The sequence below is a fragment of the Drosophila miranda genome, chromosome XR (genome assembly GCF_003369915.1).
Source record: "Drosophila miranda strain MSH22 chromosome XR, D.miranda_PacBio2.1, whole genome shotgun sequence".
In the NCBI taxonomy this organism is placed as follows: domain Eukaryota; kingdom Metazoa; phylum Arthropoda; class Insecta; order Diptera; family Drosophilidae; genus Drosophila; species Drosophila miranda.
In genome coordinates this window covers 8,177,655-8,432,514 of record NC_046674.1, presented here as the reverse complement: position 1 = coordinate 8,432,514, position 254,860 = coordinate 8,177,655, and the positions used below count along the sequence as shown (strand labels likewise).

The following is a 254,860-nucleotide window of genomic DNA, read 5'->3' as shown; positions in this document are numbered from 1 at the left end:
TCGTAATGAATTTAAATGACCCACTGCGGCGGCCCCCATCAAGTGGCACAAAGTGTTTTCCAAATGAGAGGACGAGGCGGAAGGACTGACAGCCGCTGACTAGTCGGCGATTCCCCAAAACAGCATCCAGGCCGTATTCAGCATTCAGACAGACAGCCCTGCCCCAAAAGGCAATGGCTTAGGTCCCCCGCGAGGAGGGGGTGGGGGTGGGGGACACATTGTGACAGCACCTGTCGCCGAAAAATTTTCAACAATTTAGCTAATGACTTCCCGCATGGAGGGGGATCCGAAGCGGAGCCAGGTCTCTGTGTGGATACCAAATTAATTATATGCCATGCAGAGAAATTAATCAACCAAAACCAGCCACACTTTTCCCCCCGCTGAGCTCAACTGAACTCTATTTAACCCCAAAAACAAGTCCAAACAACCGTCGACACCGCCCCCCTCGAAAACCGCTCAGGTGTGAGCCAGAGTCCTGCCCAGCTTGCGGCCATTTCATTAATCACACTCAACACTTAGCAGGAGTCTGGGCCAGGACTTGGACTTGTGCTCGAGCTCGGGCTCGGGCCTAGGTTTTTGGGCGTGCAAGTGGGAGTGGGGCAGAAGTTGAGCTCACTTGTGGCCAATGTCAAATGGTTTTGAGGTGCTTCAAGTCCAGTCCCGCCTCCCAATTATTTAACAATAAATAAAAGCAATCCCCTTTATGACATATTAGCTATACAAGACTATCTATCTATCAGTGCGGTTCGGCTAGAGATAGTCGGAGCAGCAGGGATACATGTATGTATTTGACATGAACTCTACACAGATGAACGGAGCGGCGGGGCCACCTAGCGGGGCATTTTGGTATCAATCAGTTTGAAACTTGGTTTTTATACAAGTGGCGCTCCATGATGTCATATTTGGACCTGCTCTAGCGGTGAGGAAACACATGCAGGCATACCAGACATGTAGCTGACGTGTATGAGAACCGTGGTTCAAACCGAAGAATCCCGAAAACTCACAGCTCACAGGCCAACTGTGGCCATCATCGATCGCTATCTGCAGGCTCCATATTCGAAGCTGAAGGGCATCTACAACCAGTGCCTATATTTTAGTTCGTTTGTACGTTTCGTGTTCGTTATAAGTTTGTTTAATACCACAAGTTCATGGTCCCTGGTCCGTGGTCCTTTATTCGTAATAATCGTAAGTCCCTCTGCTGTGGCACCTGCCTTCTCCACCTCTAGCGGCTGCTACAGCCCCTTGGCTAGGGATCCTGAACCGGAGCTGGAACTCCTAAGGTCACAGAGAGTGAGAGCGGACAATGAGAGCCACGTGTGGGACAGGGCTCAAAGACCATTCGATAAACCATTCGATAGACTATTTGTAACAATTTTGCATTAAATTTTAGCGGGAATTGTGTTCGTTTTTCAATGCCTTAAGAATAAATACCAAAAATGTTGCAAAAATATGATATATACATATGTAGATCTCATGTAATCTCCCCGCACAGCGTTCACCGACATTCTTCGAGTGAAAAGTGCCATCGAATTCCTGTAGAACTTTATCTGGGGCTAAAAATCGCATGCCCAAAAGTATGCAACGTAAAAATACTCACAAGTGAGACGAAAAAATGAGCATTTTAACTGCTTTGCGCTCTCTCTCGCTCTCTCCCGCTTTGAGGGTGAGTGCTTTAAACCCATAAAGGACCGTATCCTGTACCAGGCTCCTACGAGTATGTGGGGGGGGGTCACGCTCTAACCGTTTCGTCGGCGCACACAAAAAGTGCCGCTGACCGAAAACACCCCCACAAAGAGATCACTTTTTAGTCGCGCGTTAGTCAGGCAACAGGTGTATCGGACGACCCGTGCTGCGATAAGATCGGTAATTTGAGGCGTTACTGCGCCGCCCCCCCCCCCCTAAATAATAGGGAATCACCGGCCAAAATACACGTTGCGTTTATTTTTTTGTTTTTCCACATACAAGTGTATAAAAATGTGGGCCAATTTTTAGATGAAACAAAACAAAAACGTTTTACCTGAGCACAGTGTATGTGTATGTGTGTGTGTGTGTGTGTGTGTGACAGAGTGTATGATAAGATTAGACATTGTGGACGCCAGGTGATAAGAGAGAGAGGGGCCCCAATAGAGCAGCATTAAACCAAATAGTTAGTCATTTAATCCAGTAGCAGTGTAGTAATGCACTTGCAACAGGCAGATAACGGTTTGTCTCGCGGTGGCAAGAGTGACCAGAATGAGAGCTCTAATAACCATGTAGCAAATGACAATAATTACAATAAACCATTGACCGCAAATAAATGATGAAACAAGTCTGGAGAGTGTACTCCACAGGAGATATGCCTATATGAGCAGCTTCCGGCTTTGGTGGCATTTAAAAAAATGAAATTGGGCCTACTCTGGGTCTGCTTTAGATATTTGTTGTTTCAATTGTTGATTGTATTATGATACCACCTTGTTTGTGTGTGTGTGCGTGTGTGTGTCTCGTGCGTGTGTGTGCATGCAGTGGGCCGATCAATCAGCCCCAGTGACTGCCTGCCTGGCGATTCCGATTCCGACACCGAAACCAATGCGCGATCGTCAGCGTGAAGTAAAAAAAACAAAAAAAAATATTTCACTTTGGGGGCGAATCATCCACAAAACACAAACAATAGAGCCACAGAGTCCCTCGAATAACATGAAGGAAAATCGAAAATATATCGAAAACAAATACAGATTACGCTACAGGGGAGGGGGGTGTTCTCCATGGCTCTGTTATGGTCATTGTCACTCGCCATCGGCCTGGGTCGTTGCATTGTCCACCGACCAGTGGATACCCTTCACGTGTTAGGGGTATCCACAGCCAAGTGACGTCACAGCGAAGGCCATTGCATTGCGTTTCAGTTTTGATTTTGATTTGGTTTTCTGCTGCTGGTCATTAACTTTGCAGACATGCAACTGTTGCAGCTGCAACGTGCGGGCATATCCGGTGTGCCACCGGTGCTGGTCAACACACACACACACACACATGCATACACAGCAATAAATGCCATGCATTTCTAATAAATAGCAAAAGCCACACACCAGCCACTCAATGGGTGATGCCCGGTGGCCCGGTAGCCGATTTGTGAATGCTCTTTGCTTGAGCTCGAAATTATTTCATTGCCACAGTTTTGGGGCGTTTCGGTGGAGCAAAACCCCTTTAGAGCCCCTTTTTGAGCCCCTTTAGAGCCCCCATTGAGCCTCCTTTAATCCCTTTTTGGGCCCCTTTAGATCACCTTTTTGAACCCTTTTAGAGCCCCTTTTGAGCCCCTTTTGAGCCCTCCTTTGAGCCCCCTTTAGAGCCCTCTTTAGAGCCCCTTTTTGAGCCCCCCTTTAGAGCCCCTTTTGAGCCCCTTTTGAGCCCTCCTTTGAGCCCCCTTTAGAGCCCCCTTTTGAGCCCCTTTTGAGCCCCTTTTTGAGCCCTCTCTTGAGCCCCCTTTAGAGCCCCTTTTGAGCCCCTTCTGAGCCCCCTTTAGAGCCCCCTTTAGAGCCCCTTTTTGAGTCCCTTTTGTACCCCTTTTGAGCCCCCCTTTGAGCCTCTTTAGGGCCCCCTTTTGAGTGCTCTCTACGCCGGCCCTGGCTCCCCTAATGCCCATCGTTGTTGTTTTTGTTGTGTGACAGACACCGCGTCGTGAGAGCGCACCTTTTGTGTTACGGATAAAGAGAGGAAGTGACTCGGTGTGTGCGAGCGGGAGAGGTAGAGACAGCGGGTGGAGAGAGAGAGAAGCAGCGCTCATTGAAGCTCCGACTGCGACACCTCTGGCGGCTCCGCTGCTCTGCCCGTGACTTCACTCGCGTTCGGTAGCCGGCAGCAGCAACAACAACAACAGGCAGCCAGCAGGCAGCAGGCAGCAGAGAGAATACTCCGTAATTAGTCGAAACATAAATAAACTCCCCATAAAAACGGAACAAAGTAAAACCATGTAAGAGGCAGTCCCCCCAGTGCCCCCCTCCCCTCCGGGTGTGAACTAGAATCGGATTTGTTTTTGTTTTTTGTTGTGAATAATTGCCAAATGGTGCCATTTCAGTGGGCTTTCTGTGAATGCCATCAACGATTGATCTACGAACGAAGACGAAGACGAAGACCTGCGATGGCCTCCAACACCAAAACCAACACCAGCAGCAGCAGCCCCACCGACCTGGATAGTCAGGTCAATGTGGAGGATTTGCCCATAACCTTCAAGGTAATGTATGCCGATCCGATGGTTCATTAAAAGCCGCGAAATGGAACCCACACGAGACGCACACCACAGACACGCATGCGTCACGGTCGGCTGCGACGGCGACTGCGGCCTGGGGGCAGGGGGAAACTAACTTTTTGGCCTGGCTGTGGGCTGGGGGCTGGAGCTCTGCGCTGACATCCGGCGGCGGATGCAAATGAAGCCCGCAGACGACAGACGACAGACGACTAACGGCAACGCATGCGCAGCGGAAGCAAATGCCAGCCCGATGAGTAACCGCTCTAACCGCCCCCCCTCTGCTCACCTCTGCTCCCCTCTCATCCGCAGGTCAAGTACATTGGCTCGGAGGTGGCGCGCGGCCTGTGGGGCATCAAGTACACACGCCGGCCGGTCGACCATATGGTGGGCGTGGCCAAGAACCTGCCGCCCAACAAGGTGCTGCCCAACTGCGATCTGACGGTCTCCGTGACGGGCGTCCAGCTGGAGATCATATCGCCGAAGGCGAGCATCAACAACTGGTGCCACCCGATCGACACGATCTCCTACGGCGTACAGGATCTGGTGTACACGCGAGTGTTCGCCATGATCGTCGTCAAGGACGACGCCAGTCCGCATCCGTACGATGTGCACGCCTTCGTCTGCGACAGTCGGGCGATGGCCCGCCGGCTGACCTTCGCCCTGGCAGCGGCCTTCCAGGACTACTCGCGACGCGTCAAGGAGGCGGCCGGCGATGACCAGATCGATACCATAACGCCGGCACGCCAGAAGTTCGCCATCGATCTGCGCACCCCCGAGGAGATACAGGCCGGCGAAATGGACCAGGAAACGGAGGCGTAGTGGGTGGTGGGCCCCCCGTTGGACTCCATTGTGATGCCTTAGTTACTTATTGTCCAGTGTTCACTGTAATTGTAAATTGTACGAGTACGAGGGGGAGGAGGAGGAGGAGGACCGGCGTACCAGTCGTCCTCCCCGCACACGGCTCGAGTGTTTCCTCATACAGCTAATTGCCCAAAGCTTGCATAAGTGTTGATCCCAACTGTAAACGATTTTCTATAATAAATACACAGTAGATATATGTACGAGTATGTAATTGATATTTCCATATACATATATATGTGCCTAGGCCTAGGCCTCCGCCAGATTGACTCTTTATCAAGCAGATATATGCCCTACCTGCCCAGAGAGACAGCCTTCCATGCGTTTCAAGGCTCTGCACAATTTGAATACTCGAAGGGCTTGGGTAACACCCCGAAGGAAGCGCTTTCGACCCCATAAACCATATATATTCTTGATCAGCATCGATAGAAGAGTCGTTAGAGTCATGTCTCTCAGTCGGTCTGTCTCTTTTGAGGCCTAGATCTCAGAGACCATAAGAGCAGGAGCCACCAAAGTTTATATCGAGACTTCTGTGATATCACACTACTAAAATTGTACACCATTTAAGCCCTGCCCCCTACCGCCACTACAAGGGGCACAAATCTGTGGCATGCACATCCAGAAATACCCAAAATAATATTTTTTGCTGAATTTGGATCAGATAGGATGGGTTTTATGGCGAGACTGAACAAATGAAAATACTCATTCGCTCTCTCACTCTCTGGCTCGCCCTTTCTCACTCTAAATCGTGCAAATGGAGGGAGGGAGGGAGCTAGCAGCATAGCTGGTGATGGTGTGAGAAGAGAGACAGAGACGGAACACAAAACGGAATCGGGAGAGTGGAAAAAAGGTCATTAGGTGGAAAGATGATGAACGGAGATGGTCCATCCCCTTTTCCACTCTCTCTCTCTCTCTCTTCCTCTCTCTCATTTTGGGCAAAATTGAGAGATCCACACCCTCCATCCGTTAGCCAACAAATACATTCCTCCCAATTGCGAAAAAAAGACAAAAAGAGAGAGAGAGAGAAAGAGAGGCTATACGGCAGTCATTGGATCTGATCGGAACACCGGCTATAAGAATAGAGCCGCGGCCCTTGCCGCGTCAAGCGCGCAGAACGGGCACATTCTATGCACATTTCTACATCTATTCTTATTCACTTATTTCCAGGGAACGTAACGATTATAATTTTGATAAAAAAAAATTAAGAAATAAGATTTATTTGTTGAATTTTGTGTTTTAAATTTGTTTAAATTATTAAAATTATTTTAAATGATAAAAATTAAAAAATAATTTGTATATGTATATAAATTTTTATATAAAAATTAACACATACAAATTATTATTATTAAATTTTTATTATAAAAATTGAAAATACAAGTTATGATATAAATTTTATTATACAAATTGAATTCAAATATCTTTGAATAATTTGTATGTTATTATTTTTATATAAAAATAATTTTTTAATTTTTATCATTTAAATTAATTTTAATAATTTAAAAAAATTTAAATCAAAAAATTGTGAATAAAAGTTTATCCTGTTTTGAAATTTGCCGTAAAAAAATAACGTATGGCTATTTTCCCCACTCTTCTTGGTGGTTTTGTTGTGCCTTAATTTTTTTAAACTCATAATTTCCGGTCTTATTTGCGGTCCCTGCTTATTTTTTTTATTTATTAAATTAACAAATTATCTGTTAATAATTGGACTTAACTTTATTTTATTTGTATTTTATTTGGTACTTTATTCAGTATATTCTCATATGAATATTAATTGTTTTTTGTTTATTATAAATATTTATTAGTTTTTAATGCTTTTGAGGGAATTATTGTTGGTGAATAGATAAATGTTAGGCGTCTCGTTTGTTTGTTTTTTTTTTAGCGATCTCTGGGCGCTTTCCAATGGCTTCTAAAGCGAAAGAATAGAGCATCCCGAAGGATCCTGGCCTGAAATTTGTGTGGGACCTCAACAGAAGGAACTCATAATTGGGGGTGAGTGTATCCGATCTATGGGTTAAGTGTGGAGTGTGCCCAGGGGATCCCAAGTCTTCCAGGCTGGACAAGGAATCCTCTTTTTGGAGGCTGTTTGCCACCAAACAATGGAATAACTCCCACTATTTCTACCAATGTTTCCTCGAGAACGTCTGTTTCCACTCTGCCTTCTCCCTCGGGAAGGCGTGGCATGAGTTCCAGGCATCATTCAGGATCCTGGCCTACCGTGTTAGATCTTTGTATGGGAGAAAGCATTGAGGGATGCTGTGAAGGGCTTTGGTTGGTCTTTAAAGGCAACAAAGCTTTTTTCCCCCCAGGACACTGGACCCTCAAACCCCTGCAGGACCCTAACAACCAGATGGAAATTTTGAATTTTTTATAATTTTTATTTGTAGATTTTTGTTCGTGTTTTTGTAATGTGTGTGTGTGTGTTTCTTTGACTCGTTGGAACAACAATTCTATGCTTAAATTTCAACTCTCGTGTAAAACTAGGAAATCAAAGGAATTAAATTAATATAAGGCTTGCCTAAAAGTGCAAATGAGTGGGGAACTAGGACGTGAGAGGGGGGTTGGGAAGGGTGGGGGAAGGGAGGGGGGGTATTTGGCTAGAAGAGATGCCTAACTGGCATCGGCGCGGAAGAGGAATCTACGCTTGCGGGCATCCATTTTGCCAAGGGACTGGGACTCGGCTTGGGACTGGGACTGGGATTCCTTGGCCGTGTCCGTTTCCGTTTCCACCTTGCTCACAGTCACGGGCAGCGTTTGCACCTTGGTCATGGCCGGCTCGGCCATCGAGACGCGCTTGTAGATGGGCAGAATCATCTCCTGTTCGGGCTCCGAGGCGTGCTCCGGCTCCGAGGCCAGCTCCTGCTCCGAGGCCAGCTCCTGCTCCTGCTCCAAGGCCTGCTCCTGCTCCGAGGCCTCCTCCTGCTCGGGTTTCGGGCTCTGAATCAGGGCCAGTGGGGCAGCAGCACCGGGTGTCACGACCAGCTCCATGGGAGCCATCTGTTCTTGGTTCTTGGGCGTCTGATCGAGGCGCTCCTTGACGAGCTCCACAATATCATCGATGCTGATTGAGGGCATATAAGCGGCAGGGGCCATGCCCAGTGGCTCTTCCTCGACCGTCTGGGGGCCTGCCTCCTCAGGCGTGGCGGCGGCTGTTGCCTCCTCAGGGACTGCCTCGAGAGCCTGTGGCTGCACCTCCTCCTCCCCAAGGGGAACCACCTGCACGGGTATCTGATAGTCCATGGGCAGATGGTTGTACTGCATGATTTGTATGATCGGCGAGTCGGGCATGATCTTTGGCGGGGACTTCTGAAGCTCCGACAGCTCCTCCGGCAGCTGCTCCTCGATCGAGGCGTTCTTGTCCACGATTTCGGGCTCCGGCAGCTTGGCCTCTTCGATGGAGACATCTGGCGACTGCTTGGTGTCCAGCTCGTGGCCGAGAGTCTCGGCCATGTCCATGGCGGCTGTGGCCAGCTCAGTCTCGGGTTTCTCTTCGTTTTTCTTCAGGGTATTGAGGAAGTCCGTGATCAGCTGCTCGGCCTCGGCGGCCATCGCTGGATCGACGGGCTTGAAGCCGCCGAGCGACTCCTGGGTCTCCTTGTTGTCGAGCAGGATCTCCTCCACCAGGGGACTGTGCTCGTGCATCTCCGGCGTGGCCGCTATGCTCTCGGGAGCATCGGCTGGCCGCGCTGTCTCGAGGGCTTCAATGCTGCTGAGGATCTCCTCGTCGGTCTCGGTAATGGCGGGCTTGTTGCGGTTTCCCTCTTGGATCTCCTCAACCTTGGCTGGCATTTCCTTTTCCTCATCGGCGGCTGGAACTTCCTTGTCTTCCTCGATGGCTGGAACTTCCTTTTCTTCGTCGGCGGCTGGCTTTTCCTTCTCTTCCTCGGCCGCAGGCACTGCCTTCTCCTCATCGGCAGAGGGCACCTCCTTCTCTTCCTCGGCGGCTGGCTTTTCCTTCTCTTCCTCGGCGGCAGGCACTGCCTTCTCCTCTTCCTCGGCAGCTGGCACCTCCTTCTCTTCCTCGACAGCAGCTGGCTTGATCTCCTTCACCAGCGGCTTCTCCTCCGTATCCCGGTGTCCTTCTCCCTCCAAGCTCTCCACAATGACGGCGGGAATCTCCTCGATGGCCTCAATGGGCTTCATTTCCTCGAGTCCTGTTGCTATTTCCATCTTTATGGGTGCCGCCTCCTCTGGTGTGGCCTCTTCCGGCTCCGCTATGGCCACCGCTGGCTCCGAGGCCTGCACCTCCGGCTCCGGCTCCGGCACTTCTCCTGCGGCCTCCTCGAACATCGTCTGCAGCTGGACCGTGGGCTGGGGCTCGCTGAGCTGCAAGACTGGCGCCTCGGTGACAGCCGGCTCATTCTCCAGCAGCTCCTCCACGGGCCTTGGGGTCGTTGTGGGCTTGTTGAAGATCGCGGGACGCTTGCGAATGCCGGCAAAGAGCTCGTTGCGCACGGGGGCGGCTGCCAGAGGCTGGGGCTTGTGGGGCCGCATGGTGAAGCGCTGTGCCTCGGGGGCCACTGGCACTGGCGTCTTCCTCTGGGGCTGGGGCTGGGCCTGGGCCTGTGCCTGAGGCTGTGGCTTGCGGCGATTGGGCTTTGGCTTGGGCTTGGCCTGCACCTTGACTGGCCTCGAGGGCTGGGCGACAGCGGGCTTGGGTTCTGGCTCGACGAAGGACGTGGCCGGGGCGGACTGCTGCTCCTCCTCCTCCTCCGGCTCAGCGACCTGCTGCTGCTCCAGCTGCTGCTTCTCCTCCTCCTGGACGGGGGCGCCTCCAAAGTTGCCGTTCAACTCGTAGTAGCGGGCGCTGTCCTCGCACTCGATGGTCATGTCCTCGCGACGCATGCACGTGAATGATTCCTGCAAAGACAAACCAAAACAAACCGTAAATCTCCGCTGCCGAGGAACGAGGCATCTGCTGGGCGCCTACTTGACTGAAAATCGTATCCTCCGGGCAGATGAAGCTCCAGCGGAAGGTGTTCTCCCTGCCGTCCGCATAGGTCACCGGCAGACACACGTGGAAGATCTGGCAATCGTTCTCCACATCCGCATAGTAGCCGTAGGTCTTGTTGGCGCACGAAAAGTTGTCCGTGATGTCCGCCCGTATGGATGTGGCATTGCTGGGCAGGGTCAGAGTGCCCAGGGGCGTGGCCGCCGCGGACTCTGTTTCCGTTTCGTTGGGGATTTCCTGGACTTCAGCTGAGGTCGGGGGCGTGGCCGTTGCCGGTGTCTTATCCTCGCGTGCTGGGTTCTTTCTCTTCTGCAGGAGAGGCAGAGGGAGATGGAAAGAGAGGGAGAGAGAGAGAGACATAATGATTAGCCATTCCGCTAAGGGGCTACGTGCCTGGCATCGTGACGATCCAGCACGTGACGCTTGGGGCTTGGGGCTTGGGGCCTGGGGGCCCTGAGGGCCCTGGCTCGATCAAATTTCACTTGTGTTCTAGTTTTTTGTTCCATAAATGAAAATCCAAGCCCTAACCTTTTATGGGGCGGGGGTGGCGGCCAGCTGCAATCGAATTTACTTTCGAATGGAACGCCACGAATATTATCACATCATATCGTACCGATTTGTACGAAAACTTTCCCTGTCTATCGATAGCATAGGATATATATCTATATAGATATTTGAAGAGAGTTCCAGATCGTTCCAGGGCTTACTCATCGCCAGAATCTTTGAGGTGGTGTGGCTTTAGACCAGGTCTTGGGCTAAACGCTTGGCATACCAAATAAGCCAACGGCCAACGGGCAAACCGTTCGAAAGGCAGGCGTTGGTATGCAAATGGGCAGAGGCAGAAGCCAGAGGAAGAGGCAGAAGCCAGAGGCGAAGGCAGAGGCAGAGGCAGAAGCCAGAGGCAGAAGCTAGAGGCAGAAGCCAGAGGCAGAGGCAGAAGCCAGAGGCAAGGCCAGAGGCGGAGACAGAGGAAGAGCCAGAGGCAGAGCCACAGCCAGAGGCAGAAGCTAGAGGCAGAGGCGGAGACAGAGGCAGAGGAAGAGCCAGAGGCAGAGCCAGAGGCACAGCCAGAGGCAGAGCCAGAGGCCGAGCCAGAGGCAGAGCCACAGCCAGAGCCACAGTCAGAAGCAGAGCCAGAGGCAGAGCCAGAGGCAGAGCCAGAAGCCGAGCCAGAGCCAGAGGCAGAGCCACAGCCAGAGGCAGAGGCACAGGCGGGACTGCGTCGGTGTTCCCGTGTCCCATTAAAGTTCTGCGGCATATCCGCCGGGAGGCGGCACACACCGCAAACGGAAGTGGGTGTCTGGAGGTCTGAATGGTCTGGAGGTCTCGCCCCATCTGTGGGGAACACTCACCTGGTGGCCGGTCAGCGGTCCTGCGTTGCAAGTGGCCGTGAGGCAGAGTACCACACACACGGTCTTCCACACGATCTGCATGATGATTCTTCACTATCTCCAAATACGACACTTTTTGAAAGCACTTTTTATCCTCCAGAGGGTTTTTAGGTATTTTTTCTATATTTTTTTGCGTGTGTGTGGGGGGGTGGGGTGTGGGCGGTGTTTAATCCAAAATTGTTATCCAAGCGTAAGCGAAAAAAAAAACCAAAAAACAAAGAAAAAAAAAACCGAAAAGCTTGCACTCGCACTGCCTGCTGCTGCTGCTGCTGTTGCTGGAGCTCTTTGCACACCTGTGAGGCACCGTTGGTTGGAAAATACTAACTGCGACCGTCCAAGGCAAGCGACACCCAATTTATATATTCTTCGCTTTTGATTTATTAAGAATGCAAAAAGGCACAGCAGAGAAAACCCCAAAGAGGCGGCACGCACACACACAGCCAGAGGTACAGGTGCGTGGCCGGCACACACACACACACGCACACAATGGGCAAATGCTTATTGTCGAGTCGCCTCTTCTGCGCAGACGTGACAGTGCGCGGCTTTCGTGTGTGTGTGGCTGTGTCTCTGCTTGTGGAACGCATTCGCTGGACTGTGGAACCCAAGACACAGAGCGAAAGGTTTGATGGAAGATGGATCCACAGGCCATGGCTTTGGGCCCCAAAAGCTTTCCTAATCATAAGGAGACGAGCGTTCCTTGAGCTCTTTATAGAGATCCTTCCACCTCTGGACGGAAGTGGCCCAATGGACATGCCCTGCCCACCGAGGGGCGCTTCAAAGGCCTCCCAATAGCTGCCAGGAGAACATCTCCCTCCGCCTGTTGGCGGCCCACACTCATAATTAATCAAGAAATGCAATTATTATTGCTATTATTATTATTTCCGATGGCAATGGCCTCTGCAGCTTTCGCTTTTTGTTTGTGCGCTGTACGTGATTTTGATAGAACAGCCAAAAGGCAGAGCCCCCCAAGGCAGAGGGCCCCCAGGGACCCAATGACGGCACTAAACATGAAATTAGAAATTCATAATTGTCGCGTAATACCCACAGCACTACGTGCGGGGCGGCTCTGGGGGCGTTCGTTTGGGCCGCGAAATGGTAGCAAAACCCATTCTAAATTGCTAATGCGCCTTAATAGGCTTCGCTTGTTTTGGGCACTGGGCACTGAAGGGTTTTCGGTTGTGTGAAAGTCACACTGCCTGATGATATTTCGTTTGTTGCATAATCCTTCTCTGCCGCCGCTGCCGCCCAGGGCCAAGCCAATGAACCCCAGAACGAATCTGTGTGATGCTTCTGCCCGAACCCACTTGGTACACATAAAACTGCAATCTCACGTCGTCGATGGGCAATCTTTCGAGTGTAATCTGAGGGGCCCCGGTAATGATCGTCACCCAGCACGCCCAGAGGAGCTTCTCTAATCCCCACAGCAGACAGCAAAGACTTGCCTTTTCGAGGGGGCCTCAAATGGTCTGCGAAACAACTGATTTATCTTAAGGTATTGGCATTTATTTGTAGGGAATTGTTTAGCCTCAACGCATAAACATTAACATGCCTGGGCATATATTTTCTGCACTTGGCAACAAAGTAGGCTTAAATGCAGTTTTGCCCGCCACGGAGGAGGGAGGACAAGGCTCAGACCCAGACCCAGACCCAGACCCAGGCCGAATCGTGCAAAGATAAGCGCGTTGACAACAGGGCGACGTGTCGGGGCTCGACGCTGAAATTCTACGGCCACACAGCAGAATCATGACTGGAATTATGAAAAAAATCATATTATTAATAGACAGCCGACGGACTGTCTCTGAGCAGGAGCCCGGGTCCCGGTTGCCCCAGGCCCCAGGCCCCAGGCCTGGAATCGATGAAAAGAAATGCAGCAGGCAAAAAAAAAAACACATGTAAACTTTCTAAAATGCAAATTGCACTGCAATGGAAAATCATGAGCACTTTTCAAATTAAAAAAATAAAAAGACACGTGGGCGTTCACCTGCTTTTCTGATGCACACGCACACACACACACACACGGCGTATACGTGATGCAGCACATGCAACACACGGCCAGCACTTTCTAGCGGCTATTAAATTAATTAAGTTTTCGGTTAGGCACTCATCAAATGCCCAAAATGACAGTTCAATTGACAGCGGCACGTCGTCGCCTGTCACTTAGTGGAGCACCGAAGGCGAAGGGAGGCGGCCCCAAGCTAGGAAATTTTTTTCGCAAAAATTTACTCCGATGCGTGACGCTGACACTTCCTTTTTTGCCAAAAAAAACAATGATATTTTTTTTTGGATATTTTTCCATTCACGTTGTTTACCGTTATTCGACCCCCCTCCCCCCCCCAAGAGGCGGGGGCGACAAGAATTTCAATTGATTGGCGAGGGTTTGCGGTTCTGCATTTTGGCAACATATCGAGAACAGATCGTATCGGGATGATGCATGGCCAGGGGCCCACAACCCCCCCCCCCCCCGTGCCCCACGCCCCACGCCCCACGCCCACTTTAAGCCAAAGTCCGAATGGCGTTTAGAAAGTGCTGAAAACTAAACTACGAGCATTCTCTGTTTCTCCCCCGATGATCAATTATGTGGCACACGTTTGAAGCTCCCCCCCCCTAGAGGGGGGCCACAATCAGGGCTCCCACGCATTCGGCCAAGTCTGATTGAATTTTTATGGGCAATTTCATTGATTTTAATTTTGCTAATGATAAGAATTTCTTTGCACGAATCCCCATCAAGCGGGGGGAGGGGGGGTGGCCCTGTTGGGGCATGTAAATTCGATTCGCTTTTCTTAACACGCTGCATGCCCCTGCACGCTGCATGTCAATTGCCGGAGATTTTCCTACACTTCAAGAGTGGGGCTGGGGGGCTCGGGCGGGGGGGGCCTCCCTCCATTTAAACAAGGTCAATATCAAACGTGACAGAATGCCAGAGCGAAGGCCAGAGGTTGACTTTCTTTTCGACTCCCCAGCCGCGTGGCCACAATATTTACTATTTATTAGACATAAATCTAGAGCCCCCCCCCCTTGTCGGACGTTTGTCAAACACAAAATTTAATTGCTTCGAACAAACGTCAAGACTTTTTGCCAAAAAATCGTTTGGCATTCGAGGCGCGATCTGCGCATGCGCAAATTGTTCAGCGACACCCAAAAAAAATAAAGAAGAAAAATAACGTTAACAGACGCGTCTATTTTGGGCGCACGTTGGCCGCCGAGCAGGTGCCGGTTGGGCCCCAGAATTGGGCCAAAGAATTAGAATCGCATGCACGCAGGCGAACGGGTGAAATTTCTGTTGGAATTTCTGTCTCAGCGGCCAGAATTGACCGCATTGTGATTGCAGAGCCCCAAAATGGGGCAGGAAATGATCGATCGAGCCCAAGCACAAAAAAACCCTCCAGTGTACAATTATCGAATGTTGTTTTTCTTTAATATGCATCATAGTGTAACATACAAATATATAATAAAACGAGCGGGAACGTTGTACTCTCTATAGCTTATACCCGGCACTCAGACGGCTTGCGTTCTATGGAAATTATCAAATAATCGGTCCAACCGTTTGGAGGATTTTTTCTGATCTGGTTCTCTTCTTTTCCTTGAATCTGCCTCGTTTCGTGTGGTTTTATCGGGCTCTCCTCCGCCAGAGCGTGCACACTGCACGACGACAGGGCCTGTGTAGGCGCGTGGAAGGCCTTGCGTGGCCCTCCCTGCTTTCCTCTTCCCGCGTCTGTGGCTTTCTCGTAACTCCAAAATGTCGGATGCACCGGAGGCTTCAATTGGGCTCTCCTTTTTTGGTTTCCCTGAGCACCGGGCACAACATTTGCATAAATAACTTAAGATTAATGTTCTCCAAAGTAGAAAAAAAATTAAATATATATATATATATATTTTAAATTAAGTTTATGTTTAAGTTTAAGGCATTGCACTAGGGGACGTACTAGGGTTACAACTAAAATTGGTTTACTGGCATTTCCTTTTGTGCTAAAATTAATTTTGAGCTAGGACCTTACGGGGGATTATTTAATAATCAGCATCATAATAAGATATAAAATTTAAATAAATACACGCAATAAATTAGACAGCGCTGGGGTGACGGGGCTGTGGGTTCTGGGCTCCATTGGAGTGCAGGCGTTGGTGGGGGGGAAGATGGATCTACTGCCACTGGGGCTGGTTGCGATAGGCCAGATAGTGGGAGTCCTGGGGCTGCTGCTGCTGCTGATGGTGATGCTGCTGCCCACGGATCTGGTAGCTGTCCGTGGAGGAGTCGACGTCCTCGATCGAGGGATCCGTTTGCAGGGACCGCTTCCAGTAGCTGCCCTGCTCGCTCCAGTCGTCGCCGTGGTCCTCGTAGTGGTGCTGATGGTGGGCATGTTCAACGTATACAACCTAGTTAGAAAGTATGCAGAACACGGGTGGCGTGAAGTGAGAAACACCAGAGGAAGTACCAAAGAAGCCCAAGAGTGTGTGTGTGTGTGTGTGTGTGTGTGTGTCTGTATGTGTCTGGCGTGTCTGTGTTTGTCAGTATCGGAGATGGCGGGGATTCTTTCGGGGGCGTATCCCAAGTCGTATGGAAACTTGGGATGCTGGGGATGCCTCCCCCTGCTGGGGGGGGGGCACGCCCATACTTACACGATGTGGGGGGAACATTTTTATTTTTGGATCGAAAATAAACTCTATGGAGAAACTGTGGGACTGGGTCTTAAACTGTACTGGTATTAGTGGACTCTTTTAGTGCTAGAGCTGTACGTTCCGAGAACGTTGTTCGGGGGGGAGCTGTCCAACAATTTTTACCACCATATCTGAAACCAAAGAGGTCTGAATTTGTTAGCACAGGTTTTTGGTTTCGTTTCATTAGGTGTTTTTTTTTTTGTGTGTTTTTTCGATTGGAACTCTGGTGAAATTTTGCTGTGGAAATTCTGGAGCTGGAAACCAAAGCTGGTCGAGCTGGTTAGAGCGCTCGTGTTGGAGGTGTTGGAGGAAAACGCATTTTACAATCCTTATATACATCTTGTGTGTGTGTGTGTGGGGGTATAGATAGAGACAGTGGACAGAGGACAGGGGCGTAGGACCGGAAGTAGAGATTAGGAGAGTTAAGAGGAAGACGCGGCCGCCTCAAACCTTTGCCATACAAAACGCCCCTTAAGAACTGAAAGAGTGCAGAGAATCCGTTTAGAACAAGGAACAAATATTGGGTCTCATAACCGTCGTGTGTCCGTTGCAAGCGGGGGGTGGTTAAATTACGCCCCCTTATGAGGTCCCGCCTCACTCACCTTGGACGGCGGACTGCCACGCTTCACATCGATCCAGAAGCGTGCTATGTTGATCAGTAGGCCGATGAGAGCTATGGCAAAGAACTTGACCTGCAGATGGGCGCCCAGGATCTTCAGGAGCAACTCAATCTTGGCCTTCAGGAAGCTGCCGACCAGCACATACTTGGCCAGAGCCTTCTTCTTCTTCTTCTTCTTGCCACGGGTAACTATATGTTTTTTTGATAGGGGATAGGATCGAAAGAGGATGACTTGTTAGCTTCATTTTGTTGCTCGAATAGAATCAGCACTTACTTGGCTACAGAACGGAACGGAAAAACAACAATAAATATCGATATATTTGTCGCTTGGGAGGGTGGTGTTTGTTAGTATGAACTGCAGTGCGCGTCAAGTGCGTTAACGGTAACAATGAACGGCCAGCAAATCAAGGCAATAAATCGAAAATGAACGTAACACAAACTTAACTTAATACCAAACCAAACAAAAAATGGGTAAGATATTTGCAATAAATTTTTGAAAATATTTTACCCAATTTTGATTAAAATTTAATTAAATAATTTCGATTTTTTAAGAAAATGCAGTCATTTTGAACTTTTGAATTTTAAATTCAAATTCAAATGTGGACTGTGACAGTAGCTAAAGACTATGTCACACACGGCAAGAATACTGCCTTACCATTTTTCAACACACTGCTTTGCCAACTGAATTTCTCTGTACTGCTTGGCAGTGCTTGTAGCAGTCACCTCTAAGCTGCAAGCAAAAGTTTTCGTAGCTCATCGCGTAGGTGGCGCCACTAGTAATTTGAATTTGAATTTAAAATCAAAGTAAAACTAAATTAAATGGTTTAGAGCTCTACTCCTTCACCATCTCTTTTGATCCACCACCAGCATAGTATAACATAACTCTAAGATATAGAAGGCACTTAAGTTGTGCTTGGAAATCGGTGCGCAAAAGTCATTTAAAACCACACGCAGCAAACAACACACACCTCCGTTACTTCTACCATATCTAATTGGATTCCTGTGCTTGCGCTTGCCACCGCCGCCGAGGAGCTCGTCATTGGCTTCGGTCAGGTCATCGAGGAGGCCCAGTCCCAGGCTCAGATCGCTCTGCTCATGCTCCACCGCCGACCCGCTGTTCGAGTGCTGTCCCTTCCGCTTGCGTCGGCCCTTGACGCGTTTCTTCTGCTTCCGCTTGTGGGGCTTGGAAACGGAACCGCCGGCATCATCGTGGTCCACACTGCCACCACCGCCATGTCCATGGCCATGGTCATGATCGTGGCCAGAGTCAACTTCGTGGTGTTCTGGGGCGGCCTGCACCACCACCAATGTGGCTGGCTGTGTCTGTCCTTGGCTCTGTCCGTGCTGGCCCTTCCTCTTGCGCTTCTTTTTTGTTTTTTTGTCCTTTTTGCGCTTGCCACCGCCGCCGGGTTTCTTCACCGCCCCCGTGGCCGTCGCCTCGCCATCCACCAGCTCTATGAACTCCGCCCCAGTCGAGGCGCTGTCCTCGCTGAAGACCGTGTTCTTGACGTCGTCGCCCTGCAGCTCTGCTGGCTGTACGCTGATCACACCCGAAATGGGTCCATTTTCACTTTCTGGCTCCGTCTCGTCGTCCGCCTCGTCTTCCCCACCCTCGGGCTCCCGCTCCACAGTGTTGTTTGAGGCATCATCATCATCGTCTTCCTCGTCATCTGCATCGGCGTCGGCTTCGGCATCGGCGTCTGTTTCTGTGTCTTCGGCATCGTCTTCCTCCTGGTCAGCTTCCTCAGCGGTGTCGCTGGTGTCTGCTGCTGTCTCTGCATCCGCCTCATCGACGTCGTCGTCGTCGTCGTCGTCGTCTTCCCCACTCTGATCGTTTTCACTATCATCTGGCGTTGCTTTCGAGGTCTGCAAATACTCGTATTCGCGGCCAAGGAAGCTGTTTGAAGCGGGTGGGGCGGAACGGCATTGAAGAAAAACAGGAAGAATTGAAAAACTTGCGCGAAAAGCGGCGAAAACGTGCATTCAACTTGTTTTTCGCCGCTTTGCTTGGGCTACTTACCCATCCATGGACTCGGCCAGATATTTCTTCATATAATTCGTGCCGATTTCAATTTTCTTCAGTATCGTCGATGGCTTCTCTTTCAGGGGCAGCTCCGAGGCGCTGTAGCCGCGTCTCTCAATCGTTGCATTCATCTGGCGATCGGCCTCGACTGTAGCCAAAAAAAAAACACACATAGTGAAATGTTTTTCAATTTTAATTGCTTTTTCATGGTAAATGTTTTTGGATGGGAATTGCGTGGCGAAAATTCCCCCTGAGGATGTGGAATTATCGCCACCAATGATCGCCAAATTCTGGCCATGACTGGGTCCTGGAGGGGTTTTTCTTTGCTCCTCACCCACACCGAAATTCCTGGGAGGCTAGTGGAAATTTACCCCATTCTTTTTTGTTGGCTGGCATGTGTGGGAAAAAGTCTTTTGTCTTTTGAAATTTGAAGTCGCTGATAATTTCCATTAAAGGTTAAGCTTTTGGCTTTCCCAGAGATGGCCAGAGATGGGAATCAACCTACCCTTTAACTTCTGCCACTGGGCATAGAGCTCTCCATCCCAGGAATCCAATATCCTGGCCGACTGCTGGCGGGCACAGGTCCACGGCTCGGATCGTATGGGGCACAGGGCCAGGTCCAGATACGGCGAGACCTCTGCAAAAATTAGAGACAACATCAAGATTAGTGTAAACACGAGGGCATTCTGCGGAAAAGTGTAAATAGTGGATAAGAGGGGGGCAAATATTTGAATGGAAAAACTGGCAAACGACTCCACCAAACGAGAGACGAGCAGCGTTGGGATTTGTGGTCCAATTTGGCTTACTGGCTGGTTAACATGGTCTCCACCGACCAGTAAATATTTGAGTGAAAGTATGGGTGCAAGCCGGCACTGCCACTGCCACTGCCACAATCATCTCAACACCTTCTGTGGTGGCCTCCTGGTGGTGCTAACAAGTCCCCCGGACTTGGACTTGGACCTGGACATGGGCTTGTTGCTTGTGGCACGGGCCATGTTTCATTTAATGATTATCGACTGCCATGCCGTGCCGTGCCGTGCCGTACCGTACCCGTGGCATTTCTTTCTTTAGAGATCAATCAGAGTGGAGATGGAGTGAAAATGTGGCGACTGTACGCCTTAATGGCTTTTTAATTCAATTCGGAACCCATTTAATTGCGAATAATTGTATTTGTTTTATTGTTATCTCTTCGCCAGCAAATGGCATACAATTTCCATATTTCCGTCAAGTTTTTTGTGTGAAAATTGAGCAATTATTTTTGCACTGGTTAAATTCATTAGGACCTGGCTCTGGCCGGTGGCACGTATGTAATTGCTGCTGCCACATCGAAGCAGAGTCGTGATGGGTGAAAACAGGCATTAAGTTCGTGTTGTTTTTCCTGGTATTTGTCGTTTGTTTTCATTGCAACAATCTATGCGGCTTTACTTCACTTTCAATGGCAGACATGGCGCGTTCTTTGACCCAAGGCCTGGCTAATATTTTCCCCGAAATTCAATGCCAGGTGAAAGCCAGAGGATGCCGCTTGCTATTCGTGGTGACATCCTGTTAAAATCGACCCACGCTGCAAAACAAATGCCGCAAAAGGTTGCGGGGGCACGGGGGAAGCTCGAAGAAAGCTGCTGCATCGTGCTACTCCCTGGCGAGCATCTTCGATAGATGTCCAAAATGTGTCTTCTATGTCTCTGGCGGCTCTGGCGGCTCTGGCGGCTCTGGCTTCTCTGGCGTCTTGTGTTTCCACAACAAATGTGCCACATTATTTTGGCAGCTCCTTAGAAGACCATTCCATTTCCTTTGCCATTCGGTTAGTTGGTAATGGGCCGATGGGGCCGATGGGGGCGATGGGGGCGATGGGGGTGTGTCTTTTCACTTTGCCTGATGTCTTTGGCAGGGCGTCGCATGCAAAACCCAGACCCAGACCCAGACCCAGACCCAGGCCCCAGTCTTGGGCCCAGGCTGATGGCCAATATTAAATGAACTTTCACTGCAATTGAAATTTATGCGTGGTGGTCGCCCGGCTTTGGCCCGCCGTGGCTTTGGCCCGCCGTAGTTATAGGCATTGGCCGGCAATGCTTGGCCTGGGCTCGATGACGGGTGACGCATTCGCCGGCTCCGTTCGGCCAACTGTGTCCGGCATTTGCCTGCGAGCATCCCATAACAGTAGCCCATAAAATATTAGCATAATCATCGCCGGCCGATTCTGCCCATAGATGAAGTTGTAAAGCGTGATTTGTGGCTCGCTTGCAGATTAGCGGTTAACCTGGATATTTTTGGTTGCCAATTGGCCTGGCACGGGCCATGGATCCCGCGAGTGCTGAAGGGAGTACCAAAATATAGAAATATGGACCATTATTCCTTGAAGTACCGAAAATATGGCATTAAATAAACCCAAGGGTGAGAAAGGAACTTTTGGACAGGCCTTAGAGGAGTCCGAGAGGAGTCTCCATGGATAAAAACCATCTTGGGGCATGCCCTTTGTTTGGCTGCCTCTCGGATCTAATTGGGTGTCGATTACAAAAGAATTTTGATGGGCCATTAAAGAAATCCGTCTGAAGAGTATAAAATGCTTGAACCGTTAACCGGCTACACTCCCAGGCCACAACAGAAACCCCAACTTGTGGGCTCTTCGGCTGAGAGCTGGAAACGTTAATAAACTTTCACTGGTTTTTCGATCTGGCGCAGAATTTGAATTGAAGACACACCGCCGCCAGAGAGACACAAACAACCACCGCATGAGCCACCACACACACGCACGCACACATGCATAATGGGAGCCCCACTTTGGGTACGCAAATCGAAGGAGAGGGGGGAAACTGTAATCCACTCCTTAAGTGCACAACGCAGAAATCCACTGCATCTCGACAAATGTGGCAGCCTTTGTGACAGCTTCATGGAGCGGCTCTAGATCGAGCTCCAGTTTTACCATCTTTTGAGCCAAGGAAAAACGGAATCGGCCGCCAAACTAGGCAAGATGCCAAAGCCAATGACTATGGCAATGCGGCAATTAAAAAATGAAATTAGATTTCCATGAATTCCAGCGAAGCAGAAGGCAGGCCTAAGGCAGGCACTTTTCATTTTTGTTGCGCTTCGACCAAAAATGTCACCGATGCCGCGCTCCGTTTTAGGCATGGGATTCCTCCAGTGGCATTGTTTTACCTTTTGCTCAAGACCAGACCAAATCGGAACCACGCCAGACCCCACCAGACCCCACCAGGCCCCACCAGGCCCCCACCAGACCCCCACCAGGCCCCACCAGGCATTATTTAAATAGTGTCCGCGTTGTCCCAGGCGACGACTCTCTCACATACAAATATGACGGTTATAACCCAATTACCGAGCATTTTTCAAGTTTTTGTCTCTGGCTTTTTTGGTGTCGGCGCAATTTGTATTGTACAACTCCCCAAAATGGAGAGTCTCCTCCCTACCCCTACCCCTGCCCCTGCCATGCCTTTGGGGCTGGTGTGTGGTCACCGACTGAATCCGACGATATCACAACTAAGACATCAACTTGTTTGCTCTTGCCGGGAATGCCCGCTGTCTCTGTTTGTGTTGCTCTTGTCGAGGAAACGGCTATTGCTGGTTTCTGTTATTGTTGCCACTGCCACTGCCACCGAATGGCTACGCTCAGGGGAAGAGTTCGGAAGAGTTCTATGAATAATTCAAGCGATTGGCAATGGCACGCCCGATGGGCAGAGGCAGTGCCGCCAAGAACTCTCTTGTTCTGCGAATCGAGTCATAATTAATGGGCATTTCTTTAGGATTCTCAATGTACAGTTAATACAAAATATTTATATAACTAACTGGAATTTAAATGGTTTTCATATGGTATTTAGAAGATATATTTTAAATGGAGTTTTTCCATCAAATAAATTCGATATAAATTCCATTTAAATACTATTAAATTCCAGCTTTTTAAATAATTATTTTATATAGTTTATATCGAATTTATTTGTTGGAAAAACCCTGCAAAAATTAAAGATATATTTTTTTTTATTATGAAAAAACCCTTTACAAACTGAAGCTTTATTTTTAATGGGTTTTTGTATAAAATAAATTCGATATAAATTCCATTTAAATACTATTAAATTTCAGCTTACTATATTATTATTTTATATAATTTATATCGAATTTATATAATGGAAAAAGTCTTTTGAAATTGAAGCTATATTTTGTATATGACTAAAAAAGCCTTTAAAAATTAAAAAAATATTTTTAATGTGTTTTTCCATCAAATAAATTCGATGTAAATTCTATTTAAAATTCAATTGTTGTGAGTGAAAGTTGGGAAATGCCCAAAAAATGCATCAAAATGTAAAGAATACCTTGATCTAAGATTTACTAAATCTTTGCTAAAAATCTGTATTAAATCTGGCTGTATTTCGGATGTCTCAAAGCCGCAATTACCATCTTTCTGGCCAATGAATTCCAGTTGAAACAAAAAGTCATGCAACCTTTTATATTTGGCCCTCAAAAAACTCTCTTTAAATTGAAGTTGATTAAAACCCCACACCGCCCAAAAGGGACTTTCATTTATTATTAAATTAAGAATTCTTTGGGCGTACTGCGAGTGTATTTGATATTCGCTTAATCACAAGACGGAAAACCGTTAAATCATGTTTTTAGCCTGCTTGTTCTTTAATGACTCGACACTCTGCCCCACCGCACCGCACCTGCTGCCGCACCGCGCACACACACACACACACGCACCCACCGTTGAGGCCGTGGACGGACGCAACGCCCTTCGCTGGCCGCCTTAGTTCTGGTTTAGTTGGTTACGACCCATATTTCAGGGCCTAAAGAGGCACAACAGAGAGCTGCCCTAAACGATAACGAGGTGTATTTCTTTCTGGCAAATGGCCATGGCAAATGGTAATGCCTTCTTGCACTTGTTGCCACTTGCTAATTGTACGCCCTGCAGCCCATAAAAACAACAACAAACAGCAACGAGGGGGTGGGGGGGGGGGCAGGCGAGAAAAAGTGTCATCCGCTCCATAACGTAACAGAACCAAAAGAAGAACAGCACAGCAGAGCACGGCAGGGGCTCATTTGTGGCATGGCATGTGTGCCACAGCACACACAGCCACGTTCTGCTGCTGTTCTGCTGCATTGCCCATGAAAGTCACCTGAATCCCGCTGGGGATCAGACAACTCTAGAGCCGGGGCCTGTCAATTGAGCCCCCAAATCTCCTGCCACTTGGTGGCAACTTTCGTCTGCCGCTGCCGCTGCCTCTGCTGTGGCTGCTGCTGGATATTATATAATTGCTGCCCAGTCGCCACTCTCACATTTAAGTTAATGAGCCGAAATTTCACTGCAATAAAAGTATTTCATTTAAAGTTTATTTTTGGGGGGGAAAAAAACACAACAAAAAACCGAAAGAAAACCTCAAACACAGACAAAAGAAATTGGGGGACCGAGAGAGAGAGAGATGGTCAGCCTGCTGACTCATTTGATGCGATCTCTAAAGAGATTTCTTACCGTTTAACCGTCGGGGAACAGGTGCTGCAGCTGCTCTGATTGGCAGTGACACGGAGGCTGAGGCGGGGGCCGAGGCGGAGGCGGAGGCGGAGGACGGTGCCGGCAAGCTCCAGGCATGCGCTGTGGTCAGGAGGAGCAAACCGAACAGCAGGCTGCCCATGGCTGCCTGGACAGAAGGAGGCTGCCAGTCCATTGTGGTTGGATGGATGGATGGATGGATGGATGGATTGTTGGGTACGTCGCACACGTCGCACCGTTAGAAGAAATCAAAAATTCAGCAGAAACAAAAGTCAACTCTCGCTCTGGCGAGGGGCAAAAACACTGATTTATGGACACTTGTTATCGACACGCACAAGAACAAACGGCGCTTTGTTCCATTTTTGATATTTATTTATTCGAATCAAAAAAACAAAACTATAAAAAAAAACTAAAGAAAAACCGATCCAGGCCGAACCTTAACGAAACTTAGCCTGATGGGCTCTGCTACTGCGTTCTGCGATCTGCGATCTGCGATCTGCACACGACCAAGTTCAAGGTAAGATTAAGCCATGACGAGCATACGTAAGAAGTTTTATACCAAAACATCAGCGCCAGCTGGGGGCTTAAGAGAGCGCAATGTGAAAGCGCTCTGGCTCTGGCTCTGGGGGCCCCGGCCCCGCTCTTTGGAAAGTTTGCTGCCACTGAACCTGGCCAAGAGAGCCAACGGAGCCGATAGAGGCGATAGAGCCAAATGCTGGATCTTGCTATTGACTTGTTCGCTGTTCGCTGTTCGCGATGGTAGCTGCTTGCTGGACTTTGGCAAATGTGTGGCATGCACTGAACAAACGGATCAATTAAGCTGTCCGCTATGCGCCTGACGCCTGACGCCTGCCCACTAGCCACTGGATGTATACCAATGAACTCTGTAGCTCTGACCTGTGCAGGGCCATTCTATGGGTATTGTGTCACTCCATCAGCGAGAAGAAAGAGTTTTGCTGGATAGGGACTAGGCCTTTTGTTTACCCTCGGGCAGCACACGAATTGAACTCTTCGTTTCATTATTCAGACTGTCATTGGGAAAGTCGTTCGTGGCAAGAGAAAGATGCTAATCCTGTCATGTGAAACGGAGATGCTAATCCCTGTCCAGGTTCAAAAGGGGATTCGCCATTCAATGGTAAACAGCTCAGGTGTACCCCCCACCCACCTCAGGGCACTCCCACCTTTCCCTTTCCCCTAGTTTTCATCATATACTTAGCACCTGTTGCCGGCTATTGCATAGTCTGTTTGCTGATCGAATTAACATTTAGTTTTTGTGCCGAAACAGAGTTGCATCATTCACAAATTCTGGGGCCATCCCAGCACAGACCAACCCACAGGCCGTACCCAATTTTCACCTATTATTGTTATGAAAAAGGAAAGTTTTCTAGCTATTTACCCAACAGATGACAGTCCCTAATTGACTCTGACAATTCGCACAGTAATGCTAGATGTGTGTTGGCCTGTAGGCCTGTAGGCCTGGCCCTGTCTGGGCCTGATAACCCCCCCCCCCATCAAACAAAAAGAAAGTCTGCACAAAAATATGTGATATTACCGACAGATCGAAGTTGGAACGAGGTGTGACCGAATCCCATCGGAACCGATTTGGTCAACGCCCTCGATCGATGCACATTGATCGAATTTTGATGAGTATTACGAAATTAATAGGGGGTGGGGGGGGGGGGGTAATCGTGATAAACATTCCGTATAACAATTTCACTTTCGAACAGTCGGACAGTCGGACAGTAACGAGCAATTAAGGAGACATAGGGCTGTCGCATAGGAGATGTCGCCAGGGATGGCCTGTGACATCCCGTTATCCATTCCCATGTCCGATGGCATGTCCATGCAGGGGCTTCCATGTCCAATTATCATGTTAGGAAGAGAGTGAGAGCAGCCAGATCCACAGACAGCAGGTCTCCAATCCCCAACCCAACGCAACGCTGGAGCCGCAGTCTTGTAGGCCCAGTGTCTTGGCCGCCTGTCAGTTAGACGCAATTATCCACATTTTATATAGAAAAAAAAAGGCAAAAGATGCTGCTCCTGGCACTGCTGCTGTCGATGGTTCACTTGGCCCCATGATTTGTCGTTGGCCAAATGAAAGATCCATTGAAATGGAAAGAAAAAAAAACAAACAAAAAAACCTTTGAAGTATTTCAATAATCGCAATTGCAGTGCCGTGCAGCGGCTGCTGTTCGGCCTCTGCGTTAGAAAGCAGACAAACAGTGAAATTCAGTTTGAAATGGATTTGATTTTGATTTTGTATTTGTGTTTCCAGTCTTCTATTTCCATTAGAGTTTCCTCGCTTCATTTTGGCCTTGTCGTCTTTTACGTACTTCGAATGCGATTATTTTTTGGCTTTGGCACGGCGACTAATTAATTGAAACGCTCGCCAATGGTCGTCGCCGACAAAGAAGACATCACAGCCATCAGAGTGACATCGGGCACTCAGCAGCCACTCAGCTGCCCACACTTATGATGGCCGACGTCTGCTGTTGGCCTGCTCAAGCCTGTTCAGGTCCAAATCCCGTGTATCCACCCATAAATCAGTCAACGAGCAAGATTCCATAGCGCCATCAGGGAGGAGGCGTTTCGATTCGTCTCCAAGACAGACACGGAGACGGAGACAAAAGCTGTAAACGTCCATTACATGCTCGAGCGCCTGTCCGAACGCCTCTAATTGCCTTTGATAAATATTTATCGAGCACCTCATCATTGAGCAGGCTACTCAATTTTGTTCGTTCGCCATTAATTTGTTACACCTGTCGGATAAGTTTTGTTCATTAAATTGTTTAATTGTTTCTCTCGGCGGTTGGTTTGCATTTAAAGTCAAAAGACTGAGGAAACGAACTTGGCCTTCTCTGGCTTCTCTGCCACAGCTGGGGCATATGTCGGGCTGGATCTCGGGCTCTACCCTTTATCCCAGTATGTCTCCTGCTCCATCACCAACAACAAAGGCCAGCCTTTTCCCATTGTTCCTTCGCAGGATCCTCCCCAGCTACCGGGACCCCAGGCTGACATACAGACACGACAAGCCCAAAGCTTAGCCCTAGGCCAGGCCCAGACGTCCCAGGAACACCGCTGCGCAGGGACCACAACAAAAAACCACAATAGTTGGTGATTTGGTAAAAGTTATTGGAAAAAGAGTACTATACTATATCCTATATATGTACATACTATTATATGTACTATACCATAGAAACACTATACTCCTCCATTGCAATGCACACAGCAGCGTTTGGCCGTGATTACGCACACCCAGCCATCGGTATTTCTGTTAATATTGCGCGTGAAATCAGCGACCAGCAAAGGGGGGGGCAGGCGCACTCGGAGACGCTACGATACTCTCCTACAGTCACAATAAGCTGAGCAAAGACAATGCCTGGCATATGTCGTTGAAAGATACGATGGCCAATCTAATGAATCGCCTGCAGAAAAAGCTAAGCAACTTCAAGGTGCTTTTCACTCTTTACCCCTTCGACCAATCTGCGGAGCTCAACCTACTTTCCTACCTTCACAGATGGCTGGCTGTCCCAGGGGGGTCTGTGGATGCAAAGCCAATCAAGTACGGGGATTGCATATTTATTAGAGGACAAGTGGCGCCAAATTCAAATTCCCCGCTCGTGGGTGTTTTTTGAACTAAAATAGCTCGTGTGGCGCCATGCAGATGAGTTTTTTCGTTGCATTCAAATAAATAAAGCGCCATTGTGAAATTTTTGGGCAATAAATGGAACCCAAAGTAGTTTCAAGGCGACCAGCCTGTGTCAGATATCGATATTATGTTCGATGGCCACCTATTCAGATTCGTAGCATGTTTTTGGGTGTAAATGTAAAAAGCAAGCAGTAAAGTAGACTAGGCGCGATGTTCAAATGTGCAGACAATACGATATGGGATGGACTTTCTGTCCAGATACCTTTCGATAAACCCCAACATCCACTCTGAAAATGTAATAATGTTTTTGTACAAAGCCAATCATATAGAAAATTGATTCGTTTAGCAGATAAAGCGATCTTTCTCGTACCTTAAATCCAATGGATCTTCATAGATTTACATGAAACTTTTTCAAGTAAAACTGTCAGTCACATCCATAACCAGCTCAAGCTCCCACCCTGCCTCTTTGTCGTATTTAATAGCTTAACCTGTCCACACTCTCCGTTGAAACAATCTACTGTCCCACCGCTAAGCCGTCCATCAATCAACACCCATCTCGCGGGCCATAATCTCTCAATCAACTAAACGGATTGTCAAAGAGGGTAAGGCGATTACGATTACTCAATTTGTTGCCCTTATTTAGTCACTCAATCTTTCATCTTTCGCTCTACACAAACATTCGAATGAAACTGAAAACTCAAAGTAAAGCTGCTAATAAATGGATAAACCGCCAATAATTATTGAACAAAATTGGATATGTTTTGCCTCCACTTTGGGCCTCTCTTCTGGTGTGGCGCTTTTGTCTGGGGATCAGCCTTCGAGCTACCGTTCAGGCATGTCAAGTCATGGCTCGGCTCGGACTTCCATTTCAATGTTCGCGATAATGTTGATGATTAGACGGCAAAAAGGCGAAAAGGCAAAGCCAGCCGCAGCGCACACGCCCCAGGAAGCCAAAGAAATCTGCTCGGTGGCACACACGTCAAATGCCCAATTAATCAAAGACCCCAAACCGAAAAAAAAACCTGAAACGAATGTTTCTGAATAGACTTTCTTCTCTGACTCTGACTGTGCGGCTATGGCTCAGACGCAGACATCAATCACGTACTTCTGAGGCTCCGGGGGAAGCCTTTCTTTGGTAATTGTTTCGGCAAAAGATCGCCCACATTTGTATGTGTATTTATGCTATTTATTTAGGGCTACTTTGGGGGAAAATAATTTAATTACAATTTAGGCGTTTAACTAGTTTTAGGTGTACGTAAAGCTGCGTCCTCGTAAAGTCCGCTGACTAAAAGTGCGTGTGCGTTCTTAGCGGTGGTCGTCGCCGGATCCCAAGGGTCGGCAGCAGCTCTATCAGCGGATCAGATGTCTCGCCCGGTACTTGGTCGGCAGCAGGGCCATGGGATCGGAGTCCTTGGGCACCGCGTCGGCAGTCGCCACAGCCGGCTGCTGGCTCTCCCCGAACTGTCCCGTCGGGGCGTAGCCGCCATAGGGATCCGAGCGACTGGCCCAGCCCCCCTGCGTCTCATAGTTGTAGCCCTGGCCGGCGAGCTGGGCCTGGGTCTGGGCATTGCCGTGGATGTGCAGATGAATCTCCTTGCTGGGCGGATGGCCGTTGGGTCCACCGGGTCCGCTCAGACCAGTGGCTCCCCAGGACTCCTTGGCATGGGGATTCCAGCCGGGATAGTTGAACGTGGGCGCCGTGTGCTCGTACTGCCCAAAGAGGGTCGATTTCAGCGTTATGAACTTGCCCAAAATGGCCACGGCATTCATCAGCACCAAAACCTTCAGCAGGAACAGCGACTTCATTCCGATGGCCACCAGAAAGGCCACCATGGCCGACAGTACGCCGAACTTGAAGATGATCGGTATCAGGGCCATCTGCAGGCGACGGATCTTGCCAAAGGTACGACCCTCTGAAAGAGAAAATCGTAATTCATTAATTCTGGCGATGGCGATGGCGAGGAATGGCAAGCTCTAAGAAATCACTTGCCCCAAATGGGATTCCAGTCGGGGTTTATCTGCCATTATTACAATAATTTCATCAATAAACAGACCTGAACGCTCGGGCTATGCGAAAGTCCAATAAAAAACAATTCGCAAACAAAAAATACCTACAGCCCACAAAAAAATGTATGAGATATTTTCTCATCATTTTGGAGATGAGCGTACACCGTTTTTCTTATTTATTTAATACTCGTAAATAAGTTGATGCGGAAAGTGAAATTACAAAGGTCCCGAGACAGACACATCTCTCTCGATGCCTGGGTGTTAACACCTTTTAGCGCCTCTAGGCCGCATTGTTGTGGTCTGTCTCTGTGTGGAGCCCTCGCTCGAGTCAGGTTTCATTGAAAACGAAAGTGAGTCAAGCGGCCGGGGCGGGGAGAGCTGGGAAATGGGTCTTGATTAGAAGAGCCGCTAATCATTCAAGAGGCAGATGTAATCAGCTTTGAAATGGAAGTCAAAGTCGAGCACTGGACCACCACGGGGGGAGCTCCACTAATTGTTGTAAATGTTTTGGGGGCTTTTGTTGACTCACCCACAGCTGAGGTTTCGGTGCCGGCGCCGGCGGATGGCTTCTCTTCGTCGTCGTCGCCGAAGAGGCTTTCACCCAGATCGCTGCGCAGCCAGGTCCAGAGTGTGCGCACCATGCCCCAGACACTGAGATCGGTGGGGTCTGTGGCCGCCTGAACGGCGGTGGGGTTCTTGTTGCCACCGGTTGTGGCGGCAACAGCCGCTGCTGCCTGTTTGTCTGCCTCCTGCTCCTCCTCCTCCTCGTCATCATCATCATCCTCGTCGATGTCGGTTTCCTCTTCATCGGCTTCCTCCTCCTCGCCGACTGGTGGGGCAGCCTCCTCGGCGGCAGATGGCTCGGCTTTTTCTCCACTAGTCGAGGGTTTCTCGACCTTTTTTGTTATCTTGGCGCTAAAAGCGCTGCTCAGGCAGCAGAGGGCCAGCAACAGCACCAGCAGTGAGTGCCTCGCACTTGAACTCTTTGTGAGAAACTGAAAGTGGAGCCAGATAGACAGAGAGAGAGAGAGAGGACAGAGAAATTATATCAGTACGCTCGAGTGTGTGTCGCTCATTGTCTAGGAATGACAGCGAGACAGAAAAAGAGACGCTTAAAAGCCATTTCATCATTTCCAGTTCGGATTCAGGTTCGGTCGGAAATTGCGTAAACGAAAGACTTGGGAAACGAACCTGTCCTCTGGCCCTGTGAAACGCATTTTAGAATCCACTTTAGGCCAGACCCAAACTCGTAAAACCTTTTTTATGGCCCCGCACTCCCCTCCCCCACCCCCCCCAGGTCTGGGGTGCGAAAGCATTTCCCATTTTAAACTGTTGCACAATCAAACATTTTTGCGTTTTAGGAAATATTTCTTCTTTGGCCCCTGCCGCCGCTGGCGATGGCAATTTATATGTTAATTTAAAAGGTTGCCAAAAAATACCTATCTGTCGGATATTGTATATAAATGGGTTTCGATTTATATTTGACGCATTTGCCGGATATAACTAAAGTGAAATTTAAGCAGCCGCTAATTTGGGCCAACAGATCGGGAAAATACCCAAAAAAACCAAAAGGAAATTGGGGAAAAGGCATTTAAAGGGGAATATATAACCCCTTGAGGGAAGATCTTTCGATTTTCGAATTTGTAAAACATTTAAAATTCCCACACACTCAATTTTGGAACCTTTACTTTTGGCCAAATGGCTTCCCGTAAAGTGAAATCTAAATATGACCTGGCCCCAGCCCGAAATTTCTTTCCCAGAACGAACACAGAAAAAAAAAAACCGAAAGTCATTGGATTTGGGAGATTGTTTTGGGGAGCTTTCCATTTCCAATTCACCGGCAGAACAGAAAACCGCCGAAAAACATAATTGTAGTTACCAATTTGGGGAAGATATTTCCCCTTGGGGGCCCCAACAAAAGAGTAAACAATTTATGTGGATCTAACGGTTGGCTCCGTTCCCCCGATTCGCTGGAGATGTTTTAATTAACGCAAAGAATTTGCATGCCAAAAAAACCTGGCCAAAGGCTGAGAATTAAGCCCAAAGAATGCTAGACATAATTTGTGTATGGCATTCGCATTATCTAACAACAAAAAAACAGAACAAAAACTCTATTTTGGAGAGCATTGTGGCCCATCGCTTCGTTTTCCTGTTAGTAGGCCAAAACGCTTTTGTGCTCGAAAACTGTAAATGGAAATCTATTTTGGCATGGCCTTGATTCACACAAAAATTAATTGAAATTCGATGAATGCAACGCATGCAGCCCGGCGAGAAAACAAAGAAAGAAAGTCTCTCTCTCTCTCCAGTGATGCAACAGCCAGAGAAATGCATCCACAGATAGTGTCTGGCATTTGCATAGTTATCCATTCCGGATTGACAGACTGAACGCAGTTTTTCCAGCTTAGTTTCACTTCCAGTCCACATTAATTAGCATCTTCTGGGGCTGTTTCGTCATCGCAGCGAGGAGTGTTATCAAATCTGAGTCAGGGCTCAGGGGCCCAGTCTTGGGTGAAATTTCGTTCGACTTGAGCTTCGTTATATGTAAATATTAACCGAAAAAACAGGCTGCGGCTGCCACAAATATTTGCACTTGCTGATGGACCGAGATTTCACTGATCCCCCAAGGGAGGGCCTCCCCCCCCTCTCCACAATATGTGTATTCTCAGACTGCCATTTCCCATCGCCCATTTATCGTGTTATTTGCACTAATTTGCCAATAATTTGGTGCCGTTTGTTCTGTCTGAAAATACCCTAAATTATCCAAATTATACCTAAAAGCCATAAACATTATATGGTATTTTTTTTACCCCCCGCCTAATTGAGCCAATGAAACATTTATTACTTGTATTGAAGTGTGGGGGAGGGGGGCATAAATTCCCTGGGACTTTCTTTTCACGTGGGCTGTAACCAAACATTATTATTGGCCCACATATAATTAATAATTATGTGTATGCTAATAAAATCATAAAAACAAAGCCCAAAGCCCGCAGCCCCCCCGAGATAATTATGAATCTGAGGCACGACTTTCTTTGTTTATGACGGTTTTGCAGCCATTATGCAATTGAGTGGCACGTGGTTGAGTTGAGGCCCGGTTGACCATTATCTAATGTCCATAAACATATTAAATGTCGCAGTTCATGACACGGGCCATATGGCAGGGGGAGCGGGGGGGGGGGGGGGGGGGATGGGCCAAGATTTGAACCACAATTGAAAACCGGGCAGCGGAATGAAAACACGCCTCAAAAGAAAGTTTTTGGCCAACACAAAACAAGCAAAAGATTGTGGCCAAGAATTTGGCATTTGTCACACTAGCTTTTTGGCCTTCATTTGGGCCTTTTGTGGGGGTCTTTTGAGCCGAGATTGGGGTAAAGCGGACACCGAACGCGTGCCTGGCATGGCAATGGTCACCCTGCCCCCAGTATTGGGGGGATTCCCCCGACATATGACTTACCATTTTTTAATGATGGCTCAGACTCTGTGATCTATGGCTAATTGGGGCCTGCAGCTGGAGTATCCTTAATTATTTCAGATTCAATTGCACTGCGGCGCCGGGCAATGAACCACTTTCACGCCAATCTTCAGCAGACACGCAAACAGAAACAACAATAACAAAAAAACACACAAAAAAACACGGTAGAGTGGCCAATGGAGTCCAAGGAGTGTGCTCTGTATTTGGCCAAGATTAAGGCGCTCTGATTGAGTCCGTATCGAAATGAATGCCTGCTTGGGCGGTTTGGTGGCGACTGCAATGCTTGAGATGTACCCACTGACTGCCACTTGGCGCTGGCCCCGGCCAACAGGTAAAGTCCGTCGTCTTGCCTCTGCCTCTGCTGCTGCTGCCTCTGCTGCTGCTGCTGCGTCTGCGGCTCGCTCTCGGTGTTGGACGGGTCTCTGGCTCTGTTTTGGCCAGCGCTTCTTCGGGCTTGTTTGCTTTGGCCGCTCTCCCAGAGCCAGTTGGCGACAGCGATACAGAGACAGAGAGGCGCACGCTCTTCCAGTTACAATTTCGTTTTCAACACTTTCTTCACAATTTCCCCTAAACGGCAGCAGAAGATCAACCAACATCGACTCGAAACCAAAAAAACTGCAAAGTCAATGTCGCTCCATGTCCAAATCGCTCTGTCTCTGTCTCTCTCTCTCTGCCACTGTCTCCATCTCTTTTTGTGCATGTTGTGTGCTTTTATTACGAATTGTCGTGCAATGGAGCAGAGCATGAAAATGTTTTGACGAACGTGACAAAACGCACAACTGACGTCACAAATTACTGGCAGTACCAGTCGCAGACCCAGTCGCAGTCCCAATCCCAGTCCCAGTGCCCTGCAATGCTGCTCTCCTTCACTCTTCCTCTCTCGCTGCCGCTCTTCTGTTGGGGCTCTGCTGATCCGCTGCTCTGCTGCTCTGCTGCTCCCTGCATCTGCTTTTAAGCACTGCCTAAACGAGGCCTCCGTTGGCCAGTACTTTGGAACAGAAATCAGCTCTGTTTCAGCTCCTGTGCCTGTGAAGATAGCCCCTACAGACCCTTTTTAAAGATCGCCAGACTATCTGCAGATCCCACAGCAAACTTGCCTCTTGCCCCTTAGTTATTTTCAGCTGAAATAAATCATATTTCCGGCCATAAATGTCACCAAAAAGAGCATTTAGAGGTCTTTGAAGATAAATCTCCTTGGGCTTTCTCATTTCGTGGGGCCAAAGTGATGGCAAACATTTTTGCCGGCAACGTTTTACACGATCTCCGTCGCTCTCTGGCTGGCTGAGGCTTTCGTGATTGTCTTGACCCATTTCCACACTACGCAGGTTTCTCACTCTCTCTCTCTCCCATCTCTCCCATAGCCTCGCTTTTACGCATGCCGCACTCCCAAGGGGGCATTCATTCGATCCATTCACATTCACCGAAGATCATCTGTCTCTCGTCTCTCGTCTCGCGTCTGCAGTGATTTGCATGATAAGCAGAGGCATTCTTTAGGTCTATAGGAGGTTGGGCATTTAAGAACCTTAGGAACCTTTTCTGATCAGATGCTTAGGGTTTGATTTGTGGCTAATGGATTGTCACAGTTCCATGAGGAAGTTACAGTTAGGTTTTCAATAGTAATCTTGCTCCAGAAATGAAACGAACGTTCGTTCGAGTTTACGATCATGCCACTCTTTATTGCCATTACATCAAATGGTATTGCCACATGCCTCAGTTACATAAACAAACATAACTGCAACTGTCATAAGTCGCAAGTCGAGAGTTCAGAGTCAAGTTCGTTGCTCTGTCGATGTCCGATGCAGCCGAGTTTGCCCAAAAATCATTACATAATGGCACCCCACCCAACTGGAACCTGGCGATGGTGTGTGAAAACCGTTAAGTACCTCTCGACTGGGTTCAGGTTCACGTTCACGTTCAGGGTTCACCGGGAGGTTGTGTCTCGTCTCGTCTCGTCTCGGGTTCAGGTTCAGGTTTTTTCGGGGCTCAGTTCGCTCTGGTCTGGGCCCCGCTTTAATGGGCCCCCGCTCCATTCATTGGAACGCTCTATTCCTAACGGTTCTCACACCTTTTGACGGTTGATCTGTTTACCATTCTACCCAACATCGAATATTTGCATTTTGATGGAGGTCATTATCCGTATCGTTTCCGTTGGGATTCTGTAGAGAGTATTCCATTACCTGCCATTACTCTTCCGATATATACGATATCTTTTATTAACTGAACACAAAATAAACATTAATAGTACATCCCCCGCCCTACTTTCGGCCCCAATTCGCCTGATAGACGCTCGCGTAGTAGTTCTGCCAGTTGGGATTGCTCAGCGAGGCATAGGGATTGTTGTAGTTGTTGTTGTTGTACACCGGATACAGATACTGGCCGATCACATACGGCCAGATGCGTATCTTAGTGTTGGCATAGGGACTCGGCGTCGTGTACGTGCTGTAGTAGTAGGGATACGGCGTGGTCTGGTAGTAGTACTGGTTCAAGCTGGAGAACGTCGGACTGGCCGTGTAGTACGGATTGTACTGTGTGTAGTACTGGGCCGTCGTCAGCTGAAAGAGGGACACAGTTAGTTGGGGGCGTTAGATCTGTCTGGGAGCAGGTCACTCACCGCCAGCAGGGTGGCCATCGATAGCCAGAAGAGGCTGCAACTGTGGCTGGACTGGTGTGACATTTTGTGCGAAGCTGGAGCTGTGTTTCCCGACTAATCTATGTTGCGCTCGGACTTTTCCCCTTTATAGGCCCCCGCGGCGGGACAATTTTACGCACTGATGCCGGATGGCAATTTTCCCAATTAGCTTTGGAGCCCTGTTTTTGCGGCCACTCGTATTTCGTCATTGAACTTGACTCATCGCCGGGTAACGTTCGGTGCCAGCAACCACCTGATGCCGGGGTTGTTTACCCAGTCGATGGCGTCCGGTGGATTCCCGTGACGTGCAAAGATGGCAAACGCTTTGTTTCTCCGCCACAAATTAGTCAATTAATTATGAAGAGCATTTTGGGGTAGCAGCAGAATTTGATTTCGTTTTTATTTCGTTTGAACTTTGCTTATACGAAGGTTATTTGTAAATTATACAATTGGGGGGTGGGGGGGGGGGATCCGCAGTTGTTCCGGGGACTATCGGGAATGTAATTTCAAATAGCAAAAAAAAAGGGGGGGGGGGTTAGTGGGTGTGGGTGTGGGTGTGGGGGGGACCATCTCTATATACATTATATACACAACACGACTCGTTCTCCTTCTCCTTCGCCTCCTCTTCCTCTGTCTCTCTATTTCTAGACCTATCGCTAGCTCTATCGTTACGCAATTAGACTAAAATACAAAAAAAAAAAAAATTACAAAACGAAACTCAACAAAAATTGTCAACAAGTCGCTTAAATTAATATTCATATCATATCATTTTCATTATCATTTTCATTTCATGGAATTTTACACGCATTTTAATTTAATTAGTTTGTTGTTCTTTTGCAAAGACAATAAATATTTAGTTAAGTGCAAATCGATTTAGTAATCCTCATCGTCTTCATCTGGCGGATCCGTGGCGTAAGTCAGTTCATTCAGATAGAACCATTTCTGCCGAATAGATACAGATACAGATAGATTATAGACTTAGGAAGTTATGGGCAAGGTTTGCGGACTTACGGGTGACTCTGTGCAATTGAAATTGTAGTCCCAATCGCAGATTCTGTATTCCTGATTGAAGCTCGTCTCGTTGGCGCACAGGTGTGGAATCCGATTGCCCTCTTCGTCGCACATATGGAAGATCTATGGCACAGAAATGTTAGCATACTTTCAGGCGGCAAACGAAAAGACTCGCTCTCTCTCTCTCACCTGGCAATTGTACTCCATATCGGCATAGAAGCCCACCGAACGCCGCTTGCAATCGAATGAGAATGTTATATTATCTAAATTCGTCCATTCCTTCGTCTTGTGATTTTGAAATACTGGACTGGCTGGCTCTTGGCCCTGAACCGCAATGGCGGCCAGCAGGATGGGAGCTGCAACGAAATAAATCCAATATTGATTCCAATGCCAAAGATTCAAAGGCTCTTTTCTGTATTCGTTTGTTTCTTGTGTGGTTTTTCTGTTGTTTCTTTTGCTAATTGTCTGTGTCGCCCTTCCAATTCTTGCACTTGGCCAGCTGTGTGTTGGCCACGTTCCCTCTTTCTTCTCGCCTTCTACAGGCCATGGCCAATTCCATAAGTTATTTGGCTCACGCATGGCCCAGCACACAACGAAACGGGCCAAAAAGCAACCAACCTCAACGTCAATGGCTTAATCGACGCACTTAGCATTTAATTTGTGTCTCCGTCTCTGTCTGTCTCCCTCTCTGTCTGTCTCCGTCTTGGAGTCCCCTATTGGGGACAGGTACTCACCTAGTAAAACGCCGGAAAGCCATAAAATTCTATAACTGTAAACCATTTTTGTGGCGTTGAACATTTTGGCGTGAATTTTGTTTCTCTGGCTCCTCGTTGAGGTGTTTCGCCTCTGGCTGGCCTGCTGGCGGGCTGCTCGCTCTGTTTCGATATCACGATGCAAATCCAAATCACGCTCTCAACTCTCGACTCTCGCTCGCTGGCTCTTTTGGGCCGTTTGCTACGCGTCCATTTAGTTGGCTCTTCTGTTGTCAATTAGGAAGCGTAGGTCTATGGCTTCTGGCTTCGGGCTTCGGGCTACGGGCTTCTGGGCTATGGCTTATGGCAGGCACATGGCTGAAACAAGAAAACAAACAAAAATTTGGAATTAATTTTCAATGAATTTTTACAAAGGAAGCCAGCTCATGAATTTTATGTATTCCTAATGATCTGTTATAGCCTTTATTTTTGTTTTTACAAACAAGTCTCTCAGGTTTCAGACAAATCGATTGAAAATTGCCACAGATTTGGTTTTATTGCAGCAGAAAGTATTTCCAGGAAGCTCTACAACATTTCTATATTTAATATTTAGATCTGAAATGTGATATTTGTAGGGGATAATGGCTTATGGAGAGAGAGGGCAAGCCCCCTAAGCATTCGCTTCTGTACTGCGCCAACCCCCGGCTCACTTGCCTCCCAGAGCTGTTATGGAGACTCCTATCTGGTGGGTTTTATTGTAAAAAACACATTCAAAGGCCAACAGCCGATCTGTAGATACATATTCCGACAGTTTTAGATGAGAGAATTCCCAGAGCCTCAATGGAAATATAGGGAGGCAAAAAAGCCTGCCATAACTCTCTGAACAGCTGGCCATTGAATTGAATTAAAGTGGGCTTACAGTCTATTACCAAATCAAAGCCAGACATGGCAGACAGGCCGAAAAGCTTAGACGCAATTTACATGCCGAACCCACGCCACAAAAAAATTGATCCGAGATTGACTCATCAAGCCGGATGCATCGGCTTCTTCGGTAATTGATTGTTGGTTTCAATGAGAGAACCACTCGTGTACGGTCCACACCTTCTCTTGGGGGGATACAGCAGGATGTGACCCACTTTGGTGTCAATCAGAATTCTATGACTTCTGCTGACTAATCGTCGACAAATATTCAAAGATATTTCATAATACCATTTCGCATCAATCATTTACTGTCAAATAAACAATGAACGAGAGGGGGCGGTCGAGTGGGGGGCGGGGGGGGCGCCATTAAAACACAATCAGTCAATGGCGGATCCAATCAGTAAATGGATTCTATTTATGCAAAACAAAATTCAGCGTCTTGTGGTTTGTTTCTTTCTTTTTCGAATTGATTTATATTTTATTTGGGTATTTCGATGGTTTTTATTGTTGAAAGAAGTGAAAGAAGGCCGAGAAGGCCTTGCTGCCTCAATTAAATTGTCAACCCGGTCTGGAGGAGAATCGAAGCTGAGGCCTGGGAAGGCTGAAAGAGCTGAGCGATTGGCGATTCCCTTGATTAACTTTTATTGTACGAGCGTGTACCTCCATTTGGGGGATCTTTCACTCGGCGGGGCCTGGCGACTGACTGGTAAATCCTTGACATTTTACTGGAATTTATGGCCTCTGGATGCGTAGATGACGTCGATTGCCATCGCGCCGCACAAAGGCCATGCCACGAAAGATTGCAGACGAAATAATCGTAAATTGTTTTTGTCTTGTCTTGGCCTCCCGCGCAACTAATTTTCCTGGCACTGGCGCTGGCTCCAGACTCCAAGCTCCAGGCTTCTGGCTCCAGGAGGGGTGCCCCCCCCCCCCCTGCCACCACAAAAATGAATGATATGCAAATTTTTTGCCTCTCTTAAGCCGAGTCCGTGATGAAGTGAAGGCAGTCTTAAGGCGACGTAAAAGGTCATCAGTGCCCGGGCCAAGCAAAAAGTCATCTTCACGCAAAACTGGAAAACATTTCATGGAACGTATGGCAGGAGAGGAAGGAGACGGCGGGGAGGTGGTGGGGGGGAAGGGGGCATGAACAAAGAGGCGCCTCCAAGATGACACAGCAGCAACAGCTGTCCGTCTGCCCCCGCCTCTGGAGCCACGTATTACTCTGTCTTTCACCTTTTCGACGGACTGCCTGACCATGGCGCCTGTGACAAATGCCAAAAGAGAGACACCACCACCACGAGCCACCACCAGAGTGGTGGAGCATCTCCCCTGCTATTTTTGTTTTGTTTTAATATTTCCGTGTAGTTGTCTTGGGATTTTGGCTAATGGGAAAACACTCTTCAAGCGGCTTCACTTCATTAGAGACGCTCACAAGTCCTTAAGAGGCTTTTAGCCAAGAGGTAATTGATTTTAACGGATTTTAGACACGATTGTTGTTTGAGGCGCCATCAGTGGCGGATTTAATGGGGGGGTTTTTTTCTTCAATACAACTTTATGGAGTGGCTCGATAGGAGTTTTGACTAATTTATAATGCATTCGCTTTGGTTCTTGTCCATAGATCTTGAGTTCATAAAATTTACCCACGAAAGAGGGGAAAAACTACCTTCCAGGACACCCTGGGAGACCCCCGAACTCTGGAAATTCCCCCGAAATTCCAAGAGCATTCAAACTTCGTTCTTGGGGCCAGCCCCATGATGGCTGATGGGATATCCCCCCGTAATGTACATCGCATCGTCACTTTTGACATTTTCTGACAAGCGTGAGAAGCGATAGAGAGAGAGACGAGACCGAGACCCTCTGGAGACGGCATCGGGCTCGGGTATGGTCGTCTATCAATTTGCTCCGGCTGGTTGACTCTTGTTGTTGGGGTCCTCCTTCGTGCCACCAGCATACCGTTGCCATACCGTTGGCCCCGTTGCAAGTGCAGTCACACATTTGCATTCCGCGAGCATGTGCGACATTAATTTTTTAAACAATATTGAAAGTCCCATTTGACTTGATTGTTGCTTTTGTCGGTTGTCGGTTGTCGACTGCCGGCTGTCGTTTGTCGACTGGCGGCTGTTGTTTGGCGTTTCGTTGATTGGATTTGCGGCTAATTCGGAAGTTTGTTGGCGTTGGCTTGCGAAACATCGCACTAATTTGTTAATTTCTGACGCGTAACCGAAGGCGCAATGTTTTATGAGCGGTTTCTGGGGGCCCCCCTTCTAAATTTATGCAAATTTTCTCAAATTATTTTATTTCTTGATGAAACAAAAAACCCAGGGCATAATAGTGAGGTCGAAGTGGGAAATACTCTTCGATGACGAGGGGAATGCACCCAAAGAAAAACCCCTGAAATTTTAATTTAATTTTAATTTAATTAAAATGTATGCCAATCGATTTTCATCGAGAATGGAAATTGTTAAAAGATTTTTTATCAGATTTCAATATATTTCATATTAAAAATAAATATATTTCATTCTTAAAATAAATACATTTCCTACAAATCAAATTTTTTTTTTTATATAATTAAGATTGTATTTTTGATTATAAAATAATATCACTGATACAAATTATGTTGTTTGCTGTTACTGTTAGAGCACAGGAAAAATTACGATGAACACAAAGTTAATGCATTATAATTTTTTTAATTTTTTTTTTAATGAAATATTTTTTAATTTTTTTTTTTAATTACATATTTTTTAATTTTGTTTTTAATTAAATATTTTTCAAAAAGAGTTTTTAATACATTTATGTTTGAATAAAATTAAGCTCTATTTAATTGCACTTTGTTTATGTTTAAAAACAAAATATTTCCTTTAAATATGATTGTGTCTCTTTTTGCTCTGCCATTTTTCTCTGAGTGTAGGCATAGGATGCCTTCATTCAGAAACTTTGCCTCAAGAGATCTGTTTTTAGACCAGGAATGATAATTATAAGGTCTTCTAAACCAATCGGTTCCACAAATACATATTTCAGAAATGATCCCATATGATCGCAGTAAAGAACAATTTGGACCTTCAAAAGTTCGAAAATCCCTTCTTTCCGCCAGAGAAAAACCCGAAAATTTAATTAGAAATTTACTTTTGATGTTCCCTTCACCGCCGAAATGCAACAAGGTGAAAAATCAACCAAAAATAAAAAGGAAAAGCTGAGAAAATTATTTCACCATTGTGTGTGTGTGTGTGTGTGTGTGTGTGTGTGTGTGTGTGGCAGCGGAAGCAACGCTAATTGGCGGAACTGCCACACAACAACAACAGCAAACAGCAACAAAAACAATGGATAAAAAGAAAAGCAACAGAAATATGTTGAAACGGCGACGGCGATGGCGATGGAGATGACGATGACGACACCTGAAACGGCTTATTGCCACCGCGCCCCAAAGGGGATCCGGTGGGGATCGGACGGACTTACATAAGCCATAAGCAGCGGGCAAAAACATGGCCTAATCATCGCATCCGACTCCCAAGTAGCAATTGATTAGGCCGAACAACGCGTTGACACTTGGACAACAGGACAACATTTTGCACAGACACACATTTTTCAACGCCAACGACTTGGCAAAACAAAAGGCTAAAAACACACACACAAAATGGATTCCGTTTAATTGAGTAGCCAGCAGCCAGCAGCCAAACGGGAAAACTTGTTGCGCCGGGCAACGGGTACCAGATCGACCGGCATCCCGGGCCCCATGCCCCCGCTCCAAAGCGCCGTGCCATATGGGGGCTTCCGCCCGCTCCGACCGATTGTTGGCCTTGAAATTTTCGGTACGCAGAAATGCGCTGCTTAATGCGAAAAATCAATATCGCTAAAAACACACAAGCACAAACACAAACAGACGCCCCGCATCGGATACGAGTATGTATATTCCGGCTGCAAATCAACAAAAACTAAAAAGAAAATAAAAATAAAAAGTTAAAAGTTGAACCGAAAACCGGATCGCACTCGGACTCGGAGCCGCCACTAAACGAAGCGATCAAAATGCCGATTTATAAACGAAACAGCTACACCAAAGCGCCCCCAAAATACATATAACAAAAAACAACAACAACAAAACAGTCCAAGAAATTGAAAAATATATAAAATATTTAGTTGTTAAATGATTGTAAAAATAATGAATAAAAGGCCAACAAAAGGTTAGGCAAAGATACTTTTCCTTTAAGTACAGTATTAGTGTATCTTTTGGATACACTTTTCACACAAGCTTTGCCATAATCCCTATTCAAGTTATTTAATTAAGATCTCAACAGCTCGGGAAAATGTATTCGAAACGCCTGCAGCTAAATGAAATGTAAGCTCCTTAAACGAAGGCGATTTAGCGATCTATAAAGGGGGGGAAACACCGTCTGGGAAATAAATTGTCAAAGAAAGTTCATTTCGAAGATATGATAACTTGTTTGACACTCGGGAAAATATAAACCAATTACTTATGATGGCTTTAACGATTGCAACTTAATTTATGGTTTATATAACCATATTTTAACAGATCCCCAGTGACAAACTACCAATTAAAGAGAGGTTTAATTAATGAATCGTATCGGGCGAGGGGATGTGTGCATCGATGTTGTCGATGGTTGGATATCGGGCCTAAGTTTCTATCAAGGTCCTCCCCCAAAAACGAAACATCCTTGGCTACAGTTACCTTTCGATTAACTCTGATAATAGCCTTTATTGTTTTTGTACGTATAGGAAGCTAAGGCGGGGAGCACACAAAGCTAATAATTATTTAAAATTCCATTAAATGCGTGAAGAGATACCGCCGCGAAGCATTGATCGATCGATCGATCACACAATGCCAATTCAGTGATTTAAATGCCATCAGCAGTGGATGCCCAAGCCGATGCCCAAGCCGACCTCTGACAATAATGCTGACAACAGGCAACAAGCAACAACCAACAGCCGACAAGAAGACAATCACAAAAGACGGATCAGCTACCGATCCGAGCAGCTGGTCTGGCTAGCTCTGGGCTCTGACCTGCCAGACATCGGTGTCCATCCGTCATTAACATATCAGCAGTTGTGCTTCAGCAGAAATAACAATCGTTACAAGGGCAACAGACCGCAGCCAGAGCCACAGCCAGAGCCACAGCTCCAGCCATCATCTGCTGAAGATGATAATGATGATGATGATGAAGAAATTGTTCAGTTATCTGGACAGAGAGACACAGAGATACTCAGGGTGCACATACAGATGTATGTATTTTTAGATTCGCTAAGGTAACATCTCATTGAAGTTGCTATTGATTGATCGCCTTGCTGCCGAAACCGACACCGACACCGAACCCTATTCCTGTCCATCCTCTTAACAGCAGCCCACAAAAAGATCATGGCAACTCATGTGATTTGTAGTGCGATTTTTGGCCAGTGGCTGGCGATGACGAGTCGCCTTTGAAGTGGCCATTAGGCCTGCATCGCATAGATACAAAGATACAGCTAAAAAAAAAAACCAAACCAATCATCGCCACGGAAACCAGCATTGCCAAAAGGCAGCCATTTATTTATTTATACATTTATTTTGCAATCTTGTATTAAATTTTTAAACTTCAAACTTGTCCAACTTGTTGGCTCGTACGTATTGTGGTATCCATAGGAAAAAAGGTGTGATATTGAGCTCAACTTTTGGTTAAGGTTAGGCCGGCGCAGGTGATCGAGTGGCGGGGGCTCTCTTCAAGATTCCCAAGCTCTTGGAGGCATGAATGCTGTGATTCTTCTAGAAGAATCCCTTCAGTCTCCTGCTCAAAGCACTCAATGAACTCAAATCTTTCCATAACAGCCTCAAAGTCTATTCAAAGCACCATAAACTTCTGTGACGCACACAGCAAGAATTATTTAACATAAAATTGAATAATTTATCTGTTCGATTTGCTAATAAATGTATAATTTTGTTAGCTGCCAAAATCAAATCGCCCAAGCAGCCGATTTGTCGATGATTGGGTTTTGGCCAATTCTGGTTTGATTTCTCAATTGGCTGAGTAATTTGAACCGGTTGGCAGAGCAGAGCAGCGCAGCGGCTGGCTGGCGACCGGCCACGTGTCGTATACTTAATGTGCCGGTGCACACGTTGCAATGTGCTCGGACTCGGGCAAACGCTTTTCACACAATTAAACAGCAGCCAGCAGGCAGCAGGCAGCATTAACTAACCGACTGGTAATGTGGCAGCCATAAATTTTATGTAAATCGCGCTGGCTTTTATTTTTTTGTTTCGTTTCGTTTCGTTTCGTGTAGCTTAAGTTTTATTGCAGCTAAAGAAGAAAACGGTACAGACGAGACGCTAAACAATGCAAATAAATTACGGCTGCTGGCTGCTGGTTGCTGGCTGCTTGCTGCTGGCTGCGGGTGCGGATACTTTGTAAATACTGATGTGCAATTGAACGCAGAGATCCACACAGATAGGCAACACCACACAGATACTGCAAAGATTTTCCAAGAATGCGGCAAGCGGGTGGCTGCCACTCCGTAGCCGCTGCAACCGCCGCTGTTGCTGCATTTAACTTACACTTAAACAACCACAATCCTAAACAACAAGTTTTTTTCTTTCCTTCTTCTTCTTTTTTTTTTGTTTTGTCGAAGTCATCGATTCAGCATTCAGCATTCAGCTTTTGGCTTTGTCTGGCACGCCACTCGTCGCCGAGCAGAAAATGCAAGTGAGCTTTCAGTTTTTCTTCTTACCAACCACTGGAAGAGCCAACCAGCCAAATCAGGCCCAAAAAAAGTGGAAGGCCTAGAATATGGCATGATTATTGTTTGCCATAGAATTCCATTATCAATTAGTTTCGTTTTCTAACGAAACAAGTTTCTTTTACTGGGAAGGTCAAGACAACAAAATCTCTAAAAATATGGCATAATACTTGGAGCTTTATACCATCATTCAGCCTTCCCCTCTCCTTCTCTATATCGTTCTACCTCTCCTGAGGCCTCCTTTTTCCTCTGTATACAGTTCTGTGTACCCAATATCTCTCTGTTTTAAGCCTCTTCAACATTTTCGTTAGGTTCTCCGACGAATTAAATACACATTTGTTGACCATTTAAAAGATTTATGAAGTGAGCGTGCCTCTTTTGCATTTTATTTATTGATGAGCGATTATTTTGACACAGAAAACTATATATTCTCGCAAATAATTAATATTAATGACGGCGATAATGTTTGTGTTTCACTCCATTCATGAATAAAACAAAAATATTTCAAAATATCCGCTCAAGATTTATGCTGCACGATTAGATTTAATAAGAAATACTATCTATTCAGTCACCCAAAAGGGTGTTGCCTGTCCAGGGGCCAGAGAAAAGACCTTCGTGGGGGTTGGGGGTGTGGGGGTGTGAGGGGAGGGACAACTTGTTTTCTTGTTCTTTTGCATATTCATGCGGTGCTGTCCACTCGCTGGTGTGCTGAATGGCAAAGTTTAAACGGCCTTAAGGCCTCCTCCCCCCCCTCGTCTGGCTTACGATCGTGTGGCAGGGCTCGCTCTGCGACTGTGGCAGGCATTGAATTATGCTAATTTCGCCGATAGCGATACATAATTATGTAAGCCCCCCGAAATGGGAGCACACGCATTGTATAAGAGTTTCTGCAGCAGACTGCAGGCTGGAGCTGGAGGGCCTACCTACCTTTTTGGAGACTGCACTGGAGGAGGTGGTGGTGGAGGAGGAGGCTGCGGGGTAAATCCAAAAACCGAGACCAGAAATCCGCAAATCCGCAAATCTTTAAGGCACTGCAAAAAAGACTTTCTTGCCAAATCTTGAGGCGGCCGCTTAATTATTTTTTGGAAAACGCATTTGCATAAGATTTTTGTTGTATTATTTTGTGGGTTTTTTTTTTGCTGCTGCTGATTATTATTTTGGTTGTTGTTTTTTTTTTTTTGTCGTATTTATGTAATAGACTTTTTTCTACTTTTTAGTTGGAGGCGAGCACTGGAAAAAATATTTCTATTACGATGGCTGTGTTTCACCACCCCACAACAAGCAAAAGGCAACAATAAATTTTATATATGTACATCTATATTGTATATATAAATATTGCCTTGCTCTTTCTTCACACGCACACACACACACAAACACACAAACAAATAAACGCAGACAATCGCTGAGATACACGCGCACCGTCTGGAGTATCGGGTAACCGTCAGATGCAAAGATACAAAGCCAAAGACAAAGCAACAACCGTTCGCTGGGGCACACGTCGCACGAATAAAACGGCCAAAAGACGGCCCAGCCAGAGCCAGAGCCGGAGCCAGAGCCAAACACTTGACGGTGGGGCCGCAAAACAAAAACAAAAACAAAAAGTCCCAAAGATCCCAAAGAGCCAAAAGAAAACACAATATTCAAACACAACAAAGCCACAAAAACAGAGGCGAAATGAAAAGTGTTTCTTTGGCTGAATTTTTGTGTTTGTTTGAGTTTTGTGGTGTCTTTCAGCGGGCTTTTGGCCAATGCATTTTTGTGTGCCGTACGCTTGTGGCCTCGTTTGCTTACAGTACGGCTGTGACGGCGACTGCGACGGCGACTGCGGCGGCGACTGCGACTGGGGAACGGGACAACTGGTGAGACGATCGATCGGTCGTGAAAACGTTTGCAAAGTCAGCGCCCAACTGGTTCGCAGGCCGCCGCTCAAATTGGTTTTATACGCGGATCCCCAGCTGAGCGGAGCGGAGCGGACCAGACCAGGCCAGAGATTCAGAGATTCAGAGATTCATTGCATTCGCAATCGCAAAGAGCTAACCCAAAGAGCTCTGGTCCAAAAGAGCGGAGAGCCATTGAGGTAGGTTGAGCGCAGGCGCAGACTCCGTCTACGTCTTCGTCTCAATCCGCTGTTGTGTGCAGTGCTGCCAACCTGCCTGTGGCAGCGGCAGTGCTGCCTATTCGGTGGGGTTTTCTGTCGAACAAGTTTCGGCTATGGGATGTTCATTCAAAGTTTTTGGCCAGCCTTTAAGGTCTTCTTACTCATGGCGAGTTCATGGCTAATTGAAATGCGAATAGCGAATAGCGAATAGCGCTGAACTTGTTCTAACTTTGAATGCGTCAGAATTCAGTTACCAGTTCTGGAGAATCTGCTGCCCTAATACCCTTCCTAAAGGTAGGTCTGTCCGCTGCAGACGTTTGCCCAAAAAAAGATTGTGGGAATACTCCTCTCAAAGCGCCCACTAAAAGATCTCTTGAGGTGTTTCTGAAGTGTATTCTGGGCCCCGACTATGCCCACATCCGACGTCCTTCCTTTCTCGTTTTCAATTAACATAATTAAAAGTAAAGGCGAGCAAAAGCCAACCACAAAATGTATTAAATAAAATTAGCATAAGAACAACTTTTAGTTTTATTTAATCCTCTTTTTTTTTTGTTTTGTTTAGTTCATTGGCTGTAGGTTGCTTGGTATTTGCCGTTTATTTTTGGGAAACTTTAGTGTGGCTTTAATTTCTTAACTCCCCGTCAAGTTCATCAAACACGTCTGATTAGGAGATGGCCCGGCCGGGCCCGAGACTGGTTGCGCCTCTGCCTTTGGGCTGGTGTCTGGGGGGTTGGGCCTGGCCTGGGTCTGGGCCTGGTCTCTGACCGGCTATGATCTGGTCATTTGAATGCCAAAGGCATCGCCCGTTTGCTCTTTTCACATTTGCCGTTGGCTCTAAAAAGCAAATTTATGATGAGCGCGAACAACGAATTTATTACCAGCTACGGATCGACACCAAACCAAAACCAGCGAAACAGCGGCCCGGCCAATGCGAAACTCTTTTTGGTGGCTTAAATGTCAAACTAATTTAAACAAGAGGAGCCATTAAAACTGGATTAATTAAAGGCGCAACGGCAGCAGCGACGGCAGCGACTTTATGCATTGATGGATATCAAATGTTGTATCTCCAATCGGTTCTCACTTTAGAGGCCACTGAATGGAGGCTCTCAATAGCGGAACTGAGAGATTGATTAATGGACCGACTGATGGTTGGATATTGTAACTAATATCCACCCCTAATGATGGCTTTCGGGAGTGATAGCCAAGAAGCCTCTTAATGGAAATGTTACGATCCACTCTACGAGTATGCCAACACATAATTAAGGTTTTAATGGGCTGTAAACCCGATGAATGGAGCAGAAGTCTTCTGATTGAAAGACTCACAGGTAGACCTAGAGGAATCCACTCACTGATTGATTGGTTGTGGTCTGATCTGGCCAGCAGCTAAGCCACTATTCAAATGATTGCCTAGATGAGTGATTATCTTTGTGGCGCCCCGACATTTGTCATTCGCTTGGCGTCAGCCTTCTCGCCTTCCTGGCCGTGTAATTAGCACACTTTGCTTATATAATTACTTCAAATATTTTAATTAACAAGTGGCCGGCTATCGGGGCGTATGCGCAATGTCGCTGCTTACCCGCTGCACAAGCCACAAGCCGCAAGTTCCCATACAGAAATCTCAACTGAACCAAAAAAGGAAAGGAAAGGTGTTGACCTTGTCAGCCGCCGGTCCAACACGCATCGCGTTCCAGACCTCGTCTGGGCCCCCACCAATACTCCATGGAGAGCCCTTCACAAGAACCGGGTGTCCCGAGTGAAAAAGTGAAAGCTGCCTCCGGTTGCAAGAGTCATCCCTAAATCATTTCAAGTTCAAGGTTTTCTGGTCACTGGTATTTAAACATTTTTCATATCCCAAACGAATATATATATACATATATATATCTTATGTATACTATATATTTATACTCGTATTTGTGCTAATTTCTTGACATTTACCGCTTTCGTTTTGGGGGCTTTTGTTGTTGCCACACTTGATCACTGGAATTATGTCCATAATTACGCTGATGTTAATCGATTTTTAAGTCGTTTTTCCCCCTCCAAAAAAGAGAAAAAGAAGAAAAAAAAAAACATTTTTTTTGGAGCGGATTATACAACAAATATTTAACACCTTGCAGACAATGGAAGTCGGTTTTATTATGGTGTTGGGATTTGGATTACTTTGAATTGCTTTTCAAATCCACTCGGTAAATTAAATCGTGTAGATGCCCACCCCCTTCCCCCCACCCCCCCACTTGTCCGACCAATGTTGAAAGTCAATAAAATATCAAGTTTTAATTTATGTGCTTGTGTGTGTGTGTGTGTGGCTTGTTGCCAAGCCAAAGCCCCAAATGTTTGCATTCAAAAATACTTGGACTCGCACTAACGGCAGGTTTATTATTATCTAGAGCATGAAATTCGAATGACCGCCTGACTGGAGCTCGGCTCGGACTAGACAAGTGCTGGCCGGTGGCCAAGAGATTGTTACGATCATAATAACAGAATCTATCAGATCAAATCAGAGCCAAGGCGGCCTCTGATTGCACTGCCATCAGATTAGGGAGTGCTTTCGAGGGGATTAACTGGGATTGGGCAGCGTATCAAGGTGCCTGCCATTCGGGGGCCATTACTTTCGTGAGTGCTTTATCAAGGTAATGGGTGATCGGGGATCGATGGGATAAGCTCCCGCTTAGCGGATACACTCGTTACGGTAACTTCCTTCCAGCCATTGCAGCCACTAGCGTGGGTAATTCCTGCCATTCCCTTCCTTTCTCCAAAACCGACACCCACATAATTCTGGCCAGCACTTGCCCAATCCGAGACGTTTCCTTAACCAATTTGTCGGCGGCAGAGTATTGCAATTTGCCTAAAAGACAACAACAACAACAGCACTCGTGCTGCAGCAGCAGCAGCGGCGGCGGCGGCGGTGGCCAATGAAGTCAATTACTCAATTCCCCCCCCCCCCCTGCCCCAGAGGGGGGGCTGCAGTAGGAGAGGGCGATGGCAAACAATTGCTGCTTAAAGCCGAAGCTGAATTGCAACTACATCTGTGTCTGGTCTGTCTGTCTCTCTCTGTTTGTCCGCCCTCTTGGCTACTGCGCGCCACTTAAATTCCGATTCACACACACACACACACACACATGCACAAGGAAGCTCACGTGCAGGCAGGCTCCAGTGAGAGAGAGAGAGAGAGAGCGAGAGCGAGGCCCGACTGTCGTCAGCCGCTCGGTCGCGTTCGTTTCTTAAGTCGTTCGATTTTTGACTGGCACTAAACTGTTTCACTAAAGTGTTGATGTTTGTTGGTGCCTTGGCTGGTATACCCTTTACACAGGGTATAGGGCCTGGGACCAGGGGCTTGTGCCAGGGGATGCCTGTGTGGGCCAAGGAAAGAGTTGGGCAAAGGACATTTGACAGAGGGATAGCGATAGATAGAAGAGATAGATATCTGTTAGTCGCCTGCCTTCAACGATTATACCCCATACACTTCTCCTCAGAGAAACGATGCACCTTGAAGGGTATCTAAAGCCTCGGCTCACCCAAAACAGGCATTCCTTTCGGGTACTTGCTTTGGTTGTTGGGTTTTTCGTGGCTTTGGTGGCTTGTTTGTTGTCGTTTGGCGCTTGTCGATTTTTAAGCCAAGTTTGTTTTGGGTCTTGTATTTTTGTCGGTAGTTTTTTCTTCTTTTTTTGCTTTTTTTGCTTTTGGTTTCATTGAGTGTTGGTTTTGTTTTTCCTCTGCCATGTACGAGTACTAGTAGTTGGGTCAGGTTGCAGATTCGAAAGTGGGTCAATTTATTACTGCAATGAATTGGTATTGCTATTGGCGTCTGCTTGGCTTGCAGGGTTTGCTTTTTTTGTCTTCGTTTGCCCAAATTTAATTAACTGCAATCATTTGTTTTCGTGTTTGTGGGCGTGTCTCTCAATTAGCTGCAACAAATTTGAAAACATCTCAAAAAAAAGAAGATGAACAACAAGAAGGAGAAGATGATGGAGAAGAAGGTCATATCTGGAGGCCCCTTTGGACCAGGAATAGCCACCATTTCGAATGGGATGGGATGTGATGGTATGGTATGGGGGGGGGGGTTAAATGTTAAGCCATGTACTCGGACAGACTCCCAAATGATGAGCCACACATTGCATAAGCCGCACTGCCGTCAGCGCGCTGAAGGCAGCTGGAAAATGGAAAATGGCCAAAATGGTCGAGTGCAGGCCATAAATACGGCTCGGCCAAAGAGTGTTCAAGTGCCATGTACAAGCCATTAGGGAAGACATGAACGCTGCTGCCACTGCCACTGCGACTGCAATCTGTTTCTCTTTGTTAATGTCTTCGATTTCGACTTTGGCTCGAATTTTATGTGTGAGAAATCCACATAAATGGGAGACTGTCTGTCTCGGACGCATTTCCGAGCGTGTTTTATGTGCCGTCAGGTCGAATAAACCAAAGCCGCAGATCCAGCAGAAAAAGCACAAACAGAAACAGAAACAGAAGCCAGCGAATTGCCATTGTGGGAGTTGACTCGAGATCTCGCAGCTAACGAACATAACATTCATCTTGCCATTGACAGCGGCAGCAGTGGCATCGGTGGCAGCGGTGGCAGTGTCTCGAGCTGTCTTTCGTTCTAGGGATGTTGAATAGCCATACCATTGATATCTACTATATACAAGATGCCATGATAGCTATAGCTATTGATAGTTTTTATTCGCAAGCAATGGCAATGGTATGCATTGCAGAAAAAGAAAAGGCGGCAACTAAAATAGCACTGATTTCGAATATTCCAACAACTATAAAATACAGTAAACTGTTCCAAATTTTACTTCAGTTGTATTTACAGGTTAATTATTATGTTGTACAGCATTTGGCAGCAACAACAGCTGCTCAACAGCTGTCGCATCTTTCTTTTGGGTTATTAAACCACGAACCATGCAGCATACCACAAAGATTTGGCTTTTGTCGGACCACAGGATGCTTTTCCTTGCCTACCGTCAACAGAGGAATTTACCTCAGACTATGGGCACTCAATTTATGTTCTTGTAGGCCAGATCTTACTCTGCTGGTACTTGCCGATATTGTAAGATCGTAAGATTGATTGGGTACAGAAAGTTTTACCACAAATGGTGATATTGCGGCCCTCCACATGTTTCTTGTTCTTATTTTATGCATTCCGAATCATATTGTTGGGCACCTTAGCTCAGGTGTTGGTTTATGCAATTAAAGTTTTGATTATTTGGCTTTTTTCTTCAATAAAAGGCTTTCCACAATCCGTAAATACTTATATTTTGTGGCTTTCTTAAAACAATCGACTGAAGCCACCGAATATTAAGTCTATCCAGAACTTAAAATATCAAAAAGCTCAGAAAAGGCAGTAACGAAGCTTAGTGTTGGCACTTTATGGGGTCGAAAACGCTTCCTTCTAAGTGCTGCACACATCCACTTCCGCCAAAAAACTAATATACCCCTATACACTTTGGGTATCGTTTATAAAATACCGGACGACTTATAGAATATATTGTATAAATTACATAAATCATAAGCTCACATATATAATGACTGAGTATCGAGTATATATGTATCTATGCAGTGCCGCGGCTCACTACGTTCCCCCTTGTCTGTTTTAGTTTCTGTTTAAAAGGCTTTTCCATCGACACTTTTTGTTAGCGACTAACTTTATGGGATATATAAAACAATTTTCTATAAGATAGGTTTATTTTTAAATGATAGCTTTTACTGCATCCTTTTTTAAGAATATTTTAACAATAAATCGTCTAAAACTCCACAAACCAAACCGGTCAAAAATTATCGCTAGGGCTGCGCCACTGTGAAGAGGAAGACGGTTTTGTCGGCAGATGTCGCTGCTCTATATTCTTCAAATTCTACATGAATTTTACTTAAATTTTACTTCTTTGTGATACACTGCTTAATCAATTCAAGCAGTGCCTGAATCGAGTGTAGCAGCAGGCAGCCGTTGATCGGTGCCTAAGCAGTTTAAAGCCAGATTCAAGTTTTTTAAGTTCAAATTCAAAATTTAAACAAAAGATAAGTCTCACTCAACAACTACATTCCATACATTGACTCAGCTATTTTTCAGTTTTGAAACGAATCCCCCCTTAATTCCTCACATCTCGACTTTGTGCGCTGGGAGTTCGAGGAACAGGACAAAGACTCATCATCATCTGCAAAGTGAGTTCATAAATAAACTATTTGTTAAAGCGCATTACACAAATTTTGCAAGCTGTTCGATGCGATAATCACCAGTAATCCAATCCGCCTCGAGTGCGCCGCGCGGCAACAAAAGCAAATCAACAGAACCCCAAGTCCCCGTCCTCGACTCGACTCGATTCGACTCCATTCGAGCCTCACTTGCGGCAATCTTTTAGCGAAAATTGGAAAAGAACACTCATCAAATATCAGAAAAACGCCTTTTATTCATAAACAATTTTTATTTATACACTAATAAACATCGTGGCCGTAAACAAATCCAGAAGCTGGCGCTGTTGTGGAAACAATTTCTATATGAGAAATGGGAGAAAATCAGTGATTATTCAGTGATATGCATAGTGGTGGGGGGAGAATATTTTGCTTATCAGTCGGCTGCCACCGGCTCCTCCTCCTCCCGGCGTTCGCGTAAGTGTAACTGTAATCGGGATTCCGCTTTTGATGCATTTCTTCCTTGGTACACCTAACCTCTTATAGGCTATGTCTGATCGGGCTTTCAAATGCACAGACAAAGCCTAGTAGAGGCTAGATTTATAAGGCACATTCTCTTTAGAACAAACACACTTATACCGGCCACGCCCACTTATCGGACGTGACTACGTAACGCCGCCGCTTTGCTCTGCTTTCTTTTCCCCTCGATTTCCATACGGCCTCCTGCCCCCACGCCCACCGATCCCCCTATCCGACTATGTTCATAAGAAACAACAAAAACCGAAAAAAAAAGAGTAAGAGTAAGAGGGAAAAAAAAACGTAACTAGTCAGGAAGGCAGCTGCGCAAAAAGTTTGCGGCGCCGCTTTCTTTGCATTGCCCGGGTTCGGTCTCATTTTTGTTCGGTTTCATTTGCGTTTCGCGTTTTAAAATGTTTTAACTTGTTTCGCGTTGAGCGTTGAGCGTTGCGCGTTTCGTGTTTTGCGTACGGTTCAATGTTGGATTTTGCCTACAAATGCCACGTCTTTCACTCACAGACTTTCACTTTTTTTTTCTGGGGTCCAAAATCAAAAAAAAAAACAAAAAAACATTAATTGCAAGCAAGTCGCAAATTGATCAGCTAGCAAATTTGATGCGAGCCAGCGAGCGCCACCTCCAAACTAACTGACCGACTGTCCCTCTCTGGGGGCTCAGCGCCGCCAAGCAAAATGTGGAGATTAGCAGCGGCAGCGGGAGAGCATAAGCCTCACAGAGAGCGTGCCGGTTCCAGCAAGAACAACAACAACAACAACATGCATATTTATGCAAGGCTGCCGCTACCGATTGGGAGTACGTGTGAGTGTGTGTGTGTGTGGCTGTGTGGATTTTAGAGTTCAAGTTCAAGAATTAGAATTTGCTCTCACAAAAACAAAAAAAGCCAAACGCACACACACACACACCAGCGCACACAGCATGCCCAAGTGCACGTACACCGGGACCGGGGCCGGGGCCACATAGCTGATCTGCCGTCTGTCTAGTTTTGCTTTCTATTTTACTCTCAGAGAGCCCACAGACTAAAACTAGCGTTAGTTTCTCTTTGCCTTTGCGCTAGCCGTTGTTGCTGTTGCCGGGGAGAGGCAAAAGTAATCCATGTCAGTAGAACACTTTCGTTTTTTATTTCTGTTTTCTTTTTTTCTTGTTGCGCGTCGCGTGGCGCCTATTTAATTCAAAAAAATAAAGCAAAAAAAAAGCAAAAAAAAAAAAATAAATAATTTTTGTGCTCTGTTTTTTCCTGCACCATTTACGGCGGGGAAGCAGCCCCGTTGTGCCCGACTCTTTTCGGTGATTGTCAATTTTCGATTAGTTTAGTTTTGTGTGTTGGTTTTCCCCGACTTTCACTTGGCTTTAAAGAGGGGCGTTGCCTGCAATGTGTGCTTTTGAATTTCACAAGAATTTTGTTCACTCTTTTTTTTCGACTTTCGATCTGCTGCTGCTGCTGCCGCTGCTCCTGCCTCCTGATCCGATCCGTTCCGTTCCGATCTTGACACTTGCACAGTTTTGGTTTTAATAAACCCGAGTACGAAGTGATTTTATGCTTTTATACTCTCGAGCGGCGACGTTCGCCGGCAGAGCAGTCGTCGTCGGCTTCAATGGCCGCCCCATACGCAATGGCGGCGGAACACCAGCTGCATCTGTGTGTGTGTGTGTGTGCCAATATACGTGTGTGTGTGTGTGTGTGTGTGTGAGTGGATCGCTGTTTCATTTTATTATTTTGTTTGACTTTTTTCATACGAGTATTCCAGAAAAAGTAAAGCGAACGAAACGAAACGACAACAGAATGAACATTTTGCATCTTTCGATCGCCGCTTATATACATATTGGCCATGGCAGTGGCAGCGATAGCGCTGCCCACACACACACACACATCGTTCGGGTACGGGACTTGAATATGAGTTACTTTGAGCATCGTTCTGCGGTTCTCTTTGGCCTCTGTTCGGCTCTTTTTGGGACTGAATTCGTCTGGCTCTGTTCTTTGTTTTTGGCGACACACACACAGAGCTCTTCCTGCAGCCTGCGCTGCCGCCGCCCACTCCCCCTCCCCCTTCCCCGCTCCTACTCATATGCCAGACGTGTCTTTCTTCTCCCTCTGGCTTGGGTATCTTTTTTGCTGCTGGGTGTTGTCTGCCTTGTTCTGTTTTCGCTGCTGCCTCTCCTTCCTCCCCACTCCCTGCTGCGGAGAGCGCAAATTAAGTCCGAGTCATTAAACCGTTCAACTAAAAAATAACGTGGCATCCGAGAGGATCCTCAAAGGGTGTCCAAAGGGTGGTGGTGGGGGGGGCTGTTGTGGCTGTTGCGGTCAGTTAAACGTTTTGGCCAGGTCCAAAGTTATTGACCGACTTTACTGTAACCCGAGTGTACCACATGACATTCAATGCTCTGAGGAAATCGAGCACCAGGCCCAGTCCACAAGGATTCTGCCAAAAACATAACTGTTCACACTTGAGGGAAGATGTAATACCTGTAAAATATGAGTAGATTATGTCACAATCAATAAAGATCATTTCGAAAGTCCCCATTTCGAGATTGTTGATCAATAATCGAACAATTGATTGACTTTCGAGGATGCGCCAGGAACAAACCATGAATATCCTTCCAAGTCAATAATAATAGGGGCAAGAGTTCGGGTTTTTGGCTTAAACTTTAGTTTCTTTGATCATTATTTCCCTGCTGGAATGCAAGTATTTTTGTGCTCCCCAAAAAAGGAAAGAACTGATAAATTAAGCCGAACTCTCCACACACGCGCAGCCGTTAATTATACATCGTATCGTGTACTTGTTTTTGTTATTTATTTTTTATACATATATTTATATTCTGTCGAATGCAATGAACTCCCGCTCTGCCACGACGACTTTGCGCCTTGTTTATTTAAAAATAAAGTAATACAATTTACAAAAAAAACGACCAACAAAAATCGAATCAACAAACAAAAGGAATTCTTTGTTTATGGCACTGCCAACCTGTGCCAATGTGTGTGTGTGTGTGTGTGAGTGAGTGTGAGTGTGAGTGAGTGTTACCATCCTCGAGTGCCATCTCTGTTGCACACATGCCTTCTAAGATGTGATTTTTGGGCTTTGTCAGGGCTCTCCAATTGGGGCGCAAATTGCAAAAACCGCAAAAGCCAACAAATTGCAGCCCCCACAGACCCCCCCACAGAGCCCCCACAGCCCACAGTGAAGAGCCATTTTTGTTGATTTTGGGTTGTGTAGAGTTGTGTAGAGTTCATTGGCTTTATGTAGATTTTATTTTATCAGTTGAAATATTTTGCTAACAAATTGCAGTCAATGACATACACACACTGACACACAGATACTGCAGCAGAGCGGATGTGGATACACTGGATGTCTCCCCTCACCATCGCTCGCCTTCTCTTCTCCTTTCTTCTGTATGTGCGTGGGGCAGCCAAAGGAGGTGGGGACGACAGGCGATTGACTGAGACGGGGGAACAGGTCACGCAAGCGTACAACAGTTTATTCATCTCTCATCTCTCTCGCTCTCCCTATCTCTCTCTCGCTCTCTCTCTCGCTCACTCTCCTGTCTCGTCTCGCAGCACCCAAATGCGCAGCAGCCTCAGACGCTTCGGAGATCGACAATGTTCTCAAAACAGAATCGATAAAGTGGAGATAGAAGAGCGTCGAGTCCGCGCTGACCCGCCTCCTGCCCCCCATCCTGCCCCCCTCCTGGCACACACTTGTGCAAGCTTTATTTTTTTCGGGTTGTTTGTCAAGAAAAAAAAATGATGAGAGGGCGAGAAGAAGCAAGAGAAGACCACAAGTGGGGCTACAAGAAGACCACAGAAAAGCTTGGCGAGAGCAGGGTGGAAGAGAAGACTGCAGAAGAAGCTGCTGGCTGAAGGAGGAGGAGGAGGAGGAGGAGTAGGAGGAGGAAGAGGGGTGGCGCAGGCGAAACGACTGCAAAAATTGTTTAATTATAAAATGCTAAAAAAACACACACACACACACACACACACAGCAAAACACATTCAGCGCAAAAGCAAAAGCAAAGGCAGCGGTGAGGGAGAGAGTGAGCGAGTGAGAGACAGAGATAAAGTTTTTTGTTGAAGGACACACACGGTCTTTAAAAGTGAGTAATGCACTGGAGGTTGTTGACTCCCGATCGCTGCTCCCCTCTGGCTCAAGCTCTTTCTCTCTGGGTCTCTGTTCCTCTGCCGCTCTCTGTTGCCAGCGTCGCAGTCGTATACTTATTTTGCACTGTCCGCTTTGCTTGTTTGTGTGTGCACACACACACACACACACATGCATGTGTGATGTGCGTGTGTGTGTGAAGAATCTTTTGTTATGCGTTTTTATTTTTCGGCGTTGCTGTTGTTGCTGTTTGATTTTGCTCACGAGTGTAAATGTATCTGTATTTGTATCTCTCTCCTGCGAGCATGCCTGTGTGTGTTGTACAAAGTCAAAGTGATTAAACTTTATGCGCAATTTATTTTGCATTCAACAACAGCTAAACCGAAAAAAAAACCAACAAAAATATGATTTAGCGCTCATTTAACACACTGCCTGTCAAATATGCGGTTACAACAGGTAAAGCCGCGCTATCGATTAGTGTTAATCTGGATATGGAAAATAACCTCCCTCCCTCCCTCGCTGCCTCCTTGCTGGCCTCCAGCATGTGTTCCGGATCAATCATCGAATACGCGACGGCCACGCCATCCAGTGATTGACTTCTTGGCAACTGTACGAATGTCGCCTGACAACAGCAACGCTGCGACGTCCGGGATGCGGGTGCTGCAAATTGACTCAGAAGTTAATTTTGCTGTTTTATTTTTATGCGGGGTTTTTTTGTGTTGGTTTTGGGACGTGGGGAGCTGCAACATGCGGTTAAATGTTGACACCCAGCAGACGCCACAGTCAACCGCAAAAAAACGCGGCAGCGGGTCCTGCAAAAAACACTGAAACACGTAATGAGCTGGCAAAGTCATTAGGGTGGACATTTCTGAGCGGGGCCTTAAATATTTCATAAATAATTTCCATCAGTAAGGAACTGTTTCATGGGTTTCTATGGATTTTTCAATATTTAGTTGGAAAATTATATGTTAGCTTTTTACAAAATGTCCACCCCAATCGCGTGCAGCCAGCCAATCTCCAGATGCGCGCAATATGGTGCTCCTTCCTGGCCGACGCCATCGTCAGGGACACAGTTGCAGTCGCTGCAGTTGTTATTATTGCTTTTTCATGTGGCTTTCGCTGCTGCTGCTGCTGCGGTTTCTGCTGCTGCTGCTGCTGTTAATCGTCTTGACAGCGCAGTCACATTGTGCGTGCTGCTCCAAGGCCAGTGCAATATTTTACACAAGTGACATCGCTCTCCTCTCCGGGACTCTCCTTGGCACCTCTCTCTCTCTCTCTCTCTCCCTCTGTTCGCTACAGTCGCGGGCAGCATTTAGCTGGCACTGCATTTCATGGCTGTTTATTTATCCATTGTTCCCCTCCTACATTCCCAGTACTCTCACTCACACACACACACTCCTGTTCACACCCACTGTAAGAGGAGTCGGAAGCCATATCCATTATCGATCTGGATATGTGATTCATTTGTCAAAGCAAGAGATGGCATATTCGTCGGGCGGGGCTTGCTCCTCAGTGGAATCCAACGGATGAATCGATCATTGTCAAATATTATGCCTTTTATGAAAACACCAGCTGACCCGGCAAAACATTTGCCGAACTAATTCTGTTGCTCCGAACGTTTTCATGGAAGCATGAATTGAATGTGCGAATGCCGATGAGTAAGCCGTTCACTAGTTGCACTTTTCCTGATGCGCAACACATACTATCTGACCCTGGTTTGAACTTGAGCGCACGACAATGCGGATGGACACTCGGTATCCATAGCACGAATCAGCACTTTCGGATGAGCTTTGATTAAGTTTTCGCCTGCATACAAAGAAGACTTTGGTCCTAGACATGGACGGCGATACCAGTGGCAGGCCTTGGACTAGACAATGTACCATTCGATTACCGATTTAGACTACTTCTTAGATACAATATCCCAATGGTACACCATCGCGATACACCACACTTCAACGAAGTCCTATGCAGACTCCATATTGGACGAAGAAGTGATTGTATCGCCACTACTTTACCAATATCAATGGGATCATGGTTAAGCTTTTGTTTTAACAAACACGTGGACTCCGTCTACAACTCTATAAAGATCCCTTAATATATGGTTGGCAATACATATATTCGATAACCTTCTAAAATTGCTGCCCTAAATTCCATTTTTAAGTAGTGGACCCTAGATTCGAGTTTCTCTCAAAAAGCCCAACGAACTCTTTTACCATCTGCGGCTTAGTCATGTCAGGGTATTGGCCAAGGGACCGACCGCTTAGCTTAGTCATAGCCAACTTGTGAATCACTGGGCAAATGACTCGGGCCAAGGCTGCGGCGGTATCAGCTCATATTAATCAGAGGCTAGTACAATGTGCTCCACTTTATCGGCAAGAGGCCACAGCAACTGCGGCGAACTGCGACATTGAAAAATGAGCGAATGTCACAAGGATCATAGGGAAGATCCGAGTAGAGTCTAGAGCCCCGGAGTTTCATATCCATTTCGGTCGCAGTAGAAACCGAACCGAAACCGGTTGGGAAAAAAAGAACACTAAGCAGTACAAAAAACAACTATCCGACTAGAAAATACCCAGTAAAAAGATGGACTATACTTTATTTACTCTTTTAAGTTGGTATCTATTGAAATTTAAGATTTTTAAACTATTTTTTTAAAATGGGAATACATTTTTCGTAATTCTGGCTGTAAGATTTATCTTATCATCATAAAATATAGCAGGTTGACAGATAATGGCTATATACTAGAATTGTATCAAATTATAGAGCCATATCTTCAAAATTGCGGGTGTCATTAGAAGTTCTTGTGGCTGTTATCCTAATCTTATCTGAAGTTTTGGTAGAACGACCGATAGTGGCCATAGACAAGAATATAGCCAAATAAGATAGCCATCCCTTCAAAATTGTGGGTGCGTTACGGTACCGGGTGTGGAGTATAGAGTATACCCATCGAACATTAAGGAATACTTTTCTGGCTAATCCCTAGGTCCAGCTCAGCCATTTGGGTGCGGCAATTAAGTCACCACCACCAACGAGGAGGAAGGAGCTCCAGCCGGAGCCGGGAGTGGATTGGGGCAGGGGCGCGCGTTTCCAGTGAAGATCATTATTGTCTCGTCGCGGATGCTGGCAGCGCGACGGCGGCCCCAAAAATAAAACATAAAAAACACACAAAAAAAACAGCAACAGCAGCAACAACGGGGCAAACAAGTTAATGAACCTGCCCCGAGACGCGTCTGGTCGCAATCCTTGAGAGCCTGTCCAACTAGTTTCGCCTTTGGTCTGGGCCTGGGTCTGGCTCTGAGTCCGTGGCGCGCTGCTTCGCGGCAAACCAAAATCTGTGGCATGAATTCTCTGGAAATTATCAAAATTTCATTTCATTGCGAGGCGAGGCGATGCGATGCGATGCGATGCGAGGCGCAGCCAACCAAAATTAAGTTCAACAGCATTCCATGGGTCTGGGCCTGTCTGGGGCCGGACTGCGACTGGCCGCCGCTGATGCTTCCTTTGGGCCAGGCTTAGAAGAGCTGAGGGCCCTGTGGATGTTGTTTTTGCGCAGCTCCTGCTGTTCTTTCCCCCGAGTATCCTTGAGGCAGGGAGTCATTGCCCTCCTCCAGCGGGGTCGCATTACACAATTGCAGCTTACGGCCTGTCCTGCGCTCAAGTTACACAGAACTCCAGTGGCCTACTTCCACTTGAATGACCCGTCCCCGTCCCATCCCATCCCATCCCGCTCTGGTAACGGTGGAACAATGGCCTTTGTGCCCCTTGGGCAAGCAACCCCATCCTCATCGCCCCGCCTGAGATCCGATACGATCCCGAGTTCTGAGTCCGAAGTCCTGAATGCTGAATCCTGCTGAATCCTGAGTCAGCCAAAGACAAAGCAACCAACTCATTTTGTCGCATTCAAACAGAAATTAATATAAAACAAAAAGCCCAATCCAATTCCAATCCCATCCCATCACATCCCATCCAATGCTAAGAGAGAGAGAGAGTGTGAGTAGAGGGGGAGGGGTAAAGAGCGAGGGAATATACATAATTTTATTTTTATAACTGACCTCGAACTTTTGTGCAGTGTGATTGAACTACTGGGCCCCTGCCTGATGCGATATCTGTGGGCTCTGTTCTGCCCCGCCCCGCCCTGCCCTGCCCGCCGTTTCACCATTTGCATGCAGACTGCATACGGAGCCAGAGCCATAGCCATAGGCAGCCAGAGCCAGAGCCAAGAGCCTGGGTCTGTGGATGCAATCGAATCGAATCGCGCGGCGTCGTTGACAAACAATATGGAAATTTTACAGAGTGCGCAGAAATAAAAGGGGGAAGCGAAAGCGAATCTTAAATGCTAAAGCAGTGGCCGCTGAGAACGAGGGGGGCGGAGAGAGAGAGAGAGGGGGAAGCAATAGTTTTAGCGCGAAACGTTAAATGCATAATAAATGTGCGTTCTGGCGGTTGGCGGTTGGGAAATAAAATGCGTGCAGCGGCTGCAGTTGGCAGTCGGCAGCGCTGCCTTGCACTTTCAATGACCAGGCAGAGCGATAAGAGAACTAAACAGAGTGAGAGAGGGACAGAGAGAGAGAGAGAGAGCTTAAGCGCAGGAACAGAAGCAAAACTGTGGGAAAAGCAATGTCAAGGTGTAAATTTGTATGCCCAAACTAGCGCGGCAGTACCTCACCCCTCCCATAAATACACCCTGAGCATATCTATTTCTTATTTAGCGCTAGTTTTAGTCCAGCAACAAACCATATGTATTTGTTTGCCATATTTGTTACGATAGTAAAGAGAGAGCGAGGGCAAAGAAAGATAGGAAAAGAGAGAGCGCCGCACAAAGAGAGCGTGAGTGGGAGAGAGAGAGTGAGAGAGAGAGATCGAACCGCGTGCAGTGTACAGTTCTTTATCAAAAATTGCTTTGTTGCTGTTTGCTGCTGTGCAAATATTTGATATTCTTTTTTATTTAGCAAAAAGACGCAAAACAAAAGAATCACCAAATAAAAGACATGAGAAACGAAGAAGACAATAAATAGAAAGCAGAGGCGTTGGAGCCCCAGCAAGAATTGACTCGAGCCCCTTGCTTTGAAGAGCAACGTGCGCCACTGAACGACGAGCTCCACACACAAAAAATGTTTAGCTGACGTCATTTGTCCTTGAATTCGTATATTTGCCGCAAACTCAAAGCGAAAAAAATCCGCAAAATTCAATGCACCCGCCGCTGAAGCAGCGACTGCGGCAGCGCAGCCAGCCCCAAAAAACGTCAAAGCAGCGAACAACAACACAACAGTAGATAAGATGACAAAACCGAAAGCCACACACATAGAGAGAGCGAAACGTGAAATGGAAACAGAAGCCACACACATAATACGAAATTTGCATGGAAAGTGCAGTAATATATCAAAAATAAATACAGTCGAAAAGCCCCAAAAAAAGCTATAATATGACCGTGTACAATTATTGAATATAAATTAACTTATTTAATTTATACTTTTAAAAATAAATTCAAACTCTAACGGCTAGTACCGCCAAAAACGAAAAAACAGCTAACGCCAAAAATTACGCGTCAATGAGAAAACCAGGGCACCAAAACCAACATTTGTTCATAAATGAACATTAGTAGAGTAAACATTTTTTATATTATATAAAAATCCATTGTACATCACATATTATATTGATATATATATTTATTAATGTAAACTCGTTCAACTTACAGAGCTAGTTATTCGGTTCGATTGTTTTTATAGTTCGTTCTTCTGGTTCATTCGTTTCCTTATTATTGGTTCCATTATACACAATGCTCAGCACCAGGGTATACAAACTGCCATAAAGTACGTTTTTTGAATTTGTTCTCTCCAATCGTGCTTCTCCACATCATTTATTCCACTGGATTGCATTAATATCTTTTTCTCTCATTCACTTTCAAACAATTTTACTTTGGCGCGCAGCTGTAACTGTTATCCAGTCGACTTAAAAATGTGTAGTTACCGTGTAGTTACCATGTACCAAAATTGAAATTTGTATTGATCTTTTTTGATTAGACGTTGTTTTATAAACAATCGAATAAAAGTGGGTCCTGAAAATTCAATCTTGCAGAAAATTTAACCATCAATCGAATAAAATTATGTTTTCAGGGGGCAAAGAAATCTTTGAAATATTGGTGACTGCTTTTCTTGCCACCATGTCTAGCTGACACGCCTTGCTAATTTTATACTTTTCATAGTATTTTCTAGTAATTTCCAGTATATTTTAAGACGCGGTATGGACTCACCCTGTTGTGCAATGCATCAATGTAGAAGCCATGTGGAATTGCCTATTAGAGCCTTGTCCCAGGCCACATCGAATACTCATTCGTGATCAACATAGAATTCCTGATCGTTTGTTATCAAAATCTGAGTTTTTTCAAAAATGCCGGAAGTAAAGGCATGTCAAAAAGTGGATAACGGAGTTTTTTCACACTGGCGCTTCCAAATGTACACATTTCCCCTTTAGATGTCGCCTTTATTAATTACATAAAAATGTAGTTCATATGTAGCATATGTGTAGTTAACGTGTAGTTACCATGTCAGGAAATTGATTTTGTGGAATTTGCTGTTGACCGGTTTTGCTTAAACCTTATTTTATAAGCAATGCAATAAAGATGAAAATTTAAATTTAACCAGTCTTGTAGGAAACCGATTTAATAATCGGATAAAATTATGAGTTGAGAGCTGAGGGTTTTTTACCAGCTAGTAATATTAAACCGAATATAAAAAACGAGGAATATGATGAAACTTGAATACAAATAATTCATCAGTATATACGCGGTATATTTTAAAATTTGTGACGTATTTCGGTATATTTCTGATGGTCGGTTACACTGCCCAGCACTATTATTTATAAAAATTTAGCGTGCGTAAAATTTAAGTGTGAGAATTGAGAATTGCAGCTGCAACAAGAGCACGTGCCGACAGCAGAAAGCAGCTGCCCAACCCCGAAACAGAGCCTAGCAACCACAACAACCAGGAGGCCCAATCGGAACTCTATGTTTTTCATTTATTCATGCGAATTGGATTTGTTTAGCCAGCCAAAGTTGTCAATGTATTGGCAAAAGTAGAAGCAGCAGCGCAGCCCCAGTGCCAGGTGAGTTATAATAGAGCATTGTTCTGGGCTTTCAAGTTCTCTCTCTCTCCCCGTGTCTCTCCCCATGTTTTTTGCGTAAGTTCAGGTCTGTTGCAAACTGTGTCAACTAATTATGGAGCGCATGATTGCGGGCCGTTTATAATAATCTAAGGTCCGCTGCGGGCCGATTCAGCGCTGACAGCCGCCTGTCCACCGCTGCGTTATCAGCGTTTATCTGGTGGTTTGCCCTTTGCCCTGCGCGTTTTTCTTCTTTTTCTGTTTTTGTTTTTTGCAAGCCTGCACATTTGTACGAATGAATGTCTAGAAATCGAAATCGACAACAGGTTCCGTTCCTACCGATCGTACCGCCTGGCCTGCCAGCACCCAGCACTAGGTAGTGCTTTGGAGTCCAAGAGTATTGTAGCTGCTGAAATCTACACGTTTGTTTGTGCAGAGCTTATACGGGTTGTATCATTACTGTGATATGCTAATCTCAATGCCCACGCGTATCTGACTGAAGTTGACGGCCAGTTTCGTAATTCGTAATTAACAATCTCCCTCTCCTCTCTCTCTCTCACTCCCTGTGTGTGCCGTGGCCGCTCTTCCACGCCACACAGATACTCAGCGTCGACATAGACGTATTGTAAATCGATAAGCCAGCCGGGCCCCAAGAAACACCCACGCGGGCACACAGACGGACACAGAATGGGCCAAACACTGTCCGAGCCGGTAACTGCCAAGGAGTCGTCGTACTGCCAGAACTCTGTGTTCCGTGTCGGCTCAAGCTGCATGCAGGGATGGCGCATCAACATGGAGGACTCGCACACACACATTCTCTCGCTGCCGGATGATCCGGGCACGGCCTTCTTTGCCGTATACGATGGCCACGGCGGTGCCACGGTTGCCCAATATGCGGGCAAGCATCTGCACAAGTTCGTGTTGAAGCGACCCGAGTACAATGACGACATCGAGCGGGCGCTACAGCAGGTGAGCGTCGCTGGGATTACTCACTGCCACTCAGAGGTGACAATACTAATGCAATGATGACGATGTTGCAATTCTAGGGCTTTCTGGACATTGACTATGAAATGCTGCACAATGAGTCATGGGGCGATCAGATGGCCGGCTCCACGGCCGTGGTCGTTCTTGTGAAGGACAGCAAATTGTACTGCGCCAATGCCGGGGATTCGCGCGCGATCGCCTGCGTGAACGGCCAGCTGGAGATACTCTCCATGGACCACAAGCCCAACAACGAGGGGGAGTCGAAGCGCATCATCGAGGGCGGCGGTTGGGTCGAGTTCAACCGTGTTAATGGCAATCTTGCACTTTCCCGGGCACTCGGCGACTTTGTCTTCAAGCGTGCGAACAAAAAGCCGGAAGATCAGATCGTCACAGGTGAGAAATGCATATTTAAATCGCTGTTCTCATTGTTCTCATAATCCATTATCACCTTGCGTTTTCGTTGTTCTTGCTGCGCTACAGCCTACCCGGACGTGGAGACACGGAAAATCATGGAAGATTGGGAATTTATCGTACTGGCCTGCGATGGCATTTGGGATGTGATGAGCAATGCGGAAGTGCTCGAGTTCTGCCGCACACGCATCGGCATGGGCATGTACCCGGAGGAGATATGCGAGGAACTTATGAACCATTGCCTGGCCCCCGACTGCCAAATGGGCGGACTCGGTGGGGACAACATGACCGTCGTCCTAGTCTGCCTGCTGCACGATAAACCCTACAGCGATTTAATAGCCCGCTGTCGAAATAGCAATAAAACGGCCTTCGAACAAGAAGCCGGCACGGCAACAAAGACCACACAGTCCAACGATAACATGGCCGAGACACAGACCTCGAGCCCCACAACCAGTCCCAATTCCAGCCTGATCACGCCCAGTGAGGCGACCAATAATTCCGAGGAGCAGAAGAAACTGGAGAAAGAGGCACAAGATCCGCTGCTGGCAGCATCCGAGATGCAGTTAAACTATATCTACTAGTGCGCCTTATAATTAATTAGGGTATCCTCGAAATGCCACTTAGGTCAACTCTTTATACTTACAAGTGTTCTTGGTTAAGTTTTTATAGACTCAGAGACACACACACACACCACAAACAAACCAACAAACAAACAAAAAAAAAAAAACCAACAAACACACGCCACAAACGCAAACAATCCTTACCAAAATGTTTAACTCCCATGAATAATTTTTGTTTTTTTCAGTTTATCCCCGCGTCCCTCCTTATCGATGTGTGTAATATGTATATGATATGTACGACTATATATACATTTGAACTACTATGTTTTGTGATGCCCAAACAGAATGGAAAAAAAATTGTATTACTCGTTTAGTATTTATGTACCTAAAACTATACTTGTCAGAGTTTCGGGATTGATCTTTATAAGGAGAAAGTTTTTTACCCAAAGGAGAAGGAATAGGAAGAAAATGAGTTTTTGAAATTGAAAATAAAGCAAAATGTTTTGTAGTGCCCAAAAGTATTCAAAGTTTTATATATTAAGTTTCAGATTCTCGTCGGAAACTGTACCTTCATCGAAATCCTTTGTCAAGATCCTGCAGTACACTTGACTTTACCGCAAACGGCACAGATTTCGATTAAATGAATCGAGTATTTGATTGGCGGGTCTCTGGTTCGCTCAGCTCCAGATGCGCTCAGTTAGTCGACATCCGTGCACCCCAGTTCTGTGGAACGGGCTTCAACGGGGTTGAAGCAATAACTTGAAGTGTTTCGAAGTTCTTATCCTGCTTCAGGCATCATTGATTACGATGAGGGCTTTCCGATACTCTGGCTAGCCTGCCGCGAAAGGTAAATGTAAATCCCTTCAAGATGGACTCGCTTGCGGCCAAAGATCCGTGTTCCCCCGTTAAGCAATAACTTGGACTGTTTTGTACAGCTTTTCTTGCTGGTTATCGCTCGCTTTATTGTTTGACATGTTTCTTGTGTTGTTTTTTCTTTCTGCTATCTACATTTAATCTACATTACGCCCGCTTGTTGTTCTCTCCTTGTTCTTTTCTTTTATTATTTGATTTTCTTTTCGTTCATATGATACATACAATAAAATAAAATAATCGTGTGTTGTGTGTATGGTATGTGTTGTGTTGTGTTGTGTTCTGTGTGTTTTGTGGTCATGAAATGTTTTCCCTCTCTGTATTTATGTTAGTTTAAATTTTATTTAAACTCTTTGCTATATTTTCATTACGAGTACAGGTTTGGTTTTTTTCTTCAACATCACCATTATCATCGTGTGTGTGTGTGGCTTTTACGTACAAATTGTTCACTCTTAACCATATATCTATATATTGTATGTATATATAGGGGGAAATGAATTACGCCTTTTCGTGTTTTGGTTGTTTCTCAGTGTTTGTATTTTTTTTCCTTTTTTTTTTTGTTGCTTTGTTTTATTATAATATTTTATTTTATTTTATTCATATGTATGCCATATTACACACTCAATTATGCATTAACTCTGTTGATTGGTTGTGTGGCTTTCGCTGCTGCATAAAGGGGGGGATATTGTATGATTTTATAGTTAGTTTATAGTTTTAATCATATGCAATTTTATAAACCATTTTGTTTTCTTTTCGCTTTACAGTTATCAATTTCGGTACAATTACAGTTGATTACGCATATTCTTTTTGTAAGTATATATATATATCTTTATATATATGTATTACTCATATTACATATTTGCATTTTTGTTTTCTTTTGTTTAACAGACAGGTTGTTGTTGATTTTGTTGTTCTTGTTGTTGTAGCTTTTCTAGTGATAACAATGTGCGTAAGCATTCTTCTGTTTAACTTTCTTTCTCTGCAGCTTATTGGTAGTACATAAAAGCAAAGAACTAACCCATTGAAAAAAAGGACACAACGCCTGGTCTCTAGCCATTCAAAGAAAGTACAGCTATGCTCCGGTTTTCGCAAATGTTTGCGATTACGATTTCGGGAAAAATTCGTACGAATTGAAATCTATGTGCTCCGGTTTTCGAAACTTTTTGCTGTCGATAGTGTTTCATTCCCAATTGATAAAGAAAAGCTGTTTTTCCTTTTTGAAATTAAAATATTTTAGTTAAACATGCCCTCGTTGTGCAAATCGGGAGGGAATTCACCATTTGTTGTTGTTTTGGTTTATTTAAGTGAAGTAAAATTTGCGGTGTCATTAGAAATAAATTAATTGAATATATTAAGATAATATTTGGAAAAAAATATCCAATTGTATAAATATAAACTGAAAACATCAGCAAATATGTTAATATTTTGTTTGCTCTCATAAAAATGTATTTTAAAATGTAAGAACCCTACGATTTGCGAAAGACGGAGCACGCACGTTTGCGATTTAAGTCAATTCGCCACGTTTTGAGATTTGCGATAACCGGAGCATGGCTGGTGGGGTAGTCGCCTAGCCCCACGCTCTTCACAAGCGGCGTTGGGGAGACCCAGAAATTAGAAGAGGAAAAGGGAACAGAAACCTAGCTGCTGGCAGTGCCATAAAGAATGGTCAATGGTAAGGCGGTGAAAAAAAGAGATGAGGATAGAATAGAAGCCTCTGGTGTATAGTATGTACAGTTGATTGGCGAGGGTTATTCCATTTGAAATAATAGAATATTAATGATGCCTCCAAACTTTTTCGTGTGTGTTTTTGGGTCTGAGTATAGGGGATGTGATGCTAACTATTGGCGTGGCATGTCTGCTGAATTTCTAATAGTATTATTTTGTAAATATAACAAGGTGTCATATGCGCTGCTTAATCATACAAAAATAAATAACTTAAGAACTCAGGTTTACAATGTAACAATTTAGTTTAATTTATTGTATTGCCTTAAAATTATTCAACATCAACAATGTTTCTTTACTTTCTCTATACCCTACTACTCTTTTCTGTTCTCTCTCTTCGCTTCGCTTCTCCTCTACTTCTCGCTACTGTTCTTTCTCTGCGTGTCTCTCTCTTTGTGTGTGTGGTGTGTCTAAGTGTGAACATGTCTGGACGTGTCTGCTGCTGGAGGAAAGCCCAATTGAGCAGCCGTTTCCGTATATTTCATTTTTTTTTTTGTCGCACACAATTGACGATCCGTCAGTTGCATAATATCACATCTCATTGCCGGAAGAACGGGGTTGCCTCGCATCCAGCTCCCCAACCAACAGCAGCCGCACAGCCGCACGCTCGCTCAACCAAACCCTCGCTCTAACATTCGCCCTAAAGCAGTCCGCAGTCCAAGTCAAGTCGGTGTCCGCCCTACTGAGGTCCCACTGTATGTTCTGTGTTTGCTATTGTGGCAGCCGACAGTGAGTGATGAGCACAACAAAATCATTTGAGAACGTTCGAAACTAATATGTGTGTGCTGAGTGGGGTGGGGTGGGGTGGGGTGTGGCGGCGGTTGAATGATAGTTAGGGAGAGTGTCGGGTCTTTCATCAAATGGGGAAGATACAAACTATAAACTATGAATTATTTAAAGTTAAATTTGTAGTGTTCCGAGTACACGACAAACCACTGAGCAAGGTATACTATGTGTGGGGGTGTCTGTGTCTCCCTGTCTATCGTAGCGACCCCTGAGCCAGTGGCAGGAAAACCCCCCGGCTGGCCGAAGATCAGTGGACGAATGAATGAATCATTCGATTGGTTCGATTCAATGAGTGTTTGTTGCTTTGTTTTCATTTCATTGTTAGGTTAAGTTAGCTCCTAGAGGCAGTTAAGTGATTGAGTGAGTGAGCATGATGACTGCGCGAGTGGAGTGTGCGATTGAGGGAGGGAGGACACGTTTGGTTCTTGGCTCAGTGGTCTGACTGTACTTGCGTGTCACGCCACAATATAATAGTTAGTATAGGCACTTAGCTTATTCGATTGTTTTCATAGAAACAAAGTATATGTTTACATATATGTATGTATATATATATTGGTTTTCAGTTGTAGTTTTCTTTCTCGTATTTTTGTTAAATTTTCAATTACATTTCGGTAGAAAGTCTTCAGTTAAAGAGTTGATTCTTCTCCTCCTTCTCTTCTCATCTCTTAATTTCTCTTTCGTTTTTTTGATTTTGGATGAGTTTTGTTTTTCGGGAAAACATTGTTCGGTTCATTTCATTCACAGTGTGTTCATCAGCGTTAACTTAAAGAGAACAAAACGTATTGTATGCCGTGTATTTCATGGAAAATAAATTGAAATCTATCGTTAGTTTTTGGGGTGTGTGTTTGTGAAAGACGGGGCGCACTTTTGTTCTCAAATAAAAGTTGAAAAAAAAAAAATATATATATAGAAAAAATTTTTGAATATTCTTGCAGTTAAGTGTGAATATCCCATACGCATTTCTAAACTTAATTCTTAGGCCTAGAGTAGTTTTATATATATATATTTATGTATATCTCTCTCTATTTATTTGCACACATTTAGATATCGCGTGTACGCTCTTAAGACTACTGATTATTCCTCTTCCTCCTCATCTCCTGTTGCCAATGGATGATGTTATGCATTAAGGGATCAAATAACATGCTTCTCGAATAAATCAGGACGACTCTTCGTAGATCGTTAATCGTAAATCATTTGTGTTTGTGCGTAAAAAAGGAAACCAAAATCGATAATGAGCATCATTATTTAGAGGGGTGGTAGCATTATAAATTGAGAGACAGTTTAACATAAGAATAGAATCCGTTTTTAAATGCCTATTTGTGTTGTCCTAAACCTCGCAGAATTTCGTGTGTGAGTTGGTTTTCGTTTTAGTGTTATGGCACCTTTTTGTTGTATATAGAGTGTGTGTTTGGTGAGTGTAGAATACATTCTTTGTATGCTTATATACAGAATTGTAAATATAACATTGGATAGTGTCTGTCTTATGAGCTGAGCTGAGCTGTAGCTGTGTCCACCTACGCTTTATAAGGATAGAGTTTATTTGCTTTAGCAATGCACTAACTTGTTAATCATTCTAGATCTTCGTTCTTCGTGTTCTTTTCTTTTGCTTCTTGAAATAGACGTGAAACCATCAAACTGAGAAAATTGCCATTCATTGTGTGGAAACAAATGCAATTTTAAAATATAAGTTATTCTCATTATACGATATACGTAAGTATCAAAATGAAGGATATACTCAGTTGTAAGGGTGGGTGGGGTTGTGGTTGTGGCCATGGGTATAAGGGCAGTTGGTCTGCGTGTATGTTGTTATGCCGTGAACTAAGTACGAGAATCCACTTCAAAAAAAATATTTGTGTACATAAAAATATAATCCATTCGCTCAAACAAGACCAACTGATAAAATGTTACAATGGTTCAAAATAATATATCAATATATATATATATGTATGTATACTCGTATATATCTAATTAATAGAAGTAACCCTAACTTGTGGGACTAGCAGAGACATAGCTATGTATATAGATAACATATACGCCATATACTCGTATCTGTGTACTTCTGTTTTGGCTATAAACATTAAGTTAGATGTGAGTGTATCGTGTGTGTGCTGTCGTGTGGTGTGTGGTGTGGTGTGTGTCGTTTGTGAGTGTAAGCTAAATGATATTGATGAATTACTAAACGTAGATAATAACGAAACCAACGTAACGTATGATTCATGATGCATGAGTTTCATCAGTAATTTATCAGTAAAATCGTTTACAATGTGTATCTTTCTTTTGCTCTGTTTTATCGTTCGATGCAAGTTGGCTAACTAAAATCAAAACTTAGACTTATTCACTCGGTAATCATTAATGGTAATCGTAATCATAGCTTAGGCATATTCAAATCTTCCTCTACACTTATCCTCTCTATCCACTATCCACTATCCTCTCTCCATTCTCTATTCATCTACTCTCGGTTCGTTATTCTGCAAATATCATCTCTGCTCTAGTCCACGGTGTACCCCTCAATCTTAGGTAAAGACGTAGATCAACAGTAAACGATAACTGATTATACATATACATATATATACGTATATAAATATATGCAGGTAAATAGCTGGAGAAAGGGGTATGCACCATTCATTATTCCTTTATTCCATTGCCTACTAATATGATAACTGGTCCAAGCTCCGCCTGCTACTCCACCACCTCGTCTCCTCCTCTTTCTCTTCTCTGTTGAGCAGCGGCAAAAGCTATGGTTACAAAATGAGGGATTAGGTGACAAAAATGCGACTGAAATGGATGAGCACTCACCTTTTGTATGCCTCCTTAGTTAACTGGTAAATATCTATAGCACTTATAGATGTAACAAAAATTGTTCTGGTATTTACAAATGGAATTTCATATATATACAGGCAGATGCATTATCAGAGGCATCCTGCAAAGGTCGCTCACAGTTGCCTCGCTTTTGGCAACGACTTTCCCTTCCCCTAAGAGTTGTTGTGGGCTCTGGACTTGCGGTTGCCGCCGGTCACCGAGCCTACATTGGCATTGGTATTGTGCTCTGTGCCAGAGCCGTAATGTTGCTGATGTTGTTGTTGTTGTTGTTGCTTCTCCTTGCTCTGGTGGCGACCACCACCGCCCATGGGAGAGGCATGGGAGCGGGCATCTGCAGTGGGAAAAACCACATTAAATACTCGTACATTAGTGCCCTACTCATACTCATACCTTTCTCCTTGGCACCGACTGCATTGCTGACTTGAGCTGAATTCAATGTCTGAATGCCGCTGGCACCCTTGCCAGACGGCACAGCATTGACGACCGGGGAGGCTCCTCCTGCTACACGCTTCTCGGTGGCGATCACACTCTTCTCCACTGCGGCAGCGATTGTGGAGGGATCGCCGAAGACTAGATCCATCTTCTGGCTGCCAGTGGGCGAGAGGGTGCCTGTGGAGGCACTTCCATCCTTGCTGTCAGTGGAGGCCTTGTGATGCTGGGCCACCTGAGCGTAACTGAGCTTACTTGCCGTGGCGGCGGCAATGTTCTCGTTCGATGTTGAGGTGGCAACGCTCTTCTTGCTGGCTGAATCCTTGGTCAGGCTTGCCTCCTTCTTGGCGTGCAGGGCGGCAACGGAGGGCGGTTTCTTGTGCTGGCTGAGGCTGCACTCGGCCAGGCTGGCGGTCAAACCGGTCGCATTTGTCGCCACACTGCAGGCGCCAGCGCCCGCGGGCACGGCAGTGATTGCCTCCGCGCCCCTTGCATAATCGTTGTGGGCAGCCAGCGGTGGCGGCTGCTGCTGCTGCTGCATAGTCTGGACGTAGGATTCGGCCAGACGTTGCTGCGGATTCTGCTGCAGCAGCGGCTGCTTTGGATGCATTTCATCCTCAGTCTTGTTTGATTTATCCAGCTGCTGGGCAGCACCAGGTCCGGCTCCTACCCCGACTCCGGCGGCGGCTGCCTCGTCCTTGCTGCTGGCATTGATATTTGGTGTTAGACACTTTATCACATGGGTCGAACTGCTACTAGAGCTCTGCTTAGTAACGTTTTTAGTATTGTTGCCCTCGATGGGCGCGTACTCCACGGCTGGCGTGGGACTGACCGGCACATTTCGCTGATGCTGCTGGAAGTTGGGAGGCAAATGCGGCTGTGGCTGCGGCTGTGGTTGTTGTTGTTGTTGCTGCTGCTGCGGCTGGGTCTGATTCGGATGGTGCTTGCTTTGGACAGTCTCCTTGCGAGCCTTGGCCTTACCTCCGCCACCGCCACCGGCACCGGCACCGGCACCGGCTCCTCCCCCACCAGTGCGGACCACGTCCGAGAGGCGGTTCTCGGACCAGTTGTTGGCAGCGGCAGAGACAGCGGAACTGTTGGCCAGATGAGGACTACTCTCGCCCTGCTGATGATTGCTTGAACGCTGATCCTCGGTGCTCTCCACGCTGCCGCTCAGCTGCTGCTGCTGCTGATAAGGATTTTGTTTCTGTGTTAGGGCAGGCGCAGAGGAGGACGAGTTGGAGTTGTGCACGGACGCACTATTGGCCTGAGGAGTGTGTGGCGTGCTTACCGATGCCGACGAGGCTGGCAGTGGTGGGAAGGCGGTTGCCTCTAGATCAAACTGCGGCGGTTGCACTGGCGCTGACGGCTGTTGTTGTTGTTGTTGTTGTTGTTGCTGTTGTTGCTGCTGCTGCTGCTGCTGCTGTTGTTGTTGTTGCTGATGCTGGTGTCCCTGATAGCCCAGGGAAACGTGATGCATGCCACGCTCATTGGTGCCATTGCCGTTTCCACCCGACACGCTGTTGTTCCCAGATCCAGCGACTGCGGCTGCAGCTCCACTGCTGACGCCCACTCCTCCGCTGTTCCCCACATTGCTGCCGATGGAATTGTGGTGATGATGGTGGTGATAGTGGTGACTCGAGCCCTGCTGCTGTCCCGCTGGCAGGTGGTGCTGCGAGGACAGGGCATTGTGGTGATGGTGATGGGAGCTGTTCGACATGGACGAGTGCTGGGCGTGATAGTTAGGATTATAGTTGTTGCCCTTGTAGTTGCCCCGGTGCTGGGGCTGTGGTGGTGGTACATCGTGAATATTGTAATGGCTCTCCCGATCACCGCCGCGATGGGAGGGACCGCCGTTGCCCGACTGCACATTGCTGGCGGAAGACGAAGACGATGAAATCATCTGCTGTTGCTGTTGATGCGGCGCGGAGGGTGAGGTGCCAAAGAGCTATAATCGTTTCAAAGAAGCGTTAGGCTTAGAAATTTACCAATAACATAACATATTTCGATTACTTACCCCCACTCGACCGCTTGGAGAATAATTGATAGTACCGCTCTCCTCATCGCGACGACGACGACGTGGACGCGTCTGCCATTGCAGCGGCTCCTTGCTGATTGATGTGGCCATCGACGAGGAGGAGCTGGCCGACATGTTGCTGCTGCGATTTACCTGTTGCATCCCATGCGAACCATGCTCCACGTTCTCTCCCGCCTCCTGCAGCTCAACTTGCTGCTGATGCTGCGGCGGCTGCTGCTGCTGCTGCGTCTGTTGCTGGGCGGCATGATGGGCCACCAGATGATGTTGGTGCTGGCTGGGCTGCGGGGCCAGCGTCAAGGTAGCCGTAGCCTGAGCACTGGCATAAGATACCTGAGGTGTGCTCGCGCCGCTAGAGGAAGCCAAATGATAGTGCTGCTGTTGTGATTGTCCCTGTCCCTGTTGTTGTTGCTGCTGTTGCTGCTGGGCCTGGAGATGGTGGCCATGTGTGGACAGACCCTGGGCCTGGGTGCTGTAGTGGTGGTGAGTGGCCACCGCACCGCCATAGCTTTTGTCCAGGTTCTTCTGCATTCCACCTACCATTAGATTGGAGGGATAAGAAGAGGCTCAAAGTTAAGGGGCTGCGAAAAACTTACCCTTCCAATTATTACTCTTTATTGTATTATAATGGCGATTGGAGTTGTTCACCTGCCCCGTTGCCTGCTGCTGCTGTTGGACTTGGACATGGGCGGAACTTGTCGGCTGCTGCTGCTGTAGCTGCTGGTGAACCGGCTGTTGCTGGCCCTGCTGCAGCGAAGCCTGTTGTAGGGGATCCACAATATTGGCGGGCACCACGCTCACCATGCCACCGGGAATGCCTCCCGCTAGCTGGATGGGCACAATGCTGCCGCTCTGGATATGGGATGGAGTCTGTGTGTTGCGCGGGGGTTTGTTTCGGGGCTCACCGCGTGGTCCCGAGTTGCCACCACCGCCCATATTGTTGGGATTGCCACGATGATTATTGTTGTTGTAGCGGCCACCGCCACCACCCTGCGGTTTGGATGTGACAATCGTTTGTGCGGTGGGTGGAGGTGCGGCGGCGAAGCTGGCTACAGCCTGCGGAGCCAACGGATTGGTGGCATAGATGTTACCACCAATCTCATAGAAGTTCTGGCCGTGGCCGGCAGCGGTCACAGTGCCGGGTGGCCATGGACCAGCCATCAAGCCGGGATAGAATTGATTCTGTTGAATCGGCTGCAGAGAGAAAGAGAGAGAGAGAGAGAGAGAGAGAGAGAGAGAGAGAGCGGGAGAGAGAGAGAGAGGGAGGAACATGAGGGTGATACCAGTCTCAGATACATATCGAATAATGTTGAGCACTTACAATCACTACCTGATTATTGTAGGGAACTGAGGCGGGGCCAAGGACTGTCCCATTGGTGGTATACAAGTATCGCTGTGGGGCGGTCGTATAGCTGACAGCGGCAGCCCCAGCACCGGAAGGATCATAAACTGCGGCAGTCGGTGGCGATGTGAGACGGTAGCCGTTCTTAATATTTGGTACAGCTTGTATTCTATTGATAAACGATTTGGGCTTAATGCGCGCCATAATGGGCTTGCCCTGAAACTCCTTGATCTCCTCGCGCAGATACTTAAAGGCCTTTTGCGCATCCTCGTCCGACTCGAATGTGATGTACCACGAATTGTTGGCAGCAAACTCGCAGGAGATCGGCCTCGGGCAGTTCTCGTTGCTGAAAAGAGCCTGCAGCAGAAGGAGACCCAGAAGGAAATCAAATTAGCATTGATTACAGAAAATGAGGAGGAGCTGAGCTGATGGCAGACCTTGACGTCATCGAGGGGAGTGTTGTTGGATATCTCGCGCAATATGATGATGCAACGCTTGCGATTGGGACGCACGCGCAGACCCTCGTCATCCACCTGAACGTTGGGCGACTCACGCAGCACCTCCGTAATAAGTTTGATGTCCTTGCTTAGTTTCCTAACAAGATTAAATCTGGCCACAGTCCATATGGGCACATATTGGTCGGTGTCCATCTGCGACAGCAGGTAAGTATCGTTGGCCAGATTCTCTCTGTGGAAGCGACAGGGTAAAAGAAGAGGTCAGAGAGGGATCCTTGGAGTAACAATAAATTTGCAAGTGCAAACCTGGAAAAGTAGTACTCAAGCTGAGTAGCCAACATCTGCTTAAGCTTGTCTATCGGTAGATTCGGATCGTCTCCGGCTGCGGCATTGGGGTTGTTACCGTGCTGTGGCTGTTGCTGCTGCTTCAGCTCTGGGTTCTGGGTGGGCAGCGGTCCATTGGCAGGCACTGTGACCGGTAGCTGAACGGAAACTGGAACAGGAACCTGAACCGGCACTACAATGTGTTGGGGTTGCGGCTCGATTGCAACTAAATTCGTATTATTAACACCAGGTACCAGAGCATCGGTTGTGTAGCAGACGACGGTGCCATCTTGGGTCTGGCCAATTGCCCCATTCATGATGGCGAATTCTGGATTATCGATGCTCTCAGCAGCGGCACCGGCACCGGCAGCGCTTCCTCCTCCTACTCCTCCTCCTACAATCACTGCGGAGTTAGCCACGCCCTGTGCCTGTGCCGGCGGAGGCGGATGTCCGTATTGCAAATGCTGTGCGGGATGAGCCTGAATGGTCTGAGGAGACTGTTGCTGCTGCTGGTGTTGTTGGTGGGCGTGTGTATGAGCAATAATCTGCTGCTGGTGTGGATGCGGTTGCTGCTGCTGTTGCTGCACCTGAACCTGAACCTGCTGTGGATGCTGATGTGAAAGCGGAGCGGTCTGTGGCGCTGCCACGGCTGCGACTGGAGCGGGGGCAGCAGCTGCTGGGGCGGCTGTGATCAATGGTATGTGGGCTGCTGCGTTTGGGGCTGCGATCTGTGCTGTGGTGCCGAACAAGTTTGTAGCTAACATTGCCGTTTCGACAGGAACATTGGCGTAGACCGGCGGTTGGATCTTGACTGCATCTCCATTCATTAAGACATATCCTCCTGAAATTGAACAAATTTAGTAATTTTTGTGTGCGTGGAAAAGAAGTTCTATAAAAAAGGCAATTCTTTGTAGTTACGACGTAATGGGAAACTTTCGTAATCGGACGACGCGAGTGACGCGACGAAAATGCCAAGAAAACTCTCCCACCCAAACCAGATTTTATATTATAAACAAATAAATTTAATGCCAGCATAACCTCAGATAGCGGAGCTGTGCTTCCCCTCCAAATAGTGCCTGTGCCTGTGCCTGTGGCTGTGGCTATGCCTGTGCCTGCCACCGTCGCAAAAAGCAAAACTTCTGCCTCACCTTAAGGCGTTGCGAGAGCAGCAACTTATGCGTGTTCTTCTTCAACCCACTGTACTTACTCTCTATTCGCTTCGCATACAAGTGCAGCAGCAGTTGTGGACGCAGGGTGGGGGTGATAGTATATATGGCAGGCATATGTGTTTGTTTTTGACATTTGAAAATAATATTACTACTAACCTAGGTAATATTCCATGGTAACGTATGTTGAATTTTTCCGGAAATTCGACACAAAGACACAGTCGGTTTGCTTTAAAATATATTTATTTTTTCCTTTTTCGAGCGAACGGAACGCCTCAACACTAACTCGGAGCACTCACACACACACACAGTCACAAGCGGCACACTCACACACACACAGACATATACACACGCACACAGTGGCAGTCGTGTTGCCACCCAGTCGAGGAGGCTTTCTGATTTGGAAAATTTGATTTTCACTTTGATATATTCTTATTGCATGAAACTTGATTACAATGCGATGCGAACAATCAAACGCAAAATAGCTGCAACACTTCTTTTCGCTGCTTCGCTATTTATTTATACTACTGCTTCTGCGGCTGCTCCTCCTCCCCTGTTCCTGTACATTTTCTTCAACTTCTACGCGACCGTTGTCGTCGTCGTCGTTTAATTTTCCGTGGCCTGGTGGCTTGAATGACTTAATTTTGTTTCTTTTTCTGTGGCTATTTTCGCTTTCCTTTCTATTCTTTTTCTTCCTCGCTGCTGACTTTTTTCGTCTTCGTTTTTTCGTAGTTTTTTTTTTGCACACGCAGAGAATAAAATTGAAATTGGTCGAGAGGCTTTGAGGCAATTGATTTTTTTTATTTCACACCCAACATGCACCGACACCGAGCCGACAGAGTAGCACAACAAATTTTTTATTGCTTGCAAATGTTCTAAATAATAAGGTAATTGTTCTTTTTTGTTTTTTTTCACAACGAACTTGTCACGCGAAAAATCCAAAAATTCGACTTCTCATCGTCATAGAAAACTTTCGCCGTTCCACGGTCACCGTTTCGATAGGCTCCAAAAATCTGCATGGTTGCATGCGATAAATATTTATATGTAAATAGGGATCGGGGAATGATGGAATCGAAACCCAAGAACTTAATTTTTCTAAGTAAAAGAACTAACCATATAGCTAGTATATAGATATGTATATTCATGAAAGCGAAATGTCCCAACAGAATTGGCTGCGACAGCTCCCAGAAGTCTTGGCTCTGGGAATGGTCAGCATCGGTTAGCATGGTAAACAATAAACAATATATATAAATACTTTCTTTTGTTGTATTTAATCGCTGCTGGACCGAATTGAATGGTCGCAAGGAAACTATCCTGCAATGACCAGATAATCAATTTTATGTTTTAAGATGTTTTAACGTCAACTGACGGACACGAAATGTGTGCAATGTATGACATATAAATAGGTATGAAATGAGTCTATACAGATTTGTGTGTGACACTCGCGCATCAAATTTGAAATTCATCATGTATGGTTAATGGCGAATTGTAGCCCATTCCCCCCTTCCCCTAAATAAGTAGATAAATAATAATCTTGTGCACTTACACCGCTCAAAGTAGAATAGTTATTGTTCCTTCCCTCCAGTTAATTATTTGCTGCGGCTACAATGTCAAAATTGTAAAACCACTTGTTATATGTTCTAGCTAGAGTCACAGTGGCGTTCCGCGGAGTACACGTACACTGAAATCCACGTTTTTCGAAATATTTATTAAATTCGACACGAAAACTTGTGCATCTGATAGTGCAGATCAAATTGCTGCCTTGGGAGATTGTCAGCAAACGTTTTTTCACTAGCAAAAGCAATAATACACGCAAATTATTCGCGCTCACAAAGCAGCCCAGTCGTGTTAGATGTATATATAAAATATTGATATCTAAATTTATCGATATATTTTTGAAGGTGATATTTTTGTAGACTGGCAAAAACATATTAATATGTTTTTATTTTTGTGGCACATATAATCAACGGAACTACTTTTCTTATTTTGTAGCAAGATGACACCATTTTTCTGTTGTTTTACGTCTTCAAATCATACACCCGCGACTTTTAATTACACTTATCGATGTATAGGAATGGTTGCAAAAAATATCGCTATTGCTCTGCGATAAACGCCGCTTGTATTCGGAAATGATACAAATCTATCCGTCTTGCTTTCTGGCATGAAAGCACCATTTTTATTAAACTAAAAGACCTGCCCCTGAAATATAAAGCAATTTCAGATAATGTCCCATTGTACTATGCAACCTCCGTTGTTTATTTAAATTGAACATTTAATTTATTTATAACATCTTTCTCAATTAATGGTCTATTGCTTCTGTTTCTGTTAATGTTCTATCAAGATTGTTTTTAGATAATTTGAACGAAGAAGAACTTCTGCAAGTTGAATGTAGCTTAAGAATGAAATATTTGTTGTTCCTTGGCATCCGCTTAAAAGCCGTGCACCTTCAGCTGATCTGGTTTGGCTAATCCAACCTTAGTCAACCATTGACAGATGTTTTCACGTTGATCGCCCTGCAGCTGCAGAACTTCACCATACTCCGGATGCTCGATCACAGTTCCATTGCAGGCAAATTCCTGCGAATGCGAAATTAAATCAATTACTTACATGGCTTTCTCAGGAATGTTTATTTATAACCGGGGCACTTACCTTTTTACAGGAGCGGACTATTTTCTTCAAGTCATACTCCGCGGACAGGCCCTGGACAGTGGTTAGCGTCTTGCGACCGTTCCTCTGCTGGATTCTTATATGCACAAGCCCGTCTTGAATATCATCATCATTGCCCTTGATTGCATCAGCAAAGGGGTCTGCAAAAAACAAAAAACACCATATGCCCTTAGCATCTCATTGGAATTTCTGTAATTGTAATCACACCCTCTCGCAGCGTGCTGTTGTGCCCTTAAAATCGCCTGCGTGCATTTACGTATGTATGCGTGTTTGCGTGTGAGGCCGATGACTAGACCACGAGCAGCCATTTTTATGTACATGTGTAAATGAGCGCTGCGAATGGAAACTGTGTGTGCTGGTTGTGTGCTGGAAGTTCCGTCTATTTACCTCGAGTGTTTAAATTCTGGATGGACATACGACAATAAAAATAAACCACAGCCTAAACAAAAACTTTTTGAAGTGATCTCTTAATGTAAAATTTAAGATTTTACGGAGTGATTTTTCGGAAATGTGTTTGTAGGGATGTTATTGATAGAGAGTGTGACCGCGTATTTATCGTTGAAATATACCGTCCGAACCTCAGAAATATACCAAAATATACCGTCTCATTACTCATCAAATATACCGTAACTATACTGACGAATTCAAGTTCTATTATACATATTCCTCAATTATGATATTCTGTCGAGTATTCCCAGCTATATAGAGCATTTAGCCATGCCCACATAATTTTATACGATTGATGAATCAATTTTCTACTTGATTGGCTTAATTTAAATAATTGCCTTTATTTCGATAAACCGTTGAAAATGAAATTTAACAGATTGATGAAATTGACAAAATATACCATTATATACCGTAAATATACCGTCGGTTCAATTTTTACCTAAAAAAATACCGAAAAGTATTAAAAATATCAGAAACGGGCACCCTGGTTTGTAGGGATGATATTGCTATACAGTGTGACCGCGGATTTATCGTTAAAATATACCATCCGACCCTCAGAAATATACCGAAATATACCTCTCATTTTATTTGTTTTTGTGACAATATATATTTTCTACACAGAGTTGCGCCGGTGAGCTGGTCTCGCACTACATATCCACAGTATATTTACATAAATTTAAATTATAGGGCCACTTGTCACTTTATTAACGAACGTGAAAACGTTTTAAAGTATTTTCAAAAATATTCGACACTTATCGAATGTTTTTGTTTCGCGGCTGCCAACTTGTCCAACTATCGTTGTACAGAATAGATGCCCAAAATGCAACCCTGCTGGCTTAATCGCAGCCAACTTTGCTCTGTGTCGTGGCTGCCATATTTCTTTCCTGCTTGTCTTTCAACGAGAAAAGGTGGGCATTTTGCGTTTTGTCTTGATTTGGTTAAGTTATAGCTTCTATAGCATTGTGAATAGCATGTAGCTGTGAAATATTTTTTTTTGTGACATGGGTGTACCACGTGTTTTACTCCAAATGGCAGCTATCTCGAAATATTTCGGAGGTAAATTTGGTATTACCCACACGTGTGTAGCGCGCTGATTTTTTTACCCGAAATGTGTAAAAAGAGTTGCTGACTTCATCATGGCTGTCGGGGAACCCATGCCGGGACTACTTTTTTGTTTCCCATTAAAAGAACTATACGTTTATAAAGTGTTTTCTGTCTTTATTCAAGTCTAACATCGAATTTCTTTCTCTTTCACGCTGGGTGGGTCCGGACGATATGATGTTGATACATACACAAGGTGAGAGCACATGTTATAGTCGCAAGGGAGTCTCAATTCCATGATGAATGATTTAGCAGAAGAGTTCTTGAAGACTATATTCATCACCCAATCCTGAAATTATTCATTTAAAATTCCCCCTACTTTTTATCAATTGAACAGATTTTAAACTTCTTTTCTCTTTTCTTTCATGATCGCGTGTTCTGGTTTGATGTCGACCTCCTAATAAAGGTAAGCATTTTCCTCCAGTTGGGTGCCTTGCGTATCCCTTTCGTGATGAATGATTTAACAGAAGAGTTCTTGAAGACTATATTCATCACCCAATTCTGAAATGATTCGTTCATTGTACCTATGTTTTAGCCATGGCATAGATTTAATAATGTATTTTTCTTCTCTTTCATAATGTTTCCGTTTGGATTTTTGTCTGGTCTCATTCTCAATAAAGGTAAGCATAGTTCCTTGATTTGAGTGCTGTAGTAATCATACCATGATGAATGATTTAGCAGAAGAGTTCTTGAAGACTATATTCATCACCCAATCCTGATCACTCAATAAGCATGAAAGCTATAGAAACTTTTGAAAACTCTTCTAATCGAAATATCTTTCATTCTACTTGCAGACTTGAGATGGCAACCTCTTCGCACCTCAATTGGTTGATTATTCGCAACAACAACGCCTTCTTGTTGAAGAAGCGCGATGTTAACAAACCCTTCAGCACAGTAAGTGGTGTCCCCCCGCTCAATAGTATCCGATTTGTTCTATGATGTTTCCAACTTACAAACTTTCACAATGATATTTGAATACAACTTGATAGTAACCTTAATCTGATAAAGTTGGCTTCACCATTGAATGCTTCCGTGTATATGACATGTATTAATGGTTTATTGTACTTTTCCAGGAGCCAAACAACTTGGCCTCTGTGAGCTCGTACCGCTACAGCGGCATCGTGCACAAGAAGACCCTTGGCGTCGTTCCTACTGCCGATAAGAAGGGCTTCACCGCCGTGCTGAAGAAGGGAAAATATGCTCAGCGTCCCGCGAAGAACACGGTGCGTGTCGACTTCAAGGCTGGTCCCCGACGCTCCCTGAAAAAGCTGAAGAACCTGTTGATCGGCTCCAAGTACCGCAAGGATCTGACGCAGGTAATTTCTGAAATAATTTAGCAATCCCACTGAATTATCCCTGATATGATGATCCTTATTTTAATGCTACATACCAAGATCGCAGAATGATCGTGTTGAAAAAATTGTCTGAAGCTCTTTTAGCACCTTATTTGTAGATAATTTTATGGCTCGATTTTAAATTCGGTTTTCTATACTTCCCAATTTCAGGCTGCTCTTCGCCGCGCCTCCGCCGTTCTGCGTTCCCAGAAGCCCCTTCCCACCAAGGGAAAGAAGGCCGAACTTACCAAGGGAAAGAAGCCCGAATAAAGTGTACCATATGGGATCATGCGGAGCTGTTTTCTACTCGAGAATAAAGAAAAGATGTTTAAAACTTAATTGTAATTTGCTTATTAATATTTTCGTTTTGCAAGGCGGCTTCGTCGTACGCCTCTAGTGTTCCCATTGAGCAGATTTTAAGCTCAATTTGTGGTGGAAGTGGATGTGTGTAACACCCAGAAGGAAGTGTTCCGACCTCCTTGATTAGCATAGACATGTCTGTCTGTCCGTCTTGTTTGACGCTTAGTTCTCAGAGGCTATAAGAACTGGAGCAACCAAGTTTTGTATCCAGGCTCCAGTGAAAGCACACTGCTGCAAGTGTATTCTGTATAGAATGAATCTGACGAATCTAGATCAGATCGGATCATTATAGTCAGAAGGAACCAATGTATGCGCTTATTCTGTCCCTCACCCTCGCTGTTTCTCCCTCTCTCTCACACACAACTCGTTCAGTGTGCGTGATCTGGCGAAAAAGAGCGAGAGAGCAAGCTGGTGTTGATGTGAGAATAGAAAAAAAGAGACAGATGTAAAAAAAATAAAGAAAAATGGAAATAGGGCAAACCTATAAACATATAAATTTCGCGAACGGTTCGACCGAGTTTAATGAATTTTTGTTGGTAAAAAATCAATTTGTCTTTTTTTGTGAAAAGCAAATCATAAGCTCACATTTAACATACTGAGTACCGGGTATAAAGTAGAGCCGCGGCTCATAATGATTCCGCTCTATATAGCCTTCGAATTGAAAAGCCCCAAGTATTTGAAGTAATTTTTCGATTTATTATTTGTAACAGCGCGAAGATGGCTGTTAAAATGAAAAAGACCATTTTATTGCATTGAAATAGTACAGAATGTTTACAGATCAGATTGAGGCAGATTCGTCAATAAATTAAGATTAAATCAAAGACAATACCAATATTTATATACGACAATATAAAATGTTTTTAAATGCTTATTGAGCCGTTATACTTAATTACCGCCACATATGCGGACTTTAATAGAAATATTCATATTTCTGGGCATGATGCAACATGACCTCCATGGACTTTTTTCCCTGCAGCACGCCATTCCGCTCCATATAGTTCCATATGGAAGCCATGAAAACGCAGAACATGATGACTCCGAAGACTATAAACTTGAGCAGCAAGAAAATGGTACGCATTCCCCCCGGGGCCGTGAACTCGACCAGCAGAACGAGTAGGACAAAGAGGAAGGTGGCTGCGCTGTAGTAGAGTATCCGATCGGTGTTCAATTGCAGCAGGGAAGCATCACAAAGGGCCAGGGCTTCTTGGAGAGCAGCGGTTCTGGCCGCAGGCAAAGGCTGGATGGAAGAGCAGCTTATATCTTGACCCCTTACAGAACTGCCATTACAATTGGCACGAGAATCGTCAGCCGTTGGGAGAGCTGCTTCCGCAGGTCCATCTCCTCCTCCTTGCTCACGGGATGGACATGTTTCTTCTACCACTTCGCAGTTTACGTCAATCGTGGCCACTCCTGCTCCGTCGCCGGCTGCTCCAGGATCTGTCGGTGTTCGAGATAGTTTCAACTTTGCCAATACAGCTTCGTGATCCGAGAAGCTAAACTTTTGACCAGGCACACGGTCTGGAAAGGGTAGAGTATAGTCGACAATCTCCGCGTTTATATTGTCCCCTCCGCGGACAAATATGTGGTCTATGCGAATGCCACGTGGATTCCTGGACAGTGCCCTCGCCGAAGTGTACGAATTGTGGTCGCATTCATTTGTGCGAAAGGTGTCCGATGCGCAGCTGTCCAACATTTTAGAGGTGTACAACAGCACTTTATACGATATGTCTTGTGGTTGGGCATTCAAATCTCCGGCCAAAATCTGAAGCACCGAGTTTCCTCGAGTCGCCTCGATAAACTGAGCGGTATCAAAGGCTTGGATAACCCGGTGAGTCTTGTATTCATCATTGTCATTGTCATACTCGGCATGCAGATGCGCGTTATAGAGGTGCACCATCTGGTCGCCAATTAAGATGCGGCACAGACCGACACCCTTGCCGCCAAACCAATCCGCGTGCTGAATGCGATGGAAGTAGCCATTCACGGACCAGGCGTGAAACAGAGTGCCCAGGATGGGATATTTGGAAAGTACCAAGAGCCCTGCGCCCATTACGCCACTGTGGAAGTAATGGGAATAGGGCAGAACACTGGACGTCTTCTCTTGCAATTGCTCGCTGTCCTGCTGGGCCCACACTTCCTGAAGAGACACGATATCATACTTTCCGCTACTCAGTTCTTTGCAAATGGCCTCGAGACGCGGCCCTCTATTACTTGACACATATGGTATGCCCCTGCAATTGTTATTTAGAGATTTAATTAGATTTGAGCCAGTGCTTCACCTGTCACGTCCATAAAGAGTAGCACTCACCAAATGTTCAGGGTTAAAATGTTCAGCTCCAGCAGCAGCATCTTGTTTAGTCTTATATGGCAGCGCTCTTCGTTGCCATGCTTACGAATAACTCATTCACAGGTCTACACCTGTGACGATATTGACGATAAGATTAAATGTTTTTTTGTATTGTTGACGATGGATGTTGTTGTGTTTGTTGAACGAATAAGTTATCCTTAACCCACTTAAGCCACCTTTAAAAAATCCCTATGCAGGGTAACAACTTGAGTTAGGCCGCGAAAAATAATACTCTTTGAAGGTCCCCTCGTAGATTCCTATTTCCTTTCGAAAAAAAATACCAATTGATACTGTATATAGATGCGTATGGTTTGTGCCTGAACTGCGTTGTAATACTTCAAGCTTTATAATTTTTGTCGGACCCCGCAATGGGTTAATTGTTCATGTTTATACATGTTCGAAAATTACATTCTACGATTATGATGTGCGGCTTAGCTGGCTAGGACTTTCAGCCCTGAGCGTATAATTTAATCTGATAAAAAGTACAATTTCCTAAAAGATTTGCAACTTTTAAGTACTCCCTTGTATTGGGATTGTGTATAACAGAAGGTGTAATTAAAAAAGGTCAACAAAAATGGACACTAAATTAATTTTGTTACACTGTAACTTCACGGTAAGTACACATTTTGCTACATATCAACTACATATTGATGTAATTATCAACAGAGACACCTGCAAAGAAAATGTGTATGAATTTAAATTTAAATTTGAATTTCTCCGTGGGCGATTTAACGATTTGCATTTTTTCTTTGCTTATTTTATCGACTATTTATGGGCCGATCTGGACGTGTCATGTCTTTTCGTGTTTAGGAGAGTCAAACATTGGCACCCGAAAAAAGGATATCCCATACAACTTATTGTATTATGTATTTTATTATTCGTATTATTTATTTGTCATGTGTTATAAGCATTTGCAGTTACAGTTGATTAGCCGAACGAGCGGTAAACCTTCTCAAATATGGCAGATTACAATACTCTCGTGTATCCTCTCGTTTTCTTTCAATATCTCTCTTATAACATACAAACTAGCAAGCAACTTGCAGCAGGTACGTTGAGGGGCCTTGTTAATAACCGTTTAGAACTAGTACATAGTCTTACAATTAGTTAAGATATAAGTTGTTTATATGTTTCTATTAATATGTGCCTACACGAGGAAGTTTTCAAGGCAGATTCGGTTCGTATTTCCGAATTCGTCATGGCGCAAGCACTTCCTAATTAAATAATGTAACTGCCAGAAAAAAAAGAAGCTCTGATTCGATATTTGACATTAGTTTGCTCCTTCCCTCAGTAGCGCTGGCTCTCACGATCTGAGTACTTGCCGCTCAGCTTGCTAACCGAGTACCGATCCGAATAGGCATCGTATTTGTCCGCCTTGTAGTTGATCTCCTGGGGTGTGTAGCCGATGTTCTTCTGCCAGTGACGGGTCCAGTACAGATCCTCGTTACGCACCTGCGACGGAGTCCTGGCATCGCGGCACACATACACACAGTAGATCATGCAGCCAATCAGCGTGAGGAAGCCGAATATCAGGAACACAATGCCCAGTATCCACACGTACAGCGGCTCGTAGAACTGCACCACGATGACGAAGCCCAGAGTGACCAGGATCAGGCCCAAGTTCAGCAGCAGCATCAGACAGCAGACGCCCTTTACATTCGGGCAGAATGGGTTCGGAGCGGACATGGTCTCGATCTTGGCGCCCCTTTTGGTGGTAGACCGAGCGCTCCGTCCCGTCTTGGCAGTGCTGGCCACCGAATAGACACTACGCGGGGGTCCACGCGAAACTGGACGCTGGCTATATCGACTGTAAGTGATATAAGTTAGAAACGTTTGAAGAGCGTTGAAGGACATTTAAGAGCTCACCTGATCTCCGATGGCGCCTTGTAAGCAGCACTGGTCACATAGATATCGCTGCCCCCATCCCCGCCATGATCATAGCTAAGGGCTGAAGGTGCTCGTGGCGGCTGGCGCGTGGGCGGTGGTCCGCTGAGAGAGCGTGGTCCTCCATTATCCGGGGAGCTGGAGAGGCCCATCTGACTGTGGCTGTAGCTGTGCTGCAGGTGCTGGTGATGTCCGTTCGCGGAGCGCTTCTTTCGCGACGAGTTGTACTGGGACTGTGGCGAGATGCGCTCGTGAGTGAGTGTGTACTCGGAGTAGGTGCGCTCGGAGGGAGCGCGATGAGAGTGCGACTCCTCGCCGTCTGTGGAGTAGCCGCGATTCGAGTGGACGTACGGAGGGTCAGGTGTGAGGCGGCCGTGAGTGGCCACATAATGGCTGCCCTTCAATCTGTAATTGGATTGCAAATGTTATCTCAAATTGGTGGCTAAGTGGACGGGGATCCACGCTGGGACCCATCCTCGCAACTTACTTCTTCACTTGTCTCTCGTGCATTTTCCTCTGATGGTTCCACTACCTTCTTTCTGCTCTGGATGCTGGGGTGCTCTCCTCTACTGGGGCGCTGCGTTTTATCGACTGCTAATGGTCTTGACTAGCAATTCTCGGAGCTGCCTGGAAAGAAGCAAACAGAGAACAGACACGTGGCAATTAGCATTTGTCAGGCTACCAAAGAAATTGTTTAACAGTTTTCAACTTTTAATTAAAAGTTTAATTTTTCGTTTTCATATGGCTGCAATGTACAGTGAACCAGCAGTACGTACTGTGTGAGCAACAGACCATTTGGTGTAACCTGGGGAAAGTTTTTGCGTTTCCAGTGAGTTTTTTGTGCATCAAAGTTGTTCCATTTAATATAAACTATTGCGGTCCAGTATGGAATGTGTTTATGATACGTTCTGTCCCGAAAGCGGGTGGGGTGGGTGTGTGGTCGTCAGTTATCCCAGAGGCAAAGGACGGCAAACAAATTAGCATTTCGATAAGCCTGAAGTCTCGTCCCCACTATAACTGCAGAGCAATGCCCCCCTTCCCCCTTCAGGAATGTGGTCCCATCCCTGCCTTGCATAATTTATATCAATTTATGATGTTACTGTTGCGGCGCACCCATCCCAATGATTGGCGCTGCAGTTCGTTGCACTTTTCTCAGTCCCGTTAAGCTTTCAAAAGCCACTCAAAAAGTGGCAGAAATATGTTCGTTCTTTCAAGTTCAGGGCATGGAAATTGAAGTTGCCCCTGCTCCTCAGTGTCGCCTCGCTGCTCGTTGCTCGTGGCTCGTCCTTCGCCTGCAATTTGTCACTTGGTCACGTAGCTCTTGGTTTTGGGTGCGACATTCTGTTGCAAGGTGACAGGTGATATGCGGGAGACGCGTGCAGCGGCAACGGCAGAGGCACTGTGTTCTGTGGGTTGGGGGGGAAAACTGGTTCTTTTGCTCCCTTGAATTTCTGATTGCATGCACACTCACAGAAAGTATTTACATACATATGTACATACGTGTGCATTGTGGCTCTACTCATAGCCACTACATACAATATATCAATCAACGTGTAATTATAATTCTGAAAAAAATAGTTCCTATCTCGACGAACTTCCACAAAACTCTTGGCGGAAGGCCATCTGGAGTCTTCCTTGCCGGCAAGGACCTTCATTGACGCCCCACTCCGGCTGTTTCTGGCTGATGATAAAATTGAGTTATTGCCTCGATTAGGCCAATTAAAGGGTGTCGTTATCTATCGCATCGTTGTGGGCCTGGCACTGCCCTTCCCATCGCCCTCTCCATGGCCCTCTCCATAGTCGCCCCGACTAGCCTTCCTATTATGTATTCCAACTGAGGCCAATTTCTGAGTGCATTTACATTTGTGGCTAGCCGGCGGTCAATCGCGATACAATTGTCAGTTGGGATCTGGATCTGTGGATCTGGGGAGGTCTACAGTAAAACTTTCAAGTTCAATGCGGTGATTTTAGTGCCTGGGGAGTACAGAAACACACAAACACACACACACATTTATGGTGTGGGCGGTAACGTCATCAAATGAAAAATCGAACTGGAGGCCGAGATGGAGGCCAAGAATGAGAGACAGGCGACCCTTTCCTGCCTGTGTCTGTGTGGTCCCAGTGGTTGCCTTCGCCTTCGTCTTCGCCTCCATCTCCATCACCGTCCCACCATCGTTTGGGGTTTCTATCACTTGGCGGCCATCAAAGCCTTTCCGTTTGCAACTCCCATGCGTCGGATTTTTACATGCTTCGCTCTACTCCGCTCCGCTCCGCTCCGCTCCGCTCCGCTCCACTTCGCTACGGTCGGACAGCGGCTCCATGCCACACCACTGCTCCGCACATTGATTTGTTTATGCGGTTTTTGGGGTTTGTTTTGTTAGGCTTGCCTTAAAGCCTTTTCCTTTTGCGGCAAATGGAATGCGAATGCCATTAAAATGTGTTTGCTCTCGTATTTACCTTGGCGCAGCAGCACCACCAGCAGCACCAGCAAGACCCTAACATTTAACGCCACATAAACAGCATTATAAACCAAGAAAGCATCCAGAACCAAACGAAGGGTAAAGTGGATCATTTTAGGGCTACTTCATATACAAAAATGCCTATACATACGTATATGCCACATCATACATAGTCGTATAAATCTTGTATATGGGCTCATCAATATGGGGGGGGGCCGAGCCTCGTAAAGCTGTTTTTCTCGTCCAGGTTACATGAAATTTGCATTTTGTCGCTGGACCGTTAAAAAGTGTGGCGCCCCCCGTTCATTGTCTTTGATGGAGGATTTCACAACTTTCGCTGCTTCCGCTGATGCAGCGGCAACAATGGGCCAAGAGCGGAAGTCGTTGCCAACGAAACGAGAAGTTAATTTGTGGCAATTCGTGTTACACAAAGTGAGAAAACAAGACACCGCGATCGGCCGCAGCAATGCACTCCATCATTGTGGTCAAGTGTCATAAAAGTTGGACGACTTGAACTTGCCATTGAGGCCGTTGTTGTGGTCTTGGTCAGCGGCATGGCATGTAAATTTCATTGCCATGCACCAGGCACCGGGCACCACCATGAAATTTTTCGGGGCGCGGTTTAGAAAGTTTTCCCCAGATGCACATCTACAAAATATACGAGTACGAGTATGCATGCGTCCCACCAAACTGGGGCAAGAACTGCAGGCCACCACCAGCCTGTGCCTGGGACACAATCTGTAGCACTCAGCCGCAAAAGCAGCGCCTTTCACAAGCGAACCGACGTACCGATGGGTGGGGGCTCTCAGACGGACCGAAATTGCAAGTTGCAGGCTCTCGATCCGTGGTATCCCAATAAATATCGCCACAGTGGCCGGCAGTGGCCCCCAGAAGTCGCTAGAATAAATAATAAAAGACTATGTATTGTCATTTGCATTCTCCGAGCCGTATGCCGGGAGTCTTGAGATATGCATTGTACAATTACCATTCAAATGGATTCCTTTGTGCTCCCCTAATATTCATAAATCAGCCATTGTTTGAGCTGTAGAAAACCTTCCACTAGGATTATCGTACCCGTTGCCCGCCCAGCCTATTGATCTTTTCGCTTTTTATTGCTTTCAGGGCTTCCAGGGCATTTCTATTATGATTTTCGTTTCTAATTAGCAGATGTTATGGCCAAAGAAATTTATACGAGCATTTACTTTAAACTGTTATGGGTACAGGAAAATCTAAGGCACACGGAATTCCGTGGCCCTGCATTAATTGCTATCGGCTGTTATCTCATCTCTGGCTTGATTTAATGACTTCTGCTGCATGTTTTCGAAAATCAGCATAAAATTTGATTGCATTGTTAAAACCCAAAGCGCTTAATGTCGATTCGGCTCTGGTTGCTGCTCTCAAGCGGCGAGGCGACTATTAAACTGGGGGCCAGTGGCAGCCGCAGCCTCAGTCTCAGCCTCAGTCTCAGTCTCAGCCCCAGTCTCAGCCTCAGCAACCGCTAATTCTGTGCTGCGTCGCGCTGCTTTGCGCTGCTTGGCGCTGCTTGGCGCTGCTTTGCTCTGCTTTGCTCTGCACTGCGATGTGCGAGGCTGCGTGGTTTGGCCGGGTCCCCGATCTTAGACGTTAAGTAGCCGTAGCTGCCGAGCGTTAATCGCTTTTAATTGCTAAATTACGCGCTGCATGGGCAACATTGTCCAGAGTGGACAGAACCAGTGCCGGGTCTGAGGCCTGGAGATGGAGTCATGGATTGGATGCGACTGTTAACACGCCGCAGACTGCGACTGGGCAACACTAATGCGTGTAATTAGCCGCAAAAAAAGCGGCAAGACCACTTAACTGATTTATTAAAACGTTTTTCCATTAAATTTTTAACCCTGCAGGCTATTAAAAACACTAACTCTTCCACGCACACACACACACACACACACAGAGAGAGAGAGAGACACACCGCAGACGTAAAGAGGCCGCAAAGAGGAGTCCACGTCGACGTCTGGGTCGGGGTCTGGCTCTGGCTCTGGGTCTGGGTATGGGGCTCCGAATGGAGGCATTCCGAAAAGGGCGCGCAGACTTGAAAAATGAGCAGCGTTTAAAATTATTCTGTTCTCGCATCGCAACTGTGGGGCAAATCCAGAACAATACAGGCCCATAAATCTATGGACGTACGAGTATAAGGTCTGTACTTGTACTAGTTTAAGGAGTCATAAAAGAGAAAGGAAAGGATTGCCTAAAATAAAGGTTTGGCCACTGTGCCTCTTGTGGCACTTTCAAGCTCTCAAGCTGCCTTTCCTCATGTTAATCTATGGCTTTCCAGGCCAAATCCCACTCCCACTCCCACTCCCAGTCCCCGGCCCAGCTCCACCAACACCAACACCACCAAGAAGTTGGCCGAAAAATTCAAATGGGCGGTCAGTTGGCAAAACATTTTGACAACGTCAATGGCCATGCAGAAACCCATCCGAAAACCTAAGACCCAAAACTTTCTAGCCATAAATGCCCGCTCACGTCGCAGTGGTCGAAGGAGCAGCAGAAGCAGCAAGGGAATGAAATTAATTATGGCCAAGTGCGGGGCTCACATCGGTCGATGAAAGTGCGATAAAGATGCCATATTTCTTTTATTAAATTTTCAGCCATTTATTGCTAGACTGTTTGATGTTGGCCCCGGACAAGTAAGCCGTTAAAATCAATGGCCCAGTCGAAAAGAATCGGACACAAAGAAGGTCACATTTGTGTGGCCAAACAATAAACAATATACATACGTATATTAAATCTCACCACTCTTTCGGAGAAAGTTCACTTAACGGCCTAAGCTGGGGCGCCCGTACGTAATGCTTTCAATTTTTTTTGTCTTCCCCCCCTTTTTCATTTTATTTTTCGCAAACTCACTTTAAACAACAACAACAACAAATTGTGCACAACAATTTGGTGTTTTTTTTATTTTGTTTTTTTGACCGTGTCGTGTCCCCTGGCCCCCCTCCGGTTCTGTCTACCCGTACAATTGTGGCAACTTGCAAATGAAGTCTGCTCCGCCAACTGCTGTTATCCAGAGATCCACGGGACGGCAGCGCAATCGCCAAAGCCAAAGCCAAAGCCAAAGCCATCAAAGCGATGAGGTACATGAGTGAGGTGTGTTGGGAAGGTCCCTTTTTTGACTACGTCACGTTTGCAACATCAATTTCAATCAACCTGACCCTGTCTAAGACCCCTCCATGCACCCATGCCCACAAACCCACATCTAGCAGTCTTACAGCTGTTTTTTTTTTCGAATGCGAATGAATGCCAACTGCCAAGTGCCAAGTGCCAAGTGTAGGCCGGATTTCACATCAAACGCAACAGTTGTCTCTCTGCGTAATCTCTATGACTGGCGCTGTCTTTCCTTGGATCCCAGGCTTTGGAGCTGAGCCGAACCACTTAGAGGCAGCAAGAGCAGGGCAGAGCAGAGACAGGCAGAGCTGAATCTTTGAAGAATTACCGAAAAGCAAAGCTCTTTTAGTGCTCTAGAATCTGCACAAAAGCTGTTCTATTGAAATAGAATTTATGTGGAAGTTGATTGCCATTTGAAAGTCTAGTTTTATGGATATGTGAAGGCTATTCTTCCGCTGAATTGGCACTTCATTAACACACTTTTCCAATGCGGATATGTGGGCGCCCGCTGCTGCCCCTTATGGGTTAATTGTGTGGCGGTGTCGCCTGCCTCCATTGGGTCTGTCGCCCTTCCGGTGCCGCACGCCAAATGGGTTTCGAGCGAAGTCTTTACCAACGGGGTGCTATACATTAGAGACACAATGCTCGTATAATGGATCTGTTTAGACAGACACAAGCCATCTATGTATGCATGCTGTCCCTGCCCCAGCCCCAGCTACTGCCTCTGTTGCTGCTGCTGTTTGTGGCGCATTAAGTTGCTCTCTAAGCAGAACCGATACAGATCGTCAGGTGTTTCCACTTATTCAGTAACTTCAATTGTAACTGTAAGTACTCGAACTCGTGGCAAGGCAAGGCAAGGCGAGGCGAGGCGAGGCAAGGCGCTGCTGGTTCTTAGTGCCGCGTTCTCGAGTCCGTGTGGATTCGTATCTGTGGCGCACGGTCTAAATGGCACCCGAAACAATGCGCATAATAAATATTCTGTGAGCCGTGGAGTGGGTTAGTGCTGGGGCTGGAGCTGCGGCTGGAGCTGGAGCTCTGGGGTTAAACCTGTTCGCAGTCAGCGGCGGTGGCGGCGGCATATTTATGGGGCAGACAGACTGCGGCTGTGGCTGCCACGGGAAGGGATACTTTGCAACATAAATACCGTTACAACTTTTGTTTTTCTGCCTCTGCCTCTGCCTCCGTTTCTGGGTTTCTTTTCTTTTTTTCGGCCATGGCCCGAGCCGCACTAGCGGTGCCTTGGGTTTATGTTTATTTCGGTTTCATTAATAGTTCAAATAACTGCACAAGTGGCTCGTGGAGCCATCAAATGCAGCCAGCCCCACTTAGAGAGCGACTATCTATACGACCCCATAAAGTTAAAGTCTGCGGTTGTAATCTATTGATCTGGAGATCAAATAACCAACAAACAAAGCAACGAACAACCACACGTTCGAGTATTTCTTTGCATTCATTTCGATTGCACAACTGGCCAACAAAACGTGTTGACAATATCCGTAAGTACACTTGCCCACTAGGCAGCAAAAAAAAAACTAGCAAAAAGCCAATAGCAAATAGCAAACAGCAAAAGAAAAATGCAAACCTTAAATATCAAATAATAAGCCAATTCCCATTCCCATTCCCAGTCTTAGTCCCCAGCAATCGACACATGAGTCGCATACATATGTACGAGTATATGCATGCAGACCAGATCATGGCTCTCCACATCCACATCCACATCCCCCATTAACATCCCGGGGTCCATTCGATGGAGCCTGGGCCAGCTTCCACCGATAGACAGAGACTGGCGGCTGCGTTGCGTTTCGATTCGTTTCCCACGCTAGGCGGCTGCAGCTGCTCCGATCGGATCTGATCCGATCCGATCCGATCTGACGACGATGCCGAGAATGCCCAGTCGCGGTGCCTGATACCAGTATTCTAATGCGCCGGGGACACGGATAGAGATTAATTAATATTGCAACTAGTTAGGCGGCAGAGGGGGGTTTCTTGCTTACTTTGGCACTTCATTGTTTCAAGGAAGGAAATTCCAATACAATTCCAATCTTTTATAATACACTCGTATTCGACTTCCCCCCCAGCTTGTGGCTCGATGACATCTCCAAGTAAAATTGGATTCATGTGAATTGTTGATGACTCGTCGCTGAAGAAGATCTCGCCATCCATAAAAACTACACACGTACAAATGTACAAACGTATTTATGTTGAACCTAACGAATGTCCGCTAAAAATCAAACACAATCTTGAGAGTTTTTTGGCTTTTGTTTGTCGGTCGTAGTTTTTCGTAGTTTTTGTTTTCTGCCTTCAAGGTCTTGCGGCGGCGGCGGCCAGAGCAGACAGCGATTTATGAGAGGGGTGTTGCCTTTTATAATTTGCCAAAGTTATTATTGTTGTTATAGCCCCCTGATGATTGTATAATATTTGCCTTTTGCCCGGCATACATATATAATTTCGTGGCTGGTAACGTGGAAGATCTCTGTGGGCGTAGACTCTGGCTCCGGCTCCGGCTCCGGGGGGGAAAATACTTTAATGTCAAGTGTGGCTCACAGAATATCAGTGGCTGTGTGGCATTGTTACGGCTTAAGGCACTCGAGAAGCCAAAAACTGTGTGTTTTCAACAAGTTTTGTTTTTTTCCAGATTGCTTTTCTGTTTTCGGGCACATTCCATCAAATGCTGTTCATTCAATTAGATGTTGAAACAGAGGACGTTGCCATAACTCTGGCATAAGACCTGGCTACCGTTCCTCTGTTCCTCTGTTCCCTGTCCTCTGTCCTCTGCCCTCTCCCGTTTTGCTCTTGGGGGCTGGGGGTGGCTCCATTGAATTATGATTTGAGCAATAAAGAGCTTGTGTGCATACATATATAGTATGAAGAGTCTTGCTTATTGTTTGCTTATTTCTAATTGTTTCCTCTGCTGGAGCAGCAGAAATCGAAATACAGAAATCTGTTTGGGTTATTTATAAGATTTCGTTACGGTCTTTGTTTTTCTTTATGGGGGGCATGGGCTACATGTCTGAGTAAACATGCATCTGCGAATAGAGCTCAACTTAAGTCTGGCAAAAATACCAGCATCGTTGGGGGAAAAAGCCACTTTTGTGGACCACTCAAAGAGCCAAATCCTTTTTTACATGTATAATTGTTTAATTATTTACATTTCCCTTGGATATTGTTCTGTTGATTCAAATCTTTAGAGGCCTGAATATCCTCAACGAATTTCGACTCTTTGCTCATGTTTTTTGCAATCATTTGCAAAACCTGTTTTACTGATCACTGATTCAATAAGCATTCAGCTTAGCATCGATCTGCGGTTCGATCCAATGATTTATATAGCCCGGACTGCATGCCATGGAATGTCAGAGATTTTTTTGTACATATAATTTGCACGCAATGAGTGTGCAATGCAACCGACACGAGGCATTAATTACATATGATGATGTCATCACCATCATCATCATCATCGTCGTTGAAGATTTCAATTGGAGGCAGACTCTGGCACTGGCACTGACAGCCAGACAGCCAGACAGCCAGAGCACCCTCTCAAATGTCAAATGAAAGTTGCAGCAAATCTAATATCTAACATCCAACATATGGCATGGTATGGCATGGTATGGTATGGTGATGATAATCATACATACGAGTATGTACAGCATGTAATCTCGGTTGGCTTCTTTCTTGTTTGATTTCTGCTGTCTGTCTGTCGGATTCAGATTCACACGCAAACAAAACTCAGGAAGATTGCACAAGCCCCCGGGCTGAAGACTGCACAGGGAATTATTTAACTCAATATAACTTTATATAACCGACTCTTGCCAGTGTTGATTAGCACTGATTGATTTGTGTTTTTTGATGGTCGTTGAGCATTTGCATACACACTCGGCCACGTATCATTTTAGTTGCTGTGGGCTGGCTGCGAGCCAAACGATTGCCTCTTTTCGATGGGGCCAACACGCATACGCATCTTGTACAGCTGCAAATTGGCTGTTTAAAAACGGAAAAACGGAAAAAAACGAAAAAAAATGAAGAAAACCTGTCTTCGATTAACCGCAATGGCAACAGGAGTATTGCATAACTTTCGCTGCATCTCGTGAATCATGGTCATGCCCCATACTACGGGTAAGCTATTGCAAAAAGTCGTACATCGGCACATCTGCGAGTATATGTACCTACATACAGATATCTCTAATTGTTACCGCACTCGAAACAATCCCGAATACAACAACAACGAGTACAACATTAGAGTTGACCCGAAAAGACACAAAAAATTATCATTATTATCAAAAGATTGTCATCAGGCAGAAGTAAAAATAAAATTAAATAAAGAAAAACAGAGAGGGACACTTGGCCCCTGGCGTTGGTTTTGAATTTCTAGATGTTGCTGTTGCCGTTGCCGTTGCCGTTGCCCGTCTCTGTGCAACTTTTATTGGATGGTAAGCGTGCTAAGCATGGCTGGCTCTTAACCATAAACATGGCCAGCGGCTAAGACACGAACAAAATAATACTAGTCGTCACAACGGCAGAGCGGAGGAAAATAACCAAACCAGCAGCAACAGCAACAGCAAGTTCTGTTATGCACAGTGGGTCCCGGCCCTTACTATGGGGCCCCTAACCATGGGAGCTGCGCTGCAGCCGGAGATAAACTATTTGGAAAATGCTTTCCATTGTGCAGGCGTCTAGCATATGATAATATCTTCTGCTCGATTTGTTAGGTAAGGGCTTACATCAAACTATGTATTTGCTTGGATTTTCCTTTTGTCATTCAAAGCAAAAGAGAAAGCAGTAGATTATATGGCTGTTTCCATGTCTGAAGCTATTAAATTTCACTTATTGATCTATTTGGTATTGGCATTTTGACAGGTCCAGCTACAGCTCCAGCTTCAGCGGTTTATAAGGCGATCCGTGAGATTGCAGCTGCCAGCAAATGACCAAAAAATATGAATGGTATACCCTTACGGGGGGTATCATAGCTCTGAGATAGATCTGAGGCAGAGATGCTTCCGCATCTGTGAACCCATCTTACTATCAGCTGCATCAGAACTGGGTATCTGCCATAAAAATGTTGGACTTGCCAGGGTCGGATCCATCTCAGGTTGATCCTTTAATGCGATAGCATCTGCTTCTCTGATGAATGACATAATCGCAGGCCCAGGGAGAGCCAGTGAGAGCCAGGGGCTAACAAACTGGGCCATAAACAAAGAGTGAATCGTGCCCATGCTCGTATAAGGCGAATCTCCGACTGGCCAACGGTGGCTGACTCTTTCAGGGTCAACGGGTGCGTAATCAATGGAGTCGCCCACGCGATGACAGTTCAGGTAGTTCAATGTATTGCGGAAATCAGCCAAGAAGCAACGGACTGGACTGGACTGGAGTGGAGTGGAGGAAGCCCAAAGACGCTCAAAATGCAATTCAGTTTAGGCCAAAAACAAATTGATGGCAAATAAACAAGTTAAGGTATACGAACGTACTCTCTCGCAGTCGCACACACATGTACACCCCCCAATATATATATGTATGTATGTGTACGTATATATTTCTCTACAAAAAAAACAAAAAAAACTGGCTTACCTTCTCTCCTCATTGTTATACAGTTCGACTGGAGTTGTTGTTGCTGCTGGTGCTGCTGTCGCTGCTGTTGCTATTGTTTCGCTTATTTATTGTTAACGCTTTTTGCCAGCCACAGCGACAGGTTGTTAGTGTGCCCCTGCTGCCGCTGAACACATTTCATTACACTTCACTTGAAAACAAAAACACAAAACCGTGTTGCACCGAGCACAGAGGCCAAAAAGCAGAGAGCACAGAAAAATGTCGAGACATATATTAAAATAAATATAGATATAAATATGGGCGATGACGTCGTCTCTATCTATGCAAATGCGTTGGTGTGTGCGGCAGTGCGGCAGTGCGGAGTGCGGCAGTGCGAGTGTGTGGGCCAAAAACCTTTACTGGTTCTGGCCAAAATGCCAGCCAACACGTTGGTGGTACCTACATACTCGCACACACAGAGGAGGTGTATGATATAATCGCTGCCATGAATGAATGAATGAAAGGCGTTGCAGCTTCTCGCACAGGCATTTCGGACCGGGGGCCCAACACAATGGCCAAGACTTGGCCAGACCCAGACCCGCCATGGACTTCGGAACTCGTCTAACCAAACTCAAACTCTAAAATCTTCTCGGGCCAAACTCTTTCTGGGACTGGAGCTGGGGCTGGGACTGGGGCTGGCGGCAGCACAGCAAATTGCAGCGCCATAATGAAATCGCCCATAATCTTGGCTAAGGCTAATAATAGCAGCAGGTTTTGGAGCTGGCCAACAGACACTCGCACACACACACACACACACACAGAGACACACTCGCCCAACACACACACACACACAGAGACAAGCAGCCACAGAGTTAGCCAAATGGTGAACAAATTTGGGTATAACTCTGTTTGTTCTTTTGCCCTCGGACCGGGGCTACACTTCACGCAACAAATTCAAATGACACTCACGTAATATGCTAAAAATAGTGGAATTTATTGCGCGATTTTCGTGTGTACAACTCAGCGGCTGTATGGTCGGGCAGCTTACCGATCGGACAGATCGGTTCTCCAATGCACACCGAAGTCGTAGGCCGTGGTCGAAGCAAACGCGACGCGATCTCAGCTTGAACTGATCTTCGGAGCACCTCGCGCACCTGTGACGACTGGTCTGGAGCCCGAGTGGAGTGGAGCTTTGGGTAGAACCGGTTCCTCTCTTCTGCTTACTCTCTCACTGGCCCATCGCTCTCGCTCTGTACCGTGGGGGCTCTGTTCTCTCCTTGTCTTTCTTTCTTTCTGTGTGGGGGCCCCGACCGGTGCCGGTCTCCACCATCTGCACTTTGCACTTTCGGGATCTGCATTTTGTTGTCAAACTGCAAAAACTGCATTTAATAACCGTTAACCGAAAGTTCTGCAACACGTGCAACGCCACTCCGTCCACAAGCATCGGGGGGCGGGCCGCAACGGGGGGAGGCTTACTACATTAGGCTTCATGGCCTGTCAGCCTCCACCACTTTGGGCCCCAGCTGCCGCACGTGACGGCTGCAATGACTGCTGCTGGTTAGCTCTCTAACGGGGGGTCAAGAGTCCTGGAGTGGGGGGACTAATTTTGCATCATGTCATTAGGAAGAGTGGCATCGATAATGGGGCCAGACAGAGTCCATGGTCCAACTAATGCCCTCGGATGGGGGCAGCTTCCGAGGTTTGAGGTCTGAGCACTCTCAGCGTTTATGGGTACATTCAAAAAATGCACTCATGTAAATAAAAGTTGGGATGCAAATCAGTTCGCGGCTTGCCCCCTTTCAAAGAAAAAGGCTTAAATAACATGGCGAACTTTGCATTTCCTGTTGGCCAGTCCAGTTTGCTTTTCGTGCAGTATTTAAATGCAGCAAAAATGCTGCCATAAAAATATGCATAACCGGAATCTGAATTGCTCTTTTCGTGTGTGTGGGGGGGGTGTGTGGGGGATGTTACTTCAATGTCAACTGCGGGACGGGCGCAAAAAAGAGGCAAACAATTTTGTGTGGGTCGAAAAATGCATAGAGAAGCGACAGCGACAGCGGCAGTGAAAGGCGGCCAGGGCTTGCAGCTGGTCTCTTGTCTTTCCAGCCCTCGCAGACGTGTTCGCTCTTGGTATTTTTTATTGTCTTCAGTTTGTCACTCTTCTCGTTTTGGTATTTTTCTTGGAAGTCCCGTTACTTCTTGCTCACAGCTTACGGGTACACATCAGTTGCAGCATGGAGACGATGTCCCGATGTCCCGACGTCCTGATGTCCTGACGTCTGGATGTTTGTTCTTTGGCAATGCAAGTCGTAAAAAGTTTTGCTTCAGCTATGCGTCCTCGTCGCTGCCATAAAAGTTGCATAAAACTGCACAGATTTTGCCAGTGTTGTGTGTCGTGAAAAAGTTTAGGATTTCTCTTAAATATAACACGCACAGACATGTCTCAAAGGATCGCTTTAACATGACGCTCGCCTTAAAACCTTAACCTTAAAACGCGAGTCATTTGTACGTCATATGCAGTAAACGGGCTGGCAACAAAAGCCGGAGCTGTGAAACTGCGGAACTGTGGGCGGAACTTGGCATGTGTCAGGATTTAATTTAGATAAAAGCTTTTTCCACACTTTCACGGTGCCACTTACGGAGCCGTGACGATGGCAGGAACCGACCAGGCGGCAGACCTTTGACGTGCACCAGATACCAGATACCAGATACCAGATCGTAGCGGTGCCTCAAATCAATTCCATAAACATTTTGCTTGCCGCAACCTGCCGCAACCTGCCGGGGACGGGACGACAATTTGTCTTAATGCCAAGTTGGACATATGTATGGATTGATTCCGGCTTATCGGTGGGGAAACAACGCCAGCAGTTATTCAAGGAGAGGCTGATTAAATTCTACTTAAAGGGTTTCCCTTGCCAGTTGACCCTCTATAGGGTCCACCCCCCTACCCCCAATTGGTAAAATACAGTTTCAGTTTAATTATTCATTGACATTTATTGATTGAATTTGATAATGTTTCTTTCTGCAGCATTTTGTTGGATTCACATTAAGTAGGGATTTGCTCGCAATTGGTTTTTGATTTGATATTAGCTGTTAGCTGTTAGATGCTGTTGCTGTTGACACACACACACACACATTTACATACATACAAACAAACATATGTACTTAGGTTTAGTTAGGTGTCGCTTTTGTCGCTTTTGTCGCTTGCTATTCAGATATTTCTTAACGGAGGGGAGCTTAGGAACCTGAATTGTGGCCCGTTGTTGGTATTTGCAATACACACATAAATATTAATGTATTCACATTTAAAAAAACTATATAATATACGTATCCTCGTATCCTTGCTGTTCTTGTTATCTTGTTTCTCATCAAAATATCTTTATCAAGTTTCGGCGGTAGAGTGTTTTTTTTTTGTCTAGTAGTTCTGCCTTGGCTTACAAAAAATACAACAGTTTATAAATATTGTATGTACCTAGTATTCTGTTTTCTGTTTTCTGTTTAGATGTGTATGGCATGGGTTTTGGTTTTGGTTTCGTTTCGTTTCGTTTCTGTGTAAAAGTTTGAAATAAATAAATATTTGTAGCGTATATAATCGAAAATATACCTTGTAGTTAGCCGTTATTGGTTTTTTTTTCTGCTGGTTGCTTGTATATATAGCAATCAGAATGTATTTGCATTGTATGTATATGCATGTAGGAGGGCTCTGTTGTAGGTTCCTTTGTTTGGTATTTGTTTTTTTTTGTTTTTTTTTGTTTCGTTTGTATTCTGTAACTAGCACAACAATTGTACACTCAAATATGTATATTATATACTATAGTAATATGTAGGTATGGTATAGTAGTAGGTATACACTCATGTATGTTTTGGCCTTGATTTTTCTTGCATATTCGTATTGTATGTTCAGTTTTTGCATTGGTTTCGTTTCGTTTCGTTTGGTTTGGTTTGGATTGGTTTGTGGGAAATGCGTTTGGTCTCTTCGGTTGGGCCAAATGTTCGCATTTCGCACTTCGTATATCAGCTTACACTTCTGCTCTTCTTTTCGGTGTCCGATTACCCTTTTTTGGTAGTATTTACTCTTTAGCTAGTGCTAGTAACATGAATAATTTAATTGATTTAATTTGATAGATTCTTATTGTTTGCGCGCCGGCATTTTGCATATGCTCTGTGTGATTCGATATAGGAAATTATCATAGGTACACATATCAACACAGTGGTTGTGGGTTGGTTAGTACGGCAAATATTTGCCTATATAATCGTATTTATTCATTTATTTACTCAACTATTTCTTTTAGCCGCACAAAAAGCATGGAAGATAGCAGACAGCAGTTCAGAGCAGGGGGAGTTCAGAGTAGTTCTGTTCGGAGAAGAGCTGTTCAAAATAACAAGTGCTTTTGGAAGATACTCGAGTGGAAAGGGAAATCGTAGTTGCAGTTCGATAAAGACACATTTATAATTTAGAAATTATAGGCGCACAGTACGGCGTTGACTCTACTTCGATGTTTGTCTCCTGATCTTTGTCGATGTCTTGGCGATGGCAGACCTAACCGAAGTTGAAAGAAAAACCTCAACTGAAAACGGAACGGAACAGAATCGAACTGAAGAAAGTTTCAGAGCTCAGAGATAAGGGCTGTGCAAAGATACAGAACAAAAAAAAATAGTTGATCTTACTAACTAAATACTTGTTGCATATTCACTGATTAATTATTTATCGATATATGTATATTAATATTTATATTTGTATGCAATAATACTCGTTTTGTTCGTTTGGTAATTAACGTTCATGAAGTGTCCCGTCGTCGTCCTGCTGGAGTTAAGTGTAAATATTAAAAATAGCTTGTAATTTGACTTGGATTTTCTTCTCTTCTCTTTTCTTTTCTTTGCCTATCTTTTGTTCTTTTGTTGTGCATCATATCTCCGCATCGTATCTTCTGGTTCGCCTTAGTTTTTTTTAGTTCTTCTCTTAAAATTGTCCTCAGCCCCGACCGCTGATGCCTTTGCCAAGGTATAAAAAGTTTTTGCTACAGTTTAAAGTTAAGAGTTACAGTTACAACAATCCCCCCATTATTCATAATATACTACTCGTACATATAGCTGTGTGTAGGAGGTATATGTTTGAGTTTCTTCTTTATAGAGAGACCATTGTATATAGTACAAAATTTACAATAGAAGCGAGGCCTTTTCTGCTCCTTCTTCTGGGTAAAAAAACAATTCGGGATGGGGCTCTACAGTAGAGGGGAGTCTGTTTTTGGTGGGGGGAAATGCCCTAAGTTGTGTATAAGCAAAAGAGCTGAAGGCTGCCTCTCTGGGGAGGAGAGTGTTGGGTTGGGTGAGGGTGGGGTGGGGACAAGCGTGTGTGTATCTAATAAATTTATACAAAATCTGTGCTCAGAAAATAGTTTACAAATATACTTTAGACTTAGTTACACTGTCCTTTGGGCGTGATATAAATTGTATACATCATACACATACATCTTCATACATATACATATATATATTTATATTATAAATAGGTTTCCTTTGTATTGGTAAGTGTTCGTGTGTTTTAACGGGGGAGGGGCGGGGTTTCAAAGAAGCTCGGAGTTTTTTTTTGATTGTTTCTTGGCTTATGGTAGACAGGAGGTTGAGTTTTCCCTATTTTAAAATTGTGTGTATATTGATATATTTTTCGTATAGTTTAAATTGACCCAAAAATGTTGTGTGGCGTCTATCCCAAGTTCCGGTAGTCCGAAACCCTTTCATTGTGTCCATGTTAAAAGTCTTCAAAACGCATCTGGGTGCTGGAGTAGGTATCTCTAGTGTTGTGGTTGTGTCTGTTTCTGTCTGTTTGATTTCTTTTCATAAATTTTCATTGATTGCCTAATTGTGACAACTTCAGCAATACATACTAAGCACCTACATACACACACACATATATATGTAGTCCCTAGTTTACTTATAATTTTGTTCAAGCAACGTTTTGTGTAGAGCAGGAAATGCATTTCATGTCCCATTTACTTGTTACTTTTGCACCATTGGAATTTCATTTCGATTTCGATATTTCGCTAACATTTACAAACACAAGAGAAGAACGGGGGACTCCCCCATTGGGGGAGGAAGAGGGCGAGGGGTAGGGGTAGTTGGAGTCTTTGTCAAACAACTAGATTAAGTACAATACATACAGTGCTGGTTTGGATACAGTTAACGAGTAGCTTTTTGGTTAATTTATCGCCATCAATGCAATTACATTGCACGATCCACCATACTTTCCACACTTTGATCTCTTTGATCTCAAATACACGTTTTACAAACGGTTCGTTCTGTCCTTTCCTGTCCTGTCGTGTCCTTTAAAATCAAGTGATAAATCGTGCCTTTTGCTTGCGCACAAAGTCCTGGGCCTGTTTGTCATTGACGCGCAGCTCAAGGATTTGCAAAATGGGATTGCCTTATGGAAAGGATGATAGAATCGAAAGAAGTTCGTTATCGAAAGGACAGATCCAACTTACATTTATCCTTCTGCTGCATGAGGGGCAGCTCGATCTGCTTTAGGCCATGAAAGTTGTCCACACTGGTGCTGTAGGCCTCCACGCCGGGTATATTGCCCAGGGCCAGGTAGGCCTCCCCGCCGAAATCATTGGCCGTAAGGACATCGTGATCCATGACCGTGAAGCAGATCATGGCGCCATCGGTGAGGCATTGCTCCAAGGTGACAGAGAACTCAAAACACTCGTCGAAGATGGGGTTCAACGTTCGCTAAGGAAAATATAAATCTAAGTAAAATATCATACCTAAGATGGAAGAGGGGGGGATCCCACCTTGTGGACGTTTGTCTGCTGCTCCATGCAGTGCAGGAAGACCCTTCGTGGCAGCAGTTCAATGACCACAAACGGATCGCTGAACCCATTCGGATCCAGTGGCACCACATCCCTGGCATGCAGGACCTCCACACACAGAGAATCGTGATTGAAGTAGGCCCGCACGGCCAGCGAACCGTACGGACTTGGACTTACGGCCATTAGCTGCTCTCGCAGGCGGTTCATGTAGAACATGTCTATGAGCCGATCCGTGTCCGTCTTGTGGAACTGCAGCCGCTGCTCGATGCGCCAGAAGTCGTCCGTGTGCAGGCACTCCAGCAGCAGGCCCTGGCCCTCGGCGTGAAAAAAGTCCACCAGCAGCTGCAGGGCCTCGTAGAGACGCTTGTGGAAGTGCGTGGGCTTGTCCGTCTCGTCGCCCGTCTCCATTTGGCGGGACATCTCGCCCAGAACCGTCTTCCAGATGAAGCGCAGCGATCGGTTGAAGTTCTTGGTGAGCAGGGCGCTGTTGAGCGCCGCCAGGTGACAGTCCAAGTACTCCAGCAGCGGCACAATCGCCTGATTTGCCGGCAAGGAGTCTGGCGACCAGGCCAGATGGAACACCGCCTTCTGCAGCGACATCTGCATGAGCGGAGCCAGCTTCGAGAGGATGCGCTCGGTGCGGTTTTCCATGTGGGTCAGGCTGGACTCCAGGAGGTTGTCGGCCGACTCCTCCAGGGGCTGTTCATCCGAGCGGAACTCGGCCAGGGTGCGACGCACATACTCCACATTGTTGACGGTCACGCACATGTCGTCCGAGCAGCGGAACGGGCCCTGCTGCTCGTAGTAGCCGCTGTCCGCCAGCGCGGTATGGATGAGGTCGCAGTAGTGCATGGCCGCCGAGCAGACCACGTCGATGAGCTGCGACTCCAGCATGATGGCCGTGTCCTCGTCCGGCCAGTTGATGACCTTCCAGAACTCCTTGATGTTCAGCAGAGTGCTGGCCGTGTCCACCGAGGAGCTGCTGTACCTGACTATGCGCTCGCCCTCACAGATGGCGTCCATGCGGATGGCTGCGCGGATCCGCTGCAGGGCCTTCGCCTTGCTCACCATCATCCAGCGCTCAAAGGTGGGGATGAACCATTCGTGGCTGTTGCTCAGGGCCAGCGGCTTCTCCGGCGGCTGCGGCTGGGCGGACAGGTGCCGTTTCAAATGACAGAACTCCTGCAGAGCCAGAAACAATTCAAACGGCTTCGTGTCCACCGGCTCCGCGTCGCCCTCGAGCACGGCATACTGCGACAGGTTCATCCGCACACCTGGCACCTGGCCGGCGGCCATGCGGCTGTACAGCTCCTCGCCCACCATCGCATCGTATTGTTTGTAGATAATGCTGAAGTACTGTATCCCGTTCGTGCTGTGGAACAACAGGGAGAGGAAGACGATGGAGTTGAGATGGAGTTCCTGCCCCAGACAAATGATGGCTTACAGGGCTTTCGTTTTAAAGCGAGCAGAAGCCGCAATTAGCACGGGCTCTGGCTCTAACTAAATTTTTGCTAATGCCTCTCCACTCAACACTCAACGCCCGACACTCAACACTCAACACTTTCTGTGACAGCCCCCGGACGTTTGTTAAATGCCTCGTCAGGCTGCTGCTGTCCGTGCGGCCTGCCTGCTGTCCGTCTGCCCTGTCTTGTCCTGTTCTATCCCTTCCTGTCTGCCGCTCGGGGCAGCAACGTGAGAGCATTTTTATGACAGCGCAATTAATTTGAGGCTTATGTGTGTAAGCCACTTGATGTCCTCATTAAGGTTCTTTTATGGCCCCGCTAACTGGCAAATATGTGACTGATTAGTCCGCCTCGGAAGGCCAAAGATGCGCAACTATGCATCTCGAAATGCGGAGCGGTTATGAGGGGCTGTTCCTCTAGCGCTCTAGCGCTTAATGGTGCAACGTGATCCGTATCGTTGGGCTGATCAATATATTACCTCATTTATGGGGTTCTAACAACTTTTCGCGATAAAGGAGCTCCCTGAGGGAACTATCTGTAACCTTGCCGTGAGGATGCGATTCCTCGGTGGGAGCTAAGAGCCCTCTCAGCTACGCTACGGGCCATCTGTCATGACAACATTTTGTGGCCCTCATTAAGGCTCGTTAGCTTTATGAGCTTTGAGTCGTCGGGCATTTGACAAATGCTCAAGCTGATTAGAGAGCAGCGACTGTAAAGTGGTTCGCCCCCGGGCGCCGATTGCGGATAAGTTCAAATCGAAATGACGTCAATTCAATTGGGTCAACACTGGTCAGCCCTGGTCGGAACGGAGAGTGCAGTGCGTGGACCCTCGCAGCTCTGCTTGTTTTCCTAAACTGTTTTTTTTCGAAATTTTATTTGTAGACTGCTTGGCTGTCAGCAAGGGGGACAGATATACCTTTGAGCTTGTTTTTACGGCCGACACGTGTCTGGGATACTTAATACAATGCTGGGGGGGCGGGGGAGGGGGGTGGCAGCTGTAACTAACTGGAACCGAGAACTAAAGCAACTGATTCGGAATCTGCGAGTACTCACTTGTCGAAGAGGGCATGGTAATACGTCTGTCCCAGCTGGATGTCGGCCGTTAATGTTGTTACGAAATTCGATAATGGATTGGGCAAGCATTGCGACTCGCGGAGCACATTCTGGCCCCACATGACGGAGCCCTTGCGCAGGGCATTCACCACCTCGCCGCGCACGCCCTTGTTGAAGGGGCAGACGGCCCGAAAGGCCCGCATCGAGCCGAGCAGTCCCAGGCAGCGCAGCAGGAACTCCAGGCGTATCAGCGAGGGCGGATTCAGGGCCGGAAAGATGTCCCTGTGCCGCCGGATCTGGTTCAGCGAACGCTCCACAAATCCATTCATCGCCTCGGCCAGCCACTGCTCCAGATCCCGACTCAAGGCCTCCTGATTGGGCTGATTCCATTGCTTCTCCACATCGCCAAGCAGACGGTGCAGGAACTTCGGGTCCAATGGTGTCGATCGATTCAACTTGGCCGCTGCCACATATCTGAAAGGAATAGAAATAGCTAGAAAGGGGTGCCTCTCCACCCTTTTTTCGTTTGATAACTCACCTGGCCATGGCGCAATGCAGGTCCGATAGATCTCCCTGCACGGCCAACTGATGGAGTATGGTTAGGGCCGGACCCGGCAGGTCCCCGCACCAGGTCCACGAGGGCTCGTGGGTGGTCACCTCGTGCTGCATGAACACCATCTGCAGCTGTTCGACCTTGTGCATCTGGTGCTCGTGATTCTCCTCGGCGATATTGCCCCGATCGTCGCGTGTCGAGAGCCACAGCTTGAGACGGATGCGTCCCTGCACGGTGCTGCGGTGGCTGCGTGCCTCCAGCTTGAACCAGGCGTCCAGCCCGGTGGAGGGTATATCCGATATGGCTATGTTCACCGAGCCGAGGAAATCGTCCTGGGAGCCCTGACGCGCCGACTGGCAGACCTGCTTGAAGAAGCGCCCCAGTCCGCGCACGCCACGAACTTCGTTCAGTCGCGAGACGGCGTCCAGGACGCAGCTTTCGTCATCGTGGTCCCAGATGTCCAGGTGAAAGGTGTCCGTGTTGATGTCATCTATGTCACTGCAGGCGACAAACAAAAGATGGCGATTGTCTCAAGTGTGAACCGTGAACTCTGAGCTCTGCTTGTGGGTGGGCAACCACATCCTGTGGAAATTCTTCCCGCCTTCCATTCGTCTATGTATGTGTTCTCAAGGCTTTTACAAATGTTAGCATGTGTTTATGGGCTTTCTTGGAATATGGCCCTGAGCTTTGCTGCTCCATTTAATTTATTACAAGATTTATATTTTTCTTTTAAATTGAAAACGCTCTGCTGCAGAAACATTTCTCGGAAAGTGCTCCTATTTCAATAGGGGGACCCCTGTAATTTGCTTTAATGTACTGTAAAGTATTTTTTACTTGTATTTGTATTGTATTGTATTTCATATCTAAAGGGCCATGAAAAGGTCAATTATTCGTAATTGAACATTTCAGGGAATTCTTGGAAATGCTTGGCATTCATGAAGGCGCTAGAAAGTCCCTGAAGGACTTCGAAGACTATTTTAAAGTGTATCTAAGCTTCGACTTGTCCTGCTCTGTTTCTGCTCTGTTTTTATTGCAATTGCAACATAAATTTGATTGCATTTCTTATGGGGCAACCTTCTCATGCATTTGTGTTTCAATTTGATGGCAAATTTAAATGGATTTCTTTTCGTTATTGCTTACAACTCGTAAATTACGTTCGGTACTTGGGGGGATTCGAATCGTTTAGCATACGACAGAGATCTTTTCTGGTTGTTTTCCCGCCTTTTTCGACCCAGTGTGGGACACATTTATCAACCAGTCGAGCGTAAATGAAGTCTGAAAACCCACTTTGCTTTTTCAGATGAAATTTCAAGTATTTCCAAGTCCAGGAAGAGCGCGGCAGTAATTGAATAATTCGTTACAAATCCCCACCATTAAATGTGCCGTGCCCCTCCATTTGATTTGGCAAACAATTTCGAATGGTCCCCACTCCACTCCCCTCCACTCGACCCGACTCGACTCGACTCTACTCCAATCCTGTCCATTTGATTCACTTACAATTTGAACTTCTCATTCCATTTGGGGGTCAGCGTGTGCGGCTTGATGCTGGTCGCCTTGATGAGCTTGGCGGGCACCGGGCCGCCCAGTGAGTCGCGCTGCTCCCGTCGACCCGCCTCCCGCCGCTTGAAGCTAAGCCGGAAGCTATGCTTTCGGTGCGGCGGCGAATCCGTGGCGCTGTTGTCAAAGCCACCGCTCATGTCCGCCGATAGGGCTCGCGGTGTCGGCGGCAGCGGCAGCGGCGACACGGGCGGACAACCGTCACCGTCCGGCTGGATGCCCAGCATGCAGTACGGATCCGAGAAACCTGCGGGGCCGATAAATAATTGGATATACAGAGAGATACAGAAGCAGCGAGAGAGAGAGAGTGTTTCAATGGAATAAGTGATGGCCAGGAAAAGCGAGAGCATAGAAGAGCAAAAGAAAGGAAAGGAAAGTGAGAAATGGTGCAGCATTAATGAAGTGCTCGCCCGAATGACATTAAAGGCCAATTAATGGGGCTGCCCCCCGGGGATCCAGGACTGGGCACGGTGTCAGCTGGTGGCATTCACACATTGCGTATGATTAAAATTTCATTTGCATAAAGTGCCGCTCAATTATTGAGTGGCCGTGATTAACGCACGGGGGCCACCGGCCACCGGCCACCGGCCATCGAGCATCGGCCATCGGCCACCAATGCAGAACAGATGCCGAGTGCCAAGATTAAGATTATTTATGAAGAGCGGGATAATGGAAAACATGACGCTGAATGGCCGCAGTGGGACACTATTTCGTGGCATGGCATTTAAACTGAGTGAAAGTTTCGGGTGAAAGTTGAGGGTATGGACCGAGGATCTGGAGGGGGAGGAGGGCGCTCGTAAAGCGATTATCCCACAGAAATGGCTCATTTGGAATTCGGATTTGTGATTTGTACATCGAGCAGCACTCATTGTAATGAGCAATTGTGTTGCTGGCTTTCAAGCCTGACCAGGACAAACGGAATCAATGGCTGCTAATGAAAACTGAGCCCGAGCCGAGCACCCGATTCTTCGCTTTGGCAGCTTATTTGCCAATCGAGAATGGCCCAAACAAAGGCGACCCTGCCCACTCTCATCGGCCACGTTTCATTGGCAACGAGTTGTTTGCCATCTGCCCAGGGCCACAAGCGTACCCTCCACTCCACTCCACTCCACAGCACAGCACACTCCTGCCTGGAGTATCCTGCCACCCGCTGGCTCCTGCCTGCCTGCCTGCTGGTGTTCCTTCTCTGGCAAGACGGCAGTCGTCATCAGTACATTTAGCAGATGGCAGACGGCACTAACAGTGCACTACTAGGGCTGGGCAGGAGAAAAAAAAAACGCTCAAACAGAAGTAGAAGTAGAAGTAGACGAGGGAGCACTCAACGTATTCCTTACACATCCTTGAGCACATTAAAATGCGAAATTGCGTTGCCTTCGATGTGGCTGTGGTAAAAGGAGGAGGAGCTCTTGCTCTAGCTCCAGCCCGTGCTCCTGGTTCTGGGGCTCTGCTCTCCAGCATAATGAACAAAATGGGAAGCATTAAATTGCAAATTTATTGAAGGAACATTGGAGCTGGCGCTGGCGCTGACGCTGACGCTGGGAGCTGTGGACCCGGAGACAGATGCGATACCAGGCAATGGCAATGGGCATAAGCAAAACTGTTACTTTGAGCCAAGAAAAACCCAAAAAAATGTGAAAGAAAACCAAAGAAAATATACTATAATTGAAGGAAATAGTCAACGCACATGGTGCCAAAGTTTATGGACGCCTCGTTTGGCTTTTTGATTTGCCCAGGCACAGGCACACGGAGCACACGGGGCACACGGGGCACACGGGTCACCACGGCACACACACATGCACAATTTCATAATGCAATTACCGCAACAGCCGCAAAATCAATTTACAAACTAAAAATATTTACACACGACAACACAAGAGGAGGTAGAGAGTGAGGACGGGTAGATTTATATAGCATACATATATGTGCAGACAGACAGATTGATACATCGGAGAGGAGTGCGAGGAGTGCGAGGTGTCGAGTGGAGTGGCTCTTACCATTGGCATCCTTTGCCTCCAGGCCATCAGCCTCGATTACCACCGCAGAGAGTACGATTATCTTTGGTTTATCCTCGGCGGAGGCATGCAGCAGGCGATAATGACGATCCGGATTGACACCAAAGGCGCGCTGTGCATGCAGATACATCTCATCCTTGTAATGTGCAAACTGTGTACCATCCAGCATCGAGCATCCATTGAGCAGACAGAGTGGAAGCCAAGCCAAAGACGAAGCAGATTTTCCATGTGAGCCAAATTACGTATACGCCGCATGTTGCCATAGGGAGAAGAAGGAGAGTAAATTTATTCTCATTTAATTTAATTATATTGTCATTTATTTGTAAATATTTGGGAGTAAACAAAATTATAATATCATTAAAATTGAAAAAATTTGCATATTTTCTCCGTTGCGAAGTGCCAACGTAAAAGAAATTTCATTTATTGGCTGGCAAAACATTTTTTCTTTTGCTTTTGCTTTTGCTTTTCTCTTTGTTCTCTTTTGATTTTCTTGTCCTTTCTGTTTCTTCCCTCTCATCTCTATTGATTTATCTTTCGTTGAATTTATTAGCCTCTCGACTTTTGATTTCGATCACGGTTCGCGTAACGCTTTCATCACATCTCCCCCCCACCCCCCACTAGTGCTCTATAGGGGGTGTTATTATAATTTGATTGCCTGGACCTGCAGTCGAAATTATGGGCAAACTTCATTATGAGGCCATTAATTCGACTTGGATATCGAGAGTGGTTCAAGTTTCAGACTTATGTTGTGAATATTTTCGAAATCCAATTAATTTTTTGTGTATTTTTGGCACACTTTTCGAAATATATCACCAAGGCCTTAGTTTGAATAATGAGCAGACAGCATTTGATATGTCACAGCGAATAATTGGATTAGATGTAGATTTCTGTAACTTGGGGAATTGATTCGTATTTAAATAAGGCAATTCATAAATTGGTTTTCAGTGGAAATATCCCTTCAGGAATAAAGGCAATGGATGAAGGAAACTTTTTAAGAACTCGAATGCCATCTCTGCTAATTGGTATTTCTTTCAGTTCGATACCTTAACTGGATCGAAAGAAATCTGAATGCTGCTCTCTCCTCCCCCGCGGGTAAGTTCTTCATAGCTAATTATAATTGTAACTAATTCTTCTCTTCATTCCCATCCTTTTGGCCTGATTATGGCCTGGCAACTCTCGAGATTGTGCCTCTGCTGGAGACTCTTTCTTTCTCTCAGTCGTTATTACTTTTATTTTATGTTTTTTCTTTTCATTAATTTCCATTAGTAAAGGTTTAACCCTCAGATGGCCGAGCAAATCGCATTTACTTGTAATTATTTACCATTAAATGCAAAAATGGCCAACAAACTAAAGCAGAGAAAGGGGCAGCAAAGAGTGAGAGAGAGTGAGAGTGCAGTCCCCCATTGAGACCCGGCAAGGCAATAACTTTCTTCGCCGACTTTCTCTCTGGCCATGTTTCTCTCGTCTCTCTATCCGCTTTGCGGGACCCGCGAGATTTGACCAGTTTCAACTCAATCACAGCAGGACGAACGCGTATTTTCCGCTACTGCGACTAGAGGAAACTTTTATTATGCTGGCGTAACCTTGCTTCTCATCGTGCCACTCCACTCCCCGGCAGTCCAGCTCCTGCTCCTTCCCCTGCTCCTGCTCCTCGACTGTCTTCGCCCTGGCCCGCCCTCTGGGACTCAAGCTCAAGTTTCATTAGTTGTGCACTGGGCGGGCGGGGGGCTGGGCGGTGAGTCTAACAATTTTCTTACTCTTAAATTAAAAACGATAATTGAAAAATGAACTCGTGTTGAGGAAGGCAGATGCCCATAGCGAGAGAAATATGGCGAAAATATTGGAAAATTCTTTTTCAAATGGCAATCATCAATGAGGAGGAAAAAGTAGCACATTTTTAATTGAATTTCCCACCCCACCTCCCCCCAGAAACATAAGCTCGAGAGCCGGTAAAAAGAAATTGGGTTCCCAGCCAGATGTGGGGTGGGGGTGTGGGGTTGTGGGGTTCTGGGGTTGTCGGCTTGGGCCTCGGGGCAACGGCAAACCCAGACATTAATCATTCAAATTGCAAAACGTCTTGCAGACCCCTAATGTGCCCGATTAAGCCTTTCAATCATTTTGCATCGCATCCTTGCTTCAGGCTCAGACGTATGTCTATCTGTATCTGTGTATGTGCGTGTGTGTGTGTGTGTGCGTGTGTGTGTGGGTGTGCGGCGGGTTATCTCCCCGAAATTGCCTTAATTTGTATAATTTGTAACTATTTGCATAACTTCTCCAATTCTCCGGCACCCAAATCATAATTTCATTCAACGCTGGTCCCCCCCTCCGAGCACCGAGAAACTAGCCGACTCCCCCGCCCACCAATATTGATTTATCTCTGATCCACTTACCTGTCCGCCCGGTGCTGGGGCGCCCACCGTATTTGCAATGGTATGCAGGACCTCCGCATACAGTTTCTCCTTCTCGTCCTGGCGGTCAATGGACTCCTCAGGCGCCGGCGGATCACGTTCATTTTCGGGATTAGCCTCGGCACGTGCCTCGGCGGCACGCGTGGCTGACATGCGACGATTTTCACGTTTCCAGCCGAGCGATGTAAAGTTCTCAAAATACGAGCCATCCGTTTCCTGTACTCTGTATCCAAAAAAAGACGAAAAAAAGGAAAAAAAAACAGATAAAGTAGGGTTATCCATACGAGAGAATGCAAGAGAGGGGCGGACTCCACTCTGAACTCCATTCGGGACGAGTAGTATCAAAGAATATTCAAATTGACTGCCTGTCCCTGTCAGTTCGGTGTCTGACTTTAATTGGCGCTGTCAATATGCTCTTCTCGGCGTATAAATGTGACATTGTCCGTACCGTACCTATTTCAACATTGATAAGGGTCGCCTGTTGCCCGGACTACGCTACCCTTGGACCTCATAGCCCTCGCACCACTCGCACCACTCGTACCACTCGGTGTATGCCCGCCCCAATCTCGCCCTGAGCCGCTAATTGTATACAAATATTCAGAAGTTTGCATATTTGATTGAAAGTTTCAGTGCGAGGGCGAGTGCGAGGGCGAGGGCGAGGGCGAGTGTGTGGGGGCCAGGCAGGCGGGACGGTCCCAACTAGGCCTAGAAACGATAGCTGGGATGCTCAACCTAATCATTTGATTTGCATGCCTCACCCACACACACACACACACACACACAGCAGACATACTGCCAGGCCGTACCATCTGTGGGGTAAATCCCCTATCCGAGCAGATGTGGCAGGGAAAAGTTGAGCAAAACTTTGCGCACTCAGCACGGGAAACAGCTAAGCGGCTTAACTTTGTCGCCGGCGTTGATGATTTTTTACGTTTACGTTACTTTTATGGGGCAAAAAAAATACAACAAAAAAACAAAAATAATCCCAGGCGATGACTCCTCGCAGTAGGCAACACTTTCTGTCGGCACCCTGAAATATAGGCAACACTTTTTGTGGGCACTTCTCTGACGCCCGGCTCTGGCTCTGGCTCTGGCTCTGGCCCTGGCTACGTGTGGGTGGGGCGTGTGAAAATGGTCAAAGTAATTGCCGTTAATGATAGGGTACACTGGGCAGACACTGTCCAGGACACTAACTGCATTGTTTTAAGTTGTACCGCACCCGGTACGCTGTCGCCCCCCCCGCGGGGCCCCGTCTCTAGGAAAAGTTTTTGTGAAAAAATTTCATTTGAAACTTTTCCGCGCAGTTGTTTATTTTGCTGTTTTATTTTCCTTCGTCACTGCCTTTGGTTTGCTTTGTGATTTCGTCGCTTCCAGAGACACTCAATTTTCGGTTTCAATTTTTTTGGGTTTAGGATTTTTCTCCACAATTTTTTTGACTGTCAGTTCTCGTGCCCTTTGTATTTTTTGTGGCACCGGGACCGGGACCCTAAAAACGTTTCGTAGTGAAAGTTTTTTTGTGTGTATTTTCTTTGGTATTTATTTTGTCGCAAATATTTATTTTATATTTAACTTGCAGGTAAAAAAAAAGAATAAAATCATTTTCGAGGTGAAAAAGTTATGTGCGAACCCAACTTTTGACACTAATTATTTATTATTATGCCGTTAACTTTTGCAGAAAATGCACTTAAATTGCTGATGAATAAATTGTGCTATGATGAATTAATTTTTTGCGTGTGCATAATATTTAATTGAATTGAATTTTCGTTGGGTAAATGGCTTCTTTTCGCTGCAATCTAATGGATGCGGTGACAAACTAATTTCGCTTCAATTAACACTTGATGCATGAAATATGAGAATTTGCGAATCAATTGGATATTAATAAGCCGAGTAATTGTTTGGCTTTTAGTGACAAATTAACCAGAAAAATGTGCGGTTAGATACTAATTTTGCCTGTGTATGGCAACTCTGGCCAGCGGACACCAAACAAAGCAAGTTGGCAGCCCGGCAGCAAGGCAACCGATGGCTTCGTTAATGAAGGAAAACAAATCTGTCTGTAAAAACCCTTTATCGGAAGGAGCTTGAGGAGTTCTCGAAGCTCCTTGGGGCTGCTAACTTGACTAATGAATGCCCCCCTCAGCCCGATCATCAGAAAACACACATATTTCTTGAAGCCATCATCAGGCGGGTATCTTTTGCTCCGCCGAAAATCTCATTTCGGGCTTAATTAAATGTAACCTGTGATCCGAACTCACATTATGCGCACATTCTCGGGTTAAGCAGATGCGGTATTATGCAAAGTGGATGGCGCTCCGTTCGCTTTGTGTGCCACAAAGATGCTGCAGCTGCTGCGATGGCTGGCTCTCGAGGATGTTGCACCTGGGCTGGGAGGACTCTCTCGCTCGTTAAGAGCAATCAGAGTGCCCAACCCCAGCACACCAGCCTTAAACAAGCTCAAGAACAAGACACCCTACCCTCTCTATGTGGGAAGGGGGGTTTTTCGGTGGGGGGGGGGGGGGGGGGGGGGGGGGGGTCGGGGTCTACATGTAGGTTATGGGCGAAAACTTTTCTACACTCAAAGGTTTGGCCCGCATTCGAAGGAAGTTGCCAGGCCAGCAGCAGCAGCAGCAGAAGCAGAAGCAGAGGCAGCATCCCTCCCCCTCGTAGGTGGGTGCGAAAGTTTCGTTGGGAAAACTCAGAGAACTTTTCTAATTACATAATTATGAAGGTCGAGAGCGGTAAAGTTTTCTTTTGGGCATTCGAAAAAACAAATCGAGAACACAACTGAAATTGAAGTACATTAATTAATTGGTAAATAATTCATTTAAGATTTCCATTGAGTCGCACTGTACCTGTACCCTGCACCCCGTACCCTCTACCCTCTAACCTGTGCCCTTTCCTTTGGGCTAGCTGCCTGCCATACTGCTTATTTATGGGCCCAAAAGCAGACCTCAAATCCCTAAAGACGCTCATTATCCTTCGCTCCTCTGTCTCCCTCCCTCCCCTCCCCTCTCTCTCTCTCTATATATATATATTCACCCACTTGCCCTCTCTTCCTGTTTAATTTATGCATTTCACATTCGAATACCTCTGTCTGTGTGTGTGTGTGTGTGCATGCCTGGGTAAATATCTGGCGGCAAGTTGGGCGAAATATTAACATTTCTATCCAAAGGTTAATTACCGCCAGTAAACACGACCCGGACGGGACTTAGGCCCGTTCCGGCCCCCGTTCAGACAGACATTTAATTTCGAAAATCCATTCTAGGGCGCTGGATCGCAGCGCTTCTCGCACATCAACTATGCATTAGGTGGCCATCGGCTGGCTCCCTTTGGATGACTTCGGACTTACCCGGAATTGGAGCGCGGGTCCACCTCGGGCCAGCTCAGGCGACGCTTGCAGAAGGCCAACGGTGGGCGTGGCGGCGGATCCACTTGGTGCAGCGGCGAGTTGCGTTGCCGGAACGAGCCGGTGCGCGGCGGGGCGAGGCATTCCAGGGCGCGCGATTGGCGACGGGACTGGGGTGTGCCGCCGCTGCCGGAAGCGGATGTGGAGGTGCAACCAGCTCCAGTTTTGGGATAGCCTGCAAAGGAGAACGAGAGGCTTTGAGTTGGGCAAAAGATTAGTTTGGAAAGCATTGGAAGCCCAGCCCCATAACTCCCGACACATGCAAATTGTGTGGCCGTGTGGCACGAAAGTCAAATGGGAAACGAGCCCCAGTCAAAGTCAATGTGCAGTGCAGTGCGGTGTGGTGTGGTGCGGTCCGTGCGGCGTGAAGGCGATGCTCAAGGCAAACGGCAAACGGCACTGCAACCGCAACCTTGACATGCATCTGTGCGGCTGCTGCGGCGACTCCCACTCATACTCAGGGTCCTGTACACAGTCCTCTAGTTCCCACAGTTCCCCCACAAGGACAATGGCAGTGGAAGCCCTACTTAGAACTAGGATGGGTACAAACCATTTCTGCGGCTTCGACAAGAAAGCTTTTTTTGGGCAAGGCTAGGGATTCCTCCTGCTGTATTCGCAAAAAACTGTTCAAAACTGAAAGTTGGACTGGACCGGAATCCAAAGAGCTGCTAAAACCCACAAGGATACCCACCCAACCCCCACGTACCCGTATGGACAGCCAGCAAATGCGCTTACACGCTGATGGCTTTCGATGGAGATTTACCGCCCCACCCCCCGCCGCCTGTTGTTTTTTGGCCAAGACAAACCGCCCGTTCGTGGCTCGTGCAACAAGATAAGCCAATTTCAATTTTGATTCAAATGCTATAGAGACGCCACTGAATCAAAACTCAAGCAAATGCCAGTGCCGCCAAGTCCATGTGGGTGTCGACGCCTGGATAGTTTCGCAGTCGGCGGTTTTTGTGGCCACGACACGCCAGTACTCGCTCGGCACTCCGCCTCCCTGGCTCTTTGTCTTGGCATTGAAATGTGTTTGCATTTGCCAACTGCGACAGAAACAACAAACCGAACATCGTTTAGGTTAGCAAACAAGTTTTGCATAGCCAACAAGAAGCCGCACAAGAAGTCACATATGCATGTTGATTGCTTTCGCTCCACCAGCATCAGCATCCGCACCAGCACCAGCACCAGGAGCAGCATCCTGGTCCCTGGCATTCCACTGCTCCAGCCTGGAGCTACGGATTTGTCTGTACATTTGTGGATACCCATATATACGCGATGGCGTGGCCAAACATTTGCGAAAGCGAAACTTTGGTCGCATTTGGTGCCTGTCCCCGCCCAAGATACGAGTATGTAATGTAATTTTCATATTGCGACTCGATAACGCCTGGCGGATTCAATAAACTTTTCCATGTTCTGCCACAGACTCGAACGCACAGAGAGATTGTTCTTATGTGTGTTCTGGGGGTTTATAGACCGCAAAGTTTTGGCAGCTGATGGAAAATTGAATGTGGGAATGTGGGAAGCAAAGGTAAAAGTAAAAGTCAACGTAAGCTTTGCTTTCCGATGAATTGTAGTTTCTTTAGAGCGATTTATATCCTAGTTTCCACTTGGGGATTAAAATTCAACCTCCTGTTTCTATGGACCACCGGAATGAATCGCAGTTCTACAATTGAGGATTCTAGGAATCACCATTAGAACCTCAATAAGATGGCACTGCTGCCAGCGCTTTACCCTCGGACCCTCGTACCCTCTGTACCATGTTCCAGGAAAAACTCACCCAGCAATGGATTTGTGGCATTCGGGTTGCCGATTACTACGCCGCCGGATGGATAATTGCTGCCGCTCGCTGTGGCTCCCACTCCTGCGATGGGTGTGGCCGGTGCCCCATAAACGGCAGCTGCACCTAGTCCTATGCCCAGGCCACTGCCAATGCTCGTCTGTTGCTGAAGCGGTGGGTGGCCGTGTGGCGGCTGTTGCTGCTGCTGCTGCAGCAGCAATTGTTGCTGCTGCTGCTGTTGTTGAAGTGGCAACGGCAGTGGCAGCGGCTGTTGTTGCAGCTGCTGCTGCGGGGCAAACGGTGGCTGAGGTGTAGCGGCAGCGATGCCACCAGGTGGGACGCCGCCAACGCCTCCCGACTGCTGCTCGCTGGACTCCTGGCGGGAGAGGGAGAAGCGTCGATTGCCGAGTCCCAGGCTCGAGATGCCACTTGTTACATACTGCTGCATAGAGCTGAGGAAACTCATGGCGGCATCTGGCGCTGCCCCTGCCCCGGCCCTTGCTTTATTTCGTTCTTATCACTTGCGTAATTGGCTTAAGTTGCTGCTTCTGCTTCTGCTCCTGCTCCTGCTGCTCCTTCTCCTGCTTCTGTCGAATCCCTTTGTGAAATTAATCACTTGGAAACTTTCTGCGTATGCAAAGCCTTTGCTCTTGCCCTGACTCTGGCTCTGGCCCTGGCTCTAGCACTGGCAATGGCACTGCTTGTGTATCTGTATCTGTATCTGTATCTGTATCTGGCGTCGTTATGATTCACAATTATAAATTGGTCCGATTCGGGGCCTAGGCAGCAGGCTCTGGCTCTGGCTCTGGCTCTCCTCCCTCTCTGGTGGCAGCTCTCGAAGGCTCTGGAAGGAAGAAATGAAATGTTTATTTAAGGTGGAACTTCTGCTATCCTTCGTCTGAGATTTGTGTGCTGTGTTATTTTTGGCAATAAGTGAATTCCTGCCGGGGCTTAAGACCGCTCTAAATACGGATATACGGCGCTCATAAATATTTTCGTGTTCAGATTAAAAGCAATTAGAATAGACCAAAGGCGGACGGGCTAAGAGTTGGGAACGATTTTCTCCGTGGATTGCCTCAGACAGCATTCCCTTGGCCACTCCACGTAGCATACTTTTCAGGGGAAGCACTTTTACTGAATGAACACCAAAACAGAAAAAAATAAAACTTAATTAAGCCAACTTTTTTAGCCACTGCAGACCTGCAGACCACCTCCCTAGCCAGCTTCTGTCAGTCGCCTGCCTGTCTATTTGTCTTCGATTCGAAACGTCAGCATTTTCGTTGGCTTAAAGGAGCTTTTTTCACAGCCAAAGCCTGTGCAAATACGGGGGGAAAGGGAAAGGCGATTGCATTTAGGCTTTTGTCGAGTCTATCGATTCTTAGGATCTATCGATTGAGTGGAGTGTGGAGTGGAGTGAATGAAGTGAATCATTGTCGGAGCCTTCGATTGATTGGTGAATCGTTTTGCTCACTTGTCGGCGGTGGCTCTTAATTGAATTTCTTTTGAAGTTGCGCCTCCGCACCAGACACTCTCTCTATCTATCTATCTCTCTCTCTCTCACCCAATTACCGTCTAATCAGCCGGTGGCCTAATGAGCCATTTTGGGGGTTCACGGCTAATCGATCTGCATGAATAATTGGACCAACATAGAGCAGCACCTGCCTGCCTTGAACGGGTCGTAAATTAGCTGCCATTTCAGCTCTGGTTTTGGCCACCAGAAAATACTAATAACAATAATTATACGACCAAAAATAAACGCAGCAGCAAGCACAAAAATAGTTAATTAATTAGTTTGTCGGTTTGGGCCCTCATTTATGGATGAGCAAATGGTTTGGGCCAAAATGAAATTGCAAATTGAACGCCGCTTGGTACTGCTTTTTTGGCCATTTTGGCCAGAACGTGACTGGCTTACTGGGCTAAACAGTTCATTCACGATTTCACCATGAAAACGTGGCTGGAAGCGGACACACTCCACACTCCACTCCACAGAAGTAAAAGAATCGAGAATCCAGAGAGTAAATGTGAGAGATTGGTAGGAGAGGGGAGTACTCGTATGGGTGGGGAACAGAAGGAGAGTGCAAGCAGATGGCAGCTGCTTCGATCAAAGCAAAGGAATGAAATGGCACTAGATTATTTACAGAAAGAGAGCGTGAGCATCAGAGAGAGGCGGCAAAGAGTTCAGAACAGTACAGAAAAAATAAAGAGAGTAAATGTGAGAGAGTGGCGTGAGAGCGTGCATACAGCAGAGGTTTTGATCAAAAGGAAAAGAGCGAGATGGCAGGAGTTTGAAGAAAAGAGCGTAAACGCAAGAGAGCCTCAAATAACGGGTCCCTACAGACCGCATGGAAAAGATCATTGATAAAATATTAATTAAATTGAATTGTTGTCGATTTAGTGATGTAAATACCCCAGAAGACCACAGAACAATTTCAACCAATTTCAGCCTGCGAACACGAGTTGATTCGGGGAGACTTTCAGCCCAAAATGCCATGTAGAAGAGTGTAATTAAGCGCACTCGTGGACAATGCAATGTATTCTGTTGTGCTTTTCCACTCTCTGTGTATGTGGAGTGGCTTTAAATGCAATAAAAGCATGCGTGGGAGTGACGCACCAGCAGAATTCGCAGTGGATTTTACTGCTGGACCAGAGCCCAGTAATGCCCAGTGGGAACTACAGTTTGGCAAACAGTTGGAAGCCAGCAGCAGCGGCAACAACAACAAAACCAAGAATAGCAATGATTGCCATTTGTAAGCCAGTGTGTTTGTGTGTAATCAGCTTGTTCATGCATGACCCCCGGAGCCTCTCCCTTTCTGGCTTCCGAATGTTATTCCGCTTGTGCTGGTGCCATAATTAGCGGACTCTGAAAATAATTTGCAAACCATTTTTGTTATCTCTTTGTACGTGTGGTGGCGCGTTGTTTGGTTTTAATCTCCCCACCCTCTCCCCTACCCCCACAAGGGGTATAATGATTTTGAACAGAAATTATGGAAATGCAGAAAAGGGAAGGCAGATTATTATCGGAGGAATGTGCTCCTGTAAGTTCTGTAAAAACTAGACCTAGATCATTTTTTCTACTTCATAGAGTATATAAGGAGGGTATCCAATAGCCTTGACCCTCGCGGCTTGCTTCTTCTTTCGAGCTCTGATTTGCTGCCGTTTTTGTGCTTTCCAAAATGCTAAAAATAAATCAACCGGGGGCACAAAAGTTGATTTATATGGTGCACGTAAAATTGCCATTAGGCGACAGACAAATGTATCGCAATTAAATGAAATGGAAACGATGGCAATAGCAATAGCAACAGCTGTCCCCCCACCCCCAGCCCCAGCCCCAGCCCCAGCCCGCACCATATGGGAAGGGGGAGTGGATAGAAGAGAAAGCGAAGCCAACTTAGACTTTAATTAAGATTAATTAGTCACTAGCCAAGCCAAGCCAAGCCAAGCCAAGCCAAGCCCCCATTGGGGGTAGTACTAATGTATGCCATAAAGAAGGGGCCAAACCGAGTCGTTGTTCCTTCAATCTATTTAGTTTTTATTAATGATTGCGTATACGACATGTGTGCGCCGGAGTTTTGTGCACGAGGATGAGTGTGCTGACAGCAACCCTTATAGACAAAAGTTTGCGCCTCGAGTGGGTGTTGGGGGCGGAAAGGACTAAATTAAATGTGGATTGCACTAATGTGACTTCCGGAATATACTGCTGGGGGAACTGTCACAATGTTGCGCTCTCTCTTTGCCATTCTCCGTCCATAATTATCTATTTCTGTCCATACAGAGAGAGATGAGGGTTCCTTCCTGCCTCCTGCCTGCCTGCCTGCCAGCCTGCTGTTGGTTTTGCCGCCTTCCAGTCAATTCTAGACACATTCTGTGACTTGATTTGGTTACCACACACACACATGCACATAATTGAAAAGCATTTCATTTCATAAGGCCCACCCACCTGTGCCAACAATCTTGCGGTGGAAAAAGTTGCGAAAACCAAATAGAAGAGGGAAAATTGAAAATTGAAAACAGAATTTCGCGGATTCAGTCAGTGGAAGTTGAGATACGCTTACCGGAAGGGTACTACTACCAGCCATAATATGAATAGCGTATACTCTGAGTGTACTGTTCTAATAAACCCTTGGACGAAGCTTTGATGTGTATTCACATATGCATATCCTGCCCACATCAGTACTATATACCCTTTACTCTTGAGGGAATCACAAAGCCACCGCTAAATATGAACAGGTCTGGGGCATAAATCCCACAAAGGAAAGAAATCCCCCCCCCATACCCCCCCACACACACACACACACGCACACACGCGCGAGCTGGGGGAGAAAAAAAAGAAGCAATTGTAAGGCAATTTCAAAGGCGAAATTATTATGTCGCTTTATGTCATTTTTTTTCCGCCAAGCCAAGCTTCTCCAAGGCAACCAGCAGATGAATGCGGTTGGCGCTCCCTCCCCCCCCCCACCCCCGCCAGTCAAAAGCGGCAGCACTGGTGGGCGTTGGGGAAAAAGACCTGCGACTGGGGTTAAGGGTAGTACGTGAAAATGACAAAGCAGCTGCTCAACAACAAACGGCAACGCATGCTGTGGCATAAAATTTATTTTCACTCCTGTCCTGCCCTGTCCTGCCCGGTCCTGCCCGGTCCCCCCACATGATATGTGGCTTTAAAGATCAGGGGGGGGGGGTTGTGCAGGGGAGCTGCAAAACCAGCAGTCGGGGAAAAAAAAAACCTCATTTACATTGTGGCAGATACGCCGGATTCGACATCTCAAAAGGCAAATGTGGGGGCTGGGCAGGGCAGAGCAGGAAAAACCGTGAGCCAAACAAATGTGCGCCATTCAAATGTCTTGCTTAGTCGTGTGTGGGCGTGGCAAAAACATAAATTACTTCATGCACGAGCGGCCGGGAGGGAGAGAGAGGGAGAGAAAAAGAGACACGGCGAACAGAACCTGAGCCAGATTCTAAGCTGTGCAACAATTATGAGGAAAATGAAATTTAATTGCCACCAGCCATAGGATAATGGCACTGCCGCGTGGTCCAGTATCCTGTGGCAGTCATAATCCTCGCAATGGAAGAGGAAACGCTGCTAGATTACCAGTCAAACATCCAGTAAAGTACGGGGGGCATCCATGGCAACGGATAGTTGATGAAATGAGCGTGAATTGCCTGAAACACGATGCAGAAAAAAATACCCTTGCACTTCTCAAAGAGAAAGAGAAAGAGAGAAACCCAAGTACATTGCAGGAATGGGAGCCACCCACTCGTTGAGCTTCTCGTTTTTCCGCATCATCAGCATTGGCATCATCATCATCATAAATCACCAGACTGCAGCATATGCATCACTTTCCACACTTTCATTCAGCAAGCTCTTTGTTTGCCTTGGCAATTTGTAGTCAGCATGTAGCCCGAGAAGAAGCAGAAGGACAAGGACAAGGACTCCCACATACTATGCTGTCCACTGTCCACTGTCCACTGTCAAATGCAATAAACCAGAGCCTTTTGTGTGGGCCACTACAAGATGCTGGAGCTGGACAAACACCACTAGCAGCAGAAGCAGAAGCAACAAGAGATACGACTTGTACCATGTACCATGTACCCTGGGAGGCCCATACACAATGAGGTGGCCAAGGAGGCCATGAGTAATGTGGCCCGAGCATGCAAAAGTGCCGAACCGGAAGCCCAAGGACCGGACTGTCTTGCCTTTGATAAATGCTCCAAAGGAAAGGGTCACCTGGCTGCCAGCCCGCCTGTCGGGTAAATTGCTTAATTTGTTAAGGACCAAACAGGGCCACACACACGCAATTTTCGGGCAAATGCAACACAAATTCAATTATCCGGCCCGTCTGCAGCCGTCTCATCGGCTATTAATTACAAAGGCAGGCAGCTAGCAGAGAGCAGCAAAGAGGGCGGGGGGAGGCGAGGGAGCTCCAAAAACTGTGCACTCAATGCACTCAAGGCTCCAACAAATCCCGTATTGATTAATTGCCAGTAAAAGCAACGTTTCCCAGGGCCGAGGAGGGTCCAGGGTCCCCCTTTAGGGAATTTTTCTTTTAATTAGCAACGCAGCAGAGAGTTGAGAAAAGGCTGAGCAGAGCTCTTACAAGTTTTGCGAAAAGTTTAAGGCAAAACTTTGAGCGACAAGGTGTGTTTTCTGTGGCTCGGCTTAAGATCTAATTAAATATTGCCTGGCATTTCAATCAAAATTTCCATATGAAAGGCAGTCGCCCCGCTCCGTGCCTCCATTTTCCGACTCTGTCTCTGTGGAATGTCCAATTAAAACTATCAAATTACGTATACGCCATGTGAGGCGTAGCCGGGATGCCTAATTACGAGAGCAGGCAGTGTTCGGTGGAGACCCTTGAAGGCATCCCATGGCTCGAATATCTCCTCTCAAATCATCCACTCAAAGGACATGGGATCCGGCTGTTTAATGTATTTGCGGCGAGGACAAAAATGTGTGTTTGGCAAATGAGGAGGAATACGCGTGTGTCTCGCCCCGGAAATTGGAGGCGTGTCAGCACTACGCACTACCCCAACAGACACACACACACACACACACACACACAGAGAGAGAGTGAGAGTGAGAGCGAGAAGCGTGCATAATTAATGCGACTGTTCGAGTGTTCTATGTCGCCTAATTGTCAAGTGTGGCTAGACCGCAGAGTGGGAGAGCGGGAGAGTGGAAGAGGAGCCGCAGTACAGCATCGAGAGCCAATATTTAATTGTTGCCTTTGACATTGCAACAATTCCAAAGTGGCCCACCAGCCACTGGTCCCTGAAGCAGGATCCGGTTGCAGCATTAATTACAAATTCCGAGCACGCTTCGCCCATTCAAAATCGATGCTTAGGACGGGCTGGGATGGCACAAAATTCGTCTAAAATGTGGGTTTGGGTTTGTAAACTTTCGATAAACTCTTTATGCTGTTAATTAATGCATGAACGGGGTATACAAGTTTTTCCTCGAGAGCTTCTCCTCCTTCCAGGAGCTGGGTGCCCACTGAACTTGAAAGTCACCTTGCGCTCACCCACAGGTTCTTCTTCGTTTTGATGCGTTTTTTGACGCCAATCAAAGCCAAAGGATGGCATATCCTTCCTATACCCCATACCCCATTCGAGCCTGGACTCCCTCATGTGTGTGCTGTGTGTCTGTGCGTCTAGGGACGCTTTGTTTGCCTCTGACATGTCAAACAACAAAAGCTGGAGCCAAGACGAACGAAGACATCTCCTTGCAGCAGACGCAGCAGCAGCTTTAACAGCGCCACATTGTTGCAAATTACAAGCAAATCCAGAACGGCTCAATGCACAAAATGTACTCGCAATGGGGCATTAAGAGCGGCAGATAGGGACACAGACAGACAGCGACAAATAGGAGGGACAGAGAGAGAGAGAGAGAGAGATAGAGAGTGGGTGAAAGGTGAGGATGGGTTATGGTCTTGCCAGACGTTCAACGTTTCCAGCTCGTTGACTTGGCTTTAAGTTCATTTTTACTGGGTTAGCAAAAGGCCATCATAAAAATTGCTTTTCAGCTTCTGTTCTCCCTCTCTTTCTGTCGCCCTCGCTCTCTCTGTCTCTGTTCTTTTCTTGTTGTTGGCCACACTGGGACGTCATTGCCATTGGCCTTTTATTCGTTTTTGTTTTTGGCAGCCAATGCCAGGTGTCCCCCCCTTTCCCCTGCGCTCTCTCCTGCGCTTATTCGCAAAGGTCCACAATTATAGGCGCTTCACACAGCTTATTTATGGCAGGTGCTGGGGGCGGGTGGTGTGCACACAAAACACGCATACGCCGTGTTGCCCGCTCATGCATACATTTTCGCATACAGCCTCCCCCGCTGCGCGTTTTGCCGAGAACATGAATTTTTTTGTGTACTGCATTTTCCGCGCTTTTGTTTGCTTAAACGCTCGGTAATTAAAAAAGTGCCGACGGGCCATGCAACATGGGGCAAGGGCAGTGGCAGTGGCAGAGGGGCACCGGAAATTTCCAGGATGCCTGGCAATTTCCAAACATTCTGTTGGCCAATTATGGGCATAGTTTGAAAGTTTAATATTTAATTGGTTTGGTTAAATATTTCCAAAATTGTTGTTCAACTTTTGTTCCTCTCTCTCTATATCCGTTTTCCAATCAATTTATCTCTTGATTTTTCGATTATATTTTACCTGAACTTTCAGGCAGACTTTTGTTGACAAAAGGAGCACCCGTCCCCGGCCCCGCCCCCAGGCCCTCTTCCGCTGTAAGCCGCTTCTTTTTTTTATAGATAATATTAGCCGTGTTTTTCGTGTGACGAGTGGCTGAGTGATGTGATGGCGGGGCGTCTGATGGCTGCCCCCAGAGATGTTGTCGACAGAACGTTAAGCGGGATTAGGACTTTCGCTTTGCGCCGCTTTGTTTCCGAATACCGTCAACATCATCAACAAGGTGACATAAGAGAGCAAGCAGTAAGCAAATAAAAAACACACACAAAACAGAGCACAACAGAAGAGAAAAGAGCGGAACGACGGAAGACAAAAGATGGCAGACATGGCCATATTTTGCATATGGCTTTAATGGCAGCTTAGCGGCATAAAAATAGCAAAAATCTCTGGGAAGGGGGGCCCGGGACAAAGGACAAAGATACTTGCGCACAAAGTAGCTCTTGTCTCGACAGGCTTGTTGTCTGCATGCCACACGCTGCCTCGAGGCGGCCAAAATGCGCGCAAAACTTTGAGCCAAAGCCCAAGCCCAAGCCCAAAGCCGTGGCCAAGAAGGGGAAAGGGGGGATGCCATGTAGCAGGAAGGGAGGAAGGGTAGCAATTGGTACTGTCGGCTGAGCAAAGTTTTTAATTAAAATAACCGAGCAATAAAACAGCGCAGCACAGGAAAACAGGCAGCGGGAAGGCAGAAGGCAACGGAGCCGGGTCTAAAAGGGAAATTAGCTGCGACAATTTCTCCTGGTCACATGTTTAACGCATACGCAGGACGAAGGACGGAGGGCCACCGATGGGCTGTGTCCTGCGACACAATTAAAATTTAACAGCACCCGAACGCCATTCGTTTGCTATTTTCTATTTATTGTACAATGTACAAGTACACGGGCTGTCGTCTCTCTCGCTGTCTGTACGTTTTTTGAATATTTATAGCGCAAAAAGGTCAATGCAATGGCCTTGAACCCTTCGTCGCCCTCAAAGCCAGTGAAATTTTGCGCTGGTTTCACGCCTGAGCTGCTGCTGGCCCTCTCGAACAGTCAAAGGACCTCCAAAAGAAATAGCAGCCTGGACCAGCGGTTCGCTCATTAAAAAATCATAAATCAAACTGCAGCTAAAGGCCGCCATTCATTTGCGCCTTTGCGTAATGAAAATGGGGATATTCTAAATGGGAAAAAAGTGTCCAAAAGTGAAATTTAAAAACTAAGATTAAAGCTTAAGTGAAAGGGAAATTTCACAGAAAGGAAAAACTGTGATGATGCGTTGGCGTGTGGCGGCCCCAAGCTCTGCAGCGGGATTGATTGATGACATGACGTCAATTTGCCGGAGCCACTCTAGTGGCCCCACAGACCCTCCTCCCCAGCGAGAGGGTATGCAAAGGGAACAGGCTCTGGGCATGGGCAAGGATGTGGACAGACCGAGAGGGACCACCAAGGGCGTGACCAGACATGAGGCCCGACATTTGTGACGGCGTTGACGATGAAAAGACAATGAAAAAGGCATTAAAACTGCGGTCAGTCCGGGGGCACCACAGAAACGAAAAGAATTATCATACAAGACTCTGAGGGACGAGCAGGAGGACGAGGATGAGGATGAGCAGATGATGAGCAACGACTCTCGCCTGGGCTGGGCGTTGCTGTGGTGCATGTTTTGGCTTGTTTGTGGGCGTGGCAAATAATAACAACACATACAAGGGGCCACAAAGGAGCAACGAAATGGAATGGAAGGAATGGAATGTTTCTAGAGGAAGGAAATAAAACCCAGCCGAATTTTCGCATTGATTTTGAGAAGTTTCGATGGGAAACCAAGGGGCTGGAGGTCTCCGGGAAACCATCGATGACATCGATTGAATTACCACATGTTATCCTTCGGTATCCCCCAATTTCACTGATGAAATAATTCTAGCACATTGCTGGGCCCCCATTTTCCCTGACCGTTCGCGTACAGCAATAATAATAAAAATATCCTTCCTGTTTATTATCTGCGTAGACTGAAAGCGTTATGCAGGATTAATAAAGTTTTATATTGTTATGGTAGTTGTTGTTCGCTTTCGCTCCTTCCGGAGCCAGCGGCTGCCACGAAAATTATGCATAATTGGTGTCACTGTCAGACCCCCACATGGCCTCCCCTGCGATCTGGTTCACTCTACTCTCATTGGATCACATCCCAGGCGACACGTCTGCCGCCCAAAATTTCAAACAGAAAAAGCATTTGACAAAACGGACACATTCCTGGGGGCATGTGTGGCAGCCTCTACGGCCTCCTGTTTAACGAACATTTTGCCGCACAGACACCTACGGAATTATGCAAACATAAATTAAAGTTTCATGTGGGACAATGCACTGGCTGGTGGGGAATAAAAGGGAATAAAAATGAAATTTTAAAGCACATACCAAAGGGGCAGACAAGTCGATGGCAATGGCGCATCATCAACAAGAACGTTGTCCCTCCTCGGTCTCCTACATCATGTTCCGGCTCCTGCTGCCGATGCTGCCGATGCTGCGACTACGGATGGGGATGGGGATGTGGATGTGGCTAAGACTGTGGCCTGAAACTGGGGACTCGCGGGGCTAAGGACTGAGGGCCCGTTCGGCATGCCCGGCACGTCCTCTAATGCTGCGACTGCAAAGATAAAAACCAAGGATATAAACCATAAGAATCGGCCCGGCAATTACTTCGAATGATGGCTTTCTAATTTAGGGCTTAATTTGTGTGGATTTAAGGCAGCGGCAGCGGCAGCCAGAGCCAACAAATATATATTTTTAAGCAATGCCATTCAATTTCGGGCCGAAACACAGGTAGAGCAAGCAGGGCATGGCCCAGCACTTTATAGCCACGAAAAACACACAAAAAAAAAAAGGAGGAAAAGGAGGAAAAGGTGGAAAAAGGAGAAGGAAATGCCCTCTAGCCAACGTTACGTATACGACGCCCCCCCCCCCAAATGACATGTACATAAATTTAATGCTAGAAATGTTTGCTCCCCCCCCTTCGCTCCCCTCGACACGACACGACACGACCCTGTCTGCGCCTGGATTCGTGGGTGTTGATTTGGGTCCCTTTTTTGTTGGTTTGGCACCGTCTCGAGGCACCGTTACATTTCCGCTCTGGTTGCATGAGTATCCGTTTCCGTTAGTTGATTTCACGCACTCAAGTCCGACAAAAAATAAAGTAAATTAGAAGTGCACGACTCCCCGAACCAGAATCAGAATCAGAGCCAGAATCAGAGCCAGAATCAGTTGGCATACGTTTTTTAGGCCATTAATTGCCTTGCCTCTCGAAAATCTCTAAAAAGAGATGGGCGAAGTGATGATTTAATGCCAAAAGCTGGCCTCTTTGGATTGATCCAAATTAAATTGTTTCCTTATGAATTAATTGTCAATTTAAATCTGTTCATGTCCTTTCAAAACCTTTTGGAGCTGCTGTCCGAATGTGGGATTTAAGGCTTGTGCACTTCCATGTGCAAAAACATTTTCGAATTGGCAAACTGAAAGTCAAATCAAAGCCACAGTAAGAGCCATAGCCAGGATGCCACAAACTACAGAACGCACGTCGCACAATGCCGTTAGTTGTTGTCGTGGATGCTGTTGGTCGTCCTGCCTGTCCGTCTAGGCAATTGCATACGCCAAAGGGAGAACGAATGGAAAAGCTCACTGCTGGAAGGCAGATAGTACTGCGTTGACCATCCACCAGCCACCAGCCACCATCAAATGGGTGGGGGGGGGTCTCCAGAAGCCGGGAGAGAGCAAGTGTTGCTGTGAGGGGGCACAACAATACACAGATGGAAATGTGCAACGCAGCGACGCTCCAAATGACACAACTGTCAAAGGGCTGACTGTTCCTTTCGGTTGGCATAGTGGCCCTGGAGGGACGTAGACATGGATGAGGATGTGGATGTGGATGTGGATGTGGATGCGGGCCTGGGAGCCAGCTAAATGCCATTTCCAGCTGTATTTTTGCACTAAAAGCTTTTGATAATAGGTAGCGTCAATATTGTGCCATGCTTTAATAACAATGAAAAAGGATACAACAAAAAAACAGAGAACGGAAAACGGAAAAGGGAGAAGGGAAAAGGAAAAAGGGAAATGGGAGAAGGGAAATGAGAAAAGCAAAGCCACAGAACACTAAATTCATTCTCTGCATTTGACGAATGAAATCGAATACCTTTTAGAAAGGAAGAGAAACAGAATAACCACATAAATTCATTTGCTGTGGGCGGGGAGGGGGGGCTGCTGCTACCCCTTTTCCAGGGTCATACATATAGCATTTCTCGTTTTTTTTCTTTTTTTTTTTTTGGCAAGAGCCAGGCTGGGTGCCCCCCCCCCCCCCGCACTCCCTTTTGCCTCTGCCTCTGCCCGGCATTTACACAATATAAACTTTACTCGTACAATCATCGCACATACGGCGTGTATTCGGGGCTATTGGTATTTCGGGCACGTAAAACATCAACGCATAAATACAGAAAAAAGCACGCAGCCAGGACCCGCAGCCGCAGTGGCGGAAGGAGCTCCACGGAGCTGGAAGTTGAGCCTGTCGAACGGTATGGCAAAGAAATGCCGTTTGCCGATCAGAAGACACAACACAACAGAATGCAGGAGCAGGAGCAGCGGCAGGAGCAGGAACTGGTGGCACAACAGAACGGAACATCGAAACATGTCGGGGCGCTGGAACACGTAGCGTGGGTGACTGATTGGAGTACAAGGACTGCAGAGTGCATCCGATTGGAACTGGTTCGCACAGCAGCCAGCAGACAGCAGCCAGCAGACAGCGATTGTCGAGCCATTCAACCAAAAATCTGATTCGAAGAGAATTCCGTTGTCAACTATTCAACAGGAGAGAGGATACATAATGTTCGGCTATAGATGTATAATTGTATTTGCCAGCCTGCCTGGTCACTGGTTCCCGTCCACTCCTTCGGAAACGAGCTGGAGATCGGAGGGAGGCGTGAAAGATCTTAAGCTCTTAAAGCGGCAAAATTGTAATCAAACAAATGGAATATTGACTGGAATCCAATTTAAAGATGTTCCCATCAAACTATAATTCTTTCGAATCCCAATATATCTCTCATGTAAATCCCTTAAGACATTCCGTTTGGCATCCCTGGCATATGTCAATATTTAGAACGAACAACGGGAGATTCCTCTACTGCCTGCCCTGCCCTGCCGTGTCCCTTTTTCCCTTTTCCTCTTTTAGGGGAAATTCAATTTGTTATAATTTGAAAATTTCATTTTTCGTTATGTAAATGCGTTCGATAAGCCGCACACAGACGAGTGCCCAAAACCGAAAGAGAAACAGAAATAGAAACACGGCTGAAGGTGGGGAGAGCAAGAAGCAAGCAAAGAGAAGGGAAGCGAAGCGAAGGGAAAACATGTGTGAGGTGTGTGGGGCAGGAACAAAGGAGTATAGGCGCAACAGAAAAGCAATTTGTGGCAGCTTAAATGTCAATGCGAAACAGCCACGATTTCTGCCACAATCGGCATTAGTTTGCTGGCGACGTTAGTTAGGGTCTCTATATGGTAAGCACCCAGGCCTCGGCTCGGGGCTATAAATAGAGCACGTCTTGGATGGTTTCTGGTTTCTGGTTTCTGGGTTTATTTTTAGCCAAAGGGCGTGCCTGGCTTGTAGGTGGCCTCAGGTTGAGCCATAAAAACAAAAGTTCTGTTCGGGCAGCTAAAAACAAATTGCAAACAATAAACCCAACAGTCGCTGAAGAGCGACGACTCCTACACATGTAGTATGCCATCACGGGGGAGAGATGACATGTCTTGGAGGCGTGGACTGGAGTCCTGGGGGACAGGACACGCCCCCCCCCCCCACAACCATCACCCCAATCAGGTGCCAAAAACTTCCATCGTCCGCCTGAGTAAATTGTCAATGAATTGCCCTTTGGGAGCCAGCCAGCCACCCAGCCAGCCAAGTGAGTCCTGTCTGTCAGTGTCTGTGCTCCATCCTCCGCCCACCCTGCTCTGTTTGCTGTCCATCGATTGTTTCTACCTTCGCAGACGGCCAGGATGTACACATGTAGGGATACACTTGTGCAGGGGTGTGTGTTTGCTTTTGTTAATGGCGTCCGTTGTTATTTGGTCATTGATTCGAGCATCCAATAAGTGAAATGTCCTTGAGCAGCAGACATTTCCATTGCACCTTCTGCCTGTTCCTGTACCTCCAGTACAGCCCCTTTAGGCCAGACTAATTTATTAAGCCGCACTTCAATTTCACTGCCCGCCACCTATTTTCTGTCAAATGAGAGTCATAAGTTTTTATCCTGCAACCTCTGGCTCTATACTCATCAGATGTGCCCTGCATTTGTGCGCTGATTCGACTCAGTGCAGCATGGCGTATGATTAATATGTACAAATCGCGTTAAAGCCTTTCACGAGGGGGTCGGCTCGACCCGACCCGACCCGACCCGACCGGTCCCCGAGCAGGCATTAAACCCTAATCCAGTGCTACATCTTTACGGAGTCCGAGGCTTCTATCTGCCACATAAAAGTATACGATTATTATTATTATTGTTATGTGCACAATTGTTGGAAAAAGAGCAGCCAGCAACAACAACATTAGGAGCATTTACTCGTAAATGGAAGCCCGATGAAATTTTGGCTCAATAACTCAATCAGATTTCGACACAAACACACCCGAACGGTGGGAAGGGAGGGGGCGCAGGGAACATTTTGATGCATGGCCAGGGCAAAATAAAATACACCAAAAAAATATAATATATATCTGGGAGTCTCGTACTCTTGCGATACAGGGAATGGGATGTGGGAAAGCCGGCAAAAACGAAACGGAAATACCCTTTAGAAAGCAGGGACTGCCACCCTGACCACTCATCCATCAGCAAAGCGATCGAATTTCGGCGCTGCCAACTTGGGTTTCAGTCGGAAGACGCCTCAACTGTACCGTTTGGCGTTGCCACTTGGGTGTTTATCAGAGATGCCACCCGAAGGAGAATATTTAAGAGGAATTCAGGCATTAAAGTGATCCAATTTCGGCGCTGCCAACTAGGGTTTCAGTCGGAAGACGCCTCAACTGTACCGTTTGGGGTTGCCACTTGGGTTTTTATCAGAGATGCCACCCGAAGGAGAATATTAAGGAGGAATTCAGGGATTAAAGTGATCCAATTTCGGCGCTGCCAACTTGGGTTTTCAGTCGGAAGACGGCTCAACTGTACCACTTCGGTGTGCCACCTAATCAGGCACCACTTTGTGCTGCCCCTAAGGTATATAGTGGAGATGCCACCTGCCACTCGGGCAAAAAGTGTCTCTCTCTCTCGGGTTTACCTTTGAGGCACTCCCCAGCCGAATATCATAAAAAGGCTGTAATACCCTCAATGTCAGTGTAATAAATTCGTGTTTCCCTGGCTCTTTGGCCATCCAATCCCACACCACGTATATATTACAAAATCGATGAATCAAAGTAAATTACCAGAAATAAATGAGATAAAATATGTGTAAGCGTGGTCGCCCCCGCTACCTGTGCCATGTATTGGGATGGTCAGGGCCTGGCTGCCCCACAATTTCCGTTGATTTTCCTTTCCTTCTTTGGCGCTGACTTAGCCACAGTTAAACGCGGGACAGGATAAGCCACTAGTTGACCTGGAAACAGCAAGCGGTGTGGGGAGGGGAGGGGAGTTGGCGGCTTGCTTTGGATTGGCAATGGCAGCGTTAAGCTAAGCCATTGCAAAATGCTGCTCAGGTGAATGGCAGCCACTAAAAACCGTGCGGTATGACACGTCGCTCACTCACAACACACACACACACATGCATCTCTCTCTGTCTCTGTCTCTGTCTCTCTTTCGCGTGATGCAGGAAATTGAAAAAGTTTGTATATGCCAGACATCCGTTTCAGCTGTTGGTCCCGGTTCCCGTTCGAGTTGAGTGCGCTCACTAATTTAATAAGCCAAAGGCGGAGAGACTTGGCCACTTTTTAGTGCTAGACACATACGATCTCACATCACACACACACGCACACACACCAACACACTACTAGCGCACCAAATTGCCACTCTATTCTCTTCTTGGGTGGGAATTCTTTCGGGCTTCCTTTGTCGTTCCCCAAAACTTGTTTGCCAGTGTAATCATATAAATATACGAGTATTCTTCGGCCTGCGACTGGGCGACTGGGCGACTGTGTGCGTGCCAAAAAGTTTTGCGTGTTTATTAAAAACTTGGCCCAGTTTTTTTTCCTTTTTGGTTCGCTTTGGGTTTTCCTCTCTGAACAACACGTCGTATACGCAATGCGTTCTCGTAAATATTACTATTGTCTGGTGGGCGCGAAGCGCAAAGTGAAATTCACGGTCATTCATTCCCCAAATGAAGTGCTTACCCGATTTGCTTTTCCCTGGAATTTGCAATGAATTTATTGGAGGATTTGCTGGATATTTTCAGGGAAAACAGTTGGAAGCAGCAACAGCTGCCACACTTAAAGCGATTTCGTGCCTTTAAGGAGCTCAGGAAAATGCCCTGGAGGGCAGAGCCGAGCACTGTGCAGGTAAGCTTATTGCTTTGTCTCGATTTGGATGGACGGATGGATGGATGGTTGGCTGGGGAGCACAGCGACTATGTGGACTATGTGGACTGTGGGGACTGTGGGGACCATGGGGACTGCACCCGCAAGTCCCTCCAGGCAGTGTCCACTTCTGCACACATCATTATTATTATGTGGCCGACCTAGTTTGGGGTACGGACTGGCGCGGTTCCTTGCTGTTTAATTTATCGCACAAACGGTCTAAATATGTTTGCTTTGCCCTTGCTCCTTCGGCATAATAAACTCATTAAAATGCAGCTCGCCGCTGGACAACTGGGGGGGGGGGGAGAGCTGTCAACGTGGGGCTCCGCTCCGCCGCCATATGGCTCCGAGTGGCTTGTTTTGACGGCTATTGTGGTTTGCATACGCCCACCCAACACCACCCTATTCCCCCCCACACCCTGTGGGTGCGGTCCCATTCCCTGCCACCTTTCGGCCAAGTGGGTCAATGTGCTTTGAACTGATTTGTGTCAGTCTGGTGCTTCCTTATCCGCAACCTGATCGAACCGAACGAACGGCTTTAAGTGGCCCCCCAGAAGATGCCTGAAGTTTTGGTCTGCTCATCACGTTCCTTAAGGCCATATGTCCGCATAGCCATAGCCATAGCCCTAGCCACAGTCGCAGATATCATGCATAAATTGAGCAGCAAAATCGATAAGGCCAAAACCATGTGTTCCATGGAACGGCTGTGGTGCTGGTGGCGCTGGTGGCGCTGGTGGTGGCTCGTAAATTATGCCACGCCCCTGCCATAACGAGGCCAATAATTCAGGAAATAATTCTCGCTACATTTTGCTCCCGTTTTCGGCCTTATTGTGGCCCTCCCAAAAGAGCCTCAAGTTTGTTTCTCTCTTTTCCAAATTTTATGTTTATGTTTGGTCCTTCATCGAAGGAGCCGAGATAAAATAGTGATAAAAATTGTAAATTTCTGATTTTGCTCCATTCAAATTTTGTTTGGGCAACTTCAGTTTTTGGGGGGCACAGCGCGTTTATTGACGGCGACAACTGACAAACAGTGAATGACAAACGTTTGGACGACAAAAGGCAGCAGCCATCAACATCGAAGCATGGCTCCAGCGGCAACAACAGAGCGGAGCATGCTGTAACTTTTTATCAAGTTATTAACTTATCTAATTCGATTATGGGTACCGGTGCCAGTGCCAGTGCTGGTGTCCTGGTGTCCTGGTGTCCTGGTGGCTGTGTATGTGGTGTGTGGAGGCTCCCGGGGCTCCCAGGCAGCCCGCCCGTTCGTGTCAGACGCGTTTACATAGCCAGCAATTCAATTAGAAATGTGGTAGCAGGCGGCAAGCGGCAAGCGGCAGGCGGCAGGCGGCAGGCAACAAAAAACACAGAGAGTGGAGGGCGCGCGAACAGAACAGCAAAAACAATGGGCAGCACACAGTCAAAATGGCTGCCTAGACAAACAGAAAGACAGACTGACACACTGACAGATAGACAAAGAGAAAAGGAGAGACAGCGGAGACAGAGGAGAGAGAGGGAGAGCAAACAGAGTGAATGACAGACAGGCTGGCTGGCTCTATCAAAAACGCTAAGCAACAGACTGGCAGCCAAGGACACGAACTGTGGCAGTGTGGCAGTGTGGCAGTGTGGTAGTGCGGCAGGGAGATAACTAAAAGGCATCTCCACAGCGCCTCGCTTATGCGGAAGTGTATTCATGATGTTGATAGGAAGATGAGTTAAATGAACATCTGCCAGAGTCTATGCTAAATGGAGGTAAATGGCCGCTTCCAAGCCCCTGCCACCCCACCACCCCACCACCCCACCACCCACATGCAGACACAACAAATTTAAACAAATACACATACATATGTATACATAATTCATTTAACCCGAATTTCTGGACCCCATCCCGTCTCCGTCTGTTACATTTTTTTGTATTTTTCTGCTGTCAAAGCCCATTAAACTGTCTCCGCTTTTGGGGGGGGGGCGGATAGACAGGCCCCTCAAAAATAAAAAAAAATATATATATGTATATGTATGTATATAAAAAATGAAAAAGTTGGCCATTTGTGTGGCTCCGCCCCGCTGGCGCGCCGCTTTTGTCAGTTATAAAGTTTTTAACCTTTATAGAGTGCGGGCATTGTTGTTGTTTCTGCTCGGGTGCTTTTCCTTTTGCCTGAACGTGACCAGAAGTTGGCACATCGTATATAAATATGGGGAGAGTTCCGAAAAAGAACAAAAACACACACCCACCCACACATCCCATACATCCCATACATATGTATGAGCTGTTGGCTCTGTAAAAGAGAGACAATGTCAGATTAAGTGGAAATATAATAAAAATGTTAAACGAAAACAGGCTCGAAAGAAGTGAAGCCGATGGAGGAAAAGTTTAGTTGGAACCAGTTCATGGCCGGAACCACAAAGAACGTCCGCCCCAAACGTAGCCGAAAACGAAAACCATTCATAGGGTACATCTTATTCGGTGCGGGTTTGTGCCAAAGTCTTTCTGATTGCTTATTTTTAATGGCATTCCTTTGTCGCAGAGTTTTGGCAATTGATTTGCACAGGACCCCGACCTGATGGTGGGGGCAAAGGCAAAGGCAAAGGCAAAGGCAAAGGCAACGGCAAAGAGCAACACAAAATTGTACATACAAAATATGATAATACAAGTTGACAGACAATAGCTGTTGCCGCCTGACCCCTGAACCGAGCCGGGCCGAACCCAACCTCCTGGCAGCCATCGGCCGTCGGCCATCAGCCATCGCCTGGCTGGTCTGCGCCATTGAGAGTTTTCCAATCAAACTTGTATTTCGGACCAACGTTATTGAAAGCAGCTTAATGCGGCAGTAAGCTGTCCATTATGCCACAACATGTACACGCTACTTGGCCACGCTACAGGAGGGCACGGCACAAGGGGCACACGGGCACAAGGGGCACAAGGGGCACAGGCATTCAAATTTGTGGGCCAGAATGGTGGCAAAGGGATGGGAATTGGTAGGTGGGGCCCCTTGCCCCTACTCATGCATTATGCGCATTGTTTGCCAAACTGACAAAAGCAACTTTTATGTTGTTCAAAATTTGGTTATCTACTTTGTAAAAAAGTTGGCAATAGACTTCCCCACTCCCCCACTCTCTTACTCTTGGAGAAGGACCAAGACATTGTCCATGGAGTACAACGCATAAATCACGCATCTCTCTCGGGTGAGACAGGTGCCTGTCCTCGTCCTCGTCCTCGTCCTCCTTCTGGGTTTAGTTTGGTGTGATCCTGTTTTGGTGCGTGGTTGCGTGTAACTGCATAAATATGATTGATGCTTTGGCCCAATAGCAGAGGCTTGTACGATTCCCAGGCAATGACAACTTCAATTACCATTGCCAGGAGGCTGGGCCCAGAGAGAGGGGGTGTGGCAGCACCCACACACAACATCTAAATCATCGGGACAAGTTTGGAACACCATAAATGCCTAAAACGTCGCATTGTTGCGCTCGAATTGTGTCGAAGAAAAGCGGAGACAATGGGCCCTGGGCGCAGGAAGCAAGGCAGGCACTCTCCCTCCCTCTCTCTCTCCCTCCCCCCCCCCCCCCCCTCTTTCCATCATTGTTACAGCAACAATTTCTTTTGTGTATTTGATATGAAAGCGAATAAAACAGGCCTTGTGCCTCCATCGGGGTCCTCCTGCTGGCAGTGCCTTCTGGCCACCCGTTTAAGCTTTAAACTTAATGTTTGCTAATATAATTAAGCGATTTGGAGAGCCTTCAATTTGCCATACCATCCGCTTAAGGATTTTTTAATTAATTTTTGTTGTCTTGTTGGTTTTTTCTCTCGCCACACATTACCCATACGATGTGTGGGCCTGGCTTTAAGGCCACACAAGCAGCAAGCATCAAGCAGCAAGCAGCGCCCCGACCATCGGCATTGTGGCCTCATGGAAAATGCAAGAAAATGCTGAATAAATCAAGAGATGAGCCGGGGGTTTCGTGTAGCAAATTAAAGACCTCATTGAGCTTCAAGTCCCCCCCCCCCCCCGGGCGAAGAGAGCCAGCAGACTTGACTTGGCTCGGACGGACACACAGACGAAGAGACAGACCTGGCTGACTGACTGACTGACTGATGGACTGACTGGCTGACAATGACAAGGACACCGCCAAGAGTAAACTAAATGCTCGACAGTTGCAACAAACGGCAAACAGAGGGCGGGAGGAACGTTGCCGCCGAGCCAAGACCAGGGCTCTTGTCGTGCTGCTTCCGCTCTTGTCATTCGCTTAAAAGTTTATGCCTCGTCCTCGCCCGTTGCCGCTGCCACTGACAGGCATGGCGCAGCGAGCAAGTTGAATCTTTCCATGTCGCATCTTGAGTACCATGCCCCTTCCTTTTGGCGCCTTGTTGGCTTTCTTGGCTTTCGTCTTTTGCCTTATATCCGGTGCCGCAACACTTCCTTTTTACAATTTAAACTAATAAGCCAGCCAGCCAGCCAGCCAACCATCGTGCCTCGTTCTGGGCCAACAACGTCATCGTTCTCATCATCATCTTGCTCATCAGGCTGGCATCGTTTTCAATTTTCGTTTCGACGCCCATTTCATTATGTGTCTCCCTCTCTCTCCCTCTCTCTCTATCTCCATCTCACTCTTTATCTGCATCTGTCGCTGTCTGGTTTCCTTGCATATTCGATAAATTTAAATTGACATTTGCCATTTCACAGGAGGATCTGATATATGTCCTGGACTAGACTTGAATGAGCACATCTTTGAATGCACAAGCATAGGGGGGGGGGAACCATGGCCAAGAGTATCCATGGGATTTTTGCATCTTAAGGACACTTCATTAAGCGACTCGAGGGCTGGCAATTCATTAGCCCATAGACCACTAGATGGTATGTTGCCATCGGTAGCCCCAATCTCTGTACATTCCTGTACTGTGCACACTTTTCGTTCTGCCCCTGTTGCTGCCCCTGCCCCTGCCCCTGAACGGATGCCCATTTGCCACTTGTTGAAACTCAATTAAGTTGGAGGAGGCGTCTCTCGGCACGGTAAAGTGTTGCGCCTGCAAATGTCAAAGGAAGCGCACAAATATTTGCAGATCCTTGGCAGCGCACTCGAGAGACAAAAGCGCAATCAAAATGTCAGTTCAGCAATAAATTACGAGTACAGCCACCGAAAAGTCAACTTGTCTGCATAAGAATGTACACTCTTTCCCCAAAAGGACTTTCACGAAAGGCCGAGGGACATTTTTTAATAATTATTATGACTGGGCGCGAGCGGGTGGCAGGCGGCAGGGGGCAGGGGGCGGCCCAGGGTCTGTGCATAACGTTTCACGCAGTGGAACTGTCAGTCCTGCCAACGTGTTGCTAAGAGATGGTTGACTCCGTGTGGCATTGTCCTGGCTTTGGCAGTGGCAGTGGCTGTGGCATCACAATGTTTACGTTATCTCATTTAACACTTGAAAAACTTTTCCACACACACACACACTTCTCCAGAGAGAGAGAGAGAGAGAACAGACTGTGTTTGCTGTCTTTTAAGTAGGTTGCTCTACCCCACACCACGCCACGCCACACCGCGCCGCGCCACCCTGCCATGTCTGGGCTCTCATTTGCACATTAACAGTGTGAAAAATTATGATTGAGCCATAAAACAGTCAGCTGCGCCCACGAGGACCCAGGCACCAGGCACCGGGCACCAAGCACCAGGTTTACTTAGGTCCTGTCTCCAAGGAATTGTCACATGTGTGTGCCGCCTCTGCCGCCTCGAAGGAGAAAGTTTTTTTTGCCTGCTTTTTGGGAGGCCATGCTTTCAAAGGGGAAAACAAAAGGAAATTTTCACTTTGTTCTTGCTTCCGTTGCTTGCAGCCAATGCCGATGCCGCTGCCTCTGCCGCTGCCGTTTCCACGCTTTCCCGCTTTCCCGCTTCGCATTTCCCAGCTCTCGCTTGAGCAAACAAAAGTTAACCAGGCGTTGGTCCTGCTGTTGCTCCCAGAAGAGTCACAATTAAAACTGAGCGACGGGTCTACCAACAGTTTTCCTCATTGTTTTGCCACTTGCTTTCCACTCGGTGTTGCCTTGTGTCACTTTCATGCAGCACAGGACGCTGCCTCGCGGCATCAATAATGAATGAGGAGCAGAGCTCACAAATGCTTGGAGTTGTCGGGTCTCGCGTTTCAATTGACTTGGCCCGACCATTAATAATCCACGGGGCATATAAATCAATCATGCGACAAGCTGATAAACATCCAAGCAGCTCTCACACAAATGTGTATCCATCGGAGAGTGCGAGCAAACAAAAACATTGCTGCAAGACACAGAACGCGTCCGTGTCCGTGTCTGTGTCCGTGTTCGGTAATTTGGTTTTGTCTGCAGCAGCATTTATTGGATTTTATGCCACTCGGAGGATTTTATGACACCGACCAGACCAGACCAGACCAGACCACACCAGCTGGTGGCTATTTTTAGTTATCCCCAAACTCTGCGCAACAGTTGGAGCTGCTGGAGGCGGGGGTGGAGCTCGCAGCTGAGCCTAGAGCTGAAGCTGAAGCTGTGGCTGAGGGCTGCAGCTATTTATAGACTGAAAAGCTCTTGGCCAGAGCGAGACGACTACATACCTATGTACATCTATGGTAATATATAGCTTTGCCGTTACGCATGAGTGGAAAGAGTGCGAGCCGAGGGAGCTATGCATACTCGTATCTAAGATATGATTGGGGTAGGATTCTACAACTTGCATCTAAAGTTTTAGGTGCTTTATGGCTTGGCTATGAAAATATTGCCCTAAGGTACAGTCGCACAAAGATTCATTCCAATTGAATTGAATTAACCTGAGACGCTCCTTGGCAGGCAGCTCCTGCTCTTGACTCTTGCAATTTAGTTTTTCGTGGAATTCCTTTTCCATAGTTCATGAACAAACGTCTTGCGTTGCCTGGCGAAATCCGATTCCGCCGTGGAGAACGTTTCGCTGGCACCGAGCACCGTGTCCCTGGTCCCTGCTCCCTGGTAAAGTATGCCATGTTTTGGCTTAACTTCTACGTACTGCTTAGCGGGAGAAAATATGCACTGCTTTCTTTGCATTTCAAATGTCTGGGAGAGTCCTTAAAGTGCTCCCCCTGCTGCTACCCCTTTTGCCGCCTCCCTTTTCGTTTTTCTTTCTTATATTTTTTTTTTGTTTTCTTGCGCACAATTACGCAACAACAACAATACGCAATACAATAAAAAAAAAAGGTAACGAAAGCTTTGCCGTAATCAGAAAAACGTAAAAATTTCCTACAAGCAGGTAACGAAAATATTTGAAATTGCTTTTTGCTTTTGCCCAACCGTCGGAAGGGGCTCCCCCTATGCCTAGCCCTGTGGCCCCCGAAACCATTCCCATTCCCATTCCCATTCCCATGCCCAATCCGATCCGATCCGACATTTTTCCGTTTTGCTTTTGGCATTCCGTCTGCCTAATGGCATACACTTTAGGTTTCGTTTTCGTCTGGTTTTATTTATTCTCCCCGCTGTCTTACGCTGCTCTCTCTCTCTCTCTCTCTCTCTCGACTCTTAACGACATTGTGGACACATCTTTGGCCGACATTTCTTGCTGTGTTTTGTTTTGCTGGAATGCGGGAAACTTCAGCGCCTTGATAAGGCTAATTGCCCATTTCTGATGTAGTACAGTCGCACCCTTCATAATTCCTCAAAGGATGTGGCCCTCCTCAAGGGTATTTCTAGTTCGATGCTCCGAGCTCCGATTCAGGAATTCTCTTTATTCCGCCTTTTGGCTGTCGCACATATCGAATTCTGATTTGACGGCGACACAACACAAATATTTGGGCACACAGCAGGCGGCGACAGAGGTCAGCGCAGCGTGGCACAAATGGTGGGGGGTGGGGTGTGGGGGTTTGGGGGGTGGTATATTGTACATGAATGAAAGATACTTATTGTCGCATATTAGAGCAATATGAATCGAATACGTAAGCCCATTGGCATGGCAACCTTGACAAGGAGTCTGCTGGTACAACAATACGTATACGTTATACGTATACGTATCGTGTCGCGTTCTCCCAAGGCGTGTGCGCTTCATTACAACAAAGCCAGATGAGCGTGGGCATTATGCATGCCATTCATACAACATGAATGCATAATCCATGGAAATTGATTCCATTTGGCATCATTTATGAGGTACTCGCTGAGAGGTATAGAAAATCGAAAAGACAATCGACAATTGAACACGATTGGATTTTGCCCTGCTTGCTCGTAAAACAAAAATCTTTAAAAATCTTTAATAATCTAAAATACCATAACTTTTGTTAAATTGTTTTCCGCAAATACAAATTAGTCTTTCCATTTATACAAAAATATTTATGCAACAAATTTGTGACCACCGCAAAACCAAATTTGTTATTGTTCCCGATGTAAAAGTCATGTTTTTCCCCTTTCCATCTCCGACCCACGACAGACAGACCACAGAAACCACAATAAAATTCTTGAAACAAACAAAAAAAAAAACATCATGGCATATGTCAAAAACAACTGGGGGTGGTGGGTGGGGGTAGGGGGAAAGCATTAGTTCCTCGACCAAACTATAAACTAAAAATAATGAAAACAATAATTATAAGCCGGAAAAAGTTATGCTTTTGGCCCTGTCAACAGCAATAAACATTTTTCTTCCAATTATTTTTCTATTACTGTTTCAAATTTGAGCTGACAGACGGGACAGACGGGACAGGGCAGGACGAACTGGTTTGTCCTGCAACCTTTATGCAAAATAGCAGCAGCAAGAGGCAGGAGGCAAAAGGCAGAAGGCAGAAGGCAAAGGGCAAGCGAAGCAGTTCCTAATGAAATGTCCACGAATGTCTTTGATGTTGTCCCCGAATTCAATGGGGCGGCGATGGACACTGTTTTGGGAGAGTGCTTCCCGTCCAGGGGGCGGAGGGCGTTGCCAGGACGAGCAATAAAGCAACACAAGTGGCAAACGGAGAAACGGAAGCAAAATGGAAATTATGATAAGAAGTTGCCGGAGCATTTGAGAACTGGACAGTCATTAAAATGGAACTGGCACACAGCAAATTATGTAGTCAACAAATATACAGCTTTAACAAAGAAAACGGAAAGGCATTCAGCCACCGAAGAGCGTAACCCCCTTTCTACAGTGCAGGGCGGAAAGGGGGGGGGGAGAATGTGGGGCAGGTGGCTGGGTGGCTGGGTTGTTGGGTTGTTGGTTGTTCGGTTCTGGCACCAAAATATGTCTCGATGTTAAGTGCTTCATTTAATTAACAAAGTTGACATGAAAGCCCGTGGCCCCGAGCCCCGAGCCCCATTGTGTGTCCCGCGCATTCACCGTTTCGGTGTTTTCTTAAGGTATACCCTACGTATACCCTAACCAATAAGCAGGGGCTGTTCTTGTTCTATTTGGCTGACAATTTGCTTGTATACCATTTCGTGCTATATTTTTCTAAGAGTATCCCTACGGTATGGGGTTCTCCTTCAGTTATTCCGCTTTTCTTTTGGAATTCAAATTGTTTGTTTTGTCTATGTAATGGAGGAGCCATGGCACAGCAGATGGCGTGGGACAAAGTGGGGCACTCGTCGTCCCGCCAGGTGTGCCAGGAATTACTTTGGTTAATTTGATTTCAAAATTTGCATTCCCACGATAGAAGTGCAATGCGAATGTATGTATGTATGGTACATACGTATGGGGTGTGGGTATCAGTTCTCTGCGGTTTTTGGGGGGGAGGGGGATACAGATTTTGCATAAATTTAATTAGAGAACAACAGTGGAACAGAGCCAAATTGAAGTTGAGCTTTAATTAACTCTGGATGGCCCCATGCCCCCATCACTGTGCCCCTGCCAGTGGCAGTGTCGCTGGCGGCCCTGCCTGTTGCTGCCACCGGAGCTATTGTTGTTTACGCTATACCAGTATGATATATAACTTTATGTACGACTGATTGTACATGCCTATACATATTTGTTATTATATTTCCCCGAGAGCCCCCTACAACCATAAAATCCGCAAAAACAGCAGCTGCGTGTTTCACAGATACAGATACAACAAATTGCATGTACATATGTATGCTTGTATGTACCGATATGTGTACCATTTAATACATATTATATGGGGATAATATAATAGTTTGCCTTGATAAGACTGCGGTCATTAAAATCGCCCAGGGCCACATCAGGCGGCCAGCTCTCCCTCTCTGTCGCTATATATTTGTTTGCCGTGATTAAAGAAAATACGCCTCAGAGATTTCGACTTCTGTTGGGGATTTATCCTCGCAAATGCTAAAAAAATATTGATTCACGAATATTTCATGACTCTATAATCGTAATAAAACATACGAGTACGAGTACGAGTACGAGTACGAGTATGAATACGAGTATGAATACGAGTATGAATACGAGTTCGAGTTCGAGTAGGAGTTCGAGTACGGGTACAGAATATTGTTATATTCTTTTCAATGGAAACGTGTTCTAGTATCCATCGCAGCTGAAGGGCACTCGAGTGTTAATAATAATCACAATAAATTATTCATTGCAGGAGAGCCACACGCCTCTAGAGCACTCACTTTAAATAAATAACAATGACTGGCATTCCATAATTAAAGAGCAATAAATACTTTGATTCGCGTTAATTGTACAAGTACGGGTACGTGTCCGTGTACGTGTACGAGTGTGGCGGATAACAGGGATGATACAGTTGAATGCCGTTGGCAGATTGTCGATAATTTATCGAGATTACATCCGAGGACGAGACGGAGGACCGTACCGAACCGGATATGTTCAAGGACTCACCACTCACCTGTCTCTGCAGTTGGTTAAGTGATTCTCCTGCACCCCTGCTTTGGATGATTTCCCCTTTAACTTTTATGGCCGCATAAATTGGCACACGGCTTGGTCCTGTGCTGGTCCGGTTCCAAAGTTCTCTTCAGGTCCTCGGGTCTTCAGGTCCAAAAACTAAAAATTCGAATGCAAATTCGTGAATTCCTCGTGAAGTTTTCTCTTCGCTTTTGTGATTTTCTTTTGTTGTTGCTTCTGCTGCCTTTATGTGTGGATTCGTTTTTTTTCGTTTTTTTGTTTTTTTTTTATTTTTTTTTCCGTACTTGTTGTATTTATTTTAGCATAATTTTGGGTTGTGCACTTTTCCGTTTTCCGTTCTCTGAAACGGCGGTGGTTTTTCAACTTGAAAAAAAAAAAAAACACAAAAAACATTCAGAGCATATTTAATGGGGCATGACCAAGGCTGAGATCGTAAAAGAAATGGTTATGTTCTCTGTGTGTTGTGCAGAGTGCACTGTGCTGTACTGTCCTGTGTACTGTGTGCTGTGTGCTTCGTGCTCTCTGTTCCGTGTCCTGTGGCAGTATTCTATGTGTAATGAATGGTCCTCTATGTGCAACAGTTGGGGGAATGGGGATTGGGGAATGGGAATAGCAGAATGGTAGAATAGTAGAATGGTAGAAGTGGATGTGGGGGGATCGTCTGGCAAATGGATTTTTATTTTATCGCCTGGCAATAAAAAGCGAAACTGCAGACCGCGCAACAGTTTGCAATTATGTGCAAATGCAGCGTGACATGAACGACCAGATCCTGCTGGTTTCCTTGGTCCCCTCTTCTATCTCTCCCTCTCTCTCTCCCCCCCTCTCTCTCTCTCTCTCTTGACTCTGCATGCAATTTGCTTTTAATTGTTCTGCCACTGCCACTGCTACTTCTACTGCTCGTGCTCTACCTCTAACTCTACCTCTTTCAATTCTTAATTCAATTCAATTTGGTTTAGTTTTGTCGTATTTTAGTTGACTTTAGTTGGGTTATACGTTTCATTTCATTTCATTTTGGCTCTTGGTTGGCCCTTCGCGTCGCGCACTCACTTCGACACCTCCCTCGATGGGAGGTCCTGACGACTGACTGTCCGACAAATTGTCACTTTACAACTTCTTTGAGCGTTACCTTCTTCTCCTCTGGGCTGTGGCTCTGTGGAACTGTGTTCTCCTGGCTCTTTGGCTTTGGCTTTGGCTCCGTCCTGCTCTTGGATGGATAAGGGCTACTACCTTCGGCGACGCCTGCCAACAGCGAACTGAGCTGCTCCAATTTCGGGCTTCACCTTATAAACGGGTCTGTGGCTGTGCCTGTGCCTGTGCATCGCACTGTTGCTGCTTCTGCTGCTTCTGCTGCTCCTGCTGGTGCTCGTGCTCCAGTGCTATCCTTAAAAGCGAGTCCTCACTGGCTGCCGCGCTTCCAGCTAGGCGTTTTTCTCTGATAAGAGCCTGCCCTGGTGTGCGTGTGTGAGAGCGCACACAGAGAGAGAGAGAGAGAGGAAAGCTTCGAGAGAGGCCAGCGCACAGTGGGTGAAACGGCCAATCTAGCTTTTACAAACTCAATTTTCGAAACTTCAAAAACTTTATTTTTTGTAATCTATTCGATTAAACACATTTTATCTTTTTAATATATTTATAGAGCTGTATATTCTCAAAGTAATCACAAGTTCATAAATTATTTGGCTACAGTTAAAGGTAAAGGCATGTTTATCATGTGTTTTCCCCGAAATAACATCGTAGAACATATCCACAAATATTTCTTGTATTTCTTTAAGACTTGTCTAGGCTAAAGCTAGTATCAGTTGGTAATTGGGTTCGATCTGATCATGATTGCTTTTTCTTGCAGTTTTTTTCTATACATTTTATTTAGTTTCAATGTTTGAAACTTTAAGAAATTTAAGGTATGCTTTAGAGTCTGGATCCGACCAGAATATGATTCTGAATAATATTTTATATATTATTATTATTTTTATATTATTTTAAAAATACAAAAAATTATTTAATTTTTTAATTGCCAACAAAATTTAATCATTTACATAATAAACATAGGAAAAACAGGAAGAAGTTCTCTTGTTACTTTCGACGGTATTTTTTTATGGATATAGATTGGCCGTGTCACCCACTGTGCAGCAGCGATGTTCTCTTGAACAAAGCTCTGGCGGAGCTAAACCGTTATTTCAAACTGAAATTGTATTGGGGTTATCTCCAAGAAGGAATTCGCTTGAAAATATCAATCAAAAATTTTAAATAATGTTTCCTTTAGATTGAAAAAGATAGTAGGTTTGCTTTTAAATGAATATTACATATAATCTATTTGAATCGATTATATACTTATTAGGGAAAATTATATATTATTCCGCATCGAATAATTTCAAACCAAAATTTTAAGCAAATTTAAGCCAAAAATTTCATAAATAATAATGAATAATTTCCTTTCTGCATAAATTATATTTTTGGAACAACATCGAAATATTATCCCCCTCCCACGAGCTCTCTCCGCTGGCGCTCCCTCTACCGCTCCATTACTACGGCTTTGCATCAGCTGCGGTGGGGGTTGGTCTTGAATGAACTCCCTCCTGTTGCATATGTTGCCAGGACAAAGGGCAGGCGGGGGGGCCATCTGTGGCCTAGAAACATGAAACATAGAACCAAATGCGATGCGATACGTTGCGTTGCGATGCTCTCTCTTCGTCTGGCCATGAAGTTCAAGATGAAGGTTAGACGGCAGGCAGTGAGCGGCAGAAACTCGAAAAGCTTTCGGCCAAAGCTTTTGCTCTCCCCAGCATACGCTCTTCGTGCCTCTTTGACTTCCTTCCTCTCGCTCTCTCTCTCTCTCTCTCTCTCTCTAGTGCGTAGTTAACATGTTGCTGCTTGCTTCGATTTGTTTTGTTTTTCAGTTTTCCACCGTGGCGCCCCGAAAAATTATGATGAGCTCCATCAAGCGATGGTGCTTAGCGCGCGCGGGCTTCCTTCCTGCTGTACTTTTCCACCCACGCATCCATCTGCTCCAACCCATCCACCATCCTGCTGCTAAGCGATTACTCCCCCACCCCTCCCTCCAGCCCTGTCCTGGCCGAATCTGTGTGGGGAACAGAACGGAACCCCGCCTCCCGCCTGGTGACCCAATTCCATGCCTCCACGTACACGGCGCTCAGCAATGGCAGGCAGCTGGAGGAGCCACGGCACGGCACGGCACGGCAGAGCACAGCATGCCAGGGATTGAAGGCATTTTGTGTGCCCACAGATTTACAGTCATACCTTGCGCTTGATTGGCTGCGACTGGGTTGATCATTCTGTGTGTGCGTCTCCGACCGTATCAAATATCCGTATTCGCATGGAGCCGTAGGTGCTAGTAGGGGAACATTTTTGCATCATGCATTGTTGGCTGTCACCACGGGCGGAGATTGATTGTTGACTGCACTGCCATTGCCACTGCCACTGCCACTGCCACTGCCACTGCACTCTCATCTGGCAAAAGTACAAACAAAAGGGCAGGTGCTGGGGCAGGGGCAGGGGCTGGGGCAGGGGCAGGTGCTGGGGCAGGGGCCGGAGCTGGGGCTCTTTTTTCTGCCTGCCACCCGATGCTGCCACTGGCAACAGCATCCAAAAATTAAGCTGCTTAAATAAGCGACAATCTCAAGCAGGTGAACAAGCAGAACCGGGGAGGGCCCTGGCATGTGGTACAGAGGGTGTGTGCCAAGTACCGAGAGTACTTCCGTAACTAACTATTTCTCGTTTCTCTCTCCCTCTTTTTGGACTGTGAAAATGATAAAAGTTTTGTGCGTCTCGTGCGTCTCTCTGCTGCCAGCTATCTTTTCTTAATTCGAGTTTGAGGCCAGAAAGTTGTGCCGCTGTCAATGATGTGAACTTCTGAACTTTGATTGGTTGCCCCACACACACATTCGAAGAGGTGTGTCTGTGTGAGACCTAAATTTCCGATTTATGCTGAATTTTCAGGCAGATAAACTTGCAATTGGATTATAGATTTCCAGCAGAAATAGATTTTCGAAAGGTACTCGCACTACATATTTTAGAGCAAAAGCAAACTTTCAATTCCATGTTAGACCAAAAACAAATTTCTTGTGCTAATTTAATTAGTAATCAAGCAGAACCGAGTCCGCTCTTACAGGGACTTTCAGCAACAAAAGTAGTGTAATTCGTTTTACAAATTTAGATGCAAGCTTAAATTCATGGAAATCCTTTGGCACAGAACTACAGAATGCGCGTAGAATTAAAAATCGGAATAGCCAAGCAAATGCCATAAATACCCGAGCAGATCCCGGCTGAGAGCCTCATCCGAATGCCTTTCCCAGCTTCATTATGCTGCAGGCAGACGACCCTTGGCCCGGGAGCTGCACTCTAAGCCCCTCCACTCTGAACTAAGCCTCGGACTGAAAGAAGCAGAATGATGTTGCATGCAAATGAAATGGCACAACAAAATGCCAAAGCGCAGCAGTGGCAGCAGCAGCAGTAGAAGTAGCGCCTCAAAATGTCAGTTATTTATAGCCGCCGCCCAAGTCGGGGCCAAGTCCACAGATACAAATCACTTTCACTAATTATGCCTTCAGTTGCGGCGCAAAATCTAATCGCCCACCGATGTCCGGCCCAGCAAAACTTGTCCAAAGTGTAGAGGAGCTTAAAAGCCAAATGACGATGGCCCAGGCACACGCAGTACGAAAGGAAAAAAACAAAAAAAAAATGCCACTGAGGCGAAAGTCAAAGTGGAGATGGAAAGCGGTGTGGTGTGGTGTGGCAGCCCCAGCTGTGGTCACGACCGCAGAGTAAACAAAGTTCGGGGACTGGACTTGTTTTTCCACGGAATGGGGGCTGCCAGGGACAGAGCTGAAGCTCCAGCAATAATTAAGGGACTATCCATGGACATTCCTTTGACCGCTGATCCATCGTGTTGTTCTACCACTCTCACGTGGCCATCTCTATTTGGTTTTTGGCCAAAAGAGAACGTGAAAAAATAGAGTAACACAAGTGTAGCATATATTTGGGGGGCGACAATTTTGGCCTGGGTCGAGATAAAGCGACCCGATAGCCAGCCAACCCCAGCCCCAGCCCCAGCCCCAGCCCCAGCCATGTCTGGGGCACCCCACCTGGCGCTCCCCGATCGAACTTCCATTGCTGTTGCTTTTGTTGTTTCGTTCTTGAAGGGTGTGCCACACCTGAGGTCACGAAAACGTTGCTGTCTCGGTGTGTGGCTTAGTTTAATTAAAGTTTTTCTTGAAAATTCGTCGTTTTCATTATTGCTTTATTTGTGGGACACCTCTCTCTCTCTCTCTCTCTCTATCCCTATCTCTAGCGTTCGTCCTGTCTTCTGCTGGCGAATTGAGTAACTTATTTCTTGCCACCAAACCAGTTGCAGCCAAATTGTGCACACGTGGCACACAGATCCAACTAATTGCTCATGCAGCAGCGCTTGCAATTTAACTTTTCGTATCAGTTTCAGTTTCATTTGCATTTCCATATTTATTTCTCATTACCAAAAGTTAAATTTCTCGCTTCTCCTCCGCTGTGTGTGTGTGTGTGTGTGTGTGTGCGGTTTCTTTTTCTCTGTCTGCAAAGTTTTGTCACCTAAATCATTTAGAACGAATGGCGAGTACATTGCTGGGGTGTTGTGTGCCTCTTAAACAGGCTGCCAGACAACATTAAATAAAGTGCAAGGTAAGCAGCGGCACAAGGCGCGAACTTGATGAGCTTCCACGCTGTTCATTAAACAACAGAAATAAAAAGAGAAGCAGCCATAAAGCTCTGGTTGCAGCTGCGGGGCTGTAAAATATTAATTTCTTGACGTTTTGCCACCTGGAAGGTTCTAGCGAAAATTAAGCCAGACAAAAACCCCCTCCCCCCCCTCCACCGTTCTTTAAAGCAAACCGATAGACCCATGGGGGTTATCTTAAAGTAGGCTGCATCAAGGTCGGGTAAACCTCAGCGTTTCCAGCAGGCAAGACCCCTCCATCTCATTCCCCTGTTCGAGCGCCATTGCCTGTCTGGCTTTGGCATATTTTGGCGTAGTTTTCGCGCATTTGCCAATTTGCAGTAACGTTGTCTGCCGCCAGCCAGCGGGAGCTGTTGTACCCGGTTTGCGTGTCCCGTCTATTACCCACTCCATGGGCCAATGATGATCGATGCGTGGACGCGGACATCCAGAAATTATGACCATAGATAGCAACACGCACGCATAGGCGCGTTGGCGGATGGCGATGGCGATGTCGATGTCCTTGTCCTTACACTGAGAGCTGTGTGTGTGTGTGTGTGTCTGGGGCTTGTGTATACCGCTTGCATGGAAATTGGTAATATTCATTCAATTTATTGGCTAATTGCATTTACAGTAACTAATGAAAACGCTCAAATGCCAAATAAAATGGCAAATTTATCAAATTCTCTCACGCGTCTCGAGCCGAAATGAGTAATGTCGAATCAACGTCCCACTGTTGCCAGAATGTCTGAAATGCTAATTTATAAAACGCTCGTTCGCTGATTCGACAGTGATAAAGAGTTGGCCGCCGCAGGCGCAGGCCCAGGCACAGGCCCAATCCCAATCTGAGGAATTAGGTGTGAAAATGTAATTTACGCTGAGATAAATGGAAAACTCGTTAGCCTGATTTTTGTTGGGGGGGGGAGGGTCTCGTACGAGTGGGACTATGCTGTTGTTTCCTTTGCAGCGACCTCGAGTGTCTTCTGTCAAATGAATATCCTGGCAGGTTCTTGCGGTCAGGGCTTTGTTGTTGGGGCGGCTGTCGCCCAATCTGCAGGTGACAGGTGAAGGAAGAATGCAGCCACGCTCTTGAGTGGCGGCAACTTTCCAATTAGAGGGCTATAAAAAGTTTCCCCTTGCTGGCTGTTAAATAATTCAATTGTTTACCCAAACGATGGCCCATCAAAAGGATGTTTTTCACTTCGTTTCTAGAGCTTTTCGCGTATATCTATTTTTCTTAACTTGCAGCTGGCTTAATTAGTGCAACTTTCTGCTTTTGGCTAATAGTTGTTTTGCCCTGCCAGCACTTTTCTGTGGTCTCGGCTAATTGGAAAAATATGGCCCTGACTGGGGATCTCTGCGAAGGTGAAGGATATCCTGTACATTATGTTTTTTGTTTGCCTTTTTCTAAAGAACACAACACACACACACACATGAGGGCTGTTTCTCTCGCATAATCAGGAATAGGGTGTAGGGGGCACGTGGCACAAAGGCAAACACGGAAACAACTTGTTGCAACTACGAGCAGCAGCAACAGCAGAAGCAACAACAAGGAGAAGCACAAAGTGTGTACATGTGTCGACACCAAAGGAAAGGTCCTGTAAGAGCAGCCGGAAGAGGGCTGTGGCTGGCTGGCTGGCTGGCAAGTGCGAAAGAACCTTTGGCTCATATTATAAATAATTTATATTGTTTGCCCAACAGGTGAGGCTCAGTCCCTGGCTCTGGGATGTTTGCCAAAGCTGAGGCTGTTGTTGGGGAAAAGAGTTGGAATTTGAGAATGAAATTAGATTTTATCAGCCCTGCAGCCCGGCCATCCTCATCAGCCCCAGGATCTTGTTAGCCAATCAGTTGGTGAGCAAAATTCAACATGATTGCACACACACACACACACACACAAACCAAACACACCCACACACGACACAGACATTTTTGTGTTGCACACAAACAAAGCACCCAACCCGATTAAATGGACCCGCAGGAGTGTCCATTACAAGGACAATCGAGAACAACAATCACTTTTACATACAATACAATATGTACTGTGTACATGTTGTAAACTGTACAAAGCGCAATTGTTACATGCACAGACATGTCGAAACGAAACGAAACAAACAAACAAATAGCGAATGGGGAATGGGGATACGGAGAAGAGGGAATAGGGAATGATGTGGGGCACAGGGAGAACAGAAGAGAGCATAACAGAAATGAAGAGAACCGCTCGCTGGGATAATTGAAATTCTGTCGCGCACAGCCGTTTCCGCTAAGCACAGGCAATCAGACATGGGCACGGGGACCACCACCCACTCACCAAATCAAACTCAAGGACATCGCGAGTACCCACTCCTGAAACAATGTAATAGAGTGGCGGACGCAACATCTGAGGCTGTGAAGGGCCTAAATGCGGGGAAGCCTTTCATTTGGTAACTTTGTAAACGGACTTCCATTCCCAGTTCCCATTTGCGCTATTGCCGGGCGACTGCGTGTGCGGGGGCGGAGGCGGAGGCAGGGGCGGGAGCGTCTATGGCTATGTTCTTTGTGCGGTGATAACGTTCTCCATTGTTTCGGCAAAGTGTCATAATTGTTTTTGTTTCTGCTTTCCATTTATTTAAAGTGGTATTTCGTGAGGTCATTGCTTTTAAAGGCAGTGTATAGGCATGCCTCTCTAATTTGAAGGGCCAATAACTTTTTCTACATTCTACTACATTCGCAAATAAATACAAGCCAATTGGTTGCCATTTGTTTTGTAAAAGTTCAAAGAAAACACAGCTCACCTGATATCGCCAACAGGCTGGCAAAATGGCATCCATCACCAGCATTCATCCCCTCCTCCAACAATTTGGTCCTACCAGCACATATTATATCTCCCATTTTGTCTTTAAATGCCCACTAGGCGTGTGCAAGACTGGTGATCAGGAAAATGAATCCAGAACCCAACCCATCGCAAAATTGATTATTATTTTTAATTTAAAACACACGGAAAACACACACGTTTGCGATCGCTCGATTCATCGGTTTGATCTATCGATACTCGATGTGCTCGATAAAAGAGCCACTGGTTCCACCCGTTGTTCAAGTCTAGGCCTGTTTATGATTTAGTAGATTTAGTTGTTAACAGAAATTCAAAACTATTAGTGATTATCGTCAAGAACGTAAATATTTATTAAGAGTTTCTTTAATTAATAATGATGATACGTTTAATGATCGCATGAATTAAACCAGTAAAAAGAACATCTCCAGCCCTGGTAGCCGACGATCCGCTGTTGCTGTTTATTTTCTGATTATCTTATAATAATGCGACGTTTTCTTAAGATATTTGGACAGCAAAAATGCAAAGTTATTGGCATGATACATGTAGACGCGCTACCAGGTGAGCAAAGGCCACAAATGCCCACTGAATGCCTCTAATATGGAGCTACAATGTCAGGAACGCCTCGATATGCCGACAACTGGAAAGAGACGATTGAAAAGGCCATATATGAGGCGAATCTCTACAAGCGCCACCAGCTGGTAGGCCAAACAGTCTGCTTATAGTTTTATTCTAATTTGAGCATGATTTGCAGGATGCCGTGCTCATCGAGAATATGCATGATATTCCCTATGTGCCGGAGCGCCTCTTGGGTGCGGAAATAACCGCTTGCATGACTCGCCTGGGACAGGCGGTGCGTGACGTGATCCCCAAGGAGATTCCCTGCGGTGTCCAGGTCCTAGCCTGTGGCAACAAGCAGGCTCTGGCTATAGCCAAAGCTAGTCAGCTTCAGTTTATTCGCAGCGAAGGCTTTGTATTTGGCCATGTGGCCGACGAGGGATACACGGATGCTTGTGCTGGAGATCTGCTGCGTTACCGAAAACTTATCGATGCGGAAGATGTACTAATTTTCACGGATCTGAAGAAGAAGCATAGCTCGCATGCCATAACCTCGGATGTCAGCCTGTTAGAGACGGCGCATGCAGCCGAGTTCTTTCTCACCGATGGCATTGTCATCACAGGCACGGCAACAGGACATGCCGCCAGTCCCCAAGATCTTCAGGAGTTGTCGGGTCGCGTAAAGGTGCCTCTGTTGATTGGTTCTGGTGTGACAAAGGATAACATTGGTCTGTACTACAAGGACGCTCATGCAGTCATAGTTGGCTCACATTTTAAGCGTCATGGAAGCTGGCTTGAAGAGATTAGCGAAGAGGCTGTGGAAAATTTCATGCGTAAAGTCTGCGAACTGCGGCAGCCGAGTTGATTTGAATTGTAAATGCTTTTATTGATGTTGATGAAAAAAATATGCCTTATTTAATTCTAGAACAGATTGGCAAAGAAATCATAGATGCGTTCGCGCAAAGATGTGGCCTTGGGAGCGGTTTCAGTACTGCTTGCGAAAGCAAAAGGTTTCTGCTCATTACCGAGAGAGAGTTTATCCAAGGTGTCATCGAACTTAACCCGCTTTCTTTGTGGCGGTGAAAGCATCTCCTCTTGGCTCTGCTTCCTCTGCGCTGAAGCCGGGCCGCCATCGCCTGAATCTATGGCAAACAAATTTTCCGCGTTAAACAGATCCTCGCGCTTGACCACTGTGGGTATGGTGTTGTCCACATTGTGAGCTCTAAAGTACGATTTAGAGTCGGAGTAGCGGCTGGCAAAGCCGTAGGTGGGATCGTGATCAGTGCTAGTAGCGGTCACATTGCTGCGCTTGAGTATGCCACGTACATTGGCCACCTTATCGCCTGTGGCAATCTTTTTGTATAGCTTGGAAATGCGATTCTCCTTGCAGGCGGAATCTCTCACTGTCCCCGGCTGATGGCGCAACTGAACAGGTGGCATTGGCGGTGGTGGCGGGGCCAAGACCTTTGTTTTGTTGTATAAAGAAGAATTTCCGATATTTTTGCTAGAGTTTGTAGTTCTTAGGATGGCGCTTGGCGTCTTGCGTTTGCGTGGAAAGCAAGCAGTATCCTCTGTCTCATCCTCAGAGTCCGTGCTGCGGTTATTGTTGCGGAAAACGGTCTCGAACTCCTACGATAAATATAAAGCAGAATTAGCTTCTCCCTGAACGCATTCAAATACAGATTACTCACGCATTTGCGCTTGTTGTTCGGACTCAGTACATAATCAGCTCCAAACTTCTTCATGTCCTTTTTGCGTATGGGTGTTCTCTTGCTGGAGTCCTTGCGCAGCGTTTTGCGGCACTGGACATGCAAATCAATGGCATCGCGTATGAATCCCACCCAAGTACGGCACAGCTGTAAGTCGCCACTGCCAAAGATGATGCCATCGTTCTGGCAAGTCAATTTGAAGTTGCCCGGCAGCATTTCGAAAACCTTGCACTTCTTGAGCGGAAATATGCAACAGCATTCGAGCGAGTTCTCGACCACGGTGTTTGGGGCCCGATCCTTCACGAGCTTGCAGTACATAAATATATCCGACATGAGTACACAGTAGCGCTTGATTTCCGTTCCCTTATGAGTGATCTTTTGAAGGATTCCCTCTTTGATCACGCGGCGTGAGGGCTTTACAATGTTTGGTGTGCGATTCACCAGAGAATTCTGCAAATGGATCAGATACTGGGTAACCTCCTGCTCCTCCACACAAGCATTGATGTGTGCGGCAGTGGCATCGATCTCCTTAACAGACTCTGAAATGCATAATACATTATCAACCGGTCCACATACGTTTTTCTGCATCTCTTACCTTTCAACAACTTGTAGTCGGCATCCGCTGGGCTCGTGTACAGTAGGACCTGCTCCAGCAACAGCTTGTAGCGGGGCACACGCTGTATGGGCACGATCATCAAAGAATTCAGCTTTCGCTGCACCTCCGGACGACTCTCGGTTTGTTCCAAAAACTTTCTAAACACAGGATTTTTGCTGATCAAATCCTGAATAACGAACAGAGCTCCACGATAATCGAAGGCGTAAACCGAATACAGCTTGAAGAACGGTGCCATCTTGAGGAAGGCATGTGCCACATTCTCCATGTTCGCCTCCAGCTCTCGCAGAAATTCTCCATTCAAATTGTGTATCATCTCAATCTGACCAAAGAGCAGCGTATGGTTGGAGCAGTCGATGATAGCTTGCTCCTTTAGAGGAAGCACGAAATAGTTCATCAGCAGTTCCAGTTGTTCCAAGTAGGACTTTTCCGATGTTAAGATCTCCTGTATGGCCTGCAGACGGAAGCCCATGCGCTTGCCCGCATCTGGATTGGGGGAGCCAATGGGACTGCTGGAGGCGCTGTCCAGCATTGAGCACACTGCAATTAATGTACACATACAACTATAAAAACGCTTGGCAAATGTTGCAGCCTTCGTCAATTACCTTTCCTGCGCGACTTAGCTGTGAGCAAGTTTCTTTCTTGCAGAACTTGCCGCAACTCTCGGCTGAAGCTGAGCGGCGTGTGTGGCGAGGGTGCAAGGCCATGGCCAAAAATTTTCTTCTTGGGTGTGTACATTTTTAACTTAACTTTACACAAAGAAAATGCAAGCAAAAACCGACGCCAACAACACCTGTCTTTTCAAACAACGCCCGCGTCTGTCCACAAGGCGTCCGATAAATGTGCTGGCTGCCCTGGGTTTATGGTGTTATCGACCTCAATGTGTCAGAAAAAGTGTGACCATTTCTTGAAACTAAGAAAATTACCTCTATTTGCTCATCGCTAAAACAACAACAATTATTTATTTTTATACGTGGTTCGTAGCTCGGTTTGGGTTGTAATTTGAATGTTGCTCGAGCTTTCGCTGCATCGAAATGCATGCAAAGCTGAGTGGGATGGAGTTGCGCATAGCGACGCGTCTAAATGAAGAGATCGGCAAGGATGCCAGCCGGCTACATCGGGCCAATCTGCTGGTTAGTCACTACAAGGAGCGGCTGCAGGCCTTGTCCAAGACTGTAAGTGGTATAGTTTACACATTTACATGGGTCTAATGCGAATCCCGTCCCCACAGCTTGACTATGAGGACCCCCAGAATGTGTCCAGCTACAAATCTGCCTTCCAGTGCCAGCAACAAGTCTGCGAGAGCATTGACTTTGAGCTGCAGAAACTGGCCCAGTTTATGGAGAAGCTGCAGCAGAAACTCCTGGAGTGCCAACCCTCCCTGGATGCCGTGGCCGTAGATCTCCACCAAGTACGTCAGCTCCAGCGCCTTTCGCAGTATCTTCGCCTAGTACAGGATATACAGGAGATCAGTGGCGATCTGAGCAGTAGCATCAACGGCAAGGACGAGGACAAGCTAGTAAACCTGTACCTCTCACTCTACGAAAGCAACGACTGCGAGCACAGCGTGGTGGGGCGTCTGAATGCCGTCCAGGCACGCTCCCTGCAGTCCTTCGCCGAACGCACTGCCATCTACTGGCACAAGCTGCTTCTCAAGCGTCTGTCCAGTGAGTTTAAAACCGTGCTCAAGAGCATGCGATGGGCTTACATGGAACAACAGGCATTGAACTATTCACCCACGCGGGACACCGAGAAGGCACAACTACTGGCCGAGTATATGTTTCTCATCAAATCTCCCGCTGAAGAGCACGCCCCCCTGCAGAGCATCACGCCGAGCATTCTCTGCCAACCCATCAGCAAGGTGGTGCAGCTTCTGCTGGCCCCATATCGCCAGCGTTTCACGTATCACTTCACGGGCACACGCCAAACAAATCGATTAGACAAGCCCGAATGGTACTACACACAGATTCTCAACTGGGGGAAGGACACTCATATCTTTGTGGGCAAGACATTCCAGCCAGCAGCGATAAGGGCCGGAAAACTAGACTACAATCTGAGGGTAAAAGTTCATTATAATCCTATGTGTATACCACTCTAGCTATGATATGAATCCATTTCAGCTTGAATTCATGCGAGGTCTGGTTCAGTTGACCATTGAAAAACTGGCCGTGGATATTGAACAGATATCTCAGGACGAGATACTGTTTGCCCACCTGCTGGATGAGACCTTGGCCTTTGAGGCGGAGCTGCGAGAGACGTTTGGTTATCCAGCCAGTTTTCCCAGTGCCATTGCCGTGATCACTCAGCCCGTGTATTTGCTCCGTTGGATATCCTTGGAGGAGAGATGTATGCTGGATATTCTCAGTTTACGCTTAGTTTTATGCTCACAATCCCCTTGTAATTCTCAGTCTGTGCAGAGAGAATGGATGATATTCTGATGGCGGAGTCGCCCTTCCAGTTGATTGATCCGAACACCTTTGAGGATGATTTGAAGATACCGAAGTGTGCCGACCAGTTTATGCGACTGCTGGAAGCCATCAAAGATCGCTATTATGGCTTGATTCAACCAGGACACCAATTGCAGTTCCTGCAGCTGCAGCTCGAGCTGATCGACAGTTTCCGACGGCGTCTGGTTCAGTTGCACAGTAGCGGTGAGGTGGGAAGCATTCCCGTGCTGAATGCCATGAACTATCTGATCATGGTGCTCCGCGAGTGGGGAGAGAATGTGCATTATCTGCATTTGCATTCGGCACTGGAGGGTCCCAATGCCCCGGAGATACATTCTGTATTTGATCATGCCGTTTCCGAACTGGAGCACTGGTCGCGGCAGCTAACGCAGAATCTAGCCACCCGCGAAACCCATGAAATGAAGGCCAGGTCAATGAACTATCGCCATGACTGCTGGCCAACTATGCCGGAACACAATTCCAAGGAGCCTTTTATACTCTCGTCCAGTGGCGGAGAGATGTTTCAGGTGCTAGTCACCATGCTTCACAATCTGGAGCGCGAACTGTCCGCCAATCTGTTCAATCAGACTCTCCGATTGATAGCCCGCACACTCGATGACTACATTCTCGAAAGCATGGTCATGAACACAAAGTTCTCTCCGGCTGGTGCAGCCCAATTCAATTACGATATGACGCGCAATCTGTTCGCTCTTTTCGGCCAGTACACGCGACGACCAGAGCTACTCTTTAAGAGGTGAGTCATGCCCGAAGCTACTGTAAACACAAACCTGACACCCGACTTTCGTTTCCATAGAATTCACGATTCCTGCAAACTGTTGACGGCAGCGCGGGGTACGGCATTGCTGTTACTGGAGACGCTGCGCACTAATCAATCGGTGGAGGAAAATATGAAACCCCTGAGGGAACTGCAGGTGCTCCGTCTGGACAGTAGGCAGTGCATTGAGGTCTTGGAACGGAGGGTAGACATTACAATGTTTTGAAAAATGGAGCATCAGGCAAACAATTTAATTGATGATGTTTATTTTTTTCGTAAGGGTACGAATGTGCAACGAATCGTAAATAAAATCCAAATAACTTTTGAATTCCAAAAAAATGTAGGTACAATGTATTAGGTTTCGATTTATTAGCAATGCAATGCACTTTCTTTCATGGATTTTATGTTTAATTTGTAAAACGCTGACACAATAAACATGCGGTAACTGTAATAATAAATTGTTCTAAAAATACATAGCATAAAATTAACATATAAATCGCTGTGATCATCCCTAAAATACCCGGAGATATACTCGTAATTGGGATTGGGATTCATGCAATCGTACTCGTATGTGGGCAAAGGGAAATCAAGGCTGATCAGGGCGTATTGTATATCATATCGTTTGACAAAACAATTGCAGTTAGTAAATACCAATTCGCGACTCGTGGCGGCGCACATCACACTTCATCACATCGTGGAACAAGATCATCGACTCGACTCTAGAGCGTTGCCCGCAGGGAACAATTTTATGCCTATACTAAGTAACCGATAATAATCCAATCTGCGGGTTCTGCTTGGCTGACACCGCCTATTCAAAATGCTGGTACGTTTGGGCGCTCACAAACTGTGCCCGCTGCAGTGGCGTCATGTTCAGATTTCCCTGCTGCTTCTTGTTGTAAGCCCAGATGACTCCAGTGGCGATTAGCGCAATGGTCAGCCATCCCATGAAGAACAGCTGCACCCACGTATGATCGTTATGGCTGTGATCCACAATGATGCCAGCCAGGATGGTGATAACGGCCAGGCCGAGATTCTGAATGGACTGGCAAAAGCCGTAGGCGGTGCCAAGTTGATACTCCGGAATGATGAGGGCCACTAGGGGCCACAAGCTGGCAGCCAGCATGGAATAGGATAGCCCCATTATGACCATGCCCACGTAGGGTGAGACTACCGTGAATGTCAACAGAGCATGGGCTCCAATGGTGGTCAGAGTCGCCGTAAATACCCAGGTTACGTTGCGTCCAACCTTGTCGATGATGTAGCCAAAGACCGGCGACGATACGGCAGCAATGAGGTACACCAGGGAGTCCACCGTGTTGGCCTCAGACGGCGTCAGGCCGAAGCGGTCCATGAAGAACTTCTGTCCCAGGGCAATGAATGGAAAGATTGCCACGTAGTAGGCAACGCAAATTATCGAGACCATCCAGAATGGGGGCTTGAATGTAAAGATGTCGGTTAGCTTGGGTACCTGCCCAGATGGGTTGTTGTTCCGTTGCAGAATCCGCTCCGCCCGCTTGTCCATAAAGCCCAAGATGAGGGCGCAGATCAGCGACATCACACAGGTGAATGTGGCCAGGAGTAGGACTACTCCTAGAGCACTATTATCGTGGTAGAACTTGCTGACGTAGTTGTATATGGGTTGCATCACCCAGAAGTTGACGGTGCTGCCGAAACGGGCGACAGAAAGCTGCAGTCCAAAGACCATGTTTAGCTCCTTGCCCTTGAACCAGAGGACGGCATAGCTGTTCTGGGCCACAGCCAACGACTCCGCTCCTATGCCGAAGATGAAGCGACCCAAAATCATCAACCAGAAGGCATTCCATAGGGCGCCGCTGGCAAAGATCACTTGTCCCACAAGCAGGATCAGCATATAAATAATCGTTCCGAGTCGTATTCCAAACACACGATCGATCAGAAATCCTCCGAGGAAGCATAGGACCACGTTGGGCCAGGAGTAGATTGAATAGATGAGCGTAAACTGCGTCGAGGTCAAGTTCAGATCCTTCTTGAAGACGTCCTGCAATGCTCCGGGATTGTCGTAACAGAAGTATGAGCCAAAACCGAGAAGGCACATGAAGACCAGGGCCATGAAACGATGGCTGGTGCTGGAGGGCATGCAACAGCCGCCGGAGGGCAGAGCCAGTTCATTATCCTGACGGCGATCGGATGATATGATCTGTTGATCTGCCTCCTCCTCTGGCCGAGACACCTCCTCGTTGTCCACGATGCGTTCTTCATCCTCTCGCGCCATGACTAAGCAGCTAGCTGTCTTTTCCCGTACTGGCCAATGGATAGTACCGACGGCCGCAGATAGGGCGTAATACAATATATATTTTTATCGAATTTCGTTGAAGTTGTTGTTTCGTTGTTTCAGTTGTTTTCGCTTCTCCTGCACAATAATTGTATCACGTTCTGAGCTGTCTGTGTGCTGTGTCTGTCCAGTGCGGTCGAACTCTTTTGCTTTGTCTGCTTCGCACTGGTTATCTCTCGCTGTTTACTGTACTCGGACTCGGACTAGTGGTAGTGGTAGTGGTACGTTACCCTTTGTCTAATGCCACTGCGTATGTGTTGTTGTAATTTTGAGTTCAGTGGTTATCAACTTTTCACAGTCCACTTGCAACTGAAATTGTGTTTAATATGCAAATGTGAATGTGTTTGCGAGTGTGACGTGTGCACCCGCACTTTATTGACGCTCAAATCACTATATTGTTTTCGATTTCTCTCTGCGGGCTGTCCGCTAATTAATTATATTTATATATATTTACGTTTGTGTTTTCCAGTGTGACCAGAACACTCACAAGTGCACAGCTGTTTCACCGATAACGATAAGTCGCAAGTTTTAAATTACAAAAAAATTCTATAAACAAGAGAGTTATTTTGCTAATACTTGTATCTTGAATAGTTTTTAGCTTTTAACCAGAATTGGCGGTTAGCTGATACATTTCTTAGTATAAACATCTGCTTTGATTTTCTGTATAATAGGCTGACAACCCTTATCGATCAACACCGTGTTTGTTCCTGCCTCCTTGCGAAATTAAAATGTTTTAAATTATATAATACTGTGCTGTGCTGTGCTGTGCTACTGTAGTAATGGATCGAATTGATACAACCAAGCGAAAGCCCAGACGCACTCACGGCACACCATCGTATACCTACCGGAATCGCTTTGCCTACGCTCTGTTAGCAGCTGGAGCTGTATGCTTTGGAATTTGGAGGTAAATATAACCCGGAAATGCTGTTTCATAAATCAGGAATTAATGCCGCTCTTCTATAGCTTAACGCCCATGCAGCGCTTGTCAAACGAAAAGCTGTGTAAAAAACTACTGACTTCATCGGAGCAGGAACTTGACAGGAAAGGACTGTTTGAGTTTGGTGCACCGCGTCCCGGAAAGTTTATTAGAGAAGCCATCGAGGAGGCTGAGAATCTAAGGACAGAACGCTAATCATGGATCGAAAGACGCGAAGAGCGAACTTTAAGAACTTGCAGCAAGAATCTAATAAGCTTCGGTAATTGTAATTTAAGCATGTTTTCGTAGTTGTTGAACAATAAAATGTAGTTATCTAACCAACAGCATTGTTTTCTTTCCTTCCCAAGCTCGACGCGTAGCAGCAAGGCAGCCTCTAATACATCTACACTATCCTCCTACTTTGCTACGCCCCCCGAGAGAGTCGATACTGCGGATGACACAGAAGATCGGTTTCAAGATGCCATACTACCAGTACCATCCGCTGCTGTGGCGGCTTCTCCGGAACGCAGAATCAGGCCAATACGTAATAGCAATGTCTTTGAACCACCCGGTCCAAAGCCCAAGAAGGCGCCTAAGCTAAAGGGCAGCAGCTCAAGTGCCCCACGTCGGGGACGCGGTCGCAGCAAGCAGCAGCCCAGCATAAGTAATTTCCTGCGGAATGAGCAAATCTTCGCCGAGGTAGCAGCCCAGCAATGCATGGCGGATAACTTTAGTCCAGATGATATTGAAATGGCGCTGGCGCTATCCAAATCGGAGGCTGAGAAACATGGACACCTTCGCTTGAATGACGATGACGACGTCCCTGTCGATGTGGTTGAAGACAATGCTGGATCAGCGACGGAGAATATTCGACGTAAGCTACAAAAATATGGCTTTCGGACAGCCGCTAAAGAAGGTAGGTACTCTCTGAATAGTTTTAATATTCAATGTAAAGCACAAATTCATCTTCCATCAGACTACAAGAGCTTGGCAGTACTGCCCGGCGTATCCGGCAGGGGCAGTCGTCGCTGCAAATGGACCAACAAGTTCACTCCCCTCACTCTGCGTAACCCCGAGATTCAGCAAAAGAAGCTGGAGAGCAAGGTGTCCACTCTTTTGGCTCAGCAAGTGCGAACCAAAAAGCTAAGTGCTGAGGAGAGCTCAATGCCGCCTTATAAGCTGATTAGTTCTATCCTCCGCGAACTGAAACCCGACAGCAAATCTGCAATCGTACATGAGCCCATTGAAGGTCCTGTTACCGACATAAAAATCTACTTTGTGTCCGGCTTGATTGAAGTATGTCATACGCCTGCCCATCATTTACTTAAGGATTGGGGTGCCATACAGGGCCGGGACTTGTCCCCAGAGCGGACCAGTATGAAAACCCGTCAACAGATAAAGCAAATGGAAATCGCCTTTAACGAGCTGGAAAATCATTTCGAAAACCAGCTGGCACTAAAGAAACAAGTGGATGAAGAACTAGATGAACTGGAGAAGCTGGTGGTGGAGAACATGATCGAAGAAGAAGACACCAAACAGTGTGACATTCAAGCGGAAGTCTCCTCCACTAGTAGCAGCCCCTTGAAGGAGCCCCCAGATAAGCGTCCCAGGATGGCCAAAAATGGCACAGAAGACCTCAAGCCCACTACTTCGTCTAACATAAGTGTTCCTACACAATTAACGCGCTGTACGTCACCCGATCTGTTTGCCGACTCTGATGATGAGCCAGCGACGTCTCCCGAACTGAAGGAAGTTCAGAATTTTAGCTTGAAGGTTTATAAGAATATAACCATAAGTGAAAGTGAGAGTCCAGTAACAGAACTAGAGAGTACACCCATCAATCAACCAACGGCTTCTTCAGAAGTCTACTCTATATCTAGTGATGAAGGTAAAACTTATAGACAAATGAGTAATTATACCTGGTACTCAAAGAGCATAGGGGTATACTAGATTTGTGGTGAAAGTTCCGACTCCATAAATTATATACATTATTGATCAACATCAATAGCCGAATTGATATAGCCGTGTCTGTCTGTCCGTCCGTGCCGATGAGCGCATAGATCTCAGATACTATAAGAGCTAAAGCAACCAAATTTTGTATCCACCCATCCTTCTGCCTCCACAAAAGACGAAAATCTGTGGCATCTACAATTTTGAAGAAACGTGAAAAATTGAAAACGCAAAATCATTGGAAATTACCTTAGAAACCAGATCGCCGAATCTGGATCAGATAGGATCATTATTATAGCCAGAAGAAACAAATTAAATTGCAACTCCTTCCACGTGCTTACTTATTCTCTCTCTCTCTTTCTATCACACACTCTTCCTCGTTCAGTGTTCATGTTAAGGCGGAAAGGAGCGAGATGTTGGTGTTGGAATAGAGAAAAAAAGAGACAGATGTAAAAAAAAAGTAAAGAAAAATGGAAACAGATCAAATCTAATGTATAAAATCCTCCTAAACGGTTCGATCGATTTTTATCGAATATTTGTTTGGCAATAAATGAATTTGTCCATTTGGCGAACAGCGATTCCAAACGACATATAAAATATATTGCATAAATTACATAAATCATAAAGTACCGTCTGTCTGAGTACCGGGTATAAACAAAGTTCCCTCTCATTTTTAACTAATTTTCGTCTGATTTCAGTAAAGACTGTAACCGACTCTACGCCGAAGCAGATGGGTAGTAAAGGTTAGGGATTGGCTTAAATGGTATATCATATATCTTATCATTAATTCAATTACGTATCATTTTTCAGATCAAGCCAATGAAATCTTTATTGATCTAACACAGGAACATTTCAAGCCAGAATTCGATGACCCAAAAGCATATCTATGCACGGATATCTTCAGCATCAGTCAAGCATTTAAATCTAGTCTCCATGTAGACAAGTTCAACTGCAGTCTGGCGATGGATTCAAGTTCCCAGAGTGAAAGTCGTGCCATTTCAAAAGAGGATAAACTGGCATTAAGTGCCACAGACAAGGATTCGGAGAATTCATCTTTCCATATGGATGCATTTACAACTCCAAATGATAGCAATCCCAGTGGCAGCTTTAGTGATCTAAATATTTCGAGAAGCTCATTTCGAAGGAGTGTCAGCTTGTCAACAGATCACAGCTTCAAAAGTCCACTAAACTGGAAGATGGACTCGTCTTCTGAGAAGCCTGCATTGTCTGCTCCTTCTCCCTTCAGAATGCAGTCGGATGCAAGCATCGATCTGACCCAAAACAGCGACGACGACAATGATGTGATCATGCTTTCCGATGAGGAAATCAATTACTCGATTTGGAAGGCCAACAAAACGGCAAAAGGGAAAGCCTGGGAGAATGAGAGCTCCGACAGTAGTGGGTTTTCACCCGTTGCGAAAAAACGAGCTGTTCCTTACTTTAAGACTGAAGAAGACTTGGATGCCTTCCTAATGACTTCGCCTACAAACTCAAACAAGTCGCAAAACTCTCGCTCGCCCAATAAGAGCGCTCTCAGCCGGGAACGAGCTGAGTTTGGGATCCTTGATGCGGCTCTCTCTGAGCACTTTACACTCTCCCAGATGTTGAGCCCCGCCAAAGGAGAATCGCAGAGCGATATTAACTGGTCAGATGCATCTTTCTTAGAAGCTCCCATGAGGAATTTGTCGCGCAAGAGCAGCCATAAATTTAATGATTTGCTTGCCAAAGTCACGGAGCCCAAAGATTTGCTGGATGATGAATTCGATGAGTTTGATCAGTTGGTTTTTCCAAACTGCAAGGAATCAACTATTGAGGCGACCACAGATGCGATGCCAAGCGGTCTGGATCGATTGTTAATGGGTGAAATTAGAATGACGACGTTGCCGGAACATACTACGCCCAAAAAAGTATCATCAACTGTGCCTGATTGTCTGTTAATGGGTGAAACAGGAATGCCAACGTTGCCGGAACTTACTACGTCGAAAACAGTATTATCAACAGTGCCTGATCAGTTGGAAGTCAATGGAAATGTGTATACCGTTCGTGTTTGTCATACTCCGAAGCCCGATTTCACACAACTGGCAGAGTCAGAGATCCTCCAACAGTTGTATAACTATGGAATCAAGCCGCTGAAGCGAAAGCAGGCCGTCAAGATGCTTGAATTCATTTACAACCAAACTCATCCCATTATGCAGCCCGTGGAGCCAAGGGAGTTATCTCAAAGACAGGAGGACCCTATGCCTCGGTCCAAATCCACTCCCGTGATGTCTGAGAAACCTCGCTCTCGACCCATAGTTTCAGACAACAATGACGTCTGTCTGACACCCACTGAGCCTATACAGGGTTTCAAATTCAACACTAATGCCCCTGGAAAGGATCTGCTACGCTTCTCTCAATCTGTGCCGCCAAGCCTAAGCGACGATTTTGAGTTCTATGTCCTGCAAACGAATGTAACAAAGAAGACACCACAGCCAATTGTGCCGCTCCACATAGCCTGGCACAATCTTCTGTGTGCCAATCCCAAACTTCATGAAAGTGTACTCATGTACGAACCCATTGATCTACAGGAAATCTACTTGCATTTGAAGCAAATGGGTCATCGGTATGAGCCCAAGGACTTGAAGTGCTTTTTTGATCGTCGCTGCATCATATTTCGATATGAGTTGGCTGCTCCCGCCAAGCAAGCGGAGCGACATGTAAGAAAGAAACCAAGAAAGCCATCCAAAAGGTCTTAGATTCTAGCTCCGCATTTTACAACATTATTCCGACACAATTTATTTGATTCCATTGTACTTATTCCTTACACCACCTCAAAATACCATAATAACATTTATTGACACTTTGTTATTGGGCGCTATGCCGTTTAAATTATGTTCTGTAAAATTTATATATTCCAACTGTTATTGCACCCATCGGTCGGCTTTAGTTTGTTGCAATACGCCGATCGAGTCATGAATAATTCTACTACTTCTGTTATTTTGCTTACTAATTCCTATGGAATGAATCTGAATAAAAATCATATCTTACGGAAATGTAAATTGGAGCTTTATTTGATTTCTGTACTGGACTATATTGGGTTTACAAATGTATAGAGTTTGCGTTAGGAAAATAAACGAATTGAAATGCAGAATCTGTAAACTTCTCAAAAATTGTAAATACAATTAGTTTTAATTACATATGGGATCTTACAATACTAGAAGACACTTGGACGGCATAATTTACTCACGAGTCTCTACATTGAAGGCACATTGTCTTGATATGATAAATAGAAATGGACAAGCAGATGGACACTAAATGAAGATATTTGTACTGCATGCAAAATAATTATCCTTGGGGTGCAAAAAGACGATTAGTGAGGGGACTTACAGTAACTAAGGTTAGTTTCGTGGGGAGATATATAGAGCAATATATATATTACATTGCCAGAATGTGTATAAAGTAATATTGAAAAAAAAGCGCATCGAATTATGCATAGCTTATCTCATGCTCGTATGTCTTCTCCCTGAGGTCATGGTTGTCAGGGAGCGCATGATGGCGCAGGCCACAGAGACGTGGCCCATAGCGCAGCATAATTATAATGACGCCGACGATGAACAAGGCCAGAGCGGCAACAGCAGGGTATAGGAAATATAGGGCCATGGCTGATTGTTTTTACTTTAGATGTCACTCTCACGCTTCTGAAGCTCTACGTATTCCTCGCGCTGCCGCTGATGATGCAGAGTACGACCTTCTGGGCGTGGCGGACGCTGATGATGCGATGAATGCACGGGCTCTAACTCGTCAACGCCAATAACCACCTCGTCGGGGAACACTTGCTGATGGGTGGTGGGCTGGGCAGAGAATTATTATTAGCTGGGTTCTTTGTTGTCGTTTTATTGGGTTCACTTACATGGAAACGCTGGAAATAGGAAGCGTCTTTCAGTTCAGTGAAGTCCAATGGCGGTTGATTGTGCGGCGTTGCAGACCAGATGGACACCAACCAGCGGTTGCCTGTATGTCTGTCCTGCCAGTACTTGCGATGCTTGGAGCAGCAGCCCAAGATAATATTCAGTATGATTATCGTGCCAAGTACAACGGTGCAGATGGCAATAGTCACATAAAATGGCGAGAAATTGCCGTAGATGTGACCGGTGAAGTATGGGTTCTTTTCGTATGCCTTACGTTCCTCTTCGATTGTGGACATAGTCCCACAGGAGCTCGGCTTGTTTGGGTTTTATGGGTGTGGTTTGTGTCGTGATGCCGCCGTCTAAGAGCGGTCAATGGCCTGCAGGATTAGCCACTCGATGTTCTTCTTCTTGGTCCCAACCAGCACAACACTCAATTGTCTGAAACGAACAAGCAGACAATAAGAAATGCTGACGAAGCACACACAACCACCAGCTCACACGCTGTTTGCACCCCAAAACATGAGCACAGCTCTCCTACTTCCCAATTGTCACATTGGGCGTGGCGTCAGCAGAACAAACATAGCGGAAGCCTCAGCCCGAACCGTCTAATTTGTTAAACCCTTCGCCTGCACTTACCATCTGCGCACGATTTGTTGCCGCTGCGATTCGAACTAGTCTCATTCAGAGTTTTTCAAATCCGTTCGAACGTATTTGTTATAAATTTTAATGTGCAGCGAAAACAACGCCCAAAGCCTGGCTCAAAAGTACTATCGATATCGAACAGTGGTGGTACTAATAGCATCTCTGGCAGGGCTGCGTTTTTCCGGTGATATCGATTGATGTATCGATCGACAGTTAAAAATATTAAATATAAATAGCTTTAATTCCACACAATATCTGCATATACAAAAATCGAACTGGCTTAACAACTAAAACAGGTTTCGAAGCAATCCTTAATCAAACATAACTCCAGCTATTCAATAGCCCGTACAATTTTCCCTTCTCCCTTCCTGATCACATCACTGGTCGTAGGTCAAAAAATTATCGGTTCTCGTGATATGTCGCGCCAACGCCCGCCCGTCATCGGTTGGTGTGCTGAACGCAATGCGATCCATAGAGATTTCCTGGCCCAAGATTGTATGACTCTGTACAGTCCTCATGAGCTTGCTGGCTATTCCTTGACGCCGGTTCATAGGTGAAACCCAAATGCGAGAGACGCCACAACTGCAAGGGCGAGATGTTCATTTGAAAATAAAAAAAGAGAAAGGAGAATATTCTCACCTGGCCTCGTAAGTATCCTCGCTAAAGTAGTCCGTTCCATCAACCTGAATGAACCGATGTGCCTGGGTAAGGGGCTGCACCAGGCAAAAACCCACAATTTGCTGTTTCCGTATGGCAAAAAATGCGTAAAACACTTTTGGCACAATGTACGAAGAATATCCCAGTTCCTTATCCACCACTCCAATTAGATCCTTAAGCCTCTCGAGTCGCAATGCAGGAGCATTTTGATTAATGCGTATAATCCGTCCATCGCTTGCCCATTCTGGATACACTCCCACAATGTCCTCGTCGAGCCAACCCTTAAAACGTAAAACATGTATGGAATTGTGGTACTCCCGATGCAACTTCTCCTCCTCCGGCTCGTGGACGGTGTAGACCAAGCCGCACTGTTGGCATTGCCTCGCTCCGAATGCCTTCTGTCCAGCGTCGATTTGGTACTGACCGGAACCAGTGGCCGCCGATTGCAATCGCATTGAGGTATCTGGCTTGCGTCGCGTACATTTCTGAGGAACAGGCTGGAGACGTTGTGTGAATATGGGAAAGAGTTTTGGCTTTATAACTGCTGGATCAGAGGGTTGTTCCTGAGGTTGTGGCTCTGGTGTCGGCGCTTTCTCTACCACCGCTTCTGCCTCCGACCTCATAGGAGCTTCCTGCGCCGACTGTTCAGCATGGACCACCATATACAACTGATCGACAATCCGTGTGGCTTCCTCCTGGTGACTTTCGGGATCGCCAATGAAGTACTCGAAATACTCGTCCGTACAGATGTTATTGCTAATCAGGAACTCCAGAAGAATTTTCTGCTGTTCCATGGTCTCTGGATCATCGGTGTTATAAGGCAGTCGCTGGCGGAATTTAGCAAAGGGATCGGAGTCGGGATCATGATCGTGAACACTTTCGGTATTTATTAATTTATGCCGATAATCAACCATTTCGGGGACCTCCTCCACCTCAATGGAAGCGTCCTCCACCTCAGCGGAGGGAGCGTCCTTCGCCTCAATGGGAGACATCGTCGTGTCCTTTGATTTATTCGATTCGATTATCTCGTCTACGACTGTGTCGTCTAAATTCCGAAGAATGGCATCTACGGTGGCCTGCTCCGCAGAGAATAAGGTAGCTGATTTGACGCGCACTCTTCGTGCCTTCTTTGCGGGGTGCTGGATCAGAGAAATCCTCCCCTGACTTACACTGGCTTTTATGTTGTCAGTGATCCTGACTTCCATGCACGTGCTGCTCCTCCTTCCCGACTTGAAGAACTTGCGCTTGCTCAGATCCGTCGGCTCAGGTGGGGGGATGGTGACCGCTTCATGGCGAATGAGCGGTATAATGGGTTCCAACTCCATAGCTGGATCGGACTGTTGTTCTTCGTCTTCACTCAGATCGGAGAAGTCTGAGGTATGTTGCCACGTACCTTCGGGCATGTTGTTGTTGGCGTCATCTGCTGCTAAAACACTCAACGGCTTGGCCATTTTAATCGGATCGCGAGCACTGTGCAGGACTTGGTGCACGAGCTCTACCTTTGCGCGCTCTTCCCGCTTATCAGTGATCAGATTTTTGAGCTTCTCATTGCGCAGCGCGCCCAGGATGTGATCTATATCAGTGGGAGGCAAATGGTTGTGCGGAACGTACCGATTTGGCTTCCGTATCTTGTGGTGCACTCCTTTATTGATGCCCAACCGAGGCCGAGACGTTGGTGACGTTTTCGCCTTGCCACCGCGCTGCTGCTGATCTATGTGCTTCATTGAGTTTCCCTTTTCGGAATTCGCCTTCTTTCGTAAACTGGGTGTTCCGCTGTGAGAATAGAATGCCATGGTTGGAATGCTGCCCTCCAGGTTAGTCTTCTTCTGCTTAGACTGCGGCGACCCTAAATCCGAATCTTGCGACGAGGCAGCTTCTACTGACGTAGCCGTAGCCGTAGTGTGCACTCGCTTTGTGGCCACTCGATGAATTGAGTTGCCTTCAGCTGCATCACTTCCATCGTCATCCGACTTTGGAATAATCACATGACCCTTCTTCGCTCTGGGCGTGCGTGGACTGCTGTTAATGCTGCTACTATTGCTATTGATGCACATTGTTTTGGTAAATAAGAGCGGCAGCTGATCGGTGGCAGCCACGACTCCTCCTCCACGTATCTTTTTGTTCTCCTTGTTGGTCTCCGGCGAACTGCTCGTGCTGCTGCGCAATAGTCTTCCCTCAGGTTCCCGATCAAATTTGAGATGGCTGGGCTTCTTTGAGCTGGCATGTGGTTTCAGTGGTGATATTCCAAGGATTCCAACGTCATCGTCATCGTCAATTTGGTCCAGATTGGTGCTGCGGCTGCGAAATAATTGCCTCTTACGCTCAGACAATCGGGGAGTGGGAATGCGCTCGGGGCGAGTGGAATATCCACTACCCGTTGGCGTCTCCATAATTTTGCACACAATTTAATTCGCATTAACTTTATCAAAATTCAGAATCCCGCTTTTTTTAGCCGCCTAGTGCTGCGCAAAGCCAAACATTCGAAGTTAGCCAGCACTGTTCCAAAAAACCGATAGCTTGGAGAAACCGATAATAGTGACGATTATCGCACAAAATACTGAAATTTGTTGTAACACAACCCTGTGCAAGTATAGTATTCTGTTGCAGTGTTGCCATTTTAGCATATTTAAAACTAGATCTAACATATTTTAAAACGAATATGCTTGAACATTTTTAAAAATGCTTATAGCCTTAAATCTAGCGTTTTTTAATTTCACTAAAAAGTGGAAACTATAAAGCTTTGGTCAGAAGTACTGACTATATGTTATGACGCTATATGTTATTTGGCATTGGAATTTTAAGTCTACTGTGGTCAAATGCTGTGATTGAACGGGTATGCAGTCAAATGAATATTGTTAGGGCCAGACTTAGGAACAAAATGACTGTTAAGTCCTTTAACTTAATATTATATATGATATATACGAATAAAATTCTGTGGAAATTTAACGGCTATGGATTGCGCCGTCATGGCAAACTACCAATTACCGTGAAATTTTTAAATTTAATACGTTCCATCGATAAATGTACCAATTAGAGTAATAGCGAATTGGGTGATATAATAACATAATAAGAAATGTATATATTTATGTGCTGTTTTATTTGTAGCCTATGTTTTAGCCCATTTTTTTTTTACAATTGTTAGCTTGTTCTAGCTTGTATTTTTCTGAAATCTCGCTTATTTTAGCAGCACTGTTCTCTTGGGAAAAATATATAGAATTGAAAAAATGTTTGTCATCCCAGGCTCCGTAGGTTACAAGATACTAATCATATGCATGAACATGTCTAAAACATATAAATTTGGTAAATTTTTTTTATTAATTACGTTTTAAAAACAGTTCGGAAAACAGGATCTTCATATAAAATTAAAGAAATAGGTCTTCAAATACCAGCAATATTGCGACTGTTTTTTTTTTTTTTGTTGAACTATTTTGTTTATGCCTTGTTTTAGCCAAAATACAATAAAAGCAAGGACTAAAAACTAACTAATCTTGAAGAAAATGTATTCATCAACGACCTAAAATTTTGTGGGCAGAACTAAGTTTTAGTAAGCCAGAATTATTCAACGGAATAAACAAATTGAACAATATGAGCGACTATCCTCTTTCGTTTTTTTGTTTGACCGCTAAAACCTCTTTTCAGACAAGATTCAATAAAAGCAAGGGGTTAAAATAAGCCAGTCAGGGCTGAGGGTTCTATTAAGTTAGTTATATTACACGGAATATAAAAAACGAGGAATATGTATAATAGAACTTGAACTCGTTAGTATATTTATGGAATATGTTTAAAATTAAACGCCATATTTTGGTATATTTCTGAGGGTGGGACGGTATATTTTAACGATAAATACGCGGTCACACTGTCTCTAATTCTGTCAGAAAGAAAAGATTGGGGAAATTCTTTTAATAAAATTAAAGTAATTTTTCGTGCATTGATAGCAAAATTTACAGGACACACAGGTAAGTCGTTGAAAGCATTTGAAAATTTGTTGAAGCGGCAGCCCCAGCGCACCACTGCAACCGTGAAAAATGAATGTGTGAGCCTGTTGTCGCCATCTTTTTTTTGTGTATGTATGTACTTGTGCCGACGCCAATTAATGCAAGACACTGTGCATGACGTGCCTCGCCTCGCTACCTCAAGAAAGAGATATTCAAAGTGGTAGCATCCATGCCAGACGTTCGCGGCATACGCGTTCCTGTTTAATGACTTTGAGTATATTGGTTCGAACAAGATGAAAATTGCATTGTTTTCTTCTTTCACTTTGAGGTCGCGGTTATCTCCTCGTACCTGCCGTCGCTGTCGTCGCAATCGCGATAAAGAAACCGCTCCGCCAACAAACGCCGCCGCGTAAGTCCGGATTTTCCCCCAATTTCAAGAAACGCAAGAACCGTGGACGACAACGCAGCCGAACCCGTTGCCGCTATGCCCGGAGCCGGCACGTTCAAGTTGTTCATCGGGAATCTCGATGAAAAAACTCAGGCTACCGAGCTGCGTGCGCTCTTTGAGAAATACGGTACAGTCGTCGAGTGCGATGTGGTCAAGAACTATGGGTTTGTGCACATGGAAACCGAACAGCAGGGTCGCGATGCCATACAGAACTTGAACGGTTACGTTTTGAATGATAATGCCATCAAAGTGGAGGCTGCCAAAAGTCGTCGCGCCCCCAACACGCCCACTACGAAAATCTTCGTGGGAAATCTAACCGATAAAACGCGGGCACCAGAGGTGCGTGAGCTGTTTCAGAAATACGGCACCGTCGTCGAGTGCGACATTGTGCGCAACTATGGGTTCGTGCATCTGGACTGTGTGGGTGATGTGCAGGATGCCATCAAGGAGTTGAACGGTCGCGTGGTCGATGGCCAACCGCTCAAGGTTCAAGTATCGACTAGTCGTGTGCGCCCCAAACCGGGCATGGGCGATCCGGAGCAGTGTTATCGTTGCGGCCGTTCCGGTCATTGGTCGAAAGAGTGTCCGCGCCTCTATGGCAGCACCGGAGGCGGACGCGAACCGCCATCGCCGCTCAGTGCCGGTGGCTACAGAGATCGTATGTACGGTCGTGATCCTTATCCGCCACCACCACCTCCGCCGCCATTCCTGCGTGATCGCATTATGGATGGCTTTAGGGTAAATGCAGCATACATTTCAAAACATCATCCAATGCTCACCTCTCCCCGCGTCTCACAGCAACTAATTGATTATCTTTCCCCCCACAGGATTATGATTACTATGACCGCCGCTTCGAGGATTCACGCGACCTGTACGAGCGTCGCTATCAGTCATCGCGTATGCGCGACTTCCCACCACCACCGATTTCACGACGCGAGCCCATGCCATTGCCGCCTCCGTTGAGCGGCAGCCTGCGCTCTTGCAGCGTCACACGTGGATATGACACCATGTTCAGTCGTCGCTCGCCACCGCCACCACGCAGCAGCAATGGAATGAGTCGTTATGGGTAGGTGACAGAACAGTTGAAGCCTTTTTATAAACCTTTCCTAATTTCTGCCGTTTGCCATTTCCTTTCCCCCAGCTCGCCAACACCCCATGGCTATGAGGACTTTAGTCGTGATTCCTTTGACGACCGCATGATCTCGTCACGAGGTATGCGCGGTCCCTCTCCACCGGGTCGCCGCTATGCGCCCTACTGAGATGAGTTTTACTATCACGGCAGCAGCTGAGTGGCAGTCGCTTTGGCATACCCAAACACTTTCAGAACAGAAACAGACTTGTGGCTGCTCAGCTGGTCGCCAGCAGCAGCATGTTGTTATCCTCGGCTAAATGTGCTGGTGCCGACCACATTTACACACTTGTTGCTGCCGCGTACTCGTATTTTACTACACTAACACTAATCGTAAACTTAAACAAGAGAATACCATATTTGTCGCAGCATTTTCCCCCATTTGCTCCTCCACACACGCTGGACCGCCTCAATCCTGTGCATGTTGGTCGAGACCACGCCCCACACACACAAACACGCACACACTAACTAGACAACGACTGCTCTTGCCCTCTGCCGCAATTAAACGATCGAACGTTATTGAATATTGTGAAGTTTTGTGTGTTCCAATAAAGAATCGATAGCAGTCGAAAATATGCAAAAATATATGAATATATTGGTTTCTATATACCAAATGGGGGACGTTTGTAAACCTAGGATATTTAAGGACGATATTCTAAAGGCAGTATTGCAACATTATTCTACAGCTCAAGGCAACTCCGCGCTACGCAAGGCAGCTGGAACTGTGGTTAGGTGGGCTCAGTGTGCTTTTCGGAAATGAGCGATTCATCCGGTGAGTTGTCTTCTATTTGTGTGCCATTGAGTTTACTCAATTCTTGCAGCTCCACAGGCGCTGGCTTGTCGAATGTGGGCGGGATGAGAAGGCGACTGAAAATAACGATTGGAAGGAGGACGGATTAATTTCAACTGAATATCAGACGGAAATCTGTGTAAAACTCACTTGCCACACTGCAGCGCAATCATTGCGACGAGCATCATAAACGATGTAACCCCAAAGGTCCAGTAAGTTCCTAATCTGGTGTAAATGGAGCCAACAAAGACAGGACCCAAGACGCGTGACAGGCAACCCGAGCCAGTCATCCAGCCCATCCAGACGCCCTGAGGCCGCGGCCCAAGCACCTTCGAGAAGATGGTCTGGATGAGGGTCACGCCAATTGGATAGCCCACGGAGGTGAGGGCAAAGCCAATGATGAACTGTGTCAGGGTCACGGCTGGAATCACAGCACACCACTCCTGTGTGGCTGGGCAGCCCAGATAGAAGGGATCTTCGTAGCTTAGATTGAGGCTTGCATTAAAGGCCAGAGCCACCTTAGGTGGATCGGGTCCCCATGGTAGGAAGAGCACCCGGCCCAGTACCATCAGCGAGAAGCCGCCCCAGATGAGCACGTAACGTTCGGCGAACAGCTTGCACATCGGTTCGATCATCACGAATGTCACCAGCGAAACTATGGCTGCAGTTGTCATCATGATGCCCATGTTCCAGAGCGCCTGCTCGTTCGACCAGGCGAACATATCCATCGTCAACGACGTGCCCAAACTGGTAAATATGAAACATGAAACACTTTAGCTCTGAGTCTTTGGAAGAACTTACGTCTCGAGGAGCACAAAGTTGAAGACGAGCACAAAGAAGGCCACAATCAGGGTCCAGGCGGACAGGTAACTCGGCTTGATGCCCTTCCACGTATCTCGCTCTGAAGTGCCACCCTGCATGACCATTACCTCGCGAGCGGCTATTTTGTGTTCCTAAAATCAGAACAGAGAAATCTGTAGGTTAGAAAGCTACGCTACCATCATTAATTTGTGACTTACCTCAAATACGCCGGGTAGGAACATCAGGAAGTTGCACATACTCATGATCACATTGATCCAGCCGGAGCCCGTGTACATGTTAAAGTGCATCTTGCCCCGAAGCCAGACATGACCCTCAGCACCCAGCGGTGTGACTGCCGCTTGGAGTGTCGGGCCGATGATGAAACCCAAAACCTGGGCCAAAGACACCATAGAGACGGCATGGGTGCGCTCGCTGATTCGCGTGGCGGCCGACAAGTAGGATCGGCACAGGGCTATGTTTGCCGAACTGACTCCAATCAGAAATCTTGAGGCCAGCATCCAGTACTTGACATTGGGGGGGCGCAGCTCCAATGAGGAGTACATGCCGCTGGCTACAGTGAACAAGGCTAGTGAAAGGAGCAGCGGGAGGCGAATGGTGCCTAGCTTATTGCCCCACCAGCCGAATATAGGACTGAAGATCATCTGTCCCAATGGATTGGCGGCGACTATCAGACCCATGAACTCCTTGCCCGCATCGGGATCTAGCTGGAGAGAGATTTGCATAAGATTTCGGAGGTCAGGAAGCTGTTCAAAAAGAGACACCTACCTTGTTGAGGAAGGGCCATATCCCCGTGATGATGATGCTAAAGCCCAGCGCCATCAGGAACATTGTAAAGTAGATGGTGCGCACGGAGCGCCAGCGCTGCGTGTACTCCTCCAGGGTCTCCAGTCCATCGTCGACATCCTCGGGCAGTCTTTTGGTTTCCATGCGGGAGCGCATTTTGCGGACAAAATCCATGGTGATCCTGGGTATATGTCTTTGAGTGGATCTATCAATTCCTAACCTCAGGCTGTCTCATTCTGTAAGTGGACAAAATTACAAACATTATTGTTTTCTTTGTAAAATTCATTTTTGTATAATGTAAACTAAAATGCCCTTTGATCGTACATACTCGTACGAGCTCTAGTTATTTCTAGCTGATAATATCACCTTCTTTGTAAGGGCTTCCACTATATAAAGACTTTAAAACATGCCACTTCAATGGATTATCTGCATGCTCTGTTGGTCGATTATCCTCCCTCCCCATTGCCCAGAAACAGTTTGCCCAACTTATCTTAGCAATTATAAGAGATAAAGACAATCGCAGACTGATTCAGTGCAGCTGTTTTCTTCCCCGTTCCATGGAACTGTTATTGCGTGCGTGTGTGTGTGAATTAGTTAAAGCCACTATCGGTATGAGCTATATCATTCCGCAGATAACGCTAGAAGGGAACCCTGTCGTTTTATTACATGATTTTATTTATCGAATTGGGCATTCAAAATTTTCATCAATTTCGCCTCGTCACCACCGGATCACACCATCGGGAAACACACAAGAGAAATGGGGGTTTTCGTAGCGTTTCTGTTTGTTGATAGTGTAACCTCGAACTGCTCGACGTTAATGATTCCATTCCCTTCCACTCGGAAAAATTCGTTCGGCATTCAAATTCCAGATTTTGTGATTGGCTCTCCCATGAAGCTGAATGCACACTGTTCGATGCATGCATGTATTCTCAAAAGCAGCTAAAAATAGGTAAGCTCTTGAGTTTTCTTACACTCCCTACACTTGGATCCAGTTAACGGCGAACAGTACCCCCGTTCTGGTTTGGTGGATCTTTACACACACAAACACAAACACACTCAGACACCGATTGGGGGATAGGAGAAACAAATGTAGCGAAGCAACCAGTTGACCGACCGTTGAACGGAGGCTATATGGTCTTTGAAATCACCTTTTACATATTCGTATATGCTTACGCTCTCACTCTCTTTCACTTGTGTATTTGATTTTGAATTGATTTCACATTCGAAAGAAATAAGTATTTGGCAAGGGCATAGCTATTTACTTCTTTGTTGTTATGTATATTTCCTTATGTACAAGCGACACAAATTAATATGCTCATATTGTACGTTCACATTCTCGTTTATAAATGAATTGTTTTCATTGTCTCTTTTTTGGTTTTTACTCTCTTTTACGTTAAAACACACTCGTCTCGTGCACTTCACGCTCTCACAACCGAAGCTATACATATATCTTCTCTCAGTGAATGTAATAAATAGCCCCCTTTGTTCTTGCACTCTTTGTGGGGATGGGGGAAGGGTTCAGTTCACTTGCGATGCACCTTTTTTTTACCAATTTTGTTAGTGCTACCTGTTGCAACGGCGGAGCTGTGGCATCGCAACGCAAAAGAAACGGTCAAAGGTAGATAAGTTGAATATATATTTTGATATAGAATATTAATATATATTTGGTAATATAATTTTTGGTGATATCAACTACTTTTTTAAATTTAGAAAACAATTCGACATCGCGGCTATCCGTGCTTTCAAATGCGCCCGTTTCAAATCTTATAAACCTTTAGGTGTCTTCCGCCTGCATGGTGCGTTACGATAACAAGGTTACGTCGATGAATATCATCGATTTTAAAATGCACATAACTAGATTTAACGCTTTAAAAGGTTGCAATTTGAAAATTTATTGTTTTACTTAAAAATATACAACAAAGAAAATAAAAAAACGTGCTGTTTATGTGTTCTACTGATTTCCGCGAACTTGCTGAAGACGCATCAAGCGCTGTTGCCGCAGCCAAGGGAAGAGGAGGCCACGTTGGGGTAATAGCGGAGCGGGAGGTGCGAGACCTTTAGCAGGAGCTAGGGTCACAGCTTCGGGACTAATGTCGTTGCGGTAAAAGCTCATGGAGCGGCCACTGGGGCGACGAGGAACAGGTGCCTGCCCCTTGCGCTCAACGTCATCATCGTTCATGATGTTCAGGCTGAAGACATCCCCGCTGTTGTTGTCTGACGACAAATGGCTCACAGTGTCCTGGAGGACGCGCGGAATACGCTCCACCGCTTGCATTGCATCTTGCAGCGGTCTAATATCCCGCCCAAACTTGTTTGCTTCTTTCTGCGACTGTTCCATGGATGCGGCCTGGCGGGACGTAGTCTTCTTGGTTTTCCAGGACCTTTTGCTGTCACGAATCGCCTGCTGTCGCTTCTGCAGGGGTGCAGGACGTAGGAGGGGTGTGCCATTCTGCTCAAAGAACCAAGGTTCCCGACGTGTAACTGTGATAGGCTCCACTGGAGCGGCTTGGCGTTTGAATGCCGCGGGCTTGGGCTCCCGCTGCTTCTGGCCACGTGTCCCCAAAGGAGAAGGGCGCACCAATGTACTGGCAAAATCGTTGAACCACTCCAGGTGATCTACAGATCGCTTATGCCTTGCTAGCTCCGATTCCTTGGTCACTTTCGAGGGTGTTTCCAGAGCATTGACCGTCAGTTGACTGGCTGTCTTCTTGCTAGCCGACCTTGAGGGCTTATAGATGGTAATGGTGTTTCGACGATTACGAGCGGTCTTCAGGCCAGTGGCACTCCTGGTCACCAGATCCCGTCTCTGCTCAAACTGCTGGGCATTGCGGACGAATCGGTTGCTGCTCGGGCCCTGTATGAGAATCTGAAAGGGACTGTTCAGTGTTTTCGCGTTTGCCTGCATGGTGCGAATGCATTCCGTGTCCGAGTTCTCGTTGTTGCACTCACAGAGACACTCTTCCCCGCAGTAGAAGCCCAAACAGCCGCAGTGCTCGCAGAGGGCTTTGCAGTTCAGCTCGTGCTTGGCCTCCGTCAGGGGATTAGCATTACGAGATGCTGCCGCTGACGGCGATAAAGTGGAGAGCGCGGATTCCGTGGTTGCAGCCACTGCAGCAGCCAGATGCAGTTGAAGGACTGCCAGCCAAACCAAGACTAGGGCTATGGTGTAGGCGTAGAGGCTGCGATGTTTCATCGTTTCCGGTGTCATGGTCGGGTCGTGTGGCTCCGTCTTGGCGGCTCTCGAATTGGGTTGTGGATGTACGATTGCAACGCGCGACGGTTTTTATACGCTGACCAGGTGAAATTTTAGATGTTTCTCCGCTTCGTGACAGTCGCTTGATTTTCGATTTTGTTTTTTTATTCAGTTCGCCGGAATTTCGCTGACATCGTGTGATCTTGAAACATTTCTAAATGGGGTTCTGTTCTATGCTTGAGTCGTATGTTCTGTGAGCTGATTTCTCTTTTTGGGACAGATCCGCATGCCAAGGGCAAATACCTGCACTTGAACTTAACACAACATACGGGTACGAAATTTCTGTTTACAGAATTTATTACAAAAGAAACCAACTAAACAAATGTCATTAAAAACATGATTGAAATCATCAGCGGCGCTTGCCTTTGCCCTTCTTGCCGCCGCCACCACCACCACCACTCCCGCCGCCGCTAGCTCCAGAGCCGCTTGACTGCAGTTGGGGCTGATGGAAAGAATCCGCCGACTTGTTCTGGCGCGTCTTCAGCTGGGGTATTTTACCGGCAATGTACTGCATGATAGATTCTCGCGAGGGAAAGTCTTTGCTGCACAACGTGCCATCGGCATTGCGGAGTTGGACGCGAATCCGGCCTCGGAATTGCGCCTCCCTGCTGATTTCGCGGGGATATTTAAGTGTCTCCACCAGAAAGTGCATGTTGGTCACCGACAGAACATCTCGCATCTCGTGGTAGTGTGGATTCTCGACGCAGTTCTCCTTGGGCAGCCGACGACCTTCCTGGCGAGTCTTCTTGCTATTGATATAGGCGGGGTAAATGCATATCCAGCTGTGGAAACAATAATAAAGAGAGCATGTGATTGGGACTTTGGCTTGTTGTTCCATCTAACTTACCGCTCCATTTGATTGTGTTTCAAATCAGGATTCCAATTGATGCGCATGGGAAGTGGTTCTGCCATTGTCACGTTGATTTCTTTGTAAATATCAGTAATTTTAACAGATTGTTACTCAAAATCAGCCTAGAAAGTTTTTCCACGCAGGCACCTTGCCCGAAATAGAGATGGGAGAAGTGAGACGATACCATCGATATCGTTGCGAAGCAGAATCCGATGAATCGATAGTTCCATCGATGATTTTCTGGCTCTACTAGTCGCCGTTTCACAACAATACAAATGGCTGGTCGCAGAATAACTTCAATAACAGTCTTTTTCTGGTCCTAAAGCAGTGCGCGGCGTTGCCCTTGTTGCCTCTTCGAAACGTTTTTCTCGCTTAGGTAAACGAGCGGCGTACGAAACCATTCTAGTCACGCGTATCGCGGTGCTTCGTTGTAAACATCGCCGCCCCACACGCCACAGCAACAACACAACACAACACAAAGCAAAGGCAAGACTCGCGGCCCAACAATGGAAGAACTGAACAGTATATTGCAGAAAACCAAAGATAAATCAACGCAAAAAGAGCAGGATGAGGTACTTATCCCTTCCGTTTAATCATTCAAGAGCCTGAACTTTGGCATTTTAAAGATTGACGCCAGCGCCTGGGCCTGTGTCTGGGTCTGGGCCTGCGCCCCGACACCCCAAAAACCCCAAACTAATCTACTTCTCGGTTCACTTCTTTTCTTCCCACTTCTTTACGGTTTATTTACATGTCGCCCACGCACCCACGTGTATCCCATCGCTTATCCCAGATTCTGCTGCAGCCCTTCACATACATACAACAGATTCCTGGCAAACAATTTCGCTCCGAGCTGGCCTTGGCCTTCAATCACTGGTTGCTCATACCGGCCGAAAAGTTGGCGCAGATTGGCGACATTGTACAAATGCTGCATAATTCCAGTTTGCTGTGAGTATATATATTGTATATGCATCTATGTAGTATGTGCCTGTATAGTATGGAAAACCTTTCGATATTGCATTCAAAACTAATCATGTGTAGCATGTTTTAATTTTAAATTTGACCTTTGCTTTTGCATTTGTGGCTCTCTCTGCCCGTAGCTTTTGTTTACCTTCCCCCATGCCACACTTTTGACCCCAACCCCATACCTATACCCATACCCATACCCATGGTATCTCTGTTAAATCTCACTTCACACTTGCACAGCATTTTGTATAGACTTTTTTTGTTTATTTGCTTTCGTTTATATAGATTTCAGCTGAACGGCCATTTGGGGTGTGAAGTTTTTTTTATTATTTTGGGGAAAATGAGAAGTGCTGCACTGCCCCAAAACGTATCTCCCATATGGAGCTCATTGGAGTCTTCTTATCATCGTTTGAGCACACAGTGTATCAGCAGACTTTATCCGTTTAGCGTATGACCGTTGGGAGGGCAGTTCTGGTTCTATTTGCCGATGACTCACACCCTTTCGACGGATCCAACTGGCGGCCTTGTTTGGCCGCTATATTGGATAATGTTCTGCTCTGCTCGGCTGTGTGTGCGTACGTGTTAGCCTCAAATCAATTCCAAAATTTCATCATGAGCCCGCAGAATCGGCTGTTTACAATACTTTTTCAATTGAATTTCTTGGCATTTCATTGCCCGAACTGGAATTGCATAAATTATTTCGATTTCTATCCATTCCATTCCCCCCGAGTGGGTGGAATGGGGAATGAGAAGAGGGAAGAGGATGCTGCCTGCCTTGCAGCTCCCGGCAACAATTAAACTCTGAACTGTCCCAATTGAAGTGTGTCTGCCGCTTTTCAATTAAGGCCTTTGTCTGTAAGATGCCAGCAGCAGTGGAGCTTAGTGCGTCCCTTGCGAATTGTCACTATCATCAAGCAGCAGCTAATCAGCTCTAAGTTTCCTTCATGGCTTTTCATCTCTCTCTTTCTGCCTCTCGCTCTCTGTTCAATCAGGCAAACTAAGACTGTCATGCCACTCGTCCCTGGGCCACCTGTCGCCTGTTATTCAAATTCAAATTCTTTGAAATGGCCTTAATTCTGCTTAAAATCTCTTCATTGTTCCTTGACATTCTTTCCATTTCCATTTTGTCTCCTCTCGTGTCCGGTCGTCCCAAGTGCCTTGTCTTCGCCATGTTCTATTCTGTTCCTAATGCATTTTCATATCGGCAAAAACTTAGTTTTACAACTATGTCAGTTGCAAGTAACAGCCACGAGGCAGCCAGCCACTTTCCCACCTCCTACGATGGCACCTCAACCCGTCCCGTCCTGTCCGTCAGTCAGGCGCCTCATTCATGCACTTATGCCCATTGTCATTTAGTCAGCCAGCAAGCCAGCAAGCCAGCCAGCCGACAGCCGACAGGCATTGTGACAACTCTTGCAACGCAGCACGCCCACCATTCACCATCATTTTTCTCATCACTATCCAGAGGCTCCTCGAGGCCCGGCCCCACTCTCCTCCACTCTCGACGCCTCCTGCGCTGCCGCCCTTTGTGCGTTGTCGCTCCAACGCCCACGCCTCCATGCCATCCAATTCCCTTTCAATGGTTCTGCCAGCTTTGGCGGAGCGCAAACATTTTTTAATTACGCAAATGTTGGGTTGCCCAGTTTGCCTTTGCCTTTGCCTTCGGTTTTGCCTGGCGGGCAACGTAGTTATTGAAGCGATGATGTTGGCCTTAAAGCGGGGCTTAAATTTACACATCTATTATTATGAGAGGCATACAACACGTACGTATGTACGTAGTACGTACACACGTGTGCATAAATATGTTTTAGCATGTTGTGGATGCCTGGAGATGGAAGCGTGACTCACGCTTTAAGTAAATATTCTCATTCTCTCAGTTTAGTTGTAGTATGATTGCTAGTATGATTATAATACACTACCATAGATGATCGATTGATTCACTGACCTGCTCTTCAATATGTGTTCTTGCTACTAACTTACAGCATTGATGATATTGAAGACAATTCGATCCTTCGCAGAGGTGTGCCCGTGGCCCATTCAATCTATGGCGTGGCTAGCACCATAAATGCGGCTAACTATGCCCTGTTTCTGGCGCTGGAGAAGGTGCAGCTGCTGGGACATCCAGAAGTATGTCCTCTGATATCCACGATTCAAATGGAATTCAATTAATCAATCCCACAATCAATCTTTGAAGGCAACCAAAGTGTATACGGAACAACTGCTGGAGCTGCATCGAGGCCAGGGAATGGAGATCTACTGGCGGGATAGCTTCACATGCCCCTCCGAATCGGATTACAAACTGATGACTGTACGCAAGACTGGCGGCCTGTTCATGCTGGCAATTCGCCTCATGCAGCTGTTTAGTGCCAACAAGGAGGATTACTCAAAGCTGACTGCAATTCTGGGACTGTACTTTCAAATTCGTGATGACTACTGTAATTTGAGTTTGAAAGAGGTGAGTGCTGCTAGTACCTAAACACTGACACTCAAGCACTGACCATTCTCTGCCCTACAGTACACGGAGAACAAGAGCTTCGCTGAGGATCTGACGGAGGGCAAGTTCGGTTTCCCAGTGATCCATGCGGTGCGTTCGCAAAAGCAGGACAAACAGGTTCTACGTAAGTCCCACAGACTTGACCCAAGGCTTGCCACTCATCAAGTTACGTTTCGTATCCGCAGACATATTACGCCAGCGCACGCACGACATTGAGGTCAAGAAGTACTGCATCAGTTTGCTGGAAAAGCTGGGAAGTTTTCAGTACACACGCAAGGTTCTCGAGACGCTTGATGCGGAGGCGCGGGCAGAGGTAGTTTGTCCTTGAACTAAATTGATTGCATTATTAATAGCTAATGGATGTGCTTTCTGTGCTTTCTTCTCTCTTTCTGTTCTCTGACAGGTGATGCGTCTGGGTAGCAATCCGTACATGGACCGGCTGCTCAATAAGCTGCTCTCGTGGAAGACCAGCGACAGTGTCAGCATTACGCAATCGAATCAGATCAATCACAACAACGTGACAGCCCGCAACAGCCCCAACCAGAACACACTTAACTGCAATTAACAGCCAAAGAGGCAAAAGAGGGAGCAATCGTGAATTGCGAATGGCGGAGCCTCTTTTGCTGCTAACCCAAGAACCGAGCCGAGGGCTAGGGCCAGCGCCTGCCTCAGTGCGCCCCTAATGCGTTTTCTGCAAAAACTGAAAATATTCTGAGATTTATGTTCTACTTTTGCCTCCTAGAACGCTCACAAAAAGCCAACGTTTACTAACTAAAACTAAATGTAGGGCAGAGAAGAGAAATTAAAGGAAAGGAAAGGAAGGGAAGGGAAGGGCAAGGGAAGGGAAAACCAAGAGCAGCCTTACAAAAATAAAATTGTTAAGCCAAAAGTTAAATGATATAAGCCAAGCTTATGAACGAGCTAGCATATGAGCCATAGAACAGCTTTCCATGAATTTGTTTATGTTTACGTTTTCGCTTAGTTTAGTTCCTTTTTTATACGCTTACGTTCTCGATTTAATATTAGTTACGGAAGGGGGCTTAGTCTGTGCCTCAATTAGTTTCCATTTTCTTTCCTTTTTGCCAGGGCCAAGTAAATCTCAAAAAGCATTAACTTAATTATAGGATATGCAATATTTAAGCTGTTGTATTTCTAAGTGTACTAATTCGTATTCGTGTTTCCTATACTGAAAGCAATTTTCGATTTCTTAATGTCATTTTTCGAATCTACTCACTCAATGTGCACGCACTTCCTTTATCGACGTTGTTCCATTTTAATTGTTATACAATCGTATACATATGTATTATTAACAACAAACAAATTGTTAACGTTTTATGCAACAAACAGCAACAAAGAAACCTAAAAAAAAAGCAAACAAAACAAAACTATATATTGAAATAATGATAAATGATAATGATGCACTGCACAGCAGATTTTTGCACATTGCACCACCTAAAGTATATACATACACATATTATATACTTCATATATATATATATATATATATATATATATATTTTTATTGTAGTTATACACTTGAAACGGCAAGAGAAAAAAAGAAAGCCAGTGAAGAAACCGAATTGCTGAAGAGAGAAAGATAAAAAGAAAGAAGGAAACAAATATGCAATGCAAACATTTTATGGTAGGAAACGATAATTAAATAGCCGAGAATTTACAGCGTTACACAGTGCACGCCCAGAGATGCTGCAGCTCGATACAAATGCAAGCGCACCTAACATTTTGCCCATATACCACTATTGAGAACATTGAAATATATATATTGTATGTATTTAAATAAATATTTATGCCAAGTTGTCATCTAAAACAAGCGGCAACGTTGTGAGCCGCGGCATGGGCTGCGGCTCTTCTTTTTTACCCAATACTTAGTCAGTATGTACAGTGCCGGATTTCTCCCTCTCTCTCACTACTCACACCAACACCAGACGCGTCAGAGCGCGCACACTGCACGAGTAAGAGTGAGAGAGAAAATGAGTAGCGTCACCACTCTAAACGGTTTTCTTCATTCTAATAATGATCCGATCTGATTCAGATTCGGCGATCTAGTAGATAGTCTTTCTCTATTCTGCGTTTTTGGATTTCTCGTGTTTTCTTCAAATATGTGGCACTGATATCCGCTGGGGGCGGAGGCGGGCGTGTGAAAGGAAACTTGATTCAGTGTGATATCACGGGAGTCGGCACACAATTTGGTGGCTACAGCTCTTATAGTCTCTGAGAACTAGGCGTGAAACTCGGCTATTGATACTAATCAAGGACTTTATGGGGTCGGAAACTCTTCCTTCTAGCTGTTACACACATCCACCACAACACTAATATATTTCTAAACTCTTCGAGTACCGGGTATAAAAATAGTTGTAATCTTAAACAACACTCTGTGTAAACGGCAAAGGTTCGAGACATGTATGTACATATGCAGACGTGCAAGACTGAGTTCTCGACGAGTCAGTTTAAGGGTTAGCTCCATTCAAAACGTCTGCAAGGGCAGACGAGCCGAATTGCCTGCACCCAAAATGCTAGAGACGAAAACTTTTGGTGATTTTATTACATATACATATTTTTAAAGAAAACAAGTAATTTATTCCATAATGTACATACAAAGTACTCTACGTGTGTACGTATTTCGGTAAACATTGTATTACATACTATGCTAAATTCATAATCATTTACATTTATCCTGTAAAAGACTAAGCATCTTGCTCGATCATATCCATTAGCTGTAGATACTCCTGTGAAGTTCCATCCATTTCGGAGTCTTGCTCTCCGTAATCAGCGTATTCGGCGTCATCGTCCTAAAATCAAAAAAATATTTGGAAACACTTAGTCCATTGGGCTTTGGATTGTGCTTAGAGTTATTAGATACACACCTTAAAGCCAAAGCAGTTGGCAGCATTGAACTTAGAGCCTTTGGGCTCGCGTTTGACTACCACCTCCTCGTCGCCATTAACCAGTTCCACGACCATGACCTGGCCATCATCACCCTGCAGTTCAACCGTGAACTCTGAGGTGTTTGGCTCTTCCTTAATGTGGAATGTCTTGGTGCCGCCTTTGGCCCTGAGGCGGCGGTTAATGATAACGGGCTGATTGATGGAGCTCTTTCTGGGTTGTGTGTTGATAATGACCGGACTTTTTTTTGATTTCGCTGTAGGAGTGCCCATGGCCTCTAGAATTTCATCCTCGTAGTTGTCCGGCTCCACGTCGGCCAGTTCAAAGTTCTCCTCGTCGTCGTCATCCATGTCAATGAGTCCTCTGTCAAAGTCACTTTCGTTGACCAGGGTCACGATGCTGCCATCAGGCTGCAGACGAATATTGCGACCCATTTTCAATTTGAGCCGCTCCTCGCGAGCATTCTTCGTCTCGTCATGGATCTCCATGTGCCGTATCAAATTTCCTTTGTGGGTAAAAATCCGCGGACACTCCGGGCAGCTGTGCATCTTCTCGCGCGGCTCGGGCCTCGTGTATTCCTCGTTGTGCACCAGATTCATGTGGCGACGCAGCAGCTGGCGCTGACGGAAGGCCTGCGGGCATACTTCACACTTGAAGGGCTTCGCATCCAAGTGGACGAGCATGTGAGAGTCCAAATGCCGCTGGGAAACAGAGGCGTACTCGCATAGCTTGCAACGATAGCATCTCTCGCCCTCGTGGGTCTTTATGTGCAACTTATACTGGTAGCGATCGGGTAGATTTTGGCCACAGCGCTTGCAGGGTATCGGTTTATCTGCCGTATGCATATTCATGATGTGAAGGCGCAAGTCCGCCTTGCGGCCACAGGTGGTAGGGCAGTGGCTGCACTGGAACACGGGCTTATCCACGACGCTGTGGATGAGTTTGTGCGCCTTCAGGGAATTGGACTGCGTAAACCGGGACTTGCAAATATCGCACTGATACCTCTTCTCCCCCGTGTGGACAACGAGATGACGCTTCAGCTTGAACGTGTCCTGCGAGGCATAAGTGCAGTGGGGACACTGGTACGGCCGCTCTCCGGTATGACAGGTCATGTGGCGTCTTAGCTTGGTCAGCTCCACAGAGGCGTAGCTGCACTCCGTGCATTTGTGGGGCTTCTCCTTGGTGTGCTTGTATTTGGTGTGTCTTATCAGCTCGCCACTGGTGACAAAGGCGCTCTCGCAGTGCTTGCATTTGTGCGGCTTATTCCCCAAATGGGTGTTCACATGGTTCACCAATCCCACATTCGACTTGAATCCTCTATCGCATATGGAGCACTTGAAGGAAAAGTCAGTCTCGTGTGTTTTGTTGTGGCGCGTGATGAGAAACTTCTTGTTGGTCGTGTAGGCGCACTGGGAACAGTTGAATTGATTCACCTTGGCTGTTTTTTTCTCCACAGTTGGCACAGGCTTCAGTAAGAACTGCCTGGATGTGATCTTCAGCTCCGGCTTGGACTCTTCTGGTGGGTTGTCATCGAACTCATAGACCTCGCCGTCAGCCACATTGCCCAGGGCTTCGACGGCAGCATTATCAATGGTGTACTCTGAATTTCCGGTAATATCGGCTACGGCAGCTGCAACATCTTCGTCAGCCACCAGTTCCTCGATCTCCCGCTCGATGTCGAGGGGATCGGACTTCGGCTCGAGCTTCGGTGAGGGAACCTTTTGTGACTTTTTGGGCCTGCCCCTGGCAGTGTTAGCAAATGTCTTTGCTGGCAGCTTTGGAATATCAGCTGCTGCTACTGCACTCGTTGCTCGTACACTGATTGGTCTTGGCTCTGCTGCGGATCTTGTGACCATTTTCGGGGAAGATTGGGCAGGACGTAAATTGATGACTGGACGAAAAATTTCATTACTTATGTGTGCATTATGTTTGGCTGGTCTGGTACTCACCTTTGTTGGACGGCTTACTAGCCCCTGAGCGGGTGGTCTTGTCGGGCTTTTTTGCTAAGTTCTTGAGTTTCTCCTGCAGCTCTTTCTGCTTTTTGGGCGTAGTTTTGACATAGCAGTTTCCGTCATCGTCAATGAAGTATTTATCCTCATCGTCCTCCTCTTCACTTGGATTGTAGTCGTCATCGTTTTCTGCCTGTTCTTCCTCAGAGACTTCAACAATATAATCATCATCGTCCTCGGCGACACCGTCCTCCGCTCTGATTGATTTTAAAATCTTATGCACAACTTTGTCGTCTTCTATTTCCTTGTTTAAATTGTTCAGGAACGACTGCAGATCCTCAGACATTTTATTCGACGATTTCGACATCCTAATAAAAAACGATAAAACCAAAAAATTTATATTTGTAAACATTTTTGGAGGGATGCATGGTGGCGACCCACAGCGGCCTTTGAGCGGCCGCCCCCAAGCGGCGGCGCCTATTGATTTCCCCCAAACTTTCTACAGCATCGACACTACGATTCGCCCTTTACTGATTGCTTATTGGCACTTACTGTATTTAATAAATATCACTCTGCAAAGAGACTAAACACGGGTTTTTTTTTTCAATTTATGCGTTTCTTTGTGTTGCTAGCAATTTCCGTCAGAGTAAGCAGCTGCGCATTTTCAATAAAAGATGGCGACATGTCGCATCATACATCAGGGTTGATACGACAGTTTTACCAGGGCTCCGTCACTTATGTTAATGGTGGGCGTAAAAAATTTAAATTTTAAGGAATTCAAAAAAAAATGTCGTCTTCAGTGTAACCTTACAGTTTTATTTATTTTTTTCGGCCACATCGGCCATTTTTACAGATTAAAACTAGCGCCGAACGTGTTGCCCTCATTTATATGGTGACTTGAGGAAAATACGGTACTACTTTATCAGTATTTACAGTATATTTTGAAATTGAGACGGTATATTTTGGTATATTTATGAGGGTCGGACGGTATATTTTATCGATAAGTCTGCGGTCACACTGATCGCAAGCAGCTGCCGGTTCCCGCGCATTTTTCGGCAAAAATCTTGATCTACGTTTTTTCGCTATTTGGTTTTCACTCGCATTAAAACCATCGTAGCAGCAACGTTGTACCGACCACAGGAATCTGCAAGAAAACGTGTCCCCAACAGAGCCGTCGTAATTTCCATTGTGAGTTCATAGCCTTGGTAGGAGGTAGCGTCCATAACCTTATATTTGTTTGTACATTTTTTTTCAGTGTTAGTTTTTGTGACTAAATTTGTGAAATTTTGAAGCTCGATTTTTGAAACATCATACCAACAAAAATGTCGCGACGCAAGGCAGTAACGAACAACAACAATGCCGGCGAGGCAGAAGCCCAGCCCACCTTGGCCAAAAGGGCGCGCATTGCTTTCAGCCTGGATATACCCAAGCGACGCCAGACTGTGGGCACCGTGCTGGTTTGCGGCACGGGCGACTTCGGACAGCTTGGCTTGGGTGAGGATATCCAGGAGCGGAAGCGCCTTGCAGTGGTTGAGAACATCCCAAATCCTGTGGATGTTTGCGCTGGTGGCATGCATAGCCTCGTGCTGACGGAGAATGGCGATATCTACTCCTTTGGCTGCAACGACGAGGGCGCCTTGGGGCGAGATACCAGCGAGGACGGCAGCGAGTCGGTGCCCGCATTGGTCCATTTGCCCGGCAAAGCAGTGCGCATCTCGGTGGGAGATTCGCACTCTGCTTGCATATTAGAAGACGGCAGCGTCTATGCTTGGGGATCGTTCCGCGATTCGCACGGAAACATGGGCTTGACCATTGATGGGAACAAGCGCGTACCCGCCAATCTTTTGGCGGGAACTGTTTGCTGCAGCATTGCTTCGGGCTCCGATCACTTGGTTATATTAACCACCAGGGGAAAAGTGTACACGGTCGGATGCGCTGAGCAGGGCCAGCTGGGACGCATTTCAGGGCGTTCAGTGGGCGGAGAGGGTGAGTTTATTTTTTCAACACATGTGTCTTCTGAAATAAAAAAACTATTTCGTTTACATTCCACCAGGTCGCCGCGGCAAGCGCGATTTGCTGCGACCGGACCAGCTAATCGTGAATCGAACCAAGCCGTTCGAGGCCATATGGGCTACAAACTACTGTACGTTCCTTCGGGAATCCCAAACAGAAGTTATTTGGGCCGTCGGCTTGAACAACTTCAAGCAGCTGGCTTACGAAAAAGATGAGGATCTGATTTTACATCCGATTAAAACTGCTCTTAAAGACATCAAGCAGATTTCTGGTGGTATACACCATACACTGTTTCTGAAGAATGATAAACGATGCTATGTCGTTGGTCGTCCAGAGTATGGACGCCTGGGCCTGGGCAGCAAGCAGGATGTGGTGGACCAATTAACGCCCGCTAATAATCTGTCTGACAATATTGTGCATGTGGGATGTGGCGAAATCTCTTCATATGCCATTACTGCAGATGGCAAGCTATATTCGTGGGGCATGGGCACCAACTACCAGCTGGGTGTAGGCGATGGCGATGATGAACTGGAGCCAGTCCTTGTCAGTGGCAAGAATACCCAAAACCGAAAGATGCTGCTTGCATCGGGCGGTGGCCAGCATGGTCTGTTTTTGGGTGAGGCTGATGCGAAGGAGCTAAAGGAAAAAAATATGCCAGCAGCAGCCACAAGCAGCAAGACGGACAATATTCCCCTTACTTCTCCAATTACAACGGTGGAAACTATTAAAGGTCAAAAGGGACAATCCAAAACTCCACCGAAGAAAGCCGCTGCCAAGCGCGGAGCTCCTGAAGCGAAGAATGAAAAGGAAATTGTGCCTGCAGCAGCCATGAGCAGCAAGAAGGAAAAGTCTGCTTCTCCTCCTCCAACTTCAACTAAGGAAACCGCCAAAGGAGGAAAGGGAAACTCCAAAACTCCGCCGAAGAAGGCCGCTGCCAAGCGAGGAGGATCCAAAAAGATTAAAGCTGCAGAATAGTTTTATAAAAGTTGACTACCCCCAATTTTTTTTTGACCGCATTAAGTTGTCTTACGCTTATCCTACTTAAGAAATGTTTACTCCTGGTTCGATTCGTACGAATTTTGTATTTAAATGGAAACATGTTAGAAAATGAAACAAGTTTAGATTTGATTTACTTACTAATTAACTGTTTTACTCCTTAAGGTTTTCACGTTTATAATTTACACAAGACACATCCTAAAAACTATAAATTCTTGGCTCAAGCGGGGAGCGAGATTGCTGATGGTAATTTGGGAGCTATGAAATTTAAGAGGCAAACTAGGCCTAACCATTTTTACTCATGTTTGAATATCATATAACTGGAATTTTGTACGCGTAAGCATATAGTACATTGTCGATATATTAATGGTGATTTTGGCTTGACTAAAAATAACACGGCTGTCGGTGATTGCCCTCGGCGGCGGCTCCTGAGTCAAGTGTAGCTAGGGATGTGGTTTCGGCCTGATTTTCGTCGTCGGTGCTGCCCAGGTGGAAGCTGACGAACAGTATGCCGCATAGCAGGGATAACGAGAGGATGAAGCGCATAAATTTGCGTGCGAATGCAATAAGACCAAGCAGATGGCCGCCGCCAGCTACACCGCCACTCAGTTGATGTCCTCCATTGCAGCTGCGCTTCAATTGCAGCTGTGCGTGGATAAGGGCCTCTAAACAGTCTACGTAATCGGCTTCGCTGTAGTCCAGTCCCAGGTCCATCAAATCAAAAGCACATGCGTAGTTTTCTAGTTGATAGCAGTCGTGGTTATAATTGCTTTTGTGCTTGGCAGTGGCATCAGCCACCTTCTTCCCATCCTGCTTGGTCAGATTACAAGGGAGCAGTAAATATTATTTGCGCTTATTGGGGCAAAAAGCGCCAGATTGCTTGCCGCAGCTGCCGGGACCAACTGGATAGTAATGTTCAAAAAACAAAAATCCGACAGCAGCGTACAGCAACAGTACCAGAAGCAACGTTAAATACTGGACGAAATTTCCAACCTTAACGCGCCTGGACAGTGCCTTGACCTGGTCCTGTAACTGCAATAAGTAAACGGGTTACCACACAATCTTAGCTGGCCATTAACTTTGTTTCTTACGTCCGGTTTTCCACCCTTTGCACAGTCCAAAGTTGCTGTGCTCGCCTTGCCTGCGCATTTGGATGCTGAATTCTCAAAGCGACAGACCAGACGATGCTGTTCTATTTCCGGGCCACCTGTGCATTTGTTCCGCCACAGCTCTGCCACATCTGCTCCACCGCACGTTCCAGGGACTATCATGGCCATCACCAGGAATTTGTCTTTGCTATCTTCGCTCAGTTTGTATTCCGACTTTAGCCAGATGCTTATTTCGGCCTTCTCGTTGGGCGATATGATGCCGCATCGTGGACGCACTCGGAACTTTTCTGGCGATGTGGTTTGTATCTGAATATGGGCGAAATAGATTAAATCAACGCTTCGGGGCTTGGGACGCGACCAACTTACCTTATAGGTCACTGGCTTCTGGGAGATGCACTTGAAGTTCACCGTGGCCTCCGCATTTTTCTGATTGAAGTTGACAAATTCCTTCTGCTCTAGTTGCAACATGCCTGCTTATAGAATAATATATAAATGTGTGTAATTTAAAACTTTGTAATCTAAAATGTTTCTAGTAATAAAAAAAATTTTGAAACAGCTCGAAAGATTCAACTGAAATGAGGAGAACTCAAATACTACAATGACACAATAAGCAGTTCAGGTTGATTTTCGATTTGATAATTTTCCCAAAAGATTGATTCATATTCTTACCCTCTGTTGGGGTGTGCATGTCTCCGATGTTGGACTCCTTCAGCACCATGGGAGCGATTTTGGCAAAGTGTACCTGTCGATTACAGAGAACAAGTTAGAATGGCTGCTCATGGAAATGGTCGTTGACGCCCCCTCTCATTCTTTTTGCGTACTTATTCCACCCACTGGTCGGTAGGCTTTTTGTGTCGAACGTGCTTGGCAATGGCATTTTTTCCAAGAGCCCTCACTCGTCTTTCCCCCATCTATAGAACCCTTGAGTTCGCATCAACGAAGGTTCCACTTGTATTGTGGAGGCCATCTCGTAAATCGGTTTATTTGGCATTCTAAAACTAACAAAGCCGGAGGATACGGATACTGACGGCCAGGGTGCGACAATAATGACATCTTTATATGGTCTATCAATGTACGCAGAGGTATTTCCCCTGCTCTGGACACTTCCACTTACGTATGTTGTTCTTTGTCATCACTTACGCTTAATTTATATCCAGACAGATTGAGATTTTTGATTAAATATGCATTTATAGTATGTATTTAGTAACCGATTTGTTTCTACAGATCCATCGACAACTTGGCCAGCTCTAGCGGTTGCAGCGCGTTAGGGAATTTATGCAAAGCGTTAGCACATTAGTGCCTATTTTGGAGCTAGTTTGTAGTTCAATTCAAACCAGTTCTGGAGCCTCCGATTAAAAAAATCAACGGGATGGATTTTTAAACAATACGTTCTTTTGTTTAAACTGTATAAACAGAAGACCTCCATATCAAAATATCGAAGGCGAAATGGGTGTTGAATTACAATTCGATTCACTATGGCTTTGCATTACACGTAAACAACACATGATCACTCACAGACCAGACAGTAAACACGCCATACAATGAGAAATTGAAGCCTTTTATTGAAATTCTTTCACTCATGGTACTAAATCCGTTGAGATGCATATGATAATACACGTTTTATTTTAAACACCGCACCAAACAATGATGCCAAATAATTTAGCGCGAGTTCACCGTACCAAACACATACCAATGCAGACGCTCTGTACCTACCCTGGGCATGTTGGCTTAAGAATGAATATCAATTGGGTGTATAGTGTATAGCAATGCAGCATCCGCCTCTTGATTTCTGCTCTTCCTCTTTTCTTATTTGTTAATTAATATTAAACATTAAACACCGCAGATGCACATGAAGACACAGATTTGAAACAATTGAAGAGCGTAACGTTAAAATGAGGTTGCGTTGAAATAAAAAAAAGACTAGATGGTGACGACGCTGTCGCCGCGAAACACAAATGAAAAAGCACAAAAGAAAGCTGACACGGGAGCTTTTGGACAAAGCACAGCTGGTGGTTGTTCCTCCTTCTCCTCTCCGTTGTGCGATCAGCTTCTTCCAGCTGTTGCTTCGGTCTCTCGGAAAATGAATTGAAACTGAAAGCGAATGAAAGTGCAATTACAAATGAGTGGGGTGCAAGCAATAAATGGGGATAGCATACATAAGTGCGTGTGTGTGTGTGGATGTAGAATGTTTGGTGTATTGCGTATGGGAATGGTGTAATTCTCCCTATGGGAATACCCTATTTAACATATTTCCATATATGAGTGTTCTACTTTTTAAGGGTCAATGGTTTACGCTTGGCGCTCCGCTGACCGCCGACCCTAGCCAGAAAGCGAAAGTTTAACAATACATACATATGTGAAATAAATGACTATTAATAGCGCCATTAATGTGTGCCTCCAACCAAACAATACACTGTGGGAATATTTGCGAGCTATTCCTAAAGCAAAAGTCTCAACAATAGGCTTCTATCCATATTTTTCTCTCAGTGTCCGGCTACTGGGGAAGAGCGTTCCTTTCGGACAGGCGGCGTCAACACACGCAGGACACGCAAGCAGCGCACCCTAAATCAATACAATAGTACACACCGAGAATGTAAATCAATTATGGAGAAAGCTAAAGGTCGCTAGCGTGCCGGACCCGGCAGGTCAGAAAAGCAATTAGAAGACCCCAACATTTTCCGGCTTAATCCAAATGGAACACTCCCAATAGCCGGACACTGTTCGAGATTTTGTTGTGCTTGATGTCTCTGTGTGTCTCGTGGTTCACTCACCTTCTTGTCCCCACCCAGGCCGAGCTGGTCGTCGTCGGAGCTGGCGACCGGCTTGGATGCCACCACCTGCTTCGTTTCGGCCACAAAGCTGAACTCATAGTTGTCACTGCCACCCCAGCTGGCCAGGCAGTTGTCCTTGGAAATGTACTGGCCGATGTCCTTTTTCGATATCATTTTCAGAATCTCAACCGCTTTGGGCGGCAGCAAGGCCTTGATAACCTTAAAGGCAGCTAAGGTGGTGAAGCAGAATGTATTGTTTAGTGTCTAGGTGAAAGTTCAAAGTTGATTACTTACCGTTCAGCACCCAGGCCAGCTCAAACACCAATATATAGTTAAGGGCATTGGGGTAGTACATCTTAAAGGTCTCCACAATGCGCTTCACAAAGTCTAGATCCAGGGTGGCCAGGCCCGTGCCCGCCATGTCGAAGAATATGGTCACCTGTGTCATGTGCTTCTCCCACTGGGTCCTCTCCACCCAGTAGATCACAATGCGAATTAGTTCGTCCAGACTCTTGGATTTACTGTGCAACCTGACGCGGAAAACCAACAACGGCTTTCCATCCACATCGCTGCTGTGGATAAACACGGAGCCCTCCTTCAGATATTCTTGGTTCAATTTACTCTCGTCCAGATCATTTGCCCCGTACGACTCTCGCCAGGTGCAGGTTTCCCATAGCTTGTTCATGGACGCCTCCATATCCAAATCATACATTTCCAGGAATCGCTGCAGCCAGACATGATCATTGCGTATGCGATCAATGTCAACCGGATGGAAAGGAGCTGGGAAGCGTATTACAAGCATATTTCTGTTTATATTAAATGATTTTAACGATTCTACAATTCTTATCTCCGAATACAGAGCGATAATGTAAGCAAATATTGACAAAAAATATCTCTGTTTATACGGAGTGATAAGCTTAGTTAATGTTCTGATCTCGTTGTGATCTCAGGTTTCTTTGGTATCGCCTGAGAACCTCAAATTACAGGGCTAGTTGACCCGAGGAAAATAGCTTATATATGTACATAAGCCCCATTCCACTATATATTTAACTATTTAGGTAGCCATAGCTAGATTTTCAAGTTCAAGTTCAAACAAACTCAGCTTTCAGTGGATTGCAGTCAGATCTCTATGTATATTTATTCAGTTAGGCAAAAATGTCCGGTAAAATATGATCAAACCGACTCGTTTGCCCTGCGGGATACGATTATAAACAAAAGATTCACCGAAACTGCAATAATTCTAGTTATTATACGTTCATATATGTCTGTCGAAAAACCTGTCACATATGTACATATATGTATGTATTTATACATTTGTATATGAAACAGAGTTTACAATATAGGCACAAGCACATCAAATCCATTAGTCACAGATACTTATGTATGTACGTTGCACTTTGTATCCGGCTGGTACTTAAGTATTATCTCACCTGCTGGCGGTGTTGTGGCATATTTGCTGTTGAACTTTTCGCGCAGTTCCTCAATCTGCGCCGGGGTCACTTCCTTGACTTTAACGCCCATGATGCAAACGGGTAAAAATCGGTTAAAATCCGCACTCGAAACCAACCACGACTGTCGATAGACTGAACATTGAACTCTACTTCCAGCAAGCACTGATTCTATTTCTGTGCTCTACTCTAATCGCGTTTCTGTCTAATCAGTAATCGTAATCCACTTTCACTGCCCACTGAAATGTGTGATTAGATTTCAGCCTGCCAATCAATAAGTTGTTAACAGGCACCAACAACTATTGTGCTTATATTGTAAGCGACAAATCACCGACCAGGCCTGTGCGAGAGCTATGTGCAAGTGCGTTCCCCGAGCGCGTGCAGGTTACTGGCTAACGGTGTCGACAGGGCTATCAACGATCGCCAGTCGTTGGGAGTCAACTGGCGTGCGAGGCGAATGTGGAGCACCACCACAATACACCCGATGGGATGGGAGGCATCCCAAAAGGGCAGTAGCAAGCCTCTGCCTCTGCCTCTGTCCCAGCTCCAGCCCGTGCCTCTGCAATAGAACGTGATCGTAGGCGAGCGAATGCTCAGCTGCATTTCAATTAGCTTCGAGTCAAAGCTCGCTCAGCTTTTTTTTATCATTTCGAAAGCTCTGTACTTTGATGGGTGTTGGAATAGGGAAACCATCGGTAATCAGTAATTAGTATCTCAGGCAATAAATATCGTATTATTTACACTCTCTTATACAGTTTGAGGTTTATGTGAGTTTGGGATTAAATGTGAGGTTGTTTCTATTCGAATTTGTACTCGTAATCGTCATTGCCGCCCCACAGCTTCAGGCAGTTGTCCTTGTCCACATACTCGGTGATATCCTTCTTGCTGGTGACGCGCAGGATCTCCAGGGCTTTGGCAGGCAGGAAGGTCTTGACAAGTTTGAAGGCAGCTGAGAAGGAAGCCAAATATTGGCATTATTTCAAGTCATATCTGACAAAAAGAATCCTAAAACTTACCATTTAGCAGGAAGGGCAGTTCGTGCACGAGGATATAGTTGGGCACGTAAGGATAGTTGGCCTCAAACATATTAATGATGCTCTTAATAAAGTCCAAGTCCATGTTGCCCAGCCCAGAGCCAGTCATGTCCATGAAGATGGTTATCTTTTCGAGGTCGTTCTCGCGGTGAATGCGCTCAATCCAAAATACGACAAGGCGCAGGAGATCGTCCAGGCTCTTGCTCTTCGAGTGCTTCTTCAGGCTGAGAATGAGCAAAGGCTTGCCCTCCTTGTCCTTGTTGTGTGCATAGATCGAGCCGTCGTGCAGATATTCCTGGTTCACATTGCTCTCGTTAATGTTATATACTCCGTAGCTCTGGCGCCAAGCCAAGTTTTCCCAAAGTCGGTTAAGGGTCTTCTCCACATCGAGGTCAAAGGCCTCCAGCAGCTTTGTGACCCACAAGTCGTTGTCGGTGATGCGCTTCAGATCCTCAGGAAGAAAGGCATCTGAAGGGGAGACGTTTAGAATTGGGTAACTGGTAAATCGTTGCTGGATTTTCGCTCACCTGCTGGCGGCTCCGACTCTAGTTTCTGGAGAAACCGTGTCTTAACCTCATTAACCTGCTCGGCTGTTGGAAGTACTCCTTTGGTCATTGTGCTTCTTGGGGTTCTACCAGCTGAATGAATGATCGCTGACACTTTTCCTTCGATTTATATCATACAGTTTACCCAACTGATTTCCTTCCTTATCGCATCCGCTAGTGCTAGAAGTGTTGCACCGGTGTGACTTCGACTTTTCGGACTCGTAGTACTCCAGTGCAGAGTGATCTTTCCAGTGTGCGGGCTAATCAGCGACTGACAGCCACAGAGCGTTCACGACTGTGCACTCTGGTCCGCTTGTTCCAATGTGATCATGTAAATGACTCGATGCGGGTGGGGGGCAACGAGCGCGGGCCTGTTCTTCAATCAATATAAAATACAGCACACAATCCCTAGCGAAAGAGAGATAGTGAGAGCTTACGATACTGGTCTGTGCGGGGGGGCAGAGCAAAGAAACCCCCGTCAATTGCGATAAGCAGAGCAAGCAGAGAAAACACATACCCCCACCTACCGCCTCTCTCTTGGGGCCTCTGGCATTCCTTATGAATCGGGAATCAGTTTTTATTACCGCTACTGCTGTGGTGAGTCGTTTAGACGTATATTGTACGACTTCTATGGGAACTTAAAAGAATTTTGTAGAGCTATTGATCTAGTTTGTGGCAAATCTCTGTGGTTTGCTTCGAGTCGATATGACATGCTTAGTCTACTGCGATCATTTTGTTGTACCCTTTCAGAGCTACATTGAGTCCCTCAGCTTTGAAGCTATTTACTGAGCCCATTGTTTATGTTGGTACCCCTAAGATCAGTATATTTTGATACTTGTACATATGATGCGAAATTGTTCTAAAATTGTATATTAATTTTATTATTTTATTTTCATTTTATTTAATACCTCTATCAGAGGGGTACTTTAATCATATAAGATTTATTAACAGTATTTCAAATCATTAGATGATTAAAAGAGATTAAAGGTGAGCAGATAAACACACCTTTTATACGAGTATTATATGATTATAAACAAGTTTCTGTTCAGAATAATTTCAGCAATCGCATTGCTGATTGCAATAGCTGCATGGGAACCCGATTACAAAAGAGTAAGACCATAAAAGGTAGGGGTCTAATTATAACTATCAGCTATAGAAAAATTTCACATTAATCTGAGTATTACTGAACGCTTGGCCAGTCCGAAGGTTTTCCTAGTACAAGATTATATTCGCAATTATCGCATCTACTTATTTATGTACATTTTAATAGCCGTTGCTAATTACTTGGGAAATTATAGTGTTCAACTGAAAATCGAAGGAAATGGAAATTCATAAAAAAAAATGTCTCTTATATTGAAACTAAAACCGCATTCTGCACATCGGTTTAGATAATTTAATCCATTTTTGAAGTCAATATTTTGAATAAGCTTTTGTGATTGTTGACATTGAAAACGGAATGAGCGGGCAATAACAAAGAGAAAAGTCATTTACATATCGAAAAAGAGCTTTCCCGCCTTGGTCCCCCTAGCGATGCCTTTGGACCAACATCCAAGAACTTTTGCCCCAGTTGTGATGTTTAGGTGAAAACGTGCGTTTGGAGAGCCAACGTCCTCGCTCTCGTTCGCGTTCCCCGTTCTGACCGATGCGGATGCAGTGCAGCATTTACTGAGACCATCATCCCAAGATGAAGTTTGCCGAGCACTTGACGGCCCACATAACGCCCGAGTGGCGTAAGCAATATATTAGCTATGAGGTAAAAGGCGCAAATTTCTCATCAGGTCCAAAAGTGGCCAAGTGCGGAAAAATCTGTATCTGTGGGGCGAGTGAGTGGTGTGCTTTCCTGGCTGTCACTGCAGCTGTCAGTGACAGCTTTTGGCGCGCGGCAAACTTGGCGCAGGCGTACAACTTTCAAATCGTTGAGCTTTTTGACAGATGTCTTCTGTTGTGCTTGCCTTGGACGTAAACAAAAGTGTTTCCTCGGGAAAAGCAGGGGGAGCAGGGCGGAAAAGACGGTGAAAGAAAATGTGGCAAAAGAGTAGATGAAGGAGAGCAAAAGTTGTTGAATAGGGACAGTGAGTGAGAAAAGTTATACGATAGACTGGATGTTCCACTGGATGTGTTGCTTTTTATACGTGGTATTCAAAGAGTATAGAGCTATATTGGTTTCGTGGTTGTGTGGATGTGTGTAACAGCCAAACGGAAACAATTCCGACCCCATAAAGTATATATATCCTAGATCAGCATCAATAGCCAAGTCGATATAGCTTTTTCTGTCTGTTCGTCTTGTTTGACGACTGGTCTTAAGAGAGTTCTATGAGAGCTAGAGAAACCAAATTTTGTGTGCTGCCCCCTTGATATCACACTGAATACAGTTTTTTTCCACCATATCTACCAGATCGCCGAATCTAAATCAGATCGGATCATTATTATAGCCAGAATGAAGAAACCCATTTTCTCTCTCGCTCTTTCTCGTGCAATGTGCGCACTCTGGCTAAGTGGAGCGAGAGAGAACGTCTGTAAACAGATGTAAAAAAATGTTAAAGAATGAAAAATGGAAACAGATTAAACATTAGGTCAAAAGAAGACAAACTAAGTGAAAGAATCAACATTAGAACACAGCTAGCGCTCGTGGTTCCTCTCTTTATCTCCCTGCTTTTCCCATCACTGATGATAAGTTCGAGCAAAACCAAGAGGAATTGCGATCTATATCATTAGTATACTCCCCTTCGTGTTACTAGGAAATGAAGGCCATGCTGTATGCCGCCATCGAGCAATCGCCATCCGCAGAGCTGGTGGAGCGTGAGATGGTCACGAGGTACTTTGCCAAATTCGATGAGGAGTTCTTCCACTACTGCGACCGAGAGCTGGCCAAGATCAACACATTCTACTCGGAGAAGATGGCCGAGGCTACACGCAAATATGGCAATCTGCGCAGCGAGCTGACCGAGGCCCTTGAAATGGGCCATCCGAAGAAGCTGCCGGCCTGGAAGCGACGCACGCCACTGGGCAAGAAGAATGTGCCGGCACGCAAGTTACAGGATCTCAAGTTGGCATTTAGCGAGTTCTATCTGGGCCTGATACTGCTCCAGAACTATCAGAATCTCAATTTCACGGGTTTCCGCAAGATTCTCAAGAAGCACGACAAATTGCTTAGCGTGGATTATGGGGCACGGTGGCGCACCGATCATGTGGAGGCAGCGCATTTCTATACGAACAAAGACATCGATCGGCTCATCCAGGAGACGGAGCAGGCCGTCACCCAGGACATCGAAGGCGGAGACCGACAGAGGGCGATGAAGCGACTGAGAGTTCCACCCCTGGGAGAACAGCAGAGCCCATGGACCACCTTCAAGGTGGGCCTCTTTTCCGGCGCCTTTGTGGTGCTCTTCATAACGGTTGTGATTGCAGCCATGTTCTACGGCTTTGGCGAGAACTGGCGTGTTGGTCTTCGAATGTTCCGAGCTCCATTCCTAATCATCGAGTGCCTCTTCCTCTGGGGCGTAAATGTTTATGGGTGGCGGTCTTCGGGGGTGAATCATGTGCTGATATTTGAGCTGGATCCGCGCAATCACCTGTCCGAACAAAACATCATGGAGGTGGCTTCGGTATTCGGCGTGATATGGGCCTGTTGTGTGCTCAGCTACATCTTCTGCGATCCCCTGGGCATTCCACAGTATGCGGCTCCCTTGATACTCTACATTCTGATGGTTGCCTTTCTACTGAATCCGACGAGGACGTTCCATCACGAGGCTCGGTACTGGGCGTTGCGGGTACTCATACGCGTGATCATGGCCCCCTTTTGCTTTGTGAATTTCGCAGACTTTTGGCTGGCCGATCAGCTAAACAGCATGGTTCCGGCCTTTCTGGATATACCCTTCTTGATATGCTTCTTCGGTCGCAGTCCCACATGGCAAAAGGCGGGGAAGGGTGAGTGGATAAATGGAGCTGCTCGATGTCCTTATTATCAATTAACTTTGATTTTTTTCTCATTCCTCCCATAAGATGGCAGCCACTGCGTGCAATACGTCTCCCTGCTCCATCCCATTGTGGCCATCCTGCCCGCCTATTTCCGCTTCGCCCAGTGCATACGTCGGTATCGCGACACGAAAGAGTCGTTTCCGCATCTAGTCAACGCAGCGAAGTACGCCACATCATTCTTTGTGGTAATTTTCGCCCACAAATATCATACGACAACGGGTAAGTGGATTCATTATACGGGTACGGTACATATGTATATACATACGAGCCCCAAGTTCATTAGGAACTCATCCAGGACCACACGCACAGGCACACTTTATGCGTGTTGTTTAGGAGGTGCCAATTAATGCTATCTTCATGGTCAACCTCAAATTCATGAAGATTTTATTTGGCCTTCGAGCACGTAGCATCTCTCTCTCACCTTCCGTCTGTCACCGACTTGCAGATACCTATCCCCTATCGAAGGAGAATCCATGGTTCTATTGCTGGATTACGGCAGCAATTTTCTCATCCTGCTACGCCTACACATGGGACATCAAAATGGACTGGGGTCTATTCGACTCCAAGGCGGGCGACAATCGATTCTTGCGTGAGGAAATCGTTTATTCATCGACGGTGAGTCTGGTGTCTGGTATCCCCAGTGGATGGGGAACAAATAATGGCCACGATAAATATTTGGCCAAATGGCATGTAAGAAAATAATTCAATGCATTCATTATCCCTCACTCCCCCCCACAGTGGTTCTACTACTTTGGCATAATTGAGGATTTAATATTGCGCTTCAGCTGGACCCTGTCCATGAGCCTCATCGAGGCTGGCTACATTGAGGGTGATGTAATGATGACCATTCTCAGTCCCCTGGAGGTTTTCCGTCGCTTCATTTGGAACTATTTTAGGCTGGAGAACGAACACCTCAACAATGTGGGCAAGTTCAGGGCCGTGCGAGATATATCTGTTGCCCCACTGGACTGTTCAGATCAGGTAATGAGAGAGGGAGGGATTTGTAGATATAAATACACTAATAACCTGGTTTTCAGACAACAATCCTTCGAATGATGGACGAAACAGACGGTGTGCTCAACCGGAGGCGTGGCAAAGCCACAGGCGGCAAGAGCGGCACCAAAAAGAACAAGCAGGAACAACGCCTACTACTCCAAGGCGAATCAATCGAAGACCTCTGCTCCTAGTGCCGTGTCCCAATTACAATAACATCTCTATGTGCACAAATATTCGGTTACAGCTAATAAAGCTCTGCAGTTGCATTTTCCACATGGAAATTTCCGGACAATTCCTAAATTTCTAGTTGAATGGCTATTGATTGGGGGTGCCGGTGCTAGTGCCTGCGTAGCCACTAAAACTGAATACAAGTATCTCCTAGTCATTGCATTTGTTAGATGTAGGGATGTGTGGCCGATGCTGATTGTGGGGCCTTGTCTGGACAAGGCTCTAAATTTACGTGACAATGTTTGGGTAACAATTAGATTTAGTTTGCTGTCGCCTTGTTGCGTGTGTGCCCCAAAAATACATTTGCTTGGCAATTTATTCCACTTGGTTGTTCTGGTTACCATGGCAAGTTCATGAAAGTGCTAGCTGGCATATGTACAATGTATGTGATTATTGCCCACATGACAATGTGTCTAATGCTGTTACGATATGTTTTTGATGGGTACCGTTCTAAATCATTGATACGAATAACCATGGATGGATATGTAAGTGTCTTTTGGTCTCTTTTTAGTTACATCCACAGCTGTTTTTGCTGAGAGACTATATTTCACAGAGTTCGTTCTATTTAAAGTAAATTTACGGCTCTCAACAAATTTGATGTATTTCGCCAGCAGGGACCCAAGGGGAATAACAAAAAGGTTCGTTCCTTTCGCAGCTGTGGAATATGAAATAGGGTGATTGATTGATGCGTTTGCGCTTCAATTCGTAATAATTATTTAATATAACTTGGCTGGGCATTTGGTTCCCTACCGATTACGTTACCGCATTCTCTCTACACATATCTCTTTTGTGTGAGAGTGTCTGATTAGGGGGGCTCTCACGGGGACCATAGGCCAGTATGGTCCTTAGTTATCCGGATGAGGGGGTATGAATCGTCGCGGGAGTGCTTATGAGGTTTGAAAGTCCTCGAAAATCGAGGTGTTTTTAACAAGGAAGCTACTTTCCCTTGGCGTCCTCTTAATGATGTCAGCGCCGGGGCGCCCAGGTATCTTAACCTTGCCCGTGAGAGAGCCGGGCAGTTCAGATGAGATGTTCCAGGGTTTCGATAGCCCCGGGTTCATCTTATTTCCTACAGCTGTCTCGGATGGTCTCGAATGCAGCCAGACAGTGACCTGTAAGTATTTCCACTGTAAGTATTTCTGCAGTCCTTTAGATAACTGCATCCAATTAAATTGCATCCAATTAACAATCCTTAAGCCCGTTAACACTGTATGCCGTACAGTATATAGTATTCGAGTTAACCGCAACCGATTCTCAATCTGTACACCACTTTTTTGCGGTCTGTCATGGCCAAATGGCTGTTATAAATGATTGTTTCATTTAATACGACTACAACTTAATAATATAAAAATGCGAAAAATGGAAAATTCGTTATATATAACTTGTAGCCAGAAACTTTTTCATATTCCCCTCCCGCCAGTCAGAAAGTTTGTTAGGCGACTTTAACTGTTTGTGGATTGGATTGTCAATTTTCATGGTATATACGAGTATTTTTTGCTTTCGACAGTTATTTGGCTTGCATTGCGTTTGATTGTTTTAAGTTTAGCACTTTTACTCATCCTGATGGGCTATTCAGATACACGACAGTTGACAAGTGTCTAAATTTCCTGGCAAATGTCAGCTCATGAATGGCAATGGAATGGAATACACAGACGTGTGTGGGGAGGATTTGCGAATGAAACTTCTGTTTGGGTTAGCACTTTTATTGATTGCCATCCATCGAAATTCCTCCAGAATCCTTTGGGCACACAGATTAAGGTTAAATACATATTATTTTTGGTTTATCAATTTGCAAAGGCAGAAATTCATCAGATTAACATTTTATTTCCTTTTTTCGCATCCTTTCTGATTGGCCTCCTGCTGCCGGTTTCATTTTGAAAGCGGATTATATATATCACGGATAAATTTTAACATTTATGAAACACTTTATCATACAATTCCTTTTTTATAAAAATTTGTTGTAATTTTGTTGCCTGGCAATTCCAAAAGCTGCAAAGCGTGGGCCATTAGGCGCCATTTGGAATGGGAATGTGAATGGGGAATTTCCTATTAGCCACTCTCTTGATGGCAATCTCTCATGGACGAGTGCTTGTTTTCCCCGAACTCTGTCCATAGATAAGGAAACCCTTTTTCGAGCGGGAGAGGTTTTTTTTTGCCCGAGGGATGTGCCATTACTTAGCGGCATTTAATTCTTAAAGACCTCTAGATGGACCCATTTGATAAGAGCCTTGGCATCTGCCTGGCCATGTACGAGTATTTTCCGTAGGAGTTTCCTCGCATTTGAAAGGTTGGTCGCGTGTGCCGATATTCCTGGAAAAAACAGAAGTTGTTCATGTTTTCGTATGTGCTTAAAGCTGTATACGTGAACGGCATTTACACCCTCATGTCAGCGTGGCTCTGACACCACCTTTCATCCTCTCAGATTTTTTGTTGGGTTCCGTTCCGCCTTCGCTGCTGTCAAAGGGGGTTTTGTTTGATTTGACATGTCTGAGCGGAGGTTTTTCACACCCACAAAAATGTCTTAAACTGCTTTCCCACATTGTGTATACGCAATTTCGTGTTGACACTTTTGCATCCTCATCCTTTTTTCAACTTTTGCTGGTGCTGCTTTTGCTGCTGTTGCTGCATCCTAATCCATTGTTGGTATTGCTTCTGCTCCGGCTTCTGGTGCTGATTGCAATTGATTTGCTTTGCTTCGTGTTGAATGTCGTTGAAAAGGAAAGAAAACTGAACTGAACTGAACAGAACTGAACAAAACTCATTACGTATACGACATGTTCAGCGTGTTTATTTTGTTTAAATTCCCATGTTTATTTCCACTACATCCTGCAGACACATCTCCGCTCCGCCTACCACCCGGCTGATGAATGGACAAACATTCCGCAGTAGATTGGAATTGCATTGGCGCTCACATTCGAGTGGGTGGAGTGGGTGGAGTGGGTGTGCGCTTCACAGAAAAGTGGTCCTGGGATTAACACATGTTTATAGACTGAATGCAAGTCTGTGATTACCATAGGGAGCAGAGACCGACCACGCAATTATCGACACTTAGTTGGCTTGACTACTCTACCAATTTGAATTTCACATAGAATGACCCGTTGTTGGGCTAATCAAAGGCTGCTGATGCTTTTATTTATCTTCCGGGTAATAATGGCTTGCCATTGATTCTTTGAGCGTGCTGAGACCTTTACATTCATATCTCAGAGGGAAGCCTCATTAAGACAACCGCTACGGCGCCAATTCAGATTCAGATTGCATGACAGGTGGCCAGGTGGAGTATACCTTATCTGTTCATATCATAAATATTAAATTGAGCACAGAAAACATACCATACCACCGCACTCATCATGTGCCCATAGGCTACGACATTGATTGAAAAATGTTTACATCGAAAGTTAATTAATTAATTTAAAGCCTCTGATAATGAATGTCGTGACAGGCTGGAGGGAAGGCTGATGCCTTGGATTGCCATTCAATATGCTAATCGAATGTCCCACGAGTTTTAATTAACCATGATAACCATTCTGACAGGCTGGCCAGACAACAACAAAAGGAAGTCCCCAGAAACTGGGCGAAAGTTTCCCGTCTTTAAAGAATCAGCTTTAATGTGGTGAGCAAATATATGGATAACCCAAATAAACGGAGGGCATAAATCTTATTTCGACGATGCCATTCTGGCTGATCCGTGTGGGATGTGCTGAGTAATATGAGGCGGAAGTCAAGCCAGAGGAGGAGGGCCTTACGTGGTTTGGCCATTGATTGATGGCCGGAGCGCTTGCAGAAGGAAAAAGCTATTTATAATATGTTTATTATTTATCATGCATGCTAATGCCAATATATATCCACACGCAAACGCATACGCATAGGGTTCATACATATAAATACTCGTACATCAGTTTATTGGTCTCTCTTGTTTGCTTATGAACATTGATTGAAACTAATGGAAGCGGACGCCAGTGAATGGCATCCGCAAATGTCACCCAACGGACACGTAAAACCCATTCAAATATAAAGTGTGTTCTTCAGTTACCAAGTCCCGAATTGCATAAACAGATGTTCTGAGAGAGAGAAAAGCTAGACAACTTTAGAGTCTCTTTTTGAGCCTTTAGTGGCATTAATTCCCAACAAAATAGGCTACTAATTATTAAAATTGTTCAAAGAATGCCAAAGGTTACATAAATAACAGATACCATATAAACATATTGAACGCGTTTCCTATTATCCAATTCGAAGTATATTAATCCAAGCTAATACAATAAAATTATTTGTTAATTTTCTATTTATTCCAAAGTAACACTGAGAACTTCGCAAAGAACTTGTGGATACCCGGGATGTGATTACTATTCCATTTGGGATTTTACATCACAGACACATCTGTTCAGGACCTTTAGCATCATCAGGACCTTTGGCATCCCAGGGTCCACAGCTGCCTTAAACGGATATTTTCCGCTGGTATTGGTGAGTAAATTGGTGAGTAAAACACTGACCAATTTAAAGCTGCATCGCGCGATGACACTCTCGTTTTGTGCATTGCATTTTCAGATATTCATTTGTACACAGTTTGTCCGTTAACTTGTCGAAGATCAACTAACCCTAGACCAAATTGCGTTACCTTAGCGACAAGATTCTGCATCGATGTTGGCTCGCTAGAAACTGTCTAATGATTTCCGCATGGAAGTTTATTTTCTATGTCATCCTTTGCGTGCCATCCTGTTGGTTGATATCCTTTTCTTGGCCGGTGCTTCTGTGGGAACAGCATGCGGGAATTCCTCTTTTTCAATGTATCTATCACGCTCATGAAACTCTACTTCCCGGGTACACCCATCATCCAAATTTTACATTTATTTGATTTGATTGACTACCAAATACTAATTAATTTATTAATTTATTAGTTCCAATAGCGATTATAATATTAGCTCTTCGCTTGGGGGGACTCACTAGCGACGGCCGAACAGAACAAGAGAGGATTGCACCCACATACACATAAATAACAGCGAGTCTCTTTCTAGAGCTTATTTTTATGTACACCAAATGTCAAGCCTGTTAACTCTCAAGACATTTTAGTCGATTTATCATTTATTTTAAGTTTCCTTTAAAACAAGATGCCCTTCCGCCCACCCCAAGGGACAGATTCACTTTCCCGTGAGACATTCAAGAAGGGAAAGCGCTGCCTTGTAATATCCCTTTCCCTGCCCTCCTTACTAAATGTCAAATGACACTTGCTCGCTGTCACGCCAAAGTTTTGACAGCGAAATTCAAATGCAAATAAAAGAAAATAAACATATAACTAAAGTGACATTGGGGCCTTTCCAATGAAAGATCAACACAGAGTACGAATCCATGTGAAGGACGGACTGCCACTTACCAGTTTCAGTTTGTGGTATCGGATAGAGCACGATGTTATGGCCGCAATTAAATTTGCACGAAAATAGCGGGTAGGGAGGGGCTGCTAACTTTTTTTTTACTTTTTTGCCACTGCACCCATTGAGCCGTTAATGAGGGAGGAAAACTTTAGCCTGAGCGAATTTTCCAGCTAAATACATTTAGACTTTCCCGTAATTTCACTTTGTTGGAAACAACAATTGAAAGTTTGGGCGGAACAGAATTCCCAGCTATTTAATCCTTTACCTACCGCTAATTAAGTTGATTAGCCCTGGTTAAATGAGAGGCTTTAAATGCTTCGCTAATTGAATTGAATTTTATGGTCCACCTTTTGACTGCTCCATTTCGCATTTGCTCGCCCTTCGATTCCAGTTTTCTGGATTCATCGCTGAAATATTAATCGCTTTGCACACTGGGCAGTTCTTTGGGGATTTATTTACACGCGAATCGTTGTCCTGACAACTATTTCAGTCTCGGTCTGTCGCATAGCCTTCAAAATTGGGGGTATATTGGGAGATTGGCAATTGGAACGTTTTCATTTCTCAAAGTCAAATATACGCACAAAGATGGTACGAAAGATAACCCTTCGAGTGCTTATTACTCTCTCCCCCTTTGTACTCCCCACTTTTATATATTATTCTTTCGCTAACAAGTATGTCTTACACAGTACACACACAGTCCACCTGCAAGCAATCCCATAATTTTTATTTGCCTTTCCATATTCCGTTGGCAGTGCAGACGAGTTTCAAATTAAAAATCTCATAAAAGAAGAAAAGAAAGGAAAAGAAAAGAACACGGCCGACAAAGGATCCAGGAGCAGGTTAAAGAGAAAGCAAATAAATTACTTTCGGGTCCTTCTTCAAGAATAATACCAAAGGTAAAGAGTTCTTTTTTACTTAAACCAAAAAACGGCGAAGGAAAATGGAACCTGCCTGTCGGAAGGGAGGGCGGCACACAAAATATGACAAATGTTGGTGCTTCTATACGGAGAACAGAACTTGTTTACTGCTCCTCAACAGCGAGCGAATTGCGCCTTGTGTCGGAACAGCCTGCAACCCTTTTCCTGATGCCGGAAAAAGGTCAGGGGTTTTCCCTCTTGTTTTTGAGTGCACGCGGTTTTCCATTCCTTTGAAGCAAAGTGACAAAACAAAGAGGCTCAATTAAAATTGGCTTACGATTTCCAGGAAGCATCCAGCATCCACTGTATATAGGCCTCGTTCGCATGTGAAACATGTGTCTAATTTCTGTACATTCCGGCAGGGAGGTGGAGGTGTCATCAAAGCTGCTACCAGTGTTCTGGATGGTAGAAAGATTGATGCCAGGGCCTTGTTCCGCATAATTTACGTGCAGGATTTATTGCTGACAAACTGCCAAACGTTAATGTGGATGCCTCTCCGACTTATGTCCTAATTATTTGGGCTTCTAGCTAGGGCTGTGTATACTCCGAGTCCCTTTAAAGCCGCTTTGTGCTCGCAGTTGTCCCCAGAAGCTGTTTATATTTAACGCTCTGTGGAATTTCGCTATTAAATAATACATTTGTGAGCCACAAATACTGTTATGACCATTTAATGCTGGTATCTCTAATTTGTCTCACAGGAATTGTCTCTATGAAGCTATGAAGTCAGTAGTTCATGAACAGACCACAATACTAATGTGCCCAACAGATTACTTGAAGCATTAAATATTCATTGAAATGGCTACATCTTTTATGGCCTCCTGCTCTTGATGTGTGAATTAGCTGCATTTGATATGCTAATTTTCTAATTGAAAGCTTATCTACGTGCAGGCACGACACGCTCGCATAAATCTCCATAAAATTTCCACTCTAATGAAAAGTTTATATCGGGTAAAGGCCACAATCCACACGGCGTATACGCAATAAAGCGAGTGACAAACTGCCTTTTGGCTCTCGTCAAACATCAAGTTTCCCGAAATGTCGTTCTGCCTCTTTAAAATAAACACACGCATATATTACCCTCCTCGGGGCTTGTCATATGCTATAAATCAGACAGAGTGCAGAGGGATCGGATCTGTGGCAGACAGGCTGGCATTCAGGCAGTGAGGCGAGGAAGGTCCTGTCAGCTTTTATGCCTTAACTTGTCTTAAAGTTGTCAATATTGTGGCTGTGTGGGGGAAAAAAATTTTAACATTTAATTCAAGGCTAGGAAACTACCAAAGCAAATATGGCCATCACTTGGGCCATCTCACATGTGGTTTTCCCATAAGTTTTCCATTTCCTTTAGGAAAAGTTCTTCCGAATGAATGGCTAAAAAGAAAAGTTGGACAGCCTTTGTTGCCATTGTAGCTGCTGGTGCTGTGACATGGAGTTGTCAAACTTTGCATGTTTCGGTCTCGTCTCATCAAAGATGTATTTGGCTGGAAACCAGGTTTAACTTCGATTGCACGCCAATCACGTTCGCCGAGGGGGCTTAGGTTTTGGGAATTCCATTTCACTTATGCTTTAATTAAATTTTCACTTAAGCAGTCAAGACGCTTGGCAAATATTGCCATTGCCGCACTCAAGCGCTAATGGAAAACTCATTATCCTGCCAACAGCCAGGACGCAGGAGCCAAGCGCAGTACGAGTAGTAGTCGCCATCTTAGCAATTAGATAGAGAGAACGTGGTCCCTTGCTATATGTGTGGATGTACATGCATACATATATGTACGCGCAAGTGAGCTGCTTATTGTCAATTGTGTGTATATCTGTGTGTATTCTTGTGGTGGTGCGAGAGTTCTGTGACTCCTCCTAATTGCCAGAGAACAACAACTTTAAACAGCCAAGTGGCTGGGAGCCAACTGTTGATTGCTGGTAAAACTGAAAGTACGACTATGTCGCCCCATTAGCATTTTCCCCGAATGCAACAGTCGAGAGGGGCACTTCCAAGAGAGCGCAAAACACTCAACATCTACTTGGAATTGTGTAGCTATTAAAATTTTATTTGGCATAGAGTGCACTCCTCCATAACTAGCACACAGATATTTCCATCGTTCGATATAATTAACAGATTTTCTGTAATCTGGTAAAACATGCCATGTCATGTCCCGTGTGTGCATATGGCGGATGGCTCGTTCTGGATGGATCGTTCTAATTAAATGGCCTCCGACCGCTCTCATGCTGGGCCAGAAATGTTCATTCGCCATTCAAAGGCCACAAGCGTTGGCCAGGCGGAAAACTGACAATTTGGAAAATTCCTGCAGCTGTTGCTGCAGGTTGCACAGCTTTTGGCCAGAAATTTATTGAAAAAGAGAAAAACATCAAAAGTATGATTCGACAGCTCTAAAGCACACTGCCGCTCTCGGCTGTTAATCATCAGTGTTTGTCCAGGAATTTGCTGGCTACTCGGGAAATTTGATATTTGTCTAGCACACTTTGCAGTGCATTCCGCCACTTAGGAATCCATTAAGCCAGATATATATCTGACTTTGTAGTAAATTCCTCAGCTGCTGAAGTCACTGTAGTAACTGTTGTTGCCGCTGGTTTCTGCCTGGGGACTGTGTCAATATTTGAACTCAAAATACGACTCTGGACAAAAGTAATAACAGCTCTGGCTCTGGCTCCGGCTCTCAGTCTGGCTCCGACATCGTTCCACTTTCACTTTGTTCATGTGAGTGTCCACCTTTGACCCTGCTGTGTTCAGTGTTCGCATCCTGGCATCATTGCATCATGCCATCCTGGCTGGGGGGCTGCCAAACCAGTGCCATTTGCCAGCCGAGAGAAGCTAGATAGCTGTTTAGTGGATTGTGCGATTGTGCCACTGCAGCTGGTCCACACTTTGTAGTACCTGCTGTTGCTGTTGCCGTTGCTGTTGCTGCTTCTGCTGATGTTGTCAATGACAGTTTTGTGGCCATGGGCCCCACTCAATCCTAAAGCATTCATCCCTTGTTAGTCGGCCCTGCCCTGCCACACTACACCACCTGAGGGTTTAATTAAGAGTGCCACTTTGGTGGAGTGATTAAGTGGCTTTTAATCTCGCTACTGCTCTCTCTGCTCGTCTCCTGATGAACTTACGGCCAACAGTTGTCATTTTTGTTATTTTTTCTGACATTTATTTGCCAGTGGAAAGGTTTTTAATTAAGGCTTTAAATTATAATTCATGTATAATCAGCGACCAACTAAAACCAGTTAGGACAGTGTCCATATTTGACTCCTTTTAGGGTCTCTGCTTCAGTCAGCATTTACCGAGAGTTAATTAAGTCTTGAAAGTCTGTGTGTGTTTTTTTTGGGTTCTGTTTTTTCAGCATCCCTTTGACCTGCGGCTGTCTGGATGGGTGAAGCTTGAGCATTTGAATAATTATTGTAATTTCTCTAACTCCAGGGGTTTCCTTTGGATGCAGTGGATCACAGTGCAGGGCCCTACTTTGAGCACAGCCTACATTTCCATGGCATTCGCTAAAAGAATGTCCCACGATAGTGCGAAATTCTATGCAAAGAAATAATTACAAAGGGGTTTGTTGTTCCCTTTATCTTCCTGAATCTCTGCTTCATTGGATTTACTTTGGGAAGCAGCTCTCTTTTGGAATCATTTTCCAAGAATGAGACTGGAGGAGCCGCCTCTGCAGGAAGTGCCAAATGAAATCCATGCGTCAGAACTGTCAAAGAGGAATGAATATGAATGCAATGCGTATTCTATTTCTTTGGAATTGTCCTTTTTATTCGCGCATCACATCTCTCTCAAACATTTGTAAAAATATCTCATTTCTGAATAAAATTCCTCCGGGAATTGTTGGCTAAAATCTTGATTGGGTGGGTGGATGGGAAATGCTGGTTCCTTGCATAATCCAAACTCAGTATTGGATTTCTGCCATCTCCACCGTATCCAAAGTAATTATTTGCTTTTTCACCTGCAGCTCTCCATTTCCCGAGTCCATATCCAGCTCCGGTTCCGCCACACTGGAGCCTGGCTGGTCCGAAAGGTGACCATTGCTGTGGCCTGTGGATTGGGGTGTTTAAAGGTGCAGAAGAGAGAGTATTTTTACATGCTTAGATAATTGAAAATACCCGTGGCTAGACCATAAATCGACCATAAGTCGGTTACCTGCTCGGGACTGCTGCTCCTCCTCCTCGGTGATGGTGGAGAAGTTCGTCAATCGCTGGGATGTTATCAGGGGACTAGCGGCACCCAGCATACGGCGCGACTGGCGCTTACCATTTCCAGATCCGTCCCCCAGGAGCTGGGCCTGATGCTGCAGCTGTTGCTGTTGGTGCTGTTGCTGGGTTTTGCTTAGTTTTTCTGCTGCTGTGAACACCACAACAGGCTTGTGTATGCATGCGGAAGGGAACGTTGGGATTGGATGGATGGAGGCGAGCTTAGCATACTTGGGGGCCGTACAACACATTCACATAACACTTACCGATGTGGTGGGGTTCTCCTGCAGCTCCGATCGTTGGGCCCGATAGGCCTGATACTGGGAGATGACGCACAGCAGACAGTAGAGCTGAAGGGGGGATAAATATCTACCGAGTGTTAGTCAGAGCTAGAGCCCGCGATGGGTCGGCTTACATTGAGGCACAGGATGAAGAAGTCTATGGTGAAGATAAAGCCCACAATCGGATCGAATATGACGCGCCGGGAGAAGGTCAGGTGTATCAGGTGGGAGCACTCGATGAGCAGGTCGGCCAGCATGAAGCAGATCCAGGGTATCAGCAATTGACGCTTGTTCTGCAATCGGCCAATAAAGGTGATGCCTGGGGCGGCGATACATAAGTTCACACTTCCACTCACCCGACGGAGACCTACTATCATTAGTCCCGAGGATAGCACCATCAGCACGGAGCAAAACAGAAAGAAAACGTTGAATATCACAGTCACTGCAAAAAGAGCATAAATCACACGTAATTTAACCCCTCTCGATTGTCTGGTCGCGGGGGAGGGGTTCCGGGAGTGTAACCTCACCTACAGTCACATCCCCCTTCTCCAGCATACTCTCGCCCGCGGGCTCTGAGCGTTGGCCCAACAGAAACTCCTGTTCCTCGCGCAGGTAGCACAGGAACATTAACGTCGAGAAGCCAAAGTAAATCTGTATTGTATATAAAAAGGAGGCATAAACTTTGGTGTAAGGAATCCCCCCTATTATTAAAGCCCCTTTAAGTGACAATTGACTGTTGTAATTATTCGCGTTGCATGAAACTTGACTTGAATGGGTGTTATAATAATATATTTGCTTAAGGAATTTGCGTAAAACACGTACTGGCGGCTTTCGATTAAGAGGCAAGCAAATATGGCAAGGATTTTTGGATTAAAGCTAAGCCCTTATGATATATACCATTCCATTCATTCAATCATTTTTAAAGTTGTTTGAATTGATTGCTAAACGATTTTCTGCAGAAAAATATAAATTTTGTTCCTGATAATTATGGTACGTGTACAGTTATAAAGAAATTGTACTGCAAGAACTCTTCAAACTTGGAGTTTTTCCCTGAATTGGCTATGGGTAGCTATAAGTAGACATGAAGCTTTCCTACTGGAATTTTTATACTTTGCTAAATTGTTTACTTTACAAGAATAGCTTACGGGCTCTTCTTGAATTTACTAATAATATAATCTAAGACCAATTTTCTTTAAGCTATGGAATATGGGCTTAAATCCTTAAAAGATTCTTTTAAATTCTTTGGAATCTATGAAGCACTGGTATGTTTTTATTTGAATCATTTCTCATTTGAATATTGGAAATTATTCAGAAATATGTACACATGTCTGCACCTACCAATGTATAGATGGCACAGGCAAAGCTGCCCATCCGCACATTCTTCCAGAAGCAACAAGACTCCAAGATGGCCATCTTTGAGTGCTGTGTCTCTCACTTCACTTTCGCCGGGATAACAACATTTCAAGAGGACCAGGGGGAGAACGGCAGCCGCCACTTTCACTGCGACTTTCCACACTTTCGCTTGAGGGGGCACTTTGTCTGTTTCCCGCCAAACGGATAATTTTTCTTAGTAGAGTTGTTTTTCTTTTCAGCTTCTTTATTTATTTTTGGTTTTCTTGGTTTGTTTTTTGGTTCACCCCCTCGGCAGATAAATCTGTCTAAGATATTTTGTGGCCTGGCATAGCCGCTGCCTCGCTTATCGTTGGACACTGACACATAATTCCATTCACAAGACAAACAGATTTATGACACTGATTTATGTGGCACGACCGGGCATATTTATGCGGCCAGAAGTGTTGGACCTCAGGACGAATTGCTCCGCAGCGAACCGTTGCCATCGAAAGTCGCATCAGGACTGAGACGTGCCTCCTTCTGGGGCCAAGAATTGTGCCTCCGATTTCGAAAAATCCCATCGCTTTTATGAATGAAAGCTCGAAAACGATAGGTGAGTAGGTAGCGTCAGGGGAAGACGCATGCGCTGCCACCGAAACGAACAGCAACAGGCGGTTACGGTTGCACATTACGGTCGTCTGTGGCTTTGGCTGTGGCCCACCGAAGTTGCCTTCAGGTCGCTTCGAAACTGTGCTGGCATTGCCAATACCACTAATTACTGCCAAGAATTAGCTCTCGAATGGATTTGTGAACGCGTTTAATTATCATCAAGAGTGCTCTGCAGGAGGTCCGATGAATCTGCGATGAGTCAGCCGCAGGTCTTGTGCTGGCGCCGGTGAGTCGGCGGGTTTATGTGCTCCATTGTGGAAATGATAAGGATAGGAAGTCGATGCAGTGGCCTGTAATGGTTCAAAGTCATCCCGATTAAAGAATATCAAGAATAACATCAAACTATTAAGAGACTAATCCGTTGCTTTGAGGTTAAAGGTTCCTCATTAATAATCAAAGAGTCGAGCTCTATTTGTCATTTTAGAGAAATAGTCTCACCCAAATATGAAAAATAATAATAATCACCCGAATAAGGACAAAGACAATAAAGATGGCAAAAAATCAAATAGGAGCGAAGCATCCATTAAAAGTTCGCCGTAAGCCATAACATCATTTAGAAATAAGTCCCAATCCATACAAATCGCATTCAAATAGATCAAGAAGCACTGCGGATAAAGGCCTACAGGCTGGTAGAACGTTGGAAGAACTTCGAGTGAAATATAACGAAAATATCGGTGCGAATCTTAGTTCTCATTCTAGTGGTTCAAGGTCGGGTATCTTATCGGCACGAAGCTCAATATATGTGGATCTCGGACAATTCCTTGATTTCGACGATCTGCTGCCGATGATTGGGGAGTTTGGACTGTTTCAGAAGCTTCTTTTCCTGTTCATGATACCCTTCACCTTCATAGCTGCCTTTGTGTATTTGGGTCAGATATTCATGACGCTGGCACCGCATAATTTTTACTGTCTTGTGCCGGAGCTGTCGGTTGTAACGGACGAGGCAGAACGCAAGGAACTCTCAATACCCCGGGAGGAGGATGGCTCCTTCAGCCAGTGTTTGATGTACGATGCCAACTACACGGCCATCCACTTCGCGTTCAACCGCAGCATATTTCTGAATTCGACATGGCCAACGATTCCCTGCAAAAATGGCTATGTCTTCGATAGGGTGGAAATGCCCTTCCACACAGCCACCATGGAATTTGGGTGGGTCTGCGATAGCCAATACTATGCCACCATTGCCCAGATGATCTTCTTTCTGGGATCGATTCTGGGTGGTCTGGGCTACGGACGCTTTGCCGATCTATGTGGCCGCCTATCGGCTTTGGTTAGCAGCTGTTTCCTCGCCCTGATCGGAAGTCTCTTCACCTCGATTACCACAAACTTTGCGGGCTTTGCTGCTACGCGATTACTCGTGGGTGCCTCCTACGATACTTGTTTCACCATGATCTACATACTCGGTAAGCAGAGTTCACAGCAATTCTTAGGTGCATTCTAACCTCCGTTCAATTACCAGTCCTCGAGTATGTGGGTCCGAAGTATCGCACCTTTGTGGCCAACATGTCCCTGGCCATCTTCTACGCACCCTTCACCATGCTGATGCCCTGGCTGGCCCTGGGCTTCTCACATTGGCGAGCATTTTCGTCCTTATGTGCCATTCCCATTTGCCTGTCGCTGCTCTCCTTCTGGCTATTGCCCGAATCAGCGCGGTGGCTGGTGTCGGTCGGTCAGATCGACAATGCCGTGGACCTGTTGAAGCGGGTGGCACGTAGGAATAACAAGACGGTGCCTCCCGTCGTCTTTGAGCACTTCAAGTTCAGTTGCCAGCAGTTCTACAAGGAAGAGTTGCAGGGCCGAAGTTTCACCATTTGCTCGATCTTCAAGAAGGGGCGCATGGCTCGCTATATGGTCCTTATGATCTTGATTTGGATGGCCATATCGCTGGTCTACGACGGACATGTGCGGGCTGCCAGTGTCCTGGACAGTCATAATGTCTTTGTTTTCTTCACCATTGCTTGCGCCACCGAGTTGCCGGGTAACATTCTGGTGATCCTCACTCTGGATCGCTTCGGACGTCGCTGGTGCGCCTTTGTCTTCACGTTCTTGAGCGGAATCTTCAGCCTCGTAGCTGCCTGTATGAGCAAACCCAAGCATATGCTGGGAGCAGCGTTGGCTGGACGCTTCTTCGCCAACATCTGCTACAACATCGGACTCCAGTGGGCGGCCGAGGTGCTACCGACGGTGGTGCGAGCACAGGGCGTGTCCTTTATTCATACGATGGGCTATGTGTCTATGCTAATGTCGCCACCGGTCGTCTTTCTCTCTCAAGTTTCCTCCTCCCTCATGCTGATCATTCTGGGCGTCCTTGGACTGCTGGGCGGAGTCCTCGCACTCTTTCTGCCCGAGACCCTCAACCATGATCTCCCCCAGACGCTCAGCGACGGCGCCGAGTTCGGAAGGGAGCAGCGTATCTGGCATGGGCCCTGCTGTGGTCCAGGCTCGAAGCGGGTCAAAAGACCCCAACGCCTATGGCATCAAGGCTCCAGCCTGCGGACGATCTCCCGTGATGAGTTCCGTTCCACCAAAATGCATCGAGTGGCGAGGATAGCCCCGCGAAAGACACATATTTCCAGCCAAGACACGCTAGACACAGAGAAAACGATCCAAACGTACACATTTGAACATGCTAAAAACTGAAGTCCGAACGTTGGGATACCCTGGAAGAATACTTAGGGTTCTTGGGGTAATCGCAATTGAATAAAAACATCTATTGGCTATTTCTTGTCCGTTTATTGTTCAATGAAACTGTGTTGCTCTGGGTTGGAAACATTAATGAAGCTTAATTAAAAAGGAAATTCAAATTCTGATTCGAATTCGTATTTTGCATTTCTTCAGTTAAATAAACGCAGCTCGTCTGGCATGACAAATGCATCGGTTCCAAGTTAAAGTATTTTGAAATGTTCGCCCCTACCCAGGCATTCGTTGAGGCACAGTCAGTTGCGATTGTGGCTCATACGTAGCAGACCCTCGCTTCGATGCTAGCTTGGATTGTGACGGGTGTGTGCCTGTTCTATTTACTCGTCAATTTCCTGCTGCTGCATTGGGCAGGTGTGAAGCCTTTGGCTCGGTTCATAAACGATGAGAATCACTTGAATGCCACGCTGGCAAGACTACTAAAGCCGCGCTGGCCCGGCAGCTTGGGACACTCGCAGGTGCGCGATTTTCTCTTGCAGGAGCTACTGGATCTGGGATTCCACACGGACCGAGACGAGTTTGTCGATGGCGTGGCCTTTACCAACGTGATGGGCACTATCAACCCGGAGGCACCCAATTTCCTGCTCCTCTGCTGTCACTACGATACCGAGAACTTGACCGATGTAGAGGGTTATTTGGGAGCCACCGATGGGGCCGTATCTTGTGCGATTCTCCTAAACATGGCCAAGACTCTGGGCCCCTATTTGAGGGAGGAGCTGCGCAAGCGATTAGATATTGGTTTGGCGGTATGTTTAGTGATTCCATGATATCTTATTTGGTATTTTGAAGATTAATCTTCCTTCAAGCTGGTATTTTTTGATGGCCATGAGCCAATGCCGACAGATCGCAAAGATTCTAGTGCCCTGCGAGGCTCAAAGCGATTTGTCCGAATGGAGACTCTGCCTTTGGAGAGCATTGTAAGTTGTTTAAACCGTAATCGACAGGAGGTAAACGAGAAGATCTTCTTATTCCCCTTAGGAAGTGGCTATTGCCTTGAACTTCATTGGTGCTCCTGCCCAGGCATACATGAGTCACTACGATAACACTTATATGCTTCACAATCGCCTGGCGGAGATTGAATTGGATTTGCGGGAATCGGGACAGCTGGCCCAGTGCCATTTGTTATTCCAAAAATTAAAGGACCACGACACTGATCTGCCCGACGATCACTATCCATTTCTCGATGAAGGTAACTTGGTCTATTAATTGATTATCGAATGCATAGAATCTTCGTGTGTCTGGCCAGGTGTCCCAGTGATGCATCTGGCTCCCTACAGATACCCCCAAGTATGGCATACTGCCGCGGACAATGCGGCGCATTTGCATTGGCCAACTGTTCTCAATATGAACTCAATAATTCGCCAATTTGTGCACGAATACTTGGAGAATCATGATGATGATACCACGTACCGTCTGGATAGTTAAGTGTTGAGTGTTTGGTTTCTGTATAGTAATAAACCGCATCTAAATTGATCTGATTAATTCAAACAATTTTATTGATCTCCATTTAACGTTAATCAAGGTCATAGCGCGGAGTGGGTTCGCGTACTAGCTAAAAGCTGCCCAGCTCAAAAGCTCCTCTTCTCTCCCACCATTCATTCTCTCTCATCAACCAAGGCCCCAAGCTTTCGTTATAGTTTGCCCGCCAAAGAGACAAAAACATAATCGAAAAGCCACAGCAAAATCATAAAGCGGTAAAGATTGTTTTTCTGGCGTCGGTCCAAGTCACTGCGACGCCAACCTCCAAAGCGCCAACAAGCGCCAACCTCTAAAGCTTTAGATTTCCGACCTCCCAAGCTTACAGATGTGGAAGATGGAGCTCGTTCCCAAGTCGCTGCCTTTGATCTGGGGCTTGTTCTGCCTCTGCCTGCTCCCCACGGATTCCGCACACGCACAGCAGCAGCAGCAGCAAGCTCGAGCCCAAGCCCAAGCGGGCGGAAATGTAAGAGAGTATTGTGACTCATTTGGGAAATCACAGTTGGTTGGTAATTACCAATTTTGAATTCCAGATTGCATCGCCGTGGAGCGACGATGAGGCGCACTTCAACCGAACTCTCGACTCGATTTTGGTGCCACGCGTCGTTGGCAGCCGTGGGCATCAACAGGTGCGTGACTACCTGGTGCAGTCACTCAATGGCCTTGGCTTCCAAACGGAAGTCGATGAGTTCAAGCAGCGTGTGCCAGTGTTAGGAGAACTAACGTTCGGCAATGTCGTGGGCACCATCAATCCACGGGCTCAGAACTTCTTGGCCCTGGCTTGCCACTACGACAGCAAGTACTTCCCCAATGATCCCGGATTTGTGGGCGCCACAGACTCGGCTGTGCCCTGTGCTATTTTGCTGAACACAGCCAAGACGCTGAGCAGTTATCTAACAAAAGAGTTTCGCAATCGTAACGATGTTGGGCTTATGGTAAGTTTGGAAGTGAAAGCCGCACACATTGACTAATGGGAGGTTTTTCTCTGCAGCTCATCTTCTTTGATGGTGAGGAGGCTTTCAAGGAATGGACAAACGCTGACTCAGTCTATGGATCCAAGCATCTGGCTTCTAAATTGGCCCGTACACCCAGCGGAGTACAAGCTGGTGGCCAAGCACAGCTGGCGTCGCGTAATATCGATCGCATTGAAGTGCTTGTGCTGCTAGACCTTATTGGTGCACGTAATCCCAAGTTCTCCAGCTTCTATGAGAACACCCATGGCCTGCACTCCAGTCTAGTGCAGATTGAGAAATCCCTGCGCGCTGCTGGTCGCCTGGAGGGCAATAATAACATGTTTTTAAATCGTCTTTCCGGGGGCTTTGTTGATGATGATCATCGTCCGTTTTTGGAGGAGAGTAAGTTGGCTTTTCTTGTAGATAATCCTATAATTCTGATATTTATTTTCCTGCAGATGTGCCCATACTGCATTTGGTGGCCACTCCTTTCCCAGACACCTGGCATACACCTCGAGATAACGCTGCCAATCTCCATTGGCCATCCATACGGAATTTCAATCGCGTTTTCCGCAACTTTGTGTACGAATATTTGGTTAGGCACACAGCCCCCATCAACTTGCGCTTTTATCGAACATAGATTATGGTATGTCTTATTGTCTATCATTTATTATTCATAAGTGTATTATGCTGTTTTCTGTTATTAAAGATGTCCTGAGGCCTTTGATTATCCTTTAGCGACGTTTGCGCCCAGCCTGGGCCTTTTTGCCGGGTGCACGCTGGCCGTGGTTGCCCTTCGGCTTCTTGCCCACTGCCTTGCGACTGCCTTTGCCTTTTGGTTTGGCCTTTCTGGCAGGTGCGCCCTCAGCTTCACGCCTGTTGAAAGAGTGGTTAAGGTTACTTAAGGTTTGTCATAATCGAGGCAACAACTTACGCCAAGCGATCTTCTTCCTTCTGCATCGATATCGCCTTGTCCACGTTCAGCTTGGGCTTTTTGTGCAGCACACTCTTGATGAGATCCAAATTGGCCTCCCTTTCGTTGTTTGTGATATGGGATGCCTTGCGCTTGCCACCCGGTATCAGTTCCTTTACGCCCAGACCACGTGCCTCCTTCTCCTTGGGAAGCTTGTTTTGGAACTTGCCGACGGAAGCCGTAGAAGATTTGGCTACGGTAACCGCTGTAAGCAGCTGACTGGACGAGGCTGCCTCTGGTCCCAGATAACCACTGCGCGGCATATCGACCTTCCTGGCCCTCACAATATTCTTCATTCGCTGGATTTCGTTCTTGGCCACCTTTTCGTTGCGCAAATCGATCTTCTTCTGGAACATGTCTGTGTTGGGATCAGCATTTTGCGGCACCTCCAGTACCCAGTCCTTGCTCTTCTCAGCTTCGGCATGCTTAAAGCCGTATGTGGGCACCCATTTCTGTGAATGAGCAAAAATTAGCATGTGTCCCCGATGGGGTTATTGAAGTAACTTACATCCAGTGTATCATCGTAGGTTTTCTTGTCCCTCTTCTTCTTGGTGATGCCCTTCTCCTTGGCAAACTGTTCCCATTTGGTAAGCGGACGCGGGCCAGGTACTTTACGGAGACGCGGCAGGACTGTTGTTGGTTCCGGCAGCTTGGCTACAATGCTTTCATCCACACGCTCTGTGGGCAACTCCCAAATGGCATTGAGCAGCAGCTGGGTGTTGTCTCGGGTGAGGGCAGTCAAGTACTCCTCCCTGTTGTCCCTGTGAGCAGTGAATATTACATGTACTACCATTGATTTATGAAATACAAAGAAGCACATTCTTACCTGAGTTCCCGGTCATCAAAGTCATTGGGATCTGTAATCAGTAGTGTTCCCACATCCAGGCGGCATTCCAGGTGCTTATCTACAGTAATTGGCTTGTATTTTTCCAATTCCTTTTGGTGTTTGGCTAAAACTTCCTTGACAACATCCATTTTGAAGAGAACAACAGCAATTATTTTTATACACGTGCGTTCATTTATTTGTCGATACAACTTTATCGAAGTATTCCGATGAAAAAAACGAACTTAGCCCACTGAGCCCCCTTTATTTAAATAGGTGAACACTTTGAGCTAAACCGCGGAAAATAATACTGTTCGTAAATTCTCCTTGTAGATCCATCCTTATTACTTACTTTAAAATTTAATTACCACGTTATATCTCACCGGAATTGCGCTACAATTCTTCAGGTTTAATATTTGCCCACTGGTCAACAATGGGTTAATTTTTCGGTTTCCATGATATGAAATCATAATCTTAGATTTTGATATTCGGTTGAATATTAGTAGCTTGCTAGAACCCTCAGCCCTGAACACATAATCTTATCTGATTAATGAATCAAGATTGTCTAATTTAAAAAAAAAACAGTTAATGGAGGTTTCTATGCATCGACTGAAAACGGGATGATATTCATTTGAAAACGATAGAAACCTATAGCCGATTAATACTGGAAAGGCCACGATACATACTGGAAAAGCAAAGATGGTATATTCTGGACACGAGCACTAACCATACAGTATATATGTAGATGTGTCAGTTCATACACCGAATATGTCGCAAACGAACTTTCTGGATTACATCCCAGGGTCTCGGCTCTCAAAAGTACACACAAGACGTTAGAAAAATATTCGATGTCAAAATATACCGAAAGTATTTAAAATATCGTAAATGGCTGGTTGGTTTCTACTGCTGTTACAAAAAGGGAGTTATTGCGCGCCAAATATTTGTATTTAAAAAGTGTATTTGCATTGGAATTATAATTTCTTTTTCTGAAACCAAAATTTCTGTGCCCAACGAGTCTCCGCTTCTTCTATAGTCTGCGGCAGGGCAACGTTGGTAGTTTCTGGCAAAAATAAGACCAAAACAGCTCCAACCACCGCCAGCCCCGCTAATATTTTCATGGGCAGCGATGCGGAATAGTCATCCGAGTAAACCACGAATGGCGAACATACTGCTCCAGCGGCTCCCATAACATGCACGAGGGACATTCCTTGACCCCGCACGACAGTCGGAAGTATCTCCGCCGCCCACTGCTCCCCCACATTATATGCAATCGTAACCATTAGTCGACCAAAAATAGCCGCTATAGCAATATCCCATTTCCTGCTGAACAGACCAGCCAACAAGCTTCCGAGTGCGCAGAGCATTAATACCGTAAATAGCATGATCTTCCGCCCCGTTCGATCCAGTAGGACCAGTGGAACTAGTCCTCCCGGTAGCTCGGTCAGGTTTGCTAGCGAGAAAGTGATGAATATATCCGTTCCCACATTGGTGATAACCCTCACATGAGCATCGTACACCAGTGCTATAATCATCCAATTTACGATCAGTATCAGTAAAATTCGACACATTCGGCAGCTTTTAAAAATATCCAGAAGAGTGTACTTTTTATCGGATTGTTCCTCGAGGTAGGCTTTTTCGCTGCACTGCTGAAAGGCGACCATTACATCGTCGGGAACTGTTTTCCCATTGATCTTGGCCACTTTTCTTATAATTTTAAACCCCCTCTTAACTTTGCCCACGGAGAGGAGCCACCTGAGTAAAGGATGATTCAGCAATGCATGAAAATTCAGAGGAAAAACATACCTAGGTGATTCGGGAATTATCAGACATATTATGATCAATATAATTATGGGCACTGAGGTGACCACAGCGAATGTCCTCCAATTGTTGCAGGCATAGGCTATCCAGGGGAGTCCACATGCCCCTATAGTATAGAAAGTGGCCAGTGAAAGGTTGGCCGTCAGCGAACGATATTGTGGGCCCACAGTCTCCATCACTAGGGTGAAATATCAGTAGAACTATACTGCCAAAATTTAAAAGTGAACCCACATAGTATATAAAAGGCAGTGAAGCAAGTATCGTATGACCAACCCTGCAGGACACTGGCCGCGGCAAAGGTGTAAAAGTTCGTGCAGACAGCACTCAGAAGACCGCCTACTAAGGCACATGCATTGGCAATAAACAGAGCGGGAATGCGGCCCCAATGATCTGCAACGTATCCGAGGGTCAGACAGCCCAACATTGACCCCACAAAGCTGGCAGCGATCGAAAATGTAGCAAGGTTATCCTTTTGGCAAACCCAATGGTACTGCGTGGAAATGGTTTCATATGGAACCTGACCCTTGTCATACATCCAACCGTCTCGGCAATTTATCTGAGGCCAACTTTCATTTGGAGTTGTTTCAGTGGACGCAAGCTTATAATCGACATCGTACATTGAACACCTGTCAAAAACACCGTGCTTGTCTTTTGGGATTCCAAGCTCGATTTGCTTTGCTTTTGGGAAGGACTCTAGCTCTTCTATGCGGCACCAATGGTCATGGGGCACAAGTAATATGAAAATTTGCGCCAAGTAAATGAGAGCGAACATAAAGGCAAATGGCATCATGTACAGGAGAAGGCGTTTCTGATAAGCTCCGAATTCCCCGATGTATGGTAAGAACTCATTGAAGTCCATGCATTTGTCAGACATTTTGAAGACGATTTGCTTAAGGCGCTGACTTGGTATCGATAATTTTGACTGTATTGAAAAAGCAACACTGATATTTCGAGCCTACAGACAGAACAGTGCTGACAAGCTAAACAAGCGACCAAAAAAAAAATTGCTAGGACCGAAATTAGAGAGGCTAAAAATTAGAATACCCACAAAAAAATTAACAAAATTCTGTAGTTTAGTTTTTTTATTTAAATTAGCGATAAATTAAGAACATCGTCGACTTCCTATCCTATCCTCCCTTTGATGCAAGGCAACAGTATTTTTTGGTTTTGAAGTGATATGTAAATTTGCAATATACCGCAAAATGTTTTTTTTTTGTATGTTCCGACACTTTTTATGCATCGATAAAATCCAGAAGAGAACATTACCAGCTTAAACAAGCTGATTGCATATATAAAATATGCTAAACAGCTTCTTTGTCAATATTGTAAGCAGTCACTTTAAAATGCTAGATCTAGCAAAAAAACACGCTAAAGTAGCAGCACTGCTGTACCATCACTAATTTGCGCGCAATTTCCATCATCGAAATGGACGCGGAATTAATTCCTCTTCGAAAAAGAATTACAAATAACTTCAAGCTATGTGGTTTTCTGATTCGGTCGGAGAATAGCACTTATCTGGCAGAGCAACTTCTGCCCTTCGATGCGGATGAGCGGGACAAATGGCTGACTGTCATCACAGAGAACCTGCAGGGACAGAAGTTAGCGACGCCGCATGTGGAACGGGCGGCTCTGGAAAAGGCCATCAATGAGTTGAACCGTGTAGGACTGGACGAGGGCGAGACGGTATTTGCTCTGATTGATGCTTTCACAGTGCCCCGGTACCGCTACAACACGCGCATCAAGAAATTCGAGCCGGATCTGACGCCGCGGCAGTTGTTGAGCGCTCCCCGTATGAAGTCCGACTATATGCAGCAGCGCTATGCCATGCTGCTGCAAAAGACACTGCGTCACGATTTGTTTGCTCCGGCGGTCATCCAGGACGGCGTTGGCGCCCAAGCTAAAAAGTTCAAATTGCAGTTCGCAGAAAATTTGCTGGCCACCTCCACAATAAGGGAGGCTGTGGTATTGGGACTGCTGACCCAGCTGAAGGAGGGCAAGTTCTACGTGGAAGATCCCACTGGCTCTATCCAGCTGGATTTGAGTGGAGCTCGCTTCCACGCCGGCTTCTTCTGCGAGGGCTGCTTTGTGCTGGCCGAGGGCAACTATTCCAATGGCGTGTTGAAAGGTATGCCAATATGTTGCTTTCAATCAAATGAGTAACCGCAACCTTTTTTCAGTTGATGGCCTGGGTTTTCCTCCTGCTGAGCCAGCTACTAGCAGCCGTGCCTTCTTCGGTATAGCTAACACTTGGGGCGGCGAGTCCACCAAGCTACTGAAGTACTCTCCGCGTCTGCAAGAGCTGGAACGCACCAATACAGAAACCACAATCGTATTTCTGTCTGATGTGCGTCTGGATCTGCCTGTGGTCGTAGAAAAGCTGCGACAGCTCTTTGTCGGCTACGATTCCTGTCCGCCCCAGGCCATTGTCCTCATGGGACCGTTCACTGCCAGCACCCGCAACCATCACGAGCTGCGTCAGCATTTGGATGCATTGGGCGGTCTGGCAGCCGGCTGTGAGCAGCTGAAAAAGCAAACAGATTTGATTCTCGTTCCCTCTACCGAGGATCCGACGGCCCCAAACATTCTGCCGCGAGCTCCGATACCAGAATGCCTGGCAGCAGGCCTGCTCAAGGCCTGGCCACGCACTCAGTTGGCAACAAATCCCTGCCGGCTTCAGTATTGTACGCAACAGATCGTAGTCTGCCGGTTGGATCTTATGGCAAAGTTCTGCCGCAATACGCTGCACTTTCCCGAAGACACATCCCAAATTGAGCAGCACTTTTCAAGAACAATTGTGTGTCAGGGACACCTGGTGCCCATACATCCCATTGCCATGCCCGTGCATTGGGATTATGATCCGGCCCTGTGGCTCTATCCGCTGCCTGATCTGATTGTCATGGGTGATTCTTGTCAGAGCTTTAGTAGCACCCAGCATGGTTGCACTGTGCTCAATACCGGCTCCTTCGTCAAGTCCAAGTTTGCCTTCAAAGTATATATACCCGCAACGCGAACGATTGAGGACTCGGAGATACCGGACGATGTAGAGTAGACGTAAGTTTAGTTTCTGTTAAATATATACAAATACCAGTACTACTCTTAAAACCTCATTTTTGGTGGTGGTGCCCATTTTTGGACCAATTACTTCTATAGCATATATTATAATCCTCACATGTTGCTTGGCCAGCCTGCTCCTCTCGTTTTTTGTTACCACCCATGCGTGTTCCCTTGTTGATAAGCGGCAAAGCCGTCATCATCATCACCATCGTCGTCGTCGTCAGTCAGTCATCATATGCGCACAGCATGTGTTCCACAATCGTCTCCTGGCCTGGCTGACGCGCCTCGCAATCTGCTTTTTACTACTCGGCCTCGTCGAGCAGGGCTCGGGGTTGGGTTGTCTATTATTTTTCATGACTTAAAGCCGATTTGGAAAAATATTGTTACTCTGTTGCGGAGGTTTTCTGGTGCGAACCACTTAGGGTCGTAGAAATTCAATTTCCCAGACTTTCACATCCTTCTCTACGGCTGCTACTGGTCCTCGTCCTCGGCAGCTGAAACGGCAATTTTGATAATGCGTTTGACCTGAGGACATCGATTGGACCCCTCATTTGGTGTCACATGACCAGTTCCCGAATCGTTTTTTAAGACATCATTAGCTGGCGCTGCTGTCACAGATGGGGAGGCGTGCGCCTGTGAGGGTTTTTTTTCCCTGGTCCCATCCTATTGATGTATGATTTATGACGATAACTTGGATAGTTGTATGCTGGCCGGCAGGTTCTTGGGATCAATTTCCAAAAATGTGTCCGCCATGAGTGTCAATCTAATTTAATGGGCGTGGTCTGTTAGGAGTGCTAAAAATACATACATATAAGAATATATTGTATATTGTGCCGACAAAGAATCACACTCCAGCCTTAACCATTTATTTTTCTGTCTTTGTTTTCGATCCACCCCTCCATCGAACCGACTTCCAAAAATGTTTTTTTGCCCTGTGACAACAATCTTGCTTCTGCTTCATTTAACTCGTACACTTCGCAACTTTTGAAATTTAAATATTGTTTTGCGGTCTCTGTCTGCAGTTTGGCCCGTGGCTTGGAGTGGAGCAATAACATAAAAGCCATTTTATCTGTTCTGGTCATCATTTTTTATGGCAGGACACCATTGACATTGACACCATTTAATTTGAAGCTCAAGTCGGTCGTCCCCGTAACTCGATTAAAGCATTCGCTGATGCAGAACTCTCAAATCTGTCTCCACGGCTGGGCTGTGTGCTTCGAAGCTCATCAATCACTCCGTCTGTCAGTCAGTTAGACGCTGGTCCAGATGGGCTCTCGAGTGGGCCTAGGTCCAATCAAGGATCAAAGCAACTGGCCAACTTATCCATCCCACCTTTGGGTGTCCTTTCTTCCACACATGCAATCACAAATCACACAGGAGGAGCATTCATGTGCATGTCCTGTGGTTATTTGACAATTGTTAACCCATCCTATATGGTGTTGTTAGCATATCCTTCGTTGATTTTTCAACGCTGCCAAGTGGCCATATGCCAGGCGTCCCCCTGGAAATACGTCCTGTAATCCCTTTGCCTTTGGTGGTGTGACTTTCTTTGAGGTATACGATTTTCACTGGGGTGGTTTTAATCGTTGCCTGTTTATACCCTTTCTAGAGAGATTATGATGATATTTCTTGAGGTTTTCGGCGAAAGAATATAAATATATTGCTATTTCTTCTATATTTTAAAACTATATTTTAAAACATACTGGTGAAACGAATTCAGTATTGTACCTCAAAAGCGTTTGATGTACCGAAAAAAAGGAAGCTGTGTGGGATTTGCTATTGGAGTATCGTCTTATGATCATGAGATAGAGGCATCATTAGAGGGACCAAAATAGATTCAACATTACATGAACAGTTGCCGTCTTGCCACTTGATGCGAAGAAATGGCATCAAATAGAGCCACAAGTGATAAATCCTGGTGATATGAATTTAAGCCCGAAACAAAACAGAATCTGATGCTATGAGTGTTTAAAAGCGAATCAAATGCCGCAAAAGTTGTTCAAACCAAATGGTCAAATTTTTTTTTTTTTTAATTTAGGCAACAACAATCGGTCCTGTCGCAACTTTTTGATGAAGAAAATTGAAAAAATTAATTCCAAGTGGTACACAACTATTTGGAGGATTGAGGACAATCAGCCCCCAAATACGGATTGTACTTTTCTATGACAAGCCGAGCTCTCAAATGTTGATTTTTTGACCACCCAAAATATTAAATCCAGGGGGTCCCCCTTTAATGTTTCCAACTATAAGAAAACAATTGAGTGGTCAACGATTTTCGACGGCAAAAGAGGCTGATGAAACCTTGTTTTAGAGATACTTCCTTCTGAGTGCAAAAAATACTGCGAAAATAGTTTAAAACGTTTCAGAATGGGTTTTCATCGTCCTGGAGATAATAAGAATATAAAAGTTAGCCCTCGTATGACCAATTTCAAATTTACTATATTTATGCAGATTTCGTTTACATGCATAAGGATTAAGTCCAATCTTAAGGGTATTCTTGCTATATCATCGGAAGTACTCTCCCTCTGGATCATTTTCAGCGCATATGGTCAAAGGTTTTGCCGGGCACTTTGAAACCACAACATCAACTGGAAAATCAAAAGCTCGCTGTTGTTTAAGGGGCCAACTCTTTTGTTGTGCAACCACTGATATTTCCAAGGGTTTATTAACTTTTTATGAACTGCACAATGAGCTGCAGCCCGCATAGCTAGCTGATGGTCGTATTTCCCTATCAAAATTTGATAGGGTTATCATCCCACATTGTTGTCGTACTAAAACAGTGAATGTCAAAGGGAGTTGGGGCATTGTAAAACCGCTTCATAAACTCCACTTGGCGGTGGCAGTGTGGCAACAATGTATCAACTTAAGCCCCGGACGTGCTGCGGACGCTGTCCCGGACGTGTGCCAACATTTACGCCTCAATTATCAGCCGCAGAGCAAACACTCTGGGGGTCATCTCATCACTTGCCATCATCACACCAGTATAGAGTCGATAATTTGCTGGCCATAAGCTGCTCCCACACATGCCGTCACCCGACCACCCAGTCAGCCAGTCAGCCAGTCAGCCAGTGGACAGAGGCAGAGTCATCCGATTGAATTCCAAGCCAGGCCAAACCAATCCAATCCTCTCCACACGAGCAGCCTCGACACGTGCCGCCCATTAATTTACGCGTTGGCTTTATCTGCGATTTGCTTGCGCATTCTCAGCCAGTCCCAGTCCCTGTACCAGTTCCAGTCTGAGTCCTGACTCCTGGTGAGGTCCTGCCACGTGCCAAAGTTGGCAAATCAAATGTTTTTATTATTTAAAGCGACAAACGCGGCGCCGTTTTATTGTCTTCCTTGAGCCGATAACAACTGAGCCGCAACACTGCGCGACAACACGCCAGGACAAATTACAGCCTCAGCCGCATCCTGACCGCCATTGTCCTCGAAATGGCTAACGAATTGCACCTTGGGGACCATCGCGGTGCGTCTTTTGTGTATCGTCTTAATGGAAACAACTGGCATGTGATAAATTTTAATTGATTTCATTTACGTCTGTGGCTTCTTTTGTTCGTGGCTCTCCAGATAAGAATACCCCGCCCGACTAAGAGCCGCTCATTAGCCCAGGATAATGCATCTAGATAAGTCCTGGATGTTTGACATAATTGAATTTTGTGTTTTTTAAGCTTTCCCTCTAATGATCCTAATGATGCTTGGACTATTACTAAATATTTAATTATTGCCGGGGAGGAACGCGCTGTAGAAGCGATACGAAGCTGTGGTTCAGACTTAAGATATGTTTAGCACCAGTATTTAATCATTTGGAACATTTTCCCCATCTTAAATTGTTGAAATAATACTAAGAAAATGTTCTAATAACTATTTTTGGTTAGATCTTTGAAATTGATTGCTTTTGAAATTAAAACTCTGCATAAATCACCTGAATGGGCAGGACACTACTCCACACTCCACTTCTCCTGGTCTGTCCATTGGGCCGAAAGACAAAAGCTCCTCCAGCCTTGTCAGCACAATGGCACACACCACAGGCGACATAAGCCGATTTCGGGGATATCTCTGCCAGGCCCCAGACCCCAGTCGCCACCCACCCAAAAAATGGTTCGAAAATTATCATCAACGCACAAGTGGCTTGTACTTGTCACAGGGAAAGAGATAGAGTCGCCTGCCACATCCTGCCCCCATCCCAGTGCCATCTTTAGACATGGCAAAAATATTTTCATTGTGTTTTCAGCAGATTTTCCAGAACGAGAAGGGTGGTGGGTTTGGGAAATTGGTTTCGTTTCGGCGGCAGAAGCTGCAATATGAAATGCGATTACCTGCGTTTGCCTATTTGTAGCTTGTCCTGCAAAACGGGGTCTGGGACTGCCTACTGGCCTGTCCGCTGGCCTCTGCACGGATCTCTGGTCTGTTCCGAATGCTAATCGACTTTTGATTGTGTGTGCGTTCAGCCGGAGCACGGGGCAGGGGGCAGGGGCGCACAAAAAGGTTCAAATGGTCGGGCCATAAATAGGAATTTATGTGAGATTGTTTTTTTTTGTTTTGTTGGACTGAGATTTATAGATGAGGGTGAAACCAGAGTGTTGATTGAATTTGCTTATACGAATCGGGGGTAGGATGTGCGGCCGGGCACAGGTGACATATTCCTGTCGACCGAATGACAAGTGTTAACGCCTGTTTTTTGCTCCATACTATATTATATTCCACTCTTGGCATATCTCTCACCGTTCCTCTGTCTATTATAATTGCTAAAAAACTTAAGCTGCGTAAAATCCAAAGTTTCAATTTAACGCTCTCATGATTTCTTGTTGGGATTTATGGACAGGACAGCTTCCTGGACAAGTGCAGCCGTGCCCCCGGACAGGCTGCAGTCCTATCTTATCTAGAGTTTTGATTGGAAAAGCATCCGCCATCCGCTCGCACCGCTCCCATTTGACACTAAGCAGATGCGGCATGTGTCGTGCGGCATGTACGCCATGTACGGCTGCGATACTGCCAGGATGTGTGCTCTTTCGAAATTCGACTTCGACCTCGACTCTCGAAAGCATTGGGCATGCGCCGTCCTGTCCAGGAGGCGTATCCACGCCGAGCGCCAATGGCAAACGCCAAAATGGAGTCGCCACAATGTAGTTGAAGCGAGACAGGAAATTGATTGGGGGCAATAGTATCGAGAGCGCGGAGAGCATGGAGCATGGGTGGTCTGCACATGATTGCACATATGTGCCGCCTGCGATTGCTGGCCAAGATTGTGTGCCACAAAAGAGACAGACAGACAGACAGAGAGAGTGAGAGAGAGAGCGAAAGGACGCCAAGGAGAGGGAAAGAGAACGAGAACGGACGCAGAGAGGGAGAGATGGCTGCCAAAAAAATGGCGACGTCCCGACGCTATCGCTTGCAGGCAACATACGTGTGTACTCGCAACAACATGTGTGATGTGTGCCCCGCCGTATGGACGCCCCTTTCTCCTACCTGCCTCTCCCTCTCCACTGGGGCCGAAGCTGGCCTGGAGGCTCACCCATATGTAAGTTTCTACATACAATGCGGCGTAAATAAGCAGACTGCCGCTGACTGCCGCACACAAAGAGCTGGAGTTCTCCTTGGTCCCCTATCGGGTTGTAAGTATTTGCTGGTTTATTATAATAGATCTGGGTGGGGACCGGCCGCTTGGCGTTGGGGCATGGCGGAAGTAACGCTTAAGCTGAACGATTGTTGCTCAATCCCGGCAATGGCTCATCATCCTGATGGGCCTTCGCCTGCCCATCAATAGTTGCCTGCGGGCGACACTTTTCTCCGAACCACTTTCCTCTGCCTTTTAGCCCGACTTGGACTTTGATTTTGACTCTTAGCATGATTTATGTTTGGTTGTCCAGATGATTGATGGATTTCCTCCTCAAGTTGACTCTCATTTGTTTGGCCATAAGTGAGGTCCACGCCTGGCAGTTGTTTGGCTGCCAGATTACAAATTTTCTACATTGTTTGTGGGTTGGAAAACGGTTCTATGTTGGAAAATGTAATAAATGGAAATTATGCTAACATTTTGAAAGTAAATTCTTCTCTCTCTCTCTCTCTGGAAATATCCATATATTCTCTGCCGAAAGATCCGATGGTTAAAGCCCAACTAGAACTGGAAGAATCAAATTCTACCTTCAAGAGCTTCCAACGCCAACGAAATCTAGAAAATCGTATGGTTCCTGTTTCATTACCAGTTTCATTAACACCTTTTATAGTGTCGAAATTTGTTACACTTAGGTTTAAACCTTTATAAAACTTTTGTATATTTAATATTCAATCAAAATTGTACAAGCTCTGCCGAATTTTATGGTTTAAATTGAGCATATTTGAGTGCCAGAGTACCATCTTTGATTTTTCTCAATATTTATTTAACCACAAAAAACTTGTTTAAGCTCGCAAGACTTTTCTTCAACCAAAAACCTTCTCTTCCGACTTCTTCTTGCACTCTTTCTCTGGCACGTTTCGGTAATTACTCAACCTGATTACCAGACCAGGACTCATAAAACTTTATGTTCAAGTTTTATCTGTTTTTTGGCGGGGTTTCTTCCGCTAAGATTTAAACACATTTTGCGTGACTTCTCCGTGGAATTAGTGGCGTTTATCAATTAGGGAATACGAGGTGTACGTGTACGCACACTGGCACCCAGAAGTCCTCGCCCACTGGAGCATAAATGATTTCAACAATATTTCACTTAAAAGATTCAAATCGCGCGCGAAAGAGAGGAGAGTGAGGCGGCAAAGAGCGAGACAACAATGAGTGTAAAGCATAACAAGGGAAAGGGAAAATATAAATACGCATACGACAAGTGAGGGGAGAGGGAGAGGGAGATGGAGACCGGGATAGGGTGGGGGAGGGGTAGGGGGAACGCACGCGACAGAAGGAAACGGATACGCTCGAAGGGGTTGCAAACAGATTCAAAATTTCCAACCACATATGACAATGCTCCACAGAGGCGCCCCACCATACTGGCCCCGGCTACCCGCATGGAGGGGCTCCCTCCGCGTGGAGGGAAGTGGCCAACAAAAAATTCAAATTTACTTGAAAAGTGAGAACCCAACTAACAGTCGGGATTTTTTCCGCTCCTAGCGGAAGGAAGTCTCGCAAACCGCGAACGAGGGCAGCGGAGAGGAGAGTTAGAGAGCACGAAGGGGGGATATTGTCGTCCTTATGCCAAGGGTCGTCAAGCGCGAACATTTGCATAATCAAATAATAAAAATTTGCATAATTTTATTTTTTACGATACGCATTCCACACTCTTTCTCTCTCTCTCTTTCTCTGTCGAAGCGAAAGCAGCAGAAAACTTTTCAGTTTCAATTTGTGTTTTGTCTGTGCCGCGACATTATACATTATAGCCAACGTTATCTGGCCCGACCTTCTCTCCCTTTCTCTCTCCCTCTCCCTCACTCTATCTCTATGTCTTTCTGCAATTCCAGTTCCATAAACACAAAATGGTGTCAATATTTATTGGCGAACCTGTTTCTTATCGCCGCCCGCTTCAAAACATTCAAATTTGCAACTTTTAACTATTAAAAAAGAAACTTTTTCTTTTTCGCTTCTCCTTTTGGCTGTATCTGAAAATGTTTTCATCGTAAATTCTCCTTGGGAGCACATTAATAGTTGGCCAATTGTGGGAGGACCTCAGATATGGCAAGAGAGTGCAGCTGATGAATGAATCAGTTTGCCATCTTTAATTTGTTTTGAAAAGTTTTCAGATTCGTTGAAATCGATTAAAATAATGCGAACATTTTTAAAGATATCTTCTACAAAGAATTTTTCTTGATGGATTACTAAAAAAAAACCCAGATATCAATGAAAGAAAAAAGAAAAGCTATGTTGCATCTCTATCCCTCTTTTGGGTGTGGAATTTTCTCACTCTATGTCTTTCGAGCGTGATTTAAATCTTGAGAGTGATCATTAAGGTCCTTTTCATAGTTCCCAAAGCGAAGTTGTGGTACAACGCGCGGCCTGTACATTTATTTATGTATCAATGGATAGAGGGGGAGCCTCTCCACACTAAACCCCAAACCAAACCAAAGATGATATCCCCACATGGTTTATGATGTTGTTTTTTTGTGCGAGTCAACAGTTTTTTACCGCACACCTTTTTTAGAGCAAAGTCGCTGGTAAAATATTTAGCATGTCAAATGACATATTTGTGGGGTTCCAGCGGTTTTTTTTTTTGTTTTTTTTTGGTAGAGACTGTGCCAAGGATGTAACTGTCTTATGAGGTTTCTCCTCCTGCTTACTTTCCTAGTCTCTCTACCACCTGGCATATGTGTGGTTGTCGCTGTATTGCTGCCATTTTTGCCGTTTTGTGCTTCATTTATCACTTGGCGGCAGGGATTTCCATATACTCAGCATATTCGCCATGATATATGGCCTGCTGCCTGGTGCCTGGTGCCTGGTGGAGTGCTTAACCCGGCCAGAGTTCAGACGTGAACGTTTATCCCTGGGGTAGTGTGTCACTTGTTCGATGACAAGCCACCACCCAGGCCCCAGTTCCAGTTCCAGTTCCAGTACCATCTCCAGCTCCAGCTCCTGTCCCCTGCTATCCTCACACATGGTGTAATTTAGATAAGTGGCCATTCTTCATATTAATGCTCATAATTTCATAATGTGTACACCCATATGCAGACCCTTCCCACGAACCATTCTACGACGACTGCCCCATGGAATGGAATATTCCAAATTAAAATCGTACATTAGGAGAAAGCAGCCACGGGGAGGCGGGGACGAGAGAACAACATGGTCAGCGTCGTGCGTTTGGGCATGCCATTTATTTTATTTGGCGAGAATTTTTGTTTTTGCCCGTCCAGCGGCACCTTTCACGGAATATGAATGGAGCTCCACACATCCACGCATCCACACATGAATATGGAACATTCGCGATTCGTGTTTTTTCCACGTTGTTTCGCTCTGATTTACGAGCCATAAAAGTTAACTTAATTAAATGGTTTTTGGCTTTCGCTGAATATTTATGGAGCTAGGTTTTTCAAATGAAAAAGAATCTATTGAATGAATGGAAATTTAGATGCAGACTAGAGAAAGATCATACCATAAAGTTATTGGGAATCGAAAAAAAAAGAGAGTGAAGGAACAGATATTCATAGAGGGTGGAAATCACTACCTAATTCGAATTTTCAATGAAATTAAAGACTGTCTGATGGTACAGACAACAAGGAATAGTTTGTATACGATCAGATCTTTATAATAGCTGGAAATAACGCAGATCATTCTTTATTACTAACCCAAGGGTTCCATATCCACCCTACAATCCCTGACAAGCAACGTATACAATTCTTTACTGAAACAGACAAGTGCATTTCAAACTTATTGCTTACTTCCACTCACTTGATCCTGGCGGCGTTTCAAATGTACTTCATGCTTCAATAAACACCAAGAAAAAGAAGGCACAAACCCCGAGATTGAGAGGGCGAGAGGCTGAGTGGGTGAGAGGGCGAGAGACCATCACTTAAAGTCAGCTTAAACGGGAGACCGCAGCAACATTTCCACATAAATCAATTAGCACCCACAACACGCCACTTCTGGGATCTCCTGCTGTTGCCTTGCGGCTTTCGGAAAATTAACTACCTGCTAAGTTAATTGAGCAAACAACGCGGCAGCAGGACGGGGAGTCGCCATAAAAGTTGTGCATCGGTCCAACTAAAAAGTCAGTCCCGTCGCTGGCTTACAACTACGATATTAATTATGCTACCCAAAGTTATGACAGCAGAAAACAGCCGCAGAGTTTTGGGCCCGAGAACTGCGAAACTAAAAACTGCCAACTGCCAGCGAGCGAGCGAGCGAGCGACTGCTGGAAAAGGGAAGCGCATATCATAAATTACGGCCAGGACGTGGCCATGGATGTGCATGGATGTTGCTCTGCTTCTGCTTCTGCTTCTGGTTTTGGTTCTGTTCCTGGTCCCTGTAGATGTGTCTGTCTCTCTGCGTGGCTTTGGTAAGCCGCCGCCTGTCTTCTGGGCATGGCAAACAGCTTCCATGCATCCAAAAATATTCGGAAAAATTCAATGGAGCTGCCTGGCCTGCTTCTCCTCCGCATCCTCCATCTCTGGCTCTAGTGTACGGCACAAAGGTATCCTGGCACGGTACAAAATGGCTACCGCATCGCACAAAAAGTGTCATGGCGCATGAAAAACTTCCTGGACTGGTGGCCGGGCCTCCCAGCCTCGTCCTCGTCCTCGTCCTCATCCTGGACTTGGATCTGACAGAGAGCCAACGGCAAACGCAACCGCAAAACAATGGCAGGCCGTGCCAGGAGTGGAGCTCCTCCGCAGTTTTCGGCAAATGAAAGTCGCATTGTCAGGCTCAATGTTTCCGGTCGGCTCATGGATGTCCTCGGCTCCAGTTCCAGTTCCAGCTTCAGTCTCTGCTTCGGCCTCATTCTCATCCTCAACCTCAGCTGGTGTCTCCTCCTTCTACAATGACTGTGGCCTGAAACAAAGCGCATCCGTTTGGCGAAAATTGAAATGACAAAGTTCAAAGTTTAAGCGGCTTGGCTGTCAGTTTTTCTGGGGCTCTTATAGTGACTCTCTCTCACTTTCAGGGAGTCTGTGGCCAGGGACTTAATACCGTCTCCCTCACACAGCTCAAAGCTAATCGTACAACCCAACGAGGCGTCGATTGCAGTGGCAGTTGAAATTAAAAACGCCTGGGAGCAAGTGGAAATTAAATTGCCTGCAGTTAAAAAACACTTTGGCCGGGCACCCGCAAACAGCCAACAACGAATAACGAACAACAACAATGTCATAAAAGTCAGCTCCTGACACGCCTCCCAATGGCTGCTCCCCACCGAAATATTTGCATACTTTTAAGCGCAGATGAGCAGAAATCACTCATACGCACGGGGGATCCATTACGGGGTTGAGCGTGGAGATGAGGGTGGAGATGGAAGCTGGGAGGCGGAGCCAAGGCCCTGGGCCCGGGCTTACTCCAGCTGTCTGATTTTTATACCCTCTAAAAGGGTAGCTGGATTTGGCATGGACTATTAGCGATTTGGAAGTTGGAAGTGGTTCGATCTTTAGATGTACATATATTCTTGATCAGTATCTATAGAGTGTTCTATTTATTCAAGATTGGATTACGTTTCAACAACATATAATTATCATATGTCTTAAGCCATACTATCATCGTAATCATAAATTCTGTAGGTCTTTTACGAAGAATTCTTTGTTCCGTAGGATAAACCCTTAAAACTTTACTCATTCTAGTTCCAACTTCCTTAGAAAGATTAGATATGCAAGGGTATTTAATGCTTCGACTTCCATGGCTCTCATTTCCTGCCGTCTTGTTGTTGCCTGCGCTATTATAACGGTATTTGCATTGTGTTTTAAACGTATTTGAACACGATGTCGAGCTGGTTACCCATCCGGGTATTCGCTCTCTCTCTCTCTTTGCATTGGATGCTGATGAGGTTCGAGGGGGAGGCCCACCGCTTACCAAATGAGCAGGCAATTTATTTACGGTCAAATTGCGAGGTTAGGCAAAAGGAGGAAAGGCAAACAAAGCGGCGCAGGTCGCTGCGCGATGGGAGCCCTGCTTCTGCTCCGGCTCCATTCGGTGGGCGTAGAAATGTGATAAATATGAAATGTGATTATGGCTGCTATTATGTAGCACCCACCATGATGATGAGGCTTATTATGTGGAGTTGCCTTCGCCAGAGTTGCGGTTGCCCTGGGCGTCGTTTTGAGTGAGTGGCTGTCTGTCTGTCGGTCTTTCGGTCTGCCTGCCGCCTGCCCCCTGCCTCTCCTTTCCGAGGTCGTGCCTCAGTCCTAGTACTTTTCCGAGCCGCCTCTTGTAAATGAGGAAATGTGATTTTGACGATGTGTTTGCTTTACGGCAAACTGAGTTTCATGTGAGCGCCGGGGTCTCCGCTGGGGCCTGTGGGTGTACGGCGGAAGTTGTAATTGTTTTAAAAGGAAGTTGGAATTGCTCATTGGGGAAATGCATAAAATAAATCAACGGCAGCTGAGTAAAGTGGAAATATGGAAGTGAGATATACTTTGAAGCGCAAGACATCATTGAAATAATAGTTTTTGGACTTCGCCTGTGCTCAATAAAACGGTTTATATATTGCTTTTCCACTTAAATACTTCACGTTGCACATCTTCAGGCTGTTTCATCTCAATCAAATGATTTGGATGGAATTATTGTCTTAGGCGATCTACCGCATATTTCTTTGCCTTCGTCTGCTGACTCTAACCAGATCTTTCCGTCTTTGCAACATTATTTCGTCGATTATTTGACTGGCTTTTTGGGTCAGGTGAACCCGATTTGCAATAGTATGTGTAGGCTGGGGTAGCGATACATCGAGTACTATGGTCAGAAGCCATCAAAACTATCATAAAGCCCTCGGCCAGCTTTTGCTTCAAGAACGCTGATTTGATCTCTTTAAATCTTGCACTTTCTCATTTCCAGTCTTTAGTATGGATGGACTTACGTCCATTTAGCTTCCCCTTTGAGAAATTTAAGTGGTCCTTTCTGGTTCACTCCGCGTTCAATAAACTACGGAATATTAACTATCGTTTGTAAAAGCAGTTCAAAAGGTCCGTATTCAATTGCCGAAACTAAATTTGGCTTATTAACAACTACTTTTCTATATGTAAGTTAAACTTCAAACGTGGTCCTAAGCAATTTTGTAGATTTGTTAACTCTAAACGTAGTTCATCCCAATTTCCTTCATCCTTATTCCTCAACGGCACTTATGCTAGTAACGACTGCGATATTGATCAATTCGCTTAATTTTTTAAAGTTTGCTACTCTGTTCCTTCTTATAACCTTCCCTCCATTCCTTTTTCATCTACTGATTCCTGTACCATGCTTTCATATCCTACAAGGGAATTGCCTAAAACTTTACTTCGTGTAATACTTTTCAAAAGAGTGGAGTTCAAGGAAGATCTTGGGGATCTCTTGCTCGATTAAAAGCTATGCTTTCTGATCCCCTCCATACTTTTTTTAATAAACTTTTGCATTCGAATTTACTCCAATTTGCGTTCAAGGGTAGAAAATACTGTACCACAAGCAAGAACTCCTTGGGCAGAAGTTACAATATTCAAAATCTCTTAAATCTGACTTAAGGACTCCCCCAAGCAGTTTTCTTGTCACCTCTAGACCTTCCCACCTCTGTGGCTCCCCCCCAATTTCCACAGATTATATTCCCCAGATATGGTTCTCTGCCGCCTGGGAAAAAAGGAAACAAAAAAAATGTCTTTATCAAGTGGCAAGCAGCGAACACAAAGCCATAAAATGCTAATCCCATCATGGGAACAATGAGCAGAGCGGATCGGAGCAGAACGTTTGCCGTTTAGCGATGCCATCAATTGATACATCAGTTGATAAGGCAGGAAGACGTCCTGAGAGAATCGTCGGGCTGTGTGGCTGTGTGGCTCTGTGGCACGGGGCTAACAGGATTTGGCCACGCTAAATCAACGCGATTCGCTGTGGCTCATTTGAGTGCAGCGGCGGGGCACAGACAGAGCCAGAGACGCTGCCGCCGCCACCGCCACCACCCAAGGAATTCGTTGCGCTTTGTAGGAATTTGCCATGCTACACATATTCGTGGCTCATGGGAACTGTGGCAAGAACCCAACAAGGGTTGTCTCCCCCCTGCCTCTGCCGCATGAGTGTGGAAATATTGAAATTCGAAATTCATTTTTGCCAAAAACTGCACGAGCACTTGATGATGGGTTACTGGAAGTCAGCGTCTCGGCTCGTTGTTCCACTTTGCTTTAGTCGCGGCGCACAGTGGGGTCTCAGCCGAAATTCGGTGGCAAAAATCCATAATTTAGTGAGCGATTTGACCTTCCAGTAAGTGGCTGCTTATGCGATTCAACACATTCAAAAAGAAGAAGGACTTGCCATGGGTGTCACAGGTAAATGACCTTCCATGAGCTCTGCAGGATAAGCAAGTGTATTGCGATTCAGTAATAGCCTGCTGCAGCCTTTGGCCTCTCACAATGGACTCTCATGGACAATGCAGGAGCGAGGGCAATATTTACACGTGAATGTTTTCTCGCCCGTGTGCACTTGTCTATGGCAAGTAAGCTTAGAGCGACGTTTAGATTGCAAAAGCGCAGAGTTATAAAATCGAGGATTTAGTTTAAAAGTTCATTTAAGACATATTTACTTCGCTGAAGAAGCCTCTGTCTTCTCTGCGAAGCATCGTCGCTTGGCAGGTATGAGAGTACTATCGGGGAAATTGTTCTCTAAATCTTCATTTTCGAGACTAGTAATCAGGTGGTGTTTTTTTTCGCTACACTGCTCGTCCGCATTATTTTCTGGAAATTTTTGAAAGCTGAAATGCACGAAGGCCCCACTGTGCGGCGCCTGGCCAGGACAACCCCGGATTCTGTTTTACAAGGCCTCCATCTTTATCCCATTTCAGTTCCCAGAACAATCTCGTCTCAGTCAGCTCATTAGCGTCGGCGTCGTAGTAGAGTCGTAGTTTTTGTGGCCGCATCTAATTGCTGCATGCGGCCGACGCATCCCAATCCCAGCGAGCCCGCGACTTCAGCTTCACTGCGCTAACAAGTCGAACATATTCTCTCCTCTACTCACATATGGCGTATGCCTTCGGCCCTGCATGTGCCCGCCGCTGACTTTAGTGGTTTTTCTAAGCCTGGGAACCTATGTTTTTTGGTCTACTCTACACAAGGAATAATGTGGCGGGTTAGAAAGATAGTCTTAGGGTACACAGAATCAACAGTCATGTGAGTTTTCAAAAGGTATATAGAATTAATAAGTCAATTAATTATATTGAGTGGTGAAAATGAAGAGGATAATCACAAATAGGAACAGCTTTGCCTTCTAAAAATTCAGCATTATCTTATTTTTGGGCTTAAAATCTCTACAAATTCGGAGCACTAAGAGTCCGAAGAGACCAGCATTCGAAACATTATGAATTTGAAAGGAAATGTTACGAAGAACTTCAAAAAAGAAACGTCTATGTCACTGCCCAACACAATGGAAGTGTGCCTTGATTTTGAAAATTTTAAGGCCAGCCAATAGTCATACAGACCCATAAGCTAACTTACAGTATTCGCTTATATAAACTGAAGATCCTCTTACCCACCCGCAGTATATAAACGTACAACCGTTTCTGAGTCAAAGAACATTTATCGTTACAAACAAAGACGAGACAGCCGTCTTGGTAGAATTCTGTATACTCTATTCACATGCGACATGCCTTTACCGAACGCTTTACGCTGATGATACTGCATCGTCTCATCAGCCACTTGCTACAAAGCCGTTGCTGAGAAACGGTGGTCTCGGTCCGGCGGAATACTGGGCCAACAAATGGAATATCACAAACGACAATCAAAGTAAATTTTACTAAAAGAAATAAATATCCACCAGAGCAAACCTTCAATGGAAATATTATCCTTATACCTCGCAACAGTAGTCACTGCTACATAGGAGTCCATTTCGATAAAAGCCTGACTTGTGGACCACACATCAGAGCCACTGTCGATAAATATAAATATAGGCTCAGAAAGGTGCATTGGGTTATAAACTCAAAAAGTAAGTTTCCAAAAGGCTATGATAATTCCCATATAAACATGCGCCGTTCAGGCCTGGGGATGTATAGCGAAAACTTGTCTTAACAAAAAAAGAATTATGCAAGCAAAAACTTTAAAAGCGATGACAGCTGCTCCTTGGTTTGTTTGGACCTCAATGCTCGAAAGAGATCTCCACATCCCCAAAATTGGGCATCAAGGATAGGTTTAAATAATCCTTTAAATTAAGCAACTAGAGGAGTACTGCACCCTCAAATTTCTAAACATCTACATAGATCCCTCAAATATTAAAAACAGAAAAATTTGCTGAATAATAAGAAAATAAAATCCTTTTATTAAAAACTTATATACATATATGTTAATCTAACTATATAACTCTTAAAATCAGTATTAAGATATCAAAACTATATAAATAATAAAATAATAATAATTAAAAATAAACAATAAACAACTGGAGGATCCCATCCAAATGGTACTCTTTTTTTATTGGTCCAAAATCGAATATAGAAAATCAAATTATGAGTATTACGAATGCAATTATTCTCCATACGAGTATTTTATAAAAGAAAGACTGGAATCGTTGGCAAAAAACTGACTGAATTTATAATTTCAGACGTGAAACCTTCAACGAATTATTCGGAAGGATGTAATTGGCATTCGATTTTTGTATTCGGAAACTGTAAGTAAATTTCATTAAGCACACAACAATTGAATTAAGATTTGCATAACATTTAGATTTTTATTGAAACATTCAGCCACACATTGTATGCTAAGATTAGCAGATCGGCAACTTATTTCAAATATTTTACAATGATTGAACCAGAGAACGTTTCGGTTCCGCAAAGACTGATTATTCATAGACATAGAGAGAGGCTATTTAAAAAAAAAAATTGCACTACATTTAGGGCTAAAAAAAAAAAGTAAAATTAATATCACAATAGAGAAGGGGCATTACGGGCACAAAAACGATGACGGCTGGGGGTTGAGTCTTAAAAGTATCCGAAGAAATGCTTCGATCATTTGGGTACACCTCCCATTCTCCGTCCGGGCGGTGTGCCGCCAACCACATTGATGATCTCATTGTCGCTGGACTCCTCCAGCTGCGGCTGATGGTCACTGGCCTTGTCCTGATGGGCCGTCATGTGCCTGGTGAGATGGTGCCGCTCGCGGAACGTCTCCTGGCAGACGGGGCACCTCAGCTTCTCCTCACGCTTGCGGCGATTGGGATCGCAGGCCACCTCGCTCTTGTGGTGGGAGCGCATGTGGTAGACCAGGTCGCTGGTCATCCGGAAGCTAATGTTGCACTTGGCGCACACGTTCTGTGCGGTCAGGGTGAAGGTGGAGGCCAGTGTGGGTGGGATTAGCGTGGAGAGAATCGCAGCTGCTGCAGGATTCTGCAGGGGCTGGGACACGGCAAACGGATGCGGAGGCGGCCCGAATCCCGGATATGAGCCATGCAGAAACTCCGCTGGCGGACCCGACGGTGGTGATGAGGGTGTCCCCGGTCCTCCTCCACCATTGGGATGGCCACCTGGTCCCGGGGGACGCGTGTAGAGCAGGTGCTGCTTCAGCCGATGCTGTGCCTGCAGCGCCTGCATGGGATTCACCGCCTGGAAGGCTCCGTTGAACTGGTACTCTGGCCGAAAGTTGTGGTACATAATCGGATTGGGTGGCAAGGGATTGGCGACATGTGGTGGACCCACACTTCCCACACTGCCACCGCTGTTGGTGCGCGGCGGTGGCGTGACCAGCGGCGGACTCATCGAATGGCAGCTCAGTTGATCCGGGCTCAATGGAGGGGCTCCCACATCCACGGGCGACTCCAGACGCGATGTGGTCGAAGGCGACGAGGATGTGGACAACGACGACGAGGCCACTTTCGTAAAGGCGCTACGCATTGGCGGTGGTGGCGAGGCCGTGGCCGTGGCCTCCGGGGAATCCACTAGCGGTATGACCAGAGTGGGATCATCGTACACTCGCGGCGAGCGGATGCTCAGCTGGGGATAGCGTTGACGCGCCTCCAGCAGGCTGATGTACTCCATGGCCGCCGGCGATGGTGGCTGCGAGGAGGCGCCACGCGGTGACAGATCTGTGGGATAGTGGTTCATCTGCTGCTGATGCTGCTGCAGCTGCAGCTGTTGGTGGTGATGGTGGTGTTGCTGCAGTGCCTCCTGGAGACGTGCCTGTTTCTCGGCCTGCTTTTGCTTGATGCGCTCGTCGGGCATCATCAGAAATGCCACGTCGAAGGCGCGCTTCAGCGTGGTCTTTCCACCGGGTGGCGATGTGGGTGTCTCATTGTTGTTGTTGTTGAGATTGGGTGTCTGTTGGAGCTGGTGTTGGTGTGGGTGCTGGTGTTGGTGCTGCTGGTGCTGCTGCTGATGCTGTGCATGGTTCTGCTGCTGGTTGTGGTGTGGCGAGGATGTGGAGATCCTCAGCTCCGTGTGCTGGGGCGGCGTGGAGCGACGCGAGCCAGGATTCGCATGCGACGGAAGGCTATCCATGAGCAAATTCATCTTCACTTGGCTTTCAACTCGATTCTCGCTTCTCACTGGGTCTGGACTTTGTTCTGTTCCGTTCGATTCGAAATTCCAGCTTCGACTGCTGCCTGCTCGCAATCTGTTCCTCCTTAAGTACCCGCCACTTGCCACTTGCAACTTGCCACCACCCAAGTCAGTCCAGTTGGAATTCTCGTATTCTCATATTGTCCCATTCAGATTGGGAGAGTTCTCCACACTCTCGCGGCACTCGGCCCATCTGTCCAGATTCTGCACGGAGTCTGTTCAGATTCTGCCTCTGCCGGAGAGCACGGACACCCTTATGTCACGGCCTCTCTTTCTCTCTCTCACTCTCATCCTCCCTCTCTCTCGTGGCCAGGCATCCCTTTTTGTCGCTCTCTCTACTTCTCTCTGTCTCCGGTTCCATCTGCTCTGGCAGTAGGCAAACATATTCTGTGGTTTTATTGTGTGAGGCACAAGGCGCGGCGCCTCCTGGTTGGCTGCCGTCCGCGGCAGGGCAGGCTTGTTCGAAAAAGTTTCTCATTTTACCTAAATTGTATATGATGCATGGCACAGTGGTGCAAAGGTAGCAAAGAATTGATTTTATTTACGTGATATATAAAAAAAGACCCACACAATTCCACCTTTAAAAATCAACTAAAAAATATTCCCCACAATCCGGTGGCAAAAAGTTGAGTCCTTTTGAACGCAGGTGCGTCTATTCGAAATATTCGACTATTGTTGCACTTTTCTGCCTATCAGCTATCACCGAAATTTGTTTGAGCCCGTGAGGCCATAAAGACATTGCTTAATATATTCTACAAACGCCAATTCTTCGTCTATTCCGATATCGATAGGAAACCTGCGGAGGTGTCTACTCTCTATGCGTATATCGATATCATTATAATGTCAAATTTTTGCAGCCCTCGCCTGGCCAACCTCTCTTCCGGCGGCCACAAAGCTTTTACAAATGTTTCTGGAGTCAAACGCCGCTGGAGTCATTAATACAATAATGGGATACATTTACAAATTCACCCTATTTTCTACGATGTCAGCTATTAGAAACGTCAGACCAACAGAGTAATGTTTATAGTGCGCAGGGGCGTATCCAGCGTCTATAAGAAGTATTATTTGTGGTCGAGTTTGAAAAGACGGTTTCAATCCGACACAGCCTTTATCTATTTTTCCCCAGTGCAAGCGCTGTGCTGATGATACAATACCTAATCTACATGGTTTTAAAAACAACCAATAAAATTCTATCGCATTTGTGCAAAGAAGGAAGAAGCACACAACATGAAGACGGAGGACCACAAATTTATCCACATTCCCATTCTGAACACAGATAAAAGAAGGAAAAAGAAGATGAGGGCAAGCCGTCGACATAACCTACAACACGAGAAGAAGAAAAACGAGCAGCATACTAGAAGCAGAAAAACACGCAAAAATACACCCAAGAAAAGGCAAATAAACAGAAAATGGTTCCCATAAACAAACTTACATAGAAGAACGCCAGAGGAAGGAGAACACCTTAGGAAGAAAACCCTACCTTGAACCAAATGAAAAGCGGACTATAAAGCAAGAGTACTGCTGTGAGAATGGCTATTTCGATTTTTGGATCTCTACAGATAACTTAGAGCACAATCATCTCCCAATTTGCACTCTCCTTTCGGCCAGCTTTCGTCCCACTGTGCCGCTGCTGTGTGCTGTGCAAAGTTCGAAAAAGGAGGCGGCGCTTGGTGTTCTCTCTCTCTCTCTCTCGCTTGTCCACCCCCGTGATAGCTCTGGCTCGACATGCCCTCTCACTCTGCCTGCTGCCGTCTCTGTCTGTCGTCCTCTGTGTGGCATGATAGCCGTTGTGATTTCCTTGTTGCAAGTGTTTCCGAACAGGTTGTTTTTGTCGATTTTTTAGCAGCGCCAGCGAGATTGAGATTGTGTGAATATGTGGCCATGTTTTCTGTTGTTGCACGAGTATTTGTTGCTCCCGGTTTGGATTTTGAGTATATGCTGCGCGTAGCTTCTACATATTGCTGCCCCACACATACAGACAGACAGTGGATAGGATCCGTCCGCTACGTTCCCCTACTCTTCCATTCCCATAGTACAGGGCCGACTGTTGAGCGCGGCAAGATTTCGGGGGCAGCAGCTAAAATATTTATTTGTCAGTTATATAGAAAAACCCCCAACTGTCCAATAAATACGAGTATGTATACGAAACGATGGCTGGACAGCAAAAGTAACAAATTTTTGAATGTTTTCCGCTCGTTTTTCATATCGTTCTGTTCCCTCGAACTTTTCATACCCCTTGTAATGGGAAGTAGAATGTTTTGGGCATGTATTATTGATCAGCATCCGATTTCTTCGCCTCCGTTCGACTATTTATCAGTATGAATGGAACCCTTTGGTGTGGATACTTGAAAACCCCTGCAAAGTTATGAAAATTAATGAAAATTATAGTTAAAACGCAATTCTCTTGGTCATTGAATATTTACATATCTAGTGGTATGTTTATAGAAAGGATTGCTACCAATTATTGGGTATCTTATAGTCGAGATGTGGACATATTCCTTCCGATTTCTTTTGGCTTTGTTGCATGGCAGTACCCTAGTGTCCGGGCAGACAGGATGTGAGGATGTGGCCAGTGCCGGGACAAAATATGTGTCTGTTATGGTCAGTCGTGGAGCAGGTTTACACAGACCGCCCCAGACACATACGTACAATTTATTTAAATGTCGCTTCTTTTGTTGCACTTTGTGCTGTGGCTGTGGCTGTAGCTGTTGCTGTTGCTGTTGTGTCTGCCACAGTAGCAGCAATTTAATGTTTGCATATTTTCAGGTGCTAATTGTTCCACTTTCCATATGAGTTGCATTTTTAATTAAAATTTATTGCCATGTATTCCTCTCTGCCTCTCTCTCTCTCTCTCTCTCTCTCCATGGGATGCAATTTGGAGCCAGAAAATCTGCCTGGCCGCCATGTTGGCTGTCGACGAAATGAATATTAAACACATGATTGCCTTC

The 254,860-nt window shown here is 46.1% G+C and overlaps 40 protein-coding genes and 3 non-coding genes across 60 annotated transcripts; 18 read left to right on the top strand and 25 right to left on the bottom strand.

The window, feature by feature from the left end:
- Positions 1–1,761: 1,761 nt before the first annotated feature.
- Positions 1,762–5,276, top strand: LOC108153677. The gene is made up of 3 exons (XM_017283793.2): positions 1,762–1,863; positions 4,046–4,201; positions 4,526–5,276. The coding sequence occupies exons 2-3, from the start codon at positions 4,109–4,111 to the stop codon at positions 5,033–5,035; spliced, it is 603 nt and encodes a 200-aa protein (XP_017139282.1). The 5' UTR covers positions 1,762–1,863; positions 4,046–4,108; the 3' UTR covers positions 5,036–5,276.
- A 2,194-nt stretch (positions 5,277–7,470) lies between these two features.
- On the bottom strand, positions 7,471–11,707 carry LOC108165571 (titin). 2 transcript variants are annotated; one of them, XM_033388012.1, is made up of 4 exons: positions 11,375–11,707; positions 10,002–10,331; positions 9,008–9,931; positions 7,471–8,953 (listed from the first exon to the last, which is right to left on the bottom strand). In XM_033388012.1, exons 1-4 carry the CDS (start codon positions 11,453–11,455, stop codon positions 7,682–7,684), a joined length of 2,607 nt encoding a protein of 868 aa, XP_033243903.1. In that variant the 5' UTR covers positions 11,456–11,707; the 3' UTR covers positions 7,471–7,681. The 2 variants fall into 2 exon arrangements, with proteins under 2 accessions (XP_033243903.1, XP_017157134.1); XM_017301645.2 differs by having other exon boundaries at positions 7,471–9,931; positions 11,375–11,705.
- Positions 11,708–15,467: 3,760 nt separating this feature from the next.
- Positions 15,468–24,644, bottom strand: LOC108165398. Its single transcript, XM_033387550.1, has 6 exons — positions 24,182–24,644; positions 19,214–19,345; positions 18,706–18,856; positions 17,654–18,582; positions 16,669–16,874; positions 15,468–15,784 (listed from the first exon to the last, which is right to left on the bottom strand). The coding sequence occupies exons 1-6, from the start codon at positions 24,372–24,374 to the stop codon at positions 15,551–15,553; spliced, it is 1,845 nt and encodes a 614-aa protein (XP_033243441.1). The 5' UTR covers positions 24,375–24,644; the 3' UTR covers positions 15,468–15,550.
- Positions 24,645–29,038: 4,394 nt separating this feature from the next.
- On the bottom strand, positions 29,039–33,633 carry LOC108150815. Its single transcript, XM_017279119.2, has 3 exons — positions 33,307–33,633; positions 30,385–30,850; positions 29,039–29,761 (listed from the first exon to the last, which is right to left on the bottom strand). Exons 1-3 carry the CDS (start codon positions 33,307–33,309, stop codon positions 29,199–29,201), a joined length of 1,032 nt encoding a protein of 343 aa, XP_017134608.1. The 5' UTR covers positions 33,310–33,633; the 3' UTR covers positions 29,039–29,198.
- A 1,324-nt stretch (positions 33,634–34,957) lies between these two features.
- LOC108150855 lies at positions 34,958–36,248 on the bottom strand. Its single transcript, XM_017279158.2, has 2 exons — positions 35,936–36,248; positions 34,958–35,876 (listed from the first exon to the last, which is right to left on the bottom strand). Exons 1-2 carry the CDS (start codon positions 35,996–35,998, stop codon positions 35,580–35,582), a joined length of 360 nt encoding a protein of 119 aa, XP_017134647.1. The 5' UTR covers positions 35,999–36,248; the 3' UTR covers positions 34,958–35,579.
- Positions 36,249–36,323: 75 nt separating this feature from the next.
- Positions 36,324–47,211, bottom strand: LOC108153639 (U-scoloptoxin(01)-Er1a). Its single transcript, XM_017283742.2, has 6 exons — positions 47,086–47,211; positions 46,222–46,524; positions 37,699–38,034; positions 37,154–37,320; positions 36,965–37,087; positions 36,324–36,895 (listed from the first exon to the last, which is right to left on the bottom strand). Exons 3-6 carry the CDS (start codon positions 37,760–37,762, stop codon positions 36,827–36,829), a joined length of 423 nt encoding a protein of 140 aa, XP_017139231.1. The 5' UTR covers positions 37,763–38,034; positions 46,222–46,524; positions 47,086–47,211; the 3' UTR covers positions 36,324–36,826.
- A 17,753-nt stretch (positions 47,212–64,964) lies between these two features.
- LOC108151735 (probable protein phosphatase 2C T23F11.1) lies at positions 64,965–67,703 on the top strand. Its single transcript, XM_017280537.2, has 4 exons — positions 64,965–65,233; positions 65,830–66,199; positions 66,277–66,607; positions 66,695–67,703. Exons 2-4 carry the CDS (start codon positions 65,918–65,920, stop codon positions 67,204–67,206), a joined length of 1,125 nt encoding a protein of 374 aa, XP_017136026.1. The 5' UTR covers positions 64,965–65,233; positions 65,830–65,917; the 3' UTR covers positions 67,207–67,703.
- Positions 67,704–68,110: 407 nt separating this feature from the next.
- Positions 68,111–80,986, bottom strand: LOC108151734 (la-related protein Larp4B). 5 transcript variants are annotated; one of them, XM_033388023.1, is made up of 10 exons: positions 79,176–79,259; positions 77,951–78,809; positions 77,627–77,876; positions 77,169–77,546; positions 76,444–77,041; positions 75,830–76,383; positions 75,104–75,760; positions 73,774–75,001; positions 73,360–73,714; positions 68,111–73,298 (listed from the first exon to the last, which is right to left on the bottom strand). In XM_033388023.1, exons 1-9 carry the CDS (start codon positions 79,249–79,251, stop codon positions 73,536–73,538), a joined length of 4,779 nt encoding a protein of 1,592 aa, XP_033243914.1. In that variant the 5' UTR covers positions 79,252–79,259; the 3' UTR covers positions 68,111–73,298; positions 73,360–73,535. The 5 variants fall into 5 exon arrangements, with proteins under 5 accessions (XP_033243914.1, XP_017136025.2, XP_017136024.1 ...); XM_017280536.2 differs by having other exon boundaries at positions 73,774–74,998; XM_017280535.2 differs by lacking the exon at positions 79,176–79,259 and adding an exon at positions 80,681–80,986 and having other exon boundaries at positions 73,774–75,760.
- A 370-nt stretch (positions 80,987–81,356) lies between these two features.
- On the bottom strand, positions 81,357–82,348 carry LOC108153490 (eukaryotic translation initiation factor eIF1). Its single transcript, XM_017283531.2, has 3 exons — positions 82,189–82,348; positions 81,784–81,941; positions 81,357–81,710 (listed from the first exon to the last, which is right to left on the bottom strand). Exons 1-3 carry the CDS (start codon positions 82,214–82,216, stop codon positions 81,564–81,566), a joined length of 333 nt encoding a protein of 110 aa, XP_017139020.1. The 5' UTR covers positions 82,217–82,348; the 3' UTR covers positions 81,357–81,563.
- A 730-nt stretch (positions 82,349–83,078) lies between these two features.
- Positions 83,079–85,022, top strand: LOC108152636 (60S ribosomal protein L28). Its single transcript, XM_017282118.2, has 4 exons — positions 83,079–83,156; positions 84,144–84,243; positions 84,423–84,665; positions 84,855–85,022. The coding sequence occupies exons 2-4, from the start codon at positions 84,151–84,153 to the stop codon at positions 84,951–84,953; spliced, it is 435 nt and encodes a 144-aa protein (XP_017137607.1). The 5' UTR covers positions 83,079–83,156; positions 84,144–84,150; the 3' UTR covers positions 84,954–85,022.
- On the top strand, positions 83,576–83,650 carry LOC117186860. The gene has a single exon (XR_004471733.1). It is a non-coding gene; the product is annotated as a small nucleolar RNA CD11 (small nucleolar RNA).
- On the top strand, positions 83,788–83,862 carry LOC117186859. The gene has a single exon (XR_004471732.1). It is a non-coding gene; the product is annotated as a small nucleolar RNA CD11 (small nucleolar RNA).
- On the top strand, positions 84,000–84,077 carry LOC117186861. The gene has a single exon (XR_004471734.1). It is a non-coding gene; the product is annotated as a small nucleolar RNA CD11 (small nucleolar RNA).
- Positions 85,023–85,740: 718 nt separating the features above from the next.
- Positions 85,741–87,552, bottom strand: LOC108152634 (putative neutral sphingomyelinase). The gene is made up of 2 exons (XM_017282113.2): positions 87,352–87,552; positions 85,741–87,274 (listed from the first exon to the last, which is right to left on the bottom strand). The coding sequence occupies exons 1-2, from the start codon at positions 87,390–87,392 to the stop codon at positions 85,954–85,956; spliced, it is 1,362 nt and encodes a 453-aa protein (XP_017137602.1). The 5' UTR covers positions 87,393–87,552; the 3' UTR covers positions 85,741–85,953.
- Positions 87,553–88,250: 698 nt separating this feature from the next.
- LOC108152635 lies at positions 88,251–101,528 on the bottom strand. Of its 2 annotated transcripts, none has more exons than XM_017282115.2 (5): positions 101,358–101,528; positions 100,431–100,599; positions 89,759–89,898; positions 89,254–89,676; positions 88,251–89,194 (listed from the first exon to the last, which is right to left on the bottom strand). In XM_017282115.2, the coding sequence occupies exons 3-5, from the start codon at positions 89,779–89,781 to the stop codon at positions 88,675–88,677; spliced, it is 966 nt and encodes a 321-aa protein (XP_017137604.1). In that variant the 5' UTR covers positions 89,782–89,898; positions 100,431–100,599; positions 101,358–101,528; the 3' UTR covers positions 88,251–88,674. The 2 variants fall into 2 exon arrangements, with proteins under 2 accessions (XP_017137604.1, XP_017137605.1); XM_017282116.2 differs by having other exon boundaries at positions 100,431–100,594.
- Positions 101,529–103,362: 1,834 nt separating this feature from the next.
- On the bottom strand, positions 103,363–157,555 carry LOC108151074 (BAI1-associated protein 3). 4 transcript variants are annotated; one of them, XM_017279454.2, is made up of 13 exons: positions 157,327–157,555; positions 148,841–149,220; positions 131,985–132,213; positions 121,424–122,267; positions 119,590–119,821; positions 116,226–116,466; positions 113,818–113,986; positions 111,764–112,070; positions 110,252–110,764; positions 109,714–110,187; positions 107,180–108,569; positions 106,871–107,117; positions 103,363–106,809 (listed from the first exon to the last, which is right to left on the bottom strand). In XM_017279454.2, the coding sequence occupies exons 4-13, from the start codon at positions 121,887–121,889 to the stop codon at positions 106,718–106,720; spliced, it is 4,131 nt and encodes a 1,376-aa protein (XP_017134943.1). In that variant the 5' UTR covers positions 121,890–122,267; positions 131,985–132,213; positions 148,841–149,220; positions 157,327–157,555; the 3' UTR covers positions 103,363–106,717. The 4 variants fall into 4 exon arrangements, with proteins under 4 accessions (XP_017134943.1, XP_017134944.1, XP_033242987.1 ...); XM_017279455.2 differs by lacking the exon at positions 157,327–157,555 and adding an exon at positions 149,984–150,180; XM_033387096.1 differs by lacking the exon at positions 157,327–157,555 and adding an exon at positions 149,984–150,180 and having other exon boundaries at positions 148,841–148,995.
- A 166-nt stretch (positions 157,556–157,721) lies between these two features.
- On the top strand, positions 157,722–158,850 carry LOC108151081 (uncharacterized protein F13E9.13, mitochondrial). The gene is made up of 3 exons (XM_017279463.2): positions 157,722–157,922; positions 157,980–158,062; positions 158,116–158,850. Exons 1-3 carry the CDS (start codon positions 157,847–157,849, stop codon positions 158,782–158,784), a joined length of 828 nt encoding a protein of 275 aa, XP_017134952.1. The 5' UTR covers positions 157,722–157,846; the 3' UTR covers positions 158,785–158,850.
- LOC108151078 lies at positions 158,781–161,084 on the bottom strand. Its single transcript, XM_017279461.2, has 4 exons — positions 160,847–161,084; positions 160,224–160,781; positions 159,611–160,167; positions 158,781–159,548 (listed from the first exon to the last, which is right to left on the bottom strand). The coding sequence occupies exons 1-4, from the start codon at positions 160,977–160,979 to the stop codon at positions 158,841–158,843; spliced, it is 1,956 nt and encodes a 651-aa protein (XP_017134950.1). The 5' UTR covers positions 160,980–161,084; the 3' UTR covers positions 158,781–158,840.
- Positions 161,085–161,179: 95 nt separating this feature from the next.
- Positions 161,180–163,951, top strand: LOC108151077 (RINT1-like protein). The gene is made up of 5 exons (XM_017279460.2): positions 161,180–161,416; positions 161,473–162,300; positions 162,362–162,587; positions 162,650–163,442; positions 163,503–163,951. Exons 1-5 carry the CDS (start codon positions 161,276–161,278, stop codon positions 163,687–163,689), a joined length of 2,175 nt encoding a protein of 724 aa, XP_017134949.1. The 5' UTR covers positions 161,180–161,275; the 3' UTR covers positions 163,690–163,951.
- LOC108151080 (major facilitator superfamily domain-containing protein 1) lies at positions 163,809–166,231 on the bottom strand. The gene has a single exon (XM_017279462.2). The coding sequence runs from the start codon at positions 165,712–165,714 to the stop codon at positions 164,272–164,274; it is 1,443 nt and encodes a 480-aa protein (XP_017134951.1). The 5' UTR covers positions 165,715–166,231; the 3' UTR covers positions 163,809–164,271.
- Positions 166,232–166,311: 80 nt separating this feature from the next.
- LOC108151083 lies at positions 166,312–167,032 on the top strand. The gene is made up of 2 exons (XM_017279466.2): positions 166,312–166,678; positions 166,738–167,032. The coding sequence occupies exons 1-2, from the start codon at positions 166,554–166,556 to the stop codon at positions 166,904–166,906; spliced, it is 294 nt and encodes a 97-aa protein (XP_017134955.1). The 5' UTR covers positions 166,312–166,553; the 3' UTR covers positions 166,907–167,032.
- LOC108151075 (structure-specific endonuclease subunit SLX4) lies at positions 166,885–171,678 on the top strand. Of its 2 annotated transcripts, XM_017279458.2 has the most exons (5): positions 166,885–166,970; positions 167,059–167,606; positions 167,667–168,578; positions 169,339–169,383; positions 169,451–171,678. In XM_017279458.2, the coding sequence occupies exons 1-5, from the start codon at positions 166,909–166,911 to the stop codon at positions 171,373–171,375; spliced, it is 3,492 nt and encodes a 1,163-aa protein (XP_017134947.1). In that variant the 5' UTR covers positions 166,885–166,908; the 3' UTR covers positions 171,376–171,678. The 2 variants fall into 2 exon arrangements, with proteins under 2 accessions (XP_017134947.1, XP_033242990.1); XM_033387099.1 differs by lacking the exon at positions 169,339–169,383.
- Positions 171,664–172,295, bottom strand: LOC108151084. The gene has a single exon (XM_017279467.2). The coding sequence runs from the start codon at positions 172,277–172,279 to the stop codon at positions 172,106–172,108; it is 174 nt and encodes a 57-aa protein (XP_017134956.1). The 5' UTR covers positions 172,280–172,295; the 3' UTR covers positions 171,664–172,105.
- LOC108151082 lies at positions 172,295–173,307 on the bottom strand. The gene is made up of 3 exons (XM_017279464.2): positions 173,164–173,307; positions 172,530–172,965; positions 172,295–172,470 (listed from the first exon to the last, which is right to left on the bottom strand). The coding sequence occupies exons 2-3, from the start codon at positions 172,821–172,823 to the stop codon at positions 172,297–172,299; spliced, it is 468 nt and encodes a 155-aa protein (XP_017134953.1). The 5' UTR covers positions 172,824–172,965; positions 173,164–173,307; the 3' UTR covers positions 172,295–172,296.
- Positions 173,308–173,389: 82 nt separating this feature from the next.
- LOC108151076 (N-acetyltransferase eco) lies at positions 173,390–176,323 on the bottom strand. Its single transcript, XM_017279459.2, has 2 exons — positions 173,809–176,323; positions 173,390–173,751 (listed from the first exon to the last, which is right to left on the bottom strand). The coding sequence occupies exons 1-2, from the start codon at positions 176,214–176,216 to the stop codon at positions 173,547–173,549; spliced, it is 2,613 nt and encodes an 870-aa protein (XP_017134948.1). The 5' UTR covers positions 176,217–176,323; the 3' UTR covers positions 173,390–173,546.
- Positions 176,324–177,670: 1,347 nt separating this feature from the next.
- On the top strand, positions 177,671–179,923 carry LOC108152066 (RNA-binding protein lark). The gene is made up of 4 exons (XM_017281086.2): positions 177,671–177,782; positions 178,090–178,947; positions 179,037–179,275; positions 179,351–179,923. The coding sequence occupies exons 2-4, from the start codon at positions 178,246–178,248 to the stop codon at positions 179,466–179,468; spliced, it is 1,059 nt and encodes a 352-aa protein (XP_017136575.1). The 5' UTR covers positions 177,671–177,782; positions 178,090–178,245; the 3' UTR covers positions 179,469–179,923.
- Positions 179,912–183,387, bottom strand: LOC108152063 (major facilitator superfamily domain-containing protein 8). 6 transcript variants are annotated; one of them, XM_017281078.2, is made up of 6 exons: positions 183,301–183,387; positions 181,716–181,969; positions 181,148–181,654; positions 180,930–181,081; positions 180,279–180,875; positions 179,912–180,205 (listed from the first exon to the last, which is right to left on the bottom strand). In XM_017281078.2, exons 2-6 carry the CDS (start codon positions 181,905–181,907, stop codon positions 180,067–180,069), a joined length of 1,587 nt encoding a protein of 528 aa, XP_017136567.1. In that variant the 5' UTR covers positions 181,908–181,969; positions 183,301–183,387; the 3' UTR covers positions 179,912–180,066. The 6 variants fall into 6 exon arrangements, with proteins under 6 accessions (XP_017136567.1, XP_017136569.1, XP_017136568.1 ...); XM_017281080.2 differs by lacking the exon at positions 183,301–183,387 and adding an exon at positions 182,996–183,179; XM_017281079.2 differs by lacking the exon at positions 183,301–183,387 and adding an exon at positions 182,882–182,956.
- A 204-nt stretch (positions 183,388–183,591) lies between these two features.
- LOC108152065 lies at positions 183,592–184,976 on the bottom strand. Its single transcript, XM_017281085.2, has one exon. It carries the CDS (start codon positions 184,939–184,941, stop codon positions 183,685–183,687), a length of 1,257 nt encoding a protein of 418 aa, XP_017136574.1. The 5' UTR covers positions 184,942–184,976; the 3' UTR covers positions 183,592–183,684.
- Positions 184,977–185,254: 278 nt separating this feature from the next.
- LOC108152068 (signal recognition particle 19 kDa protein) lies at positions 185,255–186,006 on the bottom strand. Its single transcript, XM_017281090.2, has 2 exons — positions 185,834–186,006; positions 185,255–185,768 (listed from the first exon to the last, which is right to left on the bottom strand). The coding sequence occupies exons 1-2, from the start codon at positions 185,896–185,898 to the stop codon at positions 185,336–185,338; spliced, it is 498 nt and encodes a 165-aa protein (XP_017136579.1). The 5' UTR covers positions 185,899–186,006; the 3' UTR covers positions 185,255–185,335.
- An 89-nt stretch (positions 186,007–186,095) lies between these two features.
- On the top strand, positions 186,096–190,983 carry LOC108152067 (geranylgeranyl pyrophosphate synthase). Of its 2 annotated transcripts, none has more exons than XM_017281088.2 (7): positions 186,096–186,408; positions 186,627–186,781; positions 188,818–188,926; positions 188,994–189,254; positions 189,315–189,417; positions 189,479–189,606; positions 189,697–190,983. In XM_017281088.2, exons 1-7 carry the CDS (start codon positions 186,343–186,345, stop codon positions 189,856–189,858), a joined length of 984 nt encoding a protein of 327 aa, XP_017136577.1. In that variant the 5' UTR covers positions 186,096–186,342; the 3' UTR covers positions 189,859–190,983. The 2 variants fall into 2 exon arrangements, with proteins under 2 accessions (XP_017136577.1, XP_017136576.1); XM_017281087.2 differs by having other exon boundaries at positions 188,782–188,926.
- Positions 190,984–191,863: 880 nt separating this feature from the next.
- On the bottom strand, positions 191,864–194,834 carry LOC108152939 (transcriptional repressor CTCF). The gene is made up of 4 exons (XM_017282633.2): positions 194,696–194,834; positions 194,144–194,511; positions 192,176–194,085; positions 191,864–192,100 (listed from the first exon to the last, which is right to left on the bottom strand). Exons 2-4 carry the CDS (start codon positions 194,508–194,510, stop codon positions 191,996–191,998), a joined length of 2,382 nt encoding a protein of 793 aa, XP_017138122.1. The 5' UTR covers position 194,511; positions 194,696–194,834; the 3' UTR covers positions 191,864–191,995.
- A 308-nt stretch (positions 194,835–195,142) lies between these two features.
- On the top strand, positions 195,143–197,296 carry LOC108152327 (regulator of chromosome condensation). The gene is made up of 3 exons (XM_017281573.2): positions 195,143–195,331; positions 195,399–196,129; positions 196,197–197,296. Exons 2-3 carry the CDS (start codon positions 195,466–195,468, stop codon positions 197,129–197,131), a joined length of 1,599 nt encoding a protein of 532 aa, XP_017137062.1. The 5' UTR covers positions 195,143–195,331; positions 195,399–195,465; the 3' UTR covers positions 197,132–197,296.
- LOC108152326 (motile sperm domain-containing protein 2) lies at positions 197,297–202,646 on the bottom strand. Its single transcript, XM_017281572.2, is given in 7 exon segments — positions 197,297–198,184; positions 198,244–198,567; positions 198,628–198,731; positions 198,931–199,003; positions 201,033–201,262; positions 201,327–201,812; positions 202,463–202,646. Coding segments are annotated over 7 exon segments (1,956 nt in total). The 5' UTR covers positions 202,554–202,646; the 3' UTR covers positions 197,297–197,536.
- A 542-nt stretch (positions 202,647–203,188) lies between these two features.
- On the bottom strand, positions 203,189–204,755 carry LOC108152328 (motile sperm domain-containing protein 2). Of its 2 annotated transcripts, XM_017281575.2 has the most exons (5): positions 204,587–204,755; positions 204,210–204,467; positions 204,042–204,152; positions 203,497–203,982; positions 203,189–203,429 (listed from the first exon to the last, which is right to left on the bottom strand). In XM_017281575.2, the coding sequence occupies exons 3-5, from the start codon at positions 204,127–204,129 to the stop codon at positions 203,278–203,280; spliced, it is 726 nt and encodes a 241-aa protein (XP_017137064.1). In that variant the 5' UTR covers positions 204,130–204,152; positions 204,210–204,467; positions 204,587–204,755; the 3' UTR covers positions 203,189–203,277. The 2 variants fall into 2 exon arrangements, with proteins under 2 accessions (XP_017137064.1, XP_017137063.1); XM_017281574.2 differs by having other exon boundaries at positions 204,042–204,467; positions 204,577–204,754.
- An 852-nt stretch (positions 204,756–205,607) lies between these two features.
- Positions 205,608–209,319, top strand: LOC108153625 (xenotropic and polytropic retrovirus receptor 1). The gene is made up of 6 exons (XM_017283728.2): positions 205,608–205,812; positions 206,798–207,986; positions 208,062–208,256; positions 208,483–208,652; positions 208,776–209,018; positions 209,075–209,319. The coding sequence occupies exons 1-6, from the start codon at positions 205,744–205,746 to the stop codon at positions 209,222–209,224; spliced, it is 2,016 nt and encodes a 671-aa protein (XP_017139217.1). The 5' UTR covers positions 205,608–205,743; the 3' UTR covers positions 209,225–209,319.
- A 9,967-nt stretch (positions 209,320–219,286) lies between these two features.
- LOC108153780 lies at positions 219,287–221,886 on the bottom strand. The gene is made up of 7 exons (XM_017283922.2): positions 221,352–221,886; positions 220,541–220,664; positions 220,370–220,455; positions 220,148–220,306; positions 219,999–220,082; positions 219,683–219,902; positions 219,287–219,577 (listed from the first exon to the last, which is right to left on the bottom strand). Exons 1-7 carry the CDS (start codon positions 221,424–221,426, stop codon positions 219,432–219,434), a joined length of 894 nt encoding a protein of 297 aa, XP_017139411.1. The 5' UTR covers positions 221,427–221,886; the 3' UTR covers positions 219,287–219,431.
- A 545-nt stretch (positions 221,887–222,431) lies between these two features.
- Positions 222,432–224,732, top strand: LOC108165399 (organic cation transporter protein). Its single transcript, XM_017301438.2, has 3 exons — positions 222,432–222,550; positions 222,609–223,417; positions 223,474–224,732. Exons 1-3 carry the CDS (start codon positions 222,459–222,461, stop codon positions 224,652–224,654), a joined length of 2,082 nt encoding a protein of 693 aa, XP_017156927.1. The 5' UTR covers positions 222,432–222,458; the 3' UTR covers positions 224,655–224,732.
- A 212-nt stretch (positions 224,733–224,944) lies between these two features.
- LOC108153088 (glutaminyl-peptide cyclotransferase-like protein) lies at positions 224,945–226,206 on the top strand. The gene is made up of 4 exons (XM_017282868.2): positions 224,945–225,457; positions 225,518–225,628; positions 225,690–225,900; positions 225,958–226,206. The coding sequence occupies exons 1-4, from the start codon at positions 224,993–224,995 to the stop codon at positions 226,134–226,136; spliced, it is 966 nt and encodes a 321-aa protein (XP_017138357.1). The 5' UTR covers positions 224,945–224,992; the 3' UTR covers positions 226,137–226,206.
- Positions 226,207–226,379: 173 nt separating this feature from the next.
- On the top strand, positions 226,380–227,877 carry LOC108153086 (glutaminyl-peptide cyclotransferase). Its single transcript, XM_017282866.2, has 4 exons — positions 226,380–226,653; positions 226,721–227,122; positions 227,179–227,542; positions 227,599–227,877. The coding sequence occupies exons 1-4, from the start codon at positions 226,516–226,518 to the stop codon at positions 227,778–227,780; spliced, it is 1,086 nt and encodes a 361-aa protein (XP_017138355.1). The 5' UTR covers positions 226,380–226,515; the 3' UTR covers positions 227,781–227,877.
- On the bottom strand, positions 227,782–229,161 carry LOC108153087 (ribosome biogenesis regulatory protein homolog). Its single transcript, XM_017282867.2, has 4 exons — positions 228,940–229,161; positions 228,622–228,874; positions 228,075–228,565; positions 227,782–228,016 (listed from the first exon to the last, which is right to left on the bottom strand). Exons 1-4 carry the CDS (start codon positions 229,086–229,088, stop codon positions 227,875–227,877), a joined length of 1,035 nt encoding a protein of 344 aa, XP_017138356.1. The 5' UTR covers positions 229,089–229,161; the 3' UTR covers positions 227,782–227,874.
- Positions 229,162–229,869: 708 nt separating this feature from the next.
- On the bottom strand, positions 229,870–231,713 carry LOC108150772 (carcinine transporter). The gene is made up of 3 exons (XM_033387178.1): positions 230,986–231,713; positions 230,740–230,932; positions 229,870–230,688 (listed from the first exon to the last, which is right to left on the bottom strand). The coding sequence occupies exons 1-3, from the start codon at positions 231,626–231,628 to the stop codon at positions 229,908–229,910; spliced, it is 1,617 nt and encodes a 538-aa protein (XP_033243069.1). The 5' UTR covers positions 231,629–231,713; the 3' UTR covers positions 229,870–229,907.
- A 271-nt stretch (positions 231,714–231,984) lies between these two features.
- Positions 231,985–233,847, top strand: LOC108153268 (DNA polymerase epsilon subunit 2). Its single transcript, XM_017283136.2, has 2 exons — positions 231,985–232,879; positions 232,932–233,847. Exons 1-2 carry the CDS (start codon positions 232,180–232,182, stop codon positions 233,801–233,803), a joined length of 1,572 nt encoding a protein of 523 aa, XP_017138625.1. The 5' UTR covers positions 231,985–232,179; the 3' UTR covers positions 233,804–233,847.
- Positions 233,848–250,064: 16,217 nt separating this feature from the next.
- On the bottom strand, positions 250,065–252,407 carry LOC108152884 (transcription factor btd). Its single transcript, XM_017282523.2, has one exon. The coding sequence runs from the start codon at positions 251,862–251,864 to the stop codon at positions 250,368–250,370; it is 1,497 nt and encodes a 498-aa protein (XP_017138012.1). The 5' UTR covers positions 251,865–252,407; the 3' UTR covers positions 250,065–250,367.
- Positions 252,408–254,860: the final 2,453 nt, after the last annotated feature.

Coding starts and splice junctions, on each gene's coding strand:
- LOC108153677 (XM_017283793.2), top strand. CDS start 4,109: ATGGCCTCCAACACCAAAACCAACACCAGCAGCAGCAGCCCCACCGAC. Junction 4,202..4,525: donor ATTTGCCCATAACCTTCAAG/GTAATGTATGCC, acceptor TCTCATCCGCAG/GTCAAGTACATTGGCTCGGA.
- LOC108165571 (XM_017301645.2), bottom strand. CDS start 11,455: ATGCAGATCGTGTGGAAGACCGTGTGTGTGGTACTCTGCCTCACGGCC. Junction 10,332..11,374: donor GACCGCTGACCGGCCACCAG/GTGAGTGTTCCC, acceptor CCTCTCCTGCAG/AAGAGAAAGAACCCAGCACG. Junction 9,932..10,001: donor AGGATACGATTTTCAGTCAA/GTAGGCGCCCAG, acceptor TTGTCTTTGCAG/GAATCATTCACGTGCATGCG.
- LOC108165398 (XM_033387550.1), bottom strand. CDS start 24,374: ATGGACTGGCAGCCTCCTTCTGTCCAGGCAGCCATGGGCAGCCTGCTG. Junction 16,875..17,653: donor ATATGGTAGAAGTAACGGAG/GTGTGTGTTGTT, acceptor AAAAACATATAG/TTACCCGTGGCAAGAAGAAG. Junction 15,785..16,668: donor GTGGCAGTCCGCCGTCCAAG/GTGAGTGAGGCG, acceptor CTTTCTAACTAG/GTTGTATACGTTGAACATGC.
- LOC108150815 (XM_017279119.2), bottom strand. Junction 29,762..30,384: donor CACCGAAACCTCAGCTGTGG/GTGAGTCAACAA, acceptor TTTCTCTTTCAG/AGGGTCGTACCTTTGGCAAG.
- LOC108150855 (XM_017279158.2), bottom strand. CDS start 35,998: ATGTCACACCAGTCCAGCCACAGTTGCAGCCTCTTCTGGCTATCGATG. Junction 35,877..35,935: donor CGATGGCCACCCTGCTGGCG/GTGAGTGACCTG, acceptor TCCCTCTTTCAG/CTGACGACGGCCCAGTACTA.
- LOC108153639 (XM_017283742.2), bottom strand. CDS start 37,762: ATGTTCAACGCCACAAAAATGGTTTACAGTTATAGAATTTTATGGCTT. Junction 37,321..37,698: donor GCTTTCCGGCGTTTTACTAG/GTGAGTACCTGT, acceptor ATTTCGTTGCAG/CTCCCATCCTGCTGGCCGCC. Junction 37,088..37,153: donor ATATGGAGTACAATTGCCAG/GTGAGAGAGAGA, acceptor TCTGTGCCATAG/ATCTTCCATATGTGCGACGA.
- LOC108151735 (XM_017280537.2), top strand. CDS start 65,918: ATGGGCCAAACACTGTCCGAGCCGGTAACTGCCAAGGAGTCGTCGTAC. Junction 66,200..66,276: donor TCGAGCGGGCGCTACAGCAG/GTGAGCGTCGCT, acceptor TTGCAATTCTAG/GGCTTTCTGGACATTGACTA. Junction 66,608..66,694: donor GGAAGATCAGATCGTCACAG/GTGAGAAATGCA, acceptor GCTGCGCTACAG/CCTACCCGGACGTGGAGACA.
- LOC108151734 (XM_033388022.1), bottom strand. CDS start 79,251: ATGCCTGCCATATATACTATCACCCCCACCCTGCGTCCACAACTGCTG. Junction 77,877..77,950: donor CTTGAGTACTACTTTTCCAG/GTTTGCACTTGC, acceptor TCGCTTCCACAG/AGAGAATCTGGCCAACGATA. Junction 77,547..77,626: donor CTCCCCTCGATGACGTCAAG/GTCTGCCATCAG, acceptor CTTCTGCTGCAG/GCTCTTTTCAGCAACGAGAA.
- LOC108153490 (XM_017283531.2), bottom strand. CDS start 82,216: ATGTCCATCCAGAATTTAAACACTCGAG. Junction 81,942..82,188: donor CCAGAATTTAAACACTCGAG/GTAAATAGACGG, acceptor TGTTTTTTGCAG/ACCCCTTTGCTGATGCAATC. Junction 81,711..81,783: donor TAGTCCGCTCCTGTAAAAAG/GTAAGTGCCCCG, acceptor TCGCATTCGCAG/GAATTTGCCTGCAATGGAAC.
- LOC108152636 (XM_017282118.2), top strand. CDS start 84,151: ATGGCAACCTCTTCGCACCTCAATTGGTTGATTATTCGCAACAACAAC. Junction 84,244..84,422: donor TTAACAAACCCTTCAGCACA/GTAAGTGGTGTC, acceptor GTACTTTTCCAG/GAGCCAAACAACTTGGCCTC. Junction 84,666..84,854: donor ACCGCAAGGATCTGACGCAG/GTAATTTCTGAA, acceptor TCCCAATTTCAG/GCTGCTCTTCGCCGCGCCTC.
- LOC108152634 (XM_017282113.2), bottom strand. CDS start 87,392: ATGCTGCTGCTGGAGCTGAACATTTTAACCCTGAACATTTG. Junction 87,275..87,351: donor ATTTTAACCCTGAACATTTG/GTGAGTGCTACT, acceptor TAACAATTGCAG/GGGCATACCATATGTGTCAA.
- LOC108152635 (XM_017282115.2), bottom strand. CDS start 89,781: ATGCACGAGAGACAAGTGAAGAA. Junction 89,677..89,758: donor CACGAGAGACAAGTGAAGAA/GTAAGTTGCGAG, acceptor ATCCAATTACAG/ATTGAAGGGCAGCCATTATG. Junction 89,195..89,253: donor AAGGCGCCATCGGAGATCAG/GTGAGCTCTTAA, acceptor TATCACTTACAG/TCGATATAGCCAGCGTCCAG.
- LOC108151074 (XM_017279454.2), bottom strand. CDS start 121,889: ATGAGTTTCCTCAGCTCTATGCAGCAGTATGTAACAAGTGGCATCTCG. Junction 116,467..119,589: donor GACCCGCGCTCCAATTCCGG/GTAAGTCCGAAG, acceptor TTTTGGATACAG/AGTACAGGAAACGGATGGCT. Junction 110,188..110,251: donor CTGCATTGCGCCATGGCCAG/GTGAGTTATCAA, acceptor TATTCCTTTCAG/ATATGTGGCAGCGGCCAAGT.
- LOC108151081 (XM_017279463.2), top strand. CDS start 157,847: ATGCGACGTTTTCTTAAGATATTTGGACAGCAAAAATGCAAAGTTATT. Junction 157,923..157,979: donor ACATGTAGACGCGCTACCAG/GTGAGCAAAGGC, acceptor CTACAATGTCAG/GAACGCCTCGATATGCCGAC. Junction 158,063..158,115: donor TCTACAAGCGCCACCAGCTG/GTAGGCCAAACA, acceptor CATGATTTGCAG/GATGCCGTGCTCATCGAGAA.
- LOC108151078 (XM_017279461.2), bottom strand. CDS start 160,979: ATGTACACACCCAAGAAGAAAATTTTTGGCCATGGCCTTGCACCCTCG. Junction 160,168..160,223: donor CGACTACAAGTTGTTGAAAG/GTAAGAGATGCA, acceptor TATGCATTTCAG/AGTCTGTTAAGGAGATCGAT. Junction 159,549..159,610: donor CGAACAACAAGCGCAAATGC/GTGAGTAATCTG, acceptor TATTTATCGTAG/GAGTTCGAGACCGTTTTCCG.
- LOC108151077 (XM_017279460.2), top strand. CDS start 161,276: ATGCATGCAAAGCTGAGTGGGATGGAGTTGCGCATAGCGACGCGTCTA. Junction 161,417..161,472: donor TGCAGGCCTTGTCCAAGACT/GTAAGTGGTATA, acceptor CCGTCCCCACAG/CTTGACTATGAGGACCCCCA. Junction 162,588..162,649: donor GATATCCTTGGAGGAGAGAT/GTATGCTGGATA, acceptor TGTAATTCTCAG/TCTGTGCAGAGAGAATGGAT.
- LOC108151080 (XM_017279462.2), bottom strand. CDS start 165,714: ATGGCGCGAGAGGATGAAGAACGCATCGTGGACAACGAGGAGGTGTCT.
- LOC108151083 (XM_017279466.2), top strand. CDS start 166,554: ATGGATCGAATTGATACAACCAAGCGAAAGCCCAGACGCACTCACGGC. Junction 166,679..166,737: donor GTATGCTTTGGAATTTGGAG/GTAAATATAACC, acceptor GCTCTTCTATAG/CTTAACGCCCATGCAGCGCT.
- LOC108151075 (XM_017279458.2), top strand. CDS start 166,909: ATGGATCGAAAGACGCGAAGAGCGAACTTTAAGAACTTGCAGCAAGAA. Junction 168,579..169,338: donor CTCTATATCTAGTGATGAAG/GTAAAACTTATA, acceptor GTCTGATTTCAG/TAAAGACTGTAACCGACTCT. Junction 169,384..169,450: donor GAAGCAGATGGGTAGTAAAG/GTTAGGGATTGG, acceptor ATCATTTTTCAG/ATCAAGCCAATGAAATCTTT.
- LOC108151084 (XM_017279467.2), bottom strand. CDS start 172,279: ATGGCCCTATATTTCCTATACCCTGCTGTTGCCGCTCTGGCCTTGTTC.
- LOC108151082 (XM_017279464.2), bottom strand. CDS start 172,823: ATGTCCACAATCGAAGAGGAACGTAAGGCATACGAAAAGAACCCATAC. Junction 172,471..172,529: donor CCTATTTCCAGCGTTTCCAT/GTAAGTGAACCC, acceptor TTCTCTGCCCAG/CCCACCACCCATCAGCAAGT.
- LOC108151076 (XM_017279459.2), bottom strand. CDS start 176,216: ATGGAGACGCCAACGGGTAGTGGATATTCCACTCGCCCCGAGCGCATT. Junction 173,752..173,808: donor GAGGATACTTACGAGGCCAG/GTGAGAATATTC, acceptor TCGCCCTTGCAG/TTGTGGCGTCTCTCGCATTT.
- LOC108152066 (XM_017281086.2), top strand. CDS start 178,246: ATGCCCGGAGCCGGCACGTTCAAGTTGTTCATCGGGAATCTCGATGAA. Junction 178,948..179,036: donor GCATTATGGATGGCTTTAGG/GTAAATGCAGCA, acceptor TTCCCCCCACAG/GATTATGATTACTATGACCG. Junction 179,276..179,350: donor AATGGAATGAGTCGTTATGG/GTAGGTGACAGA, acceptor CCTTTCCCCCAG/CTCGCCAACACCCCATGGCT.
- LOC108152063 (XM_017281078.2), bottom strand. CDS start 181,907: ATGGATTTTGTCCGCAAAATGCGCTCCCGCATGGAAACCAAAAGACTG. Junction 181,082..181,147: donor TCCTACCCGGCGTATTTGAG/GTAAGTCACAAA, acceptor TTCTGATTTTAG/GAACACAAAATAGCCGCTCG. Junction 180,876..180,929: donor AACTTTGTGCTCCTCGAGAC/GTAAGTTCTTCC, acceptor CATATTTACCAG/TTTGGGCACGTCGTTGACGA.
- LOC108152065 (XM_017281085.2), bottom strand. CDS start 184,941: ATGACACCGGAAACGATGAAACATCGCAGCCTCTACGCCTACACCATA.
- LOC108152068 (XM_017281090.2), bottom strand. CDS start 185,898: ATGGCAGAACCACTTCCCATGCGCATCAATTGGAATCCTGATTTGAAA. Junction 185,769..185,833: donor AAACACAATCAAATGGAGCG/GTAAGTTAGATG, acceptor TTGTTTCCACAG/CTGGATATGCATTTACCCCG.
- LOC108152067 (XM_017281087.2), top strand. CDS start 186,343: ATGGAAGAACTGAACAGTATATTGCAGAAAACCAAAGATAAATCAACG. Junction 189,255..189,314: donor GTAATTTGAGTTTGAAAGAG/GTGAGTGCTGCT, acceptor TCTGCCCTACAG/TACACGGAGAACAAGAGCTT. Junction 189,607..189,696: donor ATGCGGAGGCGCGGGCAGAG/GTAGTTTGTCCT, acceptor GTTCTCTGACAG/GTGATGCGTCTGGGTAGCAA.
- LOC108152939 (XM_017282633.2), bottom strand. CDS start 194,510: ATGTCGAAATCGTCGAATAAAATGTCTGAGGATCTGCAGTCGTTCCTG. Junction 194,086..194,143: donor TAGTAAGCCGTCCAACAAAG/GTGAGTACCAGA, acceptor TTTTTCGTCCAG/TCATCAATTTACGTCCTGCC. Junction 192,101..192,175: donor CCAACTGCTTTGGCTTTAAG/GTGTGTATCTAA, acceptor TTTTGATTTTAG/GACGATGACGCCGAATACGC.
- LOC108152327 (XM_017281573.2), top strand. CDS start 195,466: ATGTCGCGACGCAAGGCAGTAACGAACAACAACAATGCCGGCGAGGCA. Junction 196,130..196,196: donor GCGTTCAGTGGGCGGAGAGG/GTGAGTTTATTT, acceptor ACATTCCACCAG/GTCGCCGCGGCAAGCGCGAT.
- LOC108152328 (XM_017281575.2), bottom strand. CDS start 204,129: ATGACCAAAGGAGTACTTCCAACAGCCGAGCAGGTTAATGAGGTTAAG. Junction 203,983..204,041: donor AGAGTCGGAGCCGCCAGCAG/GTGAGCGAAAAT, acceptor TCTCCCCTTCAG/ATGCCTTTCTTCCTGAGGAT. Junction 203,430..203,496: donor ACTGCCCTTCCTGCTAAATG/GTAAGTTTTAGG, acceptor CTTCCTTCTCAG/CTGCCTTCAAACTTGTCAAG.
- LOC108153625 (XM_017283728.2), top strand. CDS start 205,744: ATGAAGTTTGCCGAGCACTTGACGGCCCACATAACGCCCGAGTGGCGT. Junction 205,813..206,797: donor AGCAATATATTAGCTATGAG/GTAAAAGGCGCA, acceptor TCGTGTTACTAG/GAAATGAAGGCCATGCTGTA. Junction 207,987..208,061: donor ATGGCAAAAGGCGGGGAAGG/GTGAGTGGATAA, acceptor TCCTCCCATAAG/ATGGCAGCCACTGCGTGCAA.
- LOC108153780 (XM_017283922.2), bottom strand. CDS start 221,426: ATGGCCATCTTGGAGTCTTGTTGCTTCTGGAAGAATGTGCGGATGGGC. Junction 220,665..221,351: donor CCTGTGCCATCTATACATTG/GTAGGTGCAGAC, acceptor TATACAATACAG/ATTTACTTTGGCTTCTCGAC. Junction 220,083..220,147: donor TCTTCATCCTGTGCCTCAAT/GTAAGCCGACCC, acceptor TCCCCCCTTCAG/CTCTACTGTCTGCTGTGCGT.
- LOC108165399 (XM_017301438.2), top strand. CDS start 222,459: ATGAAAAATAATAATAATCACCCGAATAAGGACAAAGACAATAAAGAT. Junction 222,551..222,608: donor GCATCCATTAAAAGTTCGCC/GTAAGCCATAAC, acceptor GCATTCAAATAG/ATCAAGAAGCACTGCGGATA. Junction 223,418..223,473: donor CACCATGATCTACATACTCG/GTAAGCAGAGTT, acceptor TTCAATTACCAG/TCCTCGAGTATGTGGGTCCG.
- LOC108153088 (XM_017282868.2), top strand. CDS start 224,993: ATGCTAGCTTGGATTGTGACGGGTGTGTGCCTGTTCTATTTACTCGTC. Junction 225,458..225,517: donor GATTAGATATTGGTTTGGCG/GTATGTTTAGTG, acceptor TCTTCCTTCAAG/CTGGTATTTTTTGATGGCCA. Junction 225,629..225,689: donor CTCTGCCTTTGGAGAGCATT/GTAAGTTGTTTA, acceptor TATTCCCCTTAG/GAAGTGGCTATTGCCTTGAA.
- LOC108153086 (XM_017282866.2), top strand. CDS start 226,516: ATGTGGAAGATGGAGCTCGTTCCCAAGTCGCTGCCTTTGATCTGGGGC. Junction 226,654..226,720: donor AAGCCCAAGCGGGCGGAAAT/GTAAGAGAGTAT, acceptor TTTGAATTCCAG/ATTGCATCGCCGTGGAGCGA. Junction 227,543..227,598: donor TCGTCCGTTTTTGGAGGAGA/GTAAGTTGGCTT, acceptor ATTTTCCTGCAG/ATGTGCCCATACTGCATTTG.
- LOC108153087 (XM_017282867.2), bottom strand. CDS start 229,088: ATGGATGTTGTCAAGGAAGTTTTAGCCAAACACCAAAAGGAATTGGAA. Junction 228,875..228,939: donor TTTGATGACCGGGAACTCAG/GTAAGAATGTGC, acceptor CACTGCTCACAG/GGACAACAGGGAGGAGTACT. Junction 228,017..228,074: donor AAGGAAGAAGATCGCTTGGC/GTAAGTTGTTGC, acceptor CTCTTTCAACAG/GCGTGAAGCTGAGGGCGCAC.
- LOC108150772 (XM_033387178.1), bottom strand. CDS start 231,628: ATGTCTGACAAATGCATGGACTTCAATGAGTTCTTACCATACATCGGG. Junction 230,933..230,985: donor CACTGCCTTTTATATACTAT/GTGGGTTCACTT, acceptor ATTTCACCCTAG/TGATGGAGACTGTGGGCCCA. Junction 230,689..230,739: donor ATAATTCCCGAATCACCTAG/GTATGTTTTTCC, acceptor TCCTTTACTCAG/GTGGCTCCTCTCCGTGGGCA.
- LOC108153268 (XM_017283136.2), top strand. CDS start 232,180: ATGGACGCGGAATTAATTCCTCTTCGAAAAAGAATTACAAATAACTTC. Junction 232,880..232,931: donor TTCCAATGGCGTGTTGAAAG/GTATGCCAATAT, acceptor ACCTTTTTTCAG/TTGATGGCCTGGGTTTTCCT.
- LOC108152884 (XM_017282523.2), bottom strand. CDS start 251,864: ATGAATTTGCTCATGGATAGCCTTCCGTCGCATGCGAATCCTGGCTCG.